Consider the following 288358-nt stretch of genomic DNA (forward strand, 5'->3'; position numbering starts at 1 on the left):
TTGTTGGCAGCAAGCGCAAGCCAAATAGTAGACAAGCGTTCCCCTCTGCAAACAGTCACATTCAAGAGCTCAAGCCAAAGAGACACTCGAGCGGACCAGCAACAGCAACGGCAACAGCAACATCAACAGCAACGTCAGCGGCAACGTTTACGGCAACAGCAGCGGCAATAACAGCAGCAGCAGCAGCCTCCAGTTGTAGCAGCAGAAGTAGCAGCAGCAACTACAGCAAAACCTCAGACTCAGACTCAGTGGCCAAAAGCAAGCTAACAATTCACGTTCGTGCGTCGGTTCGTTGCGGCGCGGCGCGCATTAAAATAGAGTCATATTTGCCACGTTATTTTATTTCCAAATTTGCACAAGGCATCAGCGGCGCACACAAATAAATTAATCAAAGTGTTTAGCTTCAAGAGGAGCGACAAGTGCACAAACAAATGCCAAGCAGCAACAGCAGCAGCAACAACAGCAGCAACAGCAACAGCAGCCAAGAGCAACAACAGCAACATCAGCGATTGCTTAAAGAATAGAACTTGCAGCAGCAAATCAGCAACAACAAGTGACAAGTGCAGTGCACAAAAATGCAACAAATATTTAAATTAATTAACGCAGTGACAGTGCATTGAATAACAATATCAACAACAACAATAACAACAATAATAACGAAAACATATTGTTAACGAAAAAGAAAAGAAAACAAAAACAAAACAAGTTTTTCGGTTTGTGTTTTTCATTTGTCTTCAAACATTCGAACGCGTCGTTGGAGCGCGTTTTGAATTTTTCTGCATCCATTTCGAACGCAACGCGTTGAAAAAGCCGGCAACATAACGGCGCAACTATTGAACAGCTTTCTCAAGGGGAGTCCCCACCAGACCACCATAGATATAATGCAAAAGCTCTACGCGGAGCCGCCGCCCAGTAGTGCGCCGGTCAGCATGTCCACCGCTGGCGGTGCACCACCCAGCGGCGGTGGCGGTGGCGGCGGTGGTGCGGTACCCACAAGCAACAACAACCCGAATCCCACATCGAATGGCGGCAGCATGAGTCCGTTGGCGCGCTCCGCATACACCATGAACAGCATGGGTCTCACAGTCGGTGGCATGTCATCGGTGTCGCCACAGGCCGCCGCCACCTTTGGCTCCAGCGTGCTCGACTCGGCCGCCGCCGTGGCCAGCATGAGTGGCAGCATGGGTGCAGCGGCTGCCATGAATTCGATGGGCGGAAACTGCATGACGCCCAGCTCGATGAGCTATGCGAGCATGGGTTCGCCGCTGGGCAACATGGGTGGCTGCATGGCAATGTCGGCAGCGAGCATGTCCGCAGCGGGTTTGGGCGGCAGCTATGCTGCAATGCCAGCAGGACCGCGTGATATGGAGACGGGATCACCGAATTCGCTGGGACGTCGGGGCGTTGACAAGCCAACAACATACAGACGCAGCTACACGCATGCCAAGCCGCCATACAGTTACATTTCGCTGATCACCATGGCCATACAGAACAATCCGACACGCATGCTCACGCTCTCGGAGATCTATCAGTTCATCATGGATCTGTTCCCCTTCTATCGGCAGAATCAGCAGCGTTGGCAGAACTCCATACGCCATTCGCTGAGCTTCAACGATTGCTTCGTGAAGATTCCGCGCACACCGGACAAGCCGGGCAAGGGTTCGTTTTGGACACTGCATCCGGATTCGGGCAATATGTTTGAGAACGGCTGCTATTTGCGGCGGCAGAAACGCTTCAAGGACGAGAAGAAGGAGGCCATCAGGCAGCTGCACAAGAGTCCGTCGCACAGCAGTCTGGAGGCAACCAGTCCGGGCAAGAAGGATCACGAGGATTCGCATCACATGCATCATCATCATCACACGAGTCGCCTGGAGCATCATCAGCATCACAAGGAGGCGGGCGGCGGTGGCGTTGGGGGCGTGCCCCTGGCTGGCGTTAATGTGTTGAGCGCCGCACACAGCAAGGATGCTGAAGCGCTGGCAATGCTGCATGCGAATGCCGAGTTGTGTCTGGGGCAACAGCCGCAGCATGTGCCCACGCATCATCATCATCAGCACCATCAGCTGCAGCAGGAGGAGCTGTCGGCGATGATGGCGAATCGGTGCCATCCGTCGCTGATCAGCGACTATCACTCGTCGATGCATCCACTGAAACAGGAGCCATCCGGCTATACGCCTTCCAGCCATCCGTTCTCCATCAATCGCCTGCTGCCCACAGAGTCCAAGGCGGACATTAAAATGTACGATATGAGCCAGTATGCCGGCTATAATGCGCTCAGTCCGTTGACCAACTCACACGCTGCCTTAGGCCAGGACTCGTACTATCAGAGTCTCGGCTATCATGCGCCCGCCGGCACCACGAGCTTGTGACATCATCAGTATCCGCTGGCTTAAGGGCGCGCGGAGCAGATGCTGCGCTTTGGTGGCGGCGGCAGCAGCAGCGGTGGCGGCGGCGGCAGCAGCTCGCATCATCATCTTCAGCAGCAGCAGCAGCAGCAACACTTGCAGCAACAGCAACAACAGCACCAACAGCAGCAACAACAGCAGCAGCAGCAGCAACAACAACAGCAGCAGCAGCAGCAGGCGACGCAGCAACTGACATCCGCTACAAATACAACAACAGCATCCACAAAGGCCAGCAGCAAGCCAGCAGCAGCGGTGGCCGTCAACTATTCACAAAAGCTGGCTGCCACAGTGCAACAACAGCAGCAGCAACAGCAGCAGCAGCAACAACAGCAGCAGCAGCAACAGCAGCAGCAGCAGCAACATCAACAGCAGCAACAGCAGCAGCAATTGCTGCATAGCCAACTGTCAGCGGAACTGCAGGAGGATTCATCGAATATTACCAGCGACCTAAGCGAGGAGCAACTGCAGCAGCATCAGGCGGCACAGCAGCAGCTCTACAACAACTATCAGCAATATGCGGCTGCAGCTAGTTACCGCAACTGGAATCACAGTTTGACATTCAACAGCGCTGCCGCATTGCAGAATCTGCTGTAGCCCAGCAGCACAAGGCGAGGCTTTGTGTAGGACCCGAACCTCGGACTCGGTCTCGGACGCGGACTCGAACTCGAACGCAATCTTCGCCGATTCAATCATAATCTCAGTGGCAGTCAGAGCCAGAGTCAGAAGAGTATCAATCAGAGTCTCAGTGTTGATCGGCTGCCAATTAGCGAGCGGCTCTTCAATGGCTTTTAGCACCTGGGCGCATCCTTTGAGCTCGAGCACGTGAGTATGACCACGAGTACGACTATGAATACGACAACGACTAGAAGAGAGTTGTTATATATGATAGAGAGTCCGACTCCGCTTCCTCCTCCACAACTTGTAAATAGTTCAATTTACTCTTCTACTGCAAGCACTCAGTCTTTGCTTTGTCTTTGCCTTTTATGTTTACGAGTATCTTTTGTTTTTGTTTTTTGATGTCGTTCTGTTGAGGAATTCAAGAAAAAAAGTGATGTAGTTGTAAGTGCAGCAAAACGGCCACAATGTATAATCAATTACGTTAGCCGTTAAGCAAAGATCTTTGTTAACATTTATGTTTGCTAAAAGAAAAAACAAAACAAAAAAAAAAGAATTAAGAAAACAAGAAATTCCGTGCCATTTGTTTATCCTCAAAGTAAGCAATAACAATCAAATCGGTTAAAACAAATAATCAGCATTTTAAATGTGTGTGAAACGAGAGAAAGAAAGGGAGAGAAAGGAAGAGAGAGCAATGCGGGATTGTGTGTAATGTTCATCTAAAACAACAAGAAAAAAAAAAACAAAATCCTTTTATCCAAAGGCAATCGAATTCGAATCGCAAATGATCAAAAACCAAAAACTAAATATCCAACAAAATGCAAAAGACCCCTAAGAATCTTCAAATTATTTAACTAAGCAACTAAATTTGGCCATGCATAGGAAACGTCACGTTTTAATTAAACATTTTACAAAATGTAACGTTATGTATAATTTATAAACCTATATTGAATCATTTCTTTACAAATGCAGCAACAATTTATTGATTTTCTTTGTTATTGTACGAATTCGCTTAGGCTTAAGCATTCTGTAAATAATTAGTCTATATATATAAATAGAACTCTATATATATATAGAAATATGTATGTATATTTAATTCTAAGCAAGCTAAAATTAAACTTGATGCCCAAAAAAGCAAAAACGAAAAAAAAGAGATAAAAAACAAAAACAATTTTTAAACTAACTTGAGAATTAATCAAATTGTATGCTACACAACATTAATAAATATTGTATAGCATTTAACATTTAATTAGCATAAATAAAATCAACAAAAAAGAACAGAATACAAAAAAATACACAAACTGATAAAGCAAAAAAATATGAAAAAAACAATGAACGAAAAACTGCAATTATTATTCAATAATTTTTAATATTAATTTTATTATTGTGCGTATACAAAATCACAAAAACACACACACCCACGCGCATTTTTACATTGAGCTAAGCTAATTGATTAAACTTAATACAAAACAAAATAAATAATAATAACAAAAAAAAACTTGAAACCCAAAATAGTTTAAATATGACAAAACAACAATGTAAAATACACAAACTAAAATTCATAAATGTCAACCGAAAACAAAATATAAAATGAAAATCCAAAATCTAAAGCTAGTTAAAATTAATATTATAAATCATGCAAAAATTAAAAAAGACTATTTTAATGTTTGAAATATAAAAAAAAAGAAATGAAAATATATCAACGAATTGTTTTAACTTTCCATTGACAAAGCAATCAATGCGTTACCTTTGTTGACTTAAACAACTGACCTCCAACAAGCACTTCTATATTGATTGGGCTGGGCTATCAATGCAGCAACATGGAACGACCGATAGCACCTAACATATGAGTACGATATATATGTGTGTACTTGTATATGTATGCATATTCGTATATATGGACTGCACCCAACTCATCGGGCGATTCCAAGAGTTCTTGTGCCTATCTTATCGCACCTCGGATGCAGAGTGCAGTTTTTTCACTAGTTTTTTCCCTTTTTTCCCTTCCATTTTTTTTTTGTTTTTTTGATAAAACTTATCGGAGTGCACTCGTAAATTGCAACGCAACAACAAGGTAAACAGCAAACAGCGACGGCAACAACAACAACAACAACAACTGACTAACACAACAAAAACGAGAGTCGAGGCCCAGTCTATATTCTAGATGGTGATACCTATCCCAATCGCTAACCAACTATGGAAACCTCTAGCTCTGGTCGGTGTCCCTGTTTGCTTTTTTTCCCGTACACTCTCACGTAATATACATAAACGCATATGACACCTAGGACTGTTCCTCTACGGCTACTCGTATCTAATATCTGTTTCTTATCTATGCAATATAAACAACAACCACGACTGATCCAACACATGTGAATGTGTGTGTGTGCCCAGTAAAGTTATCTTTGTGATTCATTTAAAAAATCTACAATTTGTCCCGTGTCCCTTGTCCCGTGTGTCTGGTTCGCGGGTTCTTTCTCATTTATAATTCTCAAATAAAATACCTAGCCAGCGAACTCCGGCTACACTTATCTGCGTAGTGTGGTGCTGTGTGTGGTTGGTTGGTGGTGCCAGCAGCACCACCGGTCATGTTTAACAAGCTGTTGTCGTTTTAATTAAGCAGCCTGGAAGGTCACCATTTCTATATATGTACATATATTCTCGTTCATATGTATCTCAAAGAGCGTTGCTTTAATACCGTTTTATAGGGCTCGATAAAGTACAAAAGGAAAGCGCTTTGTTTGGTCTGCCAGACAAGAAGAAAATGGCGCTTCAATTTCGATTTTTTTTTTCGTTTCGTTTCGTTTCTTTCGATTTGTTCATTGCTTTCCTTGACATTGTGACTATGAATACTGGTAGTAGTAGAACGAGCGAGTACATCTATAGCCATAGCCTTTAGATAAAGTTTCTTCATTTTACTCCCAAGCAACCCCAGCTGAATTGAACTGGTTTTCGAAAATCTGTGCTTTGGGGTTGCTTCAACCACCAGTCTAGTCTACCCAGCCAGTCCAGTCCACTTTCCACCCACCAATTTCATACACATTTCATATATATCTAAGTCCCCCCACTTTATGCCAGACATGCGCGCTGCGAAGACGTTGAGTCCCGGGGGTTTCTGTGCAGGGAATCACGGGTTTGTTGTGCTCTAGCTCTCCAGTCAATCTGTCAGTCAGTCACTCTGTCTCTCTGTCTGTCTGTCTGTCTATCTGTCTATCTGACAGACTGTCAGCTATCTATTCATAAAAGGCAAAAGCCAAAAGCTGCTTCGCATGTATACGCGATCAATATGTAATTATTTTCGCATACTCGTCGAGACTTTGGCCTTTTCGACATACTTGCATATAAAATTCTATTAAAAAAAGTTTGAACTTTTGACTCCACCTCGCAGGAATACAATTACACAAAATTGTCATGACATTTTGTTGGGCATTAAAAATGCATGTGGCTTCATGATGATGATGATGGTTAAAGAGAAATTTAAGTTAAATTTAACAATTTTGAAAGTCATATACTTAAATTGTTGTACTAAATTATAATTCATTTTGTATCAGTTTGCTGTGGAGCCACAAAAGCGAATTTCAGTTTAGTCTGGGCCAAAGAACAAGCATCCAATTAGCTGCTAAGCTACGAGTATTTCTGCTCCAGCTAAAAACCACAATCTTGTAGTAATTTTCTAATGGAATATTTAATTTCGAAACGAGACACTGTGCACAAGAGCTAACCAGGGTTGCCTGCCTGGTTAGCTGGGGCATAAAAGAGCCTCTGCTGCCATAAAAATGGCAACCCTTTCTGCCCCCCACTGCGGCACTCACGTAACAGCAGCAGAAGCAGCAACGGCAGCTTATGCCGGATGGATACACAGGAAGTAGTGGCACATAGTCCCATCTTCGTCTCCGTCACCGTCTCCTCTTCACCATTTGCCAAAGACAGCGCACGTAGCAATGGCGGAGGCAACCTCATCGTCATCGTCATCGCCATCGCCATCGCCATCGCCATCGTCGTCGTCGTCGTTGTCGACATCGTTGTAGTCACCGCACTTTTTATTTAGCTGCAGGGGCAGAGCTCGCTTGGTTGGCTGGGTATCCGTGCCAGTGTCTGCCCCTTCCGCTCTTCCCCCTTTCCCATCCTCTGGTGATGCCCCTTTTGCCCCCCGTTCGCTTGCTTTGTGCACTGCTTTTTCATTATAATAATACTTTGTAATTAGGTTTTCGAAAGTTAATTAAAATTCGGTTATGAAAGCGGAAACTTTCCCATGAACGCTTCCGGTAACGGTAAAATGAAAACGCATGAAGGCGGAGCAACTGTGTTCGGGGGATATGCCAGGATCTGGATCTAGATCTGGGTTTGCTTCTGCTCCTGGTTCTGGTCGTGTGTGTATGTGGGGACTAAAAGTCCTGGTTCCTGGTTCCTGGTCTCGGTCTCGGTCTGGGCCTTGTTAGCCAAAATGGAAAATAAAAAAGCATAAATGCGAAAAAGGTTTTTTTTTGGTCGGTTTCTCGTTGAGCTGCAACCAGAGACAGCAGAGCACAGCGTCAGAGGCGGAGACAGAGAGACAATTTCAGGCGAATGGGGCAAATGGAGAATGGAGTTGGAAAATGTGGAGAGACATCGCACGGAGCTCAACTTTGTTTCGAGAAAATTTTTGTGCAAACATTTCAGTTAAATTAAAAAATACATATTATATTTTAATGAGCAAAATGGCTGCCGTTGCCGTCGCCATTGCCGTTGCCGTTGCCATCAACGAACGTATGCTATGTTGTTATGTTGGTGCTGTTGTTGTCACGTTTAATGCGCGGCGCGCCCATTCGCAAGGTTGGCCAACATTGCGAACGGGATAATTAAAATGATGACTTGAAAATAAATTGCTGTTATCTTTGACCAACAGGCTGGCTCGGGGTCTGCTTTGTACAGAGAGAGCGAGATATAGACCCCTCGACTCAAACCCAACCCAAGCTGTCGATGACGCGTCGATGTCGATGTCGAGAGTCGCCACATCATTATGCCCATGCCCGTCGCCAGTTTCAGCAAAACGTTTTGTGGACTCCTCGCCACAATCATTCTGTTGCCATCTCGTTCCCGCTCTCGCTGCCTGCCAACGTATGCGTGTGTGTGCTAGTGTGTATGTGTGTGTGTGCTCTATCAGCGTCTGCCGCCGCTGCGTGCCTGTGAACGACACTTACGGATTAGGCCAACATCAGCAGCAGCAGCAACATCGCTGCTCGGCTCTGGCTGACAAGTGCCCGTCTTTGCTTGGTTGTCCTTTTTGCCGCTGCAGTCGTTGCCATCGACGTTGCTGCATTGTGTTTTGTTTATCTTAAACATTCCACACATAATTAGCAGCAAAGCCGCCCGTTAACACCCGCCCAACGTCTCCCACTTCGACACCCTTCAACTCTCTCTCTCTCTCTCTTTGTCTATTTCTTTGGGCTGCTGCAAATTGAAATTAATCCATGAAACCTTACGTTACGAAAATGCGGGCACGTGCTCTGCTCTGCAAAATCACGACTGGACCACGAACTTGCCACGCGCCATCCTTTTGTGTCGTGTGTTGCCATTTTCGTGCTCAGCAATCAAAACATTACAAATCGCCTGGGCTCGAGTGTGAAATCGACTGGGCATTATCGTCGAAGTCGCCGCTGCCATAAGTTTTGGCATGTAGAGCACACACAGCCATATCTTCGGATCTGTATCTCTATCTGAGTCCTATGGGCGACCAAAACAGCAAGCTTAGCTGCAGCGGCAACGCATTAATCACAATCGAGTGGGTGAGAAAGGTGGGTGGGTTGAGTGGTTGGGCGGCTATTTGTGGTTGGTTGTCGGGCACGGGCTCTGCGCCCTGACAGTGACTGATGTGCAGGGCAACAACTACAACTACAACGACAACGACAAAGGCCGCTTATCGATTGGAAGCCGCATAACACACCTTTATCAAGCAGCCAGCGCACCAACAGCAGCAGCTCCATTCGATTGGATGAAATGTGAGACGACGCCGGCAAAAAAAACAAAAACGCGCGGCTAATAACCAAATTGTGTTTTGACAGACGAGTGAGAGAGCGACATTGGCAACTTGAATAGATTGGTTGTGTGTGTGTGGCTAAAATCATTAGGATATGATAAATGTACTTGGATCATGTTTGTCTGCCAATCGCCCCTAAAAACAATCAACAATATTTATGTCAGCGTTCATGCATAATTATATAAATATCCACAAATTGACAGAGATGATGTCCAAAGAGGGCACTACAAAAAAAATGTGCTAAGCGAACTGCAGCTCGATAAGGATTATTGGCAAGTTATAGCAATATAATAGATATTTAATAAACGTTCATTTATTAAATGATAAAGATAATCTGCAAATAAGCAACTAATAAAAGCAAGTCATAAAATTAATATTAAATATTTCTTTAAATCAAATTGCTTCTAAACATACAACTTTATTATATCTGTATAATACCTTCCTGTTCTCGCATTTATTTTAAAAGCGATAAAAGCTGCAATTCAAATCATAAAATGACAAACAGACAATTAATTAAGTCTCAAATAAAAGCTCTGCATATGATTCAAACGGAATATTTTCTCATTTAGTTAATGTGCTGTAGTATATAAATATTTAGCTCATTCATTGCGAACAACTTTAGTTTTGCAGTTTTAATTAAAGCGCGCACAAATTGCACTTGACATACAATATTTTCAATTAAAAAGCAATTTAGTTAATTTAGCGGCAGAGAAGAGAAATAAAATTGTTGGCCATGTGGAGTGCGGAATAAATGTTTTTGGCATTTGGCATAAGTCAAAATCTAAATCGATGCGTGCTCGTTAAATTAAATTAATTCAATTTAATTTCAAAATCTATTTGCACACGCAGCCAAAATTAATGCGAAATAATCAACAACAACAGCAGCAGCAGAAACCGGATAACATAGAAGGAGGATGGGCGAATGCGAATGTTGTAGTAGAGGGCTCCGCTTCCGGTGAGGACAATGGCAACGGAAACGGACATGGTCAATGGCGCAGTTGGTGCATCCTCATCCTCATGCTCGATGTTAGATGTGGGAGTTGGGGACTTGGGGGCTTGAATGTTTGCGCAAAACGCTTCACTGAGCCAGAGAGCGACAGACTGGCTGACTGATTGACTGACTGACTGACTGCTTGGTTGACTGATGCTCTGGATCTGGCTGCCACACACACACACAGATGACATGACAGCGATAGCAACAACAACAGCTGAAAGCGACAGCAACAGCGACAATATCAACGACAACAAGTTGAGCAGAGAGGCAACAAATTCATGCAATCTAATTCACAATTAATGGCAAATTCCCCTGCCACTTACGAGCCTCTGTGTATGTGAAAATATTTGCACAATAATTAATTGAATAATGTCAATAAATTTTCAACACATTTCCAACTACACACACATATACATGTGCAAACGGGATGGAGATAGAGTTAAACTTTCCCGCACACACACACATGTCCTCGCACAGGACAAACACATTTGCGTACGGGCCAGGCCAGGACATTCCAGGCCAGGCCAGGCAAGTCGGGTCTCGTCCAGTCCAGTCCGGGCTGATGTCCGGCATGGCATGGGACAATACGCAAACTGGACAAGTTTGTCTGCTGCCTGGCTGGCAAGCTGACTCTGATGGTGGTGGTGCGATTAGGCGAAACGAATCAACAAATCAACACACTCAGCAAATTCGTCAGCAGGATGTGGTTGCCTCCTCCGCCTCCGCCTCCGCCTGCTGCACATTGTGTCTCATTTCCATTTCCACCAGACAACGTCGACTGCTCAAAAGTTTGTCTTTCAATTTCGAAAATGGTATTTGTCAAGTGGGCGCCATTCCCCCACATCACCCGACACCCATCGACGAGCACCCAGCACTCGCCTTCCCATCAGTCTGTTGGGCTTTCGGATTTGCATAGCTCAGCAGCAACAATCGCAGCAGCAGCAACAGCAGCATTCGAAGCACCATAAGCAGCAGCAATGTTCCAAACAATGCTCACGTTTTGACCGTAGGGATAGGGTCCATGTGTTGTGCCCTGTGTGTGTCCTTCAAATGGCTCAAGTGGCTCTAGAAGAGCAGAAGAGCAGCCATTTTGCAGACAGGACAGGACAGCAGCAGTCAGCCTGACACACAAACCGCCTGCCCTAAATTCAGCATTTTTATACGAATTTCGACCATTGTTTGACTTGCTAGCATAGCTTTCATAATACTACGCTGCAATTGCAAAGTGTTGTTTTCACAAACTTTGAATCGAAGTAATACGTGTGTATATTTAGAAAATAACCAAAATTAATCATACTTGCTTGCCAAATTAGGGAAACTCGAAATTGTTTGATGCTATTGGAAAATAGAGAAATCCAATTCTTGTGAAATATTTCTGGGAAAAGAAGACTGAAAAAGATTCACTGCAGAATTCAATTTATGACTAAGTTTATATAACCATTTTTCCCTCGATTAAGATGTCATATTAATGGTTTATTAATATATGTTTTATGTTTAAATATATTTTTAAAAAAAGTAATAATACCATTACCAATATTATTAAATTTCAAATTAAATGCTGCAATTATCATGCTAAAAGCAGAAATGAATGTAAAAAAATTAAAATAAAAGATTGTTTAGGGATGACATTATTCAAATAAACTGCAGACATGAATCGATAGCTCAAAAAGGTGAATTCATTGAGGTTCCTTTGCCCGGCAGGCAGGCGGCTTTATGAATGAGAATAGACACAGGGAGAGAGCCTAAGCGTAATTGTTTGGACAGCTAAGCCATCAACACAATGAGGAACATTAAGCAACAATAAAAACATTTAACCAATAAAGAAAACAGGATAATCCAGTATTTCCGAATTGCAAGTCAAAAAGATGCAAGCAGGCGGAATTCCCCAAAACAAAACATTGCAAAATAAGAAAAACAAATCGAAACAAGAAAAAAAAGAGCATTTACCGAAAAACCAAATGCACTTTTCTAGTCATGTGTTTGAGTGCGTGCTCAAACAGTTTTTCTGGCCAATTGAGCAAGCCTAACAACAACTACTTAATAGACAGCGAGAGAGAGAAAGAGGGAGTGGAAGAGCGACAGAGACAAAGTGCTGGGAGCACAGACATTGGCGGCACCCCCGCGATAAAGCTTACCGCAACACATGTAAATGTCAGACGGAGGCAAATCCGGCGTAATTGATCGATGCACGGAGCGAAGCTTAGCGGCTGTCGCCGCGGGTTGCAATGCCAATATAAATGCCAGCTCGAGTTCTGGTTGCAATGTCGCCAGGCCAGCTTAAGTACCTGCCCCGTAGCTGCCAATTGAAATGGTTTTCGTTTTTGTGGAAGACTATAGTACAATGGGCGCCCATTCATAAGCGAACAGAATGCTGGCCGAATGAATGTCAATCATGTTGAGCCACCCCAAGTAATCTAATGCTACCAGATGTTCAATGAGTTAAAGATTTTTCATTTTTCATTTTATTTGATTTACCGCGTCTTTTGGCCCGAAGCATAACAGCGCAGAGACATGCAAATGGTAAAAATCAAAAGGTTGTGCGCTCGGCAGGTGCAAGGCTCAAGACTCAAGGATTGTGGCCTCAAGTCAAGTAGCTGTGACGAAAGCATAAAATATTTCAGTGCATATGTGCCAAATGCTAACAGCAGGTCAATTGGCCAACTACTCGAGACTAGTTGCGAGGCTTTAACTAAAACGTTAAACATTACTACTGGCCACCCACACCAGGTGGGTCGCTGTTATCTTTGTGTAATGTGCCAATATTTTTACAATGTTAAAACATGTTCAACAATCGCCGTTTGACAACTAAATTAAACCATTTGTCACAGCTTATTTTCACATATGCTGGCATTTAACACGCAGGTTGTCAGTCGCAGTCGCAGTCTGCGGTGGTGACTGTTGCTTTTTGATTGGAAATATTTCGACGTGGTTGTTTTCGGTTGTTTTCTGGCTGGGCACTTGGCGCGAAGCATTAGAATAACAACAACATAAATCCAATGAAAACAACAACCGCCCATCAACACCCTCGAAACAAATTGCCAGCACATGCTAAAAGGCAAAGGCAAAGGACCACAGAGAGAAAACGAGAGGGAGAGACCAAGGAAGCTTGTTCACAAAGTTGTTGCTGTTTGCTGTTGTTATTGTTGCTTTATTGATGCTGAGCTCTCTTTCAGTGTTGTAGCCCCCATGTAGCATTTAATTGAAATGGGCGCGCATTTGTTTCTGCATTTTATGCTCACTAGCCGCATTAAAGTGCTAATGCATTGTTGTTGTTTTTGGCCTCTTCCGGGGCAACCCCACGACTATGATGTATACTATATGCAACCCCTAACTGTTCGAATGGAAAAACGTTCACTCACAACAACTCACAAACAATCAACCCCAAATAATAGCAAGGATTACGAGTTCTCGCTGTCGCTGCTGCTGCTCGGAATACGAGCGGAGTGCATTGTCCTGGGCAGACATCAGAAGGTAGCAGCAGTGAACTTGGATTGTCGACTTCCATATACTCTATTTCTTAGACAGTTCCTAATAAGTTGTAGTATTTAGAAAGGTATCTAAATTAAAGTATATATTAAAATGTATCTAAATTAAAATTGTTGATTTATATTGGAACTTCAAAACTGTGATTTTAGGCTACTATATTTTAATTGTAAAGATTCTATACTTAAATAGATACTTTTACAAAATGTTTTTTTATTCAGCATTTAGTAAAACACAGTTCATGTATGGAGTTAATAATCTTAGTATTAAATCAAATTGCTTACTAGATATCTAAGCATTTTTTTAATAAAATTATTATAATGAATTGATTGAAAAGTATTTGATATACTCTTAAAATATATGTGATATATTGCTCATGCATCACCTATTGCCTGACTCAATGCACATACTCCATCCAGAAATCTATACTCTATCTAAATGTGTATAAAACGACGTCAAAAATCTTTTGGCAAGCGGGAAAAGCAGGACACCAGAGCAAGAACAGGGGATGCCAGCAGCGTCGCAGTCGCAGTTGCCTCGCTTACTTGCTTGCCTTGCTTACTTGCTTGCCTTGCTTTAACTGCTGCTGTTGTAGTCGACGTCATTTGGTTTTTGGTGTATGTTTTGAGGCTACAGATATCAGGGCAATAAAATAATTGCGACAATAAGCGTTTCATTATTCATTTGTGTGACTGCAAGGGGCGAGCAATTTGCGAGCAGGTCACAATCGAAGGGGGAGAGCAAATTGCAGGGGGCGGGTGGTGACGACAATGTTGATTGCTGGGGTGGCGACTTGCTGCCAGGTTTTTTGATGTTAATCCAACTGTGCCCGGGTTTCACGGATTTCATGGGTTCTTAGCCATTTCAACAGTTAATAGTTTGTGCTGTGCTGTGCTTTGATTCAATTTCTGAATGGGCAAGGAATAAGGGATAAGCAAGGAAGGAAGGGGAGGTGTCACATACCCGTCCGATGATCTTGATTTGATTATTGCGGCGTTAATACAATTGAGGCAGCTCAAACTGCTTTTTTTTTGCTGTTGCTTTTCATATTCAATTGTGTTTGTAATTGTGAATGGTTTTATTGTTGTGGCTTAGCAAAATTGCTGCAGTTGCTGATGTTTTTTTTATTCCTACGACCATCTCGAGGGTCGTTAAATAATGACATTTGTTTATGTTCAAACCTGTCAGGATCAATGATTTCGTCCAGCTGGAGGATAAGCCAATTTAAGCATGAGCTCTTAACGCAAGCGTTTATTTAAGCCTTCCACTCGAGTCTCTTATCAATTTCTTTGTCTTATCTATTAGCAATTCCGTAGCCACAACTAACTGCACTTTAATTGCCCGTTCGCTTAATTGCACGTCTCAGGAAAATGGAAAAATTGACGAAAACGCAATTGCTTGAAATAATTTGAATTGAGTGCGCAAATACAACGAGTGATTTTTCAAGATAATTTGTACAACTTTTCATTCTTGCCCGAATTAAGTATTCAAACTGAATTGGGAATTTTTTTTTTAATTGAGCTTGCATAATGAGACAAGAGATAATCATCGGCTGTGCTTCGGCCAACTTCAAAAGAGAAAAGAACAAAAAAAAAAGTTATGAAAGCAAACACATAATTTTTTTTAGCGTTGAATAGCTTTAAGATTTTAATTTAATTCAATTGAGTTCTCTCTTAAGATTCATGATTTAATTAAGTTGCCAGCGGATAGATCGGGGAATGAGTTCGAAGTGTTGAGTTTGCATGCCAAATATACCATTAACAAATGCACAGTAAATCCAAAAATACACAATCGCCCAACCACCAGCCAACCAAACAGTCACACAGTCCGACAGACGGACAGACAGACAGACAGAGAGTGTATTTTAAATTCTCATTTGTGTACCGAACCACAATACATTCTTCAAATGCGCTACCTTGCGCCTTGTTATTATAGCAAACAAATGAAAGTGAAAGCACAAATTTGCGATGGTTCTTTTTTTATGCTTCTTTTAAGCACACACACAGAGAGAAAGAGAGAGAGGTACACACACACACACTTATTTATATATCTAGATATATATTTTTAGTAGTAAAAGAGAGGGAGAGACACTCTGAGCGTGAAACGCGACGTTTGGTTTGGGTGCCAAAATTGCTTCCGAAATCAGCCAAAACCAAAGCAAAACAGCACAACGTCCACACAGACATCATTGAAATGTATCAGCGTTTGTGTGTGGCTGTGTGTGAGTGTGTCGGCCATGTTGGGCTACCGGGTGCCACAACTAACACACACACACAGTGACAGAGAACGAGAGAGAGGCAGAGAGAGAGTGCCAAAGAGGCGCCCATAGAGCAATCGCTGGAGCTGTCGAGTTTGAGTTTGCTGCTCAAATATTATGCGAACGCAAATATTTTTATTTAGTAAATGTCATTTATTATTTATGTTTATTCGAGCACTTATCTAGCGCTGCTTAACAACTTCAGCTCTAATGCACGACGACTGCCAGGCAGTGGCTGCCACAGTCAGTGGCAAGCTACGTGGGGTTAGACGATGACGATGTCGATGCCGATGATGATGATGATGATGACGATGGCAACGACGATGGCAAGGCCGTGCCACCAAATTGAAAACGGAATCAACAAGAAATCGAACGTTTCGAAAGTGGAAAGTGCAAAGTGGAATGCGACGCCCACGCATTCCTTTTGCCATTCGACTTTTGCCGTCAGTGGCCAGGATGTCAGTGGGAATAAATTTAAAGTCAAACTAAACTGCGAGTAAATAGAAATACAAAAAGGCAAACAAAAACAATGCGCCCTGCTGGCAGTAAGAGTATAACGTATATATATATATGTATATGTATAGTAAGGATACGGAGAAGCCACTGCCAATACAACACACAGTCGCAGTCGCAGTCGCAGTCGCAGTCACAGTTCCAATCCCTGTCGCAGTCAGTTGAAGCTTCTGTGGCATTCCCAGTCGCAGGCAAATTCCGAGCCGAGTGTACACAAGCCGCCGTCTAGCGCTTGTCTGCCAAGTGCAAAACGTGGCTGAGGAGGCATGGGACATGCCACATGGAAATGGGGCAGCCTCCTGGACACCAACAACAACAAAAACAACAGCCACAGTATTTGTGGCATGCAGCGCGCTGCTTGTGAATATTTGTGATTGTTTCGTATTCGATTTACAAAGTGCTGCAACGTCCTTGAGTGTCACAAGAGCTAGAGAGAGAGAGAGAGAGAGAACAACAGAGAGAGACGCCAAATGGGACACCCTTCTTTGACTATGAATGACTTTTTTATTTTATATCAAGTTGTCATTGTTGTCTCTCTGTCCGTTTGTCTGCCCCGCTGTCTGTCTGTGGTTGTTGTTGTGATTATTGTTATTAGCCTAGCAAACAAATTGGTAAATAATAAATATTTTCCAGTTAAATATTGTTAGTAGCATGCCATTTTTGGACCTGCACAGCCAATGCACAGTGCCACAAGCCACGGATGGATCATGGTCCCCAGTTCCCCGCTTCTCGCCTTGCTGTTTTTTTTTTTTTTGTATTTTGTATTCTCATACTCATACTCGTAGTACTTACTTATGTATGTAGATCTTTTGAGGAGGCGTCGCTGCTTCACGTTCACGCCACATTGCCAATGACTTGCGCTTTCGTTGTGTGTCAATATGTGCTCATGCCAGTGTGTGTGTGCGTGTGTGTGTCTCTGTGTGTGTGCTAAGGGAAATTGGTAGCCCACATTTACAAAATCAGAAAAGCGCTTGATTTGTAAAATATTTGCTCTGCACAAACGAACGCAGCAATTGTTCAATTCCATACAGACGACGACGACGACGACGTCGACGATGTTGAGCCTCAGCCTGTTGGCAGTCAATCGACGTCGTCGTCGTCATCGTCATCGTCGTTTTGTTTGAAAATGTTTATGAAGCGACACCTGTAGGTGATAATAATAAACAATCGAAGCACGACTATGACTCCCAATCGAACTTACCTCCTTCCTCCACTGTTGAGGGCTTGCAAACACAGAAGCTGCATTTATGCAAATGTGGCGCCTACAATTAGCCTTGGAATATAAAACAAAACAAAAGTAAAACAACTAGAACTTAAGTGAAATAACTTGTAAAAATAAATATCAGGGCAGGTGTTGTTCAGCATAGTTAGTAGAAAAGATATACTAATGTAAGAGATTAGTATATTTTAAAGATAAAGTTTATAATTTGTTAAGATTTGTAATTGAATATCACTGATTATACTATTTTTACTAAGAGCTAATATGGTATATTTACAACTTAGTCTAATAAAATAGCAATTAATATATTATTAAAAGAGATTACATTAAGATAGATTGTCTGCCTAATTATACGTTATCATTGTGTTATTAGCTAGACTCTTTATTCAAAACTAATGCCGATCTCTTGTCATATTTCTCGGTCTTTACCCATTGAACCATCTTGTTTCCCATGGCTCAAGTGTCCATTACTAAAAGCCCATTTAATGGCTATGCAATGTACATAGATGTATGTTGGAGAGCATTTCCTGGAATTTTTGCTTTTTGCTTTTCACACCAATCTCTGGTCAAGCCTTTTGTTACTCTCCGTGTGTTGGCAATATTTGCCAATTTGAGTGCTTTCGGTTACTTTGACGCTTTGTTAAAGGTAAAACGCAATGCAAGAAACGAAGATATTATTTAAATTTTATGCCATAAACGAGCCGAGACGAAGCCATGAACATGGCACAGTGAATAATATTTTTGGGGTATTATTTGTTTACTGCTAATATTTTGATGTGGAGCGAGTCTAAAATTGTATGCCACAGTCCGGATATTTTTTGATGACTATTTGCGAAAGCATTAAAAGCAGGGGGAACGCCCTGCCACGAACTCCGAGCCAGAGCCACAGTCAGGGGTCTTTACAACCACAAAGGCAAAGCGCCGAGTACCGAGATTGCCCAGTGTGAGAATTCATTTGGCTTTAGGTGGGGAGTTGATCGCAAGGTGTGCTCACAGCTGAAGTATCTACGTTTTAGTTTGTGTATGATGTGGTTTTTACACAGGGCTTATTAATTTGTCGAGGAGCGAGCGAGCGGCACATTTTCACCGCATACATATACTTGATATTCTTGGAAAAGCTGTAAATTGCACTTTGTAAATAAATGTGAACAAGAAAGAAACGCTAAGACCCCCGGGTTTTATCTCTCACTGTGTGGCATGTGATAAGTGAGTCTCGCGCTTACTACGTTGAATCTACCGCATTATCTGCGTCGTGAGTCGCGTTACCTGGGAACAGGAAGACGCACCAAGCACCAAGCACCAACCAAGTGCCTCGCACTCGTATCAGGCGCTTATCTAATCAGACGCTGCATAAATGCAAATAACGAAAGATCGTGCCGTAGTCACGGTTGGGATCGGGATCGGTCTGCGGTCTCTGTCCTGCTATATATGGAACCTTTAATGTGAGATAGCGATAAGTTAAGCAGAAATAAGAATGCATCCGCCGCTGAGGCGTCAACGCCGAGAGCAAACAGTGACAAGAACAGAGCAAATTCTTTCTTCTTTGGGCACGCAGCGAGATAAGCCGAGCAAAAGGTCGACTTTGTGGCTGTGTAATCGTCTATATATAGCCATATATATGACTCGAATCTGTTTATGCTCTTATCGGTCCTGCATGGCTGCTGATTAAGGCGAGAAACAAAATGGCTTTCGCTTTGACTGCAGTGCTTTAGTCAGATTATTGACCTAACTATGGTAGTAAGTGGCAACTGGGTTTTTCGGCTATGTCCAACAAAAACCGACCAGCCAACCGACCGACCAACCAACCATCTGGCTTAATTAAGAACAAGTCGACAAACATTGAAGTCAGTGAAAATAGTTGGCCTTGTTTATCGCGCGCCATCAATCAGGCACTTTCCCGCAGGACAACGGCCAATGACTGCGACAGGCGACCCAAATGAAACTAGGAGCCCCAAAATGATTACGTCAAGTCAGTGACAAATAAATGAGATCACGAATTCTTGATGCTCTTTAATAGAAGTAGTGAAATTTGGTATTTACAAATATGTTGTTGAACAATTTATAGAAAGTTCTTTAGATCAATAGAGTACTTAAAATATTTCTCAATCTAATTTAGTAGTGTATAAATAATACACTTTTTCAGAATAGCGACTGCTTAGCGTGCCGTGGAACAATTGCTCGGCATTTCTATTACAACACTAACTATGTCTATCTGCCTGTGCATGCATGACTATATGTGACGTGTGTGTGTGTGGGACTGCGAGTCCTTATGACAATTTGATGAGGACCTTATTTACACTAGTTAAAAGCTCAGCCCCCTCGCCACCTCTCTCTCCCCCAAACGCCGTTGTCAATAAAACAAAAATAAGGCAACAGCAGGGACACCCAAAACAAAAACAAAACGAAACGAAAGCAAAGCACAAAAAAAAAAAAGGAAATAACCCCAGAGCCCCTGAAGCGATCCAATGGGGCCCCAAAGCTAGGCACTTGCATGACAAACGCCCATTTTGATGGCCGTTGGCCGTGTGGTATTTTTCCGTATACGCGCGTATCCAATCAAGCATATATCGCCATATATGTATGTAGTACATAGGTATTTATGTGTTGGTTGGGGAAGGGGGAAGGGAACATCTATGCATGTGCGTGGTGGACGTGGTCAACATTCGTTGATTACGTATACGACTGGGGCGCCAATCAGCCAAACGTCAACGTCAGCGTCAACGTAGTTCCATGCGAATTGTTGTTCTTGTGGTTGCTGTTATTGTTGCATAGCAATGCTGAAATGTCGCTCAAATAGCTACAACATAGCTTCTACAACGTACTCACACACCCATACACACACACACATTCACTAGCAATGCGTTTACATTTTTTACCCGTGGCTTGAATCAATATTAGTAATTTGAATTATTCAAAAGACAAATATGAAGCTTTAATGGCCAAACAGCATGCCCGTTCTCGGACTCACATCCCACTCCAATGGCCTATAGCCAACTCTACCTCTACCTCTGCCTCACCCCGTCCCATTCCCCTTGGTGAGGACTCTGGGGCTGTTTACTGCTGCTGCTGCTGCTGTTGTTGCAGCTGCAGGCCATTGGGTACATTGGGTCGACTGCAGGCGACAACGGCGACAACTCAATAATTTGGCGAGTCGCCCAATTTAATGCCAGGGCAGGTGTGGGAACACAAGTCGCAGCAGGCAGCAGTCAGTGAGTCCACGGCCAGAAGCAGCGTCCATTGTCAACGTCTACGCCGTTCGTTGGGCAGGTAAATACGTCAATTTAAATCCGTGGATTGGATTGTAAGTCAATGTTTGACTTTTGCTCGCTGATTGATTGCTCAACAGCAACTGCAGCAGCAACTGCAACAGCAACCAGCAGCAGCCAGCAGCCAATAGCAGCAGCAACCTGCACCTAGAGTCATAATGTTTGGCAGCAGGAGAGTTTGGAGCTGCAATTCGAGTCGCCTGCATATGCATACGGCCTAGGGCTGATGACTCGGCTCAACTCCCTGAAGGGGAGCCGCATGCACCAACAGTTTACTCGATTTACTGCCAGTTGAGTTTGCATTGCGGAGTCAACCGTATGAATCAACGATTTTCTGCTGTGCCGTCATAATTTCCCAAAAAAATTTACACACACACACATCCGTACTACTTGAAGGAGTCAAGCGAGAACCCTTGTGTCATAGACTTTAAGTGCTAAAGCCAACAAATTATATGAATACTTCTAGAGCTAGGCTGGTCGTAGTGCGTGCCACAACAACACGAAATATTTAACTTTAGATTTTGGTCAAGTATCTCTCATACGAGTGTATGTAGATAAATTCAGCAAAATGCAAAGGATATGTATCACATGTAGGAGGGAAGCTTAAAATGTTATTCATTTTGCAAATGCAAATGTATTTGATGTTAAAAGAATAAGTAAATAAATAAACACAGAATGAGATGTATTTTAATATCTAAGAGTTAGAGTTTAAAAATAAAAATGTTATTTACGCTAGATATCTTATTGAAATCAATTTGATTTCACAAAAGGTAAAGTTAAAAGAACAAGTAAAGAGATAAAGTCAGAATGCAGATGAATTATATTATCTAAGACTCTAAATTTTAAAACTCAAATTTAATATCTCTTTTATTCATTACTTAAAAACGTATATAAATGTATTTAATATAGGAAATGGTTTTTTGTCTTGGATAAGTACTGGTTGAAATACAAACTATGATTTTTATTTAAACTCTGTCAAGAAAGCCATTATAATTTACGATTCTAAATTTCAAAATACCCAGCCTTATTGTACTATGAAATTATAGAAATGACTGTGATTTGTTAATTCAGTCAGTCAGTGAGTCAGAAAAATAAATAAATTTATATAGACATTAAATTGAAATGCGTGGCGACCCTCGCGTATGTATATTTAAACTCAATTTTAGACACATGTGCATTATTGTCTATCTGGTGGACGCTGTCTATCCAGCCGCAACAACAGCGCCAACAACAAACAGTGAAAACCAAAGCCACCGCAACAGCAGCAGCAGCAGCAGTGGCAGTGGCAAATTCTCGGGATCTCTGGCTCTGGGGCTGCGGCTCTTGGTTCTATTCGGTTGGATGGTTGCCTGCATCTACATTGCTGCAGCTGCAACAGCAACAGCAACTACTGTAGCTCATATAATACCGTTCGCATATACTTTGCGTGTATGTGTGTGTGTGTGTAAGTGTGGCTGTGTGCATATCCTTTGCAGCGTGTAGCATTGCGTTGTTTTGCCGCTCTGATAATGATGCTGGCCGGCATATTCATAATGAAATTTCATTGCAGCATCCGCATACACACACGCATGTATGTGTGTGTGAGTGTGTGTATGTGTATTTAAGTGTGTGTACACAGAACATGGCAAGTGGGCGGGACCGTGTGGGCGTTTCCCCAGGACCAGGCATATTATGTATAAACACAAATTAATTTCGTTTCAGTGGCCCAAACCGTAGTAGCCATGGCCGAGCGATTCCGTGCAATGATGGGCCGGGCATTTGCATAAAATATTTGCACAGCCTTCGTATAGTGCAATGCTGCCGCTGCTGCTGCTGTTGCTGTTGCTGCTACTGCTGCTGTTGCGGCTGCTGGTTTTGCCTTTGCTTTGAGGGGCTCGTGCCCATAAACTAGACAACAACAAGCATATTCCAGCCCTGATTTAATGAATCAGCAGCCTTGCAGGTTGTTAGGCTGCCAGAAAGAGAGATAGATAGAAGGGAGCATAACTCCTCTCTCTCTCTCCTTCTCTCTATTGCGAGGACTACACGACAACAACCTGCCGCATCAGCAAACGTCTTTCAATTTTGAATGTTGGCCCATGTCTGGTTTGCCCAGTTTTGATAAATTAGCACAAAATGCGCTGTCACTCAAACCAAGCAAACTTGCAAATTTACACAAATCTCCCATACACACACATTCTATTATTATTATTAATATTATAATATCATAAATAAGCAGTGGGTTCGAGTTCAACTGCAAATAAATCAGTCGACATAGTTTTCACTCTGTGATTTTAGTGATAAAAGAAGAAAAACTAATATATAATGAGATTTATTTATAATTAACTAACTTTCAAGCAAGTGAGGCAGCAAAGTCATTTTCATTTAACTTAAATTATTAACTTTCATTAGACACGTTGCATTAAAAATTAATGAGAAAGTTTAACTATTACAATCATATATATAAATTAGTTATCAAAGTTTGAACATGGTAATAAATGGAAGAAAGAAAAAACATAATCAGAAAGAGCTAACTTAAATTAAAATGACAATTGATATTAACTTAGAGGCTTGCTTGAAGGCTAGTCAAATATTATTCCTATTACTAATATAGGGAGACAATATTAATAATAGGAAAGATATTTGAGTAGCTTGGAAGCAACTCTCAGTTAAAATCAACTGTCATTTAAATTTAAGTTAATCAGTTTTCTTATCCAAGTTTAATAAACAGTCAATATGAACATATTACTAGAAGAATAATTAAATAAGTTAAATATATTTATTTAATATGAAAAAAATATATATATCTCTCTACGATAGTAAAATGTATATTTCACTAGCTTGCCGCTCTCAATTTAACTCAACTGTCAATTTTATTTTACTTAAATTATTGTCTTTATTTTTAACATTATTACCGAAAATGCATAGCTTATAAATTTACATAAAACAGGCGGCAGAGCTTACAAATAGTCCTTGAAATAGTTAATAGAAAAATAGATATAAGGAACATATTTATAATTTACTAGCTTTAAAGTAACTCTCAATATAACTCAACTTTGAGTTTAATTTATCTTTAACATAATTTTAAACTGTTGACTTTCGTTATCCAAGTGTAATTAAAATTTAACGAGGAAGCATAGCTAAGTAGCTAATTAACGCAACACTTTGGAAAGTACTCGTAAATTCGCATATTGAACGATCATTCGACAGATCAAATAAGAGTATAGTTAAATATTTGCATTACTTTTGATTAATGATCAGCTCTTTCGACGCCTGTCTGTTGGCAAACTAGATTCATTGTAGTAGGCCTAGTCAATGATATCATGCGAGTGCTCGAACGTGTTGAAAGTATTCGAATGCTGATGATGACGATGATGGCAGCCTTCGCGTTTTCTCTCTCTCTCTCTCTCTCTCTCCCTCTCCCTCTCTCTCTCTGTCTCGGCAAGGAGACTTCGTGCACTGCCCCACGCTTTAGCACATAATTAACCTAAAAATGTAACTCCATCTTGTTTATCAGTGAAAATACAAAACGACGACGACGACAACGACAGAGTGAAGCGACAGCTGTATTCGTTGGGGTGACGGAGGGAGCGGAGGGAGCAAGAAGGAGACGTTGAAGAAGAAGACGAAAATAAGCGACTGGAAAAAAAGGCGCGCATCTCATTATCACTCGGACGTGAATATCTCGACATGTTTGCCGTTGTCGTTCCTCATCGCGGGGCGGGGACGTGGAACGCGAAACGTTGTCACCGACGCTGTCGCCCATCTACACACACACATATATATACATACACATAGAGATGGATGTAAGTATGTATGCATGTCCGTCGCGAGTTGTCGCTCGAAAACATTTAAAGTGAATTTGTGTTGAGCTCACATCGTTAAAATATCCGTCAAAAACTTAAGCAAACAGACATAACTACGTGCATTTTAAATTGAATTCGACAACAACAAAAAGAACGACAGTGAAAATTTACTCACACACACACACATACACATACCAGTATCTGTGTGTCTTGTGAATGTATCCGTAAGTTCGTAAGTCGATTTTTAACCTGCTGTCCGCGCCCAGTTGTGTGAGCGAGGCTTCAACCGCGTTTTTCTCTCTCTATTTTTTTTACTATTTGCCAAAAAAATTAAAGACAAGTAAAAGTCGTGATTAACGTTGAATTGGCTCTGCTCGAGCATCATTATCACCACAAACAAGCAACGACAACAACAACAACAGCAACTACATTTACAACGTCTCTTGCTCCCAAGTGAAGTGCGAGTGCTCACATTGTACTACAAAAATGCCGCGCTCGGTTGACTTTTAATGGTGGATGGAGTTTTGTTTTTTTGGCTCCAGCTGGGGTCTCACTCTACGTCTGGGGTTTCGACCTGCTTAGCTCTTGGAGAGAAGCGCTAATGCCTTCTTCGACCAAAGCAAATAAGACCCAGCGAACATATAAGAGGTTGCATAAGTTTTAATTGCCTTGCACTTTTGTAGACCAAGCTAAGAAGTGGAAAGAAGAACGGATTGAAACGAAGTTTCTCAAGTTTTAGGATCCTCGAAGTATGCTATACGCTTTTGCAGAAGCACAGATTATAAGCTGCAATATAAAATGATATAATACAATACAATGTGAAGTTATGAATTATATTTTAAATACAAGTTTACTGTAACTATTCTTCCTATGAATAACTATATTCTTATCTAGTTTATACACTTTGTTAAGAAAATGATTCTTATACTGACTAATTAGATCTCTATCTATTTCCTCTACATATTTATTTAGCTGGAAACACCTTTAAATTATATTATATTGTCTTTTCCACTCTAATTTAAAACATTTGTCCTTCTTGTTCCTTTATTTATTTATTATTAACGTCATCTCATCACTTCTATTTAAAGTTTCAAATTTAAGTAAATATATACTTCACTATTAACAGCTAATCAACTTGCTTAACTTTAGATAAACAATTAAGTCAAGTAGTTAAATTAATGATTTAATAGCTTAAAAATATCCGATGATTTGCTATTCTGCATTATAATCATAAAGATTAGATGTAAGCATTTCCGTTTCAGCTATCTTATAACAGATGTCAAGTGAATCACACAGACATCTTATCATATTTTAACCTGTCAAGATATATCCAAGTATTGTTTGCAATTGGCCTAAAGGCGGACATCTCAAATAGGAGCAGGTTTTTCAAGTTAAGCCCTAGACTCTAGGGCCTAGTCAATTTGCAATTTTCTCTGCGCTGTTCGCTTACAAATAACTTGCGGCATTTCGTAGGCAAACAATGTCAAGGATGGCATATGGGCACGGTAAAGTGGCAAAGGGTGTCGATCGTCGGTCCGTCGGTCGAGGGATTGCTTAAGGTAACGGGAATGGAAAGGGGACTGAGCTGAGCTGAGCTGAGCTGAGTGTCGGGTGCGCATGCGCAAATCGTTGCTAAACATTTTACAGGAGCGCCGCTGCGAAATACCAAGCGCGAGTGTCTCTGGGGGCTTGGAGCTTGAGACTCTTCTCAATGCTGCTGTCGCTGTGGCATTTCGCGTTAAATATTTACACACACAGATACACGCCCAATAAGCAATACACTGCGCAAAGTGTGCCAGACGTTGATGATGACGACGACGACGGCAACGATGGCGGGGTCAAGTGCTGAGGCTGCGACTCGATCATTGGCATGACGCGGATGCGAGTGGCAGGCACTTTGCATATTTTAGCGCGTGCATTGCAGTTGCTAATTGAAATAGTGTCGCTGAGTTGCGGAGGGGCAGCAGAGAACGGGAGACTGCGAACGATCAGCGATCAGTGATCAGTGCGCTGTACTGTGCACATATTTGCCAACGCCAGAGATGCGCAACGAAGTGGCGACCTCGCCTATCCCCAGCCTGGCTACTTAGAAGGAAGGTGCGAGTGTGTGGGTTGCGAAAGAAAAAAGAGTAATGCGCACAATTGCATCACAGACGCGTAGCAGTTGCAGTTGCCGTTGCAGTTGCAGTTGCATATGCACTCATTACCCTCAGCTGTTGTTGCAGTCACGTAGCAAGTCCGAGTCGCTCCTTTCACGCACGTCTTGCAAGTGGATCTGGACGTCATGATTTTTTGATTGATCTGTAAGGCACACAGTGCAGTTGGCTTTTGTATTTTTTAATAAAAGTGAAACGTTTTTCATTACGCGTATGTGTACATAAGGCAAACTCCTTCTCCTTTTTAACAGCAAGAGAGAGCAAGCGAGCAACTCTGAAGCGTTGCCTGCAGCGTTTGCTGCTGCATTTTCATATTTATAAGATAATTGAAAGCGGGTATTGCCAAATTAACAACGCTCGGCAAACAAAAGAAAGCAGAGACTGGCAATATGGCGGCGCACACACACACACTCACATACACATACACACTCACATATACTCGCACACACGTCTGACGTGGCTGAAAGACAGGCGCATATCCCTTGTGTACACAAGCGCGCTTTATTGTTTTGCGCTGGGGCTGACTGGCTTCACTCTTTGCCCAGGCAGAGACCAAGACCCAGAACACAGAACACAGAACGAGCACGAGAACCAGATACAGCTACAGATACAACCGGCAGAGGAAGGAGGCAAAGAGCCACCCAATAATACCTACGAGCTACGTGAGCTGCGAAACCACCACCAGACATCGTCTTCGAAATATTTCGCATCGTGAACGGGATTTTATTAAATTGCATTCGTAGTTGTTTTGAATTGATTCGACTATGTTGAATTTGCCGGCAGCAGCAAATTGCTGCTATTCCAGTCAAAGTCAGTGCTATAGATCAGAGAGAAAGAAAGGGAGAGATAGAGAGAGTAAGAGAGAGGGAGCGAACTGTCCCTTCCCCTGTTGTTACTTTTTGCCCCTTTGGCATTTAACTTTACTTTTGATTTTGATTTTTACTTTTATTTCATTTTATTACATAGTCTGGCAGCCACGCTGCCCCCCGGGATCTGTCCGTGGCTTGTCGGATTTGTCGGCGAGCTACTTGGAACGAAGACATCGGGGATGGGGCACAGGAAGCAGCCTGGCAACTATTACAAATGGCGAACACTTGACAGGCAGCAAGCTCCAGCTCCAGCTCCAGTTCCAGTTGCAACATTGGCTGACTCTAAGCATGAGCACTTGAGCATTTTTGGGGTCGCCTGACCCCATCCCCATTCTCTTTTTCCGCCCTTCTATTGTTGTTGTTGTCTTAATATTTTTCTTGAAATTTTCTTGTGCTTTTCTCGGCTGCTACAAGAGTTTCATTTGTTTTATGCGCTCTCCTTTTTGGCCCTTTGTTTGCTGATACTTTGTCGGTACTTTTTGGCTACTTTCAAGCAGCAGTAGCGGCAACAGCGGCAAGCACTAGTGGCACAAGTTATTGTATCTTGTAGATACAACGTCAAACGTTGCCACTTTTTTGCCTCACTTCCTTCCTGTTCGCTCTTTCTTCCTTTCTCTTCACAGTCTGTCTGCTTTTTTGATTGCACTGCTTAAGATTTTCTCTTTATTGTGCTTTAAATGAAACTTGTTACATATTTTTGCGACTTTAAAATACAATTTAAAGCAGAACAAAGGCCCGAAATGAATTCTGCCCTAGGCACACACACACACACACACACACACACTCCGACAACATACATAACTGTGCCTTAGCCTACACACACGCATATGGCGCATCCTGGACATAAAGGATATTAAAAGAGATTTAGCATTTTGTTTGCACACGGATGATGCATTGTCATCGAGCTGGGCCGAGATTTATGATGGATTCGGTTTGTGCCTGGAGTGCGCAAAAATTATTAGAATTTCGCCAGCCCCTTTTGTGTTGGGGCTGCTCTGCTCTGCGCTGCGCTACGCCAAATGTGGCAGGCTGTTGTGGCATGCCCCAAGTGGAATCGATTTGCCCGCTACACCAAAAACTCTGAAGCGCTGTCACATTACGAAGCATGACTCTGAATTGGAAATCAACTTAAGTTTCCCAAAAAACACACATTTTCCAACATTGAAAAGCGCACATTAATTTCACTCTCAGCGAAGCCTTTTTAGACGGACTTATCATATACTATATTTACATATGTTTATATGTGCTTTTTCTTTAGTGTTTTGGTTTTTTGGATTCGGCTTTGAAACTTCTTTTTTAATATTCATCACTCGACCCTTTTTGCACTCTTTCTCTGTCTCCTCTGTGTGGAGGAATTTGTTGTGGCTGTGCGATGATGAAATGTGACACATGACCAGGATTTTGCCGCGTTGGCAACTCACTAACACTATCACACAAAACAAGAGCGCAGAGGCTTCAGCCTCATACTCACACACACACATGCGAATGCGAATACAAGCATAAACACTAGCATATGCAAATGTTATAAATAAAAGATGTGTGTAAAAAGCAGACAAAAAGCAATTGAAATTAAATGCCAACAGACTAGGGGCGTGGCCATTGTTAGTAGTCGGTCGCTCGGTCTGTTGGCTTGATAAAAAAATTGAAACATAAAATACAATAAACAATTTTTTCAGCCATTCCAAATAAATTATTATGCAAAATTAAATGACCCAAAGGCATGCAAATACGCGCAGTTGCTGTTGCTGTTGTTGTTGTTGTTGCTGTTGCCGTTGCTGTTATTGTTGCTGCTGCTGCTGTTGTTATTTTTGTCGAAAACAATAAAATCAAATTTTAAATTTTAACTACATAGTTGACATGTATCAACGTCAGACGTCAACGTCACGTCAGCGTTAACTCCAACGTAACGTCAACGCTGCTGACGTTGCCGTTGACGTTGACGTCGACGTCGCTGTCGACTCTGCTATATGCCAACGGTAAATATTTGAAAAGGATTTTGTTTGTTTATTGTTTGCACACACACCTCGCGCGGTGTTAGTCGGTGTTAGCTTTTTAATTATAAAATATTTAACCAAAAAACTCACACTCGACTGACTCTGACTCTCTGGCCAGCAACAACAACAGCACATAGCACATAGTGTGTGTGGCGATTTTTATTAGTTGGCATCATTTTGTGGAGCCTTCAGGCAGTCGCCTGTTCATCGCTCACTAAACACAACAATGACCCAGGCAATTTAGACTTTTGAAAAATTCACAAACCCCCCCAAAAATTGATGACATTCGCACTCGATGTGCAGTTCAGTTCAGTTCAGTTTGGAATTTAATTCGCTTCATAGTCGAGGCGAAACGACTTCATTGTCACATTTTTATTAAGTCAACGAAGCGACTGCAAATTAAACAAATATTTCCCTCCAGGCAGAGGCAAAAGTCAAATGGCTGGCCAGGATTTGTGCCAAGGCAAATAAGAGACTGGCTGATTACTGCAACAGGGCAAATAAACGACGAGTTAGCTAGCGACATTGACTAATCGCCAGCCAACCAAACACCCAGCCAGCCAAGCCAGCCAGCCAGCCAGCCAGCTAACAATGAAAATGCGCTAGAGCCAAGGTGCCGTCTATAATGAAATCGTATGTATCTATGTCTGCGGGGTTCTCTGTATAGAGTGGACGGAGACGGAGAAGCCGAGCATTGGCGGGGGCGTAACAGCTACGCCCCATGAAAACAATAAGCTGCTTCGACGCTGGGCAACAACAAACAGTCCAAATTGTGTGTGCAAACAGCGCGAATTGCAAGCGAAAGCGAGGCAAAAAGTACGTTGCGTATACGCAGCGTATACGGTTGGCAATCGGAATTTGATTTTCAACGCGCTTGACGTTGAGCCGCGTCGCTGTTGAAGGCAACTGCAGCAGCAGCATCAAAAGCGTTGTTTGGAAGGCGGTACAATATTTGCATACCAACTTCAATACAACAACTTGACCAAGTGGATGCAGCTGGGAGGGAGTAACAAAGTGGTGCAGTTGCTTGCCAGTGGTTGCTTATTGCAAAAAGCCAAATACTGCGCCTTGCAATGCTCTGCCAAAAGCAGAGTATGCTAGAATATGTAAGACAATTTGAGATAAATATGACAAGGTAATGCAACTAGAACACTTCAAACAAATTGAATTACTAACTGCGAAAATATTTAAATACATAAGTTTACAAAATAGTTTGAATTTGTCAGAAAATAACGTTCTATGTATATAATTTTAATAGCAAAAAATAGTTTTAATTTTCCCATAACTAATGTCATATTTAAATAAAACTCTTCCCTTTATAAGTGTATTGAAAAAAGTCACTTCGCTCTATCAGAACTCTAGTTGCTGTTGTTACAAAACCAGCTAACGCAAACTTAATTTTCATGGCGAGTTTTCATTTGCTGAAAGCCGCGATTTTTGATGGAATTTTACATGTGGCCGCAGGTTTCGAATTCAGTTTGCAATATTATTGTTTTGCCAGCAGTTTCGGCAGTATTAGTAGTTGAGGCAACTATCTTAAAGCTGTGATGCACATCATGTGTAAATGGAAATTAATTTTCAGCACTGTGAGTGCAAGTGGTAATGAAAATGGCAATGAAATCACTTGTCGCCCTCTCTTTCGCTCTCTCTCTCTCTCTGTGACTTTGTCTCTTTCGTCTATTTGCCAACAATTGACAAATGAAAAATGGCGGCTAAAGGCTTTTTATGCTTGTGCAAATTTCACATTTACAGTTATTGCTAATTGGAGGCTCATGCGGCCGCAGCAGCAGCAGCCATCGACTCGATTCGCCTCTCTCTCTCTCTTCCCATATGGCAGTGCAAATAATGGACGTTAATGTTGTTGGCAATGGCCATTTAATGTTTAATTTTTGCCAGTGTGTGTTTGTGTGCATTCACTCTTTAAAATGCTTTCGATAAATAAATTATTATAAAATGTATTTTACAGATTTAACATATTTCTGTAATTAATTTTAAAAATTATTCCAAATACAAATAGCAAGTCGAAAAGCAGAAGCCACAGCCACAGCAGTCCAAACACGAGACACACACAAACACAAAATTGCCAATTGTGAAATGGAAAATGGGAAATTGGAAATTGGTAAATGCAACATGCGTGGAGCAATCAATGTGCACTGTCAACCGTTATGAATGCTGTGCATTCAATGACTTGTGGCAACAAAATTAATCAACATTTGGACAAAACACAAAAACAATCTGCCAAACAAAAGTCGATAAAATTTCAGTGGTTTAATAACCAACATGCGATTGAGTTTTTTTTTTCAATTGATAGGAATGATGATGGACAGATTGAGCGAAAAAGTAAAATGTGTATTTTGCAAATTATGTAAAAATTACTTCATACATCAAATTTAATATGTATAAATAAACCAACGATTACTTCTGTTTAAATTACAGACATTTAACCAACAAATCTTCGCATTAATTAAAATGTGTCATTACCAATCTACTTAAACTTTATATATTTCATAATAATACATTAAAGATTATTAATCAATATAATAGAAGAATATTCATCATTACTAAATAAATACATCTGAAGACATAAACGATTTCGATCTCTGTATGTTCTGTATAATATTATATATCAATTAATTGATGTATAGTATTATGTTTGAATTACATCCAGTGATTGAACAAATTCGTGATAAACATATATATTTTTATATTAATTTGTAACGTTTACTCAATAAATCTTTTAAAGTATTCTCCATTTATCAATAAACATTAACAAACTCTTAAAAGCCCTAGATAAGTTCTGTATAATATGAATTATCTAATATAAATATTATTTTTAATTTATATTATGTATAAGAAGTGTCTATCATTTAAATAATGTGTTTGAATTACTTCTCTTTCCTTCAAGCATTCCCTTTGTTTAAACCTGTGTAAAGTGTTGAAAACATGTTTGTGGAATTGCTTAATCTTAATCCTAAAGAGTTCATTAACATATTTCTACTTCTAAATGCTCGTAAATTGTCTTTAATTTTCTAAATGTTTACTATTCAAACTGAAGACTCGAACCCTGCCCCAATTCCCCTCCTTTTGCCACTTGGCCCCAATTAGCTGACCAAGTTAATGGGTGCTCTGTTGCTGTTGCCGTTGTCGTTGTCGTTGCCATTGCCTCATTAGCCATGCCAAGAAGCACTTGGCCAAGCCTCCGATGAGTTGCATGCCAAAGAGCCAAATGCTGACGAGGCTTTGGCGGCACTTTTGGGGCCACAATGGAGAAATTTGCATACAGCATCCGCTACTGTTTTGCGTTGAAACGTGAGCGCCGTGTTGCCCCCATTGACTTTCCATTCATATATTGCGATGCGAACGGAAACGCAGTACTGAGAAATATCGGAGTAATAAACAATACTCGCTGTATTTTGTAATAATGACAAGCAAATTGGGGAATTTTGTTGTCAAGTTGTTGTTGTTGCAGAGACATAACACAATAAATACTATAAGTATATTGTCGGCAGAAACTCATAAGATGCTCGGGGCGTGTAGCTACAGAAATTTGTCACTTGGCCGGATGTGTTTTGTGTGTGTCGTGACATTGTCATGCCTCCAGTTTTCCTCTTGTTTTTTTTTTGGCTGACAGGTATTGCCCAAGGCCCAGAAGCAGATCATTGTGAGAGCATTCTGTGAAATGTGCGGAAGCAGCAGTTTTATTTTAGATTCATCTTGGTTCCTCTTGGCCATTTGGGTTCTTTGCTACAGTATTTTTGGTGAATGCGGCGGAGAAGGAGGCAGAGAGAAAAGGTGTACAAACATTTGACGTGTGTTTTGACGCGAGGCAAAAAGAGTCGAAGGAGCCAGCTAGCTAGAATAGATAGATCTATACTAATTGTTTGATGCTTGGCCTATGTAAACACAATTGAAGTTGCCTATTATTATGGCATATAGATAGTCAAGAAATTGGAACGAATGCCAGATCGTGTTTACCTAATGCGACATTGTTATTTCTGTTTCACTTTTATTTTTTTCCCTATTTATTTGGAAAAATACTGCTGCTGCGTCTCACACAATGCAACAACTGTGCAAATAGCAGGCGACAACATTCACAACAACCACATCGAAAGCTGTTTGGAAAGTTAGAAACATGTCGGAACTCAAGTCATTATCGACTCGCAAGTGATACGAGAGCAAGATCTGTTCCAAAGTCTGCTTTACGACTGCTCTACACCGAAGGAGTATATCAGCGAAATGATGAATTGAAATTGTTGATTGAAGAGTGACAAGTGTAGAGTATACAATTAGTTGGCTAGAGTTGGTTGACCTCAGAGCTTGAGGTGCTCCTATTTTTCTATGCACTGTCGAGACCTTCTATTTGCTTAGCTGTAGCACACAGATGTAGTACTTATTTTCATTTAGCACGCTTTAATAAAATATTTGTACAAGAGCCGCACACAGTTGTTTTTCGGGGCGGGAGCAAACAATAGATTCAATTTTGAAAACGTTGATACGCGTAATAAACGGTGTCTAACGACTTATGTTTTAATTATGCGATTAACCAAAACTCTAACCCACCATAACGACCCCAAATGATCTTCAGTTGAGGCGTGTGAAAGTCGTTGCCCAGGTTGTTAAAATGCAGCATGAAAGTGCAGACAAATTGGCAATAACATTGACTGCTTGTTAGTCTCTCCAATAGGACAACAAACAGATAACGCCTGCCTCGTTAGGGTGCAACTCCTGCTGCAGCAGATGATGCAGTTACCGCAAACAAAAGCAGAGCCCAGACCAGAGACAGGACAACACTGTGCAGGCAGCAGGCAACAAGAATCAACTACCGGGTAATTAGAGTTGAATGGCAGAGTCGAAAAGTCGTGTAATGCGATTTGTATGGCACAGCGGGACATCCCAACAGGAGGTCATGTATTACATAAAGAAGATACATTGCATGGCTCATTAGAGGCACACACACGCACATACATATTTGCCAAAAAAGGACAGCGAGAAATTTATGAGCCAAAAAGGCATAACAATGACAAATTCGTTTTGGTTTTTATTTCATTTGGCACATCATTTCCCTTTCCCTTTCCACATTTTGCTGGCTAAATATTTAGAAATTGTTCAGTTCCTCTTTTTGTTCTCTCTCATCTTTTTATTTTTTTATCTTTGTCATTTCTTGTGACAGTTATTGTTGGCGTGATTTAGGCAGCTGAGCCCAAGAGCTCCAACAAATCCTGCATCCTGCGGCTATTTGCTGCTGCACTTGGCTTGACTGGCTTGGCTACTTGGCCGCTTGACATCTTGTAGAATGCCTCAAATTGTGTTAGGGTTAGGCCTGCATTTTGGCTGCAGGCGCATTAACCTGACTCTTAGTCCTGGCGGTGAGACTCTTTCTCTCTGATGCTGGTCACGCTTATTATAGCCGCGGGCAGCGTTTCGTATATTTTTCTTCTTGTTTCTTCTTGTTGTTGCCGGCGCTTCACTCTCGCTGTTTGTCCAAATGCTTGAGTGATGCTGTTGCAAACGTCTCGTCGGCATCCTTCCTTCTGGTTTGCTAAACAGCACCAGCAGCAGCAGCAGCAGCACAATATCCGTCGTACGTTGTGCAAACAGCAACTGCGTCCTGCGTCCTTCGTCCTGTGTCCTTCTCGCAAAACTCACTGTCACCGTTACCGTCGCTGTAGCCTGCCATCTTTGTGCTGATGATGTTTGCTTAGCTGTCTTTGCATCTTTTTGCAGGACGCAGTCAGCTCTAAACGGAAATGATGGCGGCTGCAGCAGCGGTCGCTGTTGCTGCTGCTGTTGCTGCTGCTCTTGCAGAAAGCTGTGTTTGCCCCGCCGCGTCGCGCCCCGTCAGACAATGCAGGACAATGAAATGAATTTTTAAGAATGCCCTGCCCTACATGCGAGACACAGAGAGGAAGAGAGAGAGAGGGAGGGAACGATAGCAGCAGCAACATCGACAGTGGCAGCCACTTCAAAGTCATTCGCCTGGCCTGGCAGCATCTTGAGGCCGTCGCTGCAGCGAGAAACTGCAGTTGCTGTGATATGCAGTTTTCCACTCGGCAGTTTTCCTCGGCTAGACTAGGCTACCACAACAGACTCTGTGTGTGCAACAGAGATAGCAAGAGGGAGAGCAAAAGAGAGAGAGCATCCAATGTGGACTGTCACAGGCTGCGTTTTGTTTGCAGTAGCATGCAGGTGCACTTGCCTCGTTGCCGCGTTGCATCAATTTGCATTCGCCTGACACACACACACACACACACACGCACTGAATGTGTATATGTGTGTGTGTGTATGCTGGCAGTCGCTGTTACTGCTATTTACCAACCGTTTCGTGTGTGCATGTCAAATTCAAGCGTTTGCATATTTTGCAAGATTGTCAGGCACAATTAACCAACATCAGCAACAGCATCAACAGCAGCAGCAGCAGCAACGATGACAAAAAATTATAATTTGCTGTGATAATAGGTCGCTTGTTTTTGGGGGCGTATAGCAAAGTGTACAACTGGAGGCGCAGAAAATGAGGCAACTGTACTTCAAACTGATTGCTAATCAAGCAACAAAAAAGAAAGAATTCTCAAATTTAAACATCTTACTAAAAGCTAGTTAAAGAGATGCTGGAATATTTAAAGAATTTGCTCAAAATTGCACTCTACTGTTGTAAAAAATAATTAAAACAGCTGAGTTTCAATTATAAATGTTATTTTGTTTTTGGGGTATTATATTTGTAGAAAATGAAAAAACATGTGCGGGTTTTTTAATAGCCTTTTCCTCTTCAAAATTCGTTTTATTATGTGTTTCTTTCATTTTTATGTAAGTAGAAAAGTATAATTACCGCATATTATTTATTATTCAGTAATATAAATGCATGTGGACTATATATAAATATATGAGCAAATATTTTTAAAAAGAGTTGACTCAAATAAAATAACAAATTTTACATTTTTAATTATAAGTTCAATTCAACAAAATCTTCTATAAAAAAAAACAAATTATTTAAGAAAAATTCGAAATAAATATTACATTTTTACGCAGTCATGCAAATCAAAAGTCTTTAAAAAAAATTGAAATAAACACCAAATTATGTTTAAAGTTATATTTGCAAAGAGATAGCAACAAATCCAAAAGATATTTACAGTCAAAACATACTGAAATTCAATCATCTTCACATATAAACATATATCTAGCTGCAAGTGTAATACTGATTCATTCAGTTGACTTTGACTAATTTGCAGGCGATAATCTGCACTTTGTGCCAAATTGTCGAGAGGGCAAAGAACCTTATGATATATCCAAAAAAGTTGTCTGGTAATTGAGTTTCATTTGGCAAATGATGCAATTGAATGCATGCTTTTATTATCTGTGTGTGTTTTTTTTTCGTTTTTTTTTTGCTTTTTTTGCGACACTTGTACGCTAATTAATCCTTACGCCTGCGAAAACAAATACGCTCACAAACAGCGAGCATGACAGAGACAGAGCGACAGTCTGTGAGTGAGAAGGCGAAGGAGACGCAGCGAAAGCAAGCAAGCTCGGTTATATTAAACGACTGCGAAGTCAAATATGCACAAATATATAAAAAGAAATCAAGCGTTGAGGCACAACTGCGACACACCCTGTAAATGTAGAAAACAGTTTATTTGTATACCTTATTATATATTAATTTATGTATTTACTGCAGACATTCGAATTGATTTTTTCCAAAGGTAAATTTAACTTTAACTTTAAATATAATTATTTGGACAACTCCTTTTAATTGATTATTTATAAACAACAATTTAATGAAACGACCTCAAGAAAATATAATAAATCAGCTTCTTATTTTGTTTAAATAAATATAAGAGAATTGTTTAGTTTCATTTATTTGTTTTAATTACATACAATAAAGGAAGAAATAAAGAACATTCAAGTTTCAGAGAACTAAAATTGGTCATATGGTAACTAAAATACGTAATTAGAAACGGTTTGCATTCATTTACTTAAAATATACCAAATATACTACAAAAATATATCTGGTATATTACCGCATTCAAAATATACCATAGACAGCACAATATACCAGATTGTCGGAAAAGCCACTCAGACCCCTAGTAGTAGGGAATGATATATTCTTTTCTGTAAGTTTATAACTTCAACGAAACTAGTCTGCAACTTCAAAAATGTGAATTCTCATTTAAAAGACATTCGATTTTATAAATTTCCTTTTTGAGAATTGTTTTATATTTAATTTATTAGTTTATTTAGCCTTACGCTGCAGTTTAAGCTTATTATTAAATAGATTCTTTACTGAATGCAAAGATGAAAATGTAGCTAGATATTCAAATTCGAAACGCTGTCGTAATATACCCGCTGATTTGCCTGACAGGCTCTCGAGTCCTGCTCCTGGCTGGGATTGAGAGAGTGTGAGTGGAAGGGGAAGTGGAAGTGGAAGTAGGTCTGAAAGTGGGAGTGAGAGCTGGCTGAGCGAGCGACTTGCTGTGTACATATTTGTGCAGTTATGTTCACATTTGTACTGATCATAATGTACACACACACACACACACACACACACGCAGGCAGCATGCTGCTCGCTGAATGTGCTCACACTCACACTCACACATGCGAATGAGTACTCGTATGTACTCGTTTGTATGTATGTATATAGATTTCAGTCAAACACTCGAGCAAGCACAGACAAATTCTATTTGCAAACATTTCACTTGATTTGCAAGCGAGTAGCAGAGGCTGCTGCTGTCGAGTCCTGGCTCCTGTCTCTCTCGCTCTCGCTCTCACTCTCTCTGTATGCACTCTCTCTCTCTCTTATCGAGTGTGTTTCCTGTCTCTATCTGTGTGTGTGTGTGTGCATGTTTTATCCAACGTATTTTTTAACATTGGCCCACCCAACGGCAGCGGCGTTGACATTCGTGTAGGAGACACCGACTGCTGTTGGGTGTCAAGGACGAAGCAGGAGCAGCAGGAGAGCTGAAGCCAAAAGCGGCTACAACTGCGATGGCGACGGCAACGGCGACAGCGTCAGCCATGATGAGTACGATGAGCGCCAAAGTTGCACTCGACAAATCGAAATTGTGTGCTCTGGAAAAATATTGGCACAAGAAATCATTCCTTCCTGTTGTTGGTGTCGTCGTCGTCGTCGTCGTCATCGTCGTCGTGCCTCACAGTCCCTCTGCCTCTGCCTGCTGCTGCTGCTGTTGCTGCTGCATGTTGTTCTTGCTGTTGGTAGCATCGTTGACGGCACTTTGCTGTTGACATGATTGGGTGGGCTTTCATTTGCCAACTTGTCGCAAAATGTTTTAATATTTTCAAGTTGCATTTAATCCCCGGCCAAGCGCTCAGCCACGTGAATTGTGTAAACAGAAGCACGCGTTGCGACTGTTCTGTTCTCGTTGTTTTGTCCTTGGGAACTGCAATTGCTAAAACCCAAATCTAATGCGAAATTAAAAATTGTTGTGCAGTGTTGTGTGTTGTGTAAAAACAACAACGAAATAAACGCGACACGCGCACACAACGCTCTCCACAAACTCTGTCGAGGATTGCGAGTGAGTCTGTGATGCTGATGATGATGATGATGGGTGAATGGGTTGGTTTGGGTGAGTGGGTTGTTGTTTGGATTGTTCTGGTTGGGCAAACGTGCCCGTGTCTCGACTCTGCCTCTCCCTTTTCCTCTCGCTGCCTCACTCTCTTTGGGGCAATGTCTTTTCTGCTGTTTGCACGCTCATTTGTTTGTATGTTTGGACTTTCTCCTGTTTCGTTTGCATTCGCAAATATTCCTGCCAACTGGAGCTTCGACTTGAAACTGGCTCTTTTTGCAGATGATGTTGCATCGTGCTCGTTTTTGTTGTTGTTTTTGTTGTTACTGTTGCTGTTGTTGCTCAGCCATTTTTGCACAATTTGCAGCACTAAGGTCGACAACAGTTGTTGCTGTTTTGGGGCGTGTCTGGTTAGTCGAATCGAACAAATATGTTTACATTTAGCACATGTGCAATTATTTGATTAAAACTGTTAAAAGCACACAAAATCAGGCAAAAGTTTACCAACACCCAGCGAGAAAGAGACGAGAGACCTGAGGCGAGAGGCGAAAGGCGATCCCTCCCCACAACTCCTAGCGCGCAAATGGAGCAGCTCCCAAAGCCTCGATTGTGATGTAAACTGGGCGTGCAAACAGAGAAACCGAAAGAGAGAGCGTCCGAGAGAGAGTTGGTGGGATGGGCAGAGATACAGAGAAGTAAAAGACGATGGCTCTTTGCATCACATCTTTCTCTTTCTCTCTTTCTCTGCCTCTGTCTCTGTGTTGTCGCCTTCGCTCGGCAGCTAACCTAATGCGAAATGAAAACAAATTAAAATCAAACTTTCGAATTACTTCGAGTCTCGCATTTCAATGTAAATTTAAACGACAACAAAAGGGGCAGATAGACGATAGACGATAGATATAGAAATAGAAAGGTGTCGCGTCCACAGATTTGCACCCAAAATTGCCAAATACAAACGCAAAGCCGTTGCATAAATTAAGCCACTATTTGGCAACAACTAAATATAGTTTTATTCCCAATAAACTTACACAATTCAACAATAGACTGAGCACAGTTAATACATAAAAAATGTATACATTTTTTTGAAAACTTAAAAGCAATTGCCATCTGAAATATTAACAATTGCATAAACATCAACATCAACATAGCGAGCACAACAATGAAATAAACGTTTCAATATTTAAAAACCAATTGCAGTAAATAATAGAGATGACTAACTGATAAACATGAAGAGCAAAAAGACTTGAAATCAAATTAACTATTCAATATAACATGTTAAATATTTGTAACTGGAAATATATAATATTATCATGAATAGAACAAATATTATGCAGAGCAAATACAAATTTAATTCAATTGTCTTTAATTTGCGGTTTTGATTATATTTTCAAGCTAAAATTGAAAGATTATGTAGTGAAGAAAGTAGGTTGAAAATTCTGTACAAACTGTATTGTAAACAAAATATTTTTTTAAATTTTATTTGGGTATGATAATAACTCCAAATGTAGTACAAAAGTTTAAGCTTTATAATTACATTAATTATTTCTTAGCAATTAAAATATTAAGAGAAATCATTAATAATACAATGAAACACAATAATAAATCTTAATTTAATAGATAACAGGATTCTTCAGAGTCTTAACTTCTTAAACAGTTGCAAAAATTAATAATACAAATTTAAAAAAAAATTTCGCTTTGAAGAATTTTACTGAACAAACATCTTAACATGGCATCACAATTAAACTTTAATTAAATGAAGGGATAACCTAACTATATGTATATACAGAGTACGTTTTTAGAATATATTTTTTATTTGGAAGATAAAAATTGATCATTTTATACATCATTTTTGAAACTTTTTCAAAAAATAAAATATATTTTTAAAATTATGTTTTAAATTATAATTATAATTATGCTGAAGTAGTAATAAAAGTTAATCTTCTTTAATTCAAGTTTATTTTTGTATAGCCAATTCCAAAGCCTGCATAATATGAAATTTGAAGTTGTTCGTTAAATTGAATGCATTATCGTCGCCCACTCGGCGCTTCAACTCGAGAAGCTTTCAAGCAGTCTCCGCTTGATTAAGGACTTCCATTGATGTTATTGTTGTGTTAGCTGTTGTTATTGTTGTTATGGTCGTTGTAGTCGTTGTAGTTGTTGTTGTTATGGTTGTTGTTATTATACCTTATGCTTATTATTGCGACACCAGCCCTGCGTTTAGTGCACTTTGACATTTTCATGTAGCAAAGCAATTTGTTGTAGTGCCTGTTGTTGTTATTGTTCCATATTATTTGTGGTTGTTGTACGTTGTTTTGTGAGCCACGCGCGTCACCTCAATGAACACTAAGTGGCAATGGCAAAGGCAATGGCAATCCCCAACCCCAATTCGAATTCCAATTCCAATTCCGCCAACACGCCGTGTCGTGCTCTGTTTAATTTTCGCATTTTCCGTTGCGCGTTTTCATCTTTGATTGACATACAAACAATTTAGTTGAATGGCACTTGAAGCAGCAGCAGCAGCAAAAGCAGAAGAAGCAGCCAAAGAACCGCAACAATAAAGCCACCCTAAACTAACCACAATGATATTTTTTGATATTTTGTATTTATGGCAAAGTTCCAGCCAGCTCTTTGCTTTCTGAATGGGGGAGTCTCTTCTGCAGCCTGCGACTTGATGTAGTGGCCACTAGAGATGCTCGTTGGTTGTTGCTGCTGTTGGTGACAACTGCAAAAACTGTTTACCCAAGTGCTAAATGGAAACTTCCTGCAGCAAATTAACAGCGCGAACAGCGCCGATGTCGATGCTGATGATGGAGTTGGACATGGAGATGGAGATGGAGATGATGGCGACCACCAGCGTTGATTTTCTTCATCTGTCTTTTCCTCTTTTCAGTTTTTTGCATCTCGCGGCCGCTGCATCTACGAATCAATCAACTCAAGTGTCAGTGCAATGATGTGTGTGCTCTATCTGTGTGTGTGAGTGTGTGTGTGTGTGGTCCACTATCAAAGAGCGAGGCCGCCGCCCAAATGCATTTGTTGTAAGTGGCCGTGTCTATGCTGAGGTCTCCGTCATCTTCGTCGCTCCGCGTACACAGGTGAAATTTCCCACTTCGATGGCTAAAAACAACATTTGAATGCGACATTCGAAGACGTCGACGATGATGATTTTGGACGGATGTCGGCTCAACTGAGTGCCTGTATGTACGTGTGTGTGTGTGTGTGTGTGTAAACAGCGATACCTCGGCTCCGAATCGGATCGAATCGTGATTTACCTTTACTATATCTTTACCTGCCCTTGCTATCTCTCTCTCTGTCTCTTTCGCTGACCAACAACGAATCGGCAACGTCATATCGCATATATGCATATGTGTGTCGGTGCCTTTTGCCTTAGACTTGCCGCTCTGTCAATATTTTGCTTATATGCCAAGCAACTTCCATACCGACTTCGACTTCGTCTTCGACTCTGACTCCGACTCCCATTACCTGTACAATGCCAAAAACTGAATACGAAAAACCCCTTAAGCAGACCCAACGCTGTGGTAGGTGCGCTCAAGTGCCAACTCTGGGAGACAATTTTCCCGTCAAGTACCTCTTTTGGCCTGGTCTGTACTGGAGACAGCTTTGAAGTGCAGCGACATTCAAAAGTTCGTTTTTTACCAGCTCAAGAGTGTTCCTTTCTGACAGCGTCATCATCAGATCTCTCTGTGTGCAACTGCATCACCATCTCTATTTCCATCTTTCTTTCTCTGTCTCATCATCAGCTAATTAACAGCAAATGTTCTCCAATTAGAAAGTGTCTCCACCAAAGGAATTTCACAGTTTTCCCCTTTGACTTGAAGTGGAAATTAATAGTTTAGTGATACGACTACCTAGAATACTTGTCTGTCACCTTATATGGTAGTTCACTTAATTATAGTTTGCTGCCCTAACTTTTCAAGGGCTCTTCTTTATCTCAAGTACAAACTATTTATATAACATTATATGTATATGATTAAATGACTGAGTTTCCGAATCAATAACTGTCATTCCAATTCATATACTATGTACATATATAATATTTTATATTTTTAAAGAGGATTGCATGAGCTTTAAACGGATTGGCATTGATCATGTTATATATATTTTCTATATAAATCTATAGAGAGTAGCACAAAAAGTTATAAAATCAAGAATAAAATCCTAATGCAAATCTTAGCCAAATTTTAGAAATCTTAGAAAATTTTCTTAATTTTGAAAAGATAACTTTCAAAATAATACTAATAAAAATCATTTTTAAATAAAGCCGATACATTCCAAAATTTGAATTCTCTTCTGGAACACAGAAACCTATTTATTAAATACATGTTTTCAATGAATATATCTATTATCAAGTGATATATGAAATGTAATATTAATAATTTTTCGAGTTAGTTTTTAGATAGCATCTTTCTGGCGGACCGACGGAAAAACGATATATCATAACACTCCTCAATAAAATATTTTTCCAAGGTTACAATAACCTCTCTCAAAATAAGTGGGGAAAAATTTGTTATTAATATACGCTTATAAATAAAAATTAAATTTAGATATTTATACACGTTATAAACGAATAAAAAGAAAAAAACTGACAAACTGTTATAACTTTTTATTAGTTTGTTCATCTTTTATGAGCGTCAGGCAAAAATCCCTTGTTATTATTGCTTAGCTAACAAAAACATATTAACATTTAATATGATTGCCAAGTGAAAACAGATAATTTATTGCGAAAACTTTTTGAAATCACCGAAAATATCGCGTTAGCTGCTTAGCTTACTACAATAGAATACAGAAGAGAAGAGAGGTCCGATAGATTTGCAATTCGAATTTCAGAGAGTTTTGTTATGAGGCGCAATACTACTAATGTGGCATATTGGCAAGAAATTCCGGGGCTTATTGCTAATTACAAATCGCATGCTTAGCCGGAGAAATAACTAAGTAGATAAATTAGTTAAATTGATTACGTGGCCAACGTGATTAACACCTTGCGAATGCCTCGCAAACACATTTTAAGTCGACGGCAGCTGCCCAGAAATTAGCAAAGCAAAAAATGAAATAAAAATAAGCAGCAGCAAACTGAGAAAGTGCGAGAGGTATTTTTTTTTGTGTTGTATTTCAGCTGCTCCTCTCAATTTCTTCATCTCCACTCTACATGCACACGCACACAGCTGTACATTTGCGTGTGTGTGTGTGTGCGTACGCATTTGCATTTGTATCAGATTATGAGCCACAAACATTTTCGGCCATGTTTGTTTACTTAGCTCCGCCTCGTCGGCTTCACAGTGTGCGTTCGTCTGTGTCTGTCTCTGTCTCTGCATGCGTGTGTGTGTGTGTGTGTGAGTGAGCGGCTGTGCCCGCATCTATCTCGTTGTGTGCCTGTGCATTTGTATGTATGTATCTCAGGCGCATCAAAAGTCGCTCTTGCGCATGTCTTCTGCGCGGGTTGCTCGCAAAGTTCGCGATGCCTGCGCGTAATGGGAAGCGCAACATTTCAAGCAGCCCTCGCATACGCCATTTTCGCAGTGGCCAACTGAACGAAAATCAATTTCTACAGCAGAAAAAAATGTTGGAAGAATACGCAAAGAAAAGACGAAAACTGAAGCGATTTGCTGATGAATTATGAAGGTTAGAGACAATTTGAAATCGGAAAAGCGAAAAAAAAGTGAAAAATGAGCAAAACATCAAGTTGCAGACTTTTTCATTTGCCAATTTGAAATTAAAGTGTTTTTTAGATCGCATAGTGAGTGCGACTTTTAGCCTGATTAGGATAGTTCTTAGGGAGTCGCTATATGAGTCTGGGCACTTAATCTGATGGTTCGCTCTATTTCTCGTTCTCGTTCTTGTTCGGGCAACTTTAAGCAAACCAGCTGCAACTTAAAGCAAAGAGAAGCGTCGCTTCTCTGCCCTCTTCTGCTCTGCTGAATTGTATGGGATGCGAGGGGCTTGCCGGGAGGGGTTGGAGGCGCCTGCACCAGGATCCTAATTACATTTTACTAGATAAATTGTAAACTTTTTCTGTGCGCGTTGCTGTCGTTGCAGCAGCAGCAGCAGCAAAAGCAGCAGCTTCTTCCAACAGTTATATTTTGTTTGAGTTCGCAGTCGCAGTCGCCGTCGCAGTCGCAGTCGCAGTCGACGTCGTCGCTGACAGCGTCTTCGTCTTTTGCGCTGCTGTGCAAACAGAAACGCACAGCAAGGGATTGAGATTGTGGCAGACGAGGAGCATGGAAAGGGGAGAGGGGGAGCAGGTGGCTTCCTCTAGTCGAGTCACCCTGTATCACATGCCTCGCCGTACGTGCAACGTTTGTAAGCATATTTCCGGCAACGACGACGGCAGCGGCAAATGTTGGCTCCGGCCAAACGAGCTACAGTCAGTCTCCTCCCCTTCCCTTTCTCCTGCCCATTCCCGTAGTCCTACTTCTGGCCCGGATCGTTGAGTATAAAGTCAGTCAGTGCCGGTTACACATTTTGAAAAGTGCTTGGCGCTGCCACAGCTCCAACTACAACTGCCATTAGTCGTCGAGGGGTGGGGTGGAGTGCAAAGGGGGAATGGGGGTGGGGTTAGTGGGCGTCCTGCTCCTGGCCAGCACGGTGCTATGTGTTGCACTTCAACTTGGCGTGCGTGTGTCTCTCTCTCTATCTCTTTCTCTCTCTGTGTATGTGTGTGTGTGTAGTTTTGCGCAAATATTTGCATCTGGAATATTTGCGCGCTCCATCATAATTCAAACACAGATGCGCTGTTTGTAGAAGAGCAATCATTTTGACATGCAACTCGCTTCAAAACCGAATTAAGTGGCATTCAGTGTCAGCTAGGAGCCAGGAGCCAGCAGCCACGAGACCATGTGTGTGGCAGTCCTCCACAACTCTAACACCAAAAGCCGCCAATTGCCACAAAAGGCTCGATTGGCATTGATTGACGCAAACACGCATCTGCATTGAGTGGTGATTAAAAATTAAATGCTTTAAATTAATGCACTAAAAACTGGGCGATAGCTTAGAACATATTTCTATAGATTTAAACACATTATACAAATTAAATAATTAATTAATTCATTAATATATAATTCTATCGCAATTTATATAAATTTAAATGCAAAATTCGAAAATGTTTGCGCCAACAACTTTTTATTGAGCTTTCTTAGCTGCGACACACACTATTTACAAAAACTTTTTCCCAAGTGGTTGCCAACACAACTCAAGCGGTTATGGTTTGCAACTTTGCTAAGCAAACGATAATATCAAGCGGTCAACATTCTGTTGCACTAATATTACAGAATTTATGTGCAGCATCTTAATTTTAACGCAATCATTTGTAATTTATTTTAAATAGATTTATTTAATAATATCAAAAGTATTTATATTGTCTATTTCTAAATTTATTGATACATTTTTAAGTTTTCATTTAACAGCGAATGTAAATCATAAAATACAGATATGGCAACACTGTCGCTGATGGTATCCGAATGTTAGGTAAATGCTGGTCACACTGTTACGAAAAACACCTGCACACACGTAAATTACACAATATCAGTGTTATTATAGTTTTATTTAAGCAAAAAGTCAATGAAACTATTTATGTTGAAGGCCCGTACATAAACGAATACAAGCGAAATGTTGAAAGTGATTAGTACATTGCAATTAGGCAGTGCCCTGCGACAGCGACAACTTCATACCGGCATTACGCGATTCAAGCGCCGAAAGACTGCTGAAGAGAAGGTAAGACACATCTTGAGCGCTTTAAGCTGCAGCGCAGACTGTGACGTCACAGAGTGATATTTGCATTATATATTTGCATGCAGTTATGACGTTACATGCTGTAATGATGAACATTAAATAGCATTGTTTATGCTTTGAATAAGAGGAACACACTGACTAATTAAGTAGAAATCTCCTAGAATTATAGAGTATTCGCCAAAGAAACTGCAGGGCAACAACAATGCGTCTGCAAACAATGCCATTGACATTTGGCGTTACATGAGCGTATCTCAGCTGGCAAAAACGCTGCAGCGACCTTTGGGTAAGAGCGAAAAGGAAAATACGAGTAATTAAAGTGAATGCTTACATGCTTTCTCATTTCTCCTTTAGATGATGTGCAGGAGGCAATGCTCTATGTGCGTGGAGCTGACAATATTGAGGCTGCTGCCAAGTTGGAAGATCTCAAGATCATTCAAGAGATCGCCAAGAAGCTCGGTGTGAAGACACGCGTAGTTTCCGCTCCTGAAACCTCTGCTGAGGATGAGCACAAAGAGCGCGATGTGACGCCTAGGCCGCCAGCGGCAGCTGAACTGCTCCAACAACGTCCGCCGGTGGTCACAGTAATGGGACATGTTGATCATGGCAAGACAACACTGCTGGATTCGCTGCGTGGCGCCGATGTGGCTGCTGGAGAGGCAGGTGGCATCACCCAGCACATTGGCGCTTTCACTGTGACCCTGGAGAACGGGGAGCGTGTCACGTTCTTAGATACACCTGGTCATGCGGCATTCAGTGCGATGCGAGCGCGAGGCGCTGTTGCCACCGATATAATTGTGCTTGTGGTAGCTGCAGAGGATGGCGTGATGGCGCAAACACGCGAAGTCATCCAGCTGGCCAAGGAGGCGCAGGTTCCCATTATTGTGGCGCTGAATAAGATCGACAAACCGGAGGCTAATATTGTAGGCAAAGTTGCGTTTCTAAAATGCATTCAAACTAATATTTATTTTACTGTTTTAGGAGAAGAGCAAACAGGAATTGGCTCAAATGGGCTTAGCACTGGAGGAGCATGGCGGCGATGTGCAAGTGATACCCATCTCCGCACTGAAAGGCACCAATCTGCAGATGCTGGCCGAGGCTGTGAGCACGCAGGCTACATTAATGGGTCTGCGAGCAGATCCCACGGGTCTGGTCGAGGGCATTGTCGTAGAGTCCAAGACAGATCCACGTCGAGGCAAGCTGTCCACAGCAATTGTGTCGCGCGGCACGCTGCGCAAGGGCTCGGTGTTAATAAGCGGCCTCTCGCATGCCAAGGTTCGTGGTCTTTTCGATCACAATGGCCAACCTTTGACTGAGGCGCCGCCTGGCACGCCAGTGGAGATTCTAGGCTGGCGGGAGCTGCCGTTGGCTGGAGAGTTGATATTGGAGGTGGAATCAGAGGTGAGCAACATACTATTCGAAGCAAAGACCTATTTACAACTATTGTAATTGCAGAAAAAAGCACACGCAGTGTTGAAGTATCGCGAGCATCAAGCGCAGCTTGAGAAGATCGAATCAACCAGCGATGACATACGCAAAAAGGAAGAGGAACATCAGGCCAAGTATCGTGCAGAGCGTGAGGCACGTCGTCTCGCCGGACGTTTCAGAATGCGCGGTGGACAGCGTGTGAAGCAGGTGGATCCTAACGATGGTTGTCCGAGGGTCAGTGTCATAATCAAGGGCGATGTGCATGGCTCAGTGGAGGCCATACTGGATGTGCTTGAAACTTACAATAGCAATGATCGTTGTCGCCTAGACATTGTGCACTATGGCGTGGGTAATGTGACTGAAGGAGATCTAGAATTGGCGAAGGCATTTAATGCCATCATTTATGCCTTTTCGGTGGAAACGCCACAGCCAAAGTTTACCAAAGGCGTGACGGTGAAGAGCTGCAATGTTATATATCGGCTGATTGATGATCTGAAAGAACAGCTGAGTAGTCAACTGCCCGCAGTTGAGGTAGAGGAATCGTTAGGCGAGGCAAATGTCCTGCAAAACTTCTTCATCAACGAGGGACGCAAAGAGATCCCAGTGGCGGGTTGTCGCTGCACCAAAGGTGTGCTGAAGAAGAGCCAAAGATTCCGACTGCTAAGAGATGGCGAAATTATCTACGATGGCGCCTTGGAGTCGATGCGTCATTTGAAGAACGAGGTGGATTCGATAAAGAAAGACGTTGAATGCGGTTTGCGCTTTAAGGATACAAAGGTGCTGCCACAAGCGGGTGACGTGCTGCAGTGCTACACCACGCACATGGAGGCACAGCAAACAGATTGGGATCCTGGATTCTAGGGACTTTGTTGCATGCCAAGTGACTTTCTAATTGTTGCAGCTGCGGCAGCAGCAGCAGCAAACTGTTATCAGCTTTACATATAAGACTACACATTTTATATCTTATAGTTTTGTATTATATATTGTGTATATAAAACGAATCCCACTATCCGACTTCCTGTTGATCTTACTGCTATACTACGGCCACCCTTCACCCACATGGTTAGCGTTTAGGATAACGCGTTCAGTCGCTGCTGCTGTCGATGTCGCTGCCGCAGCGGAATTGTCGCTGATAAGGCGTTCGTAGCAACGAAGAGCCGCGACAGCGACATCGACTGCGACTGCGTGCGCCCCTGGCTGGTCCATGCCATGTGCATGCCATGACGGAAGCTGCCTAAATGGGTCAAAGCAATGCTAATTGGAGTTCACCCACACCAAGACAAGAGAGCGACCGACTAAAACCACAGTCAGTGTTTTCTTCTTGCTTTTCACGATAAACGATTTCCGTTGAGGGTGGCCAATTAGCGCTTAGTTCTACATTCTCATGAATGAATGTGCTCTTATTATTTAAACCACATCGCACATTTAATATAATCGCCGTACTGTATAATATGTTTGCCTTGAAATTTGCCCGTTTCATTTTTGTTTTGCACTGCTCGTTGTATTAGCTAACTGCCAGTATACATATGTTATATTAACTTTCCCTAGTGCCACGAGTGATAAAACTTGGTTTATTTTTAGACATTGTATAGCGAATTCTAACAGCTCAATCGAGAGCGCTAAACATTGACACAAAATTCAAGCAGATTCTTTAAATAATTTATGAAAGTTCACTTTAGTTTGATTCAGTTAAATCATATTAACAATTTTAAAATGTTTAAAAAAGAATAGAAAAGAATGCTGTGACATTATGAAAATCTATAACATGTTAATCACTTCAAGTTTATGAAGCTGTTATAATCTATTGTGCTACACTTGAAAGTGATTTAATAAAAATGTTTTGCTGAAGATTTGTTAAATATAATTCTTTTAGAAAACCAATTCAGAAGGGGGATAAAAGAGTCTGTAACTGCAATATGATTGTATGCTTTACTTTAAATATTTAATATATATCTAATAGTAAACAGAAATGAATATCACTGAAAGCTAATTTGAAACTTTTTTGTTTTGTGCCACTGTGCATGCTAAACCAAAGCCTAGAAGTTTCGTGGTTCCGAATCGCAGCTTGATAACAATATCTGTCATAGAACTCCAAAAATATTTATAAATATAAAAAAAATTGTGAACGGAAACCAAGATTATGATTATATTTTAGTCCGTCGAGATTCGAGACACGGAAGTCGTCCAAATTTGGAATGCGGAAATATTGAGTGCACTATCAGACACCAAAAAAAAAAAAGAGTAATTTATGAATGGACTCGTAGACAATTAATAGTAACAGAATACAATGTATTTCGATATGTCCGGACAATGTTGCTGATGAAAATTTGTTGAATGAATTTGCCAGACTGCACTTGCAACTGCCACTGCATCGCACACCATTAAAACATACAGATGCATATCATGTGTCCTGGGGTTGCATCTAAATTTGTTCGACTTGTTAAAAAATTGAAAATCAAAGTAAACATTCACATGTGTTCTTTAGGGAGCAATTAAACCGAAATAGCCGATGTACACACAGAATATATTCATACATATATACTAAGTATAACATAGTATGCAGTTAGGATCGAGAAAGGACCCTCAGTTAGGGAGATCGGTAACGACATGTGTTCATCAGGCTCTGCTCATTAGGGGCGTTAAATGATCTTGACGGCAACTTTAATTTCAATTTCAACTTGCCACATAGCGAGGGTCTTGAAGTTCCCCTTTCAACACATATAACATTGCAATCTGCAGACACGTGCAGCGCATGTCGATCGCAGAGAGAGAGAGAGAGAGAGAGAAAGGCAGAGGAGCCAAAAGAAAGAGAGGCGCAGAGAACCAGTTGGAGAGATAGAGAGTGAAACCTTGGTTACAAGAGGCGCAACAGCAAAGTCAGTCTTTTGTGTGGACTGTGAGAAGCCGGTTGCAAAGGATCAATCGCATCGATCAGTGATCGCGAAACGCGGAATGCAATAAATAAATACATTGTAAATAATTCAAACTGCCTAAAACCCTTTATCCAGCTTTGCGGCTGATTAGAGACGCAGCGAGAGAACGCAAAACGGAAGCTAAAAACTCGCTGATCATGCCACTATCGCCACTGCTGTTGCTTTGACGTCGACAGCGACCGCAGCAGAGGCAGCAACAGCCAAGCAGCGACGACGCCTTGTGGCTGCGACTGGAACAGAATTAGAGCGATCGAGTCTGGTGCAGATCAGTTGCTGGCGTGCGCTCTAACCCTGCGGGTGTGTGGTGATCGTGATTGTTGATCCGTTGATCGTGCAAGGATATCGAGCACAATTCTTAAATTCTGCCCCCCGTTAATATTTCTTGTTGTCGTCGTCCTTGTTGGCAATGCGCAAGCGCAAAGTGCAAACAAATGTTCGCGTTCATTGTGATAAGTGTGCCAAATAATTAAAACTCAAGTGAGAAACATTTCAAGTGGCAAAGAGTGAACATTCCACATACCCAATATATACTATATACATACCATACAAACACATTTACATATATATATAGTCTACACATTTGTGTGTTGTTTGTCCAAGAAATTCGTGAAGGAGGAGCGCCAAACGCTGTCGATTAATACAAATCAGCAGCGAAATGGATTTATCGAGGCGGTTGCGGTAAGCATCTGACAAATATGTATCCCACAGATACAATTGACAGTCACCAGCAGCATCACGACGAGGACCGTCGTGTTTGGCATGAAATTGATTCCTTTTGTGTTCCCCACAAATTACAGTGTCAATGCGAATTTTAATTTCATTTGAACTACATGTGCAAACACTTGACTTGGCTCTGGCTGCCTCACTGACTGCAGCTACTGAATGTCCTGCTACTCACATGTCTCTCTATCTCTCTCTTTCTATCTATCTCTGTGGGTGTGTGTGTGTGTGTGTGTGAGTGAGTGGAGGGGAATGTCCTGTGTGTGCGCTCTGACTGAGCAACAGGCAGCAGTCGCTTCGTTATTGACACTGCGCGACTGCTATTATCCTGGCCAACATTTTGTTTGCATGCCAAATTACATTGCCCACTTAATTGAAGTTTGTTAATGAAAATGGCAACAAATTTTCAAAGCATCCTTTTTTGTGCCAGCGCAGCCCTGATTGCTGCCAATTTCCGAACCAAACAAATTGCAAAATATATATTCATTGAAAAATGCGACAAAGTTCTTTGCCATATAATTAGATGACAAATCAGTTTAGGAGTAGTTCTATAAAATTCACTCTTTATCTTTATGCATTTCCTTTCGAGGAAAGTATTAAAACTTTTATGATACCATTTTTTTTTTTTATATATTTTTAAATATTGCACAATTTATAAGTGAAATAAAGTCAAGGATTTTTATAGGCATTCCTTGGGAATGTAATGACTTGAAATATTGCATACTCGGAATGTCGATCAAAGTTCTTTTGCTTCATTTTGAAATTTCCGGTTAAAAAAAAATGCCGCTGCCTTTTGCCTGTTACCTGTATCGCCAGCCGTTTTGTTTTACCGCTGCTTTTGTTAGCTTTCGAAATATGCGCATGTGTGTGTGTGAGTGTGTGTGTGCGAACACCAAAATCAAATCAAAATTTCGTATTGAAATGTAAATATTTATCCCCAAGAGTTGCGTCTAAATTGTGTGCCCGGCGTAGGTGAAGTGCGTGCGCTTTGAAGTGCTGCCCGAGAAAAAAAAAGAAACGGCCACAAGGTAAAAGAAAAAAATTGAAAAGCTGAAAAACTGAAGTGAAACAGGCAACACAAGCAGCAAGCAGTTCAAAGTTGACGGCAACTCTGATGCCCTGCCATCGTTGATAGATCTTGATGAAGCTGTAGCTATACACGCTGTACACGCACAGCAACTGGACATATCTTTGCTGTGATCTGAAGCGTTGGCATTAGCCAGCCATCAAACCATCAGTTGACCGCAGTGCTGTGTGTGCGTTTTATTTTTGGCTAAAGTCATAAAGTTGGCCGACAACATAAATGCCTATGAAACTCGTTCCCTTGGCCAGACTCAGACTCATGACCAACTGTTAGTTAGCGCATCCATCCATTCGTCAAGTATTTTAAAGTTTTTCGCGAAAAACTCTGCCCACTTGAAAGAGAAAAATGAGAAAAACTGAAAACTGTTTTATACGTTGACAACGACATGCAGCATCGGCCACCACCGAGGCTGTTTGTTGTTTTGGTTGTTTTTTGTTGGCCGCTTTGTTCTACGGAATTGCGTCAGAATGTGGCCAACACATGACCCGTTTAGCGCTGTCTTTTGGCCAGAAAGGCGCGAACGTTGATGACACGTGTCCGTTGGCTGTAGATTGAATCAAAATTCGCGCGAATATATAATCCAAATAAATCCCCAAGAGATATATATTCTTGAGAATAGATAATTACTCAATCTTTTCAAGTATTTGAATTTATCTATTTTCAATTGGCTTGGCAAAGTGAAACAAACAATTCGGCTGGCCGAATTCATTTACATTGGGCCGGGTCAATAGACAGTGTCGCTAACCAATAACATTTACAAACGTCGCTTAGTTTAATGGCACAAACTAAACATTTTAAAGCACTTGTTGCACACGTGTGTGTATCGAGTGTGTGTGTGTGTTGTGTGATCATTAAGTTGGTCATAACACTTGTTGAGCGAAACTTTGTGACTTGCGATGTCTTTGAACTTGACTCAGATTTTTCATGATTTGAAGAGCAACGTTTTTTTAACTTGTTTAAACACACACAGTATACAAATCAATATGTGGATTACTCATTCAAGTTAATTGCCAAAAATAAAGTCTTACACAATACCGACACCTATATCTCTTCGATTTTTATAATCATATCTGCAAATTGTTTGTTATGCTTTGGCTATAATTTTTCCAACGAAAACGAAAAAGTACTAAATTTCCATCCGCAAGTTGAAGAGCAGAAGCAGAAAAATCAGCATGAATAGTGGCTAAATTGTTTATTAAGTGTTTGTGTGCGTTTAGCTAAGTATAAACAATAAATTCCCCAAAAATTGATGCCATGAAAATGATACAAACACGCACCCAAAGTTGCCATCAAGAAGCAGCAGCAGCAACAACAGCAGCAGCAGAAGCAGCAGAAGCAGCTAGAGTCATGCACACAAGAAGCACGAGGCAAATATAAACACTGCGCTTGCATAATTGAGCCTCGAAATAAATAGTTTAAATAAACGCTGATCTAATACGGCTGCTGCTGGCTGATACTTTCGCGAAAAAGACGGCAATACAACGCCGGAAATGTGCTTCAGATGTGGCAGAAATATTCCCTGAAATTTGATGTTGCACGCATGCAGTCGGTGTGTGTGTGTGTGTGCAAAATGAATTTATCGAATGATGCGGCAAATGAGCAACAAATTAAATGCAAGTCGAGCACAAGGCTTAGACAAACGACTCCTCTTGTTGCTACAGTTGCTGTATCCATGTTGCTTCCATGGCTCAATTGCAGACCAAGTTCATGGAGCAGACATGCTGCATTGGCAACATGTGTGTGCCTTGAGTTTGTTGTCCCCCCAACAAAGTGCCAAATGGCAGTTAATGATTGCAGAAGAAAGATCTGCAAAAAGAGATCTTATTCCCATGACTTTATGCATTATGCTTAATTAACAAAGGCTGCCGACGTCGTCGCATTTAATTATTCCTCCATAGTGCTGCGTTAAATCAAAATGTTGGCCCCCTGTTGCAAATATGTTAATATTTAGTCTAAATGCGGCATCTGTGTATCTGTAGCTGTAGCTGTATCTCTCTCCGTCTCTGGTTCTGTGTCTGTCTGTGTGCTGAATGTACATAATTATATCGATAGGCATGCGAACAAGAGGTCGACGCTCGCTGCAACGCGGAAGATAAAAAGGATGCCCCAAAACAAAACGCACAAAATACGCCGTCGCCAAATTGCAGAGGCCGAAACAAGCCGCAAAACCAAAACAAGACACAAAAGAGAAAAAACTCAAAAAATGAAGAAAAAAAAAAGATTGCTTGACGGCAAAAATATCCAAAATTTCTGCAAAGCAAACGAGTGACAGAGCAGACAGCAGAGGGCTGCAGAGAGAGGGGAGTGGTGAGCGGGGAGCGGGTAGCGGAGTGAATGAGATGCGTCACATGCAGCAGCAGTAAATTCTGCCTAAAAAGCTTTGCAACAGCAACAAGTGAAACAGAGAGCGGACGATGCGAAAACCATAAAAATGTTTTGACTTGTGGCTAAAGACGCGAGTTGCCTCGCTGCTCGCCGCATGTTGCCAGTTGCTGTTGCTGTTGCTGTTGAATGTTGCAGACGTGACTCACATACCGAAAAGCCGAACAGGAGCCCAAATTGAAATCAAAAAAAAAGGGACCTGAAGAACTTAACGACAATATGCAGCCATCAAGTAAGAAGCGCAGCTTGTTGCAACGCTTTTCACCGTTACTCATTCATCGAAGCTGAGTTGCATGCAACAGTCAATTGAAATTGCCAAGAGATGCGCGCCTCGCGCTGCCATCAAACTGCTAAGAATAATAATTCAAATTCCGCCTGATAATTGCGTAATAAATCAATGTCTGCTCTACATTTTGGCTCGTCAGTTAGTTATAGTTGAAATCAAGCAGAAACAGTTCGCAATTCATCTTCAAATTCTGGTGATTACTGTAAATAATACGCAAACTGCTGTGCGTCACGATCTCAAGGATAAAGAATTTCAATTTCGAGCGGTTTACTAATTATGTACGTGATTGCATAATAAATATTGTTATGTTTACTCTTCCCGTAGTTGTTAAGTATGCACAAATTAAGCATACGCATAGTTGCCACACTTTATGTTACGTGAAGTTCTGCAAAATTGTTTCCAAAGATATTTTAAAGTTGGCTAAAATAATAGTACATAAATATAATGCACACAATTTGGCGGCAGATGCGTTTCTTGAATTTTATGCTTTTATTTTGTTTGTTTGTTTAACGTATAAAAATAGCGCACAGATCGCACATTTTTTTTTATCGTGTGTTTCTTTATTAATGCTAAGTATCTAATTTATTAGCTAAAAAGTAATGTAAATATCTATAAAAATTCTGCAGGTAATTATGTGTTGAAATCTGCCAGGGCATCCTGTTGATCTATTTTCAGAACTTGCTTGTAGTGTTTATTTTAGCGAAGTGACTCGAGTGCAAAGTTCAGAAAGCAAAAGTTTTAGAATTCCTTGCTATTAGTTATGAGTACTCAGCGTAGTAAGAGTATGAGTACGAGTACTCACACTCGCACTCGCACTCGAATTCATATTGGTACAACTTCGAGGCACTTGAGTGAGCTTGTTGCAAATCTTGTACCAAATGAGTTGGGCAAATAGAAATTTGCCAATGTTTGCCTTTGGCTTTGCTATGTGAATGTGGGAGGTGGAGGAGAAGGAGGGGAAGGGAGACGAGTGGCAGGCATTATGATGCCTCTAATTAGCTTCACTCCACCATGCCCAGCCACTTCGATGCTGTTGTGGCGTCTGAGACGCATATAATGCGCTTCAAGTGGTCGCCCGGCCGATGCAACATTTGCCATAAAATTTTGTTTACAAGTGTTTGTTGTTGTTGTGTTGTTGTTATTGCCAAGTCAAACATTTGGCTCGCACTCTGAGAGCTGCTGTCAGCCAGTGAAATTTATGGGTCAGTAAGTTGTTGCACTTCGCTTGTGGAGTGAAAAGCAGCACTCACTCTCTTCCATCTTCATCTTCATCTTCCATCTCCATCATGCTGTCAATCTTTGACTGTGCTTAACTGTGCATTCTGTTTGCTCATTTGCTTTGCTCGTTGGCTCAAACGCGTGACAAATATTTCATTAGGCATTTATGCAAACTTTGTTGCTGCTGTTGCTGATGCTGATGCTGATGCAGCACCTTTTAGCCCCAAAAAGCTGCAACTTTGTTGGGTGCTCGACTGTTGCATAATCCTATAGGGGGCAGGGTTTAACGCTCAATAAACAAATGCGTACGTTTGTGATTGTGTTATAATGTTTATTATTTTCACTACTCAATTAAGTTTAATTAATTTTGAAATTGATAATTGCTAGGAATATGCCGTTGCTGGCTCCGAGTGCCAGGCAAAATGACATCCAGACAGGCAGAGAGTCGACAGTTGAGCTCTTTGTGTGTGCGTTGCTTTATGTAAATGCAATTAAAATTTCAACAATGCAAACATTTACATCCGTTTGCAACAAATGTCGATGCGTTGCTCTCTGCCAGCTTCCTCCTAGAGGAAACATCCTCTCGATGGCAGCAACAGCAGCAGCATTTACCTGGCCACACCTCAGCCACAATTTGGCGTTTCGCATTAGTCTGTGTTTGTCTTGCGATAATTGTATGACTATGTAATTGTATTTGCACGTAACTCTGTCTGTCTGTCTGTGTGTGTGTGTCTTTGGCATATGCAACCTATGAAATGGCAACAGATCCTTTCCTCTAATGAGGCTAAGACCAAGGATGCATATAATTGTTGCCGAATGCCGTTTTGTGGCACACTACTGAGTGTCTTGGTTGCAGGCCACAGTCTAATGAGGCTGATTAAACTACACTTTACAACAAGATAATGCATTGATGAAGTAAGCAGTTGCAGAGTGGCAACTGCTATAGCAACTGCATTGCGTTGAAATCAGTGGCACTTCCATTGAACCATATAAAAATGCCAACATTTTTCACAATCTGCAAGTGAGTTGAGGGCAGCTGGGGGTCAAATGATTGCAGCTGACAACAGTGAACAGTGAACAGTGAACAGGGAACAGGGACGGGGGCATTCCATCTTCATCAAAGGCAGCCCGGAGTTGCAGCTGAGGCATGGCATCTGCATGGTGTACGCACCAATGTTGCATGCCGCACTTTTCGATTTGCTTTCAGTGCATTCTTGTACACTTTTTAATAGAACAGAACACAGCGGCTGCCTGACCCTGTTGCCCCGAAACGCGGCGCAACTACTTTGGGTTAATCAAGTGGCATGGGAAACAGCACAAAGTGAAGATGCCTTCCCCTCCCCCTTTTTCCTCTTGTGTAGCCTAAGTGGGGGCGTTTGCTTGCCACGACCTAGTCGATGAGTCATGTGTGGCAATGTATAAACAAATCAACCGTCTTCTACTCGTACTCGCACTCGTCGTTGTACTATATTTTAGTTTGCCTATCTGCCTTCTATCTTCAGGTGTGGATTCTGCCTTCGATTTATATTGCTTTTGGCCAGGTTGCGAGTGTGTGTGCTTTTTGTTTAGATTTCCTTCAACTTGCCACATACTTATTTCTGTTAGTTTTGACTTTTGTTTAACATAGAATTTAAATGTAATTTGTTTTTGGTCTTGAGCTCGATGGGGCTAAGTGCAGGCACTTGTAGAGTAAGTGCTGTTGTTATACTTGTTATCGTTGCTCTTGTTGTTGCTCTTGTTGCTGTGGCTGCTGTTATTGTTGTTGTTGCGCCTCATTAGCAGACGCGTTATTTATGATGGCCATTGCAACAACAACCAACTGCACTTGTTGCCACTTGCCAGAGTTTCAGAACAAGTGTGAGAGCATCCATCCATAGGATGTGAAGTAAATTCCGAACAAACATCCCCTTCTCAATCACAGACAAAAACAAAATAAAAGAGTACTCCGACCCAGTTTCGACAAACTCTAAAAATATATATATTCTCGTACTTAGCAAATAGAACATGCATTAGCATTGTCAGTTGTTGAGAGATGTGTAAAATTAAGAGTCAGAAAATAAGATGTATGGAGTACATAATTGACTTCATTTTGATTGTAATGAGACAGAGAAGTGCAGCTAAAAATATCAATTTGAACATTTTAGTGTTAAATAATAGTTTTCGAGCAGCTCACATTGTTTGCTTAAAATAATTCAGCTATTTTCGTATTAGCTTGAATTTGATTTTCTAGCAATCCATTTTCTTTAATCCGAAATATAAACAAACTAACATAATATAGCACCCTTCAAAGATTTCTATGAAATTGAATGTTTTATGCTCGACGAACTCGCTGATTTATTTGTATTCTTTTTAGTTTAATTTGCAAATTTCTAAATCACTCATATTGAATTAAAATGAATATTAGGAAATGTATCTTATGCTAATTGTAATAAATTATTGAGATGTTTATTAAATTATAAACAAATAAGAATTTATTATTCCCCATAACTAACAGAATATTGACAGCAATTTGATAAATTTGGCAAATTTAAGGAGGAGTTTCGTCATTAATGCATGCCAGCTTATCCAAAGCAACTCACTTTTCCCATTGTTTGGCGGAGTTGCTGTAACCAAAGCGGATCTCAAACAATGCAGTCCATTGTTTTGATTGTTTAAATGAAATCCTTTCTTTTCGGTTTAGCTGGAACTGTTAATTGAACCAGAACCGGAGCATCGTGTGGAAAGCTGTTTGGGGCCATGATCTTGGCCATTAGTGCAGTGGGCAGTGGGTTGCCCCAGATTGCCGACCATAATCCAATTGGGAGCATTCACAACAAAGGCGTTTCTCTGCTTTGGTAAACATATTAACCTGCACATTATTGTGTTATGCGTTATCTGATGTTTCTGGTATTGTTGGAAAGTTTCCTCTGAATTTCGAGCATTTCCGCTGTTTGTTTGACATTCATGTGGCGATGGAGGCGTCGGTCGTTGTGGCCACTAGTTTTGACGATTGTGTGCGGCAACTGTTTATGTTTGTTGTCACGTGGCATCCGCCACCATATGTGGCAACTACTGGTAATCCACACACACACACACGCACATAGACACACGCGCGCACTATCCCTACATATGTTTCTGTCTTTAGCATTTTTTGGGAATATTTCACGTGGTGCAAATTTTTGCGTAATCAGCAGTAAAAAGCAAAATGAAAGCAAAATGGAATCAAATGCAATCTCAGCATATTTTGGTTGAACTATCCAATTAATAGCGCGTCGCTGTTGTCGCCTTGGTCCAAAGTCCTGGTTGGGGATGCCACAGAGTTGCGGGTCCTGCTGCTGGTGTATCCTGTTTGCGTGACGCAATGGCTAAGGAGGCGTCTGAGCGACGCCGCCTCGAGCTCAAGGCAACCCCGACTCAATGGACTGTAAAATGTGTGCCTTGTTGTTGTTATTGTTGTTGTTGTTGTCGGTGTTCTGGCGTTGTCATTGCGCACTTGCCAAAGCAATAGGTGTCCTGGCATTGGTTTCAAAAGGGAAATGCGCTCAAATTGCATTAAAATGCCAACACAGAAGCATAAAAATTATGGCCACACTTGGCGTGCCTCCTGGCCCTGTCATAAGCAGCACGCCCTGCTGTGCCCTACAGTCAACATCCGCATCAGCATCACCATCAGAGTCGCAATCAGAGTCGGAGTCGGAGTCACAGTCGTAGTCGAAGTCAGTCGAAGGCGTCCAAGTGTAACAAAACGCAAGCTCCTTGCACGCAGCGTCAAAAATTAAATTGGCAAGCCACCAACAATGAGAACAGATCCTTGGATGGGTCGGGGACAGGACTGGGGAGATGGCGTTGCTTGCAACATTGAACGCTTTTGACATATTCACGCAAGTTGTCCTCGGCTCTCTCGCTGCTCTGGTGACTGCGGCTGCGACTGTGGCGTCGCCTTGTCTGCGGCATAATCATATATTCTCTGCTGGCTGGTACTTATTATTTGCTTGTTCTTCTATTTTGTCCTTTTTCTTCTGTGCTTTTCATTTTTTTTTAGTTTATTTTTGGCAAATCGGCAGGAAGCACTGCTAAATTATGTCTTGTTTATGTGGCATTGCATATTTATGACCAAGGCGGCGGAGCACAATAAAAATTTTCTTAGCAAGAGCAATTGCAAAAATTTGAGTTGACCAAGTTCCATTGAGCGAGCTCCCACACTCACCATGCGCTGGGCGATGCAAAAAAACAAGTTCAATGTTTGTTTGCTTTGACCACACAGAGCACAAAAAAAAAAAACAAAAACAAGTTCATGCTGCCATTGTTGTCGTTGTGGCCAATGTTGCTGTTGTTGCGAAGCCCTAGAAAAGTTTATTTGTTCACCTTTAGCTGAATGTGGCATGCCTCTTTTGAGAAAGTCGTTGACAAGTGACTGACTCCACATTCCTCTCCTGCTTGCTACAATCGCCTGTTGAGTGGACTTTTAATGAGTCTGTGTGGCCGGCGAAGCATGCGGCAAAGTAAACAAATATTTGCAACAAGTCAACACGTGACGCGACGTGTCGTGACGCGCTTTATGACTTTGCTTCATGAATGGGAGACTCGTCTTGTGAATTGCAAATTGTGACAGCTTGAGCAACAATTTAATTAAATTCTGTCCATTTGGTTTTGATTTTTTTGCAGCTCAACTGCCTTGGTAGCATTCATTGTCCTAATTGGCATACAGAACACAGAAAGTAGATTCGTAAGTATATTCATTCTATTCGAATAACCTAAGACTATAGCCTAAGCGATTATTCTACCACAGCCTGGACTACGCGCTAAAAGACAGTATGGTGCACAATTGTATTTACCCGGTAGCTATGTGACGCCCGGTGGCGAGGGTGATGATCCCAACGAGTGGTCAGCCTGGAGCTCCAGCTCCGACTGTTCCCGCACCTGTGGTGGCGGTGTCTCCTACCAGACGCGCGAGTGCCTACGACGAGAGTGAGTCACAAAAAATTATACATTCATAGATGTGTATTCATTGGACATTCATTCATTCATGTAGCTACAATGGCGAAGCTATGTGCAGCGGTGGCAGTCGTCGTTACTATTCGTGTAACACGCAGGATTGTCCCGAGGAGGAGGCTGACTTCAGGTCGCAGCAATGCTCACGCTTCAATGATCAAAAATTCGATGGTGTCCTCTACGAGTGGGTGCCCTACACCAATGCAGCCAATCCTTGTGAGCTAAACTGCATGCCGCGTGGCGAACGCTTCTACTATCGCCAAAAGGAGAAGGTTGTCGATGGCACACGGTGTAATGACAAGGACTTGGATGTCTGTGTGAATGGACAGTGCCTGTCCGTCGGCTGTGACATGATGCTGGGAAGCAACGCCAAGGAAGACAAATGTCGAAAGTGCGGCGGTGATGGTAGCACTTGCAAGACCATTGACAACAACTACAGCTCCGGTGATCTCGCTGCGGGTTACAATGATTTGCTGCTCATACCTCAAGGAGCAACAAATATACGAATTCAGGAATCGACGCCATCCAATAATTATTTGGCCTGTCGCAATCAGACGGGACACTATTATCTGAACGGTAACTGGCGCATTGATTTCCCGCGTCCCATGTTCTATGCGGGCGCCTGGTGGAATTATCAGCGTAAACCGATGGGATTTGCTGCTCCTGATCAGTTGACTTGTAGTGGTCCGATTTCTGAGAGTATCTACATTGTTATGCTGGTACAGGACAAGAACGTAAGCGTGGACTACGAGTATAGTATTCCTGAATCATTGAGCCACAGTCAACCCGATTCGCATACATGGACACATCGCGAGTTTGGGCCATGCAGTGCACAATGCGGTGGTGGCACACAGTCACGTCAGGTTAGCTGTCACAATCGCATTAACTTGCAAGAAGTTGATGCTGCTCTTTGTGAAGCAGAGTCTAAGCCAGCCGAGAGTCAAGTTTGCGGCACGGAGCCTTGTGCTCCCCACTGGGTAGAGGGCGAATGGTCAAAGTGCTCAAAGGGCTGTGGTTCGGATGGCTTCCAAAATCGCACTGTCACCTGTGAACGAATTTCTTCTGATGGGTATATAAATTTATTGCGTTTCATTTAGTTCCACAATTCAATGATTTTTAATTGAACAGTACTCATACGTCGGAAGATGACGCCGTCTGTCTGAAGGAAGTCGGGAACAAACCGGCAACGGCTCAGGAGTGTAATCGCGATGTAAAGAACTGTCCAAAATATCATTTGGGTCCCTGGAAGCCATGCGATAAGTTGTGCGGTGAGGGTAAGGAAACCAGAAAGGTTAAGTGCTTCATCAAAGAAAATGGACGCAAACGAGTTTTACCTGATGAGGATTGTGTGGAAGATAAGCCCGAAGAGGAGAGATCTTGCCTGCTAACACCCTGTGAGGGCGTCGATTGGATCGTATCCCAGTGGAGTGGAGTAAGTGATAAAAATGTTCTGTTTAAACAATGATTTAATTGCGCTGAATTTTCAGTGCGAAGCTTGCGGTCAGGATACTGAAACTCGAACTGCTATTTGTGGCTCTAAGAATGGAAAGGTCTATCCAGAGAAGTTCTGTGGATCTAAAGCTCCAGAGCTATCGAGATCGTGCACTTCATCAAAATGTGACTCTCAATGGTTCACATCTGAATGGAGCAAGTGCTCAGCCGCGTGTGGAAAAGGTGCTCAGTCCCGTATTGTCATGTGTGGAGTTTTTGATGGCAAAGGTATTAAGACGGTTGACAATTCTAAGTGTGATGCAGCTACGAAGCCTGAAGCGAAGCAGGAATGCGAAGGCGAGGCGAAGGAATGTCCTGGACAATGGTTCACGGGTCCGTTCGGTCATTGTAGCAAGCCTTGCGGTGGCGGTGAACGCGTTCGTGAGGTATTGTGCCTATCCAACGGCACCAAGTCCGCCAATTGTGATGAATTGAAGGTCCAATCGATTTCCGAAAAATGTAATACTCAGGCATGCACCAAGGATCAAGTTCTACCACTCAGTAGTACTGATAAACCCATTGAGGATGATGAGGAAGAATGCGCTGATGATGAGTTTGAGTTGGTCACAAGTGATGTAACAGATGAAACCAAGGTCACTGAATCTGTTGATCTCGATGATGTTACCGATACGATGGCTTCGCTTTCAACTGACGATTTGATGTTGAGTGATAGTCCATATACGTCTTCAGGAGATTCCTCTGATACAACAGATAGCACCGTTGAAGGTTCAGGCTCAGAATCTACTTCAGAGAGCAGTATTTCGACAGAAGGCAGTGGAGATGAAGAATCCAGCTCCACAGATGTGTCAGGATCTACAGACGCATCCAGCTCGACAGAAGCCACAAGCTCCACAGATGTATCAGGCTCAACAGATGCTTCAAGTTCCACTGACGTTTCTGGTTCGACTGAAGTGTCAGGATCAACTGATGCTTCAAGCTCAACAGATGCTTCAAGCTCAACAGAGTCTTCAAGCTCAACAGATGCTTCAAGCTCTACTGACGCTTCCAGCTCGACCGAATCTTCCATTTCAACTGAAGTATCAGGTTCTACGGATGCCTCTGCCTCAACAGACGCGTCTAGCTCAACAGACGCATCCAGCTCAACAGACGTCTCCGGTGCTACTGAAGGATTAGCTTTGACTGAGGTGTCAGGATCAACAGAAGTCTCTGGTTCAACGGAAGTGTCAGGCTCAACCGAAGCGCCAGGTTCAACCGATGCATCTTCCGATACATCAGGATCCACTGAAGTTGCAGGATCAACTGAAGAGTCAAGCTCAACTGCAGAGTCGGGCTCAACAGATGTTTCAGGATCCACTGACGATTCTACAGACACAACAGTTTCTGGATCAACGGATTCAAGCGATTCAACGTCCGATTCATCAGCATCCACTGATAGCGCGAGTAGTAGTCAATCAGAATCATCGACAGAATCAACAGAAACGACGGTTTCATCATCAACAGAAAGCACCCCTGAAACTTCATCAGAATCAACCGAATCAACAGTTTCCTCATCCACTGATTCCACAACTGAAAGTTCGACAGATACTTCAAGACAGTCGTCGGAAGGAACAAGTGAAACAACTGTTGGCTCATCAGATAGCACCGAAAAAGAAGGATCTTCCGAAAGTACACCTTTGGAAGAGTCAACCGATGCATCGTCAAATGGATCAACTGAAAGCTCTACTGTCGGATCGTCTGACATCACCACCGAGAGCTCAACAGATGGTTCCTCTGATGGTTCTTCTGATGGCTCCACCGATGGTTCGACTGATGGCTCAACCGATGGCTCAACCGATGGTTCCACCGATGGCTCACAATCGACAGAATCGACGATCACACAAGGCTCTGAATCTACTGAAAGTACCTCCGAAGGAGCAAGCACTGGCTCAACTCTTGAAGGTAGCACTGAGGATGGCAGCTCCAGCTCGTCGGATAGTTCTGGCTCTACTGACGTCTCTGAAACAACTGAGTTTGCTGGATCAACTGATTCTTCCGTATCGACAGATTCTACCTCCACAGTCTCTCCTGATACCACGGGATCTACCGAAGTTACCTCGTCTGTCTCTGACATCTCTTCAACTAGCGATTCGACATTAACTACTGAAAGTGGACCTACAACCGAAAGTGGAGCTACGACCGAAAGTGGGGCTTCTACGGAAAGTGGAGCTACTACTGAAAGTGGAGCTACTACCGAAAGTGGAGCTACTACCGAGAGTGGTGGTACCACTGAGACAACCGAAAGTGGACCTACTTCTGAATCAACATCAGAAGGTTCCACTGACAGTTCCCTGTCAACCGAGGAAGAAACCACCAACGATATCTGGAGTTCTACAGATTCAAGCACTCCACATACTTGGGAGACTACGCTTACACCTGATAAGGAGACATTGCGTAAATGTAAGTCCAAGAAGAAGAATTGTGACAAGTCAGAGTTTGGTTGCTGTCCCGATGGTAAAACAACAGCTAAGGGTCCATTCGATGAAGGTTGTCCCATTGCGAAAACTTGCGCTGACACCGAATTCGGATGTTGTTCGGATGGAGTTTCTCCAGCCGAAGGCAAAAAGAACAAAGGATGTCCCAAATCCGCATGTGCGGACACACTTTTCGGCTGTTGCCCAGACAAATATACTGAAGCTGAGGGCGAAGATAATGAGGGTTGCCCAGAACCAACAACACTGCCACCAACAACGACAACAGAAGCAACAGAAGGTGAAACTACAACAGAATTTGATGGTTCAGGTTCTGGTGACACTTCAATCTCAACAGAAGCCGATACCGCTGTTACGTCCTGCGCCTTTACAGAGTTCTCTTGCTGTCCAGATGGTAAAACTCCTGCCAAGGGTGAAAACTTTGCAGGCTGCGATGAGCCAGAAAGTCGCCAGGGTTGCGAGAAATCACAATACGGTTGTTGCCCAGATCGTCGTACACCTGCAGCCGGTCCAAATGGTCAAGGATGTGCTGCTTGCACAGCCGAACCCTTCGGTTGCTGCCCGGACAACGAAACTCCTGCTCATGGTCCTCAATACGAGGGTTGCTGCATTAATTCACGATTTGGTTGCTGTCCCGACAACATTCGCCCTGCTTATGGCGAGAACTTCGAGGGATGTGAGTGCGAACGTTCGCCCTATGGTTGTTGCCCTGACCAGAAGACCTCAGCGCGAGGCCCTCAACTGGAGGGATGTCAATGCGAAACCACACCGAACGGTTGTTGTCCCGACAAGATTACTGCTGCTCAAGGACCCAAGTTCGAGGGTTGCCCATGCGAGACAATGCAATTCGGTTGCTGCCCCGATGGTCTTTCCTTTGCTCGAGGACCACATAACCAGGGATGTCATTGCGCCCAGTCCGAGTTCAAATGCTGCGAGGATGACAAGACGCCAGCAAAGGGACCCAACTTTGAGGGATGCACCTGCGTTGAGACTCAGTTCGGTTGTTGTCCAGATGGTGTTACCAAGGCGCTGGATGATAAATTCGGAGGCTGTGAGAATGTTCAAGAGCCTCCTCAAAAGGCTTGCGGCCTGCCCAAGGAGCAAGGTAGCTGCGGCAACTTTAGCGTCAAGTACTACTTTGATACCTCCTACGGAGGCTGTGCTCGATTCTGGTATGGAGGTTGTGAAGGCAATGGTAATAGATTTGAGACCGAAGCTGAATGCAAGGAGTCCTGCCAGGAATATACCGGACAACATGTGTGTCTGTTGCCCAAGAGCTCTGGCCCCTGCCAGGTGTTCTCCAAGAAGTGGTACTTCGATTCGGATCGTAATCGCTGCGAAGAATTCCAATACGGAGGATGTTATGGTACAAACAATCGTTTCGATACCCTCGAGGAATGCCAAGGCACTTGTGCTATCAGCGAAACTCTGCGTAAGTCCACCATGAAATAGAAAGAATACATATAAATAACTATGAATTCTCGTTGTAGCACCTTGTGAGCAGCCTGAAGAGAGCGGACCCTGCAACGGAAACTTTGAGCGTTGGTTCTATGACAACCAGACCGATATTTGTCGTCCCTTCCGCTATGGCGGCTGCAAGGGCAATAAAAAACAACTATCCTACCGAACATGCCTGCAGCTACAGCTGTCGGCAACCAGGAGTGCTTAAAGGTTTGAGATTCAATTCATTTCTGTTGGCTTCAATGGTTGATTGGGCTTGTATTATCAATGTTTTTTTTTGCTTGGGTTTTAGTTTAAGTTTTACTTGCATTTTTTTGGTTATGGTATGCTCAATTTCCTTTATTTTGCTTGGCTTTTGTTTTTGCATGATTGTTTGTTACTTGCAATATCCTACACCTCCCGTCCATAAAAAACCTCCTGCATGTCAAATACTTGTACCCGTACTCGTGTCACACATCCAGAGCAATGCTCATTGCCTAAACAAACCGGTGATTGCAGCGAGAAGCATGCCAGATGGCATTTCTCGGAAACAGAGAAGCGTTGCTTGCCCTTCTACTACACGGGTTGCAATGGCAACAAGAACAGTTTTCCCACATTGGAATCATGCGAGACTCATTGTCCCCGGCAAGTTGGTAAGCTTTAAATGTTGTTGCGTCTGCTTTTGATGTGCGCAAATTGAAATTCTCAAAGAGTAAGCTATGCTAACATTGTCTAATTATATTGCCTATTAGCCAAGGACATTTGCGATATTCCCGCTGATGTCGGTGAGTGTGCCAACTACGAATTTGCCTGGTACTACGATACCAAGGAGACAGCCTGTCGACAATTTTATTATGGTGGTTGTGGCGGTAATGAGAATCGCTTTGCCACCGAGGAAGCTTGTTTGGCTCGCTGTGAGAAGAAACCTGAGCCACCAGCGCCGGCGCCAGCGCCAGCAGAGAGCAGTGTGGATGTCTGTGATCAGACAGAGGATCGCGGTGAATGTGACAGTTATTCTCTTAAATGGTTGTTTGATAAATCGAGTGGTGTCTGTCGTCAGTTCTATTATGGCGGCTGTGGCGGCAATGGTAATCGCTTCGAAACCGAATCTGATTGTCAGCAACGTTGTGCACCACGAGAACCGGAAGTGCAACCAGAACATCGTCCACAAGAACCTAAAGCTCAGCCCTCGGGTAACTTATGTGAACAACCAGCCGCTGTGGGTGATTGTGACCAGTATGTACTCAAGTGGAACTATAACTCAACTGCGGGTCAATGCCAGCAGTTCTATTATGGCGGCTGTGGCGGCAATGACAATCGCTTTGAGACGGAACAAGAATGCGCTGAACGTTGTACTGCTAGCGTAGAGGAAGAACCACGTCCCGATGATAACACGATCAAGTGCTCTAGACCCTTGGATGCTGGCAATTGCAATGATAACATTACACGCTGGTACTATAACCATCAGGATGGACTTTGCGATGAGTTCGTCTACTCCGGCTGCGGTGGCAATGAGAACAACTATGCCACCGAAGAGGAGTGCGAGAATGAATGCAATGCTGTGCACGATACTTGCGCTCTTCCCCCCGATACCTGGTCGCTGTAATGACATCTCACGTCGCTGGTACTTCGATGGACGCACCGGCGGCTGTCACGAATTCCAGTTCACCGGTTGCCGAGGTAATCGCAACAACTTCGTATCGGAAAGACTCTGCTTGGAGTACTGTCGTCGTGATCTGGCGCAACCAGAGCCGCAACCAGAGCCGCAACCAGAACCACAACCTCCAGTACGTTATGCGAACCTCACTAGTAAATATAATTATAAAATAAATGGTAATATCTTACAGACTTACTCGGTTTGCACACAAGCTCCAGAGGCTGGTGAATGCGACAATCATACGGCAGCTTGGTTCTACGATAGCGAGAGAATGGCTTGTACCGCCTTCAGTTATAGCGGCTGTGGTGGAAACGGTAATCGATTTGAGACCCGTGATCAGTGCGAGCGCCAGTGCGGCGAGTTCAAGGGAGTTGGTAAGTAGAAATTTATAGTGTTGAGTTCTAGGCGTGTATTAATATGTTGTGTTAGACGTTTGCAATGAGCCGGTGACAACGGGACCTTGCACTCAATGGCAGACCCGTTACTACTTCAATGCCCAAAGCCAATCTTGTGAGCCCTTCACATATGGTGGCTGCGATGGTACTGGAAATCGTTTCAATGACCTCTATGAGTGCGAAACGGTTTGTTTGGCTGGCCGAGAGCCACAGCAAACGGGTGTGACCAAAGGTAACAAACAGTTGCTGATTAGAGCTGCGAGAGGCGTTACTTTAATTCTTTATTTTGTTTTTGATTTTGTGACGATGTAAGCAGATATCTGCCGACTGCCGGTGGTCATCGGTCGTTGCAACGGACCGGCAGTGCAGGAGCGTCGTTGGTTCTATAATGATGAGCAAGGCACCTGTGTGTCCTTTATTTACTCGGGTTGTTCGGGCAATCAAAACAATTTCCGTTCATTTGAAGCATGCACAAATCAATGCGGAAGTAAGACTGCCATTTCAACAAAAAAAAAAAAATCAGCACACGAGCACTCTGCACTCATCTGATTAATTTACCACCTTCTAGGCACCTTATCTTGCACTTTTGCACCTTGTAGCTAGTTCACTCTTGCTTGTTAGTTTAAGCGTAGACATTGCATTCTTTGCGCACTCTCACTTAGCTCAGCACGTAGCTAATTATAGTAGTCTAGGAACTATCTCGTTATTGTAAACTTCTAAATGTATTTGCAACTCTTCACAGATCCTATCAACAATGAAGTTCCCCAGGGCGTCCCAGAGAATCGCTGCGAACAATACGACAACGAATGCCGCGATAGGCGCTGCCCATATGGAGTGCGTCGTCAGCCAGCCGCATCGCAACCTGAGTGCGAGGAATGCGTCTGTGAAAATCCTTGCGATGGCCACTCATGCCCCGAAACCCAGCAATGTACCATTGATGTGTCAAACAGCGGTGACAAGTTCGAGGCCATCTGCCGCGATATCAACAAGCCTGGCATCTGTCCACAACTGCAGGCCAATGCCAGCAACTGCAACCGCGAATGCTACACCGATGCCGACTGTCGCGGTGACAACAAGTGCTGCAGCGATGGCTGCGGATTCCTCTGTGTGCGTCCAGCACGTCCCACACAACGACCAAACACCCCAGCGCCAGCTGTCATCTATCCGGGGTGAGGTCAAGGCTACATTGGACCACAAGGAACCTGAGGAACTCGACGTACAGACCTCGATTGGTGGCATTGCTGTGCTGCGCTGCTTTGCCGCTGGCAATCCGGCACCAAATATTACCTGGTCTCGAAAGGATGTGGTGGTATGTAGCTAGACGTTGAAAGTGACCTATTTTTTTGAATATACGTAGATTCAAGAGCCAATTCAAGGGATCCCAACATTGAATTTGTATCCAAAGTATATTATATTTTTATTTAGAATCATTAATCAGCTTAATTGTTCGTTGTTTTTAATGAATACTAATTATTATATATTCTTTAATTTAAATATTTGATTTGTCTACTCCTTGCAGATTGATACCAACCAAGGCCGCTATGTGCTCACCTCTAACGGTGATTTGACCATCGTCCAGGTGCGCCAGACGGATGACGGCACCTATGTGTGCGTGGCCAGCAATGGACTCGGCGAGCCAGTGCGTCGCGAGGTTTCACTGCAAGTAACAGGTGCGTGCTTAGGTGTTAATTATTTACTATATTTCATTTTGGTGTTGGCATCTTAACTAACTACTTTTGTTCTTGCAATTGTGAATGTTGCTTGCTTTTTAACCCGTTTGCATGACATTTTTGGTGTTGGTTTTGCACGTTGATGTTACTAGAACAACGAAATATTCCCGTCTACATCTATGGGGAGTCAAATGTCACACAACTTGTGCAATTTAATCACCCCGCGTTGATTCGCTGCCCGGCTGGCGGCTACCCGGCACCACATGTTGACTGGTGGCGCAATAACAAACGCATTGGCCTTGGCAGTGATCCTGGCCAGATGAATCCCGATTATTCGCTGTTCTTCCGCTCTATTCAGCTCACGGATCTTGGTGAATACAGCTGCGAGGCATACAATGAGGGACGCCCAGTCTCGTTGCGTGTGACCCTCAAGGCAGTTGGCCCAGCTCGTGCTTTAAATAATGAGCAAGCCAAATACTTGCAATATGTTATTGACCCCGCTACCGCACCAGTCACTCAAAGACCCACATATCCCTATAGGCTACAACGACCGGTCTATGTGCCACCTCCGGTGGTGGAAACACCAAGAGGTAAGTAGATTTTGCATGATTTAATTCTAACATAACATATACTGGAATGGTTTGTTTTGCCTGTTTATATATGTGTGGTTCATTGAAGAAGAAAGTTTGTTAATATAACGATTTATTGAACAGTTAATGCGCAAACCGTGATTGGCCTCGATCCGCAGAACACCTATACTCCCGGCTCGACAATTGCCATCGGATGCTCCGTGCAGGGATATCCTACACCAAACGTAACCTGGGCTAAGGATAACACACCTCTTTACAACAGCGAGCGTGTGCAAATTATATGTAAGAAACTTTTTTTTTTTTGTGTGAAAAATTCTGAAGAAATTATATCTTATATTTCATCAACAGCCACAGCGCATCGTCTGGTTATTAGCGACGTTAACACCGAGGACTCTGGCATCTATAGCTGCACAGCCCGCAATGCGTTCAGCTACCATACTAGCCAAACGGAGGTTCACATCGAAAGTAAGTATTTAAGTTAAAAAAATCTTAAATTTTACTGAAATTTAATGAATTTGCTTTCTTTCCTCTTAGCTGTCGTCCCAGTGTCGCCGGACTGTATCGATAATCCGTACTTCGCCAACTGCAAGCTGATCGTACAAGGAAAGTACTGTGTTAACAAGTACTATGCCCAGTTCTGTTGTAGATCCTGCACATTGGCTGGCCAGATTGCGCAGGCTCATCCCAATGCGCTTTATTAATTCCATACTACAACACTACCAACTACCAAATCCTATCAAGCCAAGCATCTTTGTTTGATTTCTGCATTGAATTGAGTTTAAACCAGGAAAGAAGATGAGCAAGTTCACAAAGCCAGCAGAGAGACCAAAAAAAAATAATACAAAAAATAAACAAAAAACCGCCAATTTCATAGCCAATAGATCAACTAAAAAACAAAAATAAGATACCAGAACAAATAAAATAATATTTAATAATGATAAATAACGAACAGAGCTTACTTAGTAACCTATACGAATATTTCTTCCAGCACAAAAGAAAATAGTATTAGTATTTTATGTTTTTGTTCCTATTTATTTCTCGATTTAAATTCAATCCATAGAGACGAAAGTGGCTAAAAAAACTTATTTTCATTTTATATATCTTTTAGTGTTTTTTCTATACGATATTTGTGCAAACGAGTAAAGCAATTTAAGTTTTTAAAATATTTGTAAATAAATTAAAATTATATAATAAAGAGAGTGCATATGTATAAAACAACGTCTGTATATCTAAAGCAATGATTTCAAACTGTCAACACAATCTGGCAACGCTATGCGGCAAGGGGTTATTGATTTTCCACAGACTTTTCCATATGCTGCAGCTGTTTTCTTTTGGATTCTGCGCTCTACGTTCGCAGGGTGGTTTGGAGTTTGGGAGTGATAATAAAACTTGTTTGTGTTTTGTCATCGCGTGCAATTTTACTAGATTATTATTAAGTCGAAATATAAAAGTTTAGGTTTAGTCACAGCATGGAGGACAGCGGCATCGACAGCGAGGATAGACAGTCAAATATATTTGAGGATGGTGCTGCTGGTTTACTGGTAAGTGTGGTCAACTAACGAAATTAAACAAACCGAGAACAAAGACATCATGGCCAAGCCCAAATGCAGAAAAGTGCCAGTGGAGCGCCGAAACATATGTCCGATCTGGAGTTTGAGGTGGCATTTAGGGGTGCCAGCAACAAAGTGTATGCGCCAACAACCATTGAAATCGATGAGGATAGAGCTGGAGGAGCACGCGGAGCCGAGGGACACAACGAACCGCCAAACACCTGCCGCATACTGCAACGCAAACTGGAACTGAAGGTCGAGCGTGCCAGGCGCAACTATACACAGTACCAAGAGGAGCAGGTTGGTCCCCGTTTCAAGTTGAAGGTCTTCTGAGCTTCGTGGAGTCAATTTTATTTTATTTTTGCAGGCCACTAAGACACAGGCAGCCACGCTTATACCCATCAACCGCTTACCCATACCAGGGGAACAGGAGCAGAAGCCGCTGGTCGATTACAAGTCTGAGAGCAGCGATGAGGCCGAGGAGATATCATTTTTCCCCGCACAGCTGAAGCGTGCCAAACGACGTCAGCAAAATCATGAGCTCACAGACACATTCAGCATACAGGAGATGACCATTGAATCGGATCTGGAGTCCGATGATAGCGGTGGCACTCAGAATCTCGAGCTTCTTTTGCCCTCCATGAAAACCAATATATTGGATAAGTTTAAGAGCTGCTTTGGCTGCTGGCGGCGCAGGTAATGCCCGGGGAGGCAATGCATCCAGGTTCAGGCACAAGACACGTTATTGAAAGGCACTAGATATTCATTTGTAGACACAATATACAATACGATATATTCATATTTAACATAATTATAATATATAATTGCCAATACTAGATGATCTACACTACAGATATATTTGAAAGCGAGTAAAGTAAATCTTGTAAGAAATGCCAATAGTGGTTTCTATGTATCTGTGTTTAAGGTTAAGCATACGCCCTGTAATATCCAATGACTGAGATCCTCAGAGGTTGCCAGATTAGCCTCAAATACCAGACCAACTCCCATGGCATTGCGGCGCAGCGATGTGGTGTAAACAGGCGCCAAGAAAGTGTTCTGTAAAAAAAAAATCGATTAAATTAATGGTCGAGTGTAAGTATATATATTTATTTGAGAAGATGACGTATATTCTCTTGACTTTAATAGGTTCAATTAGATCATTCTGCTTAATGTCGCAACTACAATGCGCCTTTAATCTCTGTCAAAAACTTAAGCTTGCCGCATTTAAAATCAGAAACAATTAGCACAACAGCTGCCCCATTAGCCGAGGCGTTGCAGAAGTGGGAGACTGGTGGTAATTTAGTGCACAGCATTTAAACAAATATCAGCATGCATGCGAGTGTACAGACAACAAGCGAACATTAGTACTTGTCACTAGCAGACGGCGTTGAACCCAGGCTAAAAAGGCAGCCACCCGACGATATATACAACATGTATATGTATGTATGTATGTACAAACCTGTAGCTTAAGCCGGTGCGCTTCAATGGGGACAACGGCCAGAATGGGCAGCTCTTCGACCAGAACTTTTGGATGCGAACGCATCAGCTGATTAGTCGGCATATCGAAGCGTGCGCCCTCTATATACAGACCATGCACATAGCAACCCTGCGACACAAACGAAAAAAAAAAGAGAAAAGTTGAACGATTAAAATGCAAACAGAATTCTTAATTACAAAATTAGTGTTAGCAGCAGGAGCAGCAGCTCTTCTGCTGGTCACATGGGGGTCATAGTTTTGCATTTAGTGTGTGTGCAGTGGACATTCGACACTGTAGCTAACTCACCGTCTCTGGGCGCTGTTCAACGTCATCGGGCTCTGAGTATGTGGTCACATAAGTAAACAACGTAGAACGATCCAATGGCCAGGCGTTTTTGCGACAGGCAATCTAGTATTGCGAAAGCATGTTATATAAACATACATTTTTATGGCTAACACATTATGGGAGGCCACTTCGTTAGTTTGCCCCCTTTTCTACTCACCTGAACAAGAGCCGTCAGGTAGCTCTGTGGAATGTGCAGACCTGACAGCCACATGACCAACGGCTCCCCGGATAGCGACCAATACTTGTATTGGACAGCACGATTCTATAAAATTTGCGAAAAGCGAAAGGCATGATTAGCTTCAGTTCAACACTGATTAATGAGCTGCAAACTTGACTGGGATGAGCCTCGTAGTTATACCTTTAAGTGCACCAACCAGCTGGCCAATTGTTTGCATGTGGCCGGCGCCAGTTTGCTCCATACCACTGGCAGCAGGCCATTAAATAACGAGTTGGCAACATTGTCTAGCACATTGTCCATGCCGATTTCACCAGCGATGGCCTGCGGAGAGAGCATGCAATTAAATTAAAAGGCACAATATAGGAACGTGCATGTAAAGGAAACGAGCAGGGGCTGAGATTTTTATGTGGGGGCGTGACGACATCTATGCCAAGACAATGGCAGCGGGCAGCGGCTAAGTTCATTTGCATTTGTAAATTTATTTTGGCAACTAAATGCCAAGTTGCATGGCAAACGAACCAAGGATCGCATTCTGATTTGCCAATGCATTCTGGTTTACAGGACAAATACTGAATGCTGGCGACCACGAGCAGCTTTGGTCTTCAGCCAACTTGGCAAAATGGATAAACAAAATGCAAAACAAAAGCTGAAGGATTTATGTGAGCTTCCCATTGACAGGTGAAGTCAACGGCATTTTGTCTGCTTGCTTACCTTACGAAGCAGTTCGAGCGTCTTCTTGATGCGCACCACCAACGTATTAAAGCGATCCAGCTCCTGCAAGAGCACCACACCCGTTGGTGACAGACTCATCTGGATTTGCTTGCGGATGCGCCACGTCTCAAACGCTGGCGGCAGTTTTTTCAATATTCCCGCAGCCACACCGTCGATGAAGTCATCCCGACTGATGCCGCCGGTGCCCTCGCCTAGGTTATGGGGTAGGCAGAGAAATAAGTTAGGATTGACAATGACAGATAGAAAACCGACAACCACTGTAATGCATGCAGCGTTTGTGGTTCCTTTCTTTATCTTTCCTCCTACACGTTATTGGTAAATAGCAATTTTTATTAATTTGCGTTTTCACCATGCTTAAACTCTGCTGATGCCATTTCTGTATACATTCTTTGCACTGTTTTCATTTTGTGTTTTTTTTTTTAAATGTCAATTAGCAAATACTAAAGCTCATGAATATGCAAATAATCAGTGACTTAACCCATGAACTTGGGGCATATTGGTTACGAGATGGAACTATAGTTTGCTTTAAGCGGTTACAAGTAAAAAACATACATTAACATTGTGGTTTTAAATTTTGTAATTAATAAATATTGTTATTCCCACAATAAAAGAGATTGCTTCCTCGAACTGTGAAGAAATAAAATCTTCAAAAACTAAAAAGGGTATTGTCTAGTCTTTATCCTTTAAGAACGTGAATATATCACAGTAAATTGAAATAAAATTGTTGAAAATTTCAACTCTGCTCTGTAAATGTTTGCTTTTTACAATCATTTTTAAAATCAGCTTCAGGTTCCGAGTTGTATAATTTTATTTAACTTATGTAGGCATCGGGGACTGTGAGTGTATACTACGATAAATACTTTACCCGCTTTGACATCGTGTCCACGAGGCCACGTGGCGACTTCGTTGGTGTAAAAGTTGTAAAAAAAAACACAAAAATATAAAAGATGAGCAAATTATATATACGAGGTATACTTATGTGAATATAGAGAATTTTATATACATAGTTGTTATGCAATTGTTGGCAAGGCAATAACATGTGTGCGAATACATACGACTGACACTGTGCTTATGTGTGACGCAATATGGAGTTTGGAAAATGGGAAAACTGCTCTCCGATGGCGGTTTTAACACGCTTAAACTCGTAACGGTATATTATCGACTTTTGGGTGACGTTTTCACCGGATTTTTTTTTTTTTTTTGTTTTATTGCAGCGACTGTGGTTGAGCATGGGGGATGATGATTGGCGGTGAGTGCGGTAAGGGTTTGATCAGAATTGGCAGCGATTTTGCGGGGATTGAGGTGCAGTATGAATGCCGAGCATACAAATGAATGTTTGTTTCTCTCTCCGTGTGCAATTGTGAATAAAAGTGTGTGTGTGAGTGTGTTTGCATCTATTTTAATTTTTAATGCATGCCCTGCTATTGTGTGCGCCGGCAATAATGGCGCATGCAATAAAGTTAATTGCAAAACCGCAACTAATTAATTAAATTAAATAAAAAATTTAACATGCCAAAAATGCAACGGCAATGAAAATCAACAAGATAAAATGTAATAAACGGCTGACAATTGGCACACGCTGCATGTAAATTAAACCATTTACTAGTAATGGCTTCCGGATTTTAACCGAACTGTCAAACACTTTATCGGATAAAGATACATGTGTAACGCACATGGACGATATGTAAAATAGCGTGTTGTATTTCCAATTGACTTTGAAGGACACAATGGAAATTACAGGTAAATCGCTTTAAAAACAATGTCGAAGTTGTTTAAATTGTGTTCTTAGACATATCTAGAATATAATAAATTACTTATATATATTAATATTGTGTGCTATAGAATCAATGTACTCTATTGATTGGGTCAGCTTTATGGCCAAGAACTCACCAGTTTGTGGCTGCAACTCAATCAGACTGTTCCAAATGTTGCGCGCCGCCATTGTGTAATAACCGATTTCCGCGTTTGGATGCAGACCAAATACATCCGGCTTATTGACCAGCGGCAGTTTGTCAATGTGAGCTGTTGTCAATACATTACATATGTAAAGAGCTTTTGTCGCATCATCTGGCCAATACAGACTCACCTATATAGTCCTCCTTTAGTATGATCTCCTCATCGGGCAGACAATAGTCCACATGCTCATCCTCATAAAAGTGAAAAGATTGGAATACATCGAACAGGAAATCGCCCATATATTCATTCATATAGCAATTTGTGATGCGTCTGTCGAAGTCATCGATCACTCGTCCGCCATACATTACTTCGCCAATCAGATACTTTAAGCTATTCCAGGGTATTTTATCTTCGACACAGCGACTCAAATAGTTGCGCAATATTTCAGTGCAAACCTCAAAGTCTGTATCATTGAAATCGTACGCTATGTTCCAGCCAAGTTTATCGTATTTGCGACGTTCCTGTTGGGAAGGGACAGAAACAGAGATTTTCGAGGGTGAATTAATTGGGGAAACAGTGAGTGTACTATCAATAACAATTTGTGCAGCTAAGTGCAATATCTGCTCCATCAATTGGACAACTTTGGGGCACAGTTGTGAACAGTATATGCTAGCAACAAGCATCAAATGAATAAATAAAGTACTGCATTGTTTGGAGAGCAGCTGTCTGTTTGCCAGGACTTTGCTCCAATAGCTACAAATTTTGGTTTTAGTTGGGGCACTTACTTGTACAACAGCATGGAAGAAGGCTAGCACATAGATTAGCGAGCGATAGGCACGATGAGAACAAGCCTCCAGACGATCCTGTCGTACTTTAAAGTATGTTGAGCGTAGATTAAGTTTCAAGCCGTTTGGAGGTTCGGTGACAACTAAGTTAAAGACATATAGTTACTAGTTAAATTAAAGCAGTTGACTATATAACCTTACCTTTCAATGACTTCTGCAGTATGCCAATTGGGAAGGTGGGCGTGGGATCTGTGGTGATCCATAATCGGAAGTCTGGATGCGGATTCTCCACTTTGTCTAAGAACTTTTCCAATTCCCTCACAAATTTGACCAACAAATGTCCATTCTGTAGCATCAACCATTGACCCTGTTTGAGTGCATTGTCCAGCATATTCATAGCCGTTTTTTCCTGTCCTTGACCCAGTGAAATGTGACAGAAATTGGACATGCCACCCATGACAATGTCGGCTAGCTTAATCAGATCATTGGTGGGATCTGAGCCGGCGCTGAGTACAAAGCAAACAGGAATATTGCAGGTCGTTTGCTCATAAATGCCTGAGAAGCTCACAACTGGTGGCATAATGAAGTACTCATCCATGGTGTCCACAATGTATTGATTTATACTACGGAAAATTCGATCCACTCGGAAACAGCGTAGGAACAATAATTTCTGTGTGGTGAAAGGCAATGAGAAATGATGCGGCTTACGATATTATAATAACACAATGACAATCGATGTTTTTGCTGTGCTGACGGCTCTCATCAAAGTCGCTGCTATTTAATAGTTGCTGCTGTTGCCATCGCTTTGGTTCTCTGTGGTTTTCTAGCTCAACTCAAGTGCAAATTGGGCTCGCTTTAGGTTCAGCTTGCCGCTGTATTCAAGTGCGACTGTGGGCGTAAATTGCCGCTCATCTAATGGCTTGGAAAATTGATAAAATATGGTAATGCACACACCCTTACACACAGCCACACTCTCAAACACACACACACACACAGACTGCTGGCTGACAAAAACAGGCTGCTAATAACTTGAGCAGAAAATGTGCGCCAAAGTTGCAGGACGTAGCAAAAGTCGAGTAAAACTAAACGGCCAGACAGAATCTATGTGATATTGTGTGTGTGTTTTGGGGTGTATGTGTGGGTGTGTGTACTCGGCTTGTACATAATAATCCACTAGAAACGAGCATAAAGTACGAAATCCAATAACGCTCGATGGCAGCAGCAGTAGCAGCAGCTTCTGGCAAGGACCAAGCACTCGGACTTGGACCGAACGCAAGCCACTTGAAGCTGAAAGCATGCAAAGCGAAAGTACACAGCAGCCCTTAACCATCGCCATCGTCATCGTCCCTTATCCCCACTTGCCTGGAATGCATTGCAATTGACGTTATAGCTGCCCGGGCATGCCACCTCCTCGGGATTCTCTAAGTCGTACCACTGCACAGCGCACAAGCCAGCCAGCCACCATGGGCATTTCCCGATAAGTGCAAACAAAATGAGCATCGGCAACGGAAGCCAAGTGAATGCCACATGCCAGTCAGGAACAGTTTTCAGCGACCATCCAGCACACCAAATTGTTGTTTTTATTGTGTTTGTACCATCGTTGTTGTTATTGTTGTTATGTATTTTATGGCGTTGTCACAGCATCAGTTTGAAGTTGACATTGACGTGAAGATAATGCACCGAAAAAACAAGATTCATAAAAAAATAGATAAAAGTAAAGAGTGATGTAGAAAGCATAAACATTATTTCAACCATTAAAATTGAAGAAAATATATATATAAATATAATTGCCAACTCACCTCTTTCCATTCATCCAAGTAACGACTAAAATGATCGGGTAATGTACCAAACGTATCTGGAAAATCAAAAGCCAACTTCAGCAAATCTTCCCAACTCTTCTCTGGCAACCACTTGGTCGGATTGGCTCGTTCGCTTTTGGTTAAAGCAATGCTGCCCTTGATGAAGAAATCAATCTCCTGTTGTGATAAGACACCATCGCGTTGTGCCAGCTTCGTGGCTATCTGGAAGGAGAAGAGCAGTTTGTGCCGCTCAAATATGCCTGTGCAACCGTAGCTATAAACGTTCTCCGTTAATGTCTTGATAATGTTATTCAAACGCTTGGCCAACACTGTGTCTGGCACAGCTTTGCGCAGTGAGTAGACAAAGAGATCAAGGTAGGCGGCGAGAGCATATTGATACATGCTATTCACGGTGGCCATGTCCGCCAGAACAAAGAAGAGCACAGCACCTCGCTTGGCCGCCGCTCGATAACCATTACGAAGTACTTCAATGTCGGCAGCGGTGTCGCTGGCAAGTTTCAGTTGCTCCATCACCAGGCCAGCCTTGGATTTGGTATTTTCCAGCGTCTCTATCAGCTCGACGTTGTCCAACATGTTGCCCGTTGATGTGGCCAACTCACGCAGCAGAGAATCCTCGAGTTGCTGCAGCAGTTGTTTATTTTCACTGGTCTGCGCAATGAGTGATTCACGTTGCTGCTCCAGATCTGGACGTTCTGTGCCCACCACAACACTGAGCAGCTGATCCTCGAGACCAGTCTGTGTGACAGTGTAGTTGATGACCAAGGCCTTGGCATAAACAGCCGGATCGAATTTGGGATTCGAGAACTTGGTAGTCAAATATAAACGGAATTTGGGATCCCAGTCGACTTCCTTGTCACCCAATATAGTAAACTTGCGACCGCCTTGAACACGCACATTCTTTTGCAGCACATCGTCGATAACGGGATCAATATAGTCATCCACATCCTCGAATAGCACTGGTAAGCCATACATTATGGCCATTTCCAGCTGCTTCAGGAAATCAAAATCGCTGAACGACAGTACTTTGAGGTTATTTCGATATTCCTTCTTGCGAATCCACATCAATGCCTGCAGCTGAGGATCAATGCAGAGTGGGAAACGCGAAGCACGCATGGTCAGGATGCCATTTTGTAGCGAGAGTTCATCGGGTGGCAAACCCTCGTTGGACCATTGTGAGATCTCCACATCGTTGGTCAAATTGGCATCGATTTTGAAGGGAAGTTTAACTGGTATGCCCAGCGAGATGATGTCTTCCAGCCAGTCATCAAAGACCATGGCTTTGCGGAACTCCCAGGTGAAGGCGCCAGTGTATGCCAAAAATGAAGCGCTGATTAAACACAATCCCAAACTATCAATCAACTGTTGTCCTAAGCTGGCCATTTCTTTGCTCCAGCGTATCAATTCCGAGGTTAAGCCACTGATCAGTTTATCGGAAGCAATCAAACGTCTTTCTGCCTGTTGCATCATCTCGGTTAAAGCTCTCATTTGCCGCATGGACACCGCATAGTTCTCATTGAGTTGATCCAGTTTCTCCTCTAACTTTTGAATTTCTGAATTCAAATGGCTGAGCAGTTTGATTTGAACTTCTTGTTCTTCGACCAAGAAATCGACACGCTCCTTTTTAGGTTTCACTTCTTTGTAGACATCGAAGAAGCCAAGCACAGCTTTAACGAACTTCAGCAAACCGGCGCCAGCTATGGAAATTTTGCCCATGTCATCCAAGTTTTGGGTTTTCATGTGATTGCGACACGATGTGATTTGCTTTTGGGTCAAGGCCTCGCAGTCCATTTCCATCAAACTCTTAAGGAAATTCACATCGCTCATCATGCCCTTGGCGCTCTTCCAACTGATTTCCTTGATGCCCTTCAATATGGCCACGCACTCGCACACAACTTGCACCGCTGCGGGAGGAGTGGCAAACGAACGGATCTCTGTAATCTGTGCCTTCTCCAGCTCGGACAGTGCACGTCTGGCTTCCTCTAGAGCTGGCATCGCATCAGCTAGAATCAATTCGGCCTCATCCTTTTCAATAGCAATTTGTTTCCCCTTGATTTCCACTTCCACAGATTTCTCGGATGCTTCCGCCTTCTTCGTATTGGCCTTTTGCGTCGATGATTCAATCGTTACCAACATGGCCTCACACTCCTCGGATGCAACGGCCACGTTTTTCTTCTGCTCTGTCACTATGATGCGCAGCTCATCAATTTGCACAGATGCCTCTTCGATTTTCTTGATGCCTTCGCCGAGACGTTCTCGCTGCTGGTTAATATGTTTGTGCTTCTCCTCTGCAAGCCAAGTGAAGTGAAGAGGAAAGGAATGAAGGCCATTAGTCAAGAGTCTAGTTGATGCATCAATTTAACTTACCCAACAATCCCAGATAGGTGTTAATGTAGTCCAAATAATGCTTCGGCGTTACAAAGTTGCTGCGTCTGAGTTTCGCTTGATAATCTTTGGAGTATTCCTGTATTGTCATGTGAACATGAACCACATGTTCGATGATGGCTTCGCGATGCAGAGCTGGTATCAAGGCATGCTCGGTTAAGAAGAGTTTGGCCACAGCATACAGCGCCTGCTTGGGCCAGGGGAACACCCAGTCGATGTAGGTGCTGCCAATTAGACCAGGGAAACTGCGGCATCGATTACGTAAAGCATCGCCAGCAGGTGACATGCAAAGCACAACATGCAGATTCTCGGCGCAGCAGCGCAAGAAGTACGCCCAAACAGAGTCCCTGAGAAAATAAACTAATTATTAAAGTAACTTGAAGAAGTTAAGTGTACTCACTTGGAGGCAGACAAACCCTCCTCTTCGGCAAACTTGCGCGTTTGATTCACAATGCCATCCTTATCCTCATCTGTGAACAGTGCCGGCACTTGACCCACTGTCAGAATATTATTGATCAGCTCCAGGAAACCCTCTTCGGCTATCTGTGCAGCTGTGAACAGGAACACAACTTTTTTGCGCTTTACTCCCGCAATGTTGTACAATATCTTGAGATCCTCTCGGAAAGATGTCTCATTGTAACCACGGGATATGGTGATCTCAAACACCTCACACTCAGCTGCAAAGGCTGAGAGACGAGTGACACACTTTTTGCCACAACCACCGACACCGACTAGCAGAACATGACCACGATTCATGCGAAGTGTACGATGCACACGCGTTAAATGCTCCAAGCAATCTTCAAAGAGCACTAGAGTCATTTTTTGCTTACGTTCACAGTACTCGTCTAGGATTTCGGTAAACAAATGGAACACTGCGTTGTAATCAACGAGATCTTCATAGTGACGCGGCTCGGATTCATTGGTGAAATTGCGGAAATCGCCAAACACAAGAGGATCGCGTAACACATAATCCTTTAGTGAGAGCACCACTTCTGCACCTTCCAATTCATCATCTTCTTCCTCACCGCCTTCTTCATCAGCTGCAGCGGCAGCGGCGTCTTCTGCAAAGGCTTCATACATAAGACGTGCCTGGGCTTCTGCTGCTGCAGCTTCAAGGTCAATAAAGCCGTGTTCTTCTTCAAACTCGGGTGGAAAACGCTCGCCCACTTCAACTTCCAAATAGCGATTGACATTTTTGACGTCCTTCAAAATGTGAATTATATGAAAATAAATATCTTGAAGATGTGACTACTTACAATCTTTGAGATGAGACGATCGCATATAATCCTAGTGAATTCGTTGCGCCAGACACGAATGAACTCGCGAAGATTTTTGTAATTCCCCGGCAGTATTAATAGCATGCCCGCAAAGATACGCGACAGATCCTTGAGATTGAAAATGTAATGAAATTTCGAAGGCGTCGGCGGCAGATCCACAATGACCAACTGAGGAAACACACACATACACACACAGTAGTAATTAGAGCAAACTGTTGGGAAATGGCATTCGCCAAAGGACACTACACAAATCAATTTTATCTCAACTACTAGCAATATGCATTCAAATGTTGAGCAAGCTCCTTGAGAGGATGCTAAAGTGCAGACAGTTTTGAGACAAGGTGAGAGAAGGCGGACACCGTCTTGCTGAATTTACAGCCATTATCGAGTAGCAGTGCAGAGAAGAGCGACGGGCAATGGCAATTCTATTCAAATAATTCATTTTATTCCATTTCGTGCGACATTAATATCTTTTGGTTGGCGCGTCGAGTGTGTAAAGAAGACATACGAACTCGACAGGCCTGCGACTGCTTCTCTCTACGGTCCCCAGCAACACACTGCAGGTGCAAGTAAATCATTTTTCTCTATTTTCCATTTTCGTTTTTCTTATACTATTTTTTTTGGTTATTGAGCAACTGCCGTTGCTCGAACTGCTTGTGGCAATTGTGGCGACAAATGCATTTTTATCTGCACGCAATGAAATGCGATAATATTTTAGTGTCAACAATTGTTAAAAGCACCATAAACTAATGCTTCTTCTGCTGGCGAGGAGTGCCACGCCTTGCCACCTACTTCCACACATTCAAAGAGGGCCATCTGCAGTTCAATACTTGAATATAATCAAATTTTGCTCTCCTGCCGAGACTCAAAAGTGTGAGAGCGAGAAGAGATGTGCTGGCTAAGATAGGCGGAGCACACGGACAGACATAGACACAGTCAACTAGGCAGCAGTCGAACCGGGTGACCATTGTGTAAAAAGGCCAAACAGCAAATGGCAATGCCAACGACAACGACAACGGCACTCGTTTTCCCTTCACCTCGCATTCTCCGGCACTCTTAACTCACTTGTACTCGAAAAAGCAATGGAGCAGCAGCAACAAAGAGAAGAGTGGAGGACTCTGCTCGTCGTAGTGCATTACAGACCATTGAATAATTTCCATTGTATGGCGTCGAGGCAGCAAAGCAGATTATGAAAAATTGACGTTATTTGCATATGTAAATCGAATTTCATAAAATTTGTGAGAGATTTTAAAGCGGCATCGTTCACAACGCGATAAATCTTTTTTCTCTTTTTTTGGCGCTACTCACTACACTTAAGCGATTTTCCATGAATTTCGACAAATTCGCCATTATAATAATATTAAGAATATGGTTGGCACAAAGTGCGTGTATCGAGTAACAAACCTTGAATAACTTTAGTGTCATCACAACAATCATGTCGGCAATCAACATGTATCGCTGATGGAATTTCGTATAATCCAGATGACCCTTGAAAATGGATGAATAGATTTGAATGAGGGACTCATCGTTGGGAAAGACAATGTTGTAGGTGGAGAACATGCTGATGAAACGTGGATCGACCTCATTGCGACCGCCGCCTGCGGTGCCCATGGCAGCATAGAATGTCATATCCTTAAACTTCTTCCAGTTGAGATCCTTGTCACGGTCAAACATGCCGCCACGCTCAAAGAACAACTTCAGCAGAGCAATCGGCTGTTGAGTGCCATACCTGATGAGGGAGGAGGAAAAGTTGACTGACAGTCTGTCCCTGGCAGAGGAGTTTGGCATGTACAATGTACAAGATATACGGTTACTCACTCATCCACCTGAGGCATGTTCATGTCATCAATAAAGCAAGCAATTTTCTTTCCCATCGGTGGCCCATACGTATCCTTGGTGCGTTTCTCGACCGCAGCTTCCAATGTGCGTTGCACATCCAACGATGAGGTTCTCGATGAAAAATTAATATTGAGTATGATCTGAAAAACAGGCAAAAAGGGTTTTGAGGAAGAAGGAAGCAATATTAGCGCTTAGTTTCATGTTTGTCCCAACATTTTTCAATTACATTGACAGATGGATTGAGATTCCGCAAATACTGCATGATAGTTGCCGTCTTTGATGTGCCAGCCTCACCGACAAGCAGCACAGGTCGTTTGATCTAGGTAAAGAATGAAATATGTAGGTTAAGGGTTGAAAAACTGGAAAAAAAACTAGCTCAAACTTACTTCACTCATGAGGCTAAGTGCGCGATTGGTACGCGTGTTGTCCACGGTGGGCACAAGAATCTCACTGAATTTTACACTCGGATCATGGGTATATGGCTTGACAACCCACTCCCAAGCCATCCAGCAGTTCTCGTTAATGTCCCAGAAATAGTCATAAAGAGTTGGCTTGCCCTGCGGAAACTGTCCACCAGAAGCAGGGGATTCGCGTGTGTCCTGCACCAAAGGAAAGCCAGCAATACGTTTCATATACTCATCGAACACAATCTGATGTTTTTCCAGTAAACAAGCGCCCAGGGATCCATAAACAGCCTGCAGAAAACAGCACTCCAAACTATCCGTGTTGTAGACCTTCACTACAGGTTCATCCGAGGCTTTATTTTCAGGTGGTCCATAGGTTGGCAGCAGTGCATCGTAGAGATTACAGAATTGCGTGACCATATTGAGATCTGTCTGCATGATGACGAGCTTAAGAGGATTGCCTTGAGTGGTGCCATCTAGACCCTCCAAGATGAATGCAATGGCATTTGTGATGATCTTCTCGAAGAAGTCGTTGAGCAGCTCTCGCTGTGGCTCCGGTCGAGTTAGGACCCAACGTTGCCAGTAGGGACTGTAACGAAGATTCTTGGGATCCACATAGACCATGCCGGCACGTGAAACTGTAGCTGGCGAAGCATAATACAGATTGCCCACCTCAAAGAGTAGAGCACAATAGTTCTCGAGTCGTATGCGCTCGCCGTTCGCCAATGTCAGCAGCTTGTTGTCATCCATTACAGAGTTCATGTTCTCAATCCACAGTGCATCGACGTCGCCATCAAAGCAAGCATAGCGTCGTTCCTGTTTACACATACAAAAATAGTGTAGGACAGTGTTGGATTGCATTAGCCTGAGTGTGTTATTCAATGCCCGCGGATTCTGATTGCATCTGATGCTCCTGCTGTCGAGATGGCGATGACGATGGCAGTGTCATCATCACCATCATCATCGCCATTGCCATCGTGAAAGCTGCTGGGCGAGAGATTACCTTGCAAAGTCAAATGGCTGAGTAACTAAAAGAGTTGGCAGGCGGAACAGTTTGTTTAGCCATTGCCGCTCTGTGAACCGCAGGTTGTGCAATGGGATTTATTAGCGAATGGCGTGATTTCCGCATGAATGATGCGCACCCACCACAGCAGGGCATACAGCGCAGTACATAGAACATAGCCGAGTAACAGTAACAACACCATAACCCAGCTACATCCTGCAGCTCAGTCAGCGTCTGAATTGACACTGAACGCTCTCGGCTTTTACACGTCTGGTGTACATGTATGAGTGTTGTGTCTATCTAGGTAAGAGAGTGTGTGTGGGGATTAGCTGCTTCTGCACTTCAATTCAAATGGGATTACTATAGCGGCTGCGACGGCAACAGCAGCGACGCGACATGTGACCTGGCTACAACCAGCTTCAGAATTCGGATAGGATATTGCTCTACTTACCTCACGCTCCAGTGGCCTATTCATTTCACGGAATATATTTGAAAATAATCCATCGATCCAATCGCGCGTCTCCATATCCAAATATCCATACAACTCGATTACCGAGCATGCCTGCCGAATATTAATATACAAACCAAATTGCAAATAAAGCTTCAAGAATTAATACAAATGTGTGAAAGTGTTTCTTAATGCCTCTCTTACTGATGCTATTCAATCTGCGTATTTAGCTTCAGTTATTTCCTTTTACTCCTTTCCTACTAATATGTAGTTTCATTGAAATTGACATTTTCATATGCACTTATATAAGCTGGATCGAGAGCAAAAAAAGCGAATTGCTGTATGAAATCAGTCATAACGAAATCGTTGGGAAGTTCCACTATGCACTATGGGCTCGATTTGATATTTTTCGAGATTGAAGTTATTTTAAACTATGCAAATATTACAACGTGCTAAGAAGACACTGCAGTCTTCGATGTATAAAAACGACATTGAATGAAACAAAATATACTCAAAAATTTTATCAATAGGCAGAAGCAATAACTTATCTTATTAGTTTTTAAGTATTCAATATTATCATAGCTCAATTACCCTAATTAGTTTTCAATTTAGTAAAATTTGTTAAGATTATTCTTTTCATTCTTTCAGCACGTTAAACAGCTTTTAGCTAATTGTCGAACATTGCGTATTTTACCATAGTGCACTCTGCTAAGCGGCTTTCATTCTCATAATGGGCGAACTTGACATAAAAACAGAGAAAGAAATCGAAGCAATTAGGTGCATTACAACGCACTTTGCATGCTCTTTACTTGTTGGCAAAATTATTAAAAAAACATTAATAGGAGCAGCCCAATAAGATAGATATTCCTAGAAGAACGAATACTGATTATGACATAAGCAGATAAATTTGCCATAAGCTTTGCAACTACGCTTTTATGCCCAATGCCAGTGCAATGTGCGAATTGAAAGTGGAAGACAAAGCAATTTGTGTGAGTGGAGGAAACGGAAGGGAGAAAACGAAACGAAAACGGGCGAAAAGGGAAAAACGTGTCGGACCACTTACCTTGGGGTTAAGCACGGTGCACTTGGTGGGCAAGCTCATGTGGGTTTGCGCTTTGATCAGAGCATTTATGACGACAGTTTTGCCGCCACCTGTTGGACCCACAAGCATGGTCGAGTGTCGGGTCATCATGGTCTCGTACATTTGCACCACTTTGTCTTCCTGTTGTTAGGGAGAGAGAGAGAATGTTAAGGCAAAGGTAAAGGTGAAGGCGTTACCGTTGTTGGGATTTTGTTGTCATAAATGATGTTGCCCATCGGATGTCGACGGAGGGCAGACGCCATGACATCAGTTGGCCAGCAGTTGACATTGTGTGTGACATTTGTGTCATTTGTGCAACGTTTTTGTTTGATGGAAGTGGCAAAAGTGTTGGCAAAGGTGCCCAACCAAAAGGTGCAGGACGAAACAAGAGAAAATTGTATTAGTGAAAATTGTCAGCTGAAAAGAGCAGCAAAGTTGAAATTAGATGTAGGCGGCCGACTAACTCTGCTGGCCCACTCAGTAGCTCGCTCAGTCCAGCAAAATGCTTTGTAACATTTCCGCCATTTGCGATTATGCGAGAAAGCGCAATTTACAAAGTGTCAAAGTGTCAGGGATGACAACGGGACTGCAGCGAGGACAACTACTTCTTTAACTTGCGTTGCTTTTTGCTTGTCAGCAATGTCATGACTGGGCAAAAGTACACAACTGGCACAAACAAAAACAACTTCGACAACGACAACGAAAACTAAAAGCACACACACCTGATCGGGCAGCAGAATATATCCATCGTTGACAAGCACATGACGCACAGCCGCATTAAAGTCCGGATAACCGATGCGTGGACAATCGATGCCAGGAAATAGATCTTTAATAAGACCCAAGAACAGTGGCACATCCTCGAATATGAACTTGGGAAAGTTCATGTCACGCAGCACACGCATCAGGACCACAGCCTCGGGCAGATCCTCTGACTGTCGTTTCATCACGCCAGCCATTCGCAGCACAGAGTTTAGCGAACGTAAGCCCCAATCGTAGTGACATTGCTTCGACAGCTGCTCCTGGGCCAGGGCATAGAGCACAGTCATCTTTTTGGCCAGCACCTTGGCCGTTAGAAAGCCGTCAGAGAATAGAGAGATGAGGCAAATAAGCTCCAGATCGGGCTTGATGCAGGTGACAGGCCGAAACAGCGCCTTCACAGACTCCGGCAGCTCTGTGCGACCAGCATAACCAGGGTTCATGGTCACAAAGACACCACACTTTGGATCCATGCTGATCTCAACGCCTTCAAACTGTTAAATAATTAAATTAGTAGGGATATTTCGACTAGTCAACATTTTAATACGCACCACAAAACGCTTAAGTTTGCGTATCAAAGCATTGCGAATAGTTTGCAGCTGTGTCGAGATGACGCTGAGCACAGAGATATCAATGCGATTGAACTCATCAAAGCAGCCCCAGGCGCCACACTGCACAAGACCCGATAGAATGGTACCCACAGCTCTAAAGTCCATGCCCTCGCCACAATTGGTGACCATGCAGAGCAATCCCATCGCCTTGGCCAGATCCTTGACAGTCTCGGTCTTACCTGTGCCCGCGGGACCAGCTGGAGCTCCGCCCAGATTCATAAGCAAGGCTTGGGTGATTGTTAAGTAGATGCGATCCGTCAGCGGAGTAATGACAAGACGTCCATTGAGACCCATGTACTCGTAGCCATAGTCGAAACTTCCAGAGCATTGTATGACATGTAGATTGTCATAAAACTTGACCCAATAGAAGCGCAACTGACTCTCCCAACTGAATTCGCTGGCATCCAGCACATTGTCGCGCACAAAGTTGTCGATAATGTCGCGAGCATGCACATCAATCGTGCAAATGGCCTTGAACTTGAGTCGATCGTTGCGCGACAAATTGGAACGCACTTTCAGCACAAGCTCCTCGATTTGATAGTTGCTTTTGTTGAGGAAATCCTTCATGGCTCGCATGTTGCCATGATTTTGGGCCTGATCGAATGCCTCCTCCACCTCGGCCGTCCACCAGACTTGACTGGCCGCCAACCCAACCATGCCCTGGTAATTCATTAACCAGTCCGGCCTGTGTGAAAATCGAAAGTGGCCAATGACTGTCAATTTAATACAATTGGTCATAAATATGCCGAGACATGCGCGCCCCGGCTTATACACAAAAAAAAAAAAAAAAATAATAAATCGCGTCAAATGACAAAATTATACAGCCCGCAAGGCTCAGTGTCTCAATGTAAATCGTTGGCCATAAAAGCGGAAGCAGTCCTTGTCGAAATCTCAGTCCGAGAGTCTTGCTGAATTGCCATACATACTTCATATACTTCTGTATATATAGGTATATATATATATGATTTTTATGGTATTCACTTACCTTGAAATTACCAGATCGGTGCCAAAGTCGTAGATGCAGGTCTTGGTTATGTAGCGATTCGAGATGCGCATTTCATCCAGCACATCGTTCATCCAATGCTCGACGCGACCCTGGGCTCGTACTGTCCATGCGATGGGTAACAAAAGACAATAACCACATAAATAAACCCCAGTCGCCAATATCAATAAGTGTATACAAAAACAATAAAACTCGGAAAGTACCAAAATTACAACAACAAGAACAAAAATAACAACATCAACTGAATGCGCAATCATCTCCAGCAGGGGATAACGGCGGCAACGCCGACTGGCTTCAAATTAATTAAAAGAAATTGGCCAGCCACGCAGCTCTAGCCCCAGTCAGCCTAGCCTCAGTGAGCGCGCTCAGAGTAGCGAGAACCATAAAAAAGTTCAATTTTAAAATTGGCAATCAGTGCGTAGGGATTGTTGGGTATGAAAGCAAGCTTGGAGTGTTGTGGGAGTGTTGAGGGGGTGAATTGGCGTGTACACGGCTATACTTACTGATATTACGAAACTCCATAACCTCGCCCTCGCTGGATATCATGGCGGTAACAACTGTGAGGCTGCCTTCCTTGACCAGGCGCAGAGACTTGACATTGTCGTACATCTGCGGATGTGGAATGAAAATTGTGAAATCAATGCGCACCAAAAAAAAAAAGCATTTTTATTTATAAGCCAAATAAATTCATAAAAATTTACCACCGACAATTCTCATTCTTTTCGCCTCTGCAACACTTCGGTTGTGTGTGTGTATTTGGTGCATGTGTTGCAAAAATGGTGTAATTTCCGCCCTGGACATTGGCCAGAACGCATAAACAGTGACATTAACTTTTACGACAAGACTCTCTTGCTCTTATGCTCAACACACACACTCATAGACGAACACACATTCACACACACACACACGCCCGGTCATACATAAAAATAATGTTGCTGGCAGTTTAGCAAATCTGTTGTTGTCACACCCATACACCCATCACCCACTCACTCACACTTTCTCCATCAGAGACTTTGACGCCCTCAGAATTCAACCCACCTTAATGATGTGGTTCTGCACTGCAGATGGCTCACTGCTGCCCAAAATTGAGAGCAACTCATCGGTGGATATGAAATAGAAACGCGGGAAAATGCGACGTTTCGAGTCCAAATATTCGTTTAACGACTTCTGACAATTTTCCAAGCCAACTCCCAGACTTTGTATATCCAGTAAACGTCCCGGCACTGCACAAAATGGCACCACTAACGGATTTTTGGCACAATCGACCATGATCTGCAATGGAAAGCGAACAAGAGGCAGTTACAACAGTAAATTATTATGAAAAGCAATGAGTACAGCAGCAACAACAACAACAACAACAACAACAACAACAACAATAAAAATAATAAATACAGAAAATACCATCAAATATAATACAAAAGGCAGCTAACAATATATTGACTTATTGCCGACTTATTCGAATACCCTTAGCTGCCATAAACTATGAAATAAAGACATGATAAACTAAACTAGTGAAAGAAAACAAAGTTTCAATTAATTACAAAAGATATATAGGAATATTCTCAACAACTTGCTGTTTTTCAGCAACTAAATGATTTAAAATGAAATAACTTATCAAATGGCTTATCTTAATCCAGATTATAAATTTTTTCCTTGCGCATGAAAGCTAAAAGAGCATATGAAGCTATCGGAAGGGTATACAGCACATAATACGAATGTCGAGAGCAAATCAAAATAATAAATCATTTCATAAATGGCATCAAATATGGCGGCAAATGTTGCAAATGAAACGTAAAGCAAACCAAGCAAGTGGCGAGCAAGGTTAAGTGAAGTTAAGCGTCTAACAACAAACACAAATCCACACAGAAGCACACACAGGCAAACAAATACATTCGGATATAGTATAGATGTGTGTGTATAAACATCACACACACGCTCAGACACAGAAGGTGAAAGCGTTTGGCTTTGGGTAAATACTCTGTGCCGGCTGACAGTGCGTATGTGTAATATATGATGTATGGTGGCCGAGAAATGTGTTGTGCTTTGCTGTGTTCGTATTTGTGAGCAGGCAACACAATTACGTATACGCAAAGTGGTCGTTTGCATGCGTATTATGTTTACCGTTAAGTAAGGCGTCGCCATATTGTCGGCGCACATTAAATCAACTCAAATAAATTGAGTAGATATTTTGGCCATGACAGTGGCCTGGTCTGCGTGCTTGCCTTGTGCTTGGTTGATTTGAATCAGCAAACAACATACCAGGACAAATAAATATTACACCACTTTCACTTACCCGACGATACGACTTGTCAATGTCATCGAATTTACGCGCCTCCTCCGGCAGCTGGGTGCGTATATCGCCACCAATGAAGATGCCCTCCAAGTAGAGCCACTTGCGTTGCACAACGAGCCACTCGTCGATGATTTCCGAGATATTCGCTAAGGCGCGTTCCCATTTGTTAACCGTAGCCAGAAAGGGGCCAATAAATCTGCACTCGAATAATGTGTAAATCACTAATTAGAAACTTGTTTTCATATAAACTTACTGACTAGCACCCATCGACTGCAGATTCATGGCATTGTCCTCTAGCACTTGTGTGATTTCATCGACTGGCCCCAAGATCCAGCCACGATCCTCCATGCCCTTGTAATGCTTGTTCACCTTGAAGTTCATGTTGCCCCAGGTTTCCTCGACGGCTCGCACGCCGCGCTCAATCTGCAACTCCTTGATCGCATTGGTCAGTATCTGTTCGGCAATGTCCTGATACCTGTGCAACTGCATGGCAAACATATTCTCCAGCGTAAATCTCGCTGGCGACATATCAAAATACTGTCCCGTCTTTTCCATCAGCTGCAGCCAATGTCGTTCGCGCAGTGCCTCATTTTTCAGGCTGACCATCAGTGGCACAGTGGCCTTGAATTGTTTCATGTGAATCTCCAGCTGAACGCCAGTAGGTAAAGTGCGCACCTGTTAAACAGCAGTTAAATTATAGTACACATTCTGAACTCAGTATGAATAGCGAGCAGAGAGAGAGAGAGGGGCGGGGCCGCAGTTAAGTGGAGCGGGTAAACGGTTAGTTAGCGACGTCAAATCAGTTGAAACAATAGTGCGGTTACTGCGTGCTGCGAGTTGTGGTTGCAGCCGCATTGAATTATGACGAAAGCGCTATCCTGCGGCTATGGTTAGCGCAATAGAGGGCCAACTCTTGTTGATGTTGCTGTTGCGTTCGTTGGTCGGTTGGTTGGTTGGTTGGTATGTTGTGCTGGCCAAAAAGCGCAGTCTGTTTACATTGGCACGCGCTGCCCTCTGTCTCTGTTTACACATGGAAAATGCATAGCAGGCTGGCAGGCTGGCATAAATTAAATACCAGCAGAGACAACAACAGAATCCTACACACACACGCACACACACACACACACACAGAAAGTTGTCAGCAGAATTCATAGTTTGGGCGATGCTGAACACGCTGTCGTCGATCGACACCCGTTGGCATTTTAATTATTTTCAATATTGAACAAATTGATTTGCATTTTGGGACACTGATTATGCAAAAGCTTCCGACTAGGACTATCCTATAGTAGAGCCGGGATTCTGCGTGCCATCCAAAATTATGCATGATAAAAACTGCATTAAAATGTGTGCATGTTGTCTGATTATATTCAAATTTGCTAGCACACTACGCTATTTATATTAATGATAAACTAATGAAATAGTTTGCATGCTAATCTATGCATGCAATCATCATCCATAGATATAGCTACGAATTGCCCTATAGCAAATTGTGTGTGCGTGTGGTGTACATTCCCCTCTTGCAGTCCGAATCAGTGTCGCAGGCAAGCAACTCGCTTCATTTGTATGGACAAAAGTTTTTGGCGCGACAAACTTTTCGCTTGGACAGAGAGAAATTCCTCAAAAACTTGTTAGTGAAGTAAATAAATCAATTTGTCATAATCAGTTTAGGTGCAAAATTTCATCGCTGCTAGGCCAAAATTTCACTTTTCTTCTGGCAGCCAAAGTGGGGGAAAAACTAAAGCGACAGAGAAAGTTTCCAAAATTTGACTGCAAAGAAGTACTGAAATAGTTCAGCACAAAACCCTTGACTACTGCTCCAAATACATTTTAAAATGTAATCTTAAATTTTGCAGGGCCCACCCTACAGCAAAATGTATGGCAAACAGGGTATAAAAGTCGACTTTACATCAACGCTGCGAGTACTGAGTTCTAAAAGTATTTGGCCGTGTTATTGTTTTTACGCCTGCGTAATTTTATGAAAATTCAAACAGGCCGAAAACTTTGCCAATTAGACAAAGTTTTGTATCACAACCGCCTCTTTCGAGGAGCGCGACTTACCGCCTTGGGCAGTTTACGGAATTCTTTAAGATAGCTCTCAACGCCCTCAGTTAGGAAATTGGGATCCAAATCGACCCATAAAGTCTTGGCCCAGATTTCGCGACCATTCTTTTGAGATCTGTACTGTTTATAGATCTGGAAAGAAAATTAGTTGAGCTATATGTTTCGCATAACTGTGGAGATTAATGGGTTACTTGCTGCAATCCTTCGTATTCGGTTTGAATACGTCCAAACTCATGGTAATCAACCATTGGCATATCAAAGAGTCGCTCAGCGTTAGCCAGCTCTTGCCGTCTTAGTTCTCGCTCCTCAATTTTATGACCATACGGATCCATTAGGCGAACACCACGCTCAAGTTCCGGACCAACAGAGCCCGGTCCATTCTCATCATAGTCCTTGATGAAATCCTCAAGCTGTGTGAAGAATGCAGACGAGAGAAAATAAAGTTAGTGCAGTGTACTCGTAAAGTGGCAGCATTTGATTGTTGCGCTTTGTGTAGGGACGAGGGCACTGTTTGCCACGCCCCCTTCATGCTTTAATTCAAATAATAAACACTTCAAGTTAATTCATTTTACGCTGACGACGCCGTTGCCGTTGCCGCTAACAATTGACAATAATGGTTGAGCGCGCGGAAAAATCCAATTAAAATGCCATTGAAAGGAAATAATAATAGAGGGAAACAAAACAGAATTGCAGAAAACGCAAAATTGCGGAAATGCAGAGCACAACAGCTAGAACGGAACATGGCAATGGTTAGCACTATTCTACGCGTTGCCCTCTCCTACTTAATCGTTATCGGCATTGGCATTGGCATCAACATCAGCATCGGCTCAACAACTTACATCATCCCAGAACACTTCTATTTCGCCGGAAGTCATCTCGGCAAATTTTTGCTTAATTGGCTGCAGTTTCTCCGATCGATACAGAGCCGATAGAAACAGTCTCTTCCAACGCTTCTCCAGATGATGGGCCATCAGCATGTCCTCGTATGAGAACTGCGAAAAAGTAAACAAAGAAGAAAGAAATGAAAATAAAACGCATTGACATAAAAATTAAGCAATGTCCTTCAATTATTGCTGAGTGCAAATAATAATCATGAATAGTGCCGAATTCCACTAACGAGCAGTCGAGTGCCAGTCTTCCTGCGCAAAAAGAAAAGAAGAACCAAAAAGTGTAGCTCAGCTTTCAGGGCCGCCGCCACAATTGGTCGTCGTTGCATAAATTTTCATGTTGCCTTTGCAGCTATATTGCGTTGTGTGTACGAATGTGTGCATTCATTCATTAATTTATATAAAATGCAAGTTAATTCCGTTTGTCTGGCCAGACCGGGCTGGCTGCCTGGCTAGAGGAGGCTAAACGCCGCAGCCACAAACGAAATCCCATCAATAAATGAACGTACCCAAAAAATGCTGAGCACAAAGCCAGCAACACATACACACACATCCAGCTCACCGGGTGGCCAAAAAACAGAGAAGCTGTCGGTGAATTTATGTAACCATTTCGTGTGTGTGTCCCTCTGCTCGCTCGAAATGCGGAAAGCCATTTTCAAATGACGCTCACTGGCCACCAAATATGCATATGTAAACAGTGCGGAGCTGCAGACCGCGACGGCTTTAAGGATTCTTTTTATCTCTTTTTTTTTATCTAAAACTGCTCATTTGAATACACAAACAACCGAATTGGGGAACTCGCAAATCGCCAAACTCGAACTTGAGCAACTCGCAGTTGTGAATTTCATTAAACCAGTGAATATGCTGTTGGTTAACACAAATTCTACCAACTGGAATAAGGGATTCATTCGTTTCGGAGTAAAGTTTAGAAAAGATCTGAACGTGGTCTAAGAGGATCTGCATAATTTACCCACAGAATACAAGTGGATTGAGGAAAAATAGCGACTTGCAATTGCTTACCATAATTTGATGTTCGCTCAGCACTGTGAATGTCTCCTGCATTTCATGAATCTTCTGCTCATTTGTCAGTGTTGTCGATTGAATTGTGGCAATTGTTTGCATGACCAACTTAAAGTCCTCCAATTCACGTGTTGTCTTATTTAGATTTAAGCTCAACGTCTATTGCAAGAGAGAGTAAATAGTGAGATTGAACAGCGTTGAGCCTGTGGCAAACTCACTTTAATCTCACTCCGCATCGACCTCATGTTGTCGTTGACATACCGCAACAGCTCCTCACCCAGTATGGTGCACCAATCCTTGGCATGTTGTATGATGCTCTGGAGCAATGGTCGCAAATTAATGCGCACACATCGGACAGTGTGGTACTGACGCATTTGTTCCAGGGTGGTCACAATACTCGAGTAAAATGTAAATTTCTCATCGATTTCGACCAGCGTCACTTGGCGCTCGACAAACTTCTGGCATATCACATCCTTCTCGTAGGCCCACAGATTGAAGTACTTGCGGAATCTAATTACAATCGGACGCAGCAATATCAAAACGTACGTCAACTGATTTGAATATACATAATATACATATGTATTATGCGTGTGTATTTTCACTCACTGGACAATAAAGCTTTTAGCTTCCAATACGATTTTAAAAGCCAAGTCGTGTATGTTAATGATGAGATTGACTATATCTTTAATATTAACCACGTCCTCGTAGAAAGTGTAATTATATTTCCATTGTGCACCTGCATCGATTAGTGGACAGTTAAGACAAGTGCCGCTCATCCATCGGGTAAATAATTTAAGTCTGACAAAAAATGAAAAAGTAACATCAAAATGTCTTTATATTTTTAGGGCTTACCTTTTCACAAAATCCTTGGCTGCAGTAATAATGACGCTCTGTAGCTCATTGGTGGATGGTTCCAGCACAATTTCAGACATTAGGAGAACAGCGTTAACTTCAAACATTGGCTCATTTGATAACAGACGATTAATGTAGCACTTCAGATTCTCATAGGTCATGCTGCATAAAAAGTACTTATAAATAACTATTCAAATTGTCTCATACTAATGATACCCACTCAATAATGCACTTGAATGTCTCCTCTTCCCAGAATTCGTAGTAGTTACGCATCTTTTCGGATCTGCCAGTAAATGTGCCCAACACTAGACTCTCCAGTTTGATAAGCACTGGACCCAAGGAGTCATAGAGTTGCTTCATGCGAGCTGCTTTACGATTCCTTGAAGCTTCCAATAGTTCGAAATATCCTTGGCATTCATAGACACCTGTGCCACAGGCGAATTCCTCCTTTTTCTTCTTCTCATCATGCTCGTCTGCTGCCTGCACAATGGTTACCTTCTCTCCAGTGACAGATGTAAATGTATGTCCAGTTGAGGATTTTATGGAATCACTGACGGGTTTAGTTTGTTCCTCAGGAGCTTCTGCAGCAAGCGCTTCCTCGTGTTTCTTATTTGTCTCTTCGTCCAGATTGAATAAATTAAAGCGTCTGATTTGATCAATGCGATCGCGTAAATCGAGACGTATGAAATTAATCTGCGACACAATTGAAGTCAATTTACGCAATTGCGAATTGATTTGATCGCAGAATTTGCCAATATTAAATGATATCCATGTGTATCGTGCCACGCCCATTTGTATAAAAAGCTCTGTCTCGTAGATGTGTTCTCGTAGGAAGACCACTTCTGACATGGATAAATTCCCAATAATTCCATTGTATCGACTAATGACTTCCGACAGCTTTTCATAGTCTTTGAATAGCAGCTCCTTTTTCATGATCGCTGTGCGCAGCACTGAGGGTAAAGTGAAGCCCAAGTGCTCAAACAGTTGACCCTCGAACATACAATCGAAAACTTCACGGCTTAAATTGACCACGAAATTCGAGTCGTATTCGATGAGCACTTTCTCGCCAACAATTTCCTTCCATATTGGTAGCTTTTTTTGCGATGTGGCACGAACGAGCACTTGAAAAGAAAAATATGAAATAACCAATTGAAAATCAATTTAAAATACTGGCAAGATCATGAAAAATAACTATTTGAAGCACTATTAATTTAAATTTAACGCAGCCAAGGAAAGAAAGAGGCTGCGAAAGTTTAAAAAATATCGAAATCTTTATCGATACCTTTAGTGTTGTAAAACAAAAAAATTCATAGATGTTAGAATATTTTTTAAAATAAGTTGACAGCACAGTCAATTGCTCAAAATTGTGAAACACAGTCAAGTAAAAAAGTCTTAAGAGAGCGACTTGTGAAATTAGAGGCATAACCAAATTAAAACACACGTCAGCACTGACCGTGAATTGGATTTTACTTAAATATTAATACAACCGATAATCTTAAAAGTAGTATTCGAATAAGAAAGTGAAAGAGTTGTTGAAGAGTGAATTTCTCGAACGATGTAAGATTTGTTTGAAATTTTTAAGATATACTCACATTCACAAATTTGTATACATTCGCGATCTTTTAAAGTTATATCCTTAGCTTTCTTTTCCTTAATGGCATGCAAAAATGCCACAGCTTTATTTAGTTGCTGATTTGCATGTCGCGTCTTGCCAACCATCCACATTATCATTGCCGTCAACACAGTGAACCTGTTAATTTTACACAGAAATCCCATATGACTGCCTTCAACGGCTTGTTGGGAAGTATTATCCTCCTCTTCGGCAAAACTCGCTTGTGGACTTAAATTAAAGTCCGATGACATATCGGTCATGCTTAATATACCGCTGGTTCCAAACTGAGAAGTATTCGCTACAATTGAAGCGCCATGGCTCTTGGTTCTATGTGTTTGGCTGGCCTCTGATATGTAGGTCACTAGTTGAGAAATTGCAGTTTTATTAGTTTGCTACCAATCAAAGAAAAATAAGGAGAAAGTAAACTTACTCGTATCATCGTTGCAAATCTGTATGTTTAGTATGTTTGAGCGATTTGTGTGGTTTACCATGAACGTGGCGTTTTGCATGTATTTCTCAAAGAGCATTTTTTCAAACTGAAACAAAACTGTCATCAACTCAAAGTATTGCTTAAATGCGCTACGCTTCAGAAAGCTATTCGCCATTGCTGGATCATTCTCGAGACTTTTGAATGCCATCACCGAATTCTTCAGTTTTCTACCTAACGAACGCACCCAGCAAACAGCGCTTATTTTGGCTGGCTGCAGCTTTGGCATTGGAGGCGTTTTCTTATGACTCTGTAAATAAATTGTACAACCCGATTTAATTTGAATTATGGTAGTTAAATTAAGTACAAACTCACTGTGAACACAGCTTCCACATTGTTAATTTCGCTAATGAAGAATCGTAGCAAATTCTCGTGTTTAGTGGAAACAAACTCTTGCAAAGATTTTCTGGTATCAATTGTATTCGCATTCGTTAGCAATTTGATGCCTTTATCCGCTGAGAGCAGTGAGTTGATGCTCTGATCGATAACTGTTTTGGCTTCCATTTCCAGTACCTCGAGGCGTTTGTTGAACTGTTCCAGCGAGTACTCCCAATTCTCCCAGTTGCTTGGCTCAAACATATCATAGTCCACGGTACGTATGAGATCGTCCAGCAAGCGATAAATCTTTCGCATTAGATTATCGACAATGGCTGGGTCGGTAATCAGTGCTTTTAGATTGCGTCCAAAGAGGTTTTCATATTGTATAAAGACTCGACCCACATAGGCGATATCTACAGCCACACGATATATGTGATTTACCTCGTTGAAGAGCTTAACGCTATCGAACTCCCAACGTGATCCAGCGCCAGATTCTTCAATATGCTGACGACTTATCTTATAAGCCTGTTTCCAGCAGCGCAATAAGTTAGCACAGTTGTTGGCTGTTTCGTAGGTGTAAGTGGCAGAGTATCTAATATACATCATAATTAGTATTTATACATTATTATCTATTTCTCTACGAACCGGAAAATGTTGTCAAAGTTGATAATTTTCTTGACCTTCTGTACAAAAACATTCGAGATCTCACAGAGCAGAACCTGCATTTCGGGGTCTCGACAATAGTAGCTGGACATGGTCCAGATGTGACGCAATCCTACCATCACATTGGGAATTTGCAATACTGACATCTTAAAGCTGTCATAGTTGCGTATTTTCTATAATAAAAGGTGTTGTAGATGAACTGAAGTTTTCGGTAATTTCAACTTACCTCCAAATAGTCTTTAATAGTGCCCAAATAATCAGAGTTTTCTTTTGCCAACTTGAAACGTTCTTCTGTTAGATTTAACACGCGATTCCACTCCGTCAGCACTTTTGATTCCATGCTTGTCAAGCGACTTAGTACAGTCATCACGAACTCGGTTTTAAGTTGCTCGAGAGTACCATAAAGATCAATTTCCATTTTATGCCAATAGCGATACTCAGCCATTGGGGTGAATTCATCCAACTTGCTGTCCTTTAATATTTTCATCGTTTTCAACAAATACTTAATCCAACCATCGACTACGTCTTCCAGCTGAACTTGAGTGTATGTGGGAATCAAATCAATTCTCTTGGGATCAAGTGGTACTCGAATAATGGCCTCTTCAAATTCAGTCTCCACCTGATCAGGCAGCACATATGAAGTGGGCAGATTGAAGGCCCAGACAATGTGATTGATGGTCCAAACTATTTCGCTATCGAACTCGTCCATCTCTTTAAGCAGACGACGCTGAATGGGCATAATGCGTGGTTGAGTTGCCTCCTCGGCAGCATGCTCAGCAGCCACTTTGGCCTTGGTCTCATTGAGTAGCTTCTCCCAGCGCTCGGCGATGGTCAGCTTTTCAGGCTTTTGCTCGACTGTAAATCAGTTAAAGTGTCACCATGATTGCCATCGAAAAATGTTAAATAGCTTACCCTCCTCCTCGGATGACGATGCGATATCTATGACAACAGGCTGAGCAGCATCTTCCTCTTCGTCTGCATCGGCTGGAGCTTCTTGGGATGCTGCCTGTTTGGCTGCCTGCATCTTCTTGGCTTGTGCCTCCATTGCCTTTTGCTTTCTTTCGTTGTTGAGAGGCGGATGACACAAAAAAAAAAAGGAAACAACAAATAAATAAACAAATGAACACAATTAACGGCGCTCGACATGTAAAATTAACACAAAGCGTAATGAAAAGCAGCTGATAAGCGAAATGAGCAACAAATACCAATAAAGGACAACAAAGAGATGGACAAAAGGACTTCGGGACTCTGACGAAGGCATTTTTTAATGTACATGCCTACGAAACGAGAAAAAAAAAAACAAACAAAGTCAAAAGCGACAACAGCGTGTACGGTTACGGGAACTGAGAGTGGAACTGGTCAAGCGGTATCCTTGGGCCAGCGCTGTGAAAGCTCCATTGCATGGCTGAGTGAGGATCTGGCAGGATGTGCCATAAATGTTGGCTTTCAAGCCAACAGCAAAGGGCCACAAGACAACGATGAAGAGGGCGACGCTGGCGCCGTTGATGGCAGCATGAAATCCGATTAAAAATAAAAATTCTTATCGGATGCGCTGTAATTTATGTGCGAAAAGGGTTATGCAGGATCCTCAAAAAAGCAGCAGAAAAACAACAACAGAGAAACTGTAGCCGCGTCGATGGCAACCAGTGATAAACGCAAAACAAAGGGCAAACGAAAAATGTGCACAAAAAAAAGGGAGAGGAAAAAAATGAAAGAAAAAAGAAAACATGGGAAAATAAAAAGCCAGCGCTCACAGTCGGAGCACATTCAGCGAACACTTCAGTCAGCATAAAACCAATAAAGCGCGGGTACAACACCCTCCAAAACTCTTACTCCCGATTTGCTCACTACTCCATACCCATTCCCAGTTCCCCAATGCTCAATGTGTGAAACAGACCGACTCCCACACACCCTAACCAGCCCCCTTCCTTCGTCCCATCGACAAAGCGAAGCAAACGCTGCGTTGCCTTTGTTAAAAGTTAAATACTTTTGTTGTTTAAGCGCTTTCAAACGAAATTCCGATGGTTTGGATAGCTCCAATAGACCCGGGCCCGATTCCTTAGCCTCGCTCGAAATATCCTCGCCAGCATCACCAGCTCCGCCGCCGCCACCATCCTCTCGCTGTGCATTATTATTGTCCATTTGCTGAGTATCCGTGGTGTCCGGTTCGCGAAATTGAAATTGAAAGGCGCTTTTGTAAACCTGCAATAGAAATACCAATAGAAAATCAACAAAAATAATAACGAGATATCACATGTGTTTGTGTGTGTGTGTGTGTGAGAGAGAGAGAGAAACAGTGTTTAAAGCGATCAGCAATGTGTTTCTGTGAAGGCATTCTAATTGATTTGGCGCGTTGATTTGCCAAAAACCGATTTGCAGACAAATTTCCAATTTATTTTCATGCAAAAAGCAAATATTATGGCAGTTGGGGGGCCAAAGCATGTTTCACCCACAGACCGCAAAATTTGCAAGCTGCCAAGTCTTATGGAGGGGAGCCAGCCTAATGGAAACCGCAGCACATTTTGAGGCTATGATGAAGCAATTTGCGTTCACGATGTCCGCCTGCTGCTTGAGGCGTTTCGAGGGGGCATGCAACCAACACAGTCTCTCTCTTTACCTCTCTCTCCATCCATTCGACCGCCTGTTGTGCGCTGAAGCGCAAAAATCTTTTGGCAGAGCGTCCATTTTGATAGATGACTGCCTTGTTTTAGGAATTAATTACAATTCGTCACATTTTGTTTTGCGGTTAAGAATGGACACAGGCATGAGAGACGGACGGTGCATGGCAAGGGCAACTCGATTGGACAACCAATGAACAGACGGGGCAACATGAATAGAAACTGAAGCCTCGTTTTTGAAACAATGGCGCCTTGAAGCCGTTGATTGATTGAATAACGTTTTATGGGGTGTGAAATGAGCGAAAGGGCGCAAATTTGAGTGATTCCATTTGCGGATTGTGTTGTGGCATTAAGTGCTATACTCTGCTATAGATGAGCCGCTTTTACTATGCTATGTTGTCGAATGAGTGAAGCTTACCACGTTCAAAGTGTGTCGCAGCGAATCGATCAATGAGCCCCGCAGTGAGCCCAACAGAAATAGTAATGGCATTTCGGCAAAGCATTGCGAAACATCTTGAAACCAGGCTGTAAAAAAATTAACGAAATTAATGAGAAATTGCACACTTCAGTGCGCTATCACAATTGACAATATGTTGGCATTAGTTTAATGTTTATGACCGGTCACGATTCGGTAATAAACGAGCCAGATATTAAAGAGCCTTAATACAAAAATATTGTTTTAGTCAAGTGTAGTTGCTGTTAATAGTTTTTGTTATGAAAACAATCTCATGATAATAATATGTCTACTTATCAGAATTACATTTTATGTATTACTTACGAATTTCTCTTGCATTTTTGCGCAGAATATACACATATTTAATCTTGGGATCTAGATTGCTGGATGACATTTCGCCAAAGTGGCAGTGAAGTAGTGGAGTTTTGACATAGGCAGGAACAATTTTCTAAAGGAAAAACTCTTTTAGTTAAATTGAATTACTGATTTACTAAAGATTCTTCAACTTACCTTCACCTCAATGTACACAGGTGCGTAACTCTTCTTTTTGGTCTTGCGACCTAGAGTAGTATTAGATAAGTCGAGAGTTAGTGAGAAGAATGGGCGTGTCTGTTACTTAGTTCGGTGAATGTGTTAACGGAATGCGACTACTGTGAACTTGTGATTGACGCGCGAAAGGCAGTTGCAGTTTTTTTGTGGCATTTGCATTGCCATTGTCTTGGGAGCTCTATGGCTCCATTTAAATGCAATGAACGGAATGAAACTTTGCTGTTATCTTTGTGCCTGAATAAAGCAAATCAAATGAGTTGCATTCACGACTCGACAGCGAGAGAAGGCAGGCTCGCTGTCCTGTGGCGTGAATTCAAATTAAAAGTTGCAAAATAAATGAATATTAGGCAGGCGAACCGAAATGAGGCTCTTAAATATTTATGATGTGATGTGGGTAGCGCGAATCAAAAGGAAGGACTAAGATTTCCGTTTGATATTAACTTGGACGGCCAACAAATTTATGCGGTGCATTCGAGTGTAGACGCGGCGGGAAAAAGTGCAGAGCGACAAAACTTTCCAAATTAAAAACGGCGTTAGGGAACAAAAGGAAATCGCAGAAAAGAAATGAGTCATATTTACCGTTTTCCATATCAGAGCTGGCTGCACCAGAAATTAATGTATTTGACTGTCAGATAGATTAGTTGCATTTTCTTTTCGGGAAAAGAATTACTTACGTCTCGAGCGTGCCGAGCTTTTGCCGCTGCTCACTACGGTGGCCTCTTCCTCGCCTTCACCCTCGAATTCTGTTTCGAGATCAGTCTCTGCCGTGGGTCCATCACCACCTTCAATGTCCGCTTGCTCCGAGTCAGCTGTGGGTTCCGCATCCTGGCCGCCTTTCTTGCGTCCCTTTCCTTTGGCTCCGCCCTTGGCACCCTTCTTCTTTTTGTCCTTTTTGTCTGGCAACGATTGACGCGGCACTTCCTCCAGCACTGTGATCTCCTCCTCGACGAGCATGTCGTAGAATGTGCGCCACACATACATGATGACGCGATCGAGATGTGCTTGTCGCTCATAGCGTTTGTTGAGGAAATCATCGACTGCCTGCTGATTCTTGGCAATCAATGCGTTCACATGTTTGGGATCGAATACGCCCAGCTGATTGGTAATTATAGTCTTGAGCCAGATGATGCGTGGTTCATCCTGGCTGCTGGAGCCTCCGGAGTAATCACTCGGTTGTGAGGCATTGGTCGACTTTGCCGATCCACTTTCTGTTAAACCTGACATTTAAGTTGGCTGTGTGGCGCCTCTCTAAAGGCGCCAACTCTTTGACTTCGCTTTCCCGGTTGTGTGTATATTTATTTGGTTGCAACTTGGGCGAGACGTCTGTGGATCAAACGTTGGATACCCAACTGGATAGCTGCTTACACCTGTTGTGATGGCTTTCTGTATCTGTTCTTGTTGTTCTTTCAATCAATTTCAGTTGCCCTTGTGCTCTTGTTCATCGTTTGCTTCCGCTCTTGTTTGTTGTGTGTGAGTGTGTGATGTGGGGTTTGTGTGTGTGAGAGTTGTGCGGGTCTGTTGACTCCCGGGCACTTGGCGTCTGCAAATCCTTTTGTGTAACCTGGGACAACGTCTGCAGACGCGGTGGATGCCAAACGTTGCAAGCCAAATATAAACGCTTTGAAATGTTGAAAGCGTTGCTCAATTTGTAGCAACGTTATATGAAAAATATTTCATTTCCTTTCATAATATTACCCGCTGAAGTTGCTTTGATTTCACGTTTAAAGTTCCCCAACTGATGTTTACTCTAGAACTGTTGTTGCCGTCGATGCTTCTCGTTGTTATCGTTGTTGTTGATATTGCGGCGTTGCCTTGACTGTTGCCTTTGCTATTGCTGTTGGCTAAGCAACCAACTCTGTTTAATATAATTTTGCCAGTCGCTTTTGCTCTTTTGCCACCTGTCAGCTGCACTTGCAAACATGCAACAGTAGTTTGAGAACAGTATGCGAGAGTCAGGCAGGCGAGAGTGTTTGCTTCCTTGGGGGCGCTCGCGTTGCGTAAACAAAACACGCAGCATTGACTTAATGGCCATGCACATTAGCAACGTGCCATGCCCGGTTGCCAGGCGCGTTGCAACCTTCACCCCTTATCGCACTCCCTGCCATCAGATTCTTCTAGCAAGGGGTCAAGTGAATGCATCGGGCTGGTAAGTCGTCATTGGCTTAATAAACATTTAAATGCAGAAATAGAAATATTTACAAAGCAATCGCCAAGTGCATTTACTGCGTTTTACTATTCGAGAAAAAAAGTTACCCTCAAAGCATTATGAAGAAGTTTTCTTTGAGTGTGGAATCTGAAGTGTTTCATAATTAAATAGCAGTAACTCGCACATCGCAAAACGCCAGCTGTGCAAGCTGCGAATAGAGATGTAACCGTGTTGCAACTCAATCTTATGATGAGCCACGTCAAAGTGCAGAGATTCGCTGTGAAGTCATAGGGAACGTGACCCGCACTCAGCTCTAATTCCAAAGCATCGACTGCAGAGAGTGCAATCGCGGTCTGTTTGCATTCAATCAAAGTTGGCCGACCGCGCTTAGATAAGCCAAGAAATGCTGTATAGTAGAGGAGAGTATGCAAGTATTTTCTATTTCATATAGAGTTAGCGATTGAGTTGGCAAACTAATTTAAAGTAGTTGCAATTTTAAATTGGATTCGAATTTACTTTGATTAATTCAAGAAAGACACATGAGCTGCCAATAAGAGAAGTGCCAGCGAAATTGAGTTGCTTAGGTAACGGTTGCCTGCCAATAACTCACAAAGTGTAACTTGTTGTTGACATTACCTTTAGGAGATGAGCTTTGCCTTGATCTATTCCAGCCGTCAGCGGAACTGAACAGCACAGTACAGAATGGAACGGCAACACAGATAGAACCACAGAGTTCAATACTAATTGAAATGAATGAATGTTTTGTCATCGCCGGTTTGCTGCTCGATGCTGTTGCCTGAAGTGCCAAAGGCAATGTGAGCATCATTAAAATGCATGGCTCAAACAGTGCGTATACTCAATATAGATTGTTCAAACGGAACGAAGAGACGGTAGACGGTTAGATGGCAATGCCGATGCTAGGTTTACGTTGTGGCTGTAATTTTTATGCGTCATGTTTTTATTTGTATTTATTATTGCTCTGCTTCTTTGGTTGCCTTTGCACCCAAAACGTACAATTTGTTTTGCAGGTGAAGCGCTTCACGCAGCACGCGAAATGAGAATTTATTGACTTCTCTGTCGGTCCGTCAGTCTCAACAGTCTGTGTCTGTATTTGTGTATCTATGTGTGTCTATTTGCCTCTTTTATAAGTGTCTCTGAGTCTCCTTCCGTTTGCGTCTAGCATCTGCAGCACATGAGTTTGATAAACACATTTCGCTGCTTCGGGACTCTGTTACTTGGAAGGTTCCTTCTGCTCTGTTTGCTTTTGCGCTTAATAACTTTTGCTTCTGCGTTGCCAATCATTACACCGACACACCGTACCCGTAAATATTGTACGTATGTATGCGTGTGTGTGTCAGTTCTTTGCTGGAGGCACTACGTATACGTAATTCTTAATTGCAACTGCAAAGAGACTGAATAACACACATATCATATGCCATTAACATCATAAACAGACGCTAAATATCTATATCTTGACTTAAGATTAAATATTCGAATAATATTATTAATTTAATCGATATTAGATTTCAATATGCCTAAGCCTGAGGTGCTCTCATAAAATTCAAAGCTGTCTTTAATATTATTAGTCATCGATATTAAAGTTTTAGTATTTAAGAACTGCTTTCAAGTTCTTATGTCGCATGCAAAAACAACGTCAAAATGGAGACCTCCCAAAAATGCTCAAAAAATGTACAGAGCAAGATTGTGAGGTGGGAGTTGAATTTTGCTTGGGAATCGTTTTCGGTTTAATTAGCAAATGATTGCAGACACCAATGAATGAACGGCCTTTCACACATGTGGCGAAGCACAAGCTGCTTATCGGGCTGCTAGGCGGACTGCAGGTGCTCTCCAACTCTTTATCCTCATCTTCTTCTATGCTGTGCTGTAGAGTGCTTGCATATCCGTTTCCGCAATGCAGAAACTTTCACAACCTTGCCAAGCATCGAATTGCAAAACCGGCACAGTGTCTTTGTTTTCGATGCCATAAAATTTTAGTCGACATCTCGAAATGCTGCACACAGCACACATTTAGAACGAGTAAATGAATTTTGATCCAGTCCGGTTGCCGGGTGCAGCTTTAATAAATCCTTGCATACATCCTGCGACGTTGCCGGGCTGCCCTTGAATTGAGAGCGAGAGCTCAAATGTATGGAGAGTTGGACGGGGCAAAATGTGTCCATTAGTGTGCTCAGATTTTCCCGTCTTATCTGTCTGCAGCTGCAGCTGTTTGTGTGTGTGTCCATTAATAAGCATAGTCTACTTTGAGGCGACGCCTGCAATGCTCAATTGCAACTGGGCAAATGGAAATAGGAATAGGAATGGGAATGTGGACGGAAACCACAACGATTGCAATGCAATTCCATTGCTTTAAGGGAAGCAGCTCACATGGGTATATGGTAATACCACTACGGCTACGGCATCTGGCAGAGATTGTGCGTTTTGCGGTTGGGTAATGAGCAGACGCCAGATAGAAGTAAGGCGGGAATCAAACCATGCGATGCCGATATCGAAAACGTTACAAAAAAACCGAACACAGCTCTGAACTCTGTGATGGGATGGCTAGTGAACCCTTTGATCAAACCGATTGCCCAATGCAGCATTTTTGAACTAATAAAGCGCCCTAAAACGTACAGGCATTGGCACCACACACATGCAATTGCACTATCCGGCACAATGTTTGTCTTTCCCAAATTAAAATCCGTCCGATAACTGCAAATACGAGGATTTATCCACAAAATTTGAATTGGCAATTGACATGCTCGCATAGATGACTTCGATTTTTCTGGGCTAAGGAATATAATGAAGATATCTGGAATTGTAATTGATTACTGAGAATCGATTGTGATCACATTTTGTTGCATAGTGTTTCGAGAGCTACTGACCTCGCTGCTTGTCCACAAAGCTTGTAACAAGTTCTGTGCCTTTTCCACATTAGCAATGCCGTTTAGAACTTTTTCTAATTAACGGCGCAATGATTGCTCGACTATTTTCATTCGTTTTACATGCACACCAATAAATACACTTTCGCACATACACACACACACACACACACGCACACACTTTGTGGCAATTTTACTTAAAAGTCAAAGTTCGCTGCAACAATATTATGCAAAAAGCCAGAAAAAAACATCGACGGCTTCATCGTCAACTTTTCGCAGGAGTCAAAAACTTTCTTCTGACTGCCTCAAGTTTTATCATATTTTTGCACCAGCAAATCTCAGCCAAAAAGATTCTCCGTCGCTCAGTTTCAGTTCAATTTGCATACGCACTCTGAGCATTATTTTTATTTACCTGATTCAGCGTTGATTTATGATTTTATCGTGGCACAAGAAAAAAAACACAGAAGACCAGAAACGCACAGCGCAAAAGGGAGAAAACTCAAATTGAAATGCAAACGTGGCCAGTGGATGGTTGGACCATCCAACCAAACCATCCAAACCAATAGAGCCAAGGTAGGATTGGGGGCAGGATTCTGCTTGTGTATGCCACAGTGTTTGCCATAATTCAAAGCTGAAGCTTTGTTGCTTACCAATTGCCAACGCGTCACGTGTTTTCATTTGGGTCCCACTCTCTCCCAATCTCTCTTTCTCTTTCTATGCGTTGTGCTTGCGTCGAGTTGTCACGTTGCCGTTAAAGCAAATCGCTGGCAATATCATTGGCTCATAAATAAAGTCGGATGACGCTGTTGTTCTTGTTGATACTGTTGCTGTTACTGCTCTGCTTTTGCTTTTCAGTATTCCTGATGAATGCGATGAATCCCTACATTGATTCACTTAGTGTTTTGAGGGTGCAACAAAGCATCCAAAATTGTTTGTAAAGGTTGTTAACTCAGCTGAATGCAGGTTATGATGAAATCATAATATTTCTCTTGTGCAGATGGCTTGATTAATATTTGTGAATATTAATCAAAGGGTGTCAACACATACAGATAATTGAGATGATACACTAATCTTAGGGGAAACGCACTCAAAAGTGATGATGATAATTACAATTTACAATTTTCCTTAGGACTATTCAAAGGCATTGAAGTTAATGAGATTATCCGGTTAAATGAAATATTGTACTTACCTTAAATTGACTTAACAATAAGTTAAAATGCTTTCCATATATTTCATCATATACAAGTTTTGATTTATACATATGTACATATTTTATTAGATTTATTTAATGGGTTTTAAAACATCATTAAAATATCTATGCCTTAACGTTTTAAAATTATTTCTTTGCATGTAAATCATTTTGTGTGTTGTCTATTAATAATATTAGTTACGAATTAAATGAAGTTGTGTGAGATTTAGTCTCTTACTTGTTTCTAGAATGTTAATATTACAAATGAAACGTTAAATTATGAAAATTTAATTTTACCCATAGATATTTCAGGTGTCTGTAAAAATTAAATGAAATCGCAAAGCTGGTCTGTCTTAGGTCCATTCAGGCAATGTGGGGTTAATTATGCGCTATAGTATTTGTCTGACAGGCTGTCAGTCAACGTTGCCATCGGCTGCAGCAACTCGAGATCGCACCCCATGGGCCAGGGCCATGTTCTGGCTGATGGCAGCCGTCATGTGGTAGTTTCATTAAAATATGCAAGCAATTTCGCGGTATAAAAACACTCGAAATTATACAAAGGCAAGTGCGACGACGATGACGACGGCCACGCCCACTTCGCAAATGTCCGTCAACGCCCGCACACAGACACACACAGACACACACACTCACATGACTTTCAGGCGAATTTTTCATAATTTGCAACGTTTGGAAGAGTGAAATATTTTGCAATATTTAACAGGGCAAAGCGAGAGCCGCATTGACTGGCACTTGGCTGCATTGCCCAGTTGCTGCTGCAGCTGTCAGTCGTGGCCAGGATCGAGGAATAAACAGACAACGACAACAGACAGTCGGACACCGAACACATTGAGAGCGCATTTATTTGTCACTTATCACACGGCGAAGCCTCTGGCGTTGCAGTTGCTGTTGGCGTTGTCGTTGCCTCTGGCTATGCCCGAGGGTAACTTTATAATTTCCATACGCACATACAACAAGTAACAGCAACAGCAGATGCCAGGCTCCAAAAAGCCGTTGAAGAATTCAGCTTGATTGTCGGTGGCTCAGCACAGTCGCATATTCGCATATACAAATATCCGACCGTTGTTGCTGCGGTTTTTGGCAACGACAACAGCAATGAACAATGGGCAAGAACAACTTTTTATTAATTACCTGAATGCGGCGCTTGTCGGTCATACGTATATGCGGCGTATGAGTAATATGGACGAGACACTTGCGTCCAACGATGTTTTCATTTAATTTTATGTTTCAATTTTCAAGCAATTAACGCATAAAACTCTTTTTTGCAAATGATAAAGATGCCCGTCGGCTTCAGTTGTTTAAAAATTATCAACAAAATTCGTTGTGTAATTCTCTGAGGCATCCAAGGGCAAACAATTTAAAGTGTAATGCATTTACGAGTTGAAGAAAGTTGCGCTTGAGTTTTTTTCTTGGTGAGGGTGAGGAGGAGAAGAGCCTTTCGCCTTTTGTTTCTAATAAATGAAGTGAAAATGTTTTTAGCAAACAAATTTATGAGGCGTGCTATGCTCAAATTATGATAAAAGATTGAAGCGCACGTAAGTGTGTGTGTGTGTGTCTGTGTGAATGTATGTGAAGCTGTGTGTGTGTGTGGGTAAAGCAAATATGCGCAATTTCGTGTTTTGGCAGTTGAATAAAACGAAGCGCCGATCCAAAAGTGGCGCGTACTCAAATGTAAAATGTTTGTTTGCGGTTGGCGGCAGCAGCGGAGAGCAATAGCTGGGCTTTACTGGTCCGCCCCCTCTCATTACCCCTTGGATGGCTTTGCTTGCGTGCAAACATCAATCACAGAGCGTCGGGTATGAACATGGGAATGGGCCAGAGAGACCGACCGGGTAACAAGTCAGTTTATACAAAGCATGAAATAAGTATGTACATTCCAACAATTTTCAAACTCAAAAGATGCGCAATGAATGTAGGCATGTGCCAATATGTGTGAGTTCTTCTCTCTCTCTCTCTTACTCTTCCTCTCTTTCATTGTGTGTGTACAATCATAACTGCAGTACTGTGGAAAAATAAATATGGCGCCAAGTCACACACACACACACACAGTCGAACACTGAGTCACAGTCACATCACATACCACGCTAATTTCCGTCACGTTGAGCACACAAAGGAGCGGCAGGGCACGTGAGGCAGGCAAAGCCAACCAAAAATGTATGACTATATGTATGTATGTGTGGAAACATAAAACTTGCCACATTCCGCATTGCAAGACGAAGCAGGAGCAGCAAATATAAGTGAGGCGCAAAAGGCAACAATTCGAATGTTCCTCAAACTGTGTTGCATGCGATTGCTACTCTCTTTTCTTCCTCCGTTCCTTTAGTCAGCTTTGCTCCTTAACGATTTTTCTTTTATTTCTGAAAATTATTTCCAGTGTTCGCTTCTCAAAATGTTGCTCTTCAATAATTCTTTTATTTTCTCTGCTAGTATAAATAGTCTTGTCTATACAAATTCTGATACATAAAACTACAATCAAGGGACTTAAAGCGTAGCAACTTGCAAATAGTCAACAATTTAAATACGTATTTTACTTCTTCAAATTCGGCTTAAATTTTTAATAACAGAAAAGTTCGATTGGAAAGAGATTTGCAGTTGCAATTATAGCTGAAAATAATTATAAAGTAAAGACATGAATATTAATTCCAATACTTAAGCTGACCACAAAATAACTGTGTCAAGTGGCAATTGACTCTCTGAATATTTGATGTTGTTTGTTTCAATTTACTTAAAGTAGTTATTAAATATGAACAAGGATTTTGGAGCATTTCATTATATTTGGGCACACATCGTGATGATGCCTCGAAGGCTAAACTAAAGTTGAATTTCAATTTCAAACAAGAAAACCGCAAGACAAATGAAGTTAAGCGACCCCAAATAGAATTCAACACAAAATTTCCAAAATCATTGCTCAAAGCTGCCACAGACGTTGCGCCTGTGTGTGAGGCATGTTAAACAATAAGTGGGTGGCAGTTTCACCAAGGTAGAGAGGGGTAAACGCGGAGTGAACCAAACGCACTTGTAGTTGTTGAAGCGTATCAAACGGGCGTGTAAGAGGGGTAAGTTCCAGTGACTTTTAGCCGCGATTTTCAACTTAATTAATTAAAAGCAAATTAAAAGTTTTAATCTATGCTCTGCAAATTGTTGCTACAAAAGGATTTTCAGTTAGCCCAAAACAACAGCTGAAGAGCCAAACGAGGTAGCTGGGGGAATAATGTGTCTACAACATTCTATAGGCATGAAGAAGAAGGCTCAGACTCAGCTGATGAACAAAAATAATAAACTGTAGCAAAACATTGAAAACTGGGTTTTGCTGTTGGCTGTGTTGCCTGATTTGAAAACAATCTTGGCGATGCCCTTGGCAACAACAGCGAGAGAGAAAACAACAGCAATTTGTAAAAGAGTTGTGTAAAAGGGTTGGCTGATTTCTGAGCTTGGCTGCTTAGTTTTTATAAGCCCGTGTAAGCAGATTTGATCTTAATACAATGCAAAATTAACAACAATTTTCAAAGCTAAACAGCGGCTGACACAACAAGCAAAGTCAATTTGTTAAGAGTACGATAATTGACACTGTGAAGTGGAAAGCTTCGTTTACCTGGAGTAGACAATGCTTTTGATTTTGAGAATATGGACGAGTGAGTTGCGAATAAAATGATTTGCACAAAGTTTGCTTTTATTTGAGACAGAAATATAAATTGCATTAAAAAGTTAGCTTAAGAATGTTTTCCTTATTTGAGACAGATTAAATTAGTTTAAGAATACAGTTTGTGTTACAAGTGAATTAAGCTTAAGAACGTTTTGTTTTTTTTTCAAACTTTGTCTTTTGTAATCAGAGAACTTCAGCTTAAGAATATATTTTTTAATTGATGTAGATTACTTAAAATATTTATGTAATTAGATTCAGTTTCAAAATGTTTTTTTTTATTAGAATCTCTACTTGGGCACACTAATTAATAGTTTTAATTTTAATTTAATATTAATTTAACATTCGTTCTATGAGATTTTCAACTTAAAGATTTTTCAGTTGCTATAGTTCCATGCCACATTACCAAGTGCAGTCTTCAATGCGCATATTGATATGCAGCACACTCGATCTCCGGCATCAAAATCAAAGTCTGCAGCGTGTGCACGTAGAGTCATCATCACATCTTCGAGCCAATCCTTGTTCCCGTCCTGCTTAACATCGTATTCGGAATTTATGGTCTGCTGTCATCGCTGTCGCTATGCGTTGCATTCATCACGTGGCCATCAGTTGCATGTCCAAGGCATCGTACTGCTGCTGGGGTGTCATAAAGCACGCTCATCAACAGTTTTGGCGCATCTCCGACAGCTAAAGGGGCTGTAAAGCGTTTACGCGAGTTGGCTACGCAGAGCCATCTTAGTTGCATACATAGTATATTTTTAGAAATGGTTTCTCTTACTAATTGCATAGCTTAGTGGAGAGAAATTTGTAAAATTTATAGGCTGTCTTGGCTGTTGTGGGCGTGGCCAGCAGCGTCTTGTTTTGCATTTACAAATTGAAAATATGCTGGCCAAAAGCTGCCGCAGCCTGCCAAGTGACGACGACGTCGACAACGACGACAATGGCGCCGCATTTAGTTGCAACATTTTATTGGTGACTTTTTGGCAAAGTTTGCCTCGATGTTGTTGTTGCTTTCGATGTTGTCGTTGTCGTTGCCTGTTGTGCTGCGCTGCTGTACTGTCAGTGACTGCTGTACTCGTAAATGTCAGGCCATGCATTTGCATTTCAATTTCCATTACAATTTACAATTTGGAACGGCATCGCAACGACTGCCGCCCACCTAAAATGTCACGCCCCTCCTCAGCCCCCATTTGGTGTTGTTGGCCGCGATTAGCGCGCTATAAATCTACAAATGTTGCTGCATTTTAACAATGTTTTTAGATTCGCGAGTCCTGCCAGCCAATATACTGCTCAACTCCAGCAACAACAATCGTACTACATATACTGCTGTTGTTGTTAAATGCATGCAACGACCATAAACCAAATCATTCAACGCAGCCACGCCCCATTGAGAGCCGTAAAACAAACATAAACATTCCTAGTCCCAGATCAAAATACTCCCAAAAATATGCAACTCATTTTGCTTTAGCTCTCTCTCTCTCTCACTCTGTGGCGTATTTGCATTATTTGTAGCCCGATACGCATTTAATTATAAGCGCTACATTTTTGAATTCATCCAGGGATTGATATTAGGATTTGTGGCCCCCCAATTCCCCGAAGCGGATGGTGTTGTGTTGTAATCAATAATAGCAAAGCACCGCCAGCGCAGCATTAAAAACAACAACTCGACAGCTTAAACATACGCGCATGCATACATATTAAATTATGCTACTTTTGGGTAAAAATATATTTGCAGTTTTTTTTTCGGTTGTTGTAGATTATAAAATTAATCGTTTATTTAAGAAATTTAGTCTTTTTATCCCTTTTTCGAGCACCCTTGAAAATCATCCAAACTTCACGCTTAACAAAAAACAGGAGACTAAGAGTGCGAAAAAAAGGGACAAATTTAAATGGTCAAGTAAAAGCACTTGAAATTTTTTCTCTGTTGCTGTTATCAAGGATTTTTCACTCGTTTGCTTAGTCCTTGCTCAAGAGCCTATTGCGTATACGCTCAGTTAGCCGTTGTTGTCAGCAGCGACCCGGGATAAGATTTTTTTCGCTGTGTCAGCAAAGTTCACAGACTTCACAGCGTGCCGTTTAGATGTGGCACATGTTCTTTAATCCCAGAGTGTGTGAGTGTCTGTGTATGTGCGTGGCAACATTTTGCCTTTTCATTTCACGCACACGCGTACATCGAATGTGTGTGTGAGTGTATATATGTTGTTGCTGTGTCGCTCTCATCGAAATATGCGTACGTGGAAAACTTTAAGAATGAGAATGACTGCACAATTATGAACCAGCGCACGGGATGTGGGAAATGGTTGGAAAAGTTGCCGCCGCTTTTTGCCTGCAACCAATGGATCGTAAATATAAGGTGCAGGTAAGCCATATGGGGTTGTGTGTTAGTGTGTCTATAACTGATGGCTGCGCTCCACCAGGACTGCACTCTCTGTGGCTGTGTGCAACTGCAGCGACTGTTTCGAATCTGGAGCACGGGCTGCGGCAACGGCAATGGCAGCTAATTAAGACAAACTAACATGCTGTGCTCTGCTCTCCTCTGTGCTGCGCTGCGCTGTGCTCTGATCTGGTTCGTTCATTGGGGTCCCCTCGGCAGCAGTGTCCTTGGGCGCTGTGGGAGGCAAAGCTGCTCAAGGGCGACCCTTGTTGGTGAGTGAGTGTGAGAGCGTTTTGATATACGGCTTTGTTACAATCACAATGTGTTTACACGGAGCGCAACAGCAAGAGTCCCGTGTATGAGACCCGTGCGCCAAGTGCACTTAATTTGTTTGCTTAATTTACAAAACATGAGACGACGACGAAGGCGACGTTAGCTTGGAGTTGGAGGTGGCCACAGGAGGTGGCAAATACTCTGACTGAGAGCAGATGCCTTAGCAACGACTTGCTTTGCGTTGGCTCCTTCTGTTCTGTTCCGCTCGTGTTAAGACTGCTTCCTGCATGTTTGTTTAGCACTTGCTGCCGCCTGCGTCAGCAGATGCCACTGCATGTTGAAGCACGTGTTGGCCCATGCCGACACTGGGCTATCTTTACTTTCAGTTGCTTGAGCTACAGACCCGGCTTATTGCCCAAATTATACCATGTACATAAATGGCCATAATACTCCTCGGCTGTGTGATATGACAGCTTGTTTGGTCTCCTGCACTCCTAGCTCTTGGCCAAGATATTATTCTGTGCTAATTGAGCGACTCGAGTGGATTGTGGTTGACCCCAGGCCCTAAATATTGCAAAACACATTTTCTATATTTAATTTTATTTTATTTCTTTATTTCATCATATAATTTTTGCCATTATCGTTATAATTTTGAGCTAAGTTCCTTACGCTGTTGGCGTGTTTTTTGTTTGTTTGTTTGTTTGATGGCGTGCTTTGATTTTCTGAAATCTTTTGTTTTGGCATTTCTTACATGTCGTAAATTTATTTATAATTATGCATATTTTTTCTTTTTTATTTGTTATTAATATATATTCTTGTTTTGTTTTATTTTATTTTTGTATTCATGTTCTCGTTCAAGTTTAAGTTTCCATTTTAAATCTTTATTTATTACGTTTGTTTACCTGTAGTTAAGTTTGATTTTACATTTTTCTATTAGTTTTCATTTTCCATTTTAATGTGGCCTTGCAAGACTGCATTTTGTAATTTGATTTTATGTTTTGATTTACAACTGGGTTTTGCCTGCTTTTGATTCGATTCCTTCTCTGTAACTCTAAGTATGTAAGTACATATATCTATTTGAGGTTTATGCTTAGTGCAGAGTTTAAAGCTTTCAAAACTCTGAAAATGTTTTATATAAATGCTTTATTTATGTTCTCATACTGTAGAAGAAATTCCCACAGCGCATAAACCTCTGTATATTTAATCCTATTTATAGTTTATCCTGCTTTTGAATTATCTTTTGTAATGCCCGTATTATTATTCAACTAACATTTATTTACTAAATTCATTAGCTTTGTGTTATTTTAAACATTTGTGTTATCGTTTTATTCTTATAGCTTAATCGTACATTAAGTTTTAGTCTAAAAACAGAGGTCTTCTTATGCAGCTAACAAAGAGATTTCACAATTTCACAACAAACCAAAAAAGGCAAAACGACGTACCGCAAATAAACCACAATGCGAACAGCTTCAATTCAATTAAAATAACTTTACTCACATCAAAAATTATTCATTGGCTTTTATTGTTTGTGTACTATAAGTGTTACGAGTATGTCATAAGTGGGGCTCTCATTCCAACATTAATTAATTGTTGTTTAATTTATTTAATGTGCGACATATTATAGCACGTAATTATTGTTGTTGTTGCCTTCGTCTTGTTTATGCTTTTGGGGTTTTTGTTTTGATTTTGTTTTTTTTTTTTTTTTTTGTGTGTGTGTGTATTTTTTTACAATTATTATTTACATAGCTTATGTTTCTAGGCTGCGGTCGTTGGAGGGTAGGGTGTACTTAGTATATAATTATTTTTTGACTTACGATAATTAATTGTTGTTATGTAAATTAGTTTGCAATTCGTTTTTTTTTACTTTGCAAGTGCATGAGTTTGTTGATTTTATTTTATTGATTTTCTCCATTTTTTTTTTTTTTTTTTTTGTGTTTTCAATTTGTATTTTCCTTGTGGATTTTGACATCACTCCACGCCCAAAACAACCCTCTCGTTACGTCTGCAACTACGCATTGAGTATTTTTTTAATATTTATTTAAACACATTTATTTTTTGTATAGTTTCGACCTGATTTCTGTGTTCTGAGCGCAATTTATTTACCGCCGGGCTTACATAATCATTTTTTGCATGCTGCATATAGCATTTTTTGTTTGTTGCAATTTGTAATAGGTTATTTAAAATAATTTTATTTTAATCATAGTCTGAACAATTTTTCGTTTGTGTGTGTGGCGGCAAATATTAATTTGAAATACTCGACCATGGCCTCCTTGTTTGTTAAGCATACAATAACAACAGAAATGAAAAGGGTTACCCACAAGGACATGCCTTTTTTCCGCGTTCACAACGCAAACCACGCCAACGTTTTGAAAACATTTTTTTTTTTAATGTGTGTGTGTGCTTTTTTTTTAATTTTTATTTGTAGTTTTCTCTTTTTTTGCGTTCTTTTTGTTTTGAAATTTGCGTTTTTTATTATAATTTTGCTTGCCGCACATTTGTTCATTATTTGCATTTGTTATTTTTTAATTACACTTTAAGGGCAGACCGCTTCGAGCTGATGTTGTTATTGTTGTTGTTGTTGCTGCTGTTGCCTTTCACCCTGGCAATGACAGTAGCAATGGCTGTGGATCTGTGTATGTGTGAATGTGTGTGTGTGTTTTCCCGTCAACTCGACCATTGGCTTATGTGGCGCCTCCTGCTGTGTGTTGTCCTGGTCACAGCTGAGCTGCTGCCAGAGTGGCCACCGCCAGAACGAGCACTCCGACAGCACTACAACTGCACTGGGCGGCACCTGTTAGCGCTGAATTATCCGGATCGCCATTAGCATATCGCTTCGAGCCCTCCAGGCCCAGCAGATTGGGTGAAATTGTCGTCGGCGGCGCACTGCTCAGCCCGATGCGCTGTTGCACGTTCTTGTGGAACACATGCAGTATGGAGACCTCGCAGAGCAACAGTATACTGGTCTGATACTTGGGCATGGCCTGGAAGAAACCCTGCAACACCTGGCTATGTGGATAGATTTCCAACGAGGAGTATGTGGTCGAACCCTCAAATGCGTCCTGTGTAATGCGTTGCAGCGGCGTTTTGTATACCTGTCAGGGCGTGGCAAGGCGTAATGAGCACCTGGTGACCACACAAAATCTGCTACACTTTTACTTACCTTTCGTCCGTTGATGTACCATGTGATGTTCGCCGGCGGATACGATGGACCCACTGTGCACACTGCTTTGAAGTTGTCATTGACTCCAATTACTTTCTTGTCCACTTGCATCGCTGGATCGTCTTTGGGCAGCTCAATCACTTGCATGTGCGAAGACCGAATGTCCGTGTGGAAGAGTGGCGCATCTTCTGACACCTCACACTGATAGCTGCCAGTTAGTTCCCGGGTGACTCCTTTCAGAGTCACAGACGTCGCATCTGAGTTGGCGAGCTGCAAAATGCAATCAGAAATTACTTCAATTAAAAACCAAAACTCAGTCTCAAGTCTCTGTTGTTTAATAGTGAATAAAAATGCACTTTGCGGTGGTTGAATGTTAGAGTATGCTTGACTTAAGCATTTTAGTTAACTTTTTGTTGTTAAGCAATTTATATTCTCGTGGAATAAAAGGAATTTTCGGATTTATTTATTTTAAGAGACGGAATTTAGTGGCTCATAAATGGAGTATTTCTATACTCGCTATTCATAGGATAGAAGGGTATTTTAACTTTGTGCTTCCAGCAAATGTGTGTAATAGGCAGAAGAAGCCATCACCGAAACCATAAAGTATATATATTTTTGATTAGTGTCAACAGCCGAGACGATCTGAACATCTGGATTGCAGAGATAATACGAGAAAGACCTATAAAAATTGTAGAATCTATTAAAAAAATAAATGTATATGACAAACAACGGCTACTGCAGTCGGGTCTTAGTTGTTTTATACTCTGAACGTAATAGTATATTCATATACTAAATGTGTCAATTGGTATATTTTAGATTTTAATCAAAATTTTTATTAGGGATATTTTAAAAAGAATACACTGTTTTAATAGTTCATATACAAAAAACATCGTCAGGAATACTTTGGTATTTTTTCAGCATATTAGTTAGGTATATTTTTAAAAATAATAACCCATTGTTTTGCACTTCTTAAAAATGGGTAGCGGGTATCTTAAAGTCTAGTACACTCGACGGTTCCCTTCTAGTGAAGGGAATCTAATTGTGTAGAGCATGCGATATTCGCTGAAGCGTTCTGATTTGTTCAACCTCAATTTCTTTTCATTTTTTTTGGTTGTAGCTGTTTTGCATTTGTGCTGATAATTGGCAGCAAACGTTGGGCCACTCGAGCCAAACTCGAGCGCCGTATGCTGCTCAAAATCCACTTGAATACACCCCCACAACGAAAAAGGGGGAGAAGAGAGAGTTGCGGCTGCAGTAGCCACGATTAACATGTGTGTTGTTTCGCTGTGTTGCGGATCTGAGGGCCTTGCATTTAAGTGCAGACAACCCTTTTATGCTTTGCATATGCCGCCCAACGCTGCAGTTGCTTTGTTCATTTGCATCCATACTAATCCGCTGTGCTGTGCTCTTGGCTCTTCTGTGCTCTGTTATTGGCACTGCCAGTTGCCAGTTTGCCGGGTTGCCAATTGCCAGCTGCCAGCTGCCAGTTGCCAGTTACCAGTTGTGCCAGCCGTGTGCGAAGCCAGTCAGCAAGCCTTGCTTTGCCATTGTATTGTATTGTGGCCCCGGGCACCCAACTGCTTTTTACGATTGTTTCAACACTTTAGCGAATGCTCTTCTAGCTTTCTATTTAGTTGCCGCGCTGCTGCTGCTGCTCATGGCCGCGGCTGCAGCCATGTGTTGTGTTGTGCTTTTTTTTCTTTCTTTACAGTTTTTTGTTAGTTCATTCGTAGATAATACTGTCGATAAGGATGCAACACCCCACCCGACCCCATACAGCTACATTCACCTACGACTCGACTATGGCATTGCCATTGAAAGAGCCACAGCTGATTTGGCGCTCGCGGCCCCTATTTGGCATATTGGTATTGGCTCTTGGGTCTGGATTCGGATTCTGCTCTGGCCTGAGCTCTCGCTTTTACTCTCTCTCTCTCTCTCTCTCTCCCTTGCGGGCTGTGGTTTTAGTGGCTTTTGGATTTGTCGACGTTGATCTCGTTACGCAATCGTAAAATGAAAACAAATGTGAAGCGTATTGATAACGTTTTCTATATGCATGTGCGTGTATGCGTATGCGTATACGTATGCGTGGTGTGGTCTGTGAATGTGTGAGTATTTGTTTGCCACAATGTATGCGAAATGCCACAGAATGCAGCTTAGTATTGCAGCAGTTGAGCACAAGTTATGACTGCAACAAATTCGTTGAATACCAAACAGGGGGCGAAACTTCGAAGTGACTGCATGGCCAGAGATTGTATCTACCGTAAAGAGGATTATGCTATCTGATAAGTAAAAAAATAGATGAATAAGGTATTTGGCACAAGCTTATCGGAAATAAAATTGTTTACTATTGATTATTCACAATAGATAAAATTGCCAAAGAGTGAAGCTTGTTCCACATGCGATTAGTTTGCAAAGCTCTGCAACATTTTATTGTAATAAAATGCTTTTCCTCAGAGGATTAAAAGTTTGATTATTGCCACAGTTGCTGCGGGGGACTCGCAACGCATTCAACGAATTATATGACGTTAATTGTGTAATCAAACATACTTCAATAAATACATTTATTTATTTTATTCATTCAACCGTCTGTTGTTCTCCTCCCACACACACACACACACTCTCTAGTGATCTCGCTGTTCGCTGCTTTGTCTATCTGTCTGTTGTTGTCATATTTATTTAATTGCATGCGACTTTGTTGTTCCGTGCTGCGTGGCTGGCGGAAACGGAAGTGGCAGCGCCAGGAAGCGCGCCAAACAAACACAAATGTCTGCCATTTTGAGGAATTATATGGGCGGTCGAATCACAGTCACCCTCACACACATGCGTTTTAGTTACACATATGAAGCGACTGCCGCCAGGCCGTAGGCAACAACAATAACTAACTATATTTTATACTCTACATATACATACATATATGCCCAACTCGTCTCAACTCAACTCAACTCAACTCGACTCGACTCAAGTTGCTTTTGTCATGAAAAAGTTTTTGTCGTTTCGCCTTTTTTCCTGTTTTCATTTATTTGCTGGCTTTTAATTTCTATTTATATTTTATATTGCTTTAGTTGCCGCAGCTGCAACAATGTGGCATAAAAAATTATGCTACTAAAGCGCAATTTTGCATGACAAGCGCACATACACAGACACACACACACACACACATATGCAGGCGTGTGTAAGTGAGTGCGAGAGTAAAGTATTGTTTCAATAATTCTGGCTTTATGAAATAATAACTTTACTGCAAAACCGCTTCGTCGGCTGAGCAGCCAGCGTCGAGTTGTAAGAATACAATGAATTTCATTGCTCTTGCCTCTCCGATCTCCCCCCTCTTCCTATTCCCCTTTATTTCCTCTTCCTCCTTACTCCGCCACTTTTGCAGCTGCACTTCGCGTTTGCTGTTGCTGTTGTCGGCTCCTCGCTGAGTTTCCGCTGTTTGTTGTGCAGCAATTTTAATTTTGCCAACGCTCTGTCGCATGTTACGCACACACACACATGCACAAGCATATAATTGTGGCTGCATGTGTGAGAGTGTGTGTTTGTGTGTGTGTGGCTCAGCTGCAGCCTCGTTTGCATGCAACACTTTATGAATTATTGCTGTATCAACTCAAGTCGCGGTAGCCAGCCAGCCACACACTCTGTATACACACACATACACATAAACACACACACACATACATACATTTATGCACACATGCACATGGGCACGTATTATGTCATTCCGAATTTCCGTTGCCTCGAGCTTTGCTGGAACTAACAACGCTCGCGTTGGCGGCTCCAATTCCCTCTCCACTCGTCCCCACCCCACAAGCATTCACAGTTACCATTCCCCATTCCACGTTCCCTGTTGCCTGTTCCCATTGCCGTTCCCCGTTCCCTGTTCCCTGTTCCCGTTTCCCTTTCCTAGCTGCCCGCTGGCATTTCACAACTTCGACTGCCTAACGCGGAGAGCGCTTGGCAAAAACCGACCACAAATTTAGTGAATGAGATGTTTCCGGTGCGGTTGTTCTTCTTTCAGTTGTTGTTGCTGCTGTCGTTGCTGTTGCTCTGGCTGTCGCTGTTTGGCTGAGCTGTTACCCATTGGCATTTGTTGTTGTTGTTGCCGCCGCTGTGAACAATTTTTGGTGTTTGGAAAATGCATGGCTTTTTATTGTGCTCATTGTTGGCGACGACGGCGGCACACGCCGCATGTGAATGCATTGCCATTCGCCATTCTGCATTCTCCATTTTCCGAAAAGAAGTATTGTGCTGGGATATGGACAGATGGGCAGATGGACAGACTCCCAGCTAGTTACGAACTCGTGTTGTTGTTGTTTTGTGTGTGTGTATGTGTTTTGTGCTGCTCTCGAATGCATTTCGTATTTTTTATTTATTATGTTTATTTGCTGCCATTTGTCAAATATATTTGCCAAGGCCGCCAGACAACAGCAGCAACAAATGAACAAATGCAACATGAAGTATGTGGCATGCAACTGTGAGCAACATCTCTCTCTCTCGCTCTCCTGCTCTCTGTCTCTGTCTTTGCATCTCTGCATAATGGTAATTGCACTCGACAGTCGGCAAATAAATATAACAGACAGTTTGCCAGCCATAATTTAATGAAGAGCACTGTGGGCAAGCAACAAGATTATCTGAATGCCAACGCTATCATAATATATGATGTTCTTTGGCTCTCCGCAAAATTTAAATTAATAGTTTATTAACCTAATGGATTTCCTTGAGTGCAAACCAACTTTGTGTACATACATATGTAGGCATGTGGTATCTTTAATTATGCGCCATAAAAGTGAGTTGAAATGTTAAACACGCACATACAAATTTGAATTTGTTTCACCCTTTTTGCATGAATCAGTGTTGTAAAGCTGCTTGGCCACATTAAAGGCTTCAATTAATTTACATTTTAGTATAATCTACAGCGCTCACAGAAATGTATCACAGTCCGTCCAGTGCTCAATTAAACTTTCGCGACTTACAAGGCCAACGATGACGACAAAGCCGCCGTGGCGCACAGTGTGCATCTAATTAACAACAGTCAAAACTGTGGGCCTTCCCTTTGCCCACAAGGTCCTCTGCTTTTTTACCCCCACCCCCGGGACCAGCAGCAGGACAAACTGGCACTCGCAGGTCCGAAAGTTTTTTGGCCACTTCTGTTGCCGGGTTCGAGTTCGAGTTGGAGTTGGAGTCCGTCTTCTTCCTGCAAGCAGCAGCGGCGAGTGCATTAATTTTAAGCGCACATTGCTCTGCATAAATGTGAGGTGGAGGCGTGTCGGGTTATTAACAATGTTAAAAGCAAATGCCAACAATACCAACAACAACAGGAATAACTACGTTGCCAGACAGGACACTATAGCAGAGGACACTTGGTGTGTGACTGCCGCCGCCATTACCACAAACTTAATGCGGAATAATTCCTTCCGTGTTGACAGTGTGCAAAAACTTTTTGGGGCACAAATTTCTGGGCAGGCCGACGACAAGGACACTGAAGGAGCAGTAGAAGCAGCAGGATGAGACCCTTCGTTTGTTGGTTGCTCGCTTCAGCATTTTACAGTTCTTTTTTTTATTATGTTTTTTGTATATGGCTGCGGACAATGAATAAGCCGCAAAACTTTTGGAGCACTTGGCATATCCTATTCCTGTAACTGTCCCAGCTTCTCTGCTCATCTTCCCCTCATTACTGCTCTTCTCCATCATTCACATCCCGCCTGGGTGGGGTTCAACGCGGCGGGCGGCCCTGGTAATTGTGTGTTTTAATTGAAGATTGTCGTGGCTGGCGCTAGCTCTAAATTAAAAATTTAATTACATTTAACATGATGATTATTATTTTTATTACTGCAACCGAGCTGTTTGACTTGTCGTTGTTTTTTTTTTTTGTAGCAATTGACATGTGACATACAAAAAAGGGAAGGGAAGTGGAGAAGGAGAGCTCGACTCGTATGTGAATAACTTTTGAAGTTTGCTGACGCGTCGCGGGGGCTGCAAACGCGTCGTGCAGCCGTCCCACACCTTAATATGCATACATTTACATTCCAATAACGCTCAAGTGGACGACAGGAGTGCACTTGGTCGGTCGGCCGGTGCTGCCACGCCCCACAAGTGCATCGCATGTCAGCCACAGAGAAGCTGCAGTAGCAGCAGAAGCAGCAGCGGCAGCTGCCATTCAAGTGCTGTCCCGAGAGCGAGTATGAGTGCGAGCATGAATGCCCGCTCATCCCTTTATGTGGTCCGCCTACATTCACACACACAAGCACACAGACACACACACACACACTCGCACTCACATGCATTTATATAAATATTATATACATGTGTATAATCATAATGGCGGCCACGGCCTGAACTTTTCTCATTAGGCGTGTTTAGCTGCTTGAAATGATTTAGCAAAAGTAAAACAAGTCAAGTTATAATGTTTTAATCTCAATTACGGCACTTGCCACAGTTTCGCCCACATTACTCTCCTTCCCTCTCTCTCTCTCTCTCTCTCTCTCTCTCTCTCTCTCTCTCGCACACTCGATCTCTGGTCTCTTAGAGTGTAGTCTCTCTAGGCTGATGAGTTGTTCCTCTTTATAGTGCACTGTATTTGCCTTGGCATAACTTAAAAATTCCATTTCAATTTGCATTTGTGGTCTGACTGGCCTTTGAATGCTGCCATCGTTAGCAGCAGCAACAGCATCAGCAACAGCATCAGCTACAGCCACAGCAGCAGCAACAGCAGCTATCAATGTAAATTAGAAAAACGTGGTGCTTCATTTCGATTCGTTGCCTTGGGGCAAGCCTGCGATGATATTTGTTTTTTTTTTTTGCTTCTTTTCGCAAAAGCAACTTGCCTTTGCCTTTCAATACAGCCAGCATTTTGCTGTTTGAAGCGGCGAGTAACCTTCAAACTTAATTGCATAGTGCACGGTTGCTAAATCATTTGCATTATCCAATGGAATGAACCACCTTTTGCCACACTCTTCTCTTCTCTCGCTTTTCTCCATGCCTCTTGTTGTTCCTCTGATCCGTCACTTTTCACCTTTTGCGGTTCATAGCTCATTGCATCTCAAGTAGTTCGCTTCAGTTTCAACAGAACAGAACAAAATATATGCACTTGAATAAAGTGCAGAGAGAAGGAGACGGAGAGAGAGCAGAGAATGTCGGCAAGTGAATTTGCTTAAATTAAAATTTAGCATTTCCACTTCTGCCGCCAGGCCCCAATAAGTAGGCAACATAATTTACGCCTTGACTCCAATGCCATTGCAAATGAAGGCATTCTGAATAGTTTCCAATTCGCTGGCCATATGAACCACGATATAAAAATCAACTATATAAGCGAGTGTATATAAAACTTACAATACTTGAATATATATAATTAACATGCACCGACAACTCCCCAAAAATTTGCATCCCACAGCCTCATCCCGCCTTTGTCCTCTCTTTCTGCGCGTAACTGTAATCGAAATATTTAATTAGTGCGAAAATGCTTTTGAATGCCAATTAGTGGGAAATTAACATTTGAGCAGAGCTTCTCGTATTCACCAATTCGCTACGGTCTTCTCTTTTTTAATTCTCTTCCTTTTTCTTTTCTTCTCTGCTCTGCTCTTCTCTTTTTTCGCTCGCTACCACATAGAGTGCAAATTAAAGACACAATCAGAGCAAATTAATCAAGTCCGATTGCTACTCTCGTTGATTGATGTGACCAGTTCCCCTTTGTCGAGACAGTTGGGTTCCATGAGACAAAGAGACTGAGAGAGATAGATGGACTGAGAATGAGACGGAAACTGAGAGAAAATATGGATGTTGGATGGCAAATTATTTTTATAAGCGTGCGTTTTGCTTTTGTTTTCATTCTCATTGGTGCGCTTTGGTATATAAAACAAACATTGCTTCAACGTTCGCCAATGGCCCCTCTTTATGCGATTATTTATTATTATTTAAGATCGCCCTCTTGTGAATTTGAAAAATGCTGCTCGGAGTGTTGGTAAATGAGTTTGGAAATTTTATGTGCGGACGAATGAGTTTTCAATTTATATTTCGTTTACAACAACAAAAAATTGTTCATGGCAAATTCAATTTTATTTATTTATGATTATACGACAATCGATTTTTTTGCGCGCCTGCATCGTTTTATAGGGTACTCTGAGGTATATTTATTCTTATAGCCGAATGATGATAGGTACTAAAGCAATAAATAAATGTTGAACTCTGGCTGTGGAGAGGGAAGTAAACATAGTAATTTAACTATATCTCACTAGTAACAAATGCAACACAAATAGTGTTGAACACTTTCATGTTACGCTCGGGGCTGAGAAAATATCTGAATGCTGTCCGAAAAATGTTGTCGTTATGCGCTTTGTACACTCAGCCACAAATTTATTGCATACTTTGCGGCTGTTATTTTTATTAATGAGTATCGCACAGAGCAGGACACTCTTGGTGAATTAAAGTAAGGTCGGCTAAAAGTTTCCTACTATGTGATAATTCTATTCACGGACAAACAAAATGTAGCTGTTAGTTTTGTTTGGATATACCCTGCAGGATTGTAATTTATTGCAGGGTAGAAATGCAAACATGAATGCGCAACGTATTCAACGAGAGGTGGCGTCCTTTCAGTTGCTTCCCAACCGCGCCATAAACTATTTTGCACATTGCGCAATATTTCAGTTAGTTGTAGTCGCACTTTACCAATTGTGCCGGCACACAATACTCAAACAGACGCGCATACAAACGCGACACTTCCCGAAAATTGTAAATAAAAATTGTACATAAATGCTAGTAACAGATAGACAGAGATGAAAAGAATAGCAAGAGCGAGAGAAAGAGCTAGTTGTATATGCTTCTAGTTATTATAGTTATTGTTGTCCGTGTGTTGTTACTGCTCTGGGCAGTATTTGGCGCCGCAGCAGTCGCCATTGTCCATATTTAAATAAATATTTACACAATATTTGAATGTTTTCGCCTTTACATTTCGTAAAAATGCAAACTGGTTCAGAACAATGCTCGTGCTCTCGTGTTTTATACAATCTACGAAATTGCTTTCCTCCGATTTGTTCATTTAATTGCGAAAACGAATGTAAAACGTTGTTGTGTATCGTCGTCAGTCTGAAGAATATTTGGACTGGACCCGGCTTAAGGGGCGAATACTTAATTTCACTTACATCAACATTAATGCCCGAGACGAGGAAGACTAATGTGGGCTTCGCCTCGCGTGGCACGTAGCGATAGAACTCCTCCTGGTTGAAATACCAGCGCACCGAATACAGCGCCGCCTACAAAGAAGAAGTCGCGTTAATGAAAAGTGTGAATGGATAGCAGCCGCAGCGCGCCAAGACGAAGCGAGACGACAACACTACAACGATGTCAACGACAAGGACAACGAAGACAAAGTGCTAGTAATTATAATAATTAAGCAAGCCGTTGACGTTGACAATGTCGTCTCGCTACCATCTCGATCCTTCTTTAGGAATTCCCTCGATTCCTACACTAAGGAAGTCTCGCTTACCTGCTCCAAATCATATTGACAAGACAATGTCGCTGCATTACCCATGATGACAGCTTCCGGTACGAATATCTTCAGATCCTTCAGTCCATGGGCTGTACACAATTGCAAATGAAATACACATTAAAGTATGCTGGCAAAGTAAGCAGCTTACGCCATTCTTATTCTCAATTCCATTTCCATTCCCATACGCAATGGCATTGCCAATTCCATTCTCATTCCCCATTTTATATAATGGGCCACTTAATGAACTGCAATACGTTTAAGAGGCTCTGGCTGTTGGCCTACATTGGAGCCGTTGAGCGCTGCAGTTCAAGGAGCAGATGATGCTGCAGCCAACAGTTTGAATTCGATTATGCACGAGTGTAAAAAACTTAATTACATACGTTCGGGGATCGGGAATTGTGGGTGTCTGGGCAAAGATCCGTTTGCATGTTAATTTATGACAATGCAACGGCAACGACAATGCCAACGATGCCGACCGTCGACTATCGACTGTGCGCCGTCAATTGTTGTGTATGTATCGAATTTGGCTTGAATTTAATGCAATTTATTTCTTTTTATTTCATATTCATCTGTATTTTTTTCTTCGCACCTTTAATTGAAAAATGTGGCGCTGTATTTTAAATATTTAACGAGTTGAATGCGCAACTGAAATGGCGAGTGAGCAATTGAATTGACGGAAATTCAAATTCACTTAGATATTAGATTAAAAGTAAAGCAATCAACGACTCTCTTTCGACTTGTAGTTTATTTTATATAATCCTTTATGTATTGCGACCACTTTCGCAATAATAAACTGCTGTTCGTAGAGTTGAGATACGAGTTCAATTGCTCGGTCGCCATGTGGTAGGCCGAATTATGGCAACTTTAATTGAACAAACCAACATTAATCAAATGTGTTGGTTTGCAGATCAACTGTGTAACGTGCAAGTGCTTTTGCATTTTATGTAATATTTTATAAATTGACTGCTTAACGAATGTTCACACACACACATTTGCTTGCATAAATTAATGTAATCATTCGTGTGCGGGTGTGGAGCGCAATGCATAATATTAACGCTCATTTGGCAAATTAAATAATCAATTTTAACCACATTTGCGTACGCAGTTGGCATAATAAATTCAATCGGACAATCAAAAGGGGAGGAATAGAAATGGAATCGGAAATAGGCAAAACCCAGTCTGACTGACCATCATGCACACAATACGTTTACGTATATTACGTATACGTAATACTTACCGCTGAGTAATAAATCGGAGATTATAATGCAGCTCAGAGTCAGCACATTGAAAAGCGCATGCAAACTAGGTAAGCCCTGTCTCGATCTCAGTATGCAGGCTCGTTTCCTTTTTGCTCCTCCTCCATCGCTTACTTCTCCTTCTAGTTTAGCCATTTTTATTGTGTTGGCTGCTGCTTCAGTTGTGCTGCAAAGAGTTGAAGCAAATGGAACGTATGCTTAACTAAAAGTTCCAAGTCATATTTGAGTTGATGATATCATGCTTTATTGATAACTGGCCATGCCACTTGTTAAAGTTGCCGCTACAGCATATTGAATTGCCTCGACTCGCCTTATTCTCTCATTCTCCCACTCGTCTATCCGTCTGTGCTTTTGTGCAACTATGACAACTTTGTAAGGCTTTCAAGTGACACGACTGCTGTGCAAGTTTTTTTGCCATTCGACGTGCTTAAAAACTTTGCAGTAAGACAAAAACCTTTAACTAAGCAATACACGAGCAGAGACACTACTAAGTTCTGTGTGTGCGCAAAATGACATTACACATACGCAGCGTGAGCCCAAGTTGCAATGCAATGGCAGCTCAATTGACGACGAGTAACAAACGGTGTGTGACATCTGAAATAGATTGAACACACACACACACACACACATATCTGTATGTGTATGAGTGTGTGACAGACGAACAGACAGGCAGAAAAATGGACAAACAGACATATGGCAGATAGAGAAAGCTGACCACAGAACTGGAAAACAATTGTCAAGCTGCTGGTTGCAATTGTAAGTTTGCTGACGACTTTTGCTGATGTTGCTCTGATGTTTTCTTGTATCAATTAGACCTCAAATAACAACAGTAAAAGCAACAGCATACTCTTGTAGCTGCACAGTGCGATCATGGCCACAGAAACAAAAGCTAATGGTCAAAAGTTACAAATGTGGCACATGGCCAACAAGGGAATTTAATAATGATATCAACGCATTAACTCAAAGGGACTTAAGGGCCCAAGCCAATGCCCAGGGCTTACTGTAGTTATTTAGCTCATGCAATTCCAATTTTCCATTTTCTAAGCACAGCATAAACATGTGGCTGGAGAGCGTAGCTTAAATAGCATTTCAGAAAAACACAGCATCATACACACACACGCACACACACACCGATACAATACGTAAAGTGCCATTAGACTGGCATCGGTTTGGGTCTCGTTGGCTAAGAAACTCTCCAATCATTTTGTGCTTTTAAGCGAAAGACTTAAAATTATTGTCCCTTTGCCGCAAAAACCGAAAGGCATGAGCAACAGCAACAACAACAATACCAATACCATTAACCCAACTAACATAGAACTTGCTGAGCTTCGAGCTGTGCATTTTGCAAGCCCATCGAGGGAGACCTTTCGGCTTCACACAGGAAGCAAACACCAACACCGACTACAACCATATCGTTTCGCAAATTGTCCTGCAGATTGAGATATACCACACATCCTTCGATTTGTTTGCTCGCACTCTTGCCTGCTCTCATGTGAGCATTTAAATTAAATTTAAATATTATTGTAGGCAAGTCGATTAAGTTCGGGTCATCATTTCGACTTTAATGTCTCTGCTTTATTGTTAGCCGACTCACAGTCTCCCATGCATCCATCCAGCATTCATGGAGTCATCTCTATGTTATGATGGACCAGCTTTTGTGGTCGGTAACCCGCTTCAGCTTCACGTTTCCAGTTAGTGCCCCCATCTCTAACTTTGAGTTCGGTTGCCGGCATGATTGTTATTGTTGGCTGGCTGCTATTGTTATTGCTCATGCCATGGGAATTTCCGAAATTTCTATTACGCATAAATTTTATAACAACAAAATTCTCAATTATTTCATTATGATTTTAATTAAAATTTTCGATCACAAACATAAACTTCGCCATTGACTGACTGCCGTCCCTGAGCCTTTTGTGGAACTTATAACTCGCTTTCGCTAATTTTGTTTGAAATTTTTCAGTGCACTCTCTTTCATATTAAATTCTTTGAGACTGATTTCATAGAGAAAACAATTTGGAACATGGAAAATTTATGAAATTACTAGTTTCAAGAAATTTGGTTCAATCAATTTTTGTACCGATAAAATATTCATGAAGAATATTAGTGGCAATGGTAAGAGCTGCATAAACTCATTATTTTTCTGGACTTAGCTGGTCACGTATTTGAACCCATTTTATGGCCAACGAAATGGGAACAATATTCGGTGTTTAACAATTCAATAAATCTCGATTTAATTCAATTTGAATATAATTCTATTTTGCCCTCTTTTTAGGCCGAACCCAATGTGAAAATGCGGAAAGTGTAATTAAAAAAAAGTTACAGCTAAGCTCTATAAAAGCAGCTCTCGCAAAGTGTATGTGTATGACTCGGAGTGTGTCTCTGTGTTTGTGTCTGTGTGTGAGCTTAACTTTTTTTAAAGTGTAATAAAACAGTTGATTATGGCGTCATTAACGCAAATCCAAGCACGCTAGGAAAACGACCCAAAAAAAAAATAATCAAATTAATTTTTTATGTTCAAAGTTTGCATTTTACCAATAAGCGAAGCGAGAACTCATCATAAGCGTTAAGCCAGGCGGCGGAAGTTGTGGACAGCTTAACGGTACTGTAGGATTTTGGATGCCAGTGACAAGGACAACGATAACGTGGGATATTCAAATGAGAAATTCAATTGAAAGTCAAATCAAAACAAAACAAACGAAATCCCGTGATTGACAACATTTCAACTGATAATGAGGACATTGCTAGTGTGACAGTGTAAGAAGGAGAGAAAAGCTTTGAGACAGAGAGAGAGAGAGAGAGAGAGCGAAATGAAGCGACGTGTCAGCACTGGAGTGGGCGATGAATGTACATTCGATATGTGAATGTACAAACTTCTCCAATGTCTAAGAGCATGAAAGTAGCAGCCAAGTCATTTGATAAAGTGAAATGATGCTCTACCCTGTAACAACCAACATTCAGAGAGTATATTAAACTATTCATTGTTATCGAAACTATTTATAAATTACTACAATATATGAAGTAAAGAATCTAGCAATCTTAAATTAAGTATCTTTTAGTCGAGCACAACAACCTTAAAGCTGTTTCACTTGTTGTCCGCTTCAACTGACTGACAGAGAGACAGTGCCAAGTCAGTTGTCAGAGCCGAGCCGAAGCTGAGTAGAGTGGACATTGACCGGTGTCCATTGCGGAAGCCATGACGTGCAACAATGCTGAGCCAGCAGAGTGACAGAAGTGCTTCCCTAGTTGTTGGCTATTGGCTTCACTATTGATTTCGGTCTACGCTCGTTTCGTGCCAATCTCTGGCATTCAAGTCGGCCACGTAGCCAATTTGCAGATAGGTATCGCCTCTATGAGTTGAAATTGGCTTGCTTAGAGATGCCTGGCTTTAGTTAAGACTTAAAGCTGTTGCGTTAGTTAAGAATCTTTTGAGGGGCAGTTGGCAGTGACTGTAAGAAATGATGGGGAGGGGGGGCGAGGGCAATCATTCACTTATAAGTATGATTCATTTGTTAATCGCCAGCTGTCAGCCAAGCACACACCTACTCGAAAAACAATAATCGCAAGTCAAGAGAAATCGTTTTGCTGACATGTAGTAGTATGTGCATTCTACTCGGTATGTACATTTGTACATACAAATAAATACTTATTTATATAAAGCGCTAAATGCGCGTTTGATTGATGCGACACTCGCTCAAGGGCCTCTCATTAGGTTTAGTGGCACAAACACACACACACACTCAGACTCTCAGTCAGTGTGTGGCTGCCACACACGATATCAGTCCTTTAGTCCCTGAGACTATAGAAGCTTGAGCCTCTAATCAATCAATCAGTGTTTATGCCCCAGCTCCAGTCTCAGCGCACAATGGTTGAATGAAAGAAAAGAGAAAGAGAACGAAAGCGAGAGATGCGCATAATGAATAAAAGCGAATACCAAAAGGAAACTTTGGCGAAACAATTGCTCCAGTTGCTGCGTCGTTTGACGAATGCCCCCCAGGCAAATCTCAATCCAAATACGGAATACTATAATCGGTTCCGTGCCACTGGTTAGCCGATCCAAGCAGCAACCAGCTAGAGCTAAAAAAGAATAAAGCAAAGCAGCCCCCAGCAACCAGCAGCCGACAGGCGCCAGGCACCAAATATTCCCTCTATGTTTGCTTTGTGCGGCGTTGGCGTTTTTACAACTTCCGTTCTTGGGACACAGTTCATCACAGGTTCTCGTTCTCAAAGGGAAAGGCAAGTACAAGGGCAAGGACGCTTGATTGCCAATGAAGGATTAATGCGCTGGTTGCTGCTGCTGTTCCAGTTTCGACTTCAGCTTCTGCTGTTGCTGCTGCTACTTCTGGTGATTCGAATCGCTTTGATTGCAGCAGCGTGTCGCTGCAGGCAACAGCTCCGGGATACTGCGGAAGCTTTGTGTAATGACACAAAGGATTGCAAATTGCCAAGGCACTTCCTGTAAGGACATTGATTTCTTTTATGAGTGAGCAGTGTCACTTTTGTTACATTCTGCGTGCGTGTGCTATGCATGCCTGCCCCGCCCATACACCACAAATCCCATCAGAGTTTCTGGACCGCTGTTGACTTTCTGGTCACCGCAGCATAAAGCCAAACAAGCATGACCACAAACGGATGTCATGATTTGCCTTCAATTATCTCCGGTTCACTTCAATTCGACCATAAATATTTGCCATCCATCACAGTTACACCAAAATGCCGTCTGATCAATATTTAATCAAGTACCAAACGCGGTTTACCATTTCGACCTCGACTTTGTCTGCTAATTGCATTTCTCAAGGCAAAACATTATTGGTCAAAGACCGCAGGCAGAAAGTGTCAAATTATGGGCATTTTATAGTATTCAACGATTATAATTTGATTTTGCAAATGAAGACCTCGAAATTTTGATTGGAAAAGTTATTTTGCAACAATTAAGTACTTTTACTCTCAACTTTGTTTCGATGCAATTGTAGATTTACCTTTTCGATTCAGTTTAATTTTTATATCCGCTACCAACTGGGTAACAGGGTATTATAACTTTGTGGCTAGAGAAAGTGTATATAAAGAAAGGGTATATGAGTGATATATTTTACACTCTATGGTATATTTTGAATGTAGTGTATACCAAATGTAAGCATTGGTGTATTTTTAGTCTTTTTGCAGTATATTAGTTTGGTATATTTTCAGAAAAATACCGTATTATTTTATTACTATTCAAAATAGGTAGCGGGTATCTCACAGTCGAGCACACTCGACTTTCATAATGGTTTAAATTGTACTCTATCCATTTAAGTATTGTTTGGGCAATTTGTTCAATTTTGTATGCTTAGTCATCTACTCGAAATATGCTGCTTAAAATAGCTGAATGCTGAAATTAATCTGGAAATGCTTTTAACAATAATTTTATGTCATTCCCGTTCTTCGCTTAGTATTTCTTGTTAAAAGTGCAGATAGTAAGAAGAGGAATGATTGTTAATGCAATGAATGTGAAAGTACGTAATAGGAGCATTGTTGCATACTCGAATGGACAAAGGATGTTGCTCATTGTGTAGCAAACTGTATCACAAAGTTATTATAACAACGAAGGGTACCACAAAAAAAGAGCTCAAATGAGTTGACATTTTGAAAGCCAAAAAGTTTGCACTCACCCACTCACAGATACGCTGTTGAAGGGACGAAAGCTATTTGAAGTTTGTATTAGTTAGTTTCTGGAATGGCAATATAACCCACGACCCACTCACTGGCTTGCGGCCTGGCTTGGGCTTTGGACTTTTGAGTTCTCGATTCGACTGGGCTGTACTGGACTGGACTGGGGAATGGGGCAAACACGGAAAATGCATTTGCAACTCGAACTGTGAACCTCGAAACCGATAAATCACACAGTGAAAAACGGGCATTAGTACATTGTGAACAAAAGAAACTTAAAGGATTCAAGCTGACTGTCCAATGGCTGCCAGGAGTTTTAGACAGAAAGACAGAGAGAGAGAGAGAGAGAGCTAGAGAGAAGGCAGTGACGAAGTCCAGACGTCGCCGGGCCTGGCCGACTGTGTTTGCATTTGGCGCTGTCCGCTGCTATTTATGAAAATAGTTTTTGGGGCAAGTCTTCCCTTCACTCTCTGGCTGTTGGCTCTTCTTTCCCCTTGTCTCCATTAGTCATACTCTTTTTACTCGACTCTTTCTATCTTTTACTGTGGGAAAGTTTTCTAACCACTGAAAAGTTGTGCAAATTGTGTCTCAACAATGGACGGGGCATTGTTGTGATTTCTCGGTTCCAATTTCAATGATTTAAACAACGTGTTCGCCAAAAATGTCTGCCAGATTGTGCGTCGAGCTAATCACGCTTACTCGCAGATTATCAGCAGGAAATTTAAGCATTCTTTGATACACGAACTGGTAGCTTCAAAAGAAAATTCTGTGTAAGGAAATGATAGCAAACGCGTGCCGTGCTCCATAATTAACGCTTCTGGCGCAATTTGTACGTGTAGTTTACAGTTTCGAGTTTACAGTTTGGAATTGTTGTGTGTTGTGCGAGTTCGCTTCATGTGTGTAAATTAAATTCAAATAACTTTTTTGTTGTTGTTGATTTGCTTTGTAGTAGGACGTGTGCCTACACACACATACACACATATATATTAACGTGACGCTCTCTCGGCTATCCGAACTCTCTCGATATTGGCTCTCTTTATCTTTTCTCTCATTTCACATTTCTATGTTATACATAATTAAGCTATACGGTCAGTCTTGATCGAGCAGCAGAATAAATCAGACGTTAAGCTGCAATTCGTGTTTTATTAAGTGTGTATAACTACCACAATTTCAGAAGTGGGATCGGCTATAAAAAAATGAACACGTCTACCACTACGACACAATTAAAGAAGTGGCTAACAGCGCTATGTTTGCCCGCGACGGGCAACAAGGCAGAATTAATAAAACGATTGCTCGATGTTTCACCAGAGATGTTTGAAGAAGTACCATCAGGAAGCAACGATTTATTAAATTTGGCCAATATGTCTGGCCAAGAAAACGAATTGCCCAACAACATCGAGCGTCATGATCAGACTCAAAATGTTCCCGAAAATTCTGACCTAGGAGAGAGTATTCGCCAGGATTTGCTAAACACTATTCAAAAGCTGAATTACGTTTAGTCAAAGAGGAATTGCGAAATTCTCAGAACAACGCAGCTGCACATCAGATGTCTACAACAGAAATAGACAACAACAACAACGGCGCCACACAGTTTTTGCGCGCAGCTGCACAGCGTTCGGCGCCAGAAGTCGCGAATTTGGGCGACAACAACAACAACAACAACGACAGCAACGGGATCGACACAAACAACAACGGCGCCACACACTTACTCGATTTGTGCACAGCTGCACAAAGTGCGGCGCCAGAAGTCGCAAATTTGGGCGGCAGCAACGACAACAACAACAACATCAGTGGTTTTCTATGTCAAGTTATGGGCAGCACTGGAAATGTAACGGACAGTACTGTAGAAGAAAAGAATGTACTAAAGGAAGTAAATTGTGGATCAGCGGTCTCGCTCGCACTCGCAAAGGAAGCTACGCTGGAGTTCGACGGAAAATATTGTGCACGTATTTGGGTAAACCAACTCAAAAGCGTTGCAGATATGTGTAAACTTGACGAAGAGTCGCTTCGGATGTTATTGGCCGTGAAGTTAAAAGGAAACGCTCAGCACTGGCTTCATGCAAATTCAACTCGCTTGCGTGAACCTTTTCACAAGCTTTGTGATCAACTGATAATAACATTCGGCACTGTAGCTTCGAAGACAGAACTACGACGAAAGTTTGAGTTACGAAAGTGGCAACAAAATGAGCGTTTTGCAATGTACTTCGAGGCAAGATCGCCTTATCACAATCCATTACACTGGACAACGATGAGCTTTTGAACACATTATCGAAGGTATCGGAGCTGAACTTACGCAACCAGGCGCGCATTCAGAGATTTGGAGATCAGAGCAGATACTACAAGCTTTTGCACACATATGTCTTCCGAAATACGATGCGATAGAGGGTACTAAGATGACGGCGGAGAACAACGACAAGTGATGCCACAACTGTTGAACATAGATTATTAGGCAACAAATGTTAGGAACACAGATTGTTGGGCAACAACTGGACGGGACATCAACTGTTAGGCAACAACTGTTAGGAACATAGATTATTAGGCAGCATCTGTTAGGAGCACAGACTGTTAACGATAACAGAACGAATAATGAAAACAAACTGTTACGAAATATTTATGCTAAACCACAACTGTTACGAGATTGTTATGCTAAATCACAACTATTAGAGGATCAATTTATTAAGAGCGATAGATTAAATGAAAAAAAAAAACTTTTATGGAATTATTAGAAGAAAATAATTAAGAACAAAGATTTATCAAATTAGTAAACTCAGCTTCTACTTCCATGTTTACATGGAAGAAACTTTTCAATGTTTTAATCAGGCAAGAATTAAATAATCAAAATGTATAAAAATGTTTTCTGTGAAATAATAGCAAATGTAGTAAATAAGATTTATTTATATTTATATAGACATAAGACTAAAAATAATTATTCTTTGTAAAGTCAAGATCAGGAGATCTAGTTCGCGCCGAATTGTAGTAGGACGTGTGTATATATTACACGCTCTCGGCTATCCGAACTCTTGGATATTGGCTCTTTTATCTTGTGCTCATTTCACATTTCTATGTTATACATAAATTATACGGTCAGTCTTTCGAGCAGCAAATAAGCTGCAATTCGTGTGTTATTGTTGATTACCACAGCTTTTACCAATCTGTGAGGCCCGCCTGTAAAATTTACAGCACCATCCTTAAAAATCTTAATGTATAAAAAGCAGCCAAAGCAGCAGCAGCAGCAGTTGGCAGGTTTTCCACTTTTGTGGATATTTATTTACATCACCGGCAGGGAGGAAACTTTGTGAGTGTGTCGTGACTGGCTCAGCTCAATTTAGTTTAACTTAAATAATTAATTACTTGCCGTTGCCTGAGTTATGAAATGCGCAATTAGGCGTATTTAATATTTAATTAAGGGCTTACAGCAATCCAACAACAGCAACAGCAACAGCTACACCAAACACGGCAACGACGCCAGTGGCAGCATCGAAAAAACGCGTGCCCCGGTGCGCACGCAAACACTCAGGGGATGTGTGGCAAAGTGGCAATGTAGGGGGAGGGGGGACGAGAGGCGACTGGATTAAGTGGCAGCTTAAGCAAAAACAACGAGTGGGCAGATGGCAACCAAAGTTCGCTAGGGAATAAGTGGATGAAATATTGCTGGACAGTTGGCGTTCGACGGTGCGTATACTTGATTTACGAAGATTCACTCGAAACGAAACGAAACGCACGAGACATCTATATTAAAGAAATTTTGTGTCGCTAGACAATAAAAAAGGACACCAGATCGGAAAAGCTGTCCGCATTGATAATGCAGTGTATATGCAATGCGAAAGAAAAAGGATGTCCAATTAGATGAATAAATGATAGTGGAAAGACGAAACAAGGAAAATCGCTCTCTTTCTCTCTCTTTACTTTAAGAGTTCTTCGAAACACACTTGAGTGTTGCATAAACATTGGGCAAATGACATCAGAAGTTTAATGAAATCAACTTGAAGTTTGCTGCTCAGTCGAGCTTATTGAATCGGATAAATTTTGTAGTCAAACGTCAAATTCGATTATGATAGAATCTAATGACAGCACTTGACAGTACTTTCTGCTAGTTAAACTCTTGTCATAGATCCCATGTTTGGATATAATATGCGTGTAAGAGACTGTCTAAGAGCCTTGATAATTTGCTGGTGCTTTGAAGGCCTCTTTAGGATGTTTCCCTCTCCTCCCCCACTCCATACTTCAGCGATTTTTATTTTACGCTCATTAAAAGATAAACGAGACAAGCTAATGACATTCAGGCTTAATAGTAAGGGCGCATCTCTATGGTGTAAGTTCGCTTGGACTGGGAAGTGGCAAGCGGCACGCGGCAAGCGGCAAGTGATGAAAGCGATGGCAGCAATGAACTGAAAAGAAAATGGCGGCAGCGTCGCCAAGACAAGCCATAAAATGAAAGAAGCCTTGCCGCAGCAACGAAACGCAGAACGCAAAAACGCAGAAAGCAGCTCAACAAAAAAGCAAAAAAAAGTATAGAAACTGAACGAAATGAAACGAAACGAAAAGAAATGAAAGGAGTGTATGCGAAAGAACAGACGACAGACAGGAGATGGGCGGATTTTGTCGTTGGGGCGTGGCCAAATGATATGAGCATTGCCTAGAAAAGGACGCAGTAGATAAGAGACGTTTATGATGCCAACGTGCCACAAGAAGCATTGGAAAGCATCGTACATCTTTAGCACACACTCACATACGCACACAAGCTTGCATGACTGCTATATGTCTGTGTTTGTGTGTGTGTGTGTGTGTGCATGCCACAAGACAAATGCAAATCCCTGGGTAATTAGGAGTTGTGTTCATGTCGTCGTGGTAATAGTTTTATGTTGCCACATTGTTGGCGACACGATGCGTGGTAACAACAACACCAGCAGCAAACAACAACAACAACGACAACAACACCCACAACAACAATGTCAGCTGAGATTGAAGCGTGCCTCTGCCGTTCCGGGGTTAATGTTTGTCTTTGCCGACGCTTGCGTGACATGCAAAGCTTCAAAGTAGTTAGCAGCAACTGCAATGACGTCCTCAAACCGAAGCTCCAACACCAAAACCCGTAACCGAAACCCATAAGCCCCCAAACTAAAGCTAAAGCTGATGCTTGAAGCCAACGCCAACCAAACTCTTGTCTATTCATTTTCTTTGTGTTTGCGTTTTGCTTTTGGCTCTCATCAAGTGGCTGCATTTAATTTGATTTGCCAACGATATTCGCACTAATTAGAGCGTTTCTTAATTTAATTTTAGCTAATTTATTGTCGAGTTCTTTCTGTCCCCTACCACCAACAGCACATAAAAAGTTTTGTATACTTTTCGGATACATGTGGGAAAAGTCTTGGCCCGTCTTCTTCGTTGTCTGGCGTTGTTTTGCCAAGCTTAAACTGAAGTTATGTTTCTGCATTTGGCATATTTATTGAGCGAAAGTTTTGCGGCGGCTATGTAAGCCAAGGATAAAAGTATTCATATTTATTTTATTAGGAATTTATGATTTTGTTTTTCCACATTACGCTGCCAGTGCTGGTGTGTAGACGCCATAATAGAAAACGGAAGCGGAAGCGTGAAATGAGCTTTTTACATAAACAGCATGGCAAACACACACACACACACATATGTATGTATGTATGTACACGCTCATACAATCATACATATGCGCTTTTGCAGGTGGCACCGCAGTTGTTGTGGCATTTTATGACACGAAACTCATAACTTTCGGGTGCTGCTTATTTTGCTCACAGTTCGCCACATAAATTCACTGACAAGTCGCTGGCGTCGTTGCCGTCATTGCAATTCATATTCTACGAACCTCTCTTTGTTCCTTTTGTTGTTGTTGTTGTTTCTGTGGTTGTTGCCACCCGCTACTTCTCTCGTTGCACAAAATAAAGTGTAGCAGCATCGCAGGCTGAAACTGAGGCAGCAACAGCGCCCGCAAGATAAAGTGCCATTTGAAACTTCTGCCAGCTATTTTCGTGCGTTTCTATTTTCTCCTCTATTTTCTACTTCTTCATGTTTGTTTGCAACTGTTGAACAAGATCAGGCTATGCCCATTTTTTTTAGAGCTTGCTGCGAGTGAGTCATCTCATCTGCACAAAAAAAGGCCTAAGTAAAGCGCTTTATGCATTGCATTGCATTTGTTTCCGCCAATTCAGGTGATTAAAATTGTCAAGCGACGCGAGTCGAGTCGACTTCGTTTTGACTTGGCTAAATGTTAACAGTTCTTAACGGCGACGCCTTTGTTATAATTTATAGCATGAAATAATGCGCCATTAAAAGTTTTCGGAGCTAAGCGGAAAGATGCTACGCAGATCCAACGAAGTGGCGCCACAGCGAAAGCTGAGAGCAGACGCAGCTGCCTTTCTCTTAACTTTGTATGCACGTGTTGAAAATGCCAGCGATACACATCTAAGTCAAACTTGTGGCAGGGCGAAGGCAAGGCAAAGCGGCATGAGGCATGCGGCATGTAGGGCAGCTCAAAATGAAATCAACGCTGGCAGATAAAAATCGTTTGCGTTGCAAGCTCGTTAATACATTTTTGATGAGACACAACAAGTGGCAGACACTTGGGCAGCCAGAGGGCGCAGCAGGGGGCAGTGTGGCAAGTTATGAGCAAACTTCTGACACAGACAAACACACACACACACACCGACTGACACACTTTTGGTCGCTTGCTTGTTGTTTGCCATTGCTGTTTGCCCGTTGCCCGTTGCTTTTGAAATGTTTTTGCCGTTGCCTACATAAATCAAAGCAAAAACTAAAAGGCAGCCACAGGCTGCGGAGCGGCAGGTGCAGGTGCTCTCTCTGTGTAAGCGAGCAACTACAGTTAAATATGTTGTAACAAATAAAGTACAGCAGTTGGCCAAAAGGGATCGGTTTGGGGGAAAGGCTACTTCTGCTACTCGTCAGCTCATTCATATTTATGGCATTTTTGCATTCAGCCGCCATCATTTCGTAATGTAATGTGAAGACCAGTTACACAGCTTCCCTCCACCCTTCCTCCTCACCCCGTTTCCATTTCCATTTCATATCCTATCTAATTTTGTGCTTCCCTCTCTTTTTTTTGGGCCTCAAGCAGAAGCGAAATCAAGGCAATTGGCACGTTGCTCATACGCAGCATTGGCCCATGTTTGGCCTGCTTATGTGCTACGTACTGTGCAGAGCTGTGCTGGCTTTATGTTTTGGTCATTTATGAAGCTCATAAATTTCACAAAAATTTTGCTCGTTGCCTTCTTTGGCGAAAATTACTCGCAAAAAAGGAATTGTCTAATAAACTTTGCAATAAATTCGAACATAAATTTTGTACACAGCGTCGTCGCAGTCGAACTTCAAGCGTTAAAACTATGCCAACAAAAGCCATTAATTCCAGTCAACAGAAATGAAGTAAAGTGTCAGTTCGGTGGGTTGCTCTTTACTGGCTGGACATGAAGATGGAGAACGAGATGGAGATGGCAATGGAGATGGAGAAAGAGGCATGGCAATAGGGTTGTAGCAGCGGAAATTAAATGCTGCTCGCTGTTGTTCCTGTTGTTCTTGTTGTTCGCACTTTTGCTCGCTGCTCTCACTCTTTGCTCGCTTGTCCAATGGTTGACTCATAATTAGATGATTTAAAGTTATCGCAAAAGTTGCAGGAGTCTTGCACCTGGCAGTTGGCAGGCAGAGAGCGAAAGAGATGGCACCTTGCTTTTGGCTGCTCACCTTGCCAAATGTCTCCCAGAGCTTAATTGCAAAGTTTGCACTGACTGTGGCCAAATTGATTTTGTTCAACTTTGGCGCATAAATTATGCCATTTTTAAACAGCTTTTGGGTTAGCGGTTCGAGTGGCCCACTCAAACCAGGGCAGGATAACACTGGCTGGCAAAGCGATAGCAGAAGCTTCAAGAAAATAAATACATATAATTTTGCATTAATGAAATTCACTTTGCAGCGCCAGAACTTTGAACAAGCCGCCGGCTCAAAGTACCTCATATCCACCCAAACACATAGCCGTGGACGTGGTGAAGTCAGTCCAGGAGCAACGCCAGGCAGGATAATGAGCACACACGAGCGAGGCTGATGATCCCCTTTTGCGCATCGTGTGTTGGATGTGTTTGGTCTATGTTTGCCTGTATGCAGAATGGATTAAAAAACTTTTGATTAACCTTATCAAAAGCAAAAGCAGTGTAAACATCACACAGGCTCAGCAATCAGGACAGGCGGGACAAGACAAGAAGTTCGTAGATGGTTGATGGGAGCGCAAGGACGCGTTCTGCGTGGAGAGCAAGAGCAAAAAGTCTCATGCAAGTTGTTAAAAGAAAATAAGTAACTTTTTGACAGGCTCTGCTACTCGGCACACATACAAACTCACACGAGCTAAACTGGTTGCCTAAATGTTTTTGTTGTTATTTTTCGTTGTTGCTGCCGTTTGCTGTTGTTGATGTTTTTGCTCTTTGCACAAAGCAAAGCATAGCAAAAAGTTTGCTTTTTGAAAAAGGCAACTCTCTTAGCCTTTTACTCGAATACAGAGAAAAAGGCAAATAAATTAAAATAAATGCAAGAGGGTCGCTCAATAAGTCGCTTTCAAGCATCTCAGCTCCAAAGTGCGAAGTTGTTTACAAAAGATTTTTCAAGAATTTACGCTTTTGTGCCTTAATATTGATTGATCCAAGCAGAGAAAGATTCGCATAACTATCAGCAGAAGTATCAAATCCAACTGATTTATTGCTACCAAATACGTAGTATATTGTCTATCCAACTATGCAATCGTTAGATTTATTTATTTGTGTTGCCCATAAAAATGAATTTATTTTACAGTATTTTCTCAGCAATTACCTGAGGCAATAAAATATTTATTTTGTCTATTGAATTGCGTATTCAAATTTTAAATTTGCCAGTTTGAATTGCCGAAAATGCTCTTCGGTTTGCCTTTGTTTAATTTGCAGAGCAATAAGACCATAATTTGGCAGCACACATACAAAGACACACACATATACAGGCACACTCACTCACACGTGGATGAGTCTCAAGTGTCGCACCTCTTACGTATTTGTAGGCAGCAACGTTTTTTAATAGGATTTGCGGAAACGAAAAATAAAAGGCAATGCTCGCTGTGTCACGTTTGCACAGTTAAATGTGCTTATCACTGAGGCGTCGCACTTCAATCAGTCGCCAGGGGGCGTGGCACTGTTTGCTGTTTGCTCTGCTGGAATTAACATGTCACATTTGACGTTTCTCTCTCTGCCTTTCCCTCTCTCTTCCACGACTTTATCATCTTTGCTCGTATGTTTCCCTTCACTTTGTAGCCTTGATTGCCAAATGAGCATTACTTGATTACCCGCAATGGTTTTTCTTGTTGCTGTTGTCGTCGTTTTGCGGCACTCACACACATATGCAGCGACTGGGCTGAAAGCGGCGACAAGAACGCCTAATTGCCGCATATGCGGCATAAAAACCCTGATTCTCAGCTCGACGCCGACAGCGCTGCTCACAGCAAGCGAGCACTTGACATTACAGCGACAGCGACTGCAAAAGTTTTAGGTCAAAATGCTACAAAAAAAAAAAAATACTTTAAAAATCTGTGCTCTGTGTATGTGGGTACTACACACACACACACACACACAAACATAAATGTTGCAACAGCTAGCAGTAGTTATGCCCTGCATTTAATTACAGTCGCCAAGTGTGCGGGCCGCAATCGTGTGGTAACTGGGCTAAAGCATTTGGAAAACTTTTCACTTGTCCTCGACTGCTGCCAGTTGCAAGTCGCAAGACTGCGAGGCGAGTTTCAGCTTTGTATCAGCAGCTAAAAACCCCCGAACGCATTTCATTAACACAGCACAACTTCGGCACAACAATTGCAAGACAAATACACCAAAAATACTCTCACACACACACAACCATATTGTCGAGCATTTAGCGCTGCAAGCAGCAGGCAAACACTTCAGCCCTAAGCCCAGACTTACATACATGCACAGAAGCGTAAATATATAAATATATATTTTTATATATGTGCATATACATATGTACGTACTTTTACATATACTTTCCCTCACATACGACGACCTCAATTTCCAGTACAAAAACATTGGTGCACAAACAAACCAAAAACACTAAAAGAAAAAATTCAGTTTTCATTGTGCGGCGCATTGACCGAAATTTGTTTAAAATATGTCCACAATATATGAAAATTTAAAAATAATAAAAATAGAAACGCAGAACTGTTTGTGAGAAATTGCAGCGACAAACCGAATATAATTTGAAATGATTGCAATTTGAAAATAATTTAATATTCCTTAATTGCCAATCTGCGCTCAAAAGCAGGCAAATGTTCTGATTTTCATTCATTTATTTTGTATAAAAACAGCACATAAGAATCGCTAGTTTAAAAAATTCGACAAGCACATACACTACTTAAAAAAAGAGTCGAGAATCTGCAGATAATTCGTCTATAATCTGCTCGCACTTTATGCTGAATTTTAATGCCATGAATTTAAGTATTTGTGTGAATCTTCTTAAAGCTACGCCCTCGCCAATCCATATGCTGGCTATATATAGAGTATAAATACTTTTAAGTCGCCCACTCGAACAGTTGCCTCGGGGTGGCAAGAGAGAACAGCAATAACAACATAATCAACAATCTGAATAAACAAGGCTTTTAACTGTTTTTTAAATTTCTGTATTTCTTTTTAAGTAATCCGAACTGTTTATACTCTGAAGAAATGAGGAAAACATTCATTTAAGTCTTAATCCTTAACGCGAGGTTTCAATCTTTTATTTCTTTAATATTTATTAAGTATAAGTTTCTGACATTCTCTGAAGAAATAAAGAAATAGTGATATAAACTATATTTATAAATCAAAGCAAGTTCATTAAATATATTGAATCTTTGAATCAAAACTTGTTATTTTTTGTACTTATTTTTATCAAGTATACGCCCCGAATAATTAGCTAAGTAAGTAGTTGTCTACGATAAAAGAGAAAACGCAATGGCGTCGTCAGAGCTGTTCACATTATTGTGGTTGTCAAGATAAGAGACAAAATTCGTTGTGAAGCTTGATGTTTTCTGTTTACACAGACACAGACACAGACAAGCAAAAGTACTCGATACTCGCACACAGAACAGAAGCAGCAGCTGACAAGCCAATACGCTGTGTCGCTGTCGCTGTCGTTGGCTTAATTGCCTACAAGTTGTTTTTGTACTTGTCGCCGAGTATGTTTATCGTTTAAAGCGGAAAACTGACCCCAACTGACCCAACAACAACGACAACAACAAGAAATGGCCGAGTGACCAGACTCCGTTCATTCGTTTTTCGGCCCCAGTCTGTCGGCATTGATTTTTATGGAGAACATATACTTGCACATACTTTCGTATATGTGTATAGTAAATAACAGAAAATCAACTCATACTGGCTATTTTATGATTTTTTTAATTACTTATTTTGCTTAAAATTGTGTAGAGTAGGCGAATAAACAAATTTTTGTTACAATCTGAGAATGAGAGGGAGTGTGCCCATAGATTTATAGATATATTTCTCTCTCTTCCTCCTAGGAGTGAAGAGTGTGGTATACACTGGCAAAAATATGGCTTCGTTTATAGGCAAATAAAATAATGAAAATTGCGATACGAAAATGCTCCCCAGCAGCAGCAGTAGCATCGCCCAGAGTCCTTTGTTTGTCTTTTATTAGGACAGTAAAAGTCTTTATTGTTGTTGCTGTTGTGCCTGCTGTTGCTGCTGCCGTTGTTGCTGCTGCTCGTGTTCCTATTGTTGTTGTGGTTGCGAATTGTTGTACGGTCAGCAGAAGCGTCTGGCAGTCTGTCGGTTTGCCAGTTCGCCAGTTTTGCCAGGCAGCAGAGCAGAGCAGCCACTTGACCAGACCCAGCACAATGACGACAATGACGATGACGTTGTGTCGACCTTTTGTCCATCAGCCCCAGCCTCAGCCTCGCTCGGGCCGAGGGCCGTTGCCCTAGCAAAATTTTTATATAGTTTACCATATTGCTTTGCTGTTGTTGCTGCCGTTGCTGTTGCCTTTTGCTGCAAATATTTTTAGAGAGAATGAGGCCAAAAGGCAAACTCCATGGCATGGCATCATTTGGAGCACAGTCACGAGGACATTGACTAGCCTGACGATGACGGGGAATGCAGAGGATGGGGGTGAGTACAAACAAGTTCTACTAGCTGGTATAACTCAATTCTCAAGAGTCTGCCTGTTATACTCGTAATGCCAGTGTGTCTAAATAGACATATGCAATTCAGGGTTTGGTCACTTTTTGATTGTCTTCATTTAGTTAAGTTTTATGCTGATTTACTTAGGCCACAGACAGGCTAACACATATAGACAGAGAGCAGCCAAAGGCGAACATTTACGACATTTTAACGCCTCTGTGATAAAATCTGAATCGCGTAATACATAAAGCCATGGTCAGGCCATAAACCAGGCACACAATGAACCACAATATGGCCAAAAATCTTTGAGGATTGCCGATTGATACATGGCACATGCTTCACAACTTTGAAGTTCTTCCTGACAGTAAAAGGAAAAGAAGCAAAAAAACAGTTGCAAAGCCTTTTCAATTTACAAAACCCAATCCATTGGCAGAACGTTGTGGCTCACATTTCGGTGATTGAAATTAATTTCAAATGTCGTTTCTCACTCGTCGCAAAAAACCAGAATGGGCTGCCATGGTGACCCTGACCTGTGTGCTCAAAGGGTTTGTCAGATTGTCTTTTGCCTCTGACTATGTCTGCCTTTCTGCCTGCCAGCCTGTTTGCCACGTTATCCAGCTGGCGCTGCCGTGTGTCTAATGAATATTTAAAATCCTGCACGCCCCACATATACACACACACATAGTCACCCACAGATATTCACAGGCACAGAGAGCACGAACGTTGGGTTAGAGATTCTTATGCTGGTTGCCGGGGAACCGCATTAAATAAAATTTACAAGTATATTGAATGTGAAATTTATTTAAATAACCCAAAATCGTTGGTGCTTAAATAAATCCAGTTCAAATGCGGATGGCTCTCAACATATAAACTGCATATTCAACATAAGCACGAAGCCTTGAGATAAGAGGACAGACACACACACAATGCCAATGCTTATACTTAGATCTCAATCAAAATCTCATTTGAATGCTATTTCTGCTTACAGCTAGCGTCCCCATTGTACAATATTCTTTTGCGCTTTAAGATTGTTGAAGACATAACATAACATAATTCTTTGAGGAGTGACCCTGTCTGCTTTTCTTTTTCCTTTAAAGTAATTATGTTTCAATATTACACATACGCCACATGGTACCCCAAAAAGTGTTTAAGGCTAGATCAAGGGCAGAATGGCGTCGCGACAAGTCGCGTCATCTCATCTCCTTACATTACGCTACGTTTCGTATCAACTTTGTTGCAAAAGTTCCCGGGCACCAGCGAGGCCAACCACAGCGGTTTCAGCATTGAAATAGCAGAAATTTTGATTTTACGACCTTGTTGCCGTCATTAACGTTATTTTATGATGACGCTGATACGACCTCAAAATATTGCGGCATCGCTTCGCTTCCTTTAGCCAAAAGGACTTGCACTGGCTTAGTGGCAGCCCCAAAGAGCCACCTCCCGTCGTCATCAACTCTCACTCTCCGCTCCGCACTCATCATGTTATTATGCTTGGAAGTATAAGTAAAAAACCAATAAATGTTAATGAAAATACAAAAGACAAAGTTTAGTTTTGGGCTGCCACCAAAAGCGTCACAGCATGTGTGAGCCTATGTGTGTGTGTGTGTGTGAGTGTGTGCGTGGCATCGAACATAAGCTGATAATATTATTGCGCTATTAATGGTCCACGGTTTTTATGGGACTTTTAATCGCTTTTGTTACAGTTGCCAAAGTCGCAACAATAACTTGACAATACTATTTCGTGCGTCCCAATAAAAAGAATGTTGCGTGTGACTATCTGCCACCTTCTCTTTCCCGCTCACTCACATAAGCTATCTCACTCTATGTCACTTTGAATCGTGCACAAACTATTTTGTGCTCTTTTTCTAAGCAGTCAATGCAACATTTAGTTGCGACCGAAAGCAAAAACTAATTGCAAAGCCAAACGCACAGCCAACTGGTTTTGGCATTTAGTATTTATGTGTGTGTGTGCACGGTATATCAGCATATGTGTTTGCCCGTGCCTGTGTGTGTGTGTGTGTGTGCGTGTGCGGCAAGCAGAAAAGCAATTTAGCAAATTCTTTGTCGTTTGGCAAATAGGAAAGCTAACTGCGAGTGGCTGTTGCGTTTCTGCCGCGCTCTTCGCCGCTCTTTGCTGGCGCCCAATTGCCTGCTGCAAAATCAATTTTAATGACACGATTGAGAAGAAGCAGAGCGACGCTAAATATATAGAAAACCGCTTGAAAAGCCAAAGAAGTAAAGCGACTGAGACGGTGACGGCGACGGCGACAAAGCGCAATGGCACGTCTATAAAATGTTTGCTCTCTTGTATCTTCCAGTACTTCTCTCGCCCATGCAGACCAAAAAGCATTTGCAGCTGGCAGTTTGTTGGGAAGCGGTGTGGCGACACATGCAAGCAGCCATTCCCGCTGTTGTGGCTTTAACCAACAACAAATGTCGAGACTAAATCGAATGCATACGCAAGCACTCTTAATACTCTTACCACATATAACAAATTGAAAGAAAGCAAAACTTAATTTAAGGACTACTTGCTTTACTTAATTTTCGCTTGAAGGCCACATTTTTTATGAATTTAGCGATATATTTTCATTGCGTAATATTCATAAACATAAAACAATAAATTTATAGAAAGCGGCAATATTTGGAAGCCTTACGTAACTACTGTTCACTTAACGGCCTATTTTTGCTATCCAATATGATGCCGTTCAGCGAGTTTAAATTGTAATTTGCAGCATTTAATATTTGCAAGAGTTTTGCTAAGAATTTATTAACATATTTTAATTGCTTAACAGATTTAAACAAAATGAAAGGGAACATCTTTATAGCCTTAATAAACTTTTTTCACTTTTCAGCTATTTTTAACTATTCCATTAGAGGCCATTAAGCAAGTTAAAGTGATCTGCAATATTTAATATTTTTGCGAGCTATGCCAACCGATAGACTCGTTGTCAGAGTATTGCACAAAAGGTGTAATGAAGGAGCAGTGAGAAGGTATTTCTTTGTCGCTTTGGCTCACTGCCGAGTGTTGGCTTGTCGCAATTAACGTTCGCGGAAATTCCTGACAGTCAAGCAGCGGCACAGGCAACAGCAGGCAGGCAAGCTGGCAAGTTGGCAAAGGCAAGAGTAGTCAGAGTATGCTCAGCATTCTGAGGCAAAGCAGTGAGCCAAGCAACGCGCTGGTGCGTAAATAGCACGGAAGTCGTTGGGCCCACGCGGCGTATACGTGCTTTAAAGTGTGACTTGAGCTGGCAAAGTGACCTTCTTTGTATTTGTGTTGCGTATGTATTGCATGCTGCATGCTGCATGTTGCATGTGCCATGAGCAGCTTAGGGCGCCTCAGTCTGAGTTCGTGTTGCATTTAGTTTAGCTTTTTTTCTGCTGTGACAATTTGGCGGCCTACTTGTCGTTAGCGTGCCATATGCCAGCTGTACACAAAACAATTGCTGTCATTACAGTTTGTAATTTGGTAATCAGCCATACAAATCTGCATAATGGCAATTGGAGCAGCAGAAGCAGAGGCAGAAGCAGCATAAGAAGCAGTGGAAGAGTAAAATCGCTCTAAGCAGGAATGGCAGGCAACAGTCGCTGCCGTTTAGGTAAACCAGGCAAGAAAAGTTGCCAACTTTTAATTGAAGTGAAAACGACGATAACGACAGCATTGTTGGCATTGCTGTAGCTTTGTTACCAGCCAGCCCAAGGGGATCTGAATGAGGACTCCACATGGGGCCTTAACATACATACAAACACTTATACACTCACACAGAGAGTAAGAGAGAACGACACACATGTCGTGATGGCGTACGCCATTGCAAAAACAGTTGCGGAATTGCTTTTTAAGCCCACAGCGCGTCGCATAAAAAAGCAGTAGAGCCTCACTCTAGGGGCCTGGGATTGAGTTGGGTTGGACTCCGACTCAGCCGAGCTGAGCCAGCCAGGCCGGATGCCTGGTCGGGTTAGGGTTAAGCCTTTAAAACGCAAAACTTTTGAGCTGCTGCGAAGTTGAAGCTATGCGTATTTGCCTTTGTGGTCGTCGTTGATTTTACCATACTACCATACCATATTATATATGGCATAGCGCAGTGGCCAATGTGCAACGTTTAATATTGCATAGCGTGGGCGATGGATGGTTGCTGTCGCCCTGGGATCTTGCTTACCTGTTGCCAACTGGGTGGGTGGGCGTAGGTTAACGGCTCAGCTGGCTAACATTGGTATTGGAATGGTTATCAAATTACTCGGCGATAGCGCAACATGCTCGTAAACATGCGGCCTTCCAGCGGTACACTCTGTGTGGGCAGCATTGTTTGCATTGCCAAACGCAAATGTGTCGCCTGCCCCAGCTGCGGTCGTGGCACGCGCCATTCGTGCGACTTTCGAGACGTCGCCTTCAAGACCCCTATACACATTCCCTCACTCTCTCTCTCTCTCTCGCTTCTCCTGTGTCTGGCAGACTGTCCGCCCAGCTACCGCCAAGCAAGCCGACAGCCAAGCTTTGATTTATTGATTTTGGTCTTGGCACACAGCATACAAAATGAGACAATATTTGCCGGCCTTAGTGCGGGCCACATGTGTCAGACGTTAGCCAGAGATGCGAGGAGCAGTGAGATGCCGACGACTTCCATTAGCTGCCTCTAGCCTCTGACTCTGGCATTGCCGGCTGCTGTTTAATAAGCCGCCGCATTTTAAATATATGCCATAGACAAGAAGAGTGCAGCTGCAGGCACGAGAGAGAGAAACAGAGACAGCTGCCTGGGAGCAAATGGCGCAAGTTCAATTAAATCACAGCTTCAGCATATTTCTTCTTACCCGTTAGACAGTTCCGGCGCCAGACGCCGTCTGCAACGGCGGCAACGTCTGCAAGTATAAATGGAATGACAAATTAAATTACGTTTAAAGCACAAATAGACCATGAAAAAAAACTAGTACATAGCATTATGCTTCACTTTGTAATGGAAAGCTTAAGTAATGAACCAAATAAAATGAAAGTCGCTGAATTGATATGCGGAAACTGACAGAAAAACAAGTTTGAGCAACGTTATGGTAGAGGAAAGAAGTTATAAAAGTTGCTTAGTTTAACAAGAATAGCTAAATTGATGTTCAGATATTCAAGAAGACAATTAAGTAACATTAAATTTGTGAAATTTGTTTTAGGAAAATTAACTTTTATAGCATTTTTTACTTAAGTAAAGATTTAATATCGAAAATTCATTTGTCAATTATTATAGTTTTAATACTTCAAATAAGTTTTTTTCTTTGAACTAAATTTGCTTTTGTTTGAGTTACGTTATTGTAAAAATAGTTGAAGGTTTTATTAATGAACGAACTGAATCTAAGATATTATAAAACAGAACTCATTGCGATTTTCTCGATATAATTTATTTTTGAAACTCGTAAGGATATAAAAAGAATATTGAATAAAGAATATTGTCATAAACAATTGTCTGCTCTTTCTAATTTATAGGTTTTGGAAATAAATTTGTCATCTTATAAAGCTGTTCTGATGCGTAATCGAAAAATGAATTGTGACTGCAGAATGAATTAGCACGAGTTGATTCAGATCTTAAACTCATAATGGGCATTGGGTTAGCCAATTGTTCGGGCCATCTACTCGAATTGCCTGTCAACATTAGCTGGCACAAATATGCCCATTTTCAGCCATATCATGATTACGAAGCATTCGAATAGAAGAAGCTGCCAAAGTGTGAGAAATGCTGGAGACTAGCGTCTCGTGCAATGAAACGGAATAGAATCAAGGCAGCCAAAAGTACAAAAATAAGCATTAGAGAGAATAAGAGGGAAAACGAGCGAGAACGAGAACGAAAACAGCAATATGCACATAAAAGAAATGAAATCCTCCATGTGGGAGGTGGCAAAATTCGGAGGGCGGAATTGCGCCGTCAGTGGCTGCTCTTGCTGCCCAAAGCCGAGCAAAGAGATAAGTAAAAGAACAAAATTAAATTGGACATTTATCAAGAGATTTTTATTGATGCCCCAAGTGCCAGGCAGAACACACAAACAAGAGGCAGACTCACACACACATATGCGATGGGGCGTCGCGTCGGTCTGGAGACTGGAGACAAAGTCAAGTGGCAAGTGGCAAAGCGGCAAGGACGACAAATGCGGGCAATTATCGTTTTGAGTGAAAAGTTTTATTGGCCCCAAAAAGGAAAGTCGATTTTATTTAAATGTTGCCACTGGCGATGCCAACAAACTGTGGCAAGGCACGCGAGCATAAATTAGATGAAACACTTCATGTCCCGCGGCAAGAGGCATTTCTCCGTGATAGGCAACTAATTACGGCCATTAGTAAAGCAACAGCAACAGCAACAAAAACATCGCTGGGGAAAAACAACAAAAACAATTATAGCGCATTTAATCACCTGGTGAAATTGTAATTGCGTTGCATACTTTTTGGCGCTGGCAGCCAAGCGAACTCCTGTCTACAACTAATTACACGGCCAACAAACAACAGACTCATAAAACAAAACTCACTCGAGTGGGCGAGAGTGGAGACCGGTGAGCGGAGAGTGCAAAGTATGCGAGGGGAGAGTTTGAAGTGGCATCAGCATCAGGCGAAGCATGAATTGCTGGCCAAACGCGATTTTGAATTTATTGCACGAAATTAACTTTTACAAAATAATTCACATAACTCGAGGCGTGCCGAAGGGCCAGCCAAAGTGGCTTAATAAAATAATTTATGGTTCGGCAAAATGCCCATTTACCCAGCCCACGATTTCGTTATCCTTCCAGCTGGCTGTATCTCCGACTGTCGCACTCTCTGTCTGTCTATCTGTCTGTCTGCCTGACTGTCGACTCTTATGTCTGTCCGGACGCAGTCAAGTGTAAAAAACAAAGCAAATTAATTGCAAGTCAAAGCGAACCTTTGACTCTACTAATACAACGCACCTTTACACACACATACACACACACGCACACGCGCACACTTAAATAGCTACTGCGACTGCAGAGACAAACGGACTGACAGACTGACAAGTGCTATGGCAATGCCTTTATCAATATCCTTTAAAGCCCAGGCAAAGCCTAATCAAATGGGACAGCAGCTGTTTTCCGGCCCGCTCTCAAGGCTGCCCAGTGATGCGTGGCTAATACGCCTTTGGCCATAGACACGCCCCCTTTGACCGGATAACTGCGTGACAGAATGGGGCTGGTTTCATGCTTAAAGGGCGTCTCCATTCCTATCCGCACACAGTTTCTCTCGATTCTCGAGTCTTTGCTGATCAGTGAAGCATTGGACGCCTGAATCAACAGCTGCCAAATGTTTGCCATGCAAATTCCTATTTATATATAAAGTATAGTATATATATAGCATTCTCTCATCACAATTTTCACGCGTTTTTTGTCAACAAATTTCACATTCCATTAGCCAGAGCGAAGATTGAGAGTATTTTCTTGCCGCATTAATTGTAGGAATGAGATTGCTTTTGCTTTTCCATCCAGTAAATCATAACTGCTTTGTCTCCGTCTCTGATTTGATGTTTGCCGCACAGTAAACGACTCGATGTTTGATGGTGTTTGCGCATTTCGAAGGTTGCTACAATTCTTCATGTCAATGTTCTTGACACGTTTTGACAACTTGGCGGCTGGTTCAGAATGAAAAACTCTCTTGGATGATCAACAACAACCAGCGGGGCTTTGAGACCCATTTGAGAAATTGACAAAGGACCTAGGGCAAAAAGGGCACCAAGCACAGGTGACAAAGACAGTAAGTAGCAGGGGGAGACTGCGACGTCTTCAAGGCTGAAGTTGCAGGCACACATCCAACACTTGAGGTGACAGTGCAACATGTGCGAGTGTCAGCAGCGAACATGCCACAGACAATTCCAGTAAAAGCTTTATGCCGCGGACAGTTCTAGTTGCGGGGGTTGTCTCGAAATTAAACGCCATCTCTCACCTCACTTCCTTAGCTCACCATTAGTCTACACACTTGCCACACTTGGAACTTGAGGAGCTGCACATTTTATCTTTGCAGTTGCAGCGAACCGGCTAAGCATCATAAGTCAAGGCAGTCCGGGTCTTCGGGTCTCGTGGCGAGTTGCGCTGTCACTCGAGAAGCGTGAAAAACCTGCCACAAGATGCTGTTGCGAGAAGTCATCTTTGCCAGCATTATGCAGTTGTCCCCAAGTTGCAGCAGCGGCAGTGGCAGCGGTAAGCAACAGCAACATCTGCCGTTGCATGCACTTAACATGTTGTACCACAAAATCGTCAGCCATATGCGACGCATATTAATTTGATGGCACTCATATTTATGCCAAAGCAAAGCGTTGTCTCTCAGTCTCTCTCTATCTCTTTTTCTATGCTGCTGTAACTTTTGTGGTTGTTGCTGTTGCTGTTGCACTTGATGCTCTCTGCCTGCGACATTTTTTGACAAGTTGCACTCAGAGCCCGAGTCAGAGCCACAGCCGCAGTTGCAGTCGCAGTTGCAGTCACACTCGCATTTGCAATGCGAACAGGAGTCGCATCAGACAGATGGACCGACGGACGGTTGGAGAGACAAAGAGCGAGCAGCTGCTGCAGCTGCTTTGCATATGGACAGACAAGTGGGGACGAAGCAGCAGCAGCAGCCGCAAAAAGCTGCCAAGCTGGCAATACACAAGCATGACAAGCCAAAGCGCAGCACAGAACAGAACAGAACAGACCTCGACCATAACAGCACATCTGAGCACAGGACACCGAAGCGAGGCAAACTGCAACTTCAACTGTTCTCCTCCCGCAGCGATTTTTCATCTTTTTCTCCACTTTAGCACCCCCTTGTCTTTTTTTGCGCTGTTTTTCCTCTTTGCTTTTTGGCCTGGCGCATTCCACTTTAATTATTTCAGCAATGCTGCCGACGCCGCTGGTAACGACATCAAATTTACATACGCAATTTCATTGTTGCCGCAGGATCTGGCCATTGTCGTTCTGCTCGTTGTCGTTGTCTGTCCAAGGCGGCGTCACCGTTGCCATTGCTGTTGTCGTTGCCGTTTCTGTTGCCGTTGCCGTTGCCACTCCCCATCATCCTGGTTAACGCAGTTTGCGTCTTTTACCACATAACGCATTTTATATTCAAATTTTTTCACTGCAGTCTGGCAGCTATTCTGCTAGTAGTTTGCCTTTCTTTCTACATTTTTTTTTCTGCACTTGACTTTTGCCACTGTGCTGCCTGCTTATGTGCTCATAATAATCAGTTGCAGTTTGCCACTCCCCCGCTTAAATTTAGTGTCGATTTTACAGGCACTTACACACACTCACACTTATACTAACCCACACCCACACCCACACTGACAAGCGCAGCCAACTATAACAAGTTTCTATATGACAAAGGGCATATAAGATTTGTGCAAAGCAGTTTCCATTTGCATATTATTATAAAGTCTGCTTCCTCAAGAAACAGCAGTCAACGTTGCATCACATTTAGCGTTATGAATCTTACACTGGGCATAAGGATTCTCGCAAGGCTCAAGAACATATTTCGTAATTCGTGTAGTCATAAAGATTTGTCTAAACATTAAGAACTTGTAGAATAATCAGCATAAAATCTGTACTTCAATTTGATAATTATTTCACAATGTGATTAGTTGCAGCGCATTGAGAAGTCGGCTTTTTCTTTTCCGGCTTTATTTGCATATTAGGCTCTGGTAAATTTGTTTATCAGGTTTGAGTTTAGTTTCGTTTTTTTACTGTCCCAACTGTCAACAGCTTTTAGGCCTCTTGCCGATGTTAAATGTAGCGCGATGACGAAAAGAAGAATTTGCATTTGCTTTGGAGAGGCAAATGCAATAAACTGGCAAATAAAAGCGAATAAAAAGTAATCAGAATTTTAGATTTGGCCATAAAGAAAAATAAACACACGGGCTAACAGAGCCAAAAGGAATTAAAAAGTGTGCTAAATAATTCATTTTTGAATTAAAATATAAATCACTTTCACACCATTTTGTCGACAGCCGACCAGTCTTCAACCCCCCGCCCCATCCGCTTTCGTGACCGTCTTCTTGTCCTTTTCTTTCCTTTTTTCAGGACACTTGTTTATTTTATTACTTTTCAACGCCGCGCAATGCAAATGAGCGTGCCTGGGTACGCGAAATCTTTTTTAATATAAAACTGAATTACTTTTAGCAGCGATTTCCGAGTATGTCCCGAGTGGCCCAGACATTAAAATTGACGAACTGTAAAGGTGGCACGCCCAGCAGTCTTTGCCTAGCTGCCTGCCATATTTGCCGCAGCAGGTCGCCTTGGGTTATTAGCTGGCTTATTAACGTGGCCAACAGCAATAGGATGGCACAGTCGGGGCATCATTATCGAGTGCTTTGCGGGTCCTCGGTCCAAAGTCCACCCGCTAGCAAAAAAGCAATTTCAACGCGTAGCGATCTTTTTTTAATAGGATTGCGTTTTGGGGAATTACTTAGACCTCGTACCTGGGACTTAGGGCAGAGTGTGAAAGAGGAACCTTTAAGCGCAACCACAGGAAGCGGAAAAGGGCAGCGGAAATGAAAACGGCAACGGACACTTTTAATTTCTCAAAATGGCAACTTACTGACATCCGCCTGGCTCCGCATTCGATTCATTGATTTAATGCAGAGTAACAGACCAACAACGACGTTGTGCTCGAGGCGAGGTAGAATGCGGAAAACTGGCTGCTTTTCTTTCATTACCCAGCTTGGCAGCTGGAGAATTATTGAGACTTGTTGCAAAAGTTCATATCGTGCGAAATAATTCAGAAAACGCCACAGACTGCTGGCTGGCTGGCTGGCTGCATGGCCGTAACCAAACCGAAGGTGGGCCACCAGCAAAGTTCCAACCATGCCATGCCACCATTGAACCTGGCCAGCTGGGTTACCTGGCTGGTTCGTTGGTTGGTTGGTTGGCTGACTGGTTGACTGCAAGGGTAACTCTTGCTTGCTAGTGAGTGCAGCTCCTGTGTGGCAACTCCCTTACTTGTCATTTGTGTTTGTGAAATATGCGTTCAATTTTTTACGCTGCATTTTTCGCTTATCTGCCAACTGCCAACTGGCAGCACTTTGCTCTTCTCATCCTTCGCCTTCTCCACTGCCTTGCTCGCCGCCAGCAAAAGCAAGAAGCGCAGAGCAGTAGCAACAAAGGGGAGCTCTCGAAAATCAGACAAGCAGCGCAGAGTAATGCTCATATCACGTATACGCAATGTTGTGGCTTCTTGCTTGTTTTCTTTCTTTCGGGAGCATGCGAGCACACTGCAAATTAGCCCGCCAGCTGCAGAGATAAAGAGAGGGAGTGGCGGGACAGCTTCAAGAGTTGCTCTGGTATGTGATAATTTACTCATTTCATGTGCCATTAGCTGTCAAGAGGCACCGTTGCCATTAATAGTGATGCCATTCCCCACAAGCACGCTCTCGCCTTTTCTTTCTCTTAAACATATACCAACTTCCATATCTACCACATATACTATGTATACATATGAGCTTGTGTGGGTTGTGTGTCATTTACTCAGGTCTCAGGTCGTAGTTTTTAGTTTTCATGTCGCTTCATATTTATGTTTTCATCTTAGATTTTCATGTGCTCTCGCTCTCTTTTGTGCCATATTTGTCATGGCTCACTTTTGTGGCGGCTTCAGTTGCTCAGTTTTCCAGCCTGTGTCCCGTTTTGGACATTGCATATCTGAGCTATCTAAAAGTTGCTCACTCCTTGACAACAACAACAACAGCCAGAGAAAGAGCAAGAGAAAAGAGGATGAAAGGAGAGCAGGACAATAGCTTTAGCACTTGCTGCTGTTGCCGCTTGTCCGTTGTTGCACTTGAGCTCTTCCTGTGGCCTCACACACAGGCTTACTCTCACACACACACACACACAGACAATGCATTGTAATGGCAGCTGCGCTTTTGCAGACGTTTTTGGTGGCGCTTCCAGGCGCTACAGAGTCCCCGGCTGTGACCTAAATTTTTACCAAATTGGATAAATTTTTCGCATTTTCGCTTTACTATATTTTTTTTTGCGTTCCTTTCTTTTTGCATCGCTACGATGGCGACTTGATGTTGTTGGTGATGCTGTAGCTGCTCCTATGCTGGCGTCGCTCATAGCCATTCAGCTGGTTGTTGTTGCAATTTCTCGCCACATTTGATTTATCTCGCCTTATATACAAGCCAAACAACATATACGATATAAGTAGAAGTATGTACGATATTGTGTCGTATCAAGTTTTTTTGTGTGTGCTGCTGCTGCCTTTGCACGTATCTCAGGCGAATGCTTTTTTGTCTCTCTTTCTACGCTGCGAAGTGAGTCACCGCAGTTGTTGGCTATGACTGCTCGACTTTCGCGGCCACGTCTGCGACTGCTTCTGTTTTAGCTCCAGCTTTAGCTTCTGCTTTTGCTTGTTTGCCACTTGTATCTCTAGAATTGAATCTCGCCCAGTCGGCGTCCTCGTCAGTCAACAGCAGCAGCAGCAGCAGCAACTGCTAAAACAACAACGAGAAGATTGAGAACTCTGTGCTCGGTTTTGTCGTCTCGCTGGCCACAGCGAGTTTTTGTTTAAAGTTTCGCCTCCAATTCCGTGACTACGTGTTAGGCATAGCAGCAGTTGCTGTAGTTGTTTGTTCCTGGACCAATCCAGTATCCAGTTATACTGTGTGTCGCCCTGAAGCTTTTAATCATGATTTACGAGCTCTTTTCTCTTGGTGTCTGTCCGTCAGCCAGATAGACGAGAGGTAAATATAAATGGAATTTTAAAATGTGATCTGATTTAATTATGCACGACATCCCCCCAACAAATATATAGGTCGGCTCGGACGGTTCTTGTCGCTCACTTTCCTTGGTTCAAAGAAGATGCCATTGGCTGATTATTTGTTGACGTAAGTAAAATGTAGATGCTTGACAAACATACAAACAAAGTTATATTTAAAGTTGGTGCCAAGGCATATCGAAATCACTTGCAGTAAATTCTCCATTTATCTACCAAACAATTTCACTGTTGTTATCCTTGATAAAACATAAACTCCTTCACAATGCTATAATACCACGTAGCCCACTCTCAACGTTTCGTTTTTATATATATGTGTATATAAATGTAAAAGCACATCGCAATTTACCCCCTTTTGATGTCGATGTTTGTTGCTGTTGTCGCTGTTTGTTATTATTGTTCTTTTTTATGCCTGCATGCTTTTTACACCCACGTCTACGTCCACGTCCTTGTCGTACGGGTCGAATCCCTGGGTCTCTGGTCTGGTCTGGTCTAGTCAGCTAGTCTCTCGCCCTCTTGTCCGCCACAAGTTGGTTTTTTTTTTGTTTTGTTTTGCTCTCGGCATTCGCTCCGTTGCACTTTGTTATATTGCAGGCAATTGGCCGTGGCATAGGCAGCCAGAATAACGAATTTATGCGCCATGTTGTCTATTAGCCATTGAGGTCAATGTTTTTCCTGTCCTCGCATACCGATTCCGATTCCAATTCCAATGCTCGAATTCACATTGCATGTGTGTGTGCGTGTGTGGCATCTTTTAGGCGCCTCTTTAAAAATCAAATTCCGAATGCGCGCAGGCGTTTGGCATGCGAAAGCACAATGTTGATGCGGCTGTTGATGTTGATGGTGATGTTGATGTGTCCCCATTGTGTTGTGTGCTTAACAAAAAAAAAATGCCATGCAAATTGCAAAGGAACAATTTCAAATGAGACATATTCAAAAAACCGCACAAGTACCCAAACTCGAACCCAAAACGATGGCAAACAAACTCAAATACCAGACGAAAGCGTAGCTACATACGTATAAGTTTTTCTTGCTCACTGTGTCAATGTGTGCGTGTGTGGGTGTGTTGTGTGTGTATGTGGGCAAATATACATGTATTTACAGTACTAACATCAAACGTTTTGCTGTCGCAACGCACAGCTCCTGTGCGTCCTGCTAGTCCTGCTACGTCAACGACGTTGTTTTCTTTCGTTGACATCGCCGTCGCCATCGCCATTGCCAAAGCCATCGACATCGTCATCGTCATCGCATAGTCAATATGTTTTCATTCAATTTGCAAAGCATTTTCATAAAATTTCCCACAAGGAAAACATTGCGCACATATAAATGTGGAATATACACATACAAACATATACACATATATACACACTAACTTTTATACATATATTTAGATACTTATTTCGAGGAACAAGTTGATATGCAAGAAGAAAACTTGAGAATGCCAAGCACACAGCTCGGCTCGAGCTTTGGCAATAGGAAATTATGCGAAATGTGCTCGATTTGCGTAAACAAACCGGAAATGATGGCCTGCCTGCTGTCCATTTTCAAAATGAATAGTATAAAGGGACACGCAGGGTTGTCGACTTCCTCCCCATCCCCATTCCCATTTTATGATTTTTATTTTTCTTCTTTTGACTGCTATTCCCTTTCCACAAGCAGCAAAAGTATTTATGCATTTATTTATTTGCCAAAAGGATCAGTCGCGTCTCTCGTCCGCGCTCTGACTCATTGTGTGCCTATTATGCTAATTGAACAGTAAAAGAGAAAAAAACCCGAAACGAAAGAGGAGCTGAAAAAGTCGAGCAAGTTTATAGGCGCTGCGCGTGCTCTGAGCCCCTAAATAGGCCTAGAAAACGGGCTCATAAAAATTTTACTCGTCGCCGCGCGGACAAAACTGAAAACTGAGAGAGCACAAAAAAAAAAAAAACAAAAACAACACCGAAGTATGTAAATGTGCCGAACACTCGGCGAATGAGCAAATATTTTTAATAAAGTTCATGTCCTAAGCTGCTTTGCTGACCAAACGGTCTACGCAACATAATTAGAGCACTTTCAAATTGTTGTTGTTCGTGTTCCTGTCCCCATTCGAGTGCTCTTGTTGTTGTTGTTAGGTCTATGGCTATTCTTGTGGTTATTGCAAATTGAATTAGTAGAGGCAGCAGCAGCAGCTAGTCGACTGCCAGCAAAAATCCTTTTTGTCCATTTGCCTTTATGCTACGTGCCAGGCAAATCAAAGTCAAGACCCACAGCCAACCATTCAACCATTCCCGGCTAAAACCTGACCAAACCGCAAAATGGAAAATGCAAATTTTTGCCATGGCCCACGCGACCACATTCAAGGAGTCAGGAGTAGTCAGGAGTCAGTAGTCAGTTGGTTGGGCACATCCGTGACCCTAGTTGTACGCTTTTCTGCTAACAGGCCGCGAACCCAATGCAGCAATTTAATTTCTTAAGCAATTTTCATAATCTGCTGCAAATTGTTTCTGAATGCTGGCGGGCCTCGCTTCGGGTCTAACTAACGTTGACTGGCCCGTTACATTTTATGCAGTCGGTTTGTGGCTGCATTTCAGCCACAAGGCAGCTGCCAGCCCAACATTTTCCCCGCTCTTCGCCATAATGTTGCATGCACTAGGCAAAAGTTTTTGCTATTTTATATTAATTTTCACTCGTTGCATGCTGCTGCTGCTGATGCTGCGCGCAAACCGACGACCAACGACCGACGACCTCGTCGCGCCCTTGAGCCAAGACTCGCTCGCCCATTGACTTCAGCCGCCTGCTGCATAATTAAAATTGTAGTTCAATTCTACTGTGCTTAGGCAAAGTGAGTTGACGCAGCAGCTGCAGCTGCTGTTGCTGTTGATGTTAGTGTTGCTGCTCCAGTTTCTTAACCGAAACTGCAGCTGCATTAAAGTCGAGTTGAAGTAACTATTAATTGAATTAATATGCTCAAAACTGAATACTAATTACATTTATTACATCAATTTCACAATTTTCTGCTGCTATGCAAATGCTTTTAAATGCCATCAGCTCGCTTCGCAGCAGTGTGTGTGTGTGTGTGTGTGTGTGTGTGTGTGGCAGCTTTTGGGACAGCTTTGCCAATGTTTTTTTGGCGTTATGCAATTGCCGCACAATCTGGCAGTTAGCTATTTGGCGTGCGGTGTTGCTTGTGGGCACTTAACAGCTTCCCACATCATCTCCTCCAGCTCCCATTTCTCTCTGTCCGAGTGACTGCAGCTAATTGTCGCCCCTTGGGGGTTTGCGCCAGAAATGCGCACACAAAAACCAATTAAGACGCCCGCGGCATGTTATGTTGCCCCTCAAGGGACGTAGAGGAGCGCGCATCGGGTGCGACGCGTGATAAATCAAATTTGGTTGCCTTAACAATATTTGCACATACGGCGCGCTGTACAACACAAATCAAATCAAATTAAAACATAAAGCGTGCCTGTCTTTTCGTATGTACTATGCGAGTGTGTGTGTGTGTATGTGGCATGTGGCATATGTATTTGTATTCAAGGGGGGTAGGAGGGGTAGAATTGGATATAGTCGTTTATTATTCCGGGCGCATGCAGCCGCCATGTTGAGCCTGGCGACGCGTTTATGACGCTGACAGAATTATGAGGCCTACATGCGTTGATTTCTGATGCCACCGCGCTCGCGAGTCCTTTTAAATATTTTCACGCAAATAAACTAAACTGTAAGCTGGCTGCTATATACGCTGTGTATGCTGTGTAAGCCAAAGGCTCGCCAAATGGATTTTGCAGCGAAAAATCAGAAAATCACAAAACGTGCTTCACATATTTGCAAAATATTCACATTCTCTCCCTCTCTCCTGCTCTCCCAAACTCATGTTCATCCGCATCCGCTCATCCCAAATCTCATTCCCATCCTCATCATAAATACATCAGTTTGGGGCGCAGACCTGCCAGAAACACTTGAAGGCTGCATCACCATCGCAGACGCCGCCTGTCGCTGGCAGCGTGTCACGCGACCTGTCAGCAGGCATAAGCTGACATTTTTATTAAAATGTTTGCGCTGCGAACATTAACTGCGACAACTTAGAGAGCACCGAGGACCCAGAGGACCACACCACACCCGAGCATGTTCCATAGTGTCCTGCTCTGAGTGCGTGTCTCGGTCTGTCTGTTTTTCTGTCTGTCAGCTTCTTTTGCTCTTGCAGTTTTCTTTGCTCACTTGACAATCATGTTATTTGTCATTTGCCCAGCTCATCATTGATTGTCCTTCCTCCAGACCAGCATGATGAGCTCCGCTACTAAAGCACCTGAGTAAGTGCTCTTTTGTGCGCATTTTGCAGTTGTCCTTTGTTACCTTTGCTAGCTCACCTTGTCACAATATTCTCTCAATCAGCTTGTTGCTCTCTGCCTCTTATTTGGAATTTTGCAATAAAATTGACCAGCTATATTTAGATTGTAATGATTCTTAAATTGAGCTAAAAGCGCAATGAAGCAATACAATTGTGTATTAATAATAATAAATTAGTTATTTATTCACCAATATAATTTTAGTAAAATGAAAATGTAATATTACATGTTTTTGTTATATTTACCACTTTAACTTCACATTCCCTATATTGAGTAAAATCAATTAATAAACCCCTTAAAATATTTGCCTATATTTATTTCGTTTGCCTAAAATCTCGTATGTGTTACACACGAGTTAACACGACAGCCGGCAAAATATTGAGAGGCTTTCAGTTGAAAGTGCCTAAAAGTAGGCAACATAAAGTGAGCTCACCACACGTGTGGTGCACACGCACACACACACACTCACACAGCATCGTTTTCAGCTTACGCACACCCATGTGACATATTTGGTTAGCCGGTTTGATGCATAAATAAAAAATCAAGCATGATGTACAAATTCATGCAAAGTACATTTTCATGTAACTGACAGAGCCGCTAAATAAAAAAACTGAACCGAAGTAGATTCAAGCACCTAAGCCTATGATATAGTATATATATATTTGTCTACGTAACATCTAGACTCTTCTATGGATATGTGTATATGTATGTGTGTGAAAAGCATCAATTTGAAATGGTAACCAAAATACCCTTTGAAAATAAAAAGTACTTTAGCATAGAAATGAAATTCAATTAATTAAAGCAATTTATTTCGCTAATGAGTGAAATCCGGTTTCTTTACTTTCACATCAATTATTTCAAATTCCAAATAAACATAATACGTATCCTGCTTAGAATTCAAATGACAATTGATGAACAATTTGATTGGCCAATGAAATTGCAGATCATGCTCCGATTCCGTGACGTGAACAATAATATATTTGATATACTCGTAACTATCTAAAAATAAATTTGGCAATTTAATTTTATGCTTAACAAACCATAAAATGTATGCTCCCAATTAGAGCATTCACCGGGTCGACCTGAGAATACGCAACACACATACAATTTTCGTTACGTTTTCTCATTTTGTGTGTGGGGTCTTTTTTTTTTTAAATTTCAAACAATTTGGCGGTGTACATATTCTTGTTTGTTTTGGCGCCAGCCACTCTCATTTTTTCCCATTTTTCCTATCCACACTCGCGCGCGCAGCTGACGCGGCTCGAATCAATCAAATCAATGTGGAGCCTGTTTTCCCCAACCAATGTTAGAGGGAGTGGAAATGAAGGTTGGGTTGGGTTGGTTTCGGTTTTTGTTCTTCTAGTGGCTGCTGTGTGGTATTGAAGCAGGCGGCGGCACGAAAATCACAAGAAATGCAATACAATAAAGAGCAAACATGGTCGCAGACAAAAAACCATACTCACACAGTTGTCTTTGTAGACGAACACAACACTACTACTTTTACACACACACTATAATACAAAGTGGCGTAAACTAACTAAATAACAGTAACAATAACTTAAGTGTGCTTTGTGTATTATCAATGGGATGGGAACTACTGCTCCGATATATCTGGCTCCAAAAAACTGAAGCTTCATCTCGAGCATGGCATCTATAGCTCCGGGCGTTTGCTGCTAAGTTTTTATTTATACACACGATTCGTGTGTAACAGCAGCGACAAAGAAGTGAGTGAGAAAGAGAGAGGGCGAGAAGCATTGGCTACGTTTCGTTTGTTACGTTACGTTTCGTTCGTTTGTTTGTTTATTTGTCGTTTGCTTTGTTTCGTGTGTTGGCAATCTATGCCATGCTCCTAAATTGACTAGCCAGGCAACTGGAACACACACCACAGCAAATACACACACACACACACACTCACACCCGTAGGAAAGAAAGAATCCCTTACGATTGTTAAAGCTCACGTACCGCACACAGCAGCCACAGCAGCAGCAGCAGCCAACGCGTCGGCCACATGTCGTATACGTAACGTCGCATATCTTTACGCCAGGCATTTGCACTGTCCACTAGGCCAATCCTCCAGCTCCTGCTCTCTCTCTCTCTCTCTCTTTCGACATCTTTGTATTTGCAATCAGCCACACAGAGTGGCTGGCCGCGCGCCCATGCGACAAGTGCTCACATTCTCACACACACACACGCTCGCCACACTCACCACACACACGCACACATTGTGAACTTTCGATACTTTTAATTATTGCGTACATGACCGTAACGCTGTTGCCGGACTTTGGAGGCGACATCAGCAGTAGCATCAACAGCAACCTGGACAGCTAGAAGCCCCAGTTTAGTGCACGTATGTATTAATCAGAGAGCTGTGAAGTTTTCATTGTGTGCTGTCCTCTCTATGCCCCACTCTATCTCTTTCTTTCGCTTGTACACTTTATCTCTCTCTCTCTCTCTCTCTGGGGTAAAATGACACAACGTTCTGTTGTGTATAGTATATGTATGTGAGCCAGTTTTGTGACTTTATACCTTTGGCCAAAAAAGTTTGCTTCATTAAAAACCAGTAGACGTTTCATATTTTGAAGAACGTGACACAACGTGAGCAAAATCTCAAGATTATTGAACGAGAACTGTGGGGAACAATTACGGAAACCGCATGCTCTGCTCGTATACTATAGTTTGATCGACTGGGCCGGTGGCTACTAACCTGATTGACGCATAAACAGCCAATTAAATGTAAAAAAAGCAGTTCCAATTGTTGCAATCACCTAAGGCTTGAAGCGTGTTAAATGAATTTCCACGCACGCGTTTCAAATCAAATTTACGAAAATTTAATTTCAGGCTCGCTTTCATGGTTCGGCAAATGTGCGTGCGTGTTCCGTGTGATACACACACATACACACACACACACTCAGACACTGTTAGTGAAATGTGTGGGTAGAGGATTTTGGGCTGTGGGTGCGATGTGTCTGTGTCTGTGTTTGAGTTTCAGTTTGAGCCTGGCCGTGCTGCGCTACTTCTGCGACCAGGCCATGGGCACGTTTCTAGATTTGTTTACTTTGTAGCCAGAGCGACGAACAAATAAATTTCTATAAATTCTTGCGCGGCATTTCATTTGCCAAACTCGTTGTCCAAAAATGCCAGCACAGTCAGTCACAGTCACAGACTATGTTTCAAGTACTACAGCATCCCCCCCGCACACCACTTTCATGTTCCCTCTAAAGTATCTGCAGGACAATATCCAAGGGGGAGCAACATCAGCAGCAGCTGAAACTGAAGCTGAAGCTGAAGAGCAACGGGCTCTGGCTTATTTATTTATTCATTCGCTGCGCTCTCGCAACTCGTGTGTGTTTGTTTGCAATTTTCTGTTTGAAAGGATATTGCAGAGTCTGAAAGCAGACACAAAAGCAACAAAAGCAACCACAGCAGCGGCAGCAGCAGTTGCTTGCTCTCAAACCCAGCTACAGACAACACGCACTCTCAACGAAGCCCATCCTTCTTCTCCAACTCCATCTCCAAAGCATATTTAGAAGCATAGCTGGCCATAATGTTGACCCGAATTTTTGCCAAACTGTGTACAAATAAATAAAGCAACAAGAAAATCAAATACACAATCGCAAGTCGCACTTTTAATACCTTCTCCTAAGCTTCAATGCGCTCTAATAAAATTGACAAGGGCTTTGAAAAGGATTAATTAAAATAGCATTGAAATTAAAATCAAATTCATTTGCAAACAAAACTAGAAAATTGGATAAGTATCTGTTTATTTGAGAGTTTCCAATTAAATGTAGAGTATAGTATTTTGGAGGAGGGGAAACTGGCGATTGAAAGAACCGCAAATGATGTGCGGGAGCTCGGGGCTTTTGGGTCAGCAGACGGGTTAAGACCTTCAATATATTTTATCTTTCGCAAGGCAACACTCAGTGTGGAAAAATTGCAAAACCAAAATAAATAAGATTCGATTTATGTCGCAAGCCCCAAAAACGGTTTCCGTGTTTATTTATAGACGCTCAAATAGTTCGTTTAGCATGCTCGGCAATCGGCTACCGAGCACGGCACTTTGCACTCATTGGCATTGGGGACTTCTATCACACATACACACACAGATAGCATAGCTAAAGTTTTCAAGTTTCTTTTTCCCTTTGAAAGCCGCAAACATTTTTTTATTTGCTTTGCGGATTTGTGTATTGTGCAGCATGTTTCGCTCTTGTGGCAGCAAATTTTTAATGAATTTACACGTTGTGTGGGGTCCTTTTGAGGGGACTTTTGGTTCACCCATTTTACGAAATATAAACATAGTAGTAAAGTTGGGAACTGGAAACTGGGAGATGGGAGTTGGGCTCATTTCATATTCAAAACACATTCGGCAAATATTGATACGGCCGCAAATTGTTTAAAATGCGCAATACCCGACGACCAAACAGACGACAGTGCAAGACAAATTGTTAACTAAAAGCGAAAACCCAAAAACCGAATAACGAAAAACGCAAATCACGCGACGCAATCGTCTCTCTCTTGCTGTTGGAAAACTTTCGCTTTGGCATCCATGCGGCGTATACTTGATTATTAGCAATCAGCCGCATTTGCTGATTCCCTTTCGTGCGTTGTGCAAAAAGCGAGCTAATTGTATCATTAAGGCTGCCGACAGCCGCCTCTTTCCCCAAAAACTCTCTCGATCACACGACGAGCACAACGAGTGTTGCAGGCAAAAGTAAATTAAAATTGATGCTGATGCCAATTTTTAGTTAAAACTTTTGCCAGCCAACCACTCCCCCGACCACAAGATGATTAATTATGCGTTCAAAGCCGCACGTCAAAGGAGTGAATTTTGATTTTAATCCACCACCTCCTTCCCCATGTAGAGGGTATAGAAGTAGTAATAGTCCAATAAAACAGGGGAGGGGGAGGAATAAGTATAATGCATAACCGGATATCGTTGCTGCCACATAAAATTTGTGGCTTTTTGTTGAAAATCATTGCCCCATTGGCGCTTCATTGTGTAAGTGTAAAAGTTTTTCGATTATGCCAAAGTTGATGCTAAGCGCACTATTCAGAGTCAAACAAACACACACACACGCGTTCAAGTGAGAGACAGAGAGAGCGATAGAGAGAGCCTTAAGCTAATTTAGCAATTTGAGCTTTGTATGGAAGATAACAAAAGGAGGCAAAAAGGGAATTTTTAATTGGAAATCTTTGACTGCGCACAACATTTCGATTTCGCACATGTGTACGAAGAATACTCTCGTGGCTATCAAAACTTCTACTCAGAATATGGGACGTTGAATATGTAGAATGCAATAAGAAAACAAAAAAAAAAACTTTGATTGATTTATCTGTCAGTGGATAGCAAAGCAGTAAAAAGTTCACAATGCACAAAGCTGCAAAGCTGCACAAGAGAAGAAAACGTGAATTTTAAAATTGCAATTGTTAACTCGACTGACAGTACATGTTGTTTGTTGCCCCCCTTCCTCTCCCCTCCTCTGGCTTCTTCGTTACGCAGCACATTCTATTTTTTTTTTCTTTGTCGATTCTGCACTGTCTATTTTCTGCTTATTTGATGCTGCTGCCTTCATGTCCTTCACTGTCACTTAGTTAGCTTTGTGAGGCCCAGTCAGTGAGTGGACGAGCAAATTTATGCAATATTTTCGTTGGCCCATCTTTTTTGGGCCTGGCCTTTAAGTTGAAACGAGCAAGAGAGAGAGAGAGAGAGAGACAGGGAGAGCTAGCGTGTAATAATGGTCAAAAGTTCACTTAAAACTCGTAAGGCAGACACAAAACGCAAACGCATACGCAGCGTATAGTACACACAACACAAATACATAACCATAAACTTGCCACATTTGCATAATATGCTGCCCTATGATGCCACAAAAAGCCAAGCAACAACAACAACAACAAAGCCTCTTGGCACGAAACGTATTTCACCAATAAATTGAGGAAATGTTTAGCTGCAAACTCGAGTCGACTCGTACTCAGTTCTCCAGTCCACAGTTCGAGTTGCCGTCCCATGTTTGCAATAGTTCAAACCAATGACTTGATTTTTGATTCTGATTTTGATTTTGCCTAACAATCGCTGCTTATATTTGCCTTTTGCTTTTCTATGCACACACATACAACTTGCAACGTATGCGTAATGTTTGTTGGATGCACATTTTGTTGTTCATATTGAAAGCATGTTACATTCCCCTCCCGTTCATTCGCATTCTTATTGCAATTGATGTTGCCTTTGCCTTTGCATTTGCCTTTGCCTTGTTCAGTTAATATCGACAAAAATGTATGTGGTCTAGTATCAACATGAATATTTAACAATTTTACCAAAAATGCCTAGCAATGAACTGCAAATGAAAGATAGAAACAAGCTGCTAAAAATTGCACTAAACAAATAAAAATCAAAGCATTTTGACTTTCATTTACATATTACTCAGGTAATCTAACACCTGATTTAGTTAGTATTTCAAAAATGCGTTTAAATAGAGTTAGACTGTATTAAGTATGTACTTTTTCAGCATTTTCCAAACACGTGCCATGCCAACATTAAGGTCTTTAAGAAAAGCCTTTAAATACTTTTTCTTAGTGGCGGAATAAAAACCGGAGATTTGCTGCGAATAGTTAAGTGACACTTCGAGCCGTGCCCCAAATGTAAATGCGTTGCAAGTTGTCGATTAATTCATTATGACTGGCCAGCAGTTCGAGCAAGACCGGGCCGGGCCGGGAGGACAGCTGGACAAACTGTCAACGTGCGCCAGTTGTCAATGTTGTAGTTAAGGGATTAGTTGTGGCATTAGGCGTCGATTTAACATCACCCTCGGCGCACTTCAAATACACCGAAAACTGGAAGTTTTGTGCGTTAAGAGCGCTTAAAAGCGCTTCGGGCCAGGCTTAGGCCAACTTATGAATGCGCGTGATCACACCCACACTTCAACACACACACGCACACGCACACTTACACACATTGAGCAGCAGTGTCAGAACGCTGATAAAATGTGAAGCGGATTAAGAGGCTGATGCTCTGATGCTGCTGCTGCCACTTCTTGCCTACTTTGTGTCGGAGTCTGAGTTTGTCCTTTCGTTGTACAATCAGTAAATGGCACTTGATTCACGGCGCAAGTGGAATTTTTGATAACTTTTTGGGTGGCAAGAGAGTGAGCCAAAGTTGGTCAAAATGTTGACTTTCTCTCTCTTTAAGGCGCACATGAATGCATGGCTCGTTGACTAAAAGAGAGCTGAGGAGTCGAGCAGCGAGTACGCATACTATACTCGTCTTCTCTATATAGATTGTATGTCTAAGTAGGTATGAATCTATGGCGATGGCTCTCAAGCCAAGTTAAATCCAGTGCTGACTTTGGCTTTGCTTTACGTGCCATCTTCTGGCTTTCCTGCCTCTGTCGTCGTCTCAACGTCTTCCTTTTTTCGTATGTTTCATCTTTTCTTTTCTTTTCTTTTCTTTGGCGCTGTTACCCAAAGTTGACAAAGTTTCCAGCTTGAACATTTGCGCCTCAACGCACACGCAAGCACACTTGCTCACACATACACACATACAAACGCATACGCAACGACTTACAGTCGCACACATACATAATTCAACAAGACGATGGCGACACGTCACACAAATGTCACCAAAAGCAACTCTCAATGCGCGCCATCAATCTTGGCGAGCTGCTCTCTTCTCCCCTCTCTCTCCCTTGGTTGCACGCAATTGAATTATTACTTCGGGTCGAACAGCATTTTGGCCATTGGTCACTTAACCAGCAACAAGAAACAACAACAACAATAACAACATCACCAACAAGAGCAACAAACAACATGACTTAACAGCAGCAATGTCGGCGACAACAGCGAGAACAGCGACACTCATTTGCAGTCATGTTTGTTTATGTACGCGTAAGTTGCTCCCCCTCTGGGCAGAGATGTCTCAACTGTGAAACATGGCTAAATTTGTAGCAAAGAATTACATACATACATACATGTTACTGGGAACATAAACAGACATAATTTAGATTATCAGCTAATCAAATAAAACTATATTTGTTCTCATTTGTTGAATAAAGAAAATCTAATTGGTTTATTTTCAGTAATTTTCATTTTAGGTTGGGAAGCTATTCTTAAAAAATAAAAATAATAGAATAAATAGAGACTACACTGAATGTATTCCTCTGAGTACTTTTTAAATTAATTGTGATGGTAATGCTTTTTTTTGGAAATATAAATATTATCAATAGTTATGTTTTTGTGTAAGAAACGCATTTGTTCTTATATTTCTCAGTAGTATTTTTCATCTGAAATTATCTAAATAAGTCTAATTTTAAACAATTTTTCTATTATCACAAAAAATTAAAAAAAATAAAAGAAATAATAAAATAAATACAGAATATACGGTTTTTATTTCTTTGATTACTATATCCAATAATAGCAATTGGTTTAAGCATTTTTCAAAATGTTTTGTTTTAATCTATTTTATCGGAAAACTTATATGTTGTTAATATTCCATCCATTTATTAGTTTTATTTCCTGTATTTGGCCATAAAAAGGCTGATTGCTCCACACTGTTTAACAGTCATCTAACCTACGACCTGACTACTGTCCGAGTTGCTTGTTTATTTTCTTGTTGTACGCACAGAAAATTAAAACAATTTTAACAGCTACTCTCGATGTCGTTTGTCGTCTACGTTTGCTCCATAAATAAAACATGTCAACTTGTTATTGCTGTCCCCAGACAGAGTTTGAGCCTGACCCCGAGCCTTCGGAGAGTGTTTGCCCTCCAGCTCCTGATCCTGGCCCTGGCTTTGGCTTTGGCAATGTTATTGTTATTGCCGATTGCTATTGCCATTTGCTGTGCTGGTGTTAGTGTAGGTATTGATGTAGGCATTGGTGTGTGTGTATTGCTTTTGTTATTGAACTATTTACATTTGTTGCTGCTAGCCGCTAATTTACGACTTCTTCTTCGCATGCTCCTGATGCGTAGTTTTCTTCGGAGTCCGCCTTAAAGTAGCCGGCAAATTGTTGTTCATAAATAAATATGCGACGCATAAATCGCATGGCCATAAACAAGCTCGAGACAAGCGTCAAGGCGTCAAGCGATTTATAGGCATTGATTTTCTCAAACACCCAGAATAAAACGTGATACAAACGACTTGAACCTTGTCGAAACTGATGCGGCCGAAAGTGAAACTTTTTTGGTCCAACAATTTGCCAGGTCAGCCACAGCACGTTGTTGCTGTTGAGCCTGGCTGTGGAAGTATTGGCCGTGTTGCGCGTCTTCGCTGTCACGGCCTGGCTGACACTTATTAGATAAGTTTTTAGGCCGCCTCAAGGCTGATGAAGCTGATGATGTTCCAGCTCATCATTTAGCCATTCGCTTGGCCTGAGACTGAGTTTGAGTCTGAGTACGATTTTAATTACATGCTTAGCTAAAAATATGCGAGCAGCTGCACTACTTCAAATCCAGGGGCTTAGGCGTTCTTTCGTTGTCTTAGCCCCAGCATTTAAATTGATCAAAAAATGTGGATGCCAAAGCAATGTGGATGCCCGTTAGCTGATTCGAATGCGAATGCGGATGCTGCTGCTGCTACTTGTCTTTCGGCCAGGCCCAGACAATTTCATTCAATCTATAAGTAATTTCGTTGCCGTTTTTATCACTGTGCTGAGTGGAGTGCTGCCTGGGCTCGATGTGCTGAGACCACCCACGTGATTTGAATATTTTTCCAATAAACTTCAACAGCTTTTCACAAGTTTCAGTTTCAGTGTGTGTGTGTGTGTGTGTGTGTGTATGTGTGTTTGGCTGCCCTATGCCCGGCTAGGCCAGGCCGTCTGTCTTTATCTATTGGATTTAAATTCCCAGCCTCACTTTCATGTCCGGCTGAGTGTTTTCCGTTTTTTTGTGCTTCTCTGGTTGGCATCAATTTGATTTGCTTTGCTTTCGCTTTTGCAATCGTTTGCCTTTGTGCTCGCGAACTTAAGCTTAATCGAATTTGCCGCAAATTGGCAATAAATTTTAATTCTGAATAGAATAATAGATATCCCACTGCTGATTGAAGTTAATCAAACACAGAAACTTCGTTCTTTAATTCCTGCCTCAACTTCATTTAGTCTGTGCCCACAAAATGCTGCACACTGAGTTCATGCCGCTCTATTGTAGGCAGTTGTTCTTGCTCTTGTTGTTCGGCCAATGCACTCTGGCCAAAAGCCCATTCAATTTCCAGGCAAAACCATCGCGGTGGCAACGAAAAACTAAACCAACAACGAAAAAAAGTGGAGGGAAGAATGCAAACTCAACGTTAAACAAGTTGCAGAAAGGGCAAAAGGCAAAAACAACGCCACAGTTCACCTTAGCCAATGAATAAAATTTTTTTTTTTTTGCCTTCGCTGCTGCAGCCACTTCATCAAATTCATTCAGCACTGTGGCACCGTCTTTTATGCCCTGCACTCGCGAAAGTCGAGTGGCAACTCTTGGCAACAAGTGCAAGAGAGAGTAAAGAACAGATTCGAGGATATCTGAGCGTCGAGCAGTCACAGCGGCTAATAAAGCCGTAATCAGCTAAAATTGCTATGGCAACCTAAAGACAACAAATACAACAGCAACAACTATATAGAATTGCGCAGGACTAACGATGGGGACATGGAAAATTGTTGCTGTTGGAAATGCCGGCGGCAGTCAGCATAACGAGCTGGGCGATTACGCCCACTTCTGGGTCATTCCTTGGTTGCTTGGCCATCAGTCGGTGTCACCATCATCGTCACAAATATTCAAGAGTTGCGCGTAGCAACGCTGAGAGTGGCAAGTGCTGGGGATTCGAGTGGAAGTGGATTTGATGAGCAGGTCTAGTCAGACAGTTGCAGTGTTGAAGCTGCAACGTTTTGACACTAATTTCATTTTGTTGAAGCATTTTTTGTGGCTGCGCCAAAGTGCAGTAAAGTGCGGCCAAAAACAACGAACCCAAAAAAACCAGAGAGAGAGAGATAGAATTGACTGACACGCATCTGTTGTAGGCAATGGCACACAGCGCTTGCAATAAGTTGTAATTAAGTTGCACTACATTTAATTTCAATTTGTTCGCTCTTTAGAAAAGAGTTAACAGCTGCCACAGCAGGAGCAGAAGCAGATGAGCTGACGAGTGCCTGAAAAGTTGCATCAAGTACGAGTATTTATTTAGTTTGTGCTACGTAATTTTGTTTGCATCTCGAGTTAACTGCGAAACTGTTGCGGCACAAAAGCAAATAGACAAATGCAGCAGAAACTCAAGATAGAAATGCATATTATTGGCAGCAGCCACTTGTTTCAGTTCGTTTAACCAAGTTCTCAAGTGCATCAGGGCAAAAGGATTTGCGCGTCAGCCGCAAAGTATGCAATGCGAAAAACCAACTTAATTTACGTCGTTGCCACAGTATGCCAAGTGCCACAACGTTGCACGCTCTACGTGCTTCACTCGACTCTAACGCAACAGAAAAAAAAACAGAAAAGAAAAACATAAAACAAAGGAGAAAAAAATCAAAAATGTGTGTAAAAGTTAACAATTTATTTTGGAATTGTTCCGGTGAATATTTGATATTGAATTCGAGCTGAATTTTGTTGAATATTCATTTGGTTTTTGCCACATGCGAATGAGTATGTAAATGTGAATGTGAGTGACTCATGACTGGCAGAGTTCTAGATACCAATCGAAGGTATTTAGTGAGTGCTGTGTGTTGCGGTGTTTGTGGCAATCAGCCTACCATTCATTTGTCCCTGACTTTATGCCAGTTGCCCACACAGCAGGATGTCACACACACACACATACACTCGCACCTACACACGCAAGCACCTTGCCTGTCCCCGGCAGTGGCAACATTTCGACTCTGTCCCAGCCATGACTGTAATGCGTTTCCTATATCCTTATGTGTTGTTCTGTCATCAATTCGAAATGCCAATGCGTATGTGCTACGCTTTAATGCGAAACTCTGATTGCGGTCAAATGGCTTCATTTATTTTCACCAACGAAAGAACCCAAAAATAAAAGTAAAGAAAAATAAAAAGAAAGCACGCGAGAAAAGCGCACAAAAAAAAAAGAAAGAGGCAAGAGAAAACAAACTCGACAGTTGTACATAATATTTCACTTATGCATGTGCGCCCCAAGTGTATGTGCGAGCGTGTATGTGTGTGTGTGTAGGTGCACGTATGTGTATGGGAGGTGTGCATGTGTATGAGTAAGTGCAAAGTGAAATGAATGAACGAATGAATGGCATGCGTAACGTTAGAAAATTTGTTATACCAATTTGAACTGTCAACGCGAAACCGAAAAAGTAAATTAAGAAACATTTGAAATTTAATTCACTTGCCAAGCGCTCGAGCTGCCATCTGGGAGTCCTGTGTGTGCACTGTGACTATAAAGTGAGTCCGTGTGTGTGTGTATGTGTGTGTGTGCGAGTCACAACTGTAACTACGACTCTGCCAGTCTGCCACACTCTGTCTGTATGTCTGACTGTCTGGCAGGTGTCAGCTGATGACTGCCATGCGACTGCCATGACACAGAGCCCTTGAGCATAGCAGCAGCAGCAGCAGCAACAGAAACAGACATGCAAAATTAGGCGAGTGTCACGAATTTAAAATAACTTTTAATTCATTCTTGATGAGGATGCGGCTGCTGCTGTTTCCATTTCTATGAGTAAGTACCACACGGCGTATGAGTGCGGCTGGCAAATGTGCCCTTGTTGGTTGCTGCTGCTACTGTTGCTGTTGCCACGCCTCTTAAGTGCCACATAACTCGAGCTTAGCATAAACAACCACACACGCATAAATGTTCGTTAAACTCAAACCCAACAGAGCAGCGAGTGAGTACCAAGAGATGTGCAGCTGCTAGCCGGGAATGGAACTGGGACTAACATAACATTACAGCAAAGTACACAGTATACTCGTATGTATGGCCTGAGCCATATAATTATTTAGTTTCCAGTTGGTCGGAAATTGCAAGCAGCCACTTGGGTATGTAAATAGCAGGTGGCCAAGCAAGCAGCGAACGATGCGAGTGTGTGAGAGTGTGCGAGTGTTTGTTACTCGAGCCTCCTTTCGATTGTCATAAATCAAGATGTTTGGGTCAGGACATGGCAACTGTGGTGTCAACTGATTGTTGCTACTTGTGTGTAGGATTAGTGGTCGGAGATGCTGTGCTACGCTATGTGCGACCCATTTAACTAGCAAATACTCAATGTAAATACGTTCTATAACTCAGTGTCTCTCTCTCTCTCTGGCCTTATCTCTTTGCTATGCTTCTTCACCTGTCCAGACAAAGCGAAATGCAAAAGTTTTGCTTAAATTATGCGCCAACATTGAATACCGAGGGCAAGGAGGAAAAACTTATAAGTATAAAAAGGCAATATCGAAGTTGCAACCACAAAACCAACCTGATTTGAAGCTGTTGTTCCTCTGGCTGTTGCTGTTGCTGCTGCTGCTTTCCACTGTTGTTATTGTTATTACTGCAATGTTGTTGCTGCCGTTGGCTGGTTATGCTTTCTAATCCATGCACGTTTCGCTTTTAATATTTATTTTGCGCTTTTTCACACTTTTCTCACACACACAAGCACTGAGAGCACAGCACAAAACACACACACGCACAGCGAGACTACGAGACTACGACTTCAAAGGTCGAACGAGATCTGTCTGGGTCTGTAGTCGTCTATATAGGCTGGCAGTTGTGGTTGGTTACTTTGCTTTGGTTTGGTTTTGGGAAAGGTTTTGAATATCGATGATGCTTATGCTTTCGGATTGGTTTTTATTATGCACGTCGCGCATCGTCCACAGTTCATCAATGCAAATTGCCACTGGGAGATGAGCTGAATCTGCGAGCTGCGAGCTGATTATCAATCGTTGACTTAAACATGGAAGCCGGTAAGCCGGACTCTTAATTCAGTATCACGAGTTTGATTATCAACTTTTGGCATGAATATGTGTTTTCTATTTGTGACTTGAAATGTTATTCAATTATTGCGCACTCTCTCGATTTTGTTGTTGTTTACTTTTTGAACAAAGACGGTTCCCAATGGAACGAACGCGATAAAGGCGCGCATAGACCGTTAGAATAGCCAACCGAACCGCACGAGGAACATTTTCAAACTGATTGCAAACGAACGAGCGCACAAACGAACTCCAAGCCGAAAGCCCAAGACCCAAACAAGTATACGAAACGTGGCGAGCCGAACGAAACCAAAGCGAAATGGAACGAAACGAAAAAGCATCAATAGCCGAAGTGGAATATGATGGTTGTACTCGTTATGTGGATGCTGTGTGGATGCTGTGTTTCAATGCCAAAACGTAGCGAGCGAGCGAGCGAACTGCTGATAAGCGGACAGTGTTGTCCTTTGACTTGCAATTGGTATTGGCCTCTCAGCTTGACAACAATTTATACTTTGCACGTTGCGCGCATTTAAATGTTTTCACTTATTGTCATTCTCTCTAACTTTCCTCCCTCCCCCCTCAACGCTCTTTCACGCTCGTTGTTTCTCTCTCACTCCCTCTCTCTATCTCTCGCTCGCTCGCGCTGTCGGTGTGTGTCAGTTTTTTAATCACTTAAAAATGTATGCGAGTTTTTTGTCGACACGTGCGTGTCAAAATGTTAACGCTTGGCCAAAAGGATTAACATCAAGTAATGCACACGGCGCCCGGCAATTTGTTGCCAACTTTATTACAGTGACAAACAGGTCCAAGTCCAAGTCAAAGCAGCATGTGTATATGTGCTCATGTGTATGCAATGCTTAAGTTAATGGAAATAATTCAGACAGCAGCGTCTGCCAGGTGTTGGTAGAGGAGTGCTAAACCGGGGGGACAACAGCAGGGATCAAGCAGCAGTTTCTTTTTACGAGCGCGTAATAAGAAAGAGTGAAACGTGCAACCAGCCATGAGCTGGACGTGATGCGTGGCCAATGCCAGACTTAAAGTCAAACCTGAGCTCACCTTAACTAAACACATGTACACACACACAGAGAATGTTTGTCGCTTTTCGGACATGAAGTCGAGAAAATTAAAAGCTAGCCATAATCCTGGCAAAATTAAAAATACCGACAGCTGCAGCAAAAGAGCAAAGCTGAAGAGAGCACTTCAACAACACATCAGGAGAGAGAGAAAGAGAGAGTGAGTTGAAGAGAGTGTCAGTTGAGAGTTCGTAGTGATAAGTTTCTATGCCGGGCTCAGTTCACTTTTTTTGTAGGTTAGTGGGACAGTGTAATAGTCAGTTGCCGGCTCTCTCTTTCTCACGCTCTCGGTCTCATCTGCTGCTTAAGCCAGCAATTAAAATCGAGTCGGGGTTTATTGACTCGGGATATAACGGTTCTGCGTGTGGCAAGGCGTTGCCATGGCATACGTGTGCATTTCACACCTTACTGGCGGGCGGCGTGTCCAAAGTGCACTCAAGCGGCTGCCTCGAACTCGGGGCTGAAGTGTTTGCCATTTGACACTCTCTTGAACTTGAGAAGCAAATTCCAAACTAGAACTCCCAGCAACCAACCTAGCTATAGCTAAAGTGAGCTGACTTTGACTCTCATTCGCAGTCTGACTCTGTGCGACTATGACTGTGACTGTGACTATGACAACGACAACGACAAGGACAACTACAAGAGTGCGAACAAGAGTTTGCTAAGTATTTTTCAATTAAAACGTCGGCGAAACTTGCACGCATGATAAGCACAAAAGTTGCTCATTGTCGGCGCCTAAAAGCATGCTACACAATGCCACCCAGTACTTTAGCCTGGCAAATTGCACACACACACACATACACACACAGAGTTACAGACTCGACAGACACTCGACGGGCGCCAATCAATCTCCCTTCGCTTTAGCATAACAAAATGTTGCCATTGTGGACTTAGCTTCTTATCCCACTCTTTGTGCTCTTTTTTTTTGCGCACGCGACATATTTAAATCAGTGTGGGGAGTGACTTCCGGCCGTTTAGGCAGTTGAAAAATTAACTTGTCTGACGATGACGAGATGACTATAATGACAACTGGCGCCAGTACTTAAATAAGCCGAGCTATAACTAGCTAAAGCTATAGGCAGCATTTGGTTTGCCCTCAAAATCTCATGCTGGTTAAGTGCTTGCTCGTACCTCTTGCCTTCACTCATGTCACTGACATTTGGTGCCAGTCAAAAGGCGTACGGAAATGACAGTTGTGGGTGGTCCCAAAAACATTCTACTGCCATAAGCACAGTGGACACGGTGCCTGTTGCTTGTATGTGGATCTGCGTGGATCTCTCTGCCCGGATCTGTTGTGCTGTCGCTTTTGACATGAGCTGCAAAGTGAAGCACGTGTTGGCGTAGCAATTTGCCAGAGGACAACAGCCAAACACTTTTATGTGCCGTAATGAAAAACTGTTATCTGTGTGCGCAATTTGAACGCAATTTGGTAACGCGTTTCGCCACATAAAACTTAAGTGACCCGAAACACACACACACACACACACACGCAGTCGTCCAACTCTCTCTCCGACCACAGGCGAAAGAGCCTTTTTCTTCTTTTGCTGCTCTCATGCGTTTATGGCTCTGCGTGCAGCCTGCAAAACTGTTGACATTTGCACAAAAGTCAACACCAAACGGCAAACTGAAAACAACAAACACCAAACGGCAAACGGCAACGACAAAAAGACAAAAGACACTGACAATGATGATGCTGGGAGTGTGAGAAATGAAATTGTTTGGTGATTATGCCGCATTAAAGCCAAATGTGCTGTGCATAAAGTGAAAACATCCGTTACCCGTCACAGTTACCGTAACCATCCTCGATCCCATTCCCATCGCTGCTGACAGCAACGTGCAGTCAACGCACTTTAATTTTATTGACATGCCACGTCACGCCCTAGACACTGGCCGAGGGGCTGAATTGCTTGCAACAGATTTGCTGCAGCTGCGTTGGCCTTAGCTACTACCATTAACATGCTGTTGCAATGTTACCTGTAGCAACAGCAACAGTACACAAAAAAAAAACATAGATGGAGTCAAGCAAGCTTTGGCTGTATTTTTTTTACGAGTCAAGGTTTTCCCGCTGCTTGTTTACTACTAAAATTTATTAAATATTTTTGTGGCTCTTGTGCACATTTTTATTTTTATTTTGTTATTTTTCATTTTTTCGTTTGTTGGTGCAGCACCGCCACAAAATTGCTGGCATGCTTAATCCATAAGCAGCTCTTGGCTCACATTTTTACGGCGTACAGCTCGCTCTCTCTTTTAGCAGCTTTTCGTTCGCTTTTTTTTTAATATGCATTTTGCATAATTTTCTTATAAACATCACTCATACGCCATGTGCACGCTGCACAGCAAAATAATAAGCAACACAATTTTGCAAGCTTAACACAAATGAACACTTGTGTTCTGTTATGTTGGAACCACACACGCCCATCCGCCATCCTTCATCAACATTATTATCATTTCGGTGGGCTTTACAGCAGGTCGTACGTAACTTGTGTTGGCAAACAAAATGAGACGCGCGCTCTCCACTCAAACAAATTTTGTAACCCACAATAAAGTTTTAATTAGTAAAGCCATGCCCACAATTGTTGAAACTGTATGATCATTCCATTGTAATAAGTGCTAACAGATTTTAGCACATCAATCTACAATGTTTGGTGACTACCCCAATGAATGATTGAATGAATGAATGGCAGCATCAACATTCTGCCCGCAGCTATTAAAATTTAATTAAAATATAGCAAATAATGAATGCTCATCCAGAGCGAAAATCGCTCAAAATATCTGACATAATAAACTTGCATATTTGCAGCAGCAAAAAACAAAAATAACACAAAATAAAACTATGCAAAGCGACTAAATGAAATTTTTCGTCATATTACGTATACGCAGTGCATGTTTTCATATACACTGTGGATACTGCTATCCAACATACGAGTACAAAGTGCTGAATTTCCATGTATATATACTCGTAAAACAATTAAAGTTCACTTTTCCCATATTTTTCTTTCCTTTCGAATATTTCATATTTAACAAATATGATAAAAAGTGCACTGTGATTTAACTTGAATTTCGTTCTTAATTCACCTTTTAGTCGATCAATCCCTTCGCTTTAATTGCTGTCTTACGAATATTAAACATTATTATTTTTAGCAAATTGCACCTTTTGCAATAACAAAGTGAGAACAATTATGGCGTTTACATATATCGTAAAAGTAGAAAAGGCAGAACCAATAAATTTAATTTAATTTGATTTCAAATTATTTTACGTGTTTGTATTATGTTTATTTAAACAGAAAAAATAAAGAGTGGGTAAATAGAAGGTATTAAAAATGCTGCGAAATGATCTCTAAATTAAAATATAAATACAAATAAAAAATCGAATTTGTTCGACCATCATTATTAGATTATATAGTTAATTATGTGAGTGAAACACAATACCGAAATAGTTAAATACTATATATAATCCTAGAAATAGTATTGCACACATTTATTAATTGGTTCATTTGGAGCTTTAGATAATTTCTTCTCTGGCGCTTTGCCGAACTATTCGTTTAACTCTTTTTACCTGTGCCTACTCGTGTGCTTTGTCGTTTTGCTATTCAGGAAAAACTTTCTCTGGCAGATTGCTTGCAGCCAGTTCAAGGAACTTGCCTTTGGTTGCTAGGTAATTAAACGCAGGGAAAGAGAGAGAAAGATGGATGGAAAAAAAGGAAAATATTTTCCACTCGCTTGGCTTGCAAACCTATTGTTATTGTTATTATTGTTGCTGCTTGTTTGGCTTATAGTTCAGCATAGTTGTGCCTTGTTGCCAAAGCAGAACCAAAGCCAAACCCAAACCCAAAGCCAAGCCACAGCCACCAACGGTAGACTGCTGCTTCTGTTCTGTTGTATTGTTTATGTATCTTGAGGATAATGACGCGCTCTTCATTATGCGATTGTGAAAGACTATGGCGTGGCTGCTCCTGCCATTGCCTCAGGCACTTTTGCTTTATTTTCTCTGTTTTTGTGGCGTTCCTATATTTATTTTGGTGTTTTTTTTTTTTTTCGTTTTTTTTTTTTAAGTTCCCCCGACCATTGCGTGAAAACTTTTCGACTCCTAGACGTCGCGACGTTTTGCAGAGATAATAGAAACTCGATACGCTGTGCACATCTAAGCTTTATCTATGGCTGCCTTCTTCTTTCTTTTACATTTTCCGCTGTTTTGGCATTGTGTTCCCCTCTCCATTCTCCCTCTTGTGGTTTCTCTTTTGTTTTTATTTACCCACACCGGCATCTGCACGGGAGCAGCGGCTTTAGCTAGCAGTAAATTTAAGTTGCTGCTGGCCCTCTCTGCACTGCGGTCGAAATAAAAATGTTGAATCGTCATAAATGGCTCCATAAACTACGTCAATAGTGCTCCTGCTACTCCTGCTGCTGCTGCTTCTCCTGGATGCCACGACATCTCAACCAGAGCTTGGCAACTTGTAAGGCAACCTTAAGAATGAGTACTGGGAATGGGAACGAGCATAAAAATGAAAATAAAAATAGTTGGCCAGCATAAACGCCTCCGTGATTTTTACATAAGACCAACACTCACCAATCTCTCTTTCTCTCTAAGTTCATGTCCATGTCCGCATCTGTGTCCGCCTGGATTCGAGTCCAGGCAGCCACTTGTCGTTGTCGTTGTCGCTAACGTTGCCTCGCCTTTGTGAGCATTTTTTTCTTTATTGTTTGCATTGCGACGTCATTGCCATGGGCGCAGAATGCGAGCAGGAATTAATTAAAATGAATGAGGGGACATGTCATAAACAAAAGCAGAGTCAACTGTTGACTAAGCGAACCAGTCAAGTATCGCGAAGTATGAGTGTGTGCGTGTGTGTGTGAGTAGGGGGGCGTGGTCGTGGTTGTGGCGTGGCGCGTAGATAAAACCACATCAGAGTGTAACCCACAAAAATATAACCAAAAGAAACTCCATAAATATTTCAACTCGCTTGCTCGCGAGTGGCGCCATCTATCGATGGAGTGTTGCTATATCTCTGTCTCTATGTGTGTGTGTGTGTGTGTGTGGGACTATATGGGGGTGTTGTAAAACAAGTCATAAATTACAAGCCAGCACTGTCAAAGTTCAGCTGACTGCGTTGGCCATCCGGCAACAGCGAAGCCAAGCCAGCCAAGTGCCAAAGAAATGCTGCACAACCAGCAAATATTGCGCATACGCCGCGTAGATGCTGCATGCCGCCGGCTGGTTTGGCTAGTTGGCTGGCTGACTGCCTGCCTGCTTGCCTGACAAGTGCAATGAACTCAATTTACAGACCAGAAAAAATACATAAAAAAAAGGAAAGTTATGAGCTCAACATTTATATTGCGATAAAAATTGAGCAAAGCTGCCCGTCCAAAAATGGCCAGTCAGCTGACGTTTAATTAGCAGGAAATAAAAACTCTAAAAACAAAACAGGAAAAAATCTAGAGAAAAAGGGTCTCTTGCACCCACACTTTGATGTGGTCGCTTTGAATGCGAGAATCCAGGCATGACCTAAAACCAATTCAATGACCATTCTCTACATTTTCAGCTATAATTAACCCGGCTTTAAGGGGCCAAAAGCACGAAGTCATCAAACGTGCTGCCGAAAAATCTGCTACATTCACACACTACCTCCACAACACAGATGTGGGAAAGCTTTCTGGTACACTCACAGAGAAAGATGACGATAACAAGATTGAGTCCAATACACGTTGAGAATGAGATACAAGATATAGAAGGCAGGAGACAGCCATAGAATTAACTGAACTAAAATGAACTCGACACTCAACACTCGACTCGACTCGACTCGTCTCGACTCACGCACTCAGCAAGCTAATTATGCTGCAAATACCAAAAAGATGACGCAGCATAAGGCACTTAACGCCACCAAATTGTAAGTACAAGACAGTGAATATATTTTTTGAATATGTGCGGTGTGTGTGTGTGTGAAATAGAGTCAGTGTATTATTTCATAAAATATTTTCTTAGCTGCTGGCACAAAAGATCATGTCAAGACATAAATCTCGACATTTCAGTTACGCAAAGCGAGCAAACAGATGATGGAAACTACGAAGCCGGCTTAAGGCAGTCAACAACACAAGACGAGCTGAAATTACAGTTTCGCAAGCCTTCATTTGGCTGTTTGCTAGCAAACACACACACACACACACATACTGACACTCACATACACACACCCAAGTAGACATAGACGTAAATACAAATAATAAAAATACTCGTGGCATATTTTCGTTGTCATTACTTTTGTGGCGCTGACACAGCTAATAACGCGGCGCATGATTGTTGCAAACGCTGCGTATGAGTAATCATAATGATGCCCCAAGCTCTTTCAAAGGCGCTCACACACACACATCCTCGCACAGACAAGAATGTTTGTCGAATATTTTTGGGCAATGCGTAAATTATTTTCGCTTGCTGTGCTGAGTAAACTTTGCCATACGCGCCGAACGAAGCGAGAACAATAGAAAAAGCAAAGGCGAAGAAAAGAAAAGCGTTGCGAGCATAATGAAAAATCGCCTAAATTTTGTAGCTGCAGCAAGCAGCGATCCTTTTTGGCCTCCCCCGTTTTGATTAATACTTCCATATGGCAACTGGCAACAAACTCAACGCGTTCAAATCGCATTAATAAAATATAAGAATTTATGGTTTGCTTATTATAAGTGCAGACGACAACAGGCTCATACAAATACAGGGTGTTACTGTTGCACAACACTGCGTATACGTTTTTTTTTAAATACATTTTTTAACGTGCGATTAAAATGATGGATTACAGGATGATCAAAGCGAAAAGTATAGTGGTAAGGTGGTAAATTCCATTCATTATATTTGTCCCTCTACTCAAGCCTTCACCCAAACAGGAAGTTGATATTCAACGTAAGTGAGTGCTTCAATTTCAAAGAAAATCATATGAAAAATTTACGTAAACGCAGTTTTCCGTTTACATTGACAAAGTTTGCCCAGTAAAGTGCTCGAAATGCCAACAAAAGACCAACAACAGGCCACACAAAATGACTGCCACTGTATATTGGGTATATAAGTACATATTTCTATATGCGGGAGGGGACATACCAGCTGAGTACGAGTACACAACAATTCTTCGGCAGCCTGCTAACTGTGCGCATTTGTTAGACTTCTTCAATGTGTAAGGGAGCCCATGGATTTTATGCCGCATTTAATAATGCCAACCCACAAAAATCACATCCGGCAATTTACAACGCAACGCAACCAAATCGAAGCCAAGCAAAGTCCTTCTTTTCGAGATTCTCAATGTCACTGCTCGAGATTCTCAAAATGGTAAAGCTGAAGGCTGTGGTGACTGAGTCTGAGTCTGAGTTTGTAGCTAAAGCTGAAGTCGAGCGAATGACGTCTACTCATAAGAAAAATCAGCGAGGACAAACTTTGGCAACAAAGTTGTCCTCTACTTATTTGTTGCCTTTTTCACAATTCATTAAATTTGATTAGAGAACTTTTGCCATAAAAAATTACGAAATTGTGCCGTTGAAGGCTCACTTCGTCTCCGGATCAGGCTCAACTGAGCCCGTGTGTGCTGGTGTATGTGTGTTGTGTGTGTGTGCGAGTGTGGAAGATTTGTGTTTGTTGTGCGTGAATATGATTTCGTGCATGCGCGTGTGTGAGTGTGTGCTTGTGCCCTCCAAAAAGTTTGAACTGTCAGGTGGCAAAAGCCAATTGGCCAGCCATTGGAATTTTCACAATCGATTGCTGACTCCTCTTCCTAGACGATTGGATATTATTTATACCCAAACACACTTCATATTATAAGGGATTATTGGGGAGTGTCCTGCTGGACGTTGCCTTAAATTTTGGATCGCTAAACTTATAATTAAATGCATGCGCTTGTTGCGATTAAAAAAAAAAGGAATATAAATAAAGAAAAAGTAAATGGCAATGGCATTGCTTTTAAGACTGATTAATAATTGAAGCATCTTAATGGACTTGGCCAAACGAGCAGCAACTCGTTCTGTCTCTCTGTCTCTGTCTCAGTAGCTGACTCCATGTTTCTGTTTCTATATCTGTATTTCTAGCTGCGTCTTTTCAACTCTGTTGGCAACAAAACTCTGCAAAAAAAAAAACAGAAGTTCCTTTTGAGTGCAGCAGCGTCAATTAAATTAAGATGCTGCTCAAAGTGAAAAGTGTTTTTTATTAATGTTTAACAACAAATTAATAATACAACCCGTCTCGGGCTGTTTTGCAATTTGCGCTTAGGACACATTTCATTAGTGTGCCTGGACTTTTGCTTATTAGATTTGGGCCATTGCTAGACCGGCATACAACACATTCTTTCATTCTGAAAAAGCACTCGCAGAGCTCCCAAAACATAACAAGCGAGTGAACAGCATACAAACAAACACACACGCACACATGTACATGAATGCCTGCATATTTCAGTGGCATTTTAGGTAGGAAAATGAAAATGAATGCTTTTAAGCTTGACCCAAACATAAACTCCAGCTGACCCGTTCCGCCAACTACATCCCGTTGGTCCCCACTTCAAACTCGCCAGCTTTAAACTATGCGCTTGCTGGATCGCCATTATAAAGCAGCAGCAGCATCAGCAGCACTGGCAGAGCACATTGAAGATTCTGGTATTCGACATAATGTTGTGGTTGAGCTAAACGACTGCATAGAACAAGCTTTTTATGCCAGCCAACGTCCGTTAGTAATGTCCACCCAATACCCGCACACTGAAGGGGAAGGGGAAGAGAGAGAGCAAACCACCCACACACACACACACAAGGGTTGCCTTGCGGTGGAGCATATGCGATTATGGTCTGGCCATAGTTCTCTCCACTCACACACACACACACACACACATTTAAATGCTATCAGTTCTAATACTACGTTGCAAATGCCTTCTTAGCTCAATTTCTAGTCACTAATATTTTCATCTCTTTGCTAAACAAACTTGAATATTAATGCACAAAACATAAACACAACAATAACAATAAAATTGTAAAACGAACAAGTGCATTTGCAGTTCGGTTTGCTGGTTGTTGGAGTTGGTTTCCAGTTGCGTATTCAAATGTGAATTCACAGAAAATCCATTTAAGCTTCCGACCATGGCGGCGCGTTGACGACTGTTGTTCGGCCGAATACTTATTTCCGAATATTCTCTACACATTTATTGCTAAACACAGTTCCTTTGCAGAACTCCCAGCCATAAAAACGGAAATGATTGCGGTGGCATCCCGTTGTGCAACTGTCTAGCTCAGCATCAAAATCGAAGTTTGCACTTTTCAAACAAAAACAAACAATTTTGTTAAAGCACACTGCAAAATCTCTCAATTTAAATCCAGAAATTAATTCAAAACAAACTAAATTGCATAAATTAGATATGCATTATGCAACCGCAATGAAAGTAGGCCATGATGTCAAAAGTCTCTATCCATGAACGCAAAAATTAGAATTCAACTGTCACTTCAACGAATGGATTATTTCCATTAGTTGCCTTTATCAAACACAATTAACTTTTCGATTGAATGCATAGCAGGAATCTGTTATTCCTTCTTTAATTATATCATTTTTCAGCTTAGTGGCAAGTCAATGACATCCCAAGGTGAACTGCGTATTCGAATAATTCTAAGTTATTGTTTTCTAATAAAAATCGAAATCGAAATACAAATTTAAGCTGATTGCGTTTAATTCGTGTGAGCTTTGAAACTTATTAACGAGACAGTTGAGAACTTGGAAGTTGTTTGCTTTAACCACGAACAAAATGTGAATGTACCCGCGGGTATGTGAAGAGACTCCTCCTCGTCGTAGTTGTTGTCGTTGAACTGCTTGAGCTGGATGCTTTTACCCTCTGCATTGCAAAGTTCACGTCGAAGTCATCAGTGCTGGGATATCAATTTAACCTTAGGTTTGTTTGCGTTTGCCACGCACACAAGTCTGATTGATTTTGCAGGGTTCAATTACATGGCACATCTTATTATATGCAGACGGCGTTGCCCCTCTCTCTCTCTCTCTCTCTCTGCTCTGTTCTTCTCTGACAATTGGGTGGGTGGCTCTTGGTGGATGGGTCTACGATTTTGCAATGGATTTGACATGATATTAGCTTAGCGAGTGCTAATGGTGAATGCCATTTGCCAATGGCAAATGAGATTCGCATACGAAAATCGAATGTAATCGCTAATGGGCGTTGTTATTGAGTGGGCAGAGCCAGAAGCCAGCAGACAGCACCCAGAACCGAAAGCCAAATCATTTGACAAAGAATTGCTGATAATTGACAATGCGAGAGCTCTGCTGATTTTCTGCTTATGAAGTAATAATCCAGCCACGTCAACAAATTTGATTGTCAGCATGAAACACTGGCATTGCCAACACTTAGACATCAACAAACCAAGAGCAGCAGCTGTGGTCGCAGTCCACAGCCCGCCCCTTTCATCACCCTTAGTTGAGGAAGCTAGAGGATTTAGATGTCAGACAGAGGGGAATATACATTCATAGTACTACGAACAAAATCACAGTCAGCAATACCGCCAGTTGAGTGGAGTGTATAACAAAATCAGTTAGCAAATCCACTCAAAATACACGCCGTACATTTCCATAGACACATTGACAGCACAGCTGCCCGCAGATCCCGCTTCTTTCTTCTGCCTCCTCCTGCCCAAGCCCGCATCTCAGTCATCTTCCATGCCACCGAAAGTCGCGCCAAAGGCCGCAGTGTATTTCTGGCCGGCAGCTTCTCATATGAATAGAGTCGCATCGATTTCACTTCATTTGATTGCGACCAGCCAATGGAGTATCGAGTACTACGCTGACTGACTGACTAACTGACTGTCTGACTGACTGATAGATAGATAGATAGACAACTCAATAACAAGTCGAGTATCGCACAAGCCGCGGGGATAAAGGACGGTAAACGACACATGTTTGTTGTTGCCTTTGCCACTGCTCTTGCTGCTGTGACATGAGATTTTCAATTTTGCGTAGAAACTTAGGCAATTTCGTAGCCAAAAAAGGCAGCAAACATTTCAATAACGTTGCTTTTCACACAGCCATCTTTCATCAGTTGTTCTTGCTGTTGTTCCTGCTATTGTTGTTGGCGGTGGTGGCCACCCGACAGCCACGCAACCATCTTTCTACTGCATATTGCTGTCAATATCAAGCGGCTATGTCGTCGAGTGCTTAATTATTTTTTGTGGTTTTGTCCCCATCTGTGTGGAAGAGCGCAAAGTGAAATTGCTTGAGCCAACCAAAACCGTAGCCGTACTCAAAGCTTGGGAGCCACCGAAAAGCCACAGTGGACGAAGCCAAGGCCGAGCTGCTAATGAAACCAACGCGAAATTGGATTTTCATGTACATGACACACAGAGAGAGACATTTAGACATTCAGACGAGAGCAGACAGACAGCTGAACGCAGCCAGAGCGTCGCCTCTGACTGATGGACAGGGCGTTCCCACACGTGCTTGACTAATCATGGCTAATTGAGCGGATATGCGTAATGCGAGCATATTAATTGTCCAGTATGACTAAGCAATGTGCGTATAAATATATTTCTCTCTCGACATCATTCTTAAGAAGCACAGCTAACAGGCTACGACAAAAACAATTTCTCACTTTTTAAAATGCATATATAAATAGTATCGAAAGAAAGTAATAGAACAATTATCTATAAGCCAAGCAGAAAGAAACCAAAAAAAAAAATGGATAACAACTGGTTGGTTTTACAAGTAATTGGCTTAAGGGTATTTAATAGTGAAGGCAAAGTCTTAGCGATAACCTTCAAACTGGTTCATTAAGATGGTCAAGTTGGAGTGCAATGGCAACTGTAAAATCTTTGGGATTAGATGCAATCAACAATAACACAAGCGAGAGCAAGAGCACGAGCAGCTGTGTAGGAAAGTTTTCGTCAGAGCAACGCAGAGTTGTATGTCAATTCTAATTGTCATTACGTATACGTAAAGTGCAGAGAGAAAGACAAACGAGTTAGCCACTGATACCCAATGACAGACAGCAAACGAGAAAACGAATGGGAGTCGAAATGAGATGAGCGTGTGGGTTGCAAGGAGTCAAAAGTTTTTTTGGCCAACAAGAAAAATGAAAGAGCCAACAACTTGGCTGTCGATGAAGACAAATGCAAGCATCAAAATAAACACAAAAACAAAATCAGCACGAGTGATGGGAAGAGTAAAGAAGACTGCTAAATGGCAATGGCAACTTGCGAATTTTGTTAACTTCAACATGCTGCTGCACCCACATCAAAAACATGGCTAACCCATTGCAATTGGCATTGCGGAGATGTTGTTGCTGCTGCTGGTGCTGCTGCCCCCATGGTTAGAACCGGAGCCAAACAAAACACTAATGAAGGTAGTCAGCGGTGCAGCAACCACTTGGTCACCGCCAAGCCACTCAGTTTTGTGCAGTTGCAAGAATGTCTTGAGCTTTGTCTTTCTTTGCTCTCCTCCATCCACAAAATTTCTTTTATTTTTGCTTTTTGGTTTTTCACAGCGGGAAGGGCAGAGAAAGAGAAAGAGGGAGAGATGAAGACGAGAACGACATACGGCATCGATAAATTACAAAGTTAAACTAAAATTAAATTCTACGCCAAACAATGCATCTTACTAGGGCCACAGCCAGTCAGCCAGTTGCAGCTTCTAGTTGCTGTCGGTCGTTGCTGCTGCCACTGCTGCTGCTGCTCGTTTTCGGCTGGATTTAAGCTGCCTGTCAGCCAAAGGCTCCTGTCCGGGTTTTATATATAGCATTTCCATGTTGGCGACTAATGCAGCTCGGACCATAGCGATGGCGATGGCGATGGCGATGGCAATGACGATGGCGATGGCGATGGCGCCCAGTCTCTTTGCCAATGCCATTCATTATGCTGGACATTTTTGCTGGCCATCGGCGACGTTGCCGCTCAGTTGCCAACAGAAACCAATCATTGTGATACTTTCATTAAAATGTAGCTGCTGCTGCCAGAGATGCCAGTGCTCAGTAGCTTGCAAGGAACTTGGCGTCTTGTCTTCTCGCTGCTCCTTTTTGTTTATTGATTTTAAATGTAATAAACGGCATTTGCAATGCCGGAGCAATTTGACGGCACTTCCATAATTCGCACGCCTTCGGAATGCAATTTAATTGGACAATGTTGTTTGGCTTTGTCGTTCGTTATCTTTGAGAGTTGCATGGCTCGGGTTTTGTATTGCATTGCTTTAGCTTGACGCTGAAGCTGATGCTGATGCTGAATGTGGCCCCTCAAGGCAACTGCACGTTCCATTGTATATGCACAGTGGGTGCCGTAAATTTGATACACTTGTGGGCGTCGATAATTTAAGCGAGATATGGCCACAAGCAACCAAACACACACACACACACTAACCGAAACATGCGTGACTTTTGGCATGAATACAGAGAGATGCAGTTACACTCGAAGTTGTACATACAAACTAATATGTAGATACAGATACAGTCCGGGCGGAACATAAGGACAAATTTACGCCAGAGGCCTTTGTTTGTGGCAAATGATGCCATAACGATATCTATTAGTAGAAACACCACAGGCAACGCGCAACACGACGCAACACGCAACGTCGCAACGCTGCGACGCTTGAAGGCTGCATGCAACACAGTGCTATGGCAGTAATTGTGATTCAGCCCAGAACGTATTTGCCCGCTTTAATTGCATTTCGATTTCTTGTTTAATTAAATGCACTTGATCGAAATGCGAGCTGCCAGCAGCGTGCACACAGAAGACATCTTAATTGAAATTCATGGTGCAAATGACCCTGTCAAATTGCGAAATTAACAATGCGGCAATTAAGCAATTAAAATTTATTTTTCAATTATGTAAAGACACTAACCAGAGCCAAGATGAACCTCTTCCATAGTTTAAAATATCTCAGAAATTAATAGCAATTACAAATCTATTTCATTATTAGTTCACCTCAAGATTTATGGCGTACTAAGTAAGCTATTAAAATTGTGTTTTCTAAAAAATATTTAACAAAAATTTGTTGTTATTAAATTTCAACGCAGTTTCACAGTGAGTCTGTATTTTGCTATCAGTAACAGTTGACCTCACGATTAAAAATATAATAAACAATAATAAATATTTTTGTAATCACTAACGTTTGTCGTTGTTAAACCCAAATTGCGTTAACCTCATCAAAGTGTTAAATAAATAAAATGAAAATAAATCATAATCTTTAGCGATGATCCTAAGCAACATTAAAATCGTATAACTCATCGAATTAATTTAGGCTAATTTGCATTTTCTTAATTATAATACGATTTTAGCATTATTAATTTTGTCATATAGAAACGGTTTTCATGTTTTTGCAATGCTTTAGATGAGATATTTGCCACCTGCCCAGTCACCTTCAAGCATGGTTAATATGGCAACATCGTCATTTAACAAATTTATGGTCGTTCAACGCACAAGAGTCAGTTTCACTTATGAGAAGGTAGTAGAAGGGAAGCCGTCTAAGTAGCGGTGGCACTCATAACACCAGTGCAACCAGTGCAAGCCAGAAAAATCCTTCATGCCGCAGTGCTTTATATTAATGCAACGCTTTCCTGCCACACGCTGTGCTTTTGCCTTGGGCGGCAACTGCAAATTGCAGCTGTTATAAAGGGTACATAAAAAAAAGGGAAGAATAATCATAATAAAACACAACACGCATTGAAAGTGAATGACTTTTAAATACCCTGTGACTGTTGGGTAAATTTAAATTAACAATTGCAGCTGATCGATAAACACACAATGAAATTTATAGAAATTAAGTAAACTATTGATAGCACATATCGGAGATACCCAAGCTTGCTACACAAATTATGAGTCAAGGGTATCAAGAGAGCAGTTCGCGTGAAATATATGTACATGCTGCAAGTGACACTACAAGGCCGCACTCACACTCGCACTTGCCACTCGCTGTGGCAGTCACACTCAGAGTCGGAGTCGCGGACGCGCTTTCCACTTGCCACTTGACACTCGACGGCTAACCTTTTGCAGGCAGAGCGTTTTGCAGAGTCCTTGAGTGGCTTTTTTCGGCTGTCGACTCTTGGTGCGAGCATGGAAGATGCCATGGGAGATAACAGGAAAGACACAGAGAGAGAGAGAGAGAGAGAGAGGGGAGAGTGTGCTTTCAACTTTGCACCACAATTTGTGTTGACATCATCAGATTAAAAATTGGGCGCAAAAACAAGCAAAAATGATTTCTTAGATGCGCATGTTGTATATTTGCTTCTCCTTATTATTGTTGGTGTTGTTGTTTGCCACGCTTCAGACTGCTTGTGGCCTGGCATTTAACTCGTTTCACTTCATAAATTCACTTTTACGTAATAAGTTGATTCAGCCAAAGCCTTTCTTTCCCTTCACCCTCTGCTTTCCATTCTTTTCCGTTTGCCATGTGTGTCGCTTCCGCAGAGTCGCTCACTTTGCATTTCGCGGCTGGCTGACTGACTCCAGTTCAGCTCTCTCTCTCTCTCTGCCTCCGCTTTCTTCTATATCTTGGCGTCCATTCCTTGCTCAGGCCCAGAGCTCGACTGGCTTTCTATTCTTTATTTGAGTTATCATGACACATTTCGCTGAATTCAGTCATTTCTTCTGCTGTGCTCGCTGGCATCTTCGCCTCACGGCTGTCACTGCGACATGGCGCCAACTGACTGCGTGTGTGTGCTATACGTTAGTCTATAGTATAGTATGTGTTATCTTTGTGTGACTGTGTATGTGCCCACCTTAACAACCCAAAGAACGCTGCTTACCAGAGAAAGAGGCCGAAGTGTGTTTTTGCGCTGCTTGGTTGCCTTGCCATTTTAAAGCAATTTTCAAACAAATTTACTGTCATTAACTTAGACAGTTGATGAAATTTATGTCAGACATATCAGCATCATGACGTTCCGCAACCTCCCTCTCAATCAGCCTTTCCCCCCTGCGTCTCCTCGCTTGTCCTTTGTTTACCATCGTATAGCTCTGTGTGTGGCATGCGCACGAGTTGAAGCTGGAGTTGGAGTTGGAGTCAGAGCCGGAGTCGAGTTGAGTTGAGTTTGAGTGAATGACTTCAAAAGCAAAAAGACATTAAAATTTTGTTTACACAAACTCAACGAATCCAATTTAATTCAATTCGTTTGTGCATATGTGTGTGAGCGTGTGTATGGGGTTTTTATGTACAGTTTGTGTGTGTCTGCGTTGACTGCATGCAACACCAGAAACAACAACAAAAACAATGACAACAACAAATCGTTTACCACAGTTCACTGCCTTACATCATAAAACGTCTCGCTCTGAGAGCAACTTTACCCAACACTGCCAACACTTCGGCATATCGCCAGACTCAGTTTTGCCATCCTTCTCGCTCTGCCACTTGTGCTGTCCCTTTCACTCCCTACAGACAATCGATCAATTGGGCCGCAGTAATTTGTGGGCAAGGACTGAAAGTGTTCGCCAACTGTCGTGCATATGCCATCAACAGCATCAACAACAGCAACAACTCTGACATACTATTAGGAATAAGGACTAACGATAAAGACAAGAACGCAATGGCGTCTCGACTTTAATGTGCTCTAACCAACACCAATATTAATCATATTTTACTTTGCACAAATTTACATATTTAACAGGTTTTTGTCTAAGAGTAATAATAATTAAAACCCTGACCGCCTTAGTCGCTCTGCCCCATCGTACTGTAATATAAAGCCGACAGAAAGTACTAAGTACTAATACTAACTATAAGCATATCTTAAGTATTAATTAGAAATTGGTTGAAGTATTAAAATTAACTAGAGTACAAAAATATGAAAGTTATGTATATAAATAAATATTAATTCCTTTTACTACAAATTTTGGTCTAGTTGAGTGAAAGCTTTAATATTACAAAATATTAAAAGAAAATAGAGTTAAAAATATTTAATGTATATAATTAAATATGTATTTATATTTAATTTACTAACATATAAAATATAACATATAAAATTATAAATGTAATATGAAGTTAACAGATATGAAAATATTATATGAGATAGAACAAAAAAAATATATATATATTCAAAAAGTGCAATTAACAAAAATGGAATTGTTTCACATTTATTTTGAATAAAAATATTTGAATAAAAAATTTGAATATAAATACTATATAAATAATAATACAATTTATATACTTAACAATATTAATTTATGTAATGACAATAAGTACAATTACTAAAGTAAGCAAATATTAAAATTTAAGCATTAAATAAATTTGTTAAACTTAAACTTCACTAAAATCACTATATCTTCAAAATTAAAGAGAGGCATGGGAAATCACGACAGTCTGCATATCAAATGGCATCATATAGTTTATGGACTCGCCAGGAGAGTCAACAAAAGATGCGGTGTGCTGTGTGTGCGGGGGGCGTGGCGTAAATCGTGTGCAAATTTTAATTTTACGAGTGCGTCGGTCACGAATCAAGTTCGACTTTGTTGCGCCGTCTGTCATAAACAGCAGCTTATACAGCAGTTCGGTGCTGCGAGCATATTTATCTTCTCGTTATGTCAGTTATTGCGAGTCATGGCAGGAACTGTGCCTCGATGCCACCATGCTACCATGCTACCACGATGCCACAATGCCAGTGCAAATTAAGTGGCAGTTATTTCTCACGCAACTCGTCCGCATCTCGTGTGAGTATAAACAAAAATGGCCTATAAATGGCTATAGTTCGATGCTGTTCGACGTGACGCTCACTCTGCGTATGTGTGTGTGTGTACTGCTTGTATTCTTCGTGTTACCAACATTGCCGTTGTCAGCGAGTCCTTGTCATCATAGTCATCGCTGTTGCTCCCGCTGTTCCCACTTCTCCCACCGCTGCTGCTTGTTGTTGTTGTTATTCTTGTTGTTTGTTGGCTGTTTGTTAATCCGGCATTGTTTGCCTTATAAATGCGTTAATTTTATGACAAGTTCATTTTATTGGTTTTTCTTGTTTGCCATCGTTGTGTTTTCGCATTGGTTTTTCACAAGCCAAACATAAAACGACAGACATCAGCCAACCAAAGAGCAAAGAGACGATAAGAGCCAACTGCAAAGTGGAAACTGGCAACAGACAAGGAACAAACAACAAGGCAAAACACTCAATTTGATCGTCTGTTAATTGCTTGTTTTAATTGTTGTCTTTGTTTCGTAGTCCATGTGCGTGTGGCTATAAACCATTCGAAGGAGTATGGTTAAAGCAAATTCATATATAATTATAGCCACACGCATACATACAAAACCAATGCAATAATAATAAAGATGGAGTCGCATGTCTTTAGTTTGCTGGCAAGTCTATTGTATTCATTGGTCTATGGCCAGCTCAATCAATTTTAATTGAGATCAGCTCTTGGATTAAATTATGTATACTATCATATTTGTATTGACTGCTGTCAATTATTAAGGGCTGCGGCTTACACAAAAATAGCAACACAACATATTTATTTAAACCAGTTCTACGAGTATCTATTTACTGGACATTCAACCATGTGATTGTTTGTGTTCCAATACCAATCAATTATTTTTAATCAAACTATGGCTAATATTATTTCAGTTGATAACTTAAGCTGTATCCCTGGCAGCATACTTGGCGGATTAGCAACCAGGGAACAATAAACTTTTAATTAGAAACTATAATATTTTCGCTCCTTTCCTTTGCAACGTTCTACTCTTGACTTTCAGCGAACACACTTGACTTTTTAATACAATTTTATTAACAGAAACTGTTGCAGTCTGTTGCACAGCTCTCTTAATTATCTGATGCAGCTCGACGCGCTTCCGCACTGCCGCGCTTCAACGCCTTGTTATACCTGGCGGCTGCGTTGCGTATACGCCATGTTTGCCACACTGACCATAATTAACAGAAATTCGCTTAATTGGTTTAACTTGAAGTGTCCCACGTTTGCCGTTGCTGTTGTTGTTGCTGCTGCTGCTGCTGTTAGTGCTCTTGCCTAGCTGCAATGGAGCTCATCAAACTTACAAATGAAGTCGCTGGCAACTGAAGACATGTGGCACAAGTTTATGACAATCGATTGTGGCACCTGTGAACAGTCTCTCCTTAGTAAAAGTACCCAACACACACACACATACACACCATTGCTATTGTGAAGTACTCTCTCTGGGCGCTACACTGCACAACTGCGCAGTCAATCATGCATGTGATGTCGCCGCCAGGCTTCAGCTTCAGTACCAACCAAGAGTTCCGACTGCGTTGCCTGCTGTTTGGAAATAAGCTCGTTAGTTCCTTGTATTGGCTTTCCCTTCGTCGTTGTCGTCGTCGTCTAGTGTGCCTGCTCCATCACCATTTCCCGCTCTAGTATTCAACTCCTTCCCCTGCTCACGTTGTTGCTGAAACAGCAAAATATGTGCGATGTGAGTGTACTGATGTGCTTGAGCAGTTGCCTGCAGGCTCGTTGAGCAAACTGCATAAATGTCAGCTTGTTTCCAGTTATCGCACTCTTTTTTTCTGGTCTTCTTTTTTTTTAAAGCCAGCGAGAAGGCACTCAGGCGTATTGACGTAGACCACGCAACCAAAAGCGCTTTCCCTCGTCTCGTTTAGCGTATGATATTTTTTAAAGTAGGAGCTTTAAGTCAGTGTGTCAGTCACAGTCTCAATGTCAACTTAACTAGGTAGAAAATGTATGTCAATTCAATCTTAACACTGAGTTTTCTCTAAGGAGAAATTGGGCTTGGTCTCTCTAGGCGGTGACCAGGGCATCTGCTTGGATTATTTTTCATTTGCTCGAGTTTATTTGATATGCGACTCGGCAGCACAATAAAAACTGAACACGAGTTCAGCCAGTCCTCAATCTACGGCATTGACATCCACATACATACGAGTACACCTCGAAACAGCGTGAAGTCGTCAAAAGGAAACACTGATGATGGGGCCACTTGATGCAGTTGCTCCCTTGCCGACGACTGCCCGCTTATTCATTTATTGTGCGAGTATTTTATTTTATTCTGCTTTTGCCTGTCCCCAGCACACAGCACACACACAAATAAACAAGCTGAACATGAATACTGACTGACCTGACGAGAGCAGTAAAGTGACCGAGGCAACTCGCAGTCTCTGGTCCTCTCGGTCCGCCAGTTGTCATCAATCTTCCTTAATAGATGTTCACACAATTGAATTATTACATGTGTCCAAGTGGCTGGCAACTGACTGCTTGCTGCCACTGTGCCAGCCAACTGTGCGCTCTTGACACTCTTCATATGCGCCTTCCTTTTGCTGCCCTTCTCCCCTGCTCTACGAGCTTCTGTTTGCATGTGTCGGACATTAATGTTGTTTGCATTGGATGGGAACGAAAACAGTTTTTGGACTTTTTGTGGTTCAGTTAACAGCAGAAGCAGCTGGGGATGTTTCATCAGACTTTTCTTTCATATTTTCTAACGAGTTCCCAAATTAACTAATAGCTTCATTTTCCTTTTCATTGACGACTATTAATTTGCGAATATTGCAACTTGCCATATCATAAATTAAGACTCATTTTGGGAAGTACAAAGTCGACTTTTTGGCAACGCCCAATTAAATGTGATGTAAGTACAAGACATTTCAGCAGACTCTTGTGAAATAGTTGCGAAACTGAGTAGACGAAAATAAAGAATATTGTGTGTGCCCAACGTTTTGTATGGAAATTTTTTGAGTTGAGTTAAGTTCAGTAAGTTTTTAATAAGAGTGTGCCGTGTTGGCAACAACTTCATTGCACTCGACGTCGACCGTGGCAGCTGGGCGTTGCAGCCGCCATCAACTTTTAAGTGAGCTGCATTAAAAGTTAGAGAACTTGTCAACGGGTTGGGCAGTTTTCTTACCCCACACGATTACCCTTAAAACTCATTTGCTTACCAAATGCAGTTAACAAGCAAGAACTGATCGTTAAAGATATGCTCGTAAGACGTCTAGACTTTTCTGCAGAAGCATGTGATGAACTTTGCGCACGATAGGCAAATAGTTGAAACTACACTTTAAAATGTGAAATATCTGAAAATTGACCAACCTAATTGTGGCCATAAATAAATTATCTAATTATGAAATTAGCACGAAAGCTACAGACGAATCTGCCGATTGTGAAATACCCACTACTCACCACAAGTACAGTGTGACCAACAATTAAAAAAATGAGATTAGGAAGATTAGAAAGTTAGCGAGACAACTTATTAAAGAGTTGGCCAGCATTCGTACTCCACGAGATAAGGCTCAAGACACATTTGCCTTTCCTTAAGCGGTAAGCAAACGAAAACTAATCGTAACGCAAATAACTTAGTTCTTCTAGAATTTGCTTAACATGTGACGAACTTTGCAATCAGTAAATAAATAGATGAAATTAAATTGTAATTTGTGGAAAATGCCACTAATAAATCAATAAATAAGGTTATGGACCTACAGATTATATATAATACGGCTAAACGATAATGAAGTGTGACCAAAGCAACATTTAAAAAAAATACTCAGTGGTTGTAATATTTTCAGAATTTCGGAAATATCTATACAAGCAATGTTTGTCAAGCATGTGACTTATGAAATTGCTAGACTCATAATTGAAACAAAATTATTTTATTATTTGTCTTAGCGGTCACCTTTGCATAATCGATTAACGTAATTGTTGCATCATACATTCACTTTGTGATAATGTAAATACACAGTAAAGTTGTGAAATAGGTAAAAACTACAGCCGGCTGTGCTTCGTACTTTTAGGGACCACCGTAAGCAAGTGTAGCCAACGCAACAATTAAAAAAATTTTAAAAGAAACGTGGCAAATGACAATTTGTTTGCTATGCATATAAATAAATACTTCTAATCAATTTTTGTCTATATCTGTAAGAGTCTCTGAGATCTTTATAATATAAGTTATAACATAAAGATAATTCATTCTGTTTTTGACATACATTTATTTTTGTTGGTTGGCATAATCTTCTGATACCCTTCTACTCAGCGGGTAGCGTATCATTTTAGTGTAAGTAGATAAACATATCTTTGTTAACTTAAACTATAATTTGCCATTTTCACTTGCTTCGGCTTAACCACAAAACCGAATGAATGTTTTTCCAAATATTTTAAGCAGTGCCGCGATTTGCCTTCTTTGTAAGTTTTACAGGAACACCACCCTTGGGCAGCAAAGGAACTCCGTTGACGCAAAACTCAATCTCACGTTTCTCCAGGCGGGTTTCAAGGTTAAAGTTGGTTAGGATTTTGGCCACAGCAAGCTTAACGTTCATCTTGCCCATACGAGCAGCTAAAGAACATTTAAATAAAGAAATATTAGACTTGAAAGAATAAAGCTATATTCAAATGAGATAATTACCGATACAATGACGTGGTCCTTCGCCGAAAGGCATATAGGCAGCAGGTGTGTAGTTGCGGGTTTCTTCAGCGAAACGTTCTGGCTGATAGGTGAGTGGTTGCGGGAAATATTCTTTATCCCGATGAATGCCCAGCAGGGATATGATAATGGGTGTGCCCTTCTTAACGACAAGTTTGCTGTCCGGCAGTGGATAGTCCTTGGTGCAAATACGATTGAGCAGCGGCAAACCAGGATATTTACGAGTAGTTTCTGTAAAGCATTGTATTAAAATGTCAGCTAATTGAAAATACTTGAAACCAGTTGATCGACTTACCCATAACACAGAGTTCCAAATACTTCATGTCGTGAATGCAATCGTAGGTCAGCTGTCCGTTGTGCCTTTCGAGCGCTTGGTTGATGTCTTCACGCAGTTTGGCCAATACATCGGGATTCTGCGCTAGTTCATATAGAGTGAATGATGCTGTTGCTGCAGATGTTTCATATCCTGCCACAAAGAAGAGAAACAGCTGTGCAGCGATGTTGTCCTTAGACATGCTCTTGAGGGACTCCGCAGTTGTTTCCGCCGACCAGACGGAATCGTCATTGTTCACCTTGCCCGTATTGCGAAGTTGCAACAAAAGTTGCAGCAAGTCACGACGAACAATATTGTTTTCCTCTCTGTAGGCGATCGTACGATGTACAAGTTTACGCATACGTTCCTGTCCATCAATTGCTGAGCCCAAACGGTTGAAAATCTTCTCCAGACTAATGAAAATTACGTTTAAATTTCAGGAGAACTGTTTTTTTTTTTTCACTGTTATTGTTCTTACCCAGGATATAGGAAGGAGGTTGCACCTCTTATAATATTCTTAATTGTGGGAGAATTAACCTCCTTGCTTATTTGACGGAATTCATTGTTAGGATCAGTAAAACTATCGACATCCAAGCCAAATATAGTCGACGCAACAATATCTATAGCATAGCTATTAATAGAGAATTTAGTATAAAACAATAACCACTTTTAAAAAATTTTTTTTGATACCTTGCCATAACGCTCTTCATGTCAACTTCACCAGCGCTGGAGTCGGGCAATTTTTTATTCAAATAAGCCAACAATTTTTCTGAGCAATCTTCGGCAGTGGGAAACATACCCTTAAGTTTGCCAGAGGTGAACGAAGGAGTTAGCTTCGTGCGAGTTGCTCTCCACTTGCTGCCCTCCATGGCAAAGATGCTCGCCGACATGGGATCATGCACCTCATCCACGTAAATGCCACGATCGTGGAAGCTGGCAAAGTCCTTGACAAGCATATCATGTGCCAGCTGAGCATCGCGAACCAGGAGCGCAGGTCTCAGTGTCAGATATATTCCCACAAATCGCTCAGTCGTGGCATTATATGCATCATAGATGGCCAGACCGAAGGATCGTTTATTCCTGCGAACCGAATCCAAGACACCAAATGGAATAGCCGTTTGAATGGAAACAAATCCTTTGCGATCCCAGAAGCTGAAATTCCATTTGAGATAGACGTAAAGCAGCGCGACGGCCGTTAATAAAAATAGTACAAAAAACATTGTGAAATTTGAAGTGAACACAACGCGATTCGATTTCAAACTGGCCCTTCCAAAGCTTGAGGCGATTTTATAGACGTATGTGCAATTCTATTTTATCGCTAACTGTTACCGACTACGCTCTCGGCGATCCGAACACATTCAAATGCAATTGAGCTGGATTCTTATCACGTCGAGTAGTATAGTCGAACATATTAAATATAATATAACACAACAAAAACGCAACTGATAATTATAAGGGACCTGCGTAGTTGGCTGTTTTCCTATGGGGTCTACACCTCGATTTTAACAAACACTCACTGTGAATCAGCAATTTTATATTGTGTATTCATGCCAAAGCATGGCAAGTGGGTATGACAACAATAGATGCCTTAAAAGTGCCTCACAAATACTCTACTGAAGATTGTCATTGATCTTTAAGCTGACAAATTAGCAGAAGGAAATTAATGTTTATTTGTCGCATTGCACATAGAAGTGAGGAAAATTATTATATTTCATACGAAAATAATATTATTATTTAAAAAAAAAAATCTTCTTAATAAAAAAATTAAATTTTCCCCATAGGATGTATTCTTACTTTAAACAATACTGACTGACAAAAAAAAGAAGTTAGCAATGTCTTTAATATTTTCGGTTAGCTCTATTTATAATTGGCATAGGTTAGTGATCCCTCTTATACACTTTCTTATGAAATGATTATCAACAACAAGTGTTTAGTGTTAAGCATGACGGACTAAAAAAATTTAAACGAACAAAAATTGCCGCGTGTTGGCACAATTCTGTGATAGTAGCTAAGTCACATTGAGTAATGAATATGGAATTGATAAGCAGCATTTGTATTTCGAGAGAGTCTCCATAGATCGAACAAGTTGGATCGAGCAGGTTTGAGAAACTCAAGTATGAAAATAATCGCAAGTCTCTCTGTTTATAAATGACTATGCAAATTAAATACTGTGTTGATATGTCTCTCTGTTTATAAGTGACCATGCAAATTGTAAAATCAAGTGTTTTAATGAAATACGAAGCTTGAGATAGGTCAATAACAAATCTTATCTAATCTATTGTTAGAATGCTAAATAGATTATTAAACGGTTACCATCAAAGCGAGCTTATCGAACTATTTTTTGTGACGACCTTCAGAAAAATTGCTGTGAACAAGTTGACATATTGTTATGCCTTGTGCAATATAAACAAATGCGGAATAAGTTAGCAAAGTGCATTCTATATTATGTTGATAAACACTTTTTTCTTATCAATAAACTTCGCGTAATAAGTCACTTAGTTCTTATCAATGAATTTTACGTATACTTAATTTTCTTATGTAGAGTTTGTTTTAACTTCAAATTTGAAATTGTTTTAATTGAAAATGCAAACAAAAATTGTTGTTAATTTCTACAAAATCTTGTTAAATATATTTTGGAGAAGATAATCTGGCGGACATATGTGCATATATGTCGATTTCAAATATTCAGCCTCGTATCACTTTCTCTTTGTTAATATTTCTTATTATTATTATTATTATTATTGGTAAGTCAATGAGAACAAACCACTTTCAATATATACATACATTTGATGTGATAATTTAATTTAAATCAGGTTATAAGAACTTTGTATATATATTTTTACTGTGGTCATTTAACTAAAATCAGGTTATCAGTATAAAATAAAGTCATGAATTCATTTGTTCTCTTTCAGAATAGCATTCATAAAAACACCCATTGCAGCGAATGCATTGCGAATACTGTTTTTAACTTATTTATTGATTGAAGATGCTGCGTTATCGCAATTAAGCGCGGAAATGCATTTATTATGCGTGAAAATCAATTTCGTTGCCGAATGGGCGTTAAACAATGCCAACAGGCACTCTGGAATATCCTGTTAAACATTCGAATTTAAATTTAAATTTAAATGCAGACCCGGCCCGATGGCATTTAATATCAATAATGTAATAAATTGCGCTGAAAATGACGTGAACGACGCGTCGATGGAACCTCTGCCAACTAGAGATGCCAGCATAGAATTAGACAGAGAGGGAGAGAAAGAGTATGTAATAGGAGACCGCAGAAAAAAAGAGAACGAAAGCGTGTAACAGGTTCAGGTGCCATACATCAATTTGTGTGCTCAGTCATGGCATGTTCGAAATGCAAATGGTTATGCAATACTCTTCAAAATTTATGTGTGAATGCGCACAAATATAGTATGTGGCAATGTCTGTGTATGTGTGCTAAACTGTGTGTGTGTGTGTGCTAGCCAATAAATCAAAATATGAAACTCTAAAAGCATTTTCAGGTATTAGCCACAAGCTGCGCAGAGCTAAACAAATTTTGACGCTTTGAAACCTTTTGAAGACGTCTTTGAAGCAAAATCCAGCGACAAATGCGCTTAGTGCTTAGCAGACCAGGAGAAAAATGCCGTTGGCAGCCACGCAGCGTTGAACCCGTGGCTCATTATAAATTTGCCAGTTTTGCACGTTTCCGCTCTGCGCGCCAAAAAATGTCACAAAGTTTCAACCGGCTGCACACAAACACACGCACACTCACACACACACACATCCAAGCACATCATATACAGAGTTTTGCCTTGGCATGATGGCGCGGTGTCTCTTTTGCCTGTGTGTGTTTCTCCTTGGGCTAAATGTCAGCTTTTGTCTTGGCTCGCACGCCAAAAAGTATGCTGAAACAATGTCAAGCATAATTTGCATACAATTTTTGCGTTTGCGTTCGCCTCAGTCAGTGTCCTCGTGCCTCTTTCCTGTTGTTGTTGCTGTGTGCTGTTGCCTCCTTTGCTGGTTGGTGGTCATTATGTTTGCTGGCCGTGTCAGGCACGCACAGACACTCACGCTCGCTCACAATGCTCTTTTGACACTAATTTAATTTACGTCACATCATCCCGCTCGCTATCTCGCTCTCAGAAATCTTTCTATGTCTCTCGCTCTAGTCTAAATGCCATGAAATTGTGTTGAGCTTTTTACAGATTGCACTTGGTAGAAAACAATTCAAAATCAAATGTTGTCTTCGACTTGCCAATAAAGATTTGATGGCACTAAGTATTTTATTAAAAACATTCCTTTTAAATGAATTTTTAGTATTATACTCAGTACACCAAAAGAATAGGCTCTGTTGTCGAAGCTGCCAAGTAATCTTTATGCTTGTACAACAAATTAATAAACACAAATAAATCGCAAACATTCCGTGTGATATTTACAAGTGGCGCGTTCTAATTAGAATGAATTCATGCATATGGCAAGTGTTGTATTTCGTGTTCTTTCATTGTATTGGGTTGGACTGATAAAAATAGATCACGATTTCATATACAGGTATTTGCATACAAATTTGAAGAATGCATAACAGCCATGAGAGACCACTTTCTTCTTGCTTCACAATATATATTTGAAACTTCCTGATTAAATGAAAAAAAATCCACAGAGATATAGACAAATAAATTCCGGATCTACATATACAATACAATGAAGTTTCGTCTTGACATTTCAGTTTGATAAGAAGAGGTGTGGAAGTAGGTAGGGACGGAAAAACTTTATCACCAGCGACTTTTGTTTGTACGTTTGCAACCTTACATACGTACATACATATGTACTGATATTTATATACACACGTTGTCTGTACGCTGAGTTCATTTATTTATATAGACACACATTCGCTTAAAAAGCATAATTTTTTCTTTAAAAAGTAATTATAAATACATTTGCCATTGCATTTACCAATACATATATGTTTATACACATAAACAATTTGATAGATACATATGTACATAAGAATATGTGTATAAATCAGTGTTGCCAAAGTTTGTCGAGAAAAAAAGCTGTTTTTGACGGTAAGAACGTTGCAAAAAAGCTGAAAAATTAGAAATAAAAGTTATAAAAAAAGCGGGTTTTTCAATTCATTATATTCTTTATATTTTTCTGATAGGCACATGGGGAGCACACGAAATCAGTTCAGTTAAAACATTTTATATAGAATTTGAACAGCAGCTGCTCTGATCTTTACAATATTTTCAAAATTTCGTCAATACTGTCCTCATTCTCCTCATTTTTATTCGCATACGTTAATCCGGTTCCTATCATTTTTAGGAATTTATGAGGCATGTTGGTGCACTTTGTGTAGACGTATGCGACTAGTGCTGTCATCTTCAAAGTATTTAATAACTAGGTCGATGCATGCTCGGCCACAAAAAGGCATAGCGCTGCTTCTTGTTCCATCGTCTTAACCGGCAAAGTTACAAAATCTATTTTGTTGGTTTGCATAAAGCCGCCCGTAGCACTTTTATGCTTTTTCGTTCGCAAATCAGATAGTTTTACGGTGATTGTGCATTTGCAGTAACTGCACAAAACACTTCTTTCATCCGTGTCGTCCCTACGTGCCCATGTCTTAAACTCATCGCTTGTTAGCCAAGCGTCCCGACATTTTTGTTTGTAGTTTTTTGGCATATTTTAAAACAATAAAAACATACTGAATTTAATTTAATTTAAACAGATAATAAAAGTACGACAAGCAGTTAGAATAATGTATACTTTTACAGTGGAAAACTACAATGTGCCTAAAGAAGTGGAATTGGAAATTATGACAGAAAGTAATGAAAGAACAAGACCCGTTAGAATAAAGAAAAATTTAAATTAAATAAAAACTGTAATTACAATTGTACATGTTTTTTAATTTATAATGGCAGGCCCCTCCATGGGGTCCAATGTAAGCACTTATTTTACCGGCCGTTCCATGGGGTCTAATCTAAGTAGTTTTTTTAAAGACCCTATTTCACTAGTTCCTGGGTAATCGAGGCGGTGGCGATTGACCCTATTTGCGGACATTTCATACAAAAACGGAAATTAAAAAACACTTGGCTAGACGCCACTTTGTAAGTAGTGACTGGCTCCTGGTAAGTGCTAATTTCACCAGCAACGAACTAGCGCTCAGAACTGCAGGGACAATATACAATCGATTTGTCAAAGTGTTGGCAAATGGCATTTTAAAAATGCCAGTTTTGATGGGAAAAAAGCGACTCTGGCAACACTGGTCAAGATAGCTCCGCAACTTTAGCGTCACATATCGATAAAAAAATATGGGCTAAAAAAAATTTTTTATTTTCGTCTTTTTATGTGATATTTAAACTTAAATTAAAAAAGTTTAAATGCAAAACAATAGAAAATTAAATTATTTTTCTATTAAATCCATGTTCGCCAAATTTCATGCAGTTTTTATGCACTAAAATCGTGAATGAAAAATTGGGGTAGCTAAATTTTTGCCAATATCTCGACTTTGACAAGTTGTCGGCCAAATCGGCTTATGCAAGTTATAGAGTATTGTTTTATAAATATACCCTCAAAAATTCATAAATTTATACCGAGCCGTTTTTGAGATATTTTTAGGAAAAGTACGATAACCTCAGCTCCAGCCCCATACAAAATGAGCACAAATAATCAATGTTGCCGATTAATGACCATAACTTCTTTTTACTTTCTTGTCGGCCATAGCGTACATTATACTTTCGTAGATACAACTATAAGGAAGATATATTGCAATTTTGGTTCAAATCCTTTGGGCCGTTTTTGAGAAAATTTACCTTTTCCTAATCCGCAAAAACAAGTTCATTTCGCAGGTGCATCAAATAACTGGAACCAGCGTGGAACCAGTCAGTGTTAAATAACACCATTTGGACTTTGGCGGGACTTGAAATACTTGCAGAAAATAACTAAATGAAGCAACTATAACTATAATTTAAAATTACATTTAAATAGTCTATTTACATATATATTGCTTTATTATAATTAATAAATATACGCAATTTTATATTCTTATTTAAATCGTAATTTTGCAGTTTATTTCACCACAGTTAGCGGCAAAACGCTATTATCAAATTATTCTTCATATTTGCAGAACTTGTAGGCTATGTCGCGCTATTTCATTCTATTCGAATCAAATAGACAAATATTTTGTTTTTTGTTTTATTCAAATCGGTTAAGCCGTTTTCGGGAAAATTCAATTTTTGTGATTATTGCGAAAATTACAAATAAATTTAAATTTGGCATGGCAACGCTTAACATCTGCGAAGCTAGTACAAAGTTAGCGTCGAATTTTTGTTTTGCAGTTTTTTCAACATTTTGACTATGTACATAATTGCTCAATACTTTAAAAAATATATAATTAACATATGTATCATTTCCCAATATACACTACATAGCAAATTATCATAGTTTTTAATTAAATATTTGTGATTATTGCCAAACTAATATTAGTATGGTGGCAACACGTGTTACGGTCGAAAGTTGGGCCACCCTTTATGAACTTGGTGGCAACTCTGGAACATAACGGAATAGTGCTGTTCTACCAAGCAACAAGTTCTGCACAAGTGATTTATAAAGTTAAAAGTTTATAAAGTGAGAATAAACAATATATTGAAAATGCCACGTAAATTGATGTCCACCAAATCGTAAGTACATACAGTAGTACATATGTACTAGACATCTGCATGAGTGGCAAAAAAATCACATTCAAATGCACAATGCTCAAATTGAGTTGAGTGAATTTGAAAGCAAAGCCAAACTGAAGTGAATGAGTTGACTCGCTTACGTACGACTCAGTCGCACAAAGAATAGAGAAAGAGAAACGAATTGAATGAAGTGAGAACTCAGAAAACTGAGACGCTGAATTCGAAGGATTCAAGTTGCAACTGTAAATAAAATTAAACTGTAAATAGAAATTAAAACAACAACATTAAACTAAAAAGACAATAAAAATAACGCGGACTACAAATACATACAGATTCGTCCGCTTCTTTTATTAATAAGGTGTCCATGAATGCGTCTTTGAACTGCAGGCCTCAGAAAAAGAATGGGCCGAATTTGCACGCAACAACTCGAATTACTCGAATATACTACGCAGTGTCAAATTTGTCATTTCCCTTTTCGCTTCATTCGTTCTCTTTCATTTCGTTCAACGTCCCAAGCTATGAAGCAAAACGTGAACTTATACTGATACAATGTCGATTCATTTCTTGCATTCCACTCATTCCATTTCATTCCATTCCATTCGAATGTATTCAATGAGACGTATGTTGTGAGTGGTCTCATGCAGATGTCTAATATGTACATATATTACATCCGGTGCGCACTTTAAGTGCAGTAACATACATACATATATGTAATTTTTCATTTTCATTTTAATTTTTCTAATCTATTTTCATTAAGAAACAAAAGTTGTGTTTACTGAGCAAACCGCTAATTAGAGCAGAAATCAAATTTTTATTCACACACCAAGATAAAATATTAAGTATTTTAATTAAAAATTCCATTAAATATAAGTGCTTACGTATTTTCAAACCAGTTAAATAAAGATATTTTCCAACTGTCGTCTTATCGTAATCGGACAGCAGGTAACGATATCGATTCTTGATATGCAGTTATCGAAAATAATATAACGAAGCTGTTCGAAATAGGACTAGTATATTTTGAGACATTAAATGGGATATTTCACAATGCAACTATCGGTCAAGATAGTTAGATGTTGCTGCAAATTAATTGAAAAGATTTTTCAATTATCTACATACATAGGATTCGATAAATAAAACTCCACCAACGCATTTTACATTTACATCACAATCTCAATTAATGAGCAATTCATACGAAGCATACATATAAATACATACACATGTATGTACGCTGAACATAGCGTAGATATTATTACTGTGAACCGAGAGTAAATGTATCAAATTGGCAAATTGGATATTGGCAAATATGTAGCTACCCCAATTTTTTATTCACGATTTTAGTGCATAAAAACTGCATGAAATTTGACGAACATGGATTTAATAGAAAGATAATTTAATTTTCTATTGTTTTGCATTTAAACTTTTTTAATTTAAGTTTAAATATCACATAAAAAGACGAAAATAAAAAGTTTTTTTTAGCCCGTATTTTTTTTATCGATATGTGACGCTAAAGTTGCGGCGCTATCTTGACGCACATTCGATCTAGACGATGTTTAGGAAATTGTTATCGTAGTATCGCTAATAAAAATATCGATTTCACAAAAAGTGTTTTGTGAATCAGGGATGAATTGAAGTATCGGATAGATTGTAACGAATCACCAAGGATGTATTCGTCTGGTGCTGGTGTCAGGTTTATTAGTGTGGCGTACGCGCTGGCTTCTCCGGGCTTTGCTCAGATAGCATGGGGTTCAAGGAAAGGGCCAACTAATAGGATGCACCACTTATAATAATAATACATTTAAAATTCGCGTACATATGGGAAGACAGAGAAGAAGAAGTGTAATGGGAAGGCTACATTAAACAATAGTGAAAGAGACGAGAAAGGGAAGGAGAGGAAGGTAGGTTAACAAAAAAGACGGAGCCACTCTCTAATGCAACACAGCTGTTATTGTGTGCAGACGCCCACCCTACCGTGATCCTGCATTCAAATGCCAAAAATTAAAAGTTGGCAGGATCCCTAAAAGAAAGTGGCTCGGCTAACCTACTTCTGCTTGGTTATGCATGGTTCCAAATAAAATTAAACAATTAAGCGGACATACTTAATTTATTAACATATGACAACAGTAACTTGAATATTAACAACATTATGAAATGACAAGAAAAATAAAGAAATAAATAATTTAACGGACTAACATAGTAAGTGTTTATGAGGCGGAAATTAATTAGATAAGGCAAAAAGAAAAAGAATAAATAAAGAAAAACTAAAAACAATTAACCTATAAATATAAAATATGATCTAGCATAAATATAATATAAATAATTATTTTTGGGTTTCAAAATTACTAATACTTTAAGAATTTTGCAATTAAAATGACTTCATTGAGAATGATAGAAAGCACAAATAATATAGGCAAACATAATCTATCTTTTAAACAGAAAAGCTCTGCGCAAGTAATCGTATGAGGATCAGCTGATGACTGTCACTCAATGCAGGCCGGTATATGAACACCTTACAAGGTCATTGACCGCTGGGACTGCAGTAGCAGCTGTAGCAGCGCTATGGTGAGATGCATAAAAAGCTCTAACTCATATGTATATAATCAATTAGTAAGAGTGAAACAGACTTACATACATTCGGCGACTCCCACGCAGAAAGATCTTTCCTTGTGTTGGTGACCATGATACAATTATACAAGGTAGTCTCGTCGGAAAAAGCTGTCCGACTTTAAACATAACAATGAGTGCGAGTGAAAGAGTCTCAGCACAGCAGTGTGAGCGAGACGACAATGAAATGCGCATTAACCCTTATACGATGATATTAATATTTACATATTTTGAAGCTAATATTAATGTCTTTTTGACATATTTCTAAAATGTAAATTGTTTACGAACAATATTAATAATATATATGAGAATTCTCTAATTCTCGAAATGTTTTAATTCTATCCGTGTCTACGGCATACATTGCAAAATGTCGTTTTCCACAAGGGTTAATTGCAGAAAAAATTCGTCCGCAGACAACCTCTTGCGTCGAAAAACGAATGCGTACTGACGAAAGCTTTTTCCGACGAGACTACCTTGTATCATGATACAATAATACAAGGTAGTCCCGTCGGAAAAAGCTGTCCGTCTTTAAACATAACAATGAGTGCGAGTGAAAGAGTCTCAGCACAGCAGTGTGAGCGAGACGACAATGAAATGCGCATTAACCCTTAGACGATGATGTTAATATTTACATATTTTGAAGCTAATATTAATGTCTTTTTGACATATTTCTAAAATGTAAGTTGTTTATGAATAATATTAACAGTATATATGAGAATTCTCTAATTCTCTAAATGTTTTAATTCTATCCGTATCTACGGCATACATTGAAAAATGTCATTTCGCACAAGGGTTAATCGCAGAAAAAATTCGTCCGCAGACAACCTCTTGCGTCGAAAAACGAATGCGTACTGACGAAAGCTTTTTCCGACGGGACTACCTTGTATAATTGTATCATGCCTTGTATAATTGTATCATGTTAGTGACTGTCTGTGGTGAAGCTGTGGATAAATAGTAACAAGAAAGCTTTTGCGTATGCGTAAAAGCTGGCTGCTATGATCTGCTAGTGCAATTCCATACAAACATACATATGTACATACAAATGTATGTAGGTATGAGTGTACCTACTTTGCAGGCAATACAGAAACGTTAAATTTAATAATTAAATACAATTTTTCAATGATATTTTGCCTATATATGGTGCCTATATATGCATTTTTAAATGTTTGCCATTGTGATCTTGCACAATTAACCAGTGGTACTTGTACTATGCGGGCCCAAGAAAAGTTGTTGTTTTCAATTTTCTCGCCACATCATAATACAGTTACAACACTTAAAAACATTCACTTTAAAATGCACATTTGAACTAAACAATCTAAACTAACAATAATTCAACAAAAACAAATAAAACAAGTAAGAAAGTTACAGTCGAGTGTGCTCGACTGTGGGATACCCGCTACCCATTTTTAATAGGGGCAAAATATTGCGGTATTATTTTCAAAATATACCGAAAATACTTAAAAAATACTGAAAATATACCAAATGGTATGTTTGGTATATTGATACAGCACACCATTCAAAATATACCATAGACGGCGAAATGTACCAGATTGTCGGCCAAAGCAACTAAGACCCCTAGTAAGTAGGCGTTTTTGCCCATACAAAAGTATTTCTTTAACAACTTCCACAATTTTTATCTGATCGCAACCAAATTTTCAGGAATCATAAATACTGTAGTAGTTATACTATATACCAAAATTCGCATTTCTAGCTTTAAAATTACGCTTGCTATTCGATTTTTTTGATTTGCGGGGGCGGAAGTGGGCGTGGCAAAAATTTTAAACAAACTTGATCTGCGTGCAAACATAACAAATGCTGTCGAAAAAAATTATAGCTCTATCTCTTATAGTCTCTGAGATCTAGGTGTTCATACGGACAGACGGACAGACACACAGACGGACAGACGGACAGACGGACAGACGGACATGGCTATATCGTCTCGGCTGTTGACGCTGATCAAGAAAATATATACTTTATAGGGTCGGAGATGCCTCCTTCTACCTGTTACATACATTTCCTGCCGGCACAAAGTTATAATACCCTTCTACCCTATGGGTAGCGGGTATAAACATAGGCTGACATTCAGCTATTCGCCTTCGGACTCGATGTCACAATAAAGAACGACGCAAGCCGTAGCTAGCGATTGCAGCGAGGCTACCAGCCGTAAGTTGTTCTTCGTCAGCATACGAAGCTAACCTGCTTGGAAGCAGTTCTCTGTTTCGCAGTGCGAGTCTGCAACTATCTCTGGCTACCGTCGTTTCGGTAGACCATCTGTTTGTGGTGTACCGACAGCTGATGTGGCCAGCACAGCTGCGTCGTGAAGCTTTTGTTGTTGGCCGTTAATCACTCATTATGGTGTGGTGACTTTTAAGGCATAATCAAGTTCAAATTTTGGGATTATATGACTTATTACGGCGTTTCACTACTGGGTCATTAGAATTTACACACTGGGTTTTATATCAATTATTACTGGGTCATTAGATTCAGTTTAATACTGGGTTTTATATAAAATATGACTAAGTGTCGAATCTAAAAATAAATAGACAAAACTAAACTTAGAACAACAAAAAAACTAAACATACGTATAACAAATATTTACTCTAATCTGGAAAACGGCACTTGATATGGGAGGACGTGGAAGTGGACAACCATCTATTGCGTAGGTTAAGTGGACGGCATAGGTGACCCGTTTTTGTGGCCAAAATTAAAATTTTTGAAATTAACAAGATTTTTTAATGCAGGTTTCTTGTATAATAAAGGTTATTGCTATAGGAAGGTATTTTAGAAAAGTGGGCGTGTCAACGCCCACATAAATCGAAAAAAAAGCGATTATATAAATCAATTTTCAAGTTAGAATTTTGGAACACATGATGAATGTCCTATTTCAAATGCGTCCTGAAAATTTAGTTCAGATCGGATAATAAATATGGAAGTTATTCAAGAAAAAAAAATCGCAAAGGCTTTACCAGTTCTGCAATTCTGATCAAAATGTTGCTCCCTAATAATTCAAATTACGTAAAAAACCGCAAAAAACGCATAATGAGCTTACATATTATGAATTCAGAATTGACAGATCTACAACATGTATATGGACACTCACTGAACAAATTTGAACATTTTAGTTAAAACCTTTTGGAAAGTTCAACTTTCTTTCGAAAAGTGACAAGGGGACAACAGTTGCTAAATATAAAATTGTTAGAAAAATACGAACAAAACACGCACCATATTAGTATCAACACATAGTAATAACTTGATGAAGTAATATTCCTTTTGAATTTTATTATTTAATGATTTTTTGTGGGAGATATGTCAATTTTAAATTGCATCGCAAATTTAACATTTAACACTGCACGTATTGTCTGCTTGCAACAGCTTATCTTAACAGCTGTTATTTTAACATTAAACTGTTAAGTTAACATTTTAGGTATACAATATCGCGATTTGATCATTTTTCAACATGGTAACATTAAATAAACGGAAATTTGAATACTTGCGAAAAATGAGTTTTGGCCACGAAAACGGGTCAAATTCAACATAGTGCATTGTATACTTACAAATACGATATATGCAACGGACTTCGCCAACCACTTCACTGAGATATAATTTTTTTTTTGGTTTTAGTCACATGCACTTTTACACATTTTTTTCTCAGGTTCAGCACATAACCTGCCAACAATTTTCTTGCCAACCAAACCAACAACAAAAACTTTTTTTTCGGAATTTTGACAAATAATCCTACTCAAAAAGGTAATCGTTGTCTATTTTGGTGTGGACTTAACACGATCAGCTGATCTAGTAATTCACGCTTGTAAGTATCGTGGTCCACCAATAGATGGCGCTATTTTTGGAGCTTTCAGACTCATTCCCTGCAGAACTAGAGGTGTCGATTGCCCTGGTTAAGTGCTTACCTCGCCGATCACTACATGGGTACTTACTAAAGTGACCCTATAGTAATCGAACGTCGAACCACCTAGTTAATAAATATATGCGCATTAAAGCATAAGTACAAAATAACGGCAAGCATCGCTTTTGTTTTTTGTTATTTTGTGGAAAAAGCATACACAAGATTAAAGACAAAACTTCGATTACGCTTTACATCGCTGTTTGTTTACGCGTCTTTGTTTTATTTTGTGCTACTCTTTTGCTCAAACGCAGCTGTGTTTCCTAGATGATGAAATTATTGCAAGCATTTGAGTTGAGAAGTGCAAAGCAGATCAATCGATCAATTAATAGGTGAGTTACTTAAAAAATTATATGTAAATGCCTGTATTATATGTTTAATGTGTAAAATATTAAATAAACAGATAATAAAAGTACAACAAGCAGTTAGAATAATGTATAGTTTTACAGTGGAAAACTACAATGTGCCTAAAGAAGTGGAATTGGAAATTATGACAGAAAATCTACGTTATGGAAATAATGACAGTCGTTTGCAGCCCTAAAAAAAAGAAGACAATTTCTTTGGTGTTATGATCGGTGAGTATTTTAAAAGATAATTATTTAATAATCATTATCCCCTTCAATCTATTAAAACTTTTTTAATTCCTTTTTATTTCCAGAATCAATAACTGAGGACCAGTTGAGAAAGGCCTTGCAGCTCCAAAAAAAAAAAACGATATTTTAAAACTCAAGGTGCCTTAAAGTAATAAAAGTATTATTATTAAAATAAAGAAAAAATAAAATTAAACAAAAACTGTAATTGTAATTGTAAATTATTTTTAATTTATAATGGCCGACCCCCTCTATGTAAGCACTTATTTTACTGACCCTTCAATGGGGTCCCATGTAAGCACTTATTTTACCGGCCGTTCCATGGGGTCTAATGTAAGCACTTATTTTACTGACCCTAATATGTTGCACTATTTCACTAGTTCGTGGTAATCGAGGCGGTGGCGATTGACCCTATTTGCGGACATTTCATACAAAAACGGAAATTAAGAAACGCATGGCTAGACGCCACTTTGTAAGTAGTGACTGGCTCCTGGTAAGCGCTTATTTCACCAGCAACGAACTAGCGCTCAGAACTGCAGGGATTGCTAAATATGCATTTTCTCAGACTACAAAAATAATTTTCTACAACTAAACAAATTAAATAATATAAATTAACTATGACAATACACATATAAATAAATAATATAATAAATAATAGATAGAAATATGTATGTGTGCAGAAAAAGAAGAAAAAAATGTTGCATACTTTTAGGCTTAGTCGATTTCAGCTACGACAAGCGGCCTATTACAAGATGGCGTGTAAATGTTTATTCAAAATTGTACTGCGCACTTTACAAATTTTATAAGGTTTTCATAATTAGTGAGCAATATATTTCAAATTATTATATAATCATGAAGATATATTTATTTTGTTTTAGGAAAAAAGATCAATAACCTAATTGTATCAAAATAAATAATGTTTCTTGAGATTTTCTACATTTTAACGGAGATTCTGTGGGACTGGTACTGGAATAGTGTGAAAAAGTGTTGTCGCCAAACACAAAACATATTTCCTTTTTGGAAATAATGTTTCTGTGTTTTGGTATATATAATCGGTGTAAAAATGTATGTTTCAAAAATATTGATGGTGGTCACACTGAAACAAATAAAACAGTTTGACGCTTTCATTTCAGAAACCAAGCAGTTCCGATTTGTAGCTCGAGAATACTTCACGAGAATAATTTACGAGAATAATTTTTATTACGATTTGTAAAAAAAAATACAGTAAAAGTATTATTAAATCAGATTACATCACACTTATTTCCTACGGTAAGAAAAATTTTGTATAGTAATATTTACATGTAGCAAAATATGTAGGTAAATCTAAGTTTATTATTCAATTACCAGTTTGTTCATGAAAACACGCACATGTGCTTTTGGTAAACATTGTAATTGCATTTTCTCATTCTTACTACGCAAAAAAAATCGTGGCTTGCCGCCATTTTGTAAATCGAAGGAAAACTAACTGTATAATTGTAATACAGTAGATTCCGGTTATAACGACTTTCAAGGGACCGACCATTTTACGTCGTTATAACCGGAGGACGCACTAACCGGAAGGAGCAAAAAAAAATTTGTTTTTTGTTTATTTTATGGTTGCCAGTTCGTAATAGGCTTCTAAAATAAAACAAATTAATTTTTAAATAAAAAAAAAGTTTTTTGAGACATTTTGCGGGTGTAATGCACAAGTGGTCGAGCTTAAACTAAATGACCACTTCATTGCGCATTTTGCGCATTAACTCACATTTGGCGAAATTACGCATTCAAAAAGCAGAAAAAACTAGAAATATAACGTAATAGGCTATGTGGTCTGCACACGCACGCTGTAAACATTTGTGTGACGTCAGCATTGCACTTCGACTGTCTCTCTCTAACAGCAGCGTTGCTAAGGCGACAGCTAAGACTGACAGAGAGTAGTGAGAGTCTAAGAGCTTCGTGTCGCTGATACGCACACAAGCAAGGGCGCCGATCATTGATAAATACATACATTTCTAATTACGCCGTTTGATGCTTAAATTTGTTGGCAATTTTACGTTGAATTTTTTTTTTCGTCGCTATATCCGGTTAAATTCTGAAAAATTTCGTCGGTATAAGCGGTTAGTCGCTAAAAGCGGAGACGTTGTAAGCGGAGGCGCTTTAATATAAGTTTGTATGGGGACCAACCAAGCCATCGAGTTTTCGTCGTAATAACCGGTCGGACGCTATAAGCGGAGTCGTTATAACCGGATTCTACTGTAATTGTAATTGTAGAGGAATTTTTACATGTGTGCATATAATTGTGTTTATATAATTTGTCAAAAGCAAAATAGAGTGAGAAAATACAAAAGTGAAGATAGTGTGTGTCCGTAAGTTATTCTTATTGACAATTGTCGAAGTAATTCATATATTTGTTTATGTTTTGCATGTATAGAACATGTCTGGTCGTGGCAACTTATTGGCTTTGTTCAAAAAAAAAGATGAGCCTTCCGAAATTTCGGCTAGTATTGGCGATCAAATTAAGGATAGCGGCTTGGATGCTAATCAATCGCTATCAAGCGGCGAGTATCGGCGTGTTGCCAGGGACAATGTCGCCAGCGAATTAGCAACATCTTTTCAAAATGTCAACATCTCAGTTGGACGTGGGCGCGGTCGTGGCCATTTTTTGCAAACAATTATGGCCGGTGGAATTCAGCCTGTGGAGAGCATAAATACCACAGGATCCTCTAAGGGAATTGACATGGGTGCGACTTCAAGCAAATTCGAAGTGTCTGTGGAAAAAGCAGGTCACAATCAAAACTTAGTGGCCGATGCTAAGACTTGCATTACCAAGCCGGGATTATTTTTACCAAATCAAATTTATGGCGTAAAAGGTATAACTTTTTATTTGCAATTTTTTAGCAATGTTATTACAAAAATTATATTCAATTCATAATTCATTTTATTATATAATAATGCCCACACAAAAGTATTTATTTAATACCTTCCACAATTTTTATCTGATCGCAATCAAATTTTCAGGAATCACACTACTATAGTTGTTATTGTATATACCAAAAATAACGCTTGCTATTCGATTTTTTTGATTTGCGGGGGCGGAAGGAGGCGTGGCAAAAATTTTAAACAAACTTGATCTGCTTGCAAGCATAACAAATGCTGTCGAAAAAAATTATAGCTCCATCTCTTATAGTCTCTAGGTGTCATAGGTGTTCATACGGACAGACACATAGACGGACAGACACACAGACGGACAGACACACAGCCGGACATGATCGTCTCGGCTGTTGACGCTGATCAAGAATATATATACTTTATAGGGTCGGAGATGCCTCCTTCTACCTGTTACATACATTTTCTGCCGGCACAAAGTTATAATACCCTTCTACCCTATGGGTAGCGGGTATAAAAAATACATTTAAATCAATTTTAGTTTTTATATTTATGCGTACTCTTAGCAAACTAATTATTAATGAATTAACAATTCTTCTTTACCGTTAAGATGACCTTTGTATTTTAATCTTTATTCGCGTTAGTTAACATTATACTTCTGCTTTTCACAGGCAACCAGATTAATGTGTCAACCAATTACATTTGCCTTAACTCTGATCCCAGCAAGGGAGTCTATTTGTACGAAGTGCGTTTTAGTCCCAATGTCGATTCAATCCACTTAAGGATCAAATACTTAAACGAGCATAAGGATAAATTTGGCGGCACAAAGACCTTTGATGGTTCCATATTATATTTACCAATTTTGCTCAAAGAAAAATTGACAACGTTTGTTACCAAAACTGCGGAAAATGGTGAAATTGAAATACGTTTGCTATTCAAGAAGAAAGAGTCCCTCAAGGACTGCATTCAACTTTACAACATTCTATTTGATCGCATTATGCGTACGCTCAAGTATGTGAAATTCGATCGCAAAAACTTTGATCCCACACAACCAAAAATAATACCTATTGCAAAATTAGAAGTATGGCCTGGATATGTGACAGCTGTCGACGAATACGATGGCGGTTTGATGCTTTGCTGTGATGTATCGCACCGATTGCTATGCCAAAAGACCGTGTTGGAAGAGCTCGTTGACATCTATCTGCAAAATAAGAGTTGCTTTCAGGAGCAGGCGAAAATGTATTTATTGGGTAGCATTATTATTACCAGATATAATAATCGTACATATAGAATTGATGATATCTGCTTTACTGAAAATCCACAATCGATGTTTGAAACACGCAACGGATCTTGCAGTTATATCGAATATTACAAGACACATCACAATATTAATATCAAAGACATCAAACAGCCGTTATTGATAAGCAAAAAACAACAGAAATATGAAAAAAATGCGAGCAAAGATAAAGATGAAATACGTTATTCTTTAATACCCGAACTATGCTATTTGACTGGCATCCATGATAATATGCGTGCTGATAAAAAACTTATGCGAGACATTGCAGCAGTTACGCGAGTTACGCCAAATCAACGGATCTTGGCTTTAGAGAAGTACGTGAAAAATGTGAATAAAAATGTCGAGGCAAAGCAGATTCTTGCCAATTGGGGATTGACGCTAGCCAATAACAACGTCAGCGTCGTTGGCCGCAAACTACTTGACGAGCAAATATATTTTGCGAATAAAACCGTATCAGCCGGTCCAAATGCTGATTTTTCGCGAGATGCAACCAACAGTGAATTACTCGATGTTGTTCACATAGATAATTGGCTTTTGATATATCACAAAAACGATTTCAGTGCTTGCAATTCATTCATGAAACATATGGAGACATGTTGTGCCGCATTTGGTATGCGCATAAATAAACCAAAGAAATTGACATTGGATCATGATCGCATAGACTCTTATGTGGATGCTCTACGTCGCAACATCGTCAGTGAAACTCAAATAGTTGTTTGTATTTGTCCCACCAGCAAAGACGACAGATACTCGGCGATTAAAAAGATTTGTTGTGCTGAATTACCTGTCGCCTCACAGGTAAAATAGCACACATCCTGTGTGCTTCTTATTAGTAATTACAATGTTTAATTATAGATAATCAACGCCAGAACATTGTTGAATGATGGCAAGAATCGCTCGATAGTCCAAAAGATTATATTACAAATGAACTGCAAATTGGGCGGTTCCTTGTGGTCTGTGAAAATTCCATTCCAAAAAGTTATGATTTGTGGCATCGATTCGTATCATGATCCCAGCCAAAAGAGCAGCTCTGTAGCGGGTAAGTATAGTTAAATAATTAGTTTATACACATTTATTAATATTCTACAAATATATTAGCATTTGTCGCTTCGTTAAACGCAACCTATACGCAGTGGTATAGCAAGGCGGTTGTGCAAACCAAACGAGAAGAGTTGGTTAATGGTCTAACTTCGGCTTTTGAGTGTGCTCTGAAGAGCTATAAGCGGCGCAATGGTTACCTTCCGGACAGTGTTATAATTTACAGGTATTAGGGTAGAAGCATCAAAATATCTTATTCTCCAAAGTCTTCTACACGAAATATGAGATAAAATTCAGAAGTTACTTATTATTATTATCCTTCACATCTTTCAGAGATGGCGTTGGGGATGGTCAACTAAATCTATGCTCCATGTTTGAGATTCCCCAATTCGAGGCTATTAGTGGCAAAAATATAAAAATAACGTTTATAGTTGTCCAGAAGCGTATAAATACGCGATTCTTTACGGTAATAATTGAATAACGTAAGTTAACATAAAATTTCGAAGCCTTTCATTCTGACTATTTTCAGGGAAGTAACAACAATTACACAAATCCATCGCCGGGAACCGTAGTTGACAAGGGCATAACACGAGCTCAAATGTATGATTTCTTCTTGGTTTCCCAATCGGTCCGACAAGGAACTGTAAGCCCAACTCATTTCGTTGTGCTACGAGACGATTCAAATTACGGACCAGATATAATACAAAAATTAAGCTACAAGCTATGCTTTTTATATTATAATTGGCCTGGAACTGTTCGCATTCCAGCGTGCTGCATGGCAAGTCATGAAAGCTTCCGATATTTATTTGTTAAACTTATTAATTTGATTTTTCGTTTTTCAGTACGCTCATAAGATGGCTTTCTTGATTGGCCAAAGCGTTCAGCGTAATACATCGGCTATTCTTGCAGAGAAATTATTTTATTTATAAGAATTCAGTTTAAACTTGTTTATTTATCATAACCATATAATCTATCATCTAATCACTAAACTAAGATACACAAGTAACATATTCTCTTTTCATTTTGTTTAGTGCAAATGTGTATTAAAGCACAAAGCGCAAATGAATTACATATGTAATTTTTGTTGTGTTTACTGAGCAAACCGCTAATTAGAGCAGAAATCAAATTTTTATTCACACACCAAGATAAAATATTAAGTATTTTAATTGAAAATTCCATTTAATATAAGTGCTTACGTATTTTCACACCAGATAAATAAAGATATTTTCCAACTGTCGTCTTATCGTAATCGGACAGCAGGTAACGATATGCAGTTATCGATTATAATATAACGAAGCTGTTTGAAATATGACTAGTATATTTTGAGACATTCAATGGGATATTTCACAATGCAACTATCGGTCAAGATAGTTAGATGTTGCCGCAAATTAATTGAAAAGATTTTAAATTATCGACATACATAGGATTTGATAAATAAAACTCTTTAGATTGAACAACTTATACATTAATGTCCACCAACGCATTTTACATTTACATCACAATCTCTTTCAATTAATGAGCAATTCATACGAATCATACATAATCATACATACACATGTATGTACGCTGAACATAGCGTACATAGCGTATTATTACTGTGAACCGAGAGTAAATGTATCAAACAAACATTTTACATCGTCATCTGTTCAAATTAATGAGTAATTAATACAAAGCTTGTGTACGTTTTGTATTTTATTTAAATTTTCTTTCTCAATCTGTTAGCTATGATTAATTTTTCAGGTAAAATAGACTTTTGTATTTAAAATTTCTTTTTTATACCCGCTACTCATAGCGTAAAAGTACATATATTATAACTTTGTGCCGGCAGGAAATGTAAGTAACATGCATAATGAGGCATCTCTGACCCTATATATTATATAATATATTATTGATCAGCGTCAACAGCCGAGACGATATAACTGTGTCCGTCCCTCCGTATGAACACTTACATCTCAGAGACTATAAGAGATAAAGCTATAAATTTTCGACATCACTTTTTATGTTTGCAGGCAGATCAAGTTTGTTTCAAATTTTTGCTGCGCCCACTTCCGCTTTCACAAATTGACAAAACTCGAATAACAAGCGATAAAGGTAGAGTCGCGAATTTTAGTATATTCAATAATAACTACAGGGTTTGTTATTCCTCACAGTTTGCTTGCGATCAGATAAATATTGCCAAAGTTATTAAAGAAATAATTTTGTACCATACCATTTGGAATACTCACTTATAGTATTTTTATGGACTACTATTTGGGTATATTTTAAGAACAATACCGCAATATTGTGCTTTTACGAGGGCTGCTATTTAAGTTTCTGGCCTAATAATGAAAATGCGAATATTTATAAAAAAAAAAAAATGGATTTATTGTTTGTCACAGTATTCTCCAGCAAGATTTATATACTTTTGAATGCCCTCAAATCAATTGTCGAAGCACTTTTTCCACTCTGATTGAGGCACCTCCAAAACATGGTTTTTGAACGCTTTAACAGCATCTTCTGACATCGAAAATCGATGACCACGCCTTTTTTCCTTGATGTACGGGAATAAAAAGAAGTCATTGGGTGCCAAGTTAGGGCTGTACGGCGGATGACCCATGAATTCCACGATTTGACCGGAAAAAAGGCGCGGATTTGAGCTGGTGTGTGAGAGTTCGTGTTGTCATGGTGCAGAATGATCCATCTTTTCTTGTTCGTTTTTTCGAAATTCTACAAGGACTTCAGGCAAATAAATTGTGGTGTACCACTCAGAATTGACCGTCCTACATTGCTCAAGCGAAACTGTCGCCACATGACCAGTTTTACCGAAGAAACAGGCGACCATTTGCTGAATAGTGCTTCCTCCACGAACAAGGTTCGTTGGATTTGGCTCGTCTTCAAAGACCCACACGGTCGATTGCTGTTTTGTTTTGGGCTCATAACCATAGATCCATGATTCGTCACCTGTGACTATCTTATAAATGTCTTTTGAAGCACAGGGAATGTATTTTTTCAAAATTTCTTTGAACCAATTCACACAAGCCTTTTTTTGAGCAATTGTCAAATTGTGCGGGATCCAACGAGAACAATCCTTTTTTACGACCAGGTGTTTATGCAGTATCGAATGTATTCTGGTGGAAGAAATGTCAAAGGATGCCTGTATCTCACGATATGTCACATGACGATCTAGCATTATCAGTTCACGCACGGCATCAATGTTTTCTGGCACAACGTCTGTTTTTTGGACGACCTTCACAACCTTCGTCTTCCAGCGAGCATCGGCCACGATAGAATCCATTAAACCAGCTTTTCACAGGGCTATGGGATGGCACATCATCGCCTTACAAAGATTTAAGTTCATCGGTGCACTCTTGTCGTAATAATCCAAGTCGAAAGTTGTGAAAAATTATTGCTCGAAAGTGTTCACGAGTTAATTCGATTTTTCTGCCGAGGTAAGTTTTTGATTAATCGTTTATCGATATCAAACGTGGTCGCACATGAAAAAAGTTGTATGGAGCTTTTATCGATAAAAGTCCAAACTTTCTTTGGGAAATAGCCAATTGGTCATAATATGGCTAGAAGTGACCTAGGCCAGAAACTTAAATAGCAGCCCTCGTATTGAAAATAGGTGGCGGGTATCGTACAGTCGAGCACATTCAACTGTAGCTTTCTTACTTGTTTTATTTTAAAAATGAAACTTTATTTTGCATACTCGCTAACCATAGCGTAAAAGGATATTATTAATATAATAACTGTTGAAAGTATATGGATCTAAGAGGCAGAAAGTAAATAAATACATATATTCTTGATTAGCGTCAAAAGTCGAGACTCTATAGCCATGCGCGTCTATCATAAAGATGGATAATCTTAAAAATTCAAATAGTAGCAATCAAATGTATTTACTTTTATTGAACATTTATAATCTGTATATAACATTTATTTTTAAACCTATTCCAAGGATAGAATGTAATTATAACTTTGTGATTACACGAAATCAAAATCAATATAACAGGCAGAAGGGGTGTAAAAGTGTAGAAATAAAATAGTATATTTTTATACTAAAATTGGCTGCGGCAACATTATTTCTAGTTTTCGGTATATTGATTCGGTATATTCTTGGAATAAGCGAGTAACTCACAGTCGAGCCCACTCGGCTATAGCTTTGTAATTAATAATATATTGTTATAGTTAATATGGCTACCGACCATATTTATTTTCTGTATATTAATTTGGTATATTATAGGAATTATACCGCACTCCCTTGCTTTTAATAAAAATGAGTAAGCGGGTATCTCACAGTCGAGCAGACTTAACTATAGCTTTCTATCTAATTGTTGTATATTTTTTGTATCATATACAACAATTCGACATCACTGCTCTTGCCATTTAATTAAATTATACTTCAAGAGTGTATGAATTGTAGCAGAGTTTGCAACTTTGTCGCACTCATTTTTATTGATATGAGCCACGTGGCAAGCATGTATGAGAATATTGTTTTAATTGCTTTGCATAAAAATCAAAGCAGCATATGCAACTTTGTGGCCATTTGTCATACAAAGTGTAACACTTAACAGCTGGCCCATAAATTAAATGTTCGCGTTGAACATTTCAACGCAAATTACAGTTACACTTTTACAAATTAACACCCTCCTCCCCCCGCTCTTACCGTGGCTAATTGTAATTAATAATGCACTACAAGCGGAACACCTGACGGAGCCACGCCCCCAAACCAACATATCCTCACTTCCTATTTCCCATGTCTCATGTCCAATTTTCCATATCCCATATTCCATCTGATGCAATTAATTAACGGGACATATACAACTTGAAACACACTTGTATAATGATGATGACCACTTCCGCTCATTAAGCAGTTGAAAAATTAACATGTAACTATAATTTATGCATGCAAAGTTAAGTACATATATCAAAATGTATAGCAATAGTATAAAGGGCACGCCCTCTCGGCAAATATACATATCCCAATGTGCATATTTTAAATGCCTAGTCTGATTGATGACAATAGAACAGCGCAGGTAAAATCAACATGGGCAGATGACAACAATTTTATATATTCTTTTGATTATATTTGCATTGTCATTGGAGCCTCTTAATGCCATTTCCAATGCATTTCATCGCAGTATTTCATTTAATTTTCAAGTTTAAGCCAAACCGAACTCAATTTGAGAAATCTGTTTTTTTTTTGTCTTTGGTAAATGGCCGCCAGTAAAACTATGGAAAATTCCGAGAAACACAAAAGCAAAACTGCATGGAGACCAGACTATGCATACGTACATAACGAAGAGTGGTGAAAAATGAGAGAGGAGATGGGGGCGGGGATGAGTTGAAGCACCGTAGCACCGAGATCTGTTTGCATTATTGATGGCCTGGATTATCTTTGAGCAGCGTCTGTACTATTGACGAGAGCGTTGACAACTATCTACGAGAATATCTACAGTATGAATTTATGTATGTGTGAGTCTAAAGTGAAGAGTGTAGGAGGTTGAGCTGAGCTTAGCCAAGCTGCTGCTGCTGCTGCACTTGCTTCAAGAATATTTGCAATTTAATTAATTTAGAAGTGTTTGTTCTATCAAGTGTTGATTGTCTCACTTGTTTGTGGCACTTAGGGAGCGTGCCAGCTGAAAGACAACGAGAGAACGACAATGCATCCTCCTACAGCCCAAAATCGATAAGCCGCACGAATGGTCAAGCTGTTGCAGGTCCTGCCAGCCTGCCTGCCTGCTTGCAATCTCACACTCACTTCTCTCACTTCTCAGTGTTCTTTGGTCGAGTGGCCGTCTCAGTCCCAATCGCATTCCCTGGAGATTGACCATCGTCGTCTGGTGGCGCCATGCAATGCTTTTTTATCTTAATCTGCTGCAAATAGACATTAAATGCTATTTCTTTAGATTTATTCAAACAACAACAACAGCAACAACAACAAGAGCAGCAGCAACTAGAACAACAAGAGCATAAAGAGAAGAAATAGCAATAGCAACCGACACAGCGACAGATTGGCACGAGCGGGCAGCCAAGTGGCAATTTGTGGCTTTGCACGGCAAACCGACATCATCAGCGCTGGGATAGAACAAAAGCCAGACAACTAGCTAGCCAGTGAGTTGGAAACTCTGTCTGTAGGAGAGAAGACAGTACAAGCAGGAGACAAGGAAGTGTGGGAGTGAAGAAGAGTGTTGCGGGGTTGATGTTGTCGGCATTTGTCCCACGGGCATTGCATGTTTGAAGCAAATTTATTACAAGCAACAGCCCGCAGTCGCAGTTGTCTGGGCCATCAGCACTTGGCTTGCCTTGGCTCAGCTCAACTCCACACAATCCACCAGCTAGCCTGGTGTATGTACGTGTCGCTTTGTATTGAGTGCAAATCTGTTGGGCTAGTGGGAATGGGGGAGTGAGTAATACTGTCGCCGAGCTTGACCCTAGGCCAACTATCGACAAGCATCTTCGACTTGGTCTGTTGACTGTGTGCTGTCTCTGCTGACTGCTTTGCCACTTATAAATTCCAGCAGTACATGGCCCAAACACTTGTTACATCAATTAGACGGCCACAGAGTGGCAAACTCCATATATATGTATATATATATATGAATATATGTGTGTGGTTGGAATGTGAAAAGAGATTGTTGGTCTTGAACCATCAAGGTATCCAGCAGTGACCAGTTGCAATCGCAAATTCGTTTAGTTTTGGGCGTGACAATGGCATGTGGGTATAATTATTAGTTGTGAGGGCGAATGCCAAAGGTTAGTTGCTTTCTGGAATGTTTGCCATCCATGTCCAAGGATACCAACGATGCCATGCCATAGATATGCCTCAAGAAGTTGAGGAAACTGTGTCTAAGAATGTGGCCATGCTTGATGGTTGGAGTGGCTGCCTGGGTGGGGATGAGACAAAAGTAGAAATGGCCAAGCACTCTAATTGATTGTATGTCCACAACCCCCAAATGCGAATGTTGGAGTGACAGAATAATCCAATGGACTTAATGTACTCTTAAATAATATTTATTACTCACGAGCTTGGAGTAAATCATACGAAATAATCAAGTAAAATATTGCATTAATTCGCTGTAAAAGAATTTAAGATGACAGAAAATATAATTAAGAATATTAGTTAATTTTGAATATATGTAAATTTTTATTTGGCAAAATTTATTCTCTCTACAACAACTTGTAATATAATTAGCTAATGAAAGCAGTTAATTTAATAAATAAAAATAATTGGCATGCTTACATTAGCAAATTTATGAGTTTACGTTATGCCCAAGAATGTCTACAACATTAGAAATTTCACGCTACACAAATGTATATATATCTCAGAATAACATTGCTTAATTAAATCGTATCCTAGCTGCAACACAAACTCAAATTTCAAAGTTATATTAATGCAAGCATGCACCTATTGTATAATTGTGGTATAACTCTTTGTATGTGTGTGTGCTGAAATTCAACATGCCTTTTGAAAGTGCAGCATTAAATCTGTGCATAATTAAAGTTATTCTGCCTAATTATTTTCTATTTCAATTTGCTCGCATATAAAAGTTGTACATTTGTTTTCAATTTTGAATGAAACTATAGTGTATACCTTGTAAATTATTTTGAGCACTTCAGAAATCTTTCTAAATAATTATTCGTCTGCTTCAAATATGTTCACTAAGGCATGAGTGGTTAGTGTTTTATATTATAGGGTATCTTTGACAATACGTTTTTGCGTTTCTCTCTGAGCGATGTTGCATTGAATAGGCAAAGCAGTTAATTATTCAGAACTTGATGACTAAACAATGAGGCGTCTGTACAACTGGACGACCTTACAATTTAGTTCAGCATTTTATATCATTAATTAATGAACAGAAATTATTTTATTTTGATCTGGCAAAATGGCAATAAACAACATAAAGCATACAAAATAATAAGGATAAGAAGCAAAAAAAACACAAACACCAAGGCAATTAAAATCAATTAAAATGCGAGTATATAAATAATGTGCATTAAACTAAAATTTTCCAAAAATGAGAATAAAATGCACAGCTAATATGCTTAAATTATGGAATTAGCAAATGTTTTAAACTAAAATGTGGCACTTGATGATTGCAATTATGTATTCTCTCTCATATAAGTAGATCGGTGTTATGCTCCTCGTTGAGCATCAATTGTCAGCAGACAATCAATTCAGATAAATAATGTTTTAAATTAACTAATTTTATAAATTATATTTATATCAAAATTAGTAGAAATTTTCTTTGACATATTTGGCATTAGTGTTGCTGAGAAAGTTGCGTAAAATGTAGTGCAACATTTGACAAAACCTAGTATAACTTGCACAACAATTGAACAATATTTTTAAATGTATTATTCAGCATCAATTGTCAACAGACAATCAAATCAGATAAATAATGTTTTAAATTAACTAATTTGTAAATTATATTTATATCAAAATTAGTAGAAATTTTCTTTGACATATTTGGCATTAGTGTTGCTGAGAAAATTGCTTAAAATGTAGTGCAACATTTGACAAAACTTATTATAACTTGCACAACAATTGAACAATATTTTAAAATGAATTATTTCATCAAAAGTACTAAATGCTAAATAGAGAGAAGAATAAACTCTTAATTTAATTGATTGTTAACAAGTTTTACGGATTCAAGCTATATTTATTTTATTTTAATTTATTTTCATTTTATTTGATGTTATGTATTTTCGAATAGTAAAGCCTTTTCAGTCACTAGCTTAGTTTGCACAACATAGTTGACTAAATTGTTATTGCTGCACGAATGCATCTTGGACATTATTGAGCTTATGCACAGCTCGCGTTAATCCTTTCAATTAGTGCGCCAAAGTCGCTCCAGATCAATTTGCCATGCCACAAATTCAATTTTGCTGTCATTGCATCTCGTTTGAAGTTAAACCAAACTGAAAATTGAGTACTGTGACCCACAATCACTTGATGGTCCCGTTTCGCCATCCTTTGTTTGTCGGTCATCTGGATATTGCGTATGAAGCGGCGGGGTTTATACTATTTGCTGACTGTGTGCGGTGCGACAGCTTGCAGCAAATGAATATTTAAATCCAATGTATGCAAATGCACTGCAAGCTCTGCATTAAACAGTAGCAAAATATTTGCAAGGGGTCTTCGTTGACTTAAAAAAAATAATGATCAGATTAAATGATAGCCATCGTAGCTTCAACTTTGTGAGTTCGATTGATTGATTCCATACTTAATGCAACGTCCTCTAATTAAAGATTAAATTATAATGTACGTATTTTTTTGTATACTTCTATTTATGGACTAAATGGCGATTGCATGTTGAGGAAGCGTTGGTTGAATTTTATGAAGCAACAAATAAACAAATTACACTGCACAGTAAAGTGTAATAAATAAACGCAAATGCCGCAAAACTGCACAAATAGCTGTCATTAGGGGCAACAAAAAGAGCGCTGGACTAGGTCTGATAGAGAGCAGGTGTGGCATAATTGCCGAACATTTTGCCCGTTAACCTAAGGAAATTGCTAACACACAAAAACCGACGCTCACATGAGAGGCAACAGCAACAAACAACAATGTGAAGCCGCGCGGCAGCAAGAAGCGGCAAAAGAGCGTCATTGTTGGATACGAGGTGCGAGGTGGGAGGAGTTGAGAGTAGCAAATAAGAACAACAAAGCTTAGCAGCTTAAAATAATTTATTGTGCTTAAAGTAGTAAATGGCTAAATGCCGGCATATGGCAGGTCAGCAATCGAGCAGAACGTTTACCTACCCGATGCCGAACCGTTCCCGATTGCCAAACGCTCATATGTGTGTGTGTGTGTGGCGCCTGGCACGCACGGAAGTCAAGTAATGTTAATGTCTGGTCAACTGGAAAAACAAAGTAAATTAATTGTAGGTTCAAAGAACGCAAGCAGCCGAGAACGGAGACCATGTGGCCCAGGCTAGGAATGGCAAGGCAAGGCATGCTCCGTCAACGTAAGGCAATGTCAGGTCACAGGAGAGTGCTAAGCCTGCCGGCTGGCCGCCATTGCCGATTATCGAGTGCGACGCGGTCACTGAAGACTTCCTGCTTGACTTGAATGTGTAGATGTGTGTTAGTGTGTGTGTATGTGTGCCAGCTTGTGTGTTACTTGGTATTGGGTTTTTCAGCAAAGTGCAGCCAAGCGAAACCAATTTCCTATACATTGTAACCAGGCCAAACCGGAGTCATAGCCACGCCTCTCTCTCTCTCTCTCTCTCTCTCTCTCCCTGTCTCTCTGACTCTCTCTCTTTCGTAGTGTCTGCCATACACAGCGTGTGTCCGTGTGCGCTTCCTGTTGCAGTCGACTGAGTCGGTGAGTTGACAAAGCGCGTGTTGATGCGCGTGTCAAACTTGCACTGCCTGCCGGAAGTGCTGCCAACAATGTACTATTTTTGACCAGAGAGCGCCTCTTTTGGGAAGCGCATAACCAACGCGCGGTTTACTGGCACGTAATATATCAATGCGCTTCCCTGGGTGGGTCAACAGCAGTCCAGCTGAAATATGAGTTGGTCTTGCTTCGATGACTGGCTTATGCAAATACTTAGTAGAGGCAAAACTTTTAGTGTGCAAGTTGTTGGCATTAAGCTATAAATGCTTATTTACTTAGGCCAGCATTAAGAGTCTATACACACATCGAGTGTATGTCAATAGTTTGACTTAAATGTATTTAACAACAGAGTCAATAGGAGATTTCAGTTAAGCTGCTAAAATATAGCAAAACTTTGCTTCATTTGCCATAAAAAATTATGTAATACAAATACAAGAAAATCGTATAAGATTTTTCTAATTAATTAAGTTTCTGCTCACAAAAGAAACAAATCTTTTTTTTTCTATATTGTGATTATTTTTGTCTATTCATTGACCTTTCAATACACATTAGTTTGATCCGCTTTTTTGGCCTCCTGTAGAGACTAAGTAACTTCGACTTGGTGTGCACAGTTTTTCATTTCCTGTTGGACATCAACTGCGATTCAATTTTCAACTGTTTGCAAAAGCCCCACGGCCAGGGCAGCACAGCTCGTGACATATGTCACCATGTATGTGAGTTCGGGTGTGTGAGTGTGTAAGTGTGTGTGTGCCACAGCGCCGCAAGATAAAAAGAAAACATACAAAATAAAATCATTTGTTGACAATTTGCTTAGCTGCTGTTGCCACTACAATATTTTTGCTCGGTTGTCGGTTGGTGGGCGACTTGCAAGTTGTTTTTCGCAAATTATTTGGTATGCAAAACACTTTCGGCAAATATTGATTTTGGAAATTTGTTAGAGCACAAAGAAAAAAAAAAGAGCATACTCGTATAACAAAAAGACAGCGTCTACGCGACATTGTAGCAGCATTAAGGCGATGGCGACGGCGACGCTGCCAACGACGACGTCGATGGCCCAAAAGGCAGTAAAATTCGCAGCATACTTTCAGGGCGTACAGAGCATCAAGAGTCGCACGCTGACGTCACAAAAGGCTGCCTTCTAACTGCATTGGTATGCACGGACCTCAACAGCAATGTCTTTGCCATGCTGCTGCCACCGCGCTGCGATGCGATGCGCTCCTCTGCAGTCGCGCTCGGCACGTGATGTGTGCCACATGCCGACGTGAAGGAAACTTTTGCTGCAGCTTCACGAGTGTTGCACACGGGCAACGCTTTAAATTAGCTTTAACAGAACACAAAAAAAAAACAACAATGAGAGAATGTGGAAATGCCGAAGCAAGCGAAGCAGCTGTATCATATTTTGTGCGAAATCCAGCAGAGTTTTCAGTGGCTGCACAACGCAATTTGGGCTTGCATTTAATTAACCTTCTGCTAAGGCGCCGCAAGTGCAACAACCCGAAAATTTGCATACATAAACGCAGCAAACGGGCACCAACTGAATGAATGCCATGAATGCAAGCGAGCGACCGACCGTCTGTTTGAATGGGTGAAATGGGAGGGCGGCAGGTCTGGTCCTCGGCTCATCCGCGGAGTCAAAGCCATTCTCCTCGCTGGGAATATGGCCTGTGCCTGTAAATGCAAAGTTTTTCGATTTAAGTTCATAATTAAAGTGCGAGCATACAAGCAACACAAGCGCAAAGTTAAATTGAGTTTAAATTTCGCATGCACTTGCATTAATTTGGTTATTCGCGCGCGCGATGCGAAGGTCACATGACTCTGCTCTGTCGCCTTTAACCGGCACATTGAAGGCCACATTCCCAAATTGCTAGATTCCCACTTGTGTTCACCTCGCACTCACACCCACAGACTCACTTACGTGTGAATGCTGCCACATCTCAAGTCGAGGGAGTTTGCCTCCGTTTGGTGCGTGTTAAAGACAATAATTTGGGCAATTTTGGGCGGCGAACTAACGAATTTCACAGCTCTGCAGCCTAACCTGGCAAGGACGCAGACGCACAGCTCAGCGCAGTGCATCCTGGCTGACATTTATTGAATAACTTGGCGGGTATTTTCAATATTTGAGTTGTGCGCTAATGCGCCTAAAGTTCGCTACCAAACTGTCAACAAATTTCGGGTGTATTTCAAAAATATCCACAAAAAAAAAATACTAGAAAGTGCTCGGCGAAAAAGTTTGCACAGTTTTTGCGAGTTGTCGGATTGTTTGGGGGCCCGACATAAACTGTAGCCGCACTGAGACGATGACGCTGACGATGTCGACAGCAACGCTGACATTGTGCACAAGTTAAACATTTTCGCGGCTTTCAGTTTATGAACGCCAAAGTCTTGCGATTTCCATTCCCGTCCTCATATTTTAAATATATATTTTTTTTGGTGTGTTTAACGCGTTTTTCTTTTTTGCCAATTAGGCAAAGTTTTGCAAACTGATGATGAAGCCGTTTGTGGAACAAGAAAGCCTTCAACTTACATTAGCTAAACAGGCGACCGAAGGGAATATAGTTACTTAAATAGACTTTACATTCAAGTAATTAGCTAGTTGATTTTGCTGAAAATCGTATTAAAGTTTAACAAAAGTGCTCTTTAAGAATTGCGTTGAAGTGCTTTTTAATTTGCTTCGTTTTCTGAGCATAAAGTGAATATTGCACATACGCCACGTATTACTTGAAAAAGCAAACCGCTATGTTGCGGTTTTCGAATTAAATCCCAATTACCACAAAACTATGCATTTCATTGCTAATTGGCTTATCAATGTGCGCTTGAGCTGAGATTTTACACAAATGATTAATGGCCCAACTGACGACTGCTGACTGCAGCCTACAAAAAGCAGAAGCAGAAGCCGAAGCCAAAGACAAAAACAAAAACATTCTTGAGGTTTTTACTGTGGCATTTGGCAAGTGCATTCCTGCATCAATTTACATGGCTTTGAGCGCATCTAAAGGCCATCAAAGCTGTATAAAGCTGCTATTGTGCATTAAAGTCAAATCAAAGTGTGTCGCTGCTAGCAAACAGTAGTTGCAGCATTACGGCTGCTCTAGCTTGTTTCTGTAGCTGCTCAAAGCAAACAGTAGCAGTGGCAGTAGCAATAGCAAGCAGCAGACAGTAAAACAAAGTGAAATGTTTTATTTATGGGCGTTGCATGGGCGTGGCGTCGAGTGTCATATGCGTTGTAGCAACAAGACAAACAATGAGGCAGTCACTTGCTTCGCTTTCGTTCTCCATCTTCCATCAGCATCAGCAGCCTCACTATTGTCCCCGTCTTCGTTTTCGTTCTCGTCCTCGAGCTCGTTGTCGTTATTCTGTCTGTCAACTGCCAGGCAAATGAACAACTTTAACAAATGCAAGGCGCTGCCTTTACCGGAGACTGTCATGACTTGAAAGATTTGCGTACAAGTCAAACACACTGACAAAGTTGACAACGACTACCAGGCGAGTGGCGAGGCAAGGGAATACCCCACAGAGAGATAGAGTGAGTGTGCCTGACTTGCATATCACACACAAAGCTAAACTTTCTAATGTTATTTAAAGCACTTTAAGTGCCATATTTCCTGCTACTGTTGCCGCTGCCATTGCTCTTGATGTTACTGTTGCTGTTGCTTTTGTTGGCGCGTTGCGTTGCCTGCTTTATTTATTATGTGGCGCTGCTGTGCTTACTTTTGGCACTACAGCAGGAAGAATCAAGTAGTTTTTTATGTTTTCCGGCTGAACTGCAATGCCAACAGCCAGCGGCAACTCATTGCTGCTGCATTGAGACTCTCCTCTGCCAGCAAAGCAGAAGCGCTGTCTGTTCTATTCTCTACTCTCTCCACTCACCACTGACTGCCTGCCTGCCTGCTTGCCTGCTTTTATTCAAAAGTTTAGTGAGCCATTGAGCGCACCGACGTCGCTGTCAAGATGCGCTGCGGTGCACGTCGCTACTGCTGCTGCTGCTGCTGCTCTTACTGCTACTGCTATGCGAATATCTCGCCAATGTTTGTTTTATGTTGCAAAGTTTGCCAGCGACCAGAAGCCGCCGCAACAAATGCAACAGCACGACGGTAACGGCGTCAGGCAACTTGAACTCTGTTGCCGGGTACCGCAATTTAATAGATTTTCTATGTAAGCCTCTCTAGGCTGTGCTTCTTAGATTTGACACCGGCGACCACACACAAACGCCAAGACACACCCACAAACGATTTGCTCGTGTATGCGTGTGTACATGGGTGTGTCTACTTGCCTACAGTTATTTTGCACATCACAAGGACACACAACACAACTCGACGTTGTGTGAACACCTCAACAACTTAAAATGTAAATAACTTTTCAAGTGGTTTCCCAAAGTTTTTGGCCTGAAGTTTCCCAGACCCTAAACTCCGCTCCGCCCCCTCTAGACTCAATTCGGCCCCAGTTGGCTGCCTCAGTGTCAGTGTTTCTGTATATGTGTGAAGTGGCCTGGCACTCAAGTGTTTCGTTTCAATTTTCACACGAGTTTTGCGGCCACCCCCAATACAAATAGGAGCCAATGTCTGCAAATTAATTTTGTTTTGATGGACTTTCAAGCGATGGTCAGCTAAAAAAAAAAACAAGAAATAAAAGTAGAAAATCCAAAATGAAAATGTGCAAAAAAAAAGAAACAAAACGAAACGCACACACTGCGTATGCGTGATGTGAGAGCAAAAATTGACCATTTAAAATGGAAGCATCGCTTGCTCAATGTCAATTAAAATACACGAGGCGTCTGTTCGCAACAAAAAAGAAAAAAAGAAATGGGAAAGGGAAGCAAAATTGAACAGCACAAAACAACACGAATAATGTTTGTGAAAATTCAAATTCAATTTATATGCAACGCAATAACCACAACAAATGCACACGCACACATACACACACAGTAGTTACATATAGTCGTACAACATATGCAGATATTAGAACAATGGATTTCCAGTAAAATAAAAACAATGTACGAGGCGTTTTCACGCACTGCTTCACTGCAATCAACGCTTCATTTCAACAAATTGTCAGTAAGCGGGAGAGAGGCAATGAGAGTGAGTGGAAATGAACGTGATGTGGACTTGTTTAGTCTGTGACCAACAGTGAGGCACAATGGATATCACAATCCTCTAGTCCATCAGTCGCTGACAGCTCTATTTGGAATTTGAAATATTAACTATTTTTATCTCAATAATATAGACGTAGTTGAGTTTGGTCAATTTAGTTAGATAAAGGGCGCACAATAAAATTAATATAAATATTAATTTAGCTAAAAATAAATATTGTTCATATTTTGGAATTCTTCCCTATAAATAACATTTGAAATATGATAGTGAAGGTATTGCGAATTTATTATGTTTTCGCACAATTGCCAAAATAGATTAAAAAATGCAATTTTTGTACAATATTTCATTATTACATATTTCGTAGTAAGTTTCATGTTTTTTTATAAAACCTTTTCAGCTACAAAGCAAACTATTTACTATCAAGAATATTATCAATTATGGGGAAGCTGTCATGATTTTCAATTGGAATGGAAAGCGAACTTGGGAAATTTTTTGGCAAAACGAAAAATAAGCGGCGCTTAAATCCACTTAAATAAATTGATGCTATACCACTTGTAAAGTTGGGCGCGCCCCCTCGTGCTTCCCATTCATTACGCTTAAGAGTGAAAAGCCGCGCGGCAGGAAAAACGAAAATGAAAACGAAACCGAACTATGCCAAAACCAAAGGAAAAGCTGAAAAGCCGTCGCCTAAGGCGTCGACGGCAACAGCTCTGCCTCTGTTCTATCTCAGTCGGAGCCTCAGTCGCAGTCTCAGTCGACGTCAAGTTGGTTGCCATCGCAGCAAATGCGCCACTTGCGTAAATTGGCAGCATTGTAGTTGAGGGATTAGTGCGGCATTAAACGCAGTTTTTGCACATTACACGCGTGTAAAGCGCAAATCCACACAGTTTGCCAGCCGAAGGCGACGCCAACGTCGTAAGTGTGTTCATGCTGTGTTTTCCTTTTAAGTAATGCTGCCAGACAGACAGCCAGCTCATAGTCAGCCACTCGTATATATTTTGCCTCGGCCTGGCAAATGCTGCCCTCGAGCGTTGCGCATGTTGTCTTGCCAGTATCTAGTTGGCACTTGGCACTTGGACCGCGCTTTAACACTAAAAGGATTAAGCGACTTAAACATGATGTGAAAATTTGTTGCCTGCCTTTTGTTGCCGCGCTTCACTCGATGAAAAACGCGCGAGAGCGCTATCCCTTTTGCCGGAGTTCTCCTCTCGTAAATTGGCCAATCTTCAAGTGTGCCATGTGCGCGTGGAAAGTATTTGGTAACAGCCGTTGCACGTAACACAAATTTATCACAAGACACACTAAGAAAATGACCTATGCGCCTAAAAGTATGCTTCGTTTTAGACATTACCATTAGCCAAAGAACAATAGTACGTGTTGACCCAAAAGATTAAGCGAGAACCCTTTGAAATAGTAACAGTTGTACATTTCAATGTTTATTTGTAAAAAAGATAAATAAATAAAAATATTAGTGATAAAAAATTGTTGTAATTATATTGGCAATTCTCATTGCGCAATAAATTCACATAAATCTGTTTGCCAGCGTTTGTTGGCGTCGATTAGCGGCTTAAGCGCATATCAACAAGCATTCGTGTTATTGCAAAGCCCAACATTATTTTAACGAAATTACACGGATTTAAGGTGCCGCGCATTTGGCTGACGACACAAACTTAATGCGGCCCAAAAATGTTGTAATGCTTCGTCATCATCATAAATAGCAACAAATTTTGCATGCATAGCAAGGTTGGAGTCGGGGGAGAAAAGAGGGCAGGAAGAGGGGACTACGCAACCAGATCAGGCATGTAAACATGTGTAAATTCCAGAAATGAACAATCATATGCCAGTGTAATACATCACGCAGTGCGTCAGAGCGACAAGAGCCTCATTTTTGCCACATCCACATCCACATCCACATGTACAACGTGCAACAGTGGGGCAGCAGCAGGTACGCAGGAGTACGCATCACACCGGCGACTGACGCAATGACTGAATGCGTGGCAGCTGGTTGTCTGGTTACCTGACTGGTTGTTTGGCTCTGTTTCGCTGCTGTCTGCTTTATATTTTGTTTACTTGCCACACCGTTGTTGCCGTTGCGCTTTTATAACAATCCAGGTGTGGGGGAGGTGCAGAGAGTAGCTGACAGACACGCAGAGAGTAGCGCGTAACATTTTTAAACAGGCTATTAATATGAAATATATCAAAGAGCACAGTAGAAAACATGTTTCGGTAGTAGAGGGGGCGAGACTCTGTGGCGTACGGTAATTTGGTGGATCTCACCGGGTCATAAATAATGCAAAATGACTTTGGTGAAAATGAAGCTCGCGATTGCAACTGTGGTTTCAACTTGAATTTGTTGCAACATTTTTTCGGGGGTGTTTTTAAATTTCACTTTTTGCATCTTCAATTGCAGCTGAAATCTATTAGTAATTTATTGATGGAAATGCATAAAACGCCATTTGATTTTTAGTAACAAATAAACCGAAAATATTAGCAAATATCAGCTGTAACATTGGCACCTTTTTTTCGGTGGAATTATTAATTTCTCTCAACAGTTTTTGCATCTTCAAACCCAGCTAAAATGTACCGTGAATTCATTGATGGAAATGCTTAAAATGTCATTTGATTTATAACAACTAACAAACCGCAAATATTTGCCATTAGCTGTAACCGCATTTGATTGGTGATATTATAACAGGCATAATTACACATTACCTTTTGTCAAATGCATTGTTAAATATTAATGCATTTGTATTTAAAAGGACACAATATTAAATATAAATTATATTGACAATATCATATTGAATTAATTGAGCCGGACGGACGGACAGACAGGTGGAAGCTAAAGGTGAATGATAAAGATTAACATAGTTTTTATGTCATCAATTTGTCGGCATAAATTTAATTAAAATACAAAAAATTACTTGGCCAAATGTATTATGTATTGTGACTTAATTTCAAATACTACCATAATCAATATAATGTGATTTATTTAACAGCAACAATATTTATTTAGTTATCGTGATAAAAACTGGAAAACCAAATGATTGTTTGCACATCATTCACATGGACAAATTCTACTTTGTAGACAAGCCAATTGAACATGAAAAAAAAAAACAAAAAAGCAAAAAAACAACAAAAACTATTTTGCAAACGCTGGCAAACCGCACTCGCTCATGCCGCATGCTGCATGCATAAATAATTCATGTTATTTGCATGCAAAATGAGTTAGAATAAAACACAAAAAAACAAATAGAGAAAATTGCGAAAATAGTGAGAGCGCACGAGAAGAAATGCCAAACAAAATGAATGCAGTTTCGGAGCTTTTTTGTTGCAGCTATACACTTTTATGACGATGCAGCATGCAGCAAGCGGAGTCAACCTCTTTGGCCAGCCACACATTCGGTTTTATTGTTAGTGCTAGTCATGGCCATAGCCATAGCCAGCCAGCTAGCCAGCCAGGTTTTGCCAGCCGCACTGCTACTGTTGCTGCGCTGCGGTCTGTTCTCGGACCAAACCAGACCTGAAAACCGCATCTTGGCCGCAGCGACTCCATGCCGCAGACAAACGCGTAGGTGTGGCGAATGCCGGGTACTGCTGATGCTAATGATGAGGCAACGTTTGCCGCTTCCTTCACTGCCGCACAACACCGCTTCCACGGCATTAGGGATAGCAGTCGCGTTGGGAAAACCAGCAGCCTGCAGTTCTCTAGTAGCCACTGTTGACTCAGCACATTTTTTTTGTGCTTTTTGTTTTGCACTCACACTGCAGCACACAGGCTTAGTTAGGCTACCGTTTGCCCGTGTGTCTTTATTATGAGCAACGGCAGAGTGCGGTGGCAAATGGCAGAGCGAGTGTACAGCGTGTTCCATGTTCGTGTCCTGTGGCCATTTGCGGCTCATAAGGCATAAACTTTCAAGTGGCCAAGAGCGCGCCAGTCGGTGGCATTCGCCTCGCTTCGCCACGGTGCTGACATGCTGAAGGACAAGTTTTAATTGAGATAAAATGGAAGCACCATCACCAGCAAAGCACCGCACCACAGTTTGCCGGCTCAAAATCAGCAGCCGAGTAACTTCTAATTTAGTGGCCGTGAGAGTCCAGTTCAGGCAACATGTAAATCAGCGCACTTTTCTAGCACCTTCTGTAGCGTTCGAGCTTCAGGTGGAGTCTATCTCTCGCAACTTGTTTGCATGGCAAACTTTCTCTTGTTATTGTTATTATCGTTGTTGTAGTTGGAATTTGTGTTTGTGGCCATAAAGTTTGCCCTATGCCTGACCACACACACACACAAAAAATATTCATTTTTTACTCGTTGTTTCACTTTTTTTTGTTGTTTTGTGCATTTCGGAAAATATTTACTGTCACGCTTTTGTTGTCAAATTAGCAAACTTTGGATTGGAGCTGAGCACATGTAATGATTTCGGCACCGTATCCCATGACAACAGAGCACAGCAACACCTCATTAATACACACTCGGGCATACAGGCAAACGTTTAAGCTTCAACTACAACTCGAGTGGGTGTGTGCGTTAAGCGATTCAACCGAAATCGTAGTAGAAACCGCAGACTTGGACAGCGTGACAGCTGGTTAAGCAATGTGATGCGTTGCCAACTGGTTCCAACGACTCAAACACTCGACTCCCACATGCCACACTCGTAGGTGGCAACGGCAACAGCAGCAGCTCTATTGTAATCTCGAAATCCAGCTCTAATTAACCAAATGAATTCACACTTAAACCAAGCAGTGCAGCTACCCTCACCACTTGAGCTAGACAGCTGCTTTAAAGCCTATTTAGAAGGACCTTTTGAGCTTCAAATTGGTTTGCTAGTTGAGGTTTATTTAACACGAATGAAGCTAAAAACTTGTGCGATGTACAGTTTCAGTTTATTTTTTGTATTAAATAGAATAAATTCCGGCGAACGGCTTTCGGATGGAATTTAATTTGTTGAACAACTTTTCGTTGCCTACTTTTCAGCGCAGCCCCAAAGGTCATCCGGTTAGCTCTAAAGTTGCTGCTGGAAATTTATTACAAAAAATATCAGGCCCATGTGCAAGTAGAGTGCAGCGACTACCCATTTATTATCGTATTAAAATTCTTACACTCCCCCCTCCTGCTCTCCACCACTCCTCCGGGCCTTGCACAGCCAAGTTTGCCTCATCGTATTTGAAGCAAACATTGCGGAAATAACAAATTTCTTGCTAGGAAATTAATATTTCCATTTCATAGAAACAGTTTATGTTAAATGATGCAACTATATGCATTATGTTGGAATCATTTTTGCAAATTATTCTGCTAAAAGAGAACAGTAAAAAGAATTTATGCTGCAAAAGAAAAGAAATGAACAAATTGCATAGTATGTTAAAACTGATTAAGTAAAAAGCATACGTAAATTTCTGATTAAAGTTCTAGCTGTTGCTTAAAATCAAAGTTTGAGAATGCTCTCACCTCTCTCTCTCTCTCTTTCACCTCAACAAGCTCCGACGATACATGGCGTCGACTGTGAGTTGTTAGGCCAGCGAATCAATTCAGGCGAAGCAACGAAAGAGAACAGAAAACATAGAAAAAAAAAGTAGTGCAGCCAAGGCCGGAAACTGCCGCGGCAAATTGAAAGTGTGGTCGTGGCACACACTCACACACACACACACACAGTATGATGTAGGGCAGCGCACACGTTGAAAGTTTAGTCGGGAGTCTCGTACCATTTTAAATGTGCAAAATTGACCAGGGATGAAAGTGAGAGCCGCAGGCACAGTTTGCGCCATTGATTGCACTGAAATTGCTTCCTTGGCACGTGTTTCATTTAACAGTAAAAATCGAGAAGCACTCTCCTGACGCATTGTGCTGGCCATTTGATACACAGGCACAGCACTTCCCGGTCACACACACACACACACACATATATACAAAGAGGGGCCATACAATTGTAATCATTTATTACAAAGTCGGCGAAAAAGGGAACTGACTCTGAACACTACTTCGAACTATGGGCGAGCGAAGTGTGCGTGAGTTTTAAGCCGCATGCTCATGTGATATAGACACTTTTATGGCACACACACATACGCACACAAGCAAAAGCCGAGAATGACAACGAAGTGAAGCAGAAGGCAATTATTTTTATTTACTGCCCAGACGCGCACTATGGCGCCAGCATTATTGTTGCTGCTGTTGTTGTCGCCGCCAATGATGCCGCCACATAAGCCGCATCATTGTCAGTTGCTCCGCCTCATCAACGGCGCAAAATGCTAACGCCCCCTCATCCGTCTTTCCAGCCACCCTCCCTCAGCACATTGATCCCCATGCCACAGCGATTGCCGAATCCCTTAGCGTGCCATGCATAAGCAAATTACAGTCGAGAGTTAATTTTTCACTTGCTTAACGAGCGGAAGTTACCATTTTGCACTGATTTGAAAATATGTCGCTGTTTGTGGCATTGGCGTCGCCACTGGCAATGCCGAGTTCCCGTTTCCCCCTCTCTTTCCATTCTCTCCCTCCCTTTTTGCCATTCGGTGAGCCCATTTTGCCGAGCAGTCTGCCCCTTTCCGCCTCGTATTTGCCGCTGCCAAAAACATCCATTTGTTAATACGCGCATTCATATGTGTAAGTATCTGCGTGTGTGTGAGTGTGTGTGTATGTGAATGCCCGCCTCTTCATGTGTGTGTGTGTGTGCCTATTTCAACTGTGATTGTTTGTCTGCGGCAAATGAATGAATTGCTCGTCGCTTCTATGGCAAATATGCCAATTTTGTGTGGCCCATTCCCTCGACTCGCGCTCTATAAAAATCTCAGTCTCATTCATTGACATGTGCTGACTATTGTAAGAAGGTCCTGTGAGCGTACGAGTGTGTGAGTGTGTGCGTGTGTGTTTATTTTTTGTGTGCCATGTGTATGTGTGGTGTGTTCACTGTTCTGTACTATGCTCATCAAAATAATCAACCAAAGTTGATGTTCTTTATTTTAAAAACAATTCGCCTCTGCACAATTTATACGACTATAAAAATGAAGTGTCAGGCCCAAAAAAACATGCAACTTTTTATAAAGAACACACTCGAAATGCGTTGGGTAAATTACAATTTTTAGACGATTTGAAAAATTGTAAACAACATAATATTAATATTGTTTTGAATGAAATTCAGACTTTTGTTGATTAAATAAACCAACTTTAGAACATGTTGTTAATTTCCAAGCATGATTTTATTATCAAATGCTAGTAAATTTTATTAGAAATTTCATTTTGGAGAGTATTAAAAAGTCCGCTATCAAAATATAGCTTTTCTTTTGTTTTCATTCGCGAGTTTTATGTGTGTTATATAATTTCCCTGATGTAGCCAACAATAATAACAATTTGGCTTCAGAGTTTATGTGACACAATTTAGGCTCTTTAAATTTATGCTTCGTCACAACTCAAGAGACATCTCCTTGTAGGCCATTTGATAATTCACTCCTGCTGTCAATAGCTGCATGTGATATGATAATTTAAGCCTATTGTTTATTTTGCTAATTGTTTTAGAGTTTATAATTAAGTTATCAAGATTTTGGCCATAAATAAATACAAGTGTGCTGAAAATTAGTTTAGCTAAAGCAAAATGAAATTTTGTGGTTTGTTAGCTATGGAGAATTTCAAAATTGTTTGTTATGAAAGTTTAAAAATATTATATATGTATTAGTAAAAAAATAATATTGAATGGTGTTGATTTTTAATTTTGATGATTGTAATTTAATTTTGAATAAAAGCGTAATGAATATATCACTTCTTGACTCCTTAAGTTGTCCATCAAAATTGTAAAATCACCCATGGTGTATGTAAAAAGCAAGAATCAATTGTTGATTCATTTCCATGACATGCTGAGTGTTTGTCGTGACAATTTACTGGACGCACTCGTCTCATGAATATATTAATTTTGTGCTTTTTGAACATAAATGCAACAATCAATTGTTGCTTCACATAAACGATGACCGAGTGCTCAATTAATTTATCAGCACAACGGTCGATAGAGCTTTAGCATATCACACAACCGACCCAAATCATGAAAGTATGCGTGTGTGTGTATACAAAACCCAAAGATATAGAGTGCGCCCGTTACAATAGCCAACAGGCTGGAGTGAACTCAACTGAGCTGAACTGAATACCCGATGTATGTATGTGTGTATGTGTGGGTGATTGTCTCCTGGCTGAGTGCCTCGAAGGCTTGAAACCGACTCAGCTCAGCATGGGGTATGAGCCTGGACTGATTTATGTGCTCTACGTGTGCAGCTGTGATCGAATTTCCAATCATGTTTACAAACACACACATACACATAGAGAGAGAGAGAGGAAGAGAAATACATTGCCTGATGGAGGAGGGGACAAAATTCATGTTGTGACGATAGACACGCCGCCAACTTCGTCGATTCGTTGGCCAGCAAACGTCGGTGTTGTCCGCTTGCTGTTGCTGGCTGTGATAAAAGCAGCAACGACAACAACAACAACAGCAGCAAACACAACAACATCAAAAGCAATAGTAACAATAACAACAGCAATAGTAACATCAACAACAATACCATCGACAATACAAACGAACATGAAATGCACTGAACAGGTGCCGCACATGACTTCATTTTCTCGGTTACATATTCATGTGTTGTTTATTGTGTGGATGGTTCCTCTCTCCTCAGCTCTCCCCTCCTCTCAGCACTCTTCTCAATCACTAGCCCATTTGGCATATGCTTGCTGTTGCTACTATTTATGTTTTCCCTACCAAATTGTGCGTGCTATACATTTGCCCACCTCACTCAGCACCGCATTTGAATCGACAATCGAAATGTGAAAATGGCAAACAAAAAGAGAAAAGTAACTTGCTTTCACTTTATGCTCTTTTTGTTTCACTTTTTTGTGTCAAGCTCATTTACAGCACTTTTAGTCTTGCCCTTTTTTTCTTTGGTCTGGCCAACAAATTGAAAATTAACCGAGTTCTCAAAGGAGCCAAGCCGTGTTGCCTTGCGCGTTGTTTTGCTTCATGGCGCGCATTTTGGCTTGGCCTGCGTTTTTCTCCTGTTGTCGCCTTTTCCCCGCGGACCTCTTAATGTCACTTACAATTTTCAGCGTTCGCCTTGTTCGCCACCACTGTGATTCTTAACAGGGCGAAAAACGTATAAGCCTATTTGCTTTACACTCCCGAGCATTAAGCGAATGTCATTTCATAGTTGCAGGGCAGATTATAGAGCTTGAAAGAGACTTTAGCATATAATTTGTGATTCCCCGAAAAGAGAGTGTGAGGTAAAGTTCTAACTGGTTTGAGGCTGGCTTGTTACATTTTCCATTATTTTGTTTTCGGCTTCTGCGGGAAAAATGCAAAATGTTTTCACGGCAGTTAATCTTTGCGAGCCCACAAAACGAAGCGTTAAATGCCCCTGGGTGCTCCCTAAAGGTGTAAACGTGTTGAGTGGCCCCCGAAAATTATGTTAATTATTAAATGCATGCGGCTTTTATTTTAGGCAAATTAAAAGTTATTTTGCGTATGGCATTTTAATTAGTATGCGGTATAAATTTTTATTTAGTAAATCATGGAACAGCTGCCGACTACCGACAGCCTCTCCTCTCCTCTCCTCTCACCTGCCTCCTTCCACCAGAAACCCTAAAACAGACCGAACAGAAGCGTAAACTTCAAAAGCGAAATGCGCTTGGGGATAGAAAATCTATGGCAATGTGTTTTCCATTTTACCCTTACTTTTGTGCTGTCTACAATTCTATTTCAACCTTTTTGTTCTGGCGGAAAATCCTTTGACGCCACCAGAGCACAGAGACTGAGAGTGAGAGACACAAGAGCGTGGGGCAAAAAAAAAAATGGTTGGCAAAAAAAAAACTACAGCTCTTGCTTTTCTTCTATGTACAAAATGAAATTAGTGTCAAAATGTTTTTGCGCTGGCTGTGACTGAGTTTTCATGCTGTTTTACACCGGCGCCACGCCCCAAAGCGTTTAGCGCGCCTCAGACCCGAGAAGGAAAGGCGAATGAGCGAATGGGCGATAAAATGTGCAGAAATGTTGACTACAAAATAAAACAACAAAAAAAAGAAAACGGTTGAGCAAAAAACAAAACACACACAAATTGAAAAACAACAACAAAAACGAGCTATTCCATTCAATGTTATTTTGAGCTTTAAGCCAGAATAAAACCTGACACTCTGATGGAACTGGAGGGAAGCCCAAGAAGACTGGCAATTTCTCTTTCTTTTTTCTGATGTTTTTTTTTTGCAAGTAAAATACAATTTTTTTGTGACATGCCTTAAATGCTTGTCCTCCATTCATTCTGTCTACCTGAACGGAATATCAGGGCCTCTCAGAATTGTCTGAATCCCGCTTTTGTCTCTTATCTTTAGTCATTCAGTCAGAGTCACAGTGAGTCCGCGTTCTACGTTCCGCGTCAACGTCCATAATGTGGGACTGAGTATCTCTGATTGCAAACAGTAAACAACTGAAAGACAGAGGAAGAAAAACTGTTGTCTCAGTCGCCTGTTGCACAGATTCAGTTGTAAGACGCAGTAACCAAATGATTAACTCATCTGCTCAATTAAAGTTTATGCAATTGAACGCAAAGTGACCGCAGCACAACAATTTTCGCCACGCTTACAGGCGGGTCTCCCTCGACTTTGGACAAAAGTTCATTTGCATTATGCAAATGCGGAATGCAGAAAGCTGCGTATACATGGCTGCATTTTCATGCGGCATAAATAAACATTACATGTTAACCGCAATATAAATATGCTATAGCTTTTCTACGTGCCATTGCACAGTTCAGACTACAGACGATGGACAAACTGCAGACTGATGACTGAGTGTGTGTATGTGTGGCAACGTGGTAACATGGCGTATGCGTATTAAGCCAAAATTGCATAATAAAGTGACCGCACATGGCTTTAAGTTCGTGTTTATGTACACACACACACACACACACAAATGACAAACGCTCACTTGCAAACACAAACACACTTATCTATTCTGTATGAGCACATGACTATATAGCTTGACGATAGTCACAGCACTGACTATGGAAATGATATAAAACATAAAATGACAGTTTAAGATTTCGCAGCAAAGCCATTTTAAGCTTACTGAAATGTCGCACGTGACTTGCACTTTTTTTCAAGTTTCTCGTTTTTGCTCATATTCCCTATTACGCTCAGCTTATTTTTCAACGCAAAAAAAGTGTGTACAAAAAATTCTCATTTTTTCAAGTAAAGAAAGGGGAAAAAGTTTTTATAAAGCAGCAAAATTATTGCAGCTTGCTTTCATTATTTAAGTTAGAGAAAGAGCATTTGCCAATTCGTTGCAGAAATATATAATTTGTAGCTAAAGTTCATTGGGTCTATTTAATACAGTATTTGATTTTTGATTCCCGTTTTTCTCCCAACACAATTTGACGAGCTACAAGTTTGTCAAAATATGCAAATCACGTTGCTATTTTTCCTACGAACAAAAGAAAAAAAAACAAACACACGCTTCAGTCATCCCACTTTTTATTCTAGTTTTTGTCGGTTTTTCTGTTTATCGATTTTATTTGTCATCTCGTTCACAAAGCTAAAGCGATTCAAACACACATTTTTTCTACTTTCAAATGGTAGCTAAATCGATGGGTGTCCTATATAAAAATCGATGCCTACAAAAAGAGGCACGACAGCAGCTGCCTGTCTGTCAAGCTATGGGGGGCATGCAACTGGTTGCAAGTACAATTCGCGCATAAAAGTATGCTACAACTACGTGGCGCCAACTGCGCTCCACACGCTTTCGTAGAGAGTACAAGATGACAGAGGATGGAAAAGCATCATGACTGAACTAATATGTACTTCTCTGTATGTGAATGTGTTTGTGTTTCTCTGCGTGTATGTGTGTACTTTATATGATGTTGCTTGATTTTTATTTCGGTTCTTTCTTCATTTGTTACGTAATATCAATAACTCACGCGCAGCTGACACATGTAATAATTCAATCGTGCGGACAACCATTAAACAAGATTGATGATCTCTTTAAAGCGAGGGCAACCCAGAAACCCAGAAGAGAGGACCGAGACCCATTGACGCCAAACAAAAAGCAGCTGAAAGTAGGGAGCGCGCCTTTAAAGTTTGCGCCTTGTGAAAAATGAATCGTGAAGAACAATTAACAGGCCAGAGGCAAACAAAGTACGAGTATCTATGTTTATTTATAGGCAACAACCAACCACTGACAAACACACACACACACACATATATATTTCAGAGAGCGATAAGCATTTGTATGATTGATGAAGTGACAGCTCATCGCCCGACTGTCTTTCTGTCTATCCGTCTGACTGTCTGTCATTTAATCATTCATTCATTGTTCAAATATTTTGTTGAACATGGCCAACCGCAATGACCCCACCAATCGCCCCTCTCCGACTTGCTCAGATTTTATGGCAACCGCAGATTAGTTGAGATTGCTTTAGCCTGCTGAAGACAGGCAACAAATTCCGCAGCTGTTAAAAAGCTAACATCGTCACCTTTGGCACTGTCTGCACAAGTATTGTGCGGCATAAATATTTACGGCTGGCATTCCAGCGGAGGCAACAGGCGTCGCACGCAGCACGCCAACCAAAACAACAAACCCGAGACTGACAACTGACAACAGACAACAGACAACTGACAAAACGTCAATGCGGCAACTGTTTGAGCAGCTAAATTGAAATATCCTCGGTCTTGGCATTGTTGCGGCAGGCCTTACCTCTGGAAATTCATTATGAAAGGTGTAACAATGCCATGGCAAAGTAGCTAATAAAAAGCTCCAATCCCACAAAAACTCCTCTGCCCTCCATCCGCAGCCAAAAGACAACAGCCTAACCTCCCTCAACTGGCTGTGGAGTGAAAGATTGGACGATGCTGATGCTGGACTGGCTGCCAACTCTCTGGCTGCCTTGTTTACTGTCATCATAATTATAAAAAGGGTTTTTTTTTACAGCCTCGCCATACAAAAGGCAACCGAAGAGGATAAAGGGCAGGTGAGTTGTCGCTTGGGATTTTAGGCGTTTGGGTTTTTATTGTCGCTCTGACACCGTTGCCGAGCCATCAAGCAGTGTTATCATCATTGCGACCTTGGGTCGACAAAGGGATTAAAAGCGGATTATCTTAATATGTTGACAAGATTCTGATTAAAATTGTCTCGTATGTGGGATTGCTTTTGTCTGGTACATCGAACAAACATAAAATACACAATACCAGCTGAAAGTATCATGTGCGTGTAGAAAGTAATCGATTTATATTTGTTGATAGAGCATTTCTTTTACCTCTGACGAAAAATGCCTTTATCATATTTAACACACAAAAGTTTAATTATGAGCCAGTGTATACTTAAAGCTAGACAGAAAAACATTTTTTTGAATATAGTATTAATATCAAATATGACAGCACACAAAATTCATGTCTTTCTCTTTGAATGCCAATCGGCTTGGGGCAGTGTCCAAGCAAAGTCTCTTTCCACTTAATTGACTTTTATATAACAAAACCATAATATAAAAAAAATTGTTCGTTAAATAAATAGCTTCAAGCTGAAAGATTGTATTTTATTAAATGCTTTAAATGCAAAAAAGGAAAAGAGTATTAAATACCCTGTTTTAATTGTTACAAAAATTTAAACTTTTAAGAAAAATTAAATATTTTCTTTATTAATGTGTTGACTAAAAATGTAATTACAAGACAATTATGATAATTCAAAATTTAGTTTCTATTATACCCGCAGCAATTGCAAATTGTTACTGAGCATCCGTAGCACAGCAATTTAAATGGTCCAGTACTTTTTGATTTCTTTTTTCTTTCATTTTATTTTGTGAAAAATGTTGACTGGACAAACAAGTAAACAAACAGTTCTCGACTAAAAGCTATGTTTGAGTGCTCGAATTTATAGAATTATTCAAGTACTTCCGTCTTCAGTAAATTTTGATTTAAATCTTAAACGTTTTGTCTACAGCAAATAAGTGGCGCAATAAAGCCATAAAATGCACATAGATACGTAAATGTGACAGAAAATGGATACATATAACATATATACAATATGTATGTATGTAGTGAACCTTTAGCGATTTTTATGCTTTCCTGTCGCAATGTGAACGTTGTGTGGAGCTGAGAGTTAGTGATGCACATGATTGACAATCCAGTGAGCCGGGCAGCCAACCAAAGCAACTGTCTCAGTCAGTTACAGACATTTGAAATATTTAAGTCATTCAGGAAAATTATACAAAAAATATATGTATAAGACGTTTCGTCTGCGAAGTCGTCGAAATAAACATGTGTATACTATAGTATATAGCATAGTGCTGGAAATAAACGTACACACATGAATTGGTATGAATGAAAGTGGGGCAAGACAGTTCGCATCTCTCTCTCTCACTGAAAATGTGGTTGAGGTTGGCGCCGCGTCTCTGCACTTTTAGTGGGGTTTGGCAAATGTAAATCGTTTCATTTAGAACCCCACTTTTTGGTCAATATGTGGCAGTTGCGTCCCACTGACTTCACCGCTCACAGTAAATGTCTGTCAGCGATGCATTTGAAAGCTAAAGATTTTCAATTAAAACTACTTTGTCAATCAGCATGTGAAAGCAGTTAGCTAGACAGACAGACTGCAGGACTTTCTCTCTCTCTCCTCTGTATCTATGTGTCTCTAGTAGATATAAGAGTATTTCTGGCGCTCGCTAGTTGCAGCTAAGTTGCTGCAACATTGCAACTGTAATTATGAACTTTAATCGAAAAACTTTTTACAACTCATTGCTCATTCCTAGGCAGCACATACTCACACACGTACACAAGATATACGCACACACATACATAGACAGTTGTCTATCAAGGCAGTTGCCGTGCGAGAGTTGCCGAAAATCGCTTAAAGCGCCAACAAAACTCTCTTGACGAGCTGGCTGTTAAAGTAAACAATTTCCTGCTACAAAATGGATAAAACACTTAAATATTCAACTTGAAATTTAAGCTGAAAAGTGAAAAATAATCTCGATAATGCTATTGATAAATGAGCAACACTTCAACAATAGTTTCCAAAGTACTTAATCCAAAAAACAGTATCGTAAGTACTTGTAAGTAAGTAAGTGGAAAGAGCTTATATCGCGAGATAAATTTAAAGTATTAAGTCAACTAAAAGTGACTTAAAGATTAGGCGGATCCTAATTAGATTGTAATAAACAATGGCAAACAAAATAGTACAACTACTATAACAAGTTATGATCTATAATTTGTTGTAGATATATTTAAGATCAACCTTTTAGAATTAAAAAAATTATAATATTGAACATAAAATTGTTGATAATTTTTATTTCTCTTTAAGCCGATTAATTTTCACTATTAGCAGTGTAATATGCACATATGTCATACATATCGGGTGTACACTGTGATTACCATTTGTATCGAGTGTACACTGTGTTTGGCACTTATGTGGCGGCAACACTTTGTGCAGCCACATACAAATCATAATAAACAATAACAAAATCAAGTGAGCGCGTAACATGATCCGCCGCTTGTGCGAATTCGGCTAAGTCAGCATATGCACGCTGACCGCCAGTGCCCTATGCATAAGTGCATAATACACTCTCTCACTCTAAAGAATTTATGTAAGACAAAAGCATGCTTGTCCATTGACATATAAGTATATACATATAAGTAATATATAATGCAGCCGCGCCGCTGCCGGCTGAACCGGCAGCGCAGTGCGCGCTGAACTTATGTACTTAGGGTAAGAGAATATTTTACTTAGAATAAATGAACATTATGAAAACCAAACCAAAACTGCACTGACGTGCATGTGTTAATTCAATTAAACTTAAAAAAAGCTAAAGAATTCTTCCACCAACTATTGTCGAATATAACATGGCGACCGTGACGTGGGTCTAGGAAAGACCAGGACTCCAGGATCTCTATCTCAAATAACGAAGACAACATAAGCAAACAACGAAACGCAACCGGCGATGCGCTAACAACAACTGGAACAAAAATTAAAGAAAATCTGAGTGAGTAGAGTGTAGTGAGTGTTATGGGTCGCAGTGGCCGGGTTAAAAAAATTTCACCTGAGGCCGACACCGTGGAAGGCAACAGCAAGGCTACAGACCATGCTTGACCTTTATCAGCAATAGCTGAAAAGATAAAAGAAAACCCTACACCACATACTCACTCAGTGAATATCAAAAATATCAAAGTTGTTAACGACAAATCAATAACAAATCTCAACCACCGCCAGCAAAGAAGATACCAGCCCTGATGAAGACATGCCCAAACGACTGCGAGGCACCATTAAGCTCACCGCATTGTGAGTTCACCTGTGCAGCCAGCACCGGTGCCCCTACGAAGAAGTAGAAGAAATAGCAGCCTGTGCCAGCCCAGCACCGGCAACGCCACGCGCATCACGCTGGCCAACAACAATCAAAGAGAAGAAACAACAAGCGAATAGAGGAAGCAACAAGCCTGTGCCAACCCAGCACCGGCAACGCCACGCACGTCAAGCTGGCCGAGGAACCGACAGTGCCACAGAGGGCACAGAAGCTGGCAGCACTACAAAGAGTGCAGGAATCAACTAATGAATAGAATATAACATAATATAATTAATTAAGATAAAAACAATTATATAATCGTGCGAAACACCTTTTTGCTCGATAGTAGTGCAGCCCGTATAGCTGTACGAAAAATTAGGTAGGAAATTGTTAAACATAACTAAATGAGAATTTTCAAATGTAGCAATAGCATTCAGAAACAGAATTTTTATTAAAGACAAAATTCTTAAGAAAAATTAATGTCTATAGAGACAAATAGAATAAGTAAATATTCTGAAGAAGACCCATATAAAAACATAGTTGAATTAAAAGAAATTAATCCAACTAATATGGGGTTAGTAGACGTTAAGACAGTGGATTCCACTGCTAACGTAATAAATAAAGTCGAACCAAATAACATAGATTTGGAATTCGTCAATATAATGTTATTAATAATTGTCATAATAATGTGTGCCAATTGCTTTTACAAACTGTATAAACTTCATAATAAATGCTTAAAGAAAAGATACGCGAGCCAAGCAAACGACTTGGACAGAATTTAAAAAAAAGCAAGGCACATATTATAACTATAAATGAAGTTAAACATAATGAAATATAATTAAGCGAACGAACAAAAATGAAGAAAATCGTAGAATGATTAATGATTATTAATAAAGAAAAATGAATTGAAAAATTGAATTATATATATATATCTGATCAAGAAAAATAATCTCACTAGAGCAAAACACACAATCTTAATAGGTAGTATTTTTGAAATATGAGCCGGAGTTTTAAGAGACTCTCGGCCATATGTACAGACACTCGTGTCAATTGATGAAGTAAAATAAAAATACTCCAAAAAAAAAGCTATGAGTAAATTAGCAAAGAGAAGTTTAAAGAAAGTCTTGTTAAGAGACCCAGACTTAATCAAAAGGGTTAATTTCATCGTGTCATATAGTCCCACGTATATATGTAATTTCGAAAGTATATATATAAGGACATATGACCTAGATTTCTCCCCATTTATTGGCCTATCTAATAAAGAAAAGGCTCAATTATTAAAGTTAATACCTGGCATCGAAATTATGACGGTATTTAACGAGAAATCTGAGGAAATTAACTACGAGGTATTCAAATACTAAACCTCGTATAGGAACCACTTACTAGCCCATATTATGGAATGGTCAGAACTTTCTGAACGAATCCATAATATAAAAATCAGATTTGAAAAAGCATACAAATGCTTAACTCAGAATAGACCAACTCACAGAGATACAGTAGATAGACACGCAATAACCCTAATCGACTGCTTTAATGAAGCACGAATATTAATCTATAATCATAAAGACGTATTAACCGATCAACATTGGTCAGAAACGTCAAGGTTATTGACAAGATTAAGAAATAATCTCCAAAGTATAAAGGAGAAACATAATCTTAATCTAACTGTGCCATCTATTCTGAATACCCCAGTAAAATTTGAGGCTAGTACAGAGGAGGATATACAAGTCCAAGAACAAGACTTGGCAAATCTTACCATCCCAGCCATTCTAATGTCAACTGTAGATTCTGATTCTGATACACATTCAAGTGTAATAGAAATCAAAACAGTCACAATGGCACAATCCAATATTGAATTCATTAATACAGCATCAAAGCTTATACCATTTTTCGATGGTAAAGCGGAAAACTTAACAAGTTTTCTTGATGCGTTAAACATTGTCGATGCAATAAAAGGCGAACACGAACAATTAGCTGTGTCAATGATAAAGACCAAGCTAAAAGGTGTTGCCAGAAATTTAGTCGGAAATGAAACAACTATATCAGAAATCATTTCCGGACTACAGAGCAATGTCAAAGGCGAAACTGTAGAAGTATTATCAGCTAAACTGATGAATCTACAGCAACGCAACAAAACTGCTAACCAATACACAGCAGAGGTTGAGCAGATGACAAAAGCTTTAGAAAGTGCGTACATAACGGACGGCCTACCACTTGCGTTAGCCAGAAGTTATTCTACACAGTCTGCAGTTAAGGCAATGACAAAGAATTGCGCAATTGATAAGGTAAAACTTATCATGCAGGCTGGCACCTTCAACACCATGAATGAAGCTGTATCGAAATTTGTAAACAGTTGCACAGAAGCAACTGGACAGCAAAATACAGTCCTTTATTTTAGAAATTCTTCACAGCGTGGTGGAAACCGCGGACGTGGAGGTTTCAGAGGAAACTCGCGTAGTCGTAATTACAATTACAACAACTACAACGGTTCCAATTATAACAATAATGGACGAGGCCAAAATAGAGGAAACTCTAGAGGCCGTGGCAACTCGAATAGAGGCCACAATAACTATACAAACAATGTTAGAGTTGCCCAGAATAATTCGGGAAACTCTCAACCTTCAGATGTTCAGCAATAGGACATACGGTTCATACCATCAATCTTAATTTAAATATATTTGTAGATTTCTACAATGTAAAACTAATAAAAAGCTTGTGTTTTTAATAGATACTGGTGCAGACATATCACTGTTAAAAGAAAATTCTGATATCTTTCATGATATCCAAATGAACAAAAAAATCAATATCCAAGGCATAAGCCAAGATATAATACAGTCAAACGGACTGATTTCAATAGAGATACAGACAGGTAAATACATAATTCCACACGATTTTCACTTAGTAAATTTGCACTTCGCAATACCTTGTGATGGAATAATAGGCATTGACTTTATCAAAAAATTCAATTGCCAGTTAGACTTCAAACCAAATGAAGATTGGCTCATAATGAGACCAAATAATTTGAATTTCCCAATTTATGTTCCAATAACATACAGTTCTGGTAATAATTCCATTGTTCTACCAGCAAGATCCCAAGTTGTCCGAAAGATTCATCTGTCATCAGATGAAGAAGCTATATTAATACCCAATCAGGAAATTCAACATAGCATTTATGTTGCGAACACTGTCGCAACAACCAAAAATGCATTTGTCCGATTACTGAATACAACCAGTAATGATCAAATAGTAAATATTCATAGCCTAAAATATGAACCACTTTCGAACTATGACATAGTTCACGAAAATCAAGAAAATAGAGAAAAAACTGTCTTATCTCAATTAGCTAAAAATTTCCCACCACAATTCAAAAAGGAATTGACCAATTTATGCACCCAGTTTAGTGACGTATTCGGACTCGAAACCGAATCAATCACTACCAACAATTTCTACAAGCAAAAGTTAAGATTGAAAGATGATGAACCAGTATACATAAAGAATTATAGAAGTCCACATAGTCAGAAAGACGAAATCAATATACAGGTACAAAAATTAATAAATAATAAAATAGTAGAACCGTCTGTATCAGCATATAACAGCCCACTTTTATTAGTTCCGAAGAAATCACTTCCCGGATCTGATACGAAAAAATGGCGATTAGTAATTGACTATCGTCAAATTAATAAAAAACTGTTGTCGGATAAATTCCCGCTACCTAGAATTGATGATATTTTGGATCAACTAGGAAGAGCGAAATATTTCTCATGTCTGGACTTAATGTCTGGCTTTCATCAAATTGAACTTGAAAAAGGTTCAAGAGATATAACGTCATTTTCAACGAGCAATGGCTCGTATCGTTTCACACGATTACCTTTCGGTTTAAAAATAGCGCCTAATTCATTTCAGAGAATGATGACTATTGCATTCTCTGGATTAGAACCTTCACAAGCATTCCTTTATATGGATGACTTAATAGTTATAGGTTGTTCCGAAAACCATATGCTTAAAAACTTAACTGATGTTTTTGAGAAATGCAGGGAATACAACCTTAAGTTACATCCTGAAAAATGCTCATTTTCATGCATGAAGTCACCTTTCTGGGACATAAATGCACAGATAAAGGAATCTTGCCAGACGACAAAAAATACGACGTCATTAAAAATTACCCAGTCCCTCATGATGCGGACAGCGCTAGAAGATTTGTTGCATTTTGCAATTACTATAGACGCTTTATCAAAAATTTTGCCGACTATGCTCGTCACATAACAAGATTATGTAAAAAAGATGTTAAATTCGAATGGTCAACTGATTGCCAGAATGCCTTCGAACATCTCAAATCGGCACTAGTAAATCCGAATTTATTACAATACCCAGACTTCAGCAAAGAATTTTGCATAATAACGGATGCAAGTAAGCAAGCGTGTGGAGCAGTTTTAACTCAAAACAAAATGGCCTCCAACTTCCAGTAGCTTATGCATCAAAATCGTTTACTAAGGGTGAAAGTAATAAAAGTACAACAGAACAAGAATTGACAGCAATTCATTGGGCAATAACTTATTTCAGACCATATATTTATGGTAGACACTTCACTGTCAAGACTGATCATAGACCTCTAACTTACCTGTTTTCAATGACTAATCCAAGCTCCAAGCTAACGCGCATGCGACTTGAGCTGGAAGAATATAATTTCACTGTGGAATATCTGAAGGGAAAGGACAACTTTGTAGCCGATGCGTTATCAAGGATAACCATCAAAGATCTACAAAATATAACTCGAAATATATTAAAAGTCACTACTAGATATCAAAGTAGACAAAATTTCTGCGCAGAAAATGAAAAAGTAGAATTGCCAAGGCAATCTACAGAAAAAGCTTCTCAGCCCAACGTATACAACGTCATAAACAATGACGAAATACGAAAAGTAGTGACCTTGCATATAAAAGATTCGCTATGTTTCTTTAAACATGGTAAGAAAATTATTGCAAGAATAGATATTGGTGACATATATACAAATGGAAATATTGATTTAGGTCAACTATTTCCAAGGCTCGAGAAAGAAGCCGGTATATTACAAATAAGCCAATTAAAAATAGCACCGTGGGAAAATATCTTTGAGAAAATTTCAATAGATAATTTCAAAATAATGGGCAATGAAAAATTGAATACATTAAGAGTAGCGCTACTCAACCCGGTGACTACAATAAATACAAATAAAGAGAAAGAAGCTATACTGTCTACACTACATGACGATCCAATACAAGGAGGTCACACAGGCATTACAAAACCTTGGCCAAGGTCAAAAGACATTATTACTGGAAAGGTATGACTCGTGATATAACACAGCACATCCAGAAATGTCAAAAATGCCAAAAATCAAAAACAGTTAAACATAATAAGACCCGCTAACAATTACTGAAACACCAGTACAAGCTTTTGACAGAGTTATAGTGGATACAATTGGTCCATTACCAAAGTCAGAGCATGGAAATGAATATGCAGTCACGCTTATATGTGACTTGACTAAATACTTAGTAGCTATACCAGTTGCAAACAAAAGTGCAACAACAATAGCAAAAGCAATATTTGAATCTTTTATTCTCAAGTACGGTCCAATGAAGACGTTCATTTCGGACATGGGAACGGAATATAAGAATTCAATTATAAATGACTTGTGCAAATACTTAAAGATTAATAACATAACATCTACTGCACACCACCACCAGACCGTTGGAACAGTCGAAAGAAGTCACAGAACTTTCAATGAATATATACGATCTTATATATCAGCTGATAAAACTGATTGGGACGTATGGATTCAATATTTCGTATACTGTTTCAACACGACCCCCTCTATGGCACATAACTATTGTCCATATGAGTTAGTTTTTGGAAAATTGCATAATTTACCAAATGATTTTAGTACTATAAATAGAATAGATCCTTTATATAACATAGATGATTACGCTAAAGAAGTTAAGTTTAGGTTAGAATCAGCCTATAAAAGAGCGAGAATAATGCTCGACAAATACAAAACTAAGAATAAAGAAATTTATGACAAAAAGGCTGTAGATTTCGAACTACAAATAGGAGATAAAGTTATATTAAAAACGAAACTGGCCATAAATTGGACCCAGTATATTTAGGACCCTATACAGTAGTTAAAATAGAAGACAGAGATAACGTAGTAATTAAAGGCGAGAAAAATAAAACCCAAAAGGTCCATAAGGATAGGTTAAAAATTTTCAATTAAAAAAAAATTTAAAAAAAAGGAACTTGGCCTGATCAACCAAAACACAAAAAATATATATATAATTACTTTATTATTTACATTAAAAATATATATAATCGCGTTTTAAACTAAAAAATCAAATTTTATATTTCAATTTCAATTAAAAAAAAAAACGATAAAGTAAAATCCTTTTAAAAATTCAATTTTAAATTTGTAAACATTTTAAAACAATAAATTAAAATAACTTCATTATATTACGTTATTTTCAAAAGGAGGGAGATGTAATATGCACATATGTCATACATATCGGGTGTACACTGTGATTACCATTTGTATCGAGTGTACACTGTGTTTGGCACTTATGTGGCGGCAACACTTTGTGCAGCCACATACAAATCATAATAAACAATAACAAAATCAAGTGAGCGCGTAACATGATCCGCCGCTTGTGCGAATTCGGCTAAGTCAGCATATGCACGCTGACCGCCAGTGCCCTATGCATAAGTGCATAATACACTCTCTCACTCTAAAGAATTTATGTAAGACAAAAGCATGCTTGTCCATTGACATATAAGTATATACATATAAGTAATATATAATGCAGCCGCGCCGCTGCCGGCTGAACCGGCAGCGCAGTGCGCGCTGAACTTATGTACTTAGGGTAAGAGAATATTTTACTTAGAATAAATGAACATTATGAAAACCAAACCAAAACTGCACTGACGTGCATGTGTTAATTCAATTAAACTTAAAAAAGCTAAAGAATTCTTCCACCAACTATTGTCGAATATAACAGCAGAGACATAAATTTATTTAAGAAATATTTATTATAAATTTTATACACTTGCTTTAAACCGGAAAATTTGTATATAAACGATTAGAGAATCGTTATGAACAAAAATCAAATTTAATTACAAACATTTTTACAACATTATAACAAATTATACAATTAAAGCCAACAAATATTATTTAAAAAATATAATTCATTCTAGAATCTTGTTTCAAGCAAATTATTTTAATATCAAGGCTTGGAGAATTGTTATATAAAATAGAAAAATTTTATTTTTAAACATTTCATAATTATTTACATCTTTTTAATTCAATCGCAAACTTATGCACATTTAGTACCCATCAATAATTTTTAAAATTTTATAATACTTTGTTGTGTAAAATAATTTAGTAATCGACAATAAGACTAAACAATAACGAAATTTAATAATCTAAATAAATTTATAATTTTAGTGCACTCTTAAATTTATTTAAACTTTGCAAAACAAGCCTTTTAAAATCGTTATTAAAAGAATATATAAATTTAATAATAAAAATTTTTTCAAATCCAATTTAGCGGTGAAAAATTCTTGCAGGAATTTTAATTAAGTAAATGGTGAGCTAGCTAGCTGAACTATTCGATTGAATGGCTGTCTACCGGCCACCACAATTTACCCAAATCGACCAGTTGGTCAACACTGAGAGCACAACTCGCTGTGACTATTGCTGCCTGCAGCTGTTGACTGTTTGGCCGGCTTGTCCAATATGTTGACGCCTTTTGCCCGGTCGTTCCGTTCACCATCGCAGCAAAACTGTAAAACAAATACATAAGCTGGGTGCTAGGCTCGTTTTTTGAAAAAGTGCAAACACACACAAACACAAATAGAAGCGACTAGATACATACATACACAGAAGTATGCAGGTCTGTCTAACTGAAATTGCATTCAGAGTCATGGGCGCGTAACAAATAAAATTCCGCAATTTTGTTGGTATCGTAGGCAAATCCACAGAAACAAAATAAAAAAAAAGTGAAGAGAAGAACGACACAAAAGCGTTAGGCAGTTGAGAAACTATGGTTAAACAATGTGGCAAATAGAAAACACATTGCATGTGTATGTGTATGTGAAAGGGTGTCGCCCCTGAGTACATGTCAATCAAGAGTTGCATAGGAAATTTACCTGATCGCACACCTTTTCACTTTCAGTTCACTGGTTTCCTCTTTTGTATGGAGCATCGTAAGAGGGGGAGAAAAGTTTTTTGCGTAAGGGGGGAGGGTAAAACTTGGCGCATCTATCAAAACTTTCGACAGCGCCTGCCGCTTATGGCGAGATGTCTTGGGGGAGTCCCGCAGCAGTTATCTGCATTTTATTTGGTTAATAAATTGAAACTTGCAGTCAAAGTTTCGACTCTCTTCGACGCTCTCAGAGCTACACTCTGACTGACACACTGGCACACACGCACGCGGCATTTTACGGTGTCAGGTCAGTGCCGAGAATTGCCACAAATTCCACGTAGCATTCTCGAATGTGTTGAGCATAGGTTTCTTTTTTGGTTTTTGCCATGTCAACGCATTTTTGAATCCGTCTGCCTTTAATAGGCCTCTTGTCAACGTTGCTGGATGGCCGTGAAGAGCACTTGACTGCGTTTAATGGACACGTTTTGGCATTGCTTTAAATCGCACATGCACACCCAATTCCCAATCGAGAGTATGCTCTCTATATACATATACATATACTATGCTATATAGTCCTCTGTCCGCTTTGACAAATGCACAAAGTTTCAACCTACAGTCTGCGGTTTATCGCGCAGGACAGAACTTGACTGCGCTGCTGCGAGTGGAACGTGCTACCTTTGCTTAATTACATTTTGTCGAGCAATTAAACGCTCAATAATTGTTTTGTTGGCTCTCGCTTTAATAGCAGTTATTCAAAGGTCCACAGCATTCGCATCCGCATCCCCATCAGTAGCTACCCCGCAACCACAATGCCCCCAAAAATGGTTGCCACGACAGTTTTGTGGGTGAAACTTGTGATTAACTGAATTACTGCATACAGTAAATTTCCATTTATTTACTGCACATGATACAGGGTATTTTGCAGTCATCGCTTGCTGGCTGTGTTTACACGTCGGAAGCTCAGCTAAGGTGCGTCGAGTCTCTGCTGGAATTCGGTGTCCGTTTGTCTGTATTATTTATGGTAGTGTAATAATGATCAGGCATTTATCTTCTCGCTGCTCGTCGTCTCGTCTCCACTCACACCCAACGATGTTTATTTTGTGTTTCTCTTTTTTTTTGTGTTTTTTTCTTGTAGTTTTTGTTAACCGTATCGCTCTTAATTCTCATCAGACGGTGCATGAGTAATGCCTTTAAGTTTGCTTACACTTAATTAATGCATTCAACTATGGCGACCAGTCTCCAGTCCAGTGTGTGTGTTGGTGTGTGTTAAATATGCTTTTGTGTAAACTAATATGATTGTGTGTCGCGCACAGGAATTTGGCAAATTTCACATCGAAGCCGCCTTTGACACGTTGCATTTGCGAAACTGTGGCCGATGTCCCGTTGAGTGCGACACTTGCTTGATGAACGCTGAGATAAACAGGCAGATGGCAGGTGGCAAGCCGAGTCGAGACTGTGTGATTGTGACAGAACAGACAGAGCATCCTGCTGTTTCCCTCTCTTCCTGCTCCCCCATTCGCAGCTGTCATGTGTGCACTTGGACAATGCAAAAATGGGCTAACGACACGGGAATCGGAAAAAGGCTTCAGCAGTTGTGTGGCATTTCTGTCACGTCTGTGGCATGCTCGCATCTTCTGCAGTCGAACATAACGTACACTTGATGGCAGTTTAATATTGGCTGTAGTATCTCATTATAGTCTGCGAAAAGGGGATGAGAACTGCAATCCATTAGCATAATATTCATTAACACATCGACGAGGACGATTTGCATTGATTTGACAATGCTGTGCAGCTGTTTGTGCTCCTTAGTTAGTCACTTTATCTGCAGCATGTATCTGAAAAGTTTTGCAATAGCATTTCGCAAAATACAGCTTACAACTTTTCTCTTCTCTGCGAAGCTTAAGATCTCAGCTTGTCGTGGCGTCTGTGTGTCTAAATGTCTGTCTGCCTGTCTGACTAGCAGACTAGTTGCTTGGCTCCCTTAGCCAACCGCACGCTACAACAATTTCCCATAAGAAATTTGCAAACATTCAAGGCAATTAAAACTGTCAGATGGCAATGGGGCAACGCAGCAGCAGCAGCAGCAGCAGAGAACGGAGAGCGGCCCACAGATAACTTTTGCCATGGCAAATGGCCAGGCAATAGAAGCTGTAGCAGCAACAGCAACAGCAGCTTCAGCGGGCCATGGCCAACATTTTGACCACGAAAAGCGTCCTACACAGTCCATCGCCACTCAACAGTCAACAGAGAGTCAGCTGGCAGGCTGGCAGTCGTTCGCTCCATGGGCACACGCAAAAGTTTTCGGCCCACATTAGTTGGGATTTGTGTTTGAGCTGGAATATTGCGCACTCTCTGGTTAGAGTCAGATCGGCGCTTTTGTTTTTTGTTTGTGTGGCCAACAGAAAAAAAAACCCAAGCACAAAAAAAAACAACAGACGAGGACAACTAGCAAGCAGCGGCAGCAGCAGCGTCAGCAGTTACAACAACAAAGGCAAACAACAAGGATGGCACAAATTAAGTGCACACTTCCTTTGCATATTTAAATGCCCCTATATACTTCCGCTTTGAGTGTAGCACACGGCCAGCCAGTATGTGCACATGTATGCCATGTATTTGTGTGCGTACGTGTGTGTTCGTGTGTGTGGGTAAACATTTTTTTGACCATTTGTTTGCATGTTGAACACGGCCACACACACACACACACATGTACACACCAAACCAGGCAGCTGGGGAGGTGTGATTGGTCGCTGCTAAGCCCTCGTCTGTCTGCCTGTTTTCCCATTGTTATTTGATTTCTAATGCTGGTTTGCATTTTCACTGGCCAACTGGCAATATTATGAACTTTAATTTCAACTCAATTTCGAACAGATGCCCTTTGAAATCCATAAATAAATTAGGCTCACATGTAAGCCAGAAATTTCTTACTTAAAATTCAGCTTTATCAGCATTAAATTCATAATTCAAATCGTTGTTATGTTATTAACAAACTTAATTACAGCTATGGCCAAAAGAATTCGATATACTAACGTCATGCAACGACAACAGTAAGAAGGCCATTACAAATTCTATGAATTTGCTTTTAAGGATCAGCGCCCATTGATCCGGAGAATCCATTTGAATTTGAATTTGATTTCGACTGATTATTGCGGCAAAATGCCAACAAGTATATCATAGTTTTCCTTTTGATTGCATATGTATGTATTTTAGGACTAAAGAGCTCACATAAATCACAAAACTTGGCATCAACATTGTTTTCCATATTACTCAATTGCCGGAAAATTGTCTTAATAAGCCAATTGGAAATCCAAGAACACTTTAATTAACTACTTAAATAGGCTAAAGAGGTTGAGCAAACCATAAACTGTTATAGATATTCAATTAGTTGCAAATGTATTATTTTGTGGTTGGAAATATTAATGCACAGTTTAACTATAAGACTATCATCTTATTTGATTGATTGAAATGAAATGTCAAACATCAAAGTTTTGTTGTTCTTTTTGCTATTTGTTAATGCAATGTTATTCCTGGAATGAAACTATATTTGAATTCCTGTCGTTTAAAGCTGTATCGGATTTTGTTTACTATATTCGTGCATAGTAAGCGCTTCTTATTGTTTTAGAATGAATTGAGGCATGAAGATCATGCTCAGTTAACCATAAGGACGATTTATCTTATGTTGTCAATCAAAGCCCCACAAATTTGTGAGGTATTGTCAAGTAATTTGGGCTCGCGACTGTACTTTAATTACGCGCAACAATACGCGCTTGACCACATAATTAACATTATAATTGGGCGTCTCTTCAGCATTTCGAGTCCTACCAAAAGCCGACAGGCAACGCGTGACTTGGCAGCATTTTGGAGGTTTGCTGCGACAGACGACAGGCAAGACAAGACTTGGAACTGATGTTTTCAACTGCTTTTAATTACAACGTTGACATGTCTAAGCTGCTTTCGATACAAACAGAGCGCGGCTAATAGGATTATGCAATGGCATTGCAGCTGTCGAGATGTTTGATGGGGATGAGCGTCGTGGGAGGAGAGGAGAAAGGCCTGCGAATGTAAAGGCCAGCAGAAATCAAGTATACGCCGCGTTGCGGAAAAGATTTATGGCAAGCGAAAACTTGGGGGAGCGCGGCACGAAAGTGTTAAATGCGGCATAGTAGTGTATTTAAAAATGAAATGCAGACACACGATTGGGAAATCTAAGCACCCGCCACATGGCATGCATACTTATGCAGGCGACTGTATTTAATGGCCACTATGCGCTGCGTGCAGAGAAAAAGGCGTAAATTTTGCTAATGGCCTGAAAATTGGGCAATTTTATAGCCTCATGAATAAAAGATTTTCATTTTGCTTCAATTACAGTCACATACTCACACTCAACACACACTCACACACACACACACACACAATCTGATGGAGCATTGAAAAAGACCAGTGGCTGCGGCAGCCTTGGATGAAGCCAAGATAGAAACCACACAAACACACACTCACATATTCGACGCACACATGCGACAAGTTGGAGGCCACAATCATGGATTTATACGGCTTTGAGTGGCATCCTTGTCGACGACGACGACGACGACGACTCGAAGACTGCTTTTAGTTGGCGCTAACAGCGCTGCCTATTTAAAAATTAAGAATATATTAAATTTTAATGCCGCCCAGGCATCCATAAAACTGGCAAAGTTATTAGCCATCTTGCCAGCCAGCCGGTATACCACTTCTAGGCGATAAACGATAACGTCGGCAGGTGGCAGCTACTTTGGCAAACGTCTTTTAAAGCCCACCAATCGCGAGCGGTCGCGTTGATTACAAAAATTTCCACTTCAGTGCATATTTTGGTGATTAATTTCGCGGAGCTATGATCCAGCCGAAAATATGCATTGTGTGTGAACAAAGAATATAAATATTTGATACCGAAACGAGTCGTGACATGCTTCGCCGAAATTCTAGAGTGGTTCGAGTGGTAAATAGAAAGGGAGCGAGGGGAGAAGAGAAACGTTAATATACCCAGTTGAAAAATAAATAAAAACCAATAATCGCCAACCGCACACAAAGTGAATTTTATTTCTGTTTGTGGCCACAAACGTGTCAGTTTGGACACATGAATGATGAATTATGTTTGGTGGTGACCAGAACGCAACAATTTCATGAATATATACATATTTACGTACCTCAATATTCAAGCCACAGACCAATAAAATGCTGACAATAATGGTACAACAAATAAAAAAGATACTAAATACATGTTCGTTACAACGAAGTGCAAATACACTTCATCAATAAATTCCTTTAGCTTCTCTATGTATTAATTGCCCCAATGGAGACTCAACTAAATGGTGCTCCACCAAAGAGACAATCATTTCAACGACAAATCCTCCAAAATTGTCCTGACTCATTGCTGGCATGCTTTCAGCTTCAACTCCAAACACAATCATGCAATGCTATTTGAGAGGCACTCGAAAGTGTTGGCTAGGTAGGTAGTAAAGCGGTTGTAACACCACCATAAAATCAATTTCAATGCCAAATTTTCCCGGCTTAGTTTTCAGGAATGAGATGTACGTACATACGCCTATATCAACTCTTTTTAGCTTTGTAGCAACAGAAGGCAGGCAAAATAATGGGCACAGGCAGCGACTGACCGTAACCGACTGGCGGTCAAACCGACTGGCGCTTAATTGAAAAACGTAATTAACTTGCATTTTCTGCTTTCGGCGTTTATTGCCGCTCATTTGCAACGGGGCTCGCCAAAAATGGCGAGCAACGGCTCCATTCCCGATGCAACAGCAACAGCGGCAACTGCGTATTTATTTGCGTTTGACGTTGCGAGCCAGGATAGGTTTTCTTTTTTGTTGTTGTTGGAGTGGAGTGTGACGGCTTTGGTGATGGACGCTTGTTAATTTTGACCGCAATACGTGCGCTAGTCACTGACTGGCTGCCAGCGAAATCAGCAGCCAACAATTGGCAATGCCGTTGCTATAGACATTGCTCATAGCCAGGCCTAGGGCCAATGTGTGTGTGTAGTCTTAAATTCGTTGGCCAACTTTAATAGCGCACAAATTGATTCGTAAATTCGAACAAAAACTCAAAGAAATCCTCAATTTCATTCATTGCACTGAGTGTTGCCAGGACATTGTGTCTGCGCCGTCTGCGCGTTCTGATATTTTTCACGGCTGGACGTCTGCTAATTATTTAGCCAAAAAAGCAGTAGCAGATGCTTTCACGAGCATACCTGAAATGCCAGTAATTAGTAATTTAAAATGTCGCACGTGCATGGAATGGCGCTCGCACTCGCACTCATATAACATTGATTGAGCGCTTCGCTCGCTTGTGTAAGGCAAACACGTTTAATTTAATTGTTGATATGGCGACGCTACAAATGAATCAACCACAACGACAGCCAGCAGACTCTAAGAAAGATAGACAGACAGCGAGAGAGAGAGAGAGTCAGACAGCTTTTCGCTATTTGCCAAACAGGGAATGGGCTAAGAAAATCCAAGTTGACTTTCGCCTGCTGTGCGACATTGCCGCATGCTGCGTTCAAATAAGTAAACATGATGTGGTCCCCAAACCCTGATAAACCCAGTCAACAGTCGGCCAAAGTTGCTGACTTTACAGCAGAAGCCCGCAACAACAATCATCAGACACAACAACAACAACAGCGGGAGCAACGGCACCGACAGCGACAGCGATAGAAAATAATCAAGAGTACGATAAGTAATCTAAGATAATTAACTGAATAAGCAAGCATCGCCAAATTTGCTGCGACAAGGCTCAAAAGACGGCATTGTGACAGCAACAATACTATGTCATGGAGTGGGAATGCTTCATGCTGTGTGCGTATACTTAATGCGTATACTTAATGCAGTTTGAGTATGAAAAAATAATGCAAAAGCTGTTAAGAATATTAATTAGTGCAGAAACTACTTTTCTATAGAATATCAATGCCAACTTAAATCTACTAAGCTAACTGATCGTTGGGTGTATTAAAAATGTGTTAATCATACGCCATGTGGTCGTTCATCTGGTCACCTTAACAAAATTTTATGAAAACTATATTCATTAGCAAGCTCATCACAGATTGTGCGAAAATTTCGTTAAATATTTTGTGGCACGCAAAATTAAAATTTAATTAACTCTATGCCATGTCCAGGGCGAGAGAGCGAAAAGCATCAAGTGGTAAGGGCCGAAAGAGGGCCGGAAGGTTCATTTATTCATTTTTCAAATAATAATTAAGTGGCATAAAAATAATTGAAATGCGTGTGCTACAACAGCAATTTAAACAGCATGGAAGGATGGTTTGATAGATGTGCAAATAAAACAATAAAAGTGTAAATAAAGGCAGAGCCTGGAGTTTCACTAGGTCAAGCGTGCATTAGTCATTGATTGAAAACATTTCAGCACGGCATTAATTGCTAATTTGTTTTTGGAAATTTGTCTTACTACAAATCAGCTTAAGCGAGAGCCATCTCAACTGTTAAAAATCAAGTATCCGTATTTTTAAATATTTTATGGCGTCGGAGGCAGCTTTACTCTGCCCATCAGTTTATATGCTATAATAACCTTCGACCCTGTGGGTAGAGGGTATAAAAACGATACGTTTAAACCAACAAGAAAAAAGCCGATAAAGCAAAACCAAACAAAAATGAAAACAATATAATGAGTGAATAAAAAAATGCAAAGAATTTTGCTGAATAAACACTAAATTTGAATACGCTTCAAAACCTAAAAGTTCTTAGCATTTTATCCTGTAATAACTTAAAATATAATGTATAACTCACATTTAGTTTCCAATTAAATTGTAGTTTATATATACATATATACGACAACTTGCCGTTTAGTTTCCCTCAGTTAGAATGCGACTTAACCCCTGGAAATGCTTTTAATGTAGCGCCTTGAAAGTCAGCCAAGTCAAGTTGCCCGCAGGTCAACTTTTATATTTTTTGCTACTTTGCATTAACGTTTCCTCGGTTGTTTTTTTTATTGTGCTGGATGGATATGAAGGAGAGCCAGCCAATTTTCTGCTTAATAAAAATTAAAAAAGGGTTGTGAGCGCAGCACAAAGTTTTTCATTAAGCTGCAAAAGCAACAACAACGTTGTCGACGGCTTCGACTAAGTTCAAAATAACAACAAAAATGCAGTTGAGCTCAAGTCGGAGCGGAGTGTTGGTAAAGCCGGAACAGAGGCGGAATGAAGGCCAAGGATGGCGAACTGCCGCAAATTGTGTAATGAAGATAAATGTTTATCGCTTTTAAACGGCTAAAACGCGGGAAGAGACGCTCGCGTTGTCCGGCGTGGGCGTGGCGGGCTGCCAAAAGTTAGTAACGCAAATTTCTACGCTGATTATGCCAATAAAATCGATGATAAGGGGCCTGAGTACGAGCAACAAGCAGGCTTAATTTGAGTTGGGTCAAATACTCGTCGACTGCCAAAAAAAAAAAGGGGAAAAACTTTCGCAATACGATAAACAAATGCATTATCTAATGTATTGAATAAAATTGATAGAATCGATAGAATCAAATGAGCACACAAATAGTGTTAAGCTCAAAGTAGGAGTACAGATTGGTTTCGAGTACCGAAATGAAAGCCACATCCTCATGCCGAGCTTGCTGGCTTGCAGTGTCATTAGTGGAAAATAATTTCACATTTTGGCACTAATTAAATTTCATTTGACTTTCTGTGTGCGTGACTGTGTGTTTGAGTGGAACACCCTTGTCTGTGTGTGTTGGCTGTGGCCAACGCTTTTCACTTTTCACTTTTCGCACGCTTGCATTTTGTCGAGTTTCAATTGTTTTATTGAAATAAATGTAAAATTAATTTACCCCGAGAATCGCTTGCAAAAAAAAAATATATTTATTCTGCGATAGCTCACGTATCAATATATTTAGAGTTGAGTTCTTTTCTTGCTACTACTGCGTTCCTGTTTTAATTTTAAAGTGTTGTTAGGTCAGTTTACTATAAATTAAAGTTTGGCACTTTTGCCAACTTTGCATCATCGTTTAGCTATTTGAAAGTGTTTGTGGGTTGACTCATAAATTCTGCAAGCAAAAAGATGATACAGTTTAAATAATGGTTGATATTACGTATACGAATCGTATGCATCTGCAAATAAGTTCATGAAATTTAAATTAATGTTTATTATTGAGTAAACGTATTATTATTTGATGCAAAAAGGTTTCGTATAGTATGGTTACATTAATGTGATATATTAAGTATACGCATTCTTTAAAATAAAAATATTATTACGTATACGTATTGTATTCTGAGACACATATGTAAGTTTAGCAAATTACATAACTCAAATAGCCTTTATTATTAAGTATATGAATTATTAATTAAAATTAAAGTATTGTTTTGAAAGAAGAAAGTATTATTTCTTTATTTCTAAATTATTTGATAGTGCAAGTAAGTTAAACCGAAATGGCTTTGTATGGTGCAGTTAAAATAATGTGTATTATTAATGACACGTCTTCCTTTGATGCAATGTTTACTTAATTTCAGCTGCAAATATCTTTAATCGATGAAGAAATGACTTCTTATTCTCTCAACTACTACCTTAATCAATACGGAATCTATGACATCACAGTAATTGCATTCATTTTGTAACCAACTTTGGTTGGTTCGTCCAAACGGTTTGTGTCAGTGGGTCGTCGGTCAATGCACTTGGACATGACATGCGGGAAGGTGGCAGCCGAAGACGTTGCATCAAATGTGGCTGGCAAAGAGGAACGGCAAGAAAATGGGTAAAACACATGGCGCCCGCAGCTATGTTGCTACATACATACTTACGACTGGATGTATGCAGCAGACAATGGGAGAGGTAAAAGCCGCATGAAAGCATAAAGCAGACGAAAAGGTAGTAAAGAAACAAGAAGCAAAAAAAAAAAAAAAAAAATGGAGTGAAGAAAAAGACATCAGCAGAATCAGCAGCTGTCAACTGTATAGATAGTCAAGGGAGTAACAACTAGGTGAATAGAGGCTAAAGAGACAGGCTGAGATAGAGAAAGCAAAAACTTGTACGCGGAAGCAGATTGTCAATGGCAACGCATTTGATGCTTGCTTCAAGTTTGATTCAGTGTCGTCGTCAGATACGCAACTAGCCCGGGGGCACAAGTCCTGGACACATGCTGAATAGTCGCGTTCCATGCGGAAACTGAAATCGCCTTTTCAACTGCAATTGAAGCTGAGGCGGAGAAGATTGAGCTGAAGTTGAACTTGTTTGGCTGCAGATTGAATACGTGTTGCACTTGCAACAAGCCTCTTCACCTGTCTGCGTTTTAATTTGTTTAATTTGCCATATTTATTGCTCTTCACATGTGCCCAACTTTTTATTTGCACTCGAAAAAAAAAGGAAAAGAATCACAATACCAACATGTATATTTTCCCAGCCTTTCTGTAGGAGTATTGTTAAAAGTTCTCAGTAGTTATGGGGCTGGCCCTACGTAAAGTTATAGTGAAAGCACTTAAGCGATTTCATGTACATTTTTTTGCACTCTTTTCACCAGAAGTTTTTTTTTTCCTATTTTTTATTTGCGCTCAGGTAAGCATTATGGCAACATCACTATGGCTGCTGTGACTGTGCAACTACAACTATAACTACAAAGCAACCCTGCGGGGCAGTGCCTGTCCGTCCTAGTCAAAACAAGAAATACAACAAAAAAGCAAAAACAAAAACACAAAATGTGAAAAAAAACAAGGCAAAAGTTTTGCCCTCCTGGGCTTTTTGTATATATACTCTATGTGCGAGCATGTAAATAAGTATGTAAATATATGTATATAGGTATATTTGTAGTTTGCTTAATTTAATTTTGTGTAATTTCGTTGCCAAGCAAATGATTAAAAAACCAAAAACAATTATTTTTTTAACCCTACTTAACTTGTTTGGCTTTAGTGAGATAATGGAACAAATTATTGCAGCCACAAAAAGTAAAAAAAATAATTTGAGAATGTATATTAAAAAAATCTTCATTTTAGGATTTCATTTCCATTGTGAGTTAATATTAGAATTTATAAAAATGTTTAATTACTTGAAATTCGAATAACAAAATTTTTATAAAAAAAATTACAAATGAGTTAACAAACAACAAAAAAGTGCTTTCAACTGACCGAACAAAAAGAAGCCACATTCAAGTTAAAAAGTCTGAGAGACCAATTACTTTTGTTGCTATCAATTCTCGGCCAAGTAAGGTAAATTACTTCATTTCAGCTAGAAAAAGTTTGATTGCACTGATCTTCTTCTACTTCTATGTGAAAGCAGAAACATCGGCTGACATCATAATGTAAGATGCTTAGCGACAAGTGCAGAATGCCATTTGATTTTTGATGGCCAGCATAAAAAATACACGTCAATAAGAAGCGTAAGTAATGCAAAAAAAATAAAGTTGTTTGGCTGTAAAAATTACTTGGCACATAAACTTTTTACCACATAAATTAGAAGTGCGTGAAATGTTGGCATATAAATTTAATATGCCGACAGAGGCGCAACAACAACGACAACAACAACAAATCAAAAACACTTTTAAATGCGCACGTCGCAGCCGTAAAAAAGTCAACACATTTTACATACACTCAACATAAATACACACACACACACACACTCATATTCATACCTTCTGCAAATGCATATATTCGTTGATATTTATCTAATTTAGCTGTTTTATTTATTGAATGTTTAGCAGAGGCTCCGCAAATGGCAATCAGCCTATATTGTTGTACTTTCGATGTTATCGTTATTGTTGTTCATCATTTTCTTGTTGTTGTTGCCACCAACAATATGCCTCACACACTCTAAACATAAGTCTTGGATGTGTGTTGTGCATGCATAACAAAGGAATTCATCTTCGACTCTGACTCCTGAAGACACATCTTTGTGGCATTAAGTAAGCACGTGCAAACTTGCTTTTTTGAACAAACAGATCAAGGAATTGAATAAAAAACGATTGATCTGACTGAAATATAAGGGAGTACGAATAGAAGTAACTCTAAAATTAAATATACAACTATTAAAAAGTTACCCAATGATTCAAAAATTATACTACATTTTTATTTAACATACTTTAATTACACATTTACTATAGAATTGCATCATTATTTATTTTTTTTCATAATATTCTTATTATTATTAATATCGCAAATAATTTTAATATTCAATTACAACATGAATGGAGAATAAAAAACATTTGGTTTAATTACTTTACTGTTGACGACACGAGCAAACACGAGCATCGGGCAAAACTCATTGAACAAAACGATGAAAGAATTGAATAAATGCAGAAAAATGAATTAATAATATTATTAATTTAATGAGAGACAACTTTAATATAATCAATCAAAAATATCGACAAAAATGTTACTTTTGTTAGTTAAGTAAAGTATTGCACTTAAATAAAAAATATAACATTTTGGTTTCATTAAATTAAAGTTGTTTCTCAAAATAAAAACAAATTTTTGGGAACCTACTACAAATAATTAAAATAATTATGGAAAAAAATATGAATAGCACAAAAAAACAGAAAAACTGGCTGTATGTAGGGTTAAAAAAGGTAGCAAATAAAATTAGTAAACTTTTGATGTAGCAGCACTTTTAGTTACATTTTCTATTAGTGTATTTTTGTAACTTTCAATGTTTACCTCGACTCAGCGGAATAATTTTTGTGCATCATTTGCTCGAAATGAAAATGATTTTGAGCATAAACGAAGTAAGGGAAAGCTGAAAAATGCGCAATAATGGGAAACAAGTCTGTAAGCAAATGTTATGTGGAAGCTTTGTCTCCGAGTGTTGTTCAACTCTCTTCCTAATGGATGTGAAAGAAGTGGAATCAGCTTAAATTTCCCAGCAATAGCTATGACTCAGCTGATGTCGGTTGTCTGCTGCTGCTGCTGCGAAAAGCCTGAGCTGAGCAGAGTAAGGCGAAACAAAGCGCTTCGTTTTTGCTGTTTTTTTCTTTCTTTTTTTTTTGGCAGATAAGACAAATAGAGAAAGTAGCAGGTTGCCAGAGAACCGAATATAAAGCCGACAGCAACTATTTTCGGGCTTTGAGTGCACTTCACGTTGTCATTCTCATTCCCATTCTCATTCTCGTTCTCATTCTCGATTTCGCTATCGTTCTCGTTGTCATTGTCGTGTTTGGCACTGCAGTTGCCATTTGCCGTGTTGCAAGTTTGAATTTGCATGACATTCCAAACACTCACATGTTCAGCATGTCGCAGGCATTTCGACTTTATGTTTACGCATCCATTTCTCAGCTCTCTAGCGTCTCTGTCGTTTTCGCCCTTTGCTTAACTTTTCTGCACCATTGTTTTTGGTCTAATTGAAAACATTTTTGTTTGCACTTCATTAAACCCAAAGGCCAGCAACGAGCAAAGCTATAACAGGTTTGCAAAAACAAAAAAAAAAAAAGACAGGAAAGTATGAAAAACATTTGGAATATTTTAATACAAATATATTTTTGCAATTTAACAATGTTACGTTTACATTTTTGTACTTGTTGTTGTTGCTCTTTTAATCCAAAATGCAATCATTGAAATGCATTTTATTTAAGCTGTATTCGGTTATTTCATTTTTGCATACAAATTTGGTAGCTTTTGTATGCGGGCTCAAACCTCCAGCGACTTATTTTTATATGCTTACAACTATTGTGCTGTCTCAGTCAGCGTTTCTCCCTTTTTCTGTATGTTCGACTGTCTGTCTGCCTGTCTGACTGTCTTTCTGCTTGTCGGTGTGTGCAAATTCAATGGCATTTTGTGCTTTTCGAACTTTCAGTTGATTCTTTATTGTCAATCGAACAATAACGAAATCATCGGGCAAGTTACGCCAAACGCCGCAGACGCAGCACGGCGAAAACTTTAAGGTACTCTTCATAGGCAGCAATACTCAATATATGTAGTAATGTCTGTCAGGCAGTCTGTCGTTGACAGACAGACAGTACGCGTGACACGCCCCAGCAGTGAGATTTATATGCCCAGGCGATGTGACTCAATCAATGGCATTTGTGTTGTGCGAGAAGAGCAACAACAACGGCAACAATTCGAAAAAGAAGCAGAGAGCAGCAGCAAAGTAAAGCAACAGCAGCAGTAACAGCAACAGCAACAGCAGATCAGACAGTCAGAGTGAGACATGCACAGAATTTTGTGTAAAGAAATCAAAAATTTATACAAACTTTGCACAATGAATAAGCAACAACAAAAGGCAGCCATAGCTGTGTCCAGGGCATGCCCTGCTAGCTAGATAGATGCTGGGGATCCGCATCGTCCTCGTTTCATAGCAATTGCCGAAAATTGTTGCAGTTGGCGTTCCTCGTTCGCTCTCTTTGACAGCAACAGTAACTGCAACAGTAGCAGCAGCATCAGCATCAGCAGCAGCAACAAAATGGACACAGGAACTGAACTGCAACTGGAGGGAAGGCAGTATAACAAAAGGACAAGGCACAGTCGCCGGACTTCTCAGGATGTATGCGAGTGTGTGTGTGTGTATGTGTGTGTATGTGTGTGTGTTGGTACAGTAAGCTCTGCATGTTCATGTGCTGGAGAATTAATTAAAAATTCCGAAAATATCCGGTTAGCTCTTTATAACAATTTCTCATGTGTGTGTGTGAGCTTCTTTCTCATCTAGGCCAGAAAAATCTAGCTGTTGTTTGTATGAGTATTGTGCTTTAATATACTTTGACTTTTAAACTGAACAGGATACTATTTCCAGGCTATTTCCTATCAACTCTCTCTCTCTCTCTCTCAATCTCTTGGTCTGCCTTTCTTCACATTTATTTATATTATTTTTGGTTTTGGCCACTTGCCCAAGCGAACGCACACACACACACATACACATATAAATTCAATTTAAGTCAAGCATAGACGTATACGTAATATTTGATGCCGCTTTAATTGAGCGATTAAAGTTGGCCCCCGGCAAAATGTGGTATGAAATATATTTTATACAAAATTGTTGGAATTGAAATGCACGAGTATCAAGAAATGAAAATGGCAAGCCACAAAAATATTCCTGCCAAACATTTGCCAAATATTTGGTTTTACTTAATGGAAATATTAAAATAAACGTTCAACGAACATATATTTCATATATAATATATTTTTTGCAAAGCTTCGAATATTTATTAAAATGTTGTATTTATTTACGAAGCTTTACTTTTTTGTGTTGTATATGTATTTGTAATTTATTTGCTGATGATTGAAAGTCGCCAATAACAACAACAAGAGCAACATCAACTACATACAAAAGATGATTGTGAAAAGGAATGGCAAAATTAGAAAGGACGGAAGTGCTTTGACCGAGCATGACGAGGCAATTTTTCAATAAAAATGGTCGAGGCGCTCGTTAAAACCAAAACAATTGACCACATAAATTAGCGACATTAAATTGCCGGGTCAAGGGATAGCGAGAAAGTATGAAGAAGAATGCGAGCAGGATGTCAGGATGGCAGGATGTGCAAGCGATTGATTCAATTAATTGCCGAATTAAAAAGGGAAATTTGTGCGTTAAACGCCAAAGAGAGAGACCAAATAACAGAGGACGCTGTTATGACAAAGTTAGAAAAGCAAATAATAAATGATTTGTGAGGCCGGCCCAGAAAATGGCTCAAAATGTGGCCCGGAAAATACACACACACACACACAGGCACAGACAATGGTTACAGTCAACGCCCCCAAGGGGGATCTCTTAGACACAATTGAATTTATTATGGCATTTCAACTCGACAAGCATCAATTGAATATAATTTTATCAATGCCCGGCCAAAGAGCAAGAGCAACAACCATTCTGTGACTGCGATTCCGAATGCAATACCATTATTATTGGACTAAACCGAAACTATTTGCCTCAATGGCTTACAACACGACACACGAAAGAGATGGCAAGTGAGTGTGTGAATGAGATAGAAAAAGACAGAGAGAATGTTGGTCTAATGCCCTCGGGGTGTATTTTTCGCCACTTTCGTCAGTCGTTGGTCACAAAAGTGTTGACTGTCTTTGATTCTGTTTGTCTGCATCGCCGTCACCATATATAAATACTTACGAATGTGTGTCTCTGTGTGTGTATGTGTGTGTATTAGTGTGTGTGTATTGTGTTATATAACGTTGGGGAACTTTGTCATCAAGTGACTGCTCACTGTCGCGATTGCCTCCAGAGTTTTCTTACTGCCTTCTTCCTTCCAAAAAAAAAAGAAAAGAGCAAACTTGGTCATTTCACTCGATTGGCATATTCTCAGATGCCAATTGTGCGAGGCTTTCAAAATCAGTAAATATTTATTTACGATTTATTTCACTTATAACAAGTTTACGACAAATCAGGAAACTATAAGTTGATTCCACTCAGCGTGGAGTGCTTAAAGCTTTTGTTGTACTATTTTCGTGTGTTTTAATATTGTTGCATACTTTTTGGGGCTGCGATGCTTAGAATATTTTTTTGTACTTGTTTGTAGTTTGTAGCAAGTTTCTACATTTTAATTTAACCTCTATCTATAACTATATTCAATACCTTACACTACGTCGTCTCCATATTATGAAATTGATATTGTCCTTCTTGGAATTATGTTGTTGAAGTAGAAAATGCTTTAATTAATAAGCTTTCAACTTTAATAATGTAATAAAGTGTTGTTATGTTATTTCTGAATATAATAAACATATTCATATTTAATATTCAGACAATAATTTGAATGTTTTTAAATAACAAATTCACAAAACAAATTTTCTACACTATTTCTTTGAAATGAAACGGAAAATTGTATTTGCTATAAAGTGTTTTACTTACGAATTAAGAAAAAACACTATATTGTATTAAAACATGGAATTTTAAAGCTATTCAAATTAAACATTTAACATCGCAAATTCAAACAATAATTGCATGTTTTTAAATGACGGATTCGCTTACAGTCCAATCAAATTGTTTAACCAAGTAAAGTATTACCTGTGAATTGAGATAGCAATCATATGCCAGAAACAGAAACCAGAAACAATCGGCGACACTCGGTTGAAGGCAAACGCGAGTGGCATTAAATAGGGCAGATGCTTTCGAGCATGTCGAATGCTTTAATACATGGGGCTGCAAACGTGTAGCAAACCGCAATGTTGTGCGGATAAAATAACTATTAGGTATACGTGCGTGTAATGTTCGGGCAGAATAAAGGACATCTGTAGGCAGGCAGGCAGGAAACACAATCGAGCATTAACAAGCGATGCGTTGATTTTTTTGTATCGTTATTAACACGGCTTAATTAGCCACTGGCTTAAATAGCAGCACAAGCTTAAAGCATAATTTAAACATGTTTAATCACTATAAAACAACTGAACAGCACTTGAAAAATACGCAAAAAATGGCTATTGATGGATGGCAACAGTTGCTGTATTTATAAAAAAAAAAAGAAAAGAAAATTACTTCATTAGCAAAGATTAAAATAAAATCAATACCAATTTATGAGAGTGATTGAAGTAGCGTTACATAAGACATGGAAGTTTTCACAATCTGTAAAAATCATTTTAGTCAATTAAGCTACTTTTAGTAAAGATAATGATCGAAACTTACCGCCAGAAATGTTTGCATATTTGCCACAAAAAAAGTAGCCATCGATGCGGCAATCGCGTTGCGCACGCATCATCGAAAGCAGCAATGGCCGCCCGATGGCGGACCAACTGCATCCGGTTTTGTGCCAGTCGCTGTCATAGATCGCTGTGGCGAATTGCGCATTCTCCGTTTTCACACACTCCCCGCAATAGCAGTAGAGATAGATTTGCGATAGAATCGAGCACGTGAAGGCGGCAAAGAAGAGAACATCGGGTCTCCTGAGATTGGCGGACACCTGATAGCAGAGCACGCATAAATGCAGCGAGGCGACAAGGAATTGCACGCTGATCAGTGGGCGAAAGCATCGATTCAATGTGTTGCACATGTCGAGAGTGGCCTGGTAGAGCGGCAAGATATTGGCCACATTCGAGAGGGTGTCATCGAGAGTTTCGCCAACGAAATGCTGCATTTTGTATTGGGCAATTCGAAACAATGCGCATAGATTGTGAGTCAGCGAACAGAAGAGCGTGTCCACGCAAACCGTTGGCAGCAGGACACCAAATGCGGCAGCCACATTCCACACATAGGCGACCAAATAGTTGAGCACCCAACGATTGTCCCACGGATAACTGCAACAATACACCTCACGAATATCTCAAACACATTCCATGGAAACAACTATCAAACTCACACGCTGGGAAACGGCAACTCCGGCTGCACTTCCCCAATAGCTGAGGCAGACCGTATGAACGTGCTCCAGAACATGCGCAGCAGGGGCAACATACAGGCCGATGCGGCAGCCAGTTGAAAGCAGTTCCTATAGAGTCCGCTAATGAACTGTTCCCGTTTGTTGACCTCCTCGATGATGCGAGCATAATTCACTATGCGACTCTCTGGCGGCGGATTATTTATTACGAATTATTTACAAGTGAGAAAGCTACATTCGAGTGTGTTCGACTGTGAGATTCCCGATACCCATTGTGAATAAAAGTAAATTAGTGCGATATTATTCTTAAAATATACCTAATATACATCGCAAAAATACTAACATATACCAATGGCTATATATGCAAAATATACTAGTCAGCCAAAGTAACTAAGATCAATAATAAGTAGGCGATTCCATACAAACTATTGTATTTCTTAAATAAGTTCTACAATTTTTATCTAATCGCAACAACTGATCGCATTTACAGGAATTATGCCAGATCAATTCTTCGGCCTGATACACATACATAGGTGCCATTAGAATGAAATCCTGATGATTTTTAGGTGGTCCTAACATTTAAGAGATGTGTGTAGAAATTTGAAAAATCAAATCAAAATTAAAGATTGCTAGGATTTGCTAAGTTTAGATGTGGTGAAATGTTTACCGAAGATGACGAACGGCTTCAATCAGTATATCACCCTTGAATGGAAAATTGTTGAATAGAGAAAATCAATTTTTTTAAAACAAATGGTAAGCTGGAAACTTTTTAATTGGGCTGTTAAATACTTTAGTTGTTATTGTGTTAACCAAAATCTTCACTTCAAAATTACGCTGTTCATTTGAATTTTTTTCGATTTGCGGAAGCGGAAGTGGGCATTGCAAAACCTAACAAGTGATGTCAACAAAATGATATCTCTATATCACATAGACTCTGAGATCTAGCTGCTCATAAGGACAGCCAGACTGACATTACAATTCATATACTTTATGGGGTCGGAGATGCCTCCTTCTGTGTGTTACATACATTTCCGGCAGGCACAAATATATATAGTAATTCCCTTCTACCTATGGGGTAAAGGGTATGAAAATGTAATTCGCTTACCTCTGTGCAACAGTTGGCGTATCCTTTCGATTAGCTGCACCAAATCCTTGTGCAGCCAAATGATCAAACCGAATTTGCACAGCGCCAGCAGATCAATCAGCATTGAGCACAGTCCGTCGGTTAGTTGATCCACATTCTGCATATTCTGCAGACAAAATGCCGCAGTAAGTGGCAGAAATGTAAGTACAGACATTATGCTGCCAATTGTCCTGCGAGGCAATATCCAGCTGTCGCCGTGGCATGCAAATATATTGAATCCCAAGAGTCGAAAGTAGACAGACTGCAGCTTGAGAAACTTGTTCGTGAGCATGTTTGCAAACTGAAAATGTGCGTTGCTGTCGTTGCTGCTCTTGCTTTTATATGTGTATTGACAAAAACTCATTCGACGTAGCCATGCACAAAGCAGCAGATGTCTAATTGCAAAATAATTGACAAATATACAAACACATCGTGCAATATGTCACACATTTTGTATATTGATACTTATGGGTAACTTGTGCACTCATTAAATTTAAATGCATGCTCATTATGGGCACTCAGTCCGATAATCGATATCAAGTGACTTCAACTTGCAGACAAAGGATTTCCTTTGGTGCATGTCAAAGTTCAAGCCAGTCGACTGAAGGCCGGCAAACATATTGCATATCAAATACTTTCACAGCACAAAAGCTTTCACATGACATTGCGGGAAAAGGTTGTATTCGCATTGTTGTTATTCAATATTATACATATGTTTATTATTGTTCATTATATACAGCAAATTTTTGTTGAGTAAAGAAAACAAATATAAAATGAGCTTTAACGAGATGTTACAGTTATTGCACTTGCTCTAGAATTATTATATAAATAAAGTTTTTTTATCATGACTGTTTTTATTAACATGCTAATCCAACTAATTCTTAAGAGGAAGCAGCTTAAAAGTTCCTTATTTCAAATACATCTACTCAAATAACGTAAGATAAAGGGGTGAATTTTAACTATTTTATTGCAATAAAATTTAAAAACTGGAAAAATTAAAGGAAATTATATTGGCCATAAGTATAGATATATAATAAGTAATTTTGTAAAGTTTTATAAATTTACTTTATAGTTCCGAATAGTTGAAGCTATTTTTATAAGCGATTTCACTACTTTTGAAACGTTTTTAACAATTCTGAAATATATTTCCACATTGTCGAAACTTTTGGTACTTCGACATTACATAGTACATCATTAAATTAATATCAAGGAGCTTAAAAAAATTAACAATAAAATTGTAATATGCAAACATTCGTTTTTCAGAATTTTTATTTATTTTATTTATTATACTTACAGCTTAGAATGAAATTGTAAAGTAAAATAATATAGCCAGAATATCTTTCTTTGAAATTATGAGAAGACTCTTTTAAATTGAAAAATTACTTTTCGTAAACTGATTACATAAATTAAAATTATATTTTAATGCTATGATTGCAATTGTAAAGATTAAAACAAAGGCATATTTAGACATTAAACAATTTTTTAAATGCACAAAAGTTAATTAACGTACAATCTGCTTTGCTGCAATTGTAATTACGAAAGAGGTATCTTAGAGTAGAGGATACTCAAATAGATTCTGCTGCGTTATTTATAATAAACAAATCGTATAATAACATGTTGATGTAATCAAAATGCAAATGCAGCTTGTTTCATGTTTTTAGTTTCAAAGTCTTTGCATCCTTAAGTCCCCAAAATAGTAAACAACAACAATAACAACAAAAAGGATAACAACAATGTCATGCTGAAAATGGTGCGGATTGTGAGCTGCTTACAGTTCTGTTTGCGCAATAAATTATACTTAATTAAAAACAATTAAAAGCAAATCCAATTTTGTTTTGCATAGATCTACATAAAGGCGTGTCCTGTTGCCCGCCCCCCCACTTCTACTTCCGGTGTCTTGGCTGCCAGGATATGCGTGTTGGGGCAGCATGTGAAAATTCCAGGGCAAATATTTGGCAACAATTCTCGGCAAAAACTAAACAAATCTTTGTAACATTTCAAATGTGCAAAGTTTTGCCCTCGCTCTCGCATTGATAATCCAAGCATTAAAGTTGATTTTGAGAATATTTTAATTATTCAATGTATGTGTGTGTGTGTATAACTTCGGTTCCACTGCAAAATGCTGGGCGAAGGTCAGCTGGCCAAAAGTGTGTGAAGTAGCTCAACAGTTGGCCAGAACTATTTGACCAACATGCAATCATGTGGGGCAACAAAATTCATGCAATTACTGCCAACATGCAATCGGGCCACTTACATAATGTGGACATGTGTGTCTGTGTGTGGCAAGGTTGCAAGGTTGCACGATTGCATAATTCTGGGTGGTGTAGTAAATTGTGAAAGGCCGGCCGGCAAACGAAGTGAGAAGATTTGACAAATATTGACAGCATAATTAATTGGTTGCATATCGTACATATTTTGTAAGCGCCCTGGCATCATAATATTTGCTGTTGCTTATTTAATTATTAACAATAACAATTTCATTATGCGACTTTTGCATTTTACGACCGTAATTAATTACAATTTTTGACAAGCATCCCGCCTGGATTTACTCAACCCCAAAAAGCAAGACGAGATAGAGATACAGATACAAATGGAGATGGAGATTGAGATAGTGAGAGAGAGAGAGAGAAAATCATTCCGTTAGGAATGGATAAAACTTTTCAGCTGGCCTACGTCTAGGCACATAAAACAAACATTGACACACTGCCACGCCCACCCACTAAAGGAGAGTTGAGTTTATACAGTATTTTGTTGCAGAAAACTTGCTGCAAACTCAGCTGCCAACTCGCTCCTTGTACTGAACAAGTGCAAAACTGGGCAGCGGGCAGCGCGTTTCAAACTCCCAAGAACTTTTCGCACAACGTCGTATTGTTATTGCTATGCTGATGTTATTGTTGTTGTTGTTGTTGTTGTTGATGTTGTGCAAATACACTCAGTCGACAAAGGAATTGCACCGCAAATTCGTTCAGTTTGTCGCAGTTGAGATACGATAAGTAGCTAAAGGATAAATTGGCTTATCTACAAATTCAAAGCATACTTTGAAAGGAAATTTATTTTCCTGTAAAGGAATTAGTTTAATATTAATACATTTCTCATTTCATTTTTTTAATTAAGTACTGTTATTTAAGAACTCATGAATTTATGTATATTTTTATTTACATGTTTATTTATTTATTTCTTTATTTAATTATTCATATATTAATTATACAATTTACTTATTGTTTAAACAGACATTATTTAATTATATTTTTATCTATATATTTATTTATTTAACAAGTTATTTTCTAATTAAATTACTTATTTACTTAATGAAATTTATTAGCGGAAGGATAAAGTACATAATCTAAATAATTGAAGCACACTTTTAGGCGAACATTTTGTTTGGCTTGTTTTTGTACATGTGTCGATAATTTCTGAAATATTCCGTCATAATGATTTATTATTTATTTGTTTTAATATTTATGTATATATTTATGTATTTTAATTATTATTATTTACAATTATATATATATTTATTTATTTTTTCGCCGACTAATTTACGTGATTACTTAATTTAATATTAGCCAAGAGAGTTTAAGACAATTACAATATTACAACCCAATTAAATAAAATGTTATAACTATATAGTATAAATTGTATTCATTTTATAATAATAAACTGTTTCTTTTGTTTTAAGTTAAACAATAACTTAACTGAAGAATGAAATAAATCCAATATTAAATCGCCATGTTGGGAAACTCTTAAAACAATTCAAGCTATTACAAAACTATTAAATCAATACTTATTTATTAAATTAAAAGTAGTAATTAGCTTGTTTTTCTTAGGCTTTAAATGCTTTTGCTTTTAATTAAATAATAACTTAACTAAAGAAACCCATTTAAACATATGCATAAATGCAATATTAAAGTAAGATATTTCAATACACAAACTTTTGATAGATTTGCAGCTGCTTCATTTATAACCAAAGAAAGTTGCTAACAATAAAGTTGTTATTATAGAAGTTCCGCGCTAGAAATTTTGCAGTGTATTTCGAACTTCGCTCATGTAATTGCGCTTAGTTTAATTTGCCATTTTGTAGCCATTGCTGCCGCTGTTTCTGTCGCTGCTGCTGCTGCTGTCGGTGTTTTCTTGGTGCTGTTGGCTGTTGGCGATGCAATGCTCGGACAGCAGTTGAATCCAAAATGAAATACTTGATTTCAGCCTCCATGGAATTTGCGAGCAAGTGCAGCAGAAACAAGCGAAGTTTGGGGGCGAGGAAGGAGTGCCAGAAACTTTGCTGTTCGCACAGGAAGTCAACTTGGCATCCTTGTGCCTGCCGACGCCGACTTCGACTTCGACTCTGACTCTAACTCCAACTTCAGTTGTGACTCTGGCCAAGTAAAATGACGATGAAAACGAGGACGGAGTTGAAGATGAAGACGATGAAGACGACGACGACGCCGACGCCGACTGTGGAGCAGTTTACTTAAAATGTTTAGTGGAAAGTGTTTTAAAATACATTAAAAAGTTCACGGCTGCCATGGCACGCATAGAATTTATGCGAATTTGGTGAACTCTAGAGTGGAAACTTTTTACATTTGCGCCCGCCCAATCAACTTAAATATTTGTTTAGCTCAAGCAGCTCAGCTGAGCCATAGAGCTCTTAAGCTAAACTCAGCCCAAAAAAATAAAATACATATGAAATGCTACAGATACATAATGTATAAGACAAAAGAAAAAAGAATACTCAAGTACTCGCACTCGCTTAAATAAAAATTAAAGTACATACATATATCCATACATTTGGAAGTAAAGTAGCTGTAATTAATGCCTGACAAAAAACAAAAACAAAAAAAACATGTATTTGGAGTGCTGACATATCATATCAAAGATACAAAGTGCGCAGATACAAATGTATCTATAGATTTAGCGCGGTTTCGCCGTGAGCGCCTTTTGCTACGTCATTTAATGAGCTCCTTTTACTACCCATATCATATCTACATATTTATACCCACTACGTATAGCTTCGAAGGGTATTACAAGTTTGTGCTGAAAGGAAATATTTGTAAAAGACAGAAGGAAGCATCTCCAGCCACATATTCTTGATCAACGTCAATAACAAAGACGATGTAGTCAGATCCGTAGGACTGTCTGTCTGCTGTTGTTTGACTATCTGGTATATTTTGTGCTCTATTGTATATAGTGTATGTAGTGCATTTGGTATATATTTATACCAAATATAGCTGTTGGTATATTTGAGTATATTTTATATGTTAAATTGGTACAATTTATGAATAATATAGGAGTATTTATGTCCTCCGATATATTTTAGTATTTTTCGGTATATTTTAAAAAATAATTCCGCATTGTCCGCCTATTATTCAAAAAGACGATGTAGTCAGGTCCGTCGGTCTGTCTGTCTAGTGTTGCTTGACTATCTGGTATATTTTGTGCACTATTGTATATATTGCATGTAGTATATTTAGTATATATTTATACCAAATATAGTTGTTGGTAAATTGTTGTATATTAAATTG

The 288358-nt window shown here is 40.5% G+C and overlaps 9 protein-coding genes and 2 long non-coding RNA genes across 18 annotated transcripts in view; 6 read left to right on the forward strand and 5 right to left on the reverse strand.

Moving 5' to 3' along the window:
* Positions 1-4557, forward strand: part of LOC133836591 (protein fork head) — a 4604-nt gene extending 47 nt beyond the window's left edge. The window contains 1 exon segment of the mRNA XM_062267170.1: positions 1-4557. This exon segment is cut by the window's left edge and continues 47 nt beyond it. Coding sequence (XP_062123154.1) covers positions 882-2999 — 2118 coding nt within the window. The 5' untranslated portion in view covers positions 1-881 and the 3' untranslated portion in view covers positions 3000-4557.
* Positions 4558-46561: 42004 nt separating this feature from the next.
* Positions 46562-49263, forward strand: LOC133838684 (translation initiation factor IF-2, mitochondrial). The gene is made up of 5 exons (XM_062269867.1): positions 46562-46806; positions 46975-47107; positions 47176-47744; positions 47803-48222; positions 48277-49263. Exons 1-5 carry the CDS (start codon positions 46702-46704, stop codon positions 49108-49110), a joined length of 2061 nt encoding a protein of 686 aa, XP_062125851.1. The 5' UTR covers positions 46562-46701; the 3' UTR covers positions 49111-49263.
* Positions 49264-51197: 1934 nt separating this feature from the next.
* LOC133838683 (papilin) lies at positions 51198-72415 on the forward strand. The gene is given in 21 exon segments (XM_062269866.1): positions 51198-51860; positions 61517-61577; positions 61641-61819; positions 61884-62912; positions 62972-63275; positions 63331-67195; positions 67254-67369; positions 67371-67434; positions 67686-67856; positions 67956-68785; positions 68787-68990; positions 69051-69234; positions 69290-69487; positions 69572-69742; positions 69998-70422; positions 70424-70564; positions 70775-70925; positions 71078-71515; positions 71639-71797; positions 71864-71980; positions 72050-72415. Coding segments are annotated over 21 exon segments (8997 nt in total). The 5' UTR covers positions 51198-51837; the 3' UTR covers positions 72217-72415.
* A 367-nt stretch (positions 72416-72782) lies between these two features.
* LOC133838685 (uncharacterized) lies at positions 72783-73962 on the forward strand. Its single transcript, XM_062269868.1, has 3 exons — positions 72783-73056; positions 73126-73365; positions 73433-73962. Exons 1-3 carry the CDS (start codon positions 72985-72987, stop codon positions 73763-73765), a joined length of 645 nt encoding a protein of 214 aa, XP_062125852.1. The 5' UTR covers positions 72783-72984; the 3' UTR covers positions 73766-73962.
* LOC133838682 (dynein axonemal heavy chain 10) lies at positions 73865-106590 on the reverse strand. Of its 2 annotated transcripts, XM_062269864.1 has the most exons (48): positions 105591-106590; positions 104878-104927; positions 104692-104815; positions 104332-104438; positions 103283-103497; positions 102208-102353; positions 101522-102150; positions 101278-101468; positions 100630-101224; positions 100258-100564; positions 99808-100188; positions 98436-99336; positions 98216-98377; positions 97970-98161; positions 97582-97873; positions 97364-97522; positions 96296-96448; positions 95648-95866; positions 95454-95588; positions 93649-94070; positions 93396-93591; positions 92141-92374; positions 91606-91711; positions 91085-91205; positions 90040-90784; positions 89455-89982; positions 88715-88873; positions 87655-87765; positions 86183-87016; positions 86023-86115; positions 85776-85936; positions 85362-85686; positions 83937-84125; positions 83081-83883; positions 82663-83027; positions 80278-82583; positions 79841-79912; positions 78680-79148; positions 78479-78621; positions 77884-78214; positions 77688-77819; positions 76663-76698; positions 75777-75988; positions 75246-75386; positions 75045-75149; positions 74849-74950; positions 74525-74671; positions 73865-74121 (listed from the first exon to the last, which is right to left on the reverse strand). In XM_062269864.1, exons 1-48 carry the CDS (start codon positions 106138-106140, stop codon positions 73972-73974), a joined length of 15246 nt encoding a protein of 5081 aa, XP_062125848.1. In that variant the 5' UTR covers positions 106141-106590; the 3' UTR covers positions 73865-73971. The 2 variants fall into 2 exon arrangements, with proteins under 2 accessions (XP_062125848.1, XP_062125849.1); XM_062269865.1 differs by lacking the exon at positions 76663-76698 and having other exon boundaries at positions 105591-106589.
* Positions 99521-114867, forward strand: LOC133838686 (uncharacterized). Of its 4 annotated transcripts, none has more exons than XR_009893972.1 (4): positions 99522-99772; positions 113576-114204; positions 114266-114606; positions 114658-114867. It is a non-coding gene; the product is annotated as an uncharacterized LOC133838686 (long non-coding RNA). The 4 variants fall into 4 exon arrangements; XR_009893970.1 differs by having other exon boundaries at positions 99523-99669; positions 99733-99772; positions 114266-114866; XR_009893971.1 differs by having other exon boundaries at positions 99521-99772; positions 114302-114867.
* A 3298-nt stretch (positions 114868-118165) lies between these two features.
* Positions 118166-180241, reverse strand: LOC133837252 (uncharacterized). 3 transcript variants are annotated; one of them, XM_062267937.1, is made up of 7 exons: positions 179533-180241; positions 153943-153990; positions 131308-131492; positions 130068-130159; positions 129724-129834; positions 120596-120865; positions 118166-120527 (listed from the first exon to the last, which is right to left on the reverse strand). In XM_062267937.1, exons 3-7 carry the CDS (start codon positions 131459-131461, stop codon positions 120150-120152), a joined length of 1005 nt encoding a protein of 334 aa, XP_062123921.1. In that variant the 5' UTR covers positions 131462-131492; positions 153943-153990; positions 179533-180241; the 3' UTR covers positions 118166-120149. The 3 variants fall into 3 exon arrangements, with proteins under 3 accessions (XP_062123921.1, XP_062123922.1, XP_062123923.1); XM_062267938.1 differs by lacking the exon at positions 153943-153990; XM_062267939.1 differs by lacking the exon at positions 153943-153990 and having other exon boundaries at positions 180145-180163.
* On the reverse strand, positions 122257-127041 carry LOC133839002 (uncharacterized). Its single transcript, XR_009894041.1, has 2 exons — positions 125896-127041; positions 122257-125829 (listed from the first exon to the last, which is right to left on the reverse strand). It is a non-coding gene; the product is annotated as an uncharacterized LOC133839002 (long non-coding RNA).
* Positions 180242-202939: 22698 nt separating the features above from the next.
* LOC133837980 (probable cytochrome P450 6d5) lies at positions 202940-204968 on the reverse strand. Its single transcript, XM_062268896.1, has 5 exons — positions 204384-204968; positions 204172-204324; positions 203676-204106; positions 203363-203611; positions 202940-203293 (listed from the first exon to the last, which is right to left on the reverse strand). The coding sequence occupies exons 1-5, from the start codon at positions 204911-204913 to the stop codon at positions 203115-203117; spliced, it is 1542 nt and encodes a 513-aa protein (XP_062124880.1). The 5' UTR covers positions 204914-204968; the 3' UTR covers positions 202940-203114.
* Positions 204969-219548: 14580 nt separating this feature from the next.
* LOC133837061 (protein argonaute-3-like) lies at positions 219549-224653 on the forward strand. Of its 2 annotated transcripts, none has more exons than XM_062267715.1 (8): positions 219549-219712; positions 220854-221292; positions 221980-223403; positions 223461-223644; positions 223704-223869; positions 223977-224109; positions 224173-224421; positions 224486-224653. In XM_062267715.1, exons 2-8 carry the CDS (start codon positions 220857-220859, stop codon positions 224570-224572), a joined length of 2679 nt encoding a protein of 892 aa, XP_062123699.1. In that variant the 5' UTR covers positions 219549-219712; positions 220854-220856; the 3' UTR covers positions 224573-224653. The 2 variants fall into 2 exon arrangements, with proteins under 2 accessions (XP_062123699.1, XP_062123700.1); XM_062267716.1 differs by lacking the exon at positions 219549-219712 and adding an exon at positions 220688-220788.
* Positions 224654-280843: 56190 nt separating this feature from the next.
* LOC133837997 (putative odorant receptor 98b) lies at positions 280844-283134 on the reverse strand. The gene is given in 5 exon segments (XM_062268919.1): positions 280844-280974; positions 281035-281067; positions 281069-281642; positions 281705-281906; positions 282825-283134. Coding segments are annotated over 5 exon segments (1170 nt in total). The 3' UTR covers positions 280844-280923.
* Between the last annotated feature and the right edge of the window lie 5224 nt (positions 283135-288358).

The sequence above is a fragment of the Drosophila sulfurigaster genome, chromosome 2R (assembly GCF_023558435.1).
Source record: "Drosophila sulfurigaster albostrigata strain 15112-1811.04 chromosome 2R, ASM2355843v2, whole genome shotgun sequence".
NCBI classification, from domain to species: Eukaryota; Metazoa; Arthropoda; class Insecta; order Diptera; family Drosophilidae; genus Drosophila; species Drosophila sulfurigaster.

What these genes read in the sequence shown, in the direction of transcription:
- LOC133838684 (XM_062269867.1), top strand. Translation starts at nt 46,702, where the DNA reads ATGTTGAAAGTGATTAGTACATTGCAATTAGGCAGTGCCCTGCGACAG. An exon ending in GAAAGACTGCTGAAGAGAAG is followed by an intron (nt 46,807 to 46,974) that starts GTAAGACACATC and finishes CTAATTAAGTAG; the next exon opens with AAATCTCCTAGAATTATAGA. An exon ending in TATTGGAGGTGGAATCAGAG is followed by an intron (nt 48,223 to 48,276) that starts GTGAGCAACATA and finishes TTGTAATTGCAG; the next exon opens with AAAAAAGCACACGCAGTGTT.
- LOC133838685 (XM_062269868.1), top strand. Translation starts at nt 72,985, where the DNA reads ATGGAGGACAGCGGCATCGACAGCGAGGATAGACAGTCAAATATATTT. An exon ending in ATGGTGCTGCTGGTTTACTG is followed by an intron (nt 73,057 to 73,125) that starts GTAAGTGTGGTC and finishes GCCCAAATGCAG; the next exon opens with AAAAGTGCCAGTGGAGCGCC. An exon ending in CACAGTACCAAGAGGAGCAG is followed by an intron (nt 73,366 to 73,432) that starts GTTGGTCCCCGT and finishes TTATTTTTGCAG; the next exon opens with GCCACTAAGACACAGGCAGC.
- LOC133838682 (XM_062269864.1), bottom strand. Translation starts at nt 106,140, where the DNA reads ATGTCAGGTTTAACAGAAAGTGGATCGGCAAAGTCGACCAATGCCTCA. An exon ending in TGAGCGAACATCAAATTATG is followed by an intron (nt 96,449 to 97,363) that starts GTAAGCAATTGC and finishes ACTTTTTCGCAG; the next exon opens with TTCTCATACGAGGACATGCT. An exon ending in ATCTCAATCCATCTGTCAAT is followed by an intron (nt 85,937 to 86,022) that starts GTAATTGAAAAA and finishes CCTGTTTTTCAG; the next exon opens with ATCATACTCAATATTAATTT.
- LOC133837252 (XM_062267938.1), bottom strand. Translation starts at nt 131,461, where the DNA reads ATGGCTAAACTAGAAGGAGAAGTAAGCGATGGAGGAGGAGCAAAAAGG. An exon ending in CTCCGATTTATTACTCAGCG is followed by an intron (nt 130,160 to 131,307) that starts GTAAGTATTACG and finishes AATTGTGTACAG; the next exon opens with CCCATGGACTGAAGGATCTG. An exon ending in GTCAATATGATTTGGAGCAG is followed by an intron (nt 129,835 to 130,067) that starts GTAAGCGAGACT and finishes TCTTCTTTGTAG; the next exon opens with GCGGCGCTGTATTCGGTGCG.
- LOC133837980 (XM_062268896.1), bottom strand. Translation starts at nt 204,913, where the DNA reads ATGTTTTTTGTACTATTTTTATTAACGGCCGTCGCGCTGCTTTACGTC. An exon ending in TTTGGAACTCTGTGTTATGG is followed by an intron (nt 203,612 to 203,675) that starts GTAAGTCGATCA and finishes AATGCTTTACAG; the next exon opens with AAACTACTCGTAAATATCCT. An exon ending in AGGACCACGTCATTGTATCG is followed by an intron (nt 203,294 to 203,362) that starts GTAATTATCTCA and finishes AATGTTCTTTAG; the next exon opens with CTGCTCGTATGGGCAAGATG.
- LOC133837061 (XM_062267715.1), top strand. Translation starts at nt 220,857, where the DNA reads ATGTCTGGTCGTGGCAACTTATTGGCTTTGTTCAAAAAAAAAGATGAG. An exon ending in AATTACCTGTCGCCTCACAG is followed by an intron (nt 223,404 to 223,460) that starts GTAAAATAGCAC and finishes GTTTAATTATAG; the next exon opens with ATAATCAACGCCAGAACATT. An exon ending in GCATTCCAGCGTGCTGCATG is followed by an intron (nt 224,422 to 224,485) that starts GCAAGTCATGAA and finishes TTCGTTTTTCAG; the next exon opens with TACGCTCATAAGATGGCTTT.